This window comes from Rattus norvegicus, chromosome 2 (genome assembly GCF_021556685.1).
Source record: "Rattus norvegicus strain SHRSP/BbbUtx chromosome 2, alternate assembly SHRSP_T2T, whole genome shotgun sequence".
Classification (NCBI taxonomy): Eukaryota; Metazoa; Chordata; class Mammalia; order Rodentia; family Muridae; genus Rattus; species Rattus norvegicus.
In genome coordinates this window covers 93,027,054-93,315,411 of record NC_141535.1, presented here as the reverse complement: position 1 = coordinate 93,315,411, position 288,358 = coordinate 93,027,054, and the positions used below count along the sequence as shown (strand labels likewise).

General features: G+C 45.5%; 1 protein-coding gene, 5 long non-coding RNA genes and 1 pseudogene across 7 annotated transcripts; 4 read left to right on the top strand and 3 right to left on the bottom strand.

Annotated features, from left to right (window-relative positions):
* Positions 1-12,696: 12,696 nt before the first annotated feature.
* LOC148006673 (uncharacterized) lies at positions 12,697-13,712 on the bottom strand. Its single transcript, XR_015674327.1, has 2 exons — positions 13,448-13,712; positions 12,697-13,102 (listed from the first exon to the last, which is right to left on the bottom strand). It is a non-coding gene; the product is annotated as an uncharacterized LOC148006673 (long non-coding RNA).
* A 10,568-nt stretch (positions 13,713-24,280) lies between these two features.
* On the top strand, positions 24,281-24,917 carry LOC134485784 (stromal cell-derived factor 2-like; annotated as a pseudogene).
* Positions 24,918-34,020: 9,103 nt separating this feature from the next.
* On the top strand, positions 34,021-40,971 carry LOC147996169 (uncharacterized). The gene is made up of 3 exons (XR_015677953.1): positions 34,021-34,120; positions 38,576-38,714; positions 39,650-40,971. It is a non-coding gene; the product is annotated as an uncharacterized LOC147996169 (long non-coding RNA).
* An 11,090-nt stretch (positions 40,972-52,061) lies between these two features.
* On the top strand, positions 52,062-54,170 carry LOC134485605 (uncharacterized). Its single transcript, XR_015674326.1, has 3 exons — positions 52,062-52,164; positions 52,499-52,849; positions 53,175-54,170. It is a non-coding gene; the product is annotated as an uncharacterized LOC134485605 (long non-coding RNA).
* A 3,454-nt stretch (positions 54,171-57,624) lies between these two features.
* On the bottom strand, positions 57,625-199,429 carry Pag1 (phosphoprotein membrane anchor with glycosphingolipid microdomains 1). 2 transcript variants are annotated; one of them, NM_001439413.1, is made up of 9 exons: positions 199,019-199,429; positions 149,261-149,319; positions 116,175-116,268; positions 77,141-77,345; positions 75,842-75,893; positions 73,178-73,274; positions 70,215-70,801; positions 67,007-67,066; positions 57,625-65,063 (listed from the first exon to the last, which is right to left on the bottom strand). In NM_001439413.1, exons 4-9 carry the CDS (start codon positions 77,269-77,271, stop codon positions 64,716-64,718), a joined length of 1,275 nt encoding a protein of 424 aa, NP_001426342.1. In that variant the 5' UTR covers positions 77,272-77,345; positions 116,175-116,268; positions 149,261-149,319; positions 199,019-199,429; the 3' UTR covers positions 57,625-64,715. The 2 variants fall into 2 exon arrangements, with proteins under 2 accessions (NP_001426342.1, NP_071589.1); NM_022253.2 differs by lacking the exon at positions 116,175-116,268.
* A 26,536-nt stretch (positions 199,430-225,965) lies between these two features.
* Positions 225,966-227,923, top strand: LOC147996168 (uncharacterized). Its single transcript, XR_015671304.1, has 4 exons — positions 225,966-226,214; positions 226,549-226,599; positions 227,528-227,614; positions 227,714-227,923. It is a non-coding gene; the product is annotated as an uncharacterized LOC147996168 (long non-coding RNA).
* Positions 227,924-244,863: 16,940 nt separating this feature from the next.
* LOC147996167 (uncharacterized) lies at positions 244,864-246,846 on the bottom strand. The gene is made up of 2 exons (XR_015671300.1): positions 246,384-246,846; positions 244,864-245,744 (listed from the first exon to the last, which is right to left on the bottom strand). It is a non-coding gene; the product is annotated as an uncharacterized LOC147996167 (long non-coding RNA).
* Between the last annotated feature and the right edge of the window lie 41,512 nt (positions 246,847-288,358).

Genomic DNA, 288,358 nt, shown 5'->3' with positions numbered 1-288,358 from the left:
CATTTAACATCCAGCTTTTCTTTAATCTGTTTATCTCCTTGAACACAGGACTTGGCTTCATTCCTCTTCCTGGTCCCCCTCTTCTCCTCAAATTGTACTTTTTGTATTTTCCTTGCTCAGTTTGTTCTTTTTCATTATAGATCTGGATAAGAGTGACCACTGAAACCACGGGACAAAGTCTATTCTAGGCTGTTTTGAGATTTCTTCTTCACTTTAGCCTCAAAAAGGTTTTTTTTTTGGACAATGGCAAAAAGCAGCCTCTTTCTTCACCAAAACCCACAAAAACAGTCTCTAGGTCACATACTAAAATGCTTCTCCTTTGAGACCTCTTGAGCCAGGTCCCTAAAGTTCAAGTCACCCTCAGCACCAATGCCTTCCATGTTCCTGCCAGAACAGCCCATTAGCCCCTATTTAAAGCATCCAACTGTTTTTCTAGTCCAACATCCCATAATCCACATTTCTCCAAAAGGAGGCATGATCAGGCCTATCAGTAATACCTGAGTCCCTGGTACCAAGTTCTGTGTTAGGATTTCATTGCTGTGAAAAGACACCATGACCAAAGCAACTCTTATACAGGAAAACATTTAATTGAAGTTAACTTACAATTTTATTTAAGGGTTTAGTTCATTATCATCATGGCAGGAAGATGGCAGCATGCAGGCAGACAGCACAGCAGCACGCAGGCAGACACGATGCTGGAGAAAGAGCTAAGAGTTCTACATCTTGATTCGCAGGCAGCAGAAAGAGACTGAGACACTAGTCCTTGCTTGAGCTTCAAAGCCCACCCCTAGGGACACACTTCCTCCAACAGTGCCATGCCTATTCCAACAAGGCCACACCGCCTAATGGTGCCACGCCCTGTGGCCAAGCATTGAAACACACCAGTCTATGCGGGCCATTCCTATTCAAACCACCACATGTCCTCTCTCTTATCTTGGCCCCAAGTCTGCTTCTCCAGTGTCCTGAGCACCTGAGCCTCACCCCTGCCTGGCAATATGCAGAAACAATACCCTGCTTGGCAGAACATGCTCATGGACTTGGAAAGGATCTCTAGGGAGATCCAACACCAAGAGATGGGTTGCATCTCAGGTGTTCGAGGCAGAGCAGGGTTAACCTAAAGCCTGCACTCTGGAATTCTCTTCCTGTAACAGGCTTCTTACCATGAGTTGTGCTGGGCACTGAACTGAGTACCCAAGCTGGGAAGGGGCAGAAGGCATCTAAGCAGAGTGGCAATTCACAGTACTTGTGAATGTACCCCTTTTTCGACAAAAGTATTCTTAGGACTGGGTGGACACCGCTTACTTGCTTCTGTGTGAAAAGCACTTTGGGTCAGAGCTCCTAGGCTACTGTAAGCTCTGCTGTTTGGAAAGATCCACACCCATGGTGGCCATAAAGGATTTGGGATCTGAATTATGTGTCTATTTGTTTCCAAAGCTCTACCTGTTTTGTTTGAAGAACTTTGGCCACTTCATCAGTAAGAGCCAAAGGAACAGGGAATTTCTTGTCAAGACATGAGATCCTTAACAAATGTGAAGTCTGAAACACAGCTGTCTCAGGAAGCCTGAAATTGGCCCTCAAAAAGCTGCCTTTTAGGATGTGGCTCTTGGTCTGCTAATGCAGCCCACTGATAGAGACCACTTATGTCCCCAAGGCTTCTGGTCCCAGCATTGAGTGTGTGTGAGTGTGTGTGTGAGTGTGTGTGTGTGTGTGTGTGTGTGTGTGTTTCCTTTCCTCTCCCCTTATTTATCTATATCTCAGTTCGATCCAGATCCCCAGAACCTCGACACTCCACAATCTGATCTCCGATCTCTGAGGCTTCCCTGCTAAAGAGCAGAGGGTCCAGGCTAGGGAAGTGGGATCATGTGGGGCTTCTCACATAGTTTTAGTCTCTTGCTACCAGAGTTCTCAGGAGGTGTACACAGGGCAGCCAGACTTCCCAAATTATTTTTATTAATATATAATTGGTTTTATATGGCAGCCAATCTGGTCCTTTAAACACTTTTTATTGATTCTCTGTGAGTTTCACATTGTGCATCCCAACCCTACTTACCTCTCTGTCCTTCCCTATCTGCCCTTTGCCCTTGCAACACCCCCCCCACAAAAGCAAACAAAAAATAAAAAATAAAAACAAAAAGTCTCTCTGTTGGTTGTAATGAGCCACCATGTGGTTGCTGGGATTTGAACTCAGGACCTCTGGAAGAGCACTCAGTGCTCCTAACCGCTGAGCCATCTCTCCAGCCCCGGCGTCTGTCCTCTTGACAGAAGCAGCAGCTCTCCCTCCTTCTGTTTTGATATTTCCTGTCTCAGCACTTAAGAGGCAGAGGCAGAAAGAATTAAGAGTTTGAGGACCAATTGGACTATATGTACAGTAAGCCTGTCTCCAAGACAAGAAAATGGAAGCAGAGAGTTGGAAATTTTTTTTTTTTTTCCGGAGCTGGGGACCGAACCCAGGGCCTTGCGCTTCCTAGGCAAGCGCTCTACCACTGAGCTAAATCCCCAACCCCCGAGAGTTGGAAATTTATATACTAAAATAACAAGTTGTTTCTGAATGGCAGAACTAAACATTCTTGCTTGCTTGCTTGCTTGCTTGCTGGGAGACGGTGAAACATGCCAGCACTTGGGAGGAAGAGGCAGGTAGATCTCTATGAATTTGAGGACAGCATGTTCTACAGAGTAAGTTCCAGGACAGCCAGGGCTACACAGATAAACCCTGTCTTGAAGTCCTCCCCCTCCACCCTCTACCGGAAAAAAAAAAAAAGGCCTTAGTAGCTGTCTCCTTCTATAATAAGCATCTCTAAATAATTGTATGCATTTGAAGCTGGCCCAGCAACTCACTTATAATTCTGGCTCTCAGGAGCTGAGACATAAAGACAGTGTGCATTTGAGGCTAACCAACTACAGCATGCCTAGGGTAGGACCCTGTCTCAGGCAAAACAAAGCAGCCTGACTCCAATCCTCTGCTTCCAATGCCCCTGAGCTTGGCAACGCTTTGGAGCTCACGTCATCGCTCTTCACTTGTGCACTCCACTTAGCTCTCTGCCTTCAGGAAAGCCTTCACTGACCCTGTCTGCCACGGCTGCCCTAGTCATCGCCTGCCCTGTCTACTCTCTTCTCTCCACCCCCATAGCCCCATCACTCTCTGACTTGTCAGCACGTGGGATCCTTAAAAGCCAGGACTTCAACCTGGTCACCTCTGTATGCTCAGCTGTACGACAGTGCTCCACATACTACCTGCATTGCTTAACTATTTGATAAGTAAATGAACGTTAAAAGGTAGGGGCTGGAGACGGCCCAGCAGTTTAGAGCACTGACTGCCCTTACCGAGGACCTGGGTTAAGTTCCCAGCACATGGTGGCTCACAATCACACAACAGTTCCAGGGGATCTCATGCCAACTTCTGACCTCTGTGGGCACCGGGCACACAGGAAATACACATACATACATACATTCAGGCAAACACTCATTCACATAAAATAAATAATTTTTGCTTTTTTTCTTTTTCCTGGAGCTGAGGACCGAGCCCGGGGCCCTGAGCCCGCCGGGCGGGTGCTCCGCCGCTGAGCCAAATCCCCAACCCAAAATAAATAATTTTTAAAAATCAAAATATTTCCAGGGTTGGGGATTTGGCTCAGCGGTCGAGCACCCGCCTGGTGGGCGCAGGGTCGTGGGCTCGGTCCCCAGCTCCGAAAAAAAGAAAAAAAAATTTTCCTGGCTCTTCTAAATTACAGCATAAGTAAAAGTATCCACTTTTTTTTTTTACTTCATAATCAAATCGTGCCTGTGGGGGTTTGAATGAGAGGGATCCCCACAGGTTCATATGCTTGAACGCTTGGTCCCCCATTTAATGGAACTGTTTGGGAAGGATTAAGAAGTACAGCTTTGCTGGAGGTGTATCACTGGGTAGTGGGGTTGTAAGATTTCAAAATCCCACACTGGGTGAGTGTCTCTTTTGCTGTCTGTTGCTCCACTCAGGATGTAAAGTTCTCAGCTACTGCTCCAGTGCCAGGCCTGTCTGCTACGATGCTCATGGACTGATCCTGTAAAACTGTAATCAAGCCCCCAAATAAATACTTTATAAATGCACACCAGAATTTTGGTCCCAGGACTATGGTGTGACATTGAAACCTTACACCTGAGTCTACCATAACAGGTATTAAGGAAAGGAATTTGGTTTTGTTTTTTTTTTTTTTTTCCTTTTCTTTTTTTTCAGAGTTGGGGACCGAACCCAGGGCCTAGCAAGCGCTTTACCACTGAGCCAAATCCCCAACCCCAGGAATTTAGTTTTAAGTTAGCATTCCTACAAGACTGCTGTGAGTCTCAGGAAACAGAGCTGCTCTTTCACAAGCTTACCAGAAGCAGAGCCATCACCACATCTGGACAGGTCTCCAGTGCGCCATCCGCACCAGCATAGACTATCGTGAAGACGTATGTACCAATCCACAGCACATCCAGAACTCTGACAGGGTGGTCTGCCTCATAAAACGGAGGACATGGAATGACCTTTTTTTCCTACAATGTAGGAAGATACTGGACCACAGTTCCATTCTGCTTTCCCACGGCCAGCTGCTTTCCTTTGGGGCTCCAGCATACACACGTGACTCCCGATGAAGGAGGAAGTGTGGCGCACACTTTCACCACATCCGTAACTTGCAAGACAGAAATGCTGCCATCAGCCAGACAAACTGCTGCCATGGAAGGGACAGTGGGGTTCCACTTCATATCATTCACCATCCCGCTGGCACCGTTTGAAAGCTTGTGATAGGTAAATGGGCGTTTCAGTGGTTTAGCCTGATTTGAAAATGTGCGAACATCAAAAAAGGCTATAATGGAGCCATATTCACTGGACATCATGCACGTAGAGAGTGTAAGGTTATCACAGCTCAGTGCCAGGTGATGAACTGGGAATTTCATAGGGACATTCAAGCCTTGGATTGTGTCAACAATTTTATTGGGATCATCTCCAGGTTTGTTTTGGATAAGAAGGCTTTTAGTAGGAAAGACATTCAAGCCATTGGTGCCACCAGCAAAGAGCATGCCATACTTATTGGATACAGTGAGCACACTCGAGCGCTCCTTGGGCAACTCCTCAGGAGAGTCAAAGATTCTCACTTTCTTCAGAGCTCTAAACTGAAAGTCCTTCATCTCCCGCTCAGGGATCATGGCATCCATCTCGTCTCCCATCGGGCCGCCTTCAGGATGTCCAAGTAGCTGCTGCTGCCGCTGCCGCTAGCGTCCGCGGCCTTTCAAACACAGCCCAGGCCGCTCAGGCCTCAACTTCCTTCCTTCAGCGCCAGGGGCGCGCGAAAGATGCGCGCTTCCGGCGCGCAGTCTCTACAGTTTTGTTCAGATGACTGCAGAACCTGGAAAAGCTGTTGCTGCTGTTGATGCATAACACACTGCTATTATTGGTCTTTTTATATAAATATAAATATATATATATACAGATATATAATTTGAATTTTTTGAAACTTTACCTGTGCTGTCAACTTTCGAAAAAAGTATCCCCGTTTACTGTGTTGAGTTGGCACTGTACAGAAATTAACAGCCATATTGGTCTAGAAATGTTGAACTTAAGTTTTTTCCATTTGTACAGGGGTAACACACTGTATTAAATATGTAAGGTCTTATATACGTGGGTTTGATTACAAAAACTAATAAAGTATTCTCTAAATTAAAAAAAAAAAAGTCTGTGAAAACTGAAGTGCATCACACAGTATACGCTTTTGCCCAACAGCTTTCCTTGTAAATGTACAGCATAAGTTCATTCATAGCCATTGGGGTGCAGTCCTAACTGCAAGAGTGGCTCGCCATGGCCGAGCTGGGCACTCTGTGAGGCATGTCTGATCTCTCTCAGACCACTACTTCCACCTAATGGTTTTTTATAAAAGAATAACGGGGGAGATGTAGTGCCATATTGGATTTGGGCCTGGCCGCTTTGTAACTGCATGGCCACAGTTACAGTCATGGGATTGTTGGACAGAGGCCTCTCCCATGTATTTACTGCACAGGAAGAAAAGACCAAGTAGTAAACACCCGGTGTCTCCACTGCATGACCTCTGCTGAGCCTGGCTGATGCATGTGGAACCGACACACCTGGACCACACCTGGGTGGTGGTCAATTTACTTCTGCCTTTTGCTTCCTCAGCCTTTATCCTTGAGATTTAGGCTGGTCTTCTCAGATTTCTCCCTAATTAATTCAGGGTCTTTTGTCACCGAAGTCACGAGTCAGGTAGTCACGAGCCAGGGTTTCCCACTGTGCTTCCCAGATATTTTCTACCTGGAGACTTGGGTATATAAGTGGTGAATAAAGCTACAGGAGACTCCTCTTCCACTCTTCCACTCTTCTCTCTCTCTCTCTCTCTCTCTCTCTCTCTCTCTCTCTCTCTCTCTCTTCCTCTCTTCCTTCCTGGCTTGACACGATAACCTGTGTGTGTGTGTGTGTGTGTGTGTTTTTCTTTCATCCCGTAGGCTTTCACCTGATTCTCGGTACCGTGTCGGTGCTGGCGCAGACATAAATGTTCACTGCAGTGAGTCATTGGCCTGATTCAAGGCCCCTGGCTTCTGCTGCATCATCAATACTGGATCCTCACTGGGACTCCTATCTCTTGTTGTTGCCCTGTGTCATGGAGATCCTGCAGGTTTGGATCTGTGGGACCAGCCCCTTAACATGTATGCTCCAGCAGCTCATAGACGGGGAAGATGCTGGAGTGGGACCAACCCAAAGCCCTGGATCTGGGTCTGGGTGGTAGTTGAGGTGTTCATAACGACAGCTCTTCTGTGCCTGTACCCCCAGAGCCAGCTCCCCTGCTTTGGCCAGGAGAGGGGCTGGGCCAGCTCTCCTGCTTACAGCAGCTCCCCAAGGCATGGGGCTGGTTCTTCTGAGCTCACACCGTTGGGCCAGGCCCACACTTTTTTTTAATAGCCTCATGGGAGTCAGTCTGGGTGAGACTAAGAACAGGCAGTATTTATCTAGGAAGCAACTCGCTCATGCGTCTCTGGGTACTATGATAGGTGGTACAGAAACAAAACCAAGACCCAACATTAAGTTGGTCACAGAATTTGCAGACTCTATCTTCCACAGCATGGAAAATGCTAAGGGAAAGTTCTTGTCCTCAGTTCAACTGAGCTCATTTCATTAACCATTGTATAAGTGCCTTGCTAGTATATACAAAGGTAAATGCCTGCACTTTGCCCCCTGAGAGTTCAGAGTCCAGAAGGGGAGACATGTCAACAAATATTAACAAGACAAAAATAAGTCACCAATATGTGAAAGAGTCCCAGGCAGAAGAGAGACGCCCCGCCTCCAACACACACACACACACACACACACACACACACACACACACACACACTCACACACACACACTCTCTCTCTCTCACACACACACACACACACACACACACACACACACACACACACACACTGGGACAAAGCAATGCCAAAATTCCTTATACTGAGGTGTTGCCCATGACTATGCTAGGCTTTGGATACAAATGCATGCAATGATGAGACCAAATGGCATCTGAGGGCAATGCTGATGGGATGAGGTGTAGGTGGTGGAGGTAATAAATGGGGCAGGAGACAACGTGAGGTGGTAGAGCACTCAGGATCAGGGATGACACAGATAACAAGGAACTATAGGAGATGGCTAGGAACAGAGACCCATGGCTGAATTTTAGTTTCATGCTAGGATGCTGGCAGGAGTGGGGAAGACTGATGAAGTGGAACAGAGAGACCAGGAAGAAAGCTGTTCCAAGAATTTACACGGCACAGTGAGGGCTCCAGGCACGTCCACAGCACTGAGGATGGTGAGAGTTTTACTTGCATTGTGGTAGTCACAGGTCCCTGACAGAAGCAACTTAAAGGAGAAGAGATGAGTTAGGCTCATGGTTTCAGAGGGTTCCCTGCACGCCTGTGGGGGATGACATGACAGTGCAGGTCATAGCTGCAGAAGTACATAGCAGGGGCCTTTCTCTTCACAGCACACCAGGAATTAGAAGGCTGGCTGGAACCAGGTGCTGGGTATAACCTGGAAAGTTCTACATTGCCCCTAGTGAGACCCCACCCCCTGAAGGTCCTACAGCTCCCTAAACAGCAGCACCAGATGGAGAATATGCATCCAGAATATGAGCCGATAGGGGGCACTTCAGACTCAATCCAAAACATAGAGGAAGTCAGGTGGTTTCACAGGAAAATGTATAGGGAAGAATTTGAGGGCATTGGTGGTTGGTTGGCCATGAATTGTAAGGCACAGGAAGTCCAGAATTAGGAGCTGAATAAATGGCTACTCTGGTAACTTGGTGTCTGACCTGAATTACCCATGAACCTATGTGCCAGGCATGGCAGTATTTGGCCTGTAGTCACAATATTGGGAAGCTCAGATAGGAAACTCCCTGAAGTACACTGGCCAAGACAGTCCAGCTGAATTGGCGAGTTTCCAATTCAGTAAGAGACCTTGTCTCCAATATAAGATGGAGAAACAACTGAGGACGACACCTAACATTGACTTCTGTCCTTCATATGCACAGGGCATCTGTGTGTAAACACATGTACACACACGTGCACACATATACACACAGATGTACACACACATGCATGCATGCACACATACACAGATGCACACATGCACACATGTACACACACATACACATAGATGTACACACACAGATGCACACATGCACACACCTACACACACCCTTGAAGTGTGGAATTGATCCCAGCTTTCCTGGGGCAGAAAGTAGACGGTGAAACCATCAACTCCCAATACAGAAGGAGAAGGACAGAGGGTGTAGTGAGCCATATTGGATTTGGGCCTGGCCGCTTTGTAACTGCAAGGCCACAGTTAAGAAGTCATGGGATTGTTGGACAGAGGCCTCTCCCATGTATTTACTGCACAGGAAGAAAAGACCAAGTAGTAAACACCCAGTGTCTCCACTGCATGACCTCTGCTGAGCCCAGCTGAAGCATGTGGAACCGACACACCTGGACCACACCTGGGTGGTGGTCAATTTACTTCTGCCTTTTACTTCCTCACCCTTTATCCTGGAGATTTAGGCTGGTCTTCTCGGATTTCTCCCTAATTAATTCAGGTCTCATAGTCAGTCTTTTGTTACTTGAGCCAGGGTTTCCCACTGTGCTTCCCAGTTATTTTCTACCTGGAGACTTGGGTATATAAGTGGTGAATAAAGCTACAGGAGTCTCTCACTCTTCTTCCTCACTCTCACTCTTCCTTCCTCTCTCTCTCTCTCTCTCTCTCTCTCTCTCCCTCTCTCTCTCCCTCCCTCTCTTCCTCTCCTGGCTTGACACGATAACCTGTGTGTGTGTGTGTGTGTGTGTGTGTGTGTGTGTGTGTGTGTGTGTGTGTTTCTTTCATCCCGTAGGCTTTCGCCCGATTCTCGGTACCGTGTCGGTGCTGGCGCCGACAAGAGGGAAGACAGGGAAGCAGGCTACAGGGTCAGACAGGAAAGCTTTCAGAAGAAAGCTGGGTATGTCTTGAAAGAAGCAGAACAGGAACAAACAGGAAATCTCCTAGAATCTAGGTGTCGGAACCAAGTGAGGGGCTCAAATCACGAGAATACAGAAGCGGAGGCTCAGCACAGTCTCTCAGGTTCCTTTGGGCAGAGTGATTACTGCAAAGTCACCAGACAGTGACTTGCTCAAAACTGAGAGGAAACTTGCATGGAGAACATTGGTAAAAGGATCAGTCACTAAAAAGGTTTATGGTAGATATGTGGGAGAGCACAGCCAGAAGCAGGGACATCTGGGAGAGACCAGAGTGGTCATGACCCTGAGCCTGTGAGAAGGTGAGATGGGGCACCAGCCAGGAGGCCCAAAGAAGGAGGGGGTAACCAAAATGGCCAGATTATACAAGGAAGGCAGCTGGGAGAAGGGCAGCCTGGCCCCTGGGCTGAAGAAGTTTAGGGTAGGGGATGGTATGCCATCCATACCCTGTAACAGGTAGGGACTGAGGGATGCTGGGAGAACCTTGAGGTCAAGTCAGATTTGTTATGTGAGGTAGGCACCTTACCCTTTTGTCTTAGGGTTTGAGAAGTAACAAGGTAATGATTTAGAAATGAGGGAGTTGTTAGAAGCTTTTAGAAAGATATTATCTTCTGTACTGTTGGGACGGGAGAGGTTTCAGGGCTCAGAGTGAGGACTCACACAGGAAGATTGGTTCCATTCAGTGTCGGCGCCAGCACCGACCTGGTACCGAGAATCGGGCGAAAGCCTACGGGATGAAAGAAACACACATACACACACAGGTTATCGTGTCAAGCCAGGAGAGGAAGAGAGAGACAGACAGAGAGAGAGAGAGACAGAGAGAGAGAGAGAGACAGAGACAGAGAGACAGAGAGAGAGAGGGGAAGAGCGGAAGGAATAGTGAGAGTGAGGAAAAAGAGTGAGAGTGAGAGGAATAGTGAGAGTGAGGAAGAAGAGTGAGAGTGAGAGGAATAGTGAGAGTGAGGAAGAAGAGTGAGAGTGAGAGGAATAGTGAGAGTGAGGAAGAAGAGTGAGAGTGAGAGGAATAGTGAGAGTGAGGAAGAAGAGTGAGAGTGAGAGGAATAGTGAGAGTCTCCTGTAGCTTTATTCACCACTTATATACCCAAGTCTCCAGGTAGAAAATAACTGGGAAGCACAGTGGGAAACCCTGGCTCGTGACTACCTGGCTCGTGACTTCGGTAACAAAAGACCAACTACGAGACCTGAATTAATTAGGGAGAAATCCCAGAAGACCAGCCTAAATCTCAAGGATAAAGGCTGAGGAAGCAAAAGGCAGAAGTAAATTGACCACCACCCAGGTGTGGTCCAGGTGTGTCAGTTCCACATGCATCAGCCGGGCTCAGCAGAGGTCATGCAGTGGAGACACTGGGTGTTTACTACTTGGTCTTTTCTTCCTGTGCAGTAAATACATGGGAGAGGCCTCTGTCCAACAATCCCATGACTTTTACTCTGGCCATGCAGTTACAAAGCGGCCAGGCCCAAATCCAATATGGCACTACATCTCCCCCGTTATTCTTTTATAAAAAACCATTAGGTGGAAGTAGTGGTCTGAGAGAGATCAGACATGCCTCACAGAGTGCCCAGCTCGGCCATGGCGAGCCACTCTTGCAGTTAGGACTGCACCCCAATGGCCAGAAATGAACTTATGCTGTAACACACTGTTCTGGGCTATACGTGTGTTTATTGGGGGAGAAACTGGGCAGAGGAGCATTTGACCGGCCCGTACGTTTAAACGGGGTGTAGCCACCTCTGTCTTAGGATCGACCTCTCAAACCCCAGCCTTATCTGTCATAGGATCACCTTGTCGCCCCCAAGGTTCCTGTCTTAGATTGGTCAAGGGTCAGAGGAAGTTGCCCGTCACTGAGAATAGCTACATCAGGTCATCTTCTCATTCCTCTTACTTGAGCCCAGGGGCGAAGGAGCAGAGGCCAGATGGCATTAATTTAAGAGATTGTGGAAGTTGAGCCTCTCCCGATAAGTAGTGGGCACCTCATCTGGTTCTCCTCAGCTGCTACCACCACGGGCCGTAGTCAAGCCGCTCCTATAATGAAATTTAGAATTCCCAATTATTAGCAACTACTCCAGAAAGTTCACCCACTGTGCTTGCCTAACAATAGATTGGGGGAGGGTAACTCCAGATACTGCAGACACAATGGCTGCAGCAGTAATGGCTGCTACAATAGCAGCGAAAATGCCAAGGTCTTTCCCAGGACAGTTCAGGATAGGTCATTCTTCTCTGGAGCAACCAGCAGGCAATGGAACCATGTCTGAGATCTGCAAAACCAGGGCAGAGTTCCCCAGTCCACAGCAGCTTCCAGCAAGCAGCAGTGCAGAGGGTCAGAGCGCAGGCCACGATGGGACAGTACACAATGACTGCAGCAATGCCAGAATTTCTGTGATGACAAAAGATGAGGGGGAATCCTCCATCTTCCTCTAAGGGCACAGGAATGACTCCAGGAACCAGAACCACGAGAGGTGAATCTTCATTCTCCCAGGATCAGCATGTCTCACCAGACACTTGAAAAGCTCTCAGGGAGAACTTTCCCTCAGGATGGAGACCCTCCAACTCCAAAGACCAGACCGAGACACCACAGGATGCAATCAGCAAGAGGATTTGGTTTATTGTCGGGATACACAGGCACAGGCACCTGCGGGCGCTTCAGTCACTCGGGGGACTGGCGCGCCCCACGGAACCAAGGATGGGCTTTTATAGGATTTTGGGGAGCAGAAGCAAGCATACAGAAGCAGATGCATGGTTACAGGGATATAATTGGTGGATTCTAATATGGCAAGGGTTTAGCCCGGGGGCAAGTTTCCTAGCTACCTTCCAGAAACATAACAGCTGACTCGGCCCCCCAAGGGTTCAGCCCGGGGGCAAGTTTCTTAGCTACCTTCTTGGAACATAACGACTGACTCGGCCCCCCACCAGGGTGTGGGACCTCTCCCGGGGCTTTTTTTCATTGTCAGGTGCTCAACCGAAGTCGTCCTGTTGCCAGGCCTTCAACCAAACACATCCTGCTTGGCAGCTGCTGTGTACTCAGTGTTCTAACCTTTCCCTGAACCAGTCATCTTAAGTACAGCCTTGCAAAATGGCGTTACTGCTGCTAAGCTGGGGTCTTTCATTCCCCCATTTTTTTGCTAACTTTGAGTGAAATCTTTCACTCGACTTGGTCAAGAAATTTCTGTCTGGTGGGGGCTTATTCCCCCACTGACTCTAGGCCACAAAAGGGCTAGGAGGAGCCACGTAGGAGTTTTAACTTTAAGGGGTTTGGAGTGTGCTGAACTCTCTATGTCTGGGGTGTAGTGTTGTGATTAGTCAATTCCTCAGACCGGACTGTCTTGACGTGTGGTGTGTGGATCTAAGCCGAGACTCCGTCTACCTTTAGGGCGGTCGGGGTAGTCAGGAGGACGGTGTAGGGTCCTTTTCACCGTGGCTCGAGATTCTTGGTCTGGTGTCTGTGCACCCACACGGTGTCTCTAATCTGGAACGGGTGTGGCACCACCGGATGCTCAAGCTTGTCCTGGTAAGCAGTGGCCAAAGGTCTCCAGACGTCTCTCTGCACAATCTGTAGGGCCTGTAAATGGGCCCTCAGAGAAGGGCTGTCAGCAAAATCAGCAATGTTTGAATCAAAGAAATGGACAAATGGGGGTGGTGTTCTATATATTATTTCAAAAGGAGTTAGACCATGGGGGCCCGGGGTATTCCGGGCCCGATATAGAACTAGGGGAAGGAGGGCCACCCAATCCTTTGAGCCAGTTGCAAGCGTAAGTTTGGATAAAGTCTCCTTAATTGTTTTATTCATGTGTTCTACCTGACCTGAACTCTGGGGTCTATAGGCACAATGTAATTTCCAATCAATCCCCAGCAATTTGGCCACCAACTGACTTACTTGGGAGACGAAAGCGGGCCCGTTGTCCGACCCCAACGCTTGAGGCATGTCATACCTGGGAAAGATTTCCTCGAGGAGCTTCTTGGTGACCATTTTTGTAGTCTCGTGCTTTGTGGGGAAGGCTTCGACCCATCCTGAGAAGGTGTCTATAAACACTAGGAGATACTTGTATCCATATATACCTGGTTTAATTTCAGTAAAATCAATTTCTCAATGAATGTTGGGACGGTGTCCCCTAGGACGAACTCCTTGTCCAATCATGGTCCTTCCCAGGTTAACCTGAGCGCACGCTTTGTAACTCTCAGTCACCTTTTGTATCGCTTTGTCCCAATTAAAAAAAAACACAGATTTATCTCTTCCCAATCTAGTAAGGTTTTTATCTTCTTATGTAAAAAGGAGATCAATTCAAAAGTCCTTTGTAGACCCACTGTTTTAGTTGAGGGTGGTAGATGGCCCCCATTTTTTTAGGAGCTCTATGTCCTCATGGGCATAAACCCAACTAGTTTGTCCCACTGGTGGGGGCGTGGGTTGGTCTGGGCTATTTAAGGTCAAGATTTGTTTGTTCATGGCCGCTTCTCGCGCCGTGGCATCGGCCAGCCGGTTTCTTCGTGCCTCTGGGTTGTGCCCTTTTTGGTGTCCTGGACAATGTATAATACTCAGTCTTTTGGGCAAGAATAGGGCTTCTAAGAGGGCCAGAATTTCAGCCTTATTTTTAATATCTTTACCCTCAGATGTGAGCAGCTCCCGCCTCCGGTAGATCTCCCCGTGGATGTGTGCCGTGGCAAAGGCATAACGACTGTCTGTATATATATTTAGCCTCTTACCTTTTGTCATCTTGAGCGCCTGAGTCAAGGCGATGAGTTCAGCCCGTTGTGCGGAGGTACCAGCAGGCAGGGCTTTCGCCCAAATCACTTTGTCCTCCGTAGTGACCGCAGCTCCAGCCTTTCGCCCTCCCTCTGCCAAGAAGCTGTTGCCATCCGTGTACCATGTGTGGTCAGCATTCTGAAGAGGCTGGTCCGATAGGTCCAGCCTGGTTCCATGTACTTCTGCGAGGATTTGTAGGCAGTCATGCTGTTTTGCCTCCTCTGGTAGAGGAAGCAAGGTGGCAGGATTGAGGGCGACTACGGGCCCAAACTGAACCTGTTCTGTATCCAGTAACAAGGCTTGGTAGTGGGTCATGTGGGAATTAGAGAGCCAGCGGTCTGGGGGCTGCTTTACCAAGGCCTCCACTGTGTGGGGTGCTAGGATGGTGAGTGGCTGTCCCAAAGTCAATTTTTTAGCATCCTTGATCAGGACAGCAATAGCAGCCACCATCTTTAGGCACGGTGGCCAGCCGGAGGCCACAGGGTCCAATTTCTTAGACAGGTAGGCCACAGGGCGTTTTTAGGGTCCCAACCTTTGTGTTAGGACCCCTTTAGCATACCCCTGTTTCTCATCGATGAACAGTTACTGAGCAAATTGTAAGGGTTTGGAACAGTCGGATGAATATCTTCTATCCTCTTGTTGACCTTTCTCAAGTCTTGTATTGGCCTATAAGCTCCAGTGCCAGGTTTCTTAACAGGCAGAAGAGGCGTATTCCAAGGCGACCGGCAGGGGATTAGGATGCCTTGATCTAGAAGCCTCGTAATGTGAGGCCTTATACCTTGATAAGCTTCATGTGACAGGGGGTATTATTTTATGGAGACTGGAGTTGTAATTAAGGGGGGCTGTTGGAGTGCCAACCCCATCCCACCAGTCTCTGCCCAAGCCAGTGGAAAATTCGTGACCCAAGTGTCTATTTCTAGGGATTGTGGCTTGTCCTGTCCCAGTTCATATAGTCTATATTCATAGAACTTGAAGGGGAGTTCCGTGCGGGCCAGTTATTCGGGCCCCTCTTTCCTCAAAATGAATTTGTGCTTTTAGTTTGGTGAGCAGGTCACGGCCCAGCAGAGGGTACGGGCAGTCCGGAACATGTAAGAAGGAATGGGTCACCTTACCGGTAGCCAGCTGAACCCGGCGGTCCATAGTCCATCGGTATTGTTTCTCACCAGTAGCTCTTTGTACCCAGGCCGTCCGGTCGCTGAGTTGTCCTGAAGCTTGGGTGAGGACTGAATGCTGGGGTCCTGTGTCTACCAGGAAAGTAACCGGCTGCCCCCCAACTTTAAGCGTTACCCTGGGCTCGGGGGGGGGGGGCTCCTGGCCCTGACCTCCCTAATCTTTATCTAGAGCCAAGAGGGAGGTTCATGGTCGAGGCTTTCGGGGTCCACCAGGCTTCTTGGGGCACTCTCTGGCCCAGTGCCATTTCTCTTTGTAATAGGCACATTGATCTTTATCCAGCTTCAGCCCCTTTCGAGCTCCCCCCCTATCTCCCTTCTTTTCTTGGCCCTGAACTACGGCGGCCAAGATTTGACTCAATTTTTTGTTTCTTTTTTATCTCTCTCTTATTAAAAATCTTTTTAGCTTCTTTAAGTAAATCCTGTAATGTATAGCCCTGTAAATTTTCTAACCTCTGTAACTTAGTCCTGATATCTGGAGCAGCCTGCCAGATGAAGGACATAGAGACACTCGTCATTTGTCCTGGGTCATCTGGGTCATAGGGAGTGTACATACGGTAGGCCTCCTTAAGTCTCTCTAGAAAGGCGGAGGGAGTTTCCCCTGCTTCCTGTAATACCTGTTTTACCTGAGCCAAATTAGTAGGGCGTCATAGCCCCTCGGAGACCCGCTAGAAGCAACTGGCGATAAAGGCGTAGGTGTCCCTTACCTTCAGCTGTATTAAAATCCCAGTTTGGTCTTCAGGCAGCTGGGTGGGATGCCCATCATCTCCCAGAACATGCTTTCTAGCCTCTAGGAACACTCCTTGTTTTTTTTTTCTGAGGTTAAGAGGGCCTGTAAGAGCTGTTGGCAGTCATCCCAAGTAGGCTGGTGGGTAAGTAAAACAGATTCTATTAGGACGGTGAATGCCACCGGATCTTTGGAGAAAGAAGGGTTGTGTTGTTTCCAATTGTAAATGTCAGCTGCTGAAAACGGCCAGTATTAGGTCTGGCCACCGGTTCCCTGTCTAAGTGGGAAAGCCTGGGAGGTTGAATCTGGCATCACCTCGCGCTTATTGCGCAATCTCCCTGCGACAGGGGAGAAACCCTTATCAGACTGTGGCCCGGCAACTGATCTGGCCGGCGGCTCTGCCTCCTCCGTTTCAGCCGGGCCTGTCAGAGAGAAGATCTATGAGAAGGGAGTTTGGGTCTGCCGGGAGGACAGGTTTCTTAGAAGGCTCTGATTTCACAAAGGTAGAGAGAGGAAGACGTGGCCGGCAGACCGGGCGGGGCCGAGGGGGCAGGCTGGGGGTTGAGGGGAGGCCAATTCGGGTCCACGAAGGGTTCCGCCCGGGGGGGGGGGTTTAAGGCGAGACTCTCTCAAGTGATAATATAAGAAACCTGGTCAGGATGTCCGTGGACGGCCCGATCTTTAACCTGTAAAATAATGATCTTATTAAATGTGTCATTCACTGGCCATCCCGCTCCGAAAGTGGGCCACTCAGATGTGCAGATAGTCTGCCATTTTCCTTTTTTTTTTAACCTCGACGGACTGGTTGTGTGCCTGGTCGTGGACGTCTTTCTAATGATCAAGAGTGAGACTTAGGGGCGTTGTTAGGGACTGTCCCATGTTAGTTCTAAGGAAGATTAGAACACAGAGAAAACAAACAACACCAACAGTCAAACAAACAACAGACAGGCGTGCTGCACGGCTTTGGTACCAAACTGAAAGCAAAAAGTCAGATGGAGGTGGCAAAGGTCCGGGGCCCTCTGAAAGCCAAAAATACAGACAGAGGTGCCGTTAGTCCGGATCCTTCTCCTCTAACCAGAGTCCCAGATTGGGCCCCGAAAAGTCGGGCCCTAACACCCTTGGAACGTCTTCCAGGGCTGCGGGGCGAGAAGTCCGAGCTCGTCAGCTCCTTCTTCGTCCCGCCCAAATTCCAAACAACCTGGCTGAGCGCTCACAGAACAGACAGAATAAGGCAGAACGAGACAAAATCAGACAGACAGACAGACGCCGGCCGGCTTACCTCCCAGTGGGTGGTCGGTGGTCCCTGGGTGGAGGATCTCCTTTCCCGGCCAATGCACCAAATGAAAAGCTCTCAGGGAGAACTTTCCCTCAGGATGGAGACCCTCCAACTCCAAAGACCAGACCGAGACACCACAGGATGCAATCAGCAAGAGGATTTGGTTTATTGTCGGGATACACAGGCACAGGCACCTGCGGGCGCTTCAGTCACTCGGGGGACTGGCGCGCCCCACGGAACCAAGGATGGGCTTTTATAGGATTTTGGGGAGCAGAAGCAAGCATACAGAAGCAGATGCATGGTTACAGGGATATAATTGGTGGATTCTAATATGGCAAGGGTTTAGCCCGGGGGCAAGTTTCCTAGCTACCTTCCAGAAACATAACAGCTGACTCGGCCCCCCAAGGGTTCAGCCCGGGGGCAAGTTTCTTAGCTACCTTCTTGGAACATAACGACTGACTCGGCCCCCCACCAGGGTGTGGGACCTCTCCCGGGGCTTTTTTTCATTGTCAGGTGCTCAACCGAAGTCGTCCTGTTGCCAGGCCTTCAACCAAACACATCCTGCTTGGCAGCTGCTGTGTACTCAGTGTTCTAACCTTTCCCTGAACCAGTCATCTTAAGTACAGCCTTGCAAAATGGCGTTACTGCTGCTAAGCTGGGGTCTTTCACACTCAGGCAGCTGGCATACCCTGTAGCATCCTGTAGAAAAAACACAAAGATTCCCTCTTCCCCATAAAAATACCTGGACAGGATCATGCCAATATATGGATCTTTCTATTTCACCTAGGCAGAAGTATGCCTAGTTGTAGGGTGCCATAAACACTCAAGAGTTCCTTGGCATCCAAATTTTAAAATTGAAATAAAAAGTGTATTATTAAATAATTGTATAGCATACATAGCATACAGGGATATAACTCCCCCTTTTTATTTATTAAGATTTTGTTAAAATATTATTTATTAAGAGAAGTCCTCGAGGATTAAATTGAGGACACTGAGCACTTGTATTTATAAATTGACTTGTATACCAAATTATTGTCTCCAGCATTATTGTTTTGGATATATAAAGAATGAGATTTTTTGACTAATTGTTCTTATGTAAGGCCTATAATCTGCCTGGTATTATTGTCCTCCCTTGCTAAGGGGTCCAGGCAATCCAGTTTGAGTTCTTAAATGGCCTATAAAGGAACAGTACTTAGTGCTCTTAACCACTAAGCCATCACTCCAGCCCCTCACCAGCTTTATTTGCCTAAACCTAAGCATCCAGATTCAGTCATACTAGAAATCCCTGAGCTGGTAAGGTGAGGATGGGAGTTGAAAGTAAGCAAATGGAGCTTCCTCTTTTCGTGAGGGTGTGTTATCAACTCCATTACCATTTTCAAAGAGCTGGGTCTATGGTTTTTAACATTTAAAAACAGTGGCTACAGCACGTAATTTAATACTCTGTGTTGAAGCAGGGGAAACTCAAGAGAATAAACAAGTGATCCAATCATACATGTAGCCTTTTCATTAGATGAACCACCTATAAATACACTAAGTGCATTTTCTATGGGTTGCATGCACAAATTTACAGGAAATACAAAACCATGTAAAGAGTAAAATTATCAATTTTGCCTGAAATTTGTATATGTAATAGGCCAAATATCAGTATTTTGTAATAACCAATTAAATTGCTGTTTGGACTAAGGTATGTTTCACCAGGTTTCTTTTTAAAATACTTCCATGACTCTAGCCTACAATTCTGTATTAACACAGCTGAAGTTTTATCTCCAATCTGCATAACAAAGACCTAAGTCCTCTGGTAAGGTGAGGTACTTAGCCAATTAACATATCCTTAGAAGCTTAAAATTAGCTTCAAATATTCTTTTCTGGAGTAGTGTAACAGCTACTCCCCAAATATTAAAGCTCATTTTGAGAGCAAAGGTTTGTAGTAAAAATTCCCATATACATTGAAAGATTTAAGTTCTAACTTCTTACAATGAAGAAGCAACAAAATTACATAATACAAGGCTGTTAGCAATCCTCTAAATCTATCTTGAATGGCGGTTGAAGTAAGCAAACAGGCTATAATGCTCTCACAAGTTCTAAAACCTCATCAATCCTTCGTAAATCTTGTAACAATCTCTACCTGTTTGATTTTTTCTCAATTATAAATAAGTTTGAGTTAGTCAACGTAACACTGGCAATCCTTAATCACAATCCTTACGTTCTCCTTGTAACACCAGAGCACAGCCACAAGGTCGCCTGAGTTCTGAGTAGTGACTAGGCAGCTGTCCTTGGGGCAGTGGAATTAGCATTAAAATACAGATAACTTCAGGGCAAACCACAACTTTGGAAAGCAAAACTTAACCTCTAACAAACTAGTCTCCAAAATCCAGTCTCCAAAACACTGAGTCTATCCTTTATGCTACTAAGTTTGACTGCCAATACCTACATATGAACGCACGATGGTGCAGTCTCCAGTACCTCAACAAAGAGACATTGCCCTAAAATCTTTTAGAAGCCTGATTTCTAGGATAAGAATTCCATAAAAATATTATCTCAATTTAGACCTGTTTCCCTAGGTTGGCTCATGCCACATGTTGTCTAGAATGACTTCATCCAAATTACAGTTCTAAGCCAACTTTCTGTTACCAATATTATACTTTTTTAACCATATCCAATAACCTAAAAGCCAATAGTCCATAACCAAGGCATATAGAGCATATTTATACATTTAAAACCTCAGAAACAAAATTGAAGTGGCTACACCTATCTTTAATATTTAGACCAAGCACCATTTTTACCTTTCTAGCTATGATTTTAAGAGAAGCACCTTGTCACCTGCTAAGTCTAATAATAAGTCAGGGATTTTTCTAAGAGAAACAGCCATCCGCTCCCTTAACATAGAAGCTGAGGAGCTGCTGGCTCCTTTAAGATTGGCTAGTGTAAACATTTAGCCAGCCCCCTGGGGAGCTTGCCCAGCAGATTTAGGCTTCTAGCTACAGATGTAGGCTCCAAAAGCCAATTGAAACTTTTTATTTATTTGTACCTTTTTTGAAAGGAGTTAAAACTACATCAATGGGTGAATCAACCGGCATTTAAAATTTTAACCTTTTCTTTTAAACATGAAACACAAAACATTTAAACAACGAGAAACAAAAACCACAGACATAAACTGACAGACATGGACAGCTTGGTGCACCAAGGACAAACAATAGACATAGAGGGAAAAACTAGATGGTGTCCCACCGAAGGGACCCACATATCCTACCTATGGAACCCAGAACCAGAAATAAGCATTTCTCCAATAGGAGCCAGCAGAGAGGCAGGACGTCTCCTGCTTTCCCTCTGTTCCTAGGAGAGCTCTGAAAAGATTTTTCTCTTTCTCCAAAGCATCTGCGTAAGAGTCCGGGAGGACTTTTTCCCAAACCCGTTCTCTCTCATGTCTAGGGTGTAAACTATCTCTAGTCAGGGTCCAAAGACTAAAATATAACTCTAACAGAACACATATGCAAAAACACTTTACCGTTACCTTGTCCCTTTTTTATGACAAGTTTTACTCAGGCTAGCCCAAATCATCCAGGCCTTTCCTGACCCATCTTATGTCCAATCCGTCCCTTCTCCTCCTATGCCGGCCTGGCTCCAGGGACGTCCCGTAGGTGGTACCCCCTTTCTTCTCCGATCTCGGTGGGACCTCCAATTCAGGAGGTCAAGTCTGAAGCCATGTAGTGGGGCCTGGGGTTAGCTAGAAGCAGCCCTGGGTTCAAGAGCTGACTTGGATGTTAAGCACAGCCTGACTCAGACTGATGTGAGGTCTCTGCAGAGACAGAAGTACATGGATTCCAGTGCAGGCAGAAGGAGGAACACATCTCTGTGTCAAGCTGTGAGAGTGGCAATGGATGAAAAGGGGGATTTTGTGTGTAAAATTTAGTGACTTTAAGTCCATTGGCCTAGATAACTGAAATATGAAGGCATTTCCAGGTTGAAGAGTCAAGGAAGGAGAAAGCCAGGGGAGAGGAGCCTCTGACTCTTAAAGCTACATGGACGGTGGAACTGAACTCACAACAGGAACTAGTTAGGGGCACTGAAGTCATGTGAACAGACAGAAGCTACGGACTAGCCTTGAAACTGGTGCCGAGCGTCCAGGGAGATGGAAGATCTTTCTCTGGTTCCAGCTCCTGGGCCCAGGTCTGCTATACCTTATCCCAAATGACACCATTTCTAAAAGTCCAAAGCTTTTCCTCTGTGAACTAAGTATTCAATATTCAAGTTACATAAATCAAATGCAATGCAAGACGTGTGGAAAAACCACGTTTGTGAAGTCATGTAAGGGACAGCACACAATGGAGCTGAAGGGGCGTGGGAAGAGAGCTTGGAGTAACATCCCAGGAAGCTGCTCAAACACTGCTGCATTGGAAGGAGAACCTGCCAGGTGACCGTTGGGAGCTCAACCTGGGCGGCTTCCATTCAGTTCTAGGAAGTTTCTGTGACTTAAATGGCCTTCTAATTTTATGCCTCATTTGGGCTTTAAGGAGGAGGGCGGGGACTGAGAGAGAGATAGAGACAAACAGACAATAACAGAGACAGACAGACAGACAGACAGAGACAGCACTCTTGGGAGGCCTCATTGATCAGAGAATATTTCGCTCTTTCCTTGCTGTTTTAACCTTGTCTGTGATAAGTGCACTAGGAACCTTTATGAGTCAGTTGTTTCTGTCACCAGTGTGACAAACACTTGGCAAGAGAGACTTAAAGAAGAAGGGTTGGTTTGGGCTCCTGGTTTGAGGTGTACAGTGGGGAGAATGAGGCAAAGGAGCAAGGGGGAGGCTGGCCACACAGGAGTCCACAGCCAGGAGGAGGTGAATAGCACCACCCACTATGCTGCTGGTTTTAAACCTCGGTGTTCCCTTCAGGATCTCAGCCTGTGGGATGGTGGTGCAGAGACCCAGGGTGGATCCTTCCTGGTCTTTTAAACCTTTCACACTCTCTCAGCTAGCCTCTGGGTGTGTCTCCTAGGTAATTCCATATCCAGTGAAGTTGATGGTGGGTATTAACTGTCACACTTGGATGATAATTCATCTGGGCACTAAAGTGGAGCAAGTCACGTCTAATGTATTCACGGTGTCCAAGACTCTATCCGGGGGAAGCGGGGGGCAGTGACCCCTCCCCCACTCCCCAGCAGCCTTGCTGGTTATCTCTAGCCTGATTAAAGGGAATGATACTCATTTGTAAATGTATTTGGCAAACTTACCCTGCTATTGTTTCCATTATTTTGCAAATTACAGACATGGAGATGAAGGCTCTATAATTTCCCAGCACTGCCTTTATTCCCGCCTGGGAAACTGGTGTTGCCCTGGCTTGCTTCCACTCCGCTGTTATTTCATTTGAATGCAGCAAATTCTTTATTATGATTAACAAAGACTTCTGCTCCACTCCTCTTTGAATATCAGTCTGCTTGTGGAGATGAGTTGATTGGGAGCCTGCTGTCTACTTGAATCCCTCAAAGACTTTCAAGACAACAGACAGCCAAGGATTCCTAAATGACATGGTTTTTGCTTGTTCTCCATTTTGAATCCGGGATACATTTAGTAATTTTGCCATTGTCTGGAACTTTTTTTTCCTCTTCTTTCAACTGTCTGCTTCTAAGTGTCTCCTTCACCCTTTACTTAAATGCCTGAAAAATATGCAAATGCCTGGGTTTGGGTGATTGTTGGGGCTCAGAAAATGACAGAGCATAAGAAGGTAGGGAAGGTCTTGGCAGCAAGGGGGCCCACGGAGATTCTCCAGCCGGGTCTCTGACCACTCGGCCTTTGAGAGCCACAGAAGCAAGAAGCCCTCTCCTGCAGGGTGAAGGTAGCAACCGGAGCTCCTTTCCCTAAAACCAGACATAAAACCCCAAAACATGACCCTGCCTTTCCTTCCTTTCTGCTTAACCACTGCCCCTTACAAAATGACCTATCCTACCCTGCTAATGTTGTTCCAGAAAGGATCCTGCCCTAGGCCTGGAAGGGAGGTGAACTCCACAGCATTCTGGGAGAATCTAACAGATAGGCTCTGCTGGCTCTCACAGCTCAGGTTTATTCTCAGTCTTTTATTCAATCATACTTTTAAGTGTGGTTATGAAACTAACGCATACAATCGGAAGATTATCCTGGGTTTTCAGGTCTTCAGTCTGAAGGCTTGTGAGTCACATATACTTACGATCAATCAACTTTCTTTTTTCTTTCTTTCTTTTTTTTTTTTTTTCCAGACAGGGTTTCTCTGTGTAGCCCTGGCTGTCCCGGAATTCACTCTGTAGACCAGGCTGGCCTCACAGTCACAGAGATTCACCTGCCTCTGTCTCCTGAGTCCTGGGGAGTTAAAAGCATGAGCCACCACTGCCTGGTTCAAACAGTTTTCTTATGCTTTCCAGTTGTTAATTCCTGTTACAGGAGTGTTGTCCCTTTAAAATGAGCATGATGTTTTCTTACATGCTCTTGCAATATTAAAAGCATCCCTCCTTTAAGCTCTCTCGATTTCCTTTTCTTTATCTACATATCTATCAAGAAGCCCCCCCCCCCTCTCTTAAAATATTTTTATAAACAGCTCTGATTTCAGCCTTGTCCACTTATGGGTTGACCATATTGTTCTCCTATGAAGACAGGAAGGTGGAAAAATGTTTGAGGCTCACCTCACTGTTTGGGGTACCTCGAATACATACATGGTTTTCAGGTGATAATCACCCATTGATTACTGAACCCGCATCACCTTTGTCCAAGCCTAACTCTTTCCTTAAATTTCACTTACGTGTTTTCCTGGATTTTCACCGAGAGTCTGTCTCCTCCCAGAACCAGGCACATGTAGGCGATGCCACATTAAGAACACTCTCCTGATATGGAGGAACCACCAAGAGGAGGAGTCACCAAGAGGACATACATGGAACAGAGCAAGGCTCAGATCACAGGGAGTGGGCAACAGTCACTGACAGGTGTAAGCCCTGTGGAGAAAGGCTACGGGAAAACTGCCGCTGTGTGTGAAAGGGGAACCCCCATCAAAGGCAGGTAGCCCATCCAGCCGACACACACCAATGTGGATGGAAACCTGCACAGAACCATTTCACTACACGGCTTTCTGGAATCAGGAAGTGAGTGTCTTTGGTGAAGGAGGTGAAGATGACTCTGGACGGCTGGACAATGATGGACCTTACTGGATGAGGGACCGTGAAGTGAGCTTCAAGCATTCTTCCACTGACAGGAGAACAGTTCAGTCGACCCATAAGTGGACAAAAAGAGATAAAGTACATGCTGTGGCCCAACCAAGTCAGAAAGAGTACTGGAAGGCAGTGGAAGGCATCTTCATAAAGCCCAGGGTTTCTCTGAAGGCTGAAGTCCATCATGCAGAGCTGTCATCATCCTCTGAGCCGCTGTCACCACAGGGTGTTTGTAGACATCTGCAGCTGCTTCACCCCAGGATCCCTGCCCCAGGTCCTCTGAGCAGTGCTGCGTTTGACCCTGTAGCCTGTCACACTTGAATTGGTTCTCTCCAAGGCTAGGTCAGTTCTTAAAAGAGGACTGACTAGTCTGTAAAGGCAGTGACACCTTCATTCATTGTAGTGCCATATTGGATTTGGGCCTGGCCGCTTTGTAACTGCATGGCCAGAGTAAAAGTCATGGGATTGTTGGACAGAGGCCTCTCCCATGTATTTACGGCACAGGAAGAAAAGACCAAGTAGTAAACACCCAGTGTCTCCACTGCATGACCTCTGCTGAGCCCGGCTGATGCATGTGGAACTGACACACCTGGACCACACCTGGGTGGTGGTCAATTTACTTCTGCCTTTTACTTCCTCAGCCTTTATCCTTGAGATTTAGGCTGGTCTTCTGGGATTTCTCCCTAATTAATTCAGGTCTCGTAGTTGGTCTTTTGTTACCGAAGTCACGAGCCAGGTAGTCACGAGCCAGGGTTTCCCACTGTGCTTCCCAGTTATTTTCTACCTGGAGACTTGGGTATATAAGTGGTGAATAAAGCTACAGGAGACTCTCACTATTCCTCTCACTCTCACTCTTCTTCCTCACTCTCACTCTTCCTTCCGCTCTTCCTCTCTCTCTCTCTCTCTCTCTCTCTCTCTCTCTTCCTCTCCTGGCTTGACACGATAACCTCTGTGTGTGTGTGTGTTTCTTTCATCCCGTAGGCTTTCGCCCGATTCTCGGTACCAGGTCGGTGCTGGCGCCGACAATTCATACTGGAAAAAGGAAGTCGACGAACTTGTCTTCCTTAGCTGGGAAGCTTAACTCCATAGGAGGTCAGCATCATGGATTCTTAGCGCGTGATTTCCCCTGATTTGTCTTTCTCCGAAATGATTAAAAACAAACAAACAAAACCTCAAAAAACTCTTCTAGGTGGAATGTACTGGAATGAACACAGGGGCACGGCTAAGACTTGAGAGCCCATCTTCCAGATCTAATAACCTACACAGAATATGTTTTGAGCCCTTTCTCCTCCGTTTGCCTCCTCCCTGCTTGGTGACATTAGCGTCTTCGGTTTCTTCCTTCTGCTCCAGCTGCACACCGTATCAAGGTGAGGGCTGCTCGGACGCTTTCTCCAATGCGCTGGATGGCACTATGTAAAGGGAGGGTCATCAACAATTGTATCTCACACTTACTGAATGTAAGGCTTGAAGTGAGTCTTAACTGCCGGAAGACTCCCCGAGTGAGACACGAGAATGGAGTTCGATGCAAGCGCAAGAGGTTTATTTTTCCAGAGCGTTAGGGTCGACCCTCAATCAGCCTCTCGTGGCAAGTGACTAGAAGGCGACCCCGAATGGCTATAACAAGCAGTTTTTATACTTTTTAGGGGTTCAGGTTACACCAGCAAGGTTATGGTTTGAACTTATTGGCTACGCATATTGACCTTTGAATCTATTGGCTAGCAAGCATATGATGTGCGTTTGAACTCTATCTGGGACCAGAGGGTCAGGGGACTATCAGCCAGCACATTCTGTGTTTTTTAAGAATGCCCCTGCTCCTCCCGAGAACTGTGGGTGGAGAATGGAACTTGGCCTAGCCTTGACCCGAGGCGGGAACCTGGTACTTGGCCTAATCTTGACCTGAGGTGGTGGTTGTGTAAGGCTGGCAAAAGCCCCTAGGGTCCTTCACAGGAACCTATTTTCTACTACTTTCTACCAGGCCAAGCCTCTTTTTTTTTTTTTTTTAAGATTTATTTATTTATTGTATATAAGTACACTGTAGCCATCTTCAGACATACCAGAAGAGGGCATCGGATACCATTACAGATGGTTGTGAACCACCATGTGGTTGCTGGGATTTGAACTCAGGACCTCTGGAAGAGTAGTCAGTGCTCGTAACCGCTGAGCCATCTCTCCAGCCCAGGCCAAGTCTCTTAATAGCTTTTACACTTCAGTAGGAGCTAGGGTCCTTCACGAAAACTCCATGTGTGCTTGCATCTCCCCTGTGCGTTACTGACTCCAGCTCCCTCAGTCTCAGCCCTCTGAGGCTGTGTATTAGGCTGGGCCCTCAAGAGGAATTTATGCATATTTATTTATGGATGTTTATTAGATTGGTTCCCATGACAAGAGCTGGTTAGCCCGACAATGTCAGTCTGCAACACTGGAGAGGCTGAGAACTCAGAAGCTGCCAGTCCAGGAAGCCAGATGCCCACATCTGCCCAAATCCAGTGATGAAAGTCTAGATGTTCACTTATGTTGAATACACATGAAGGCCTAAGAACCTGGAGTCTGATATTAGTGGAAGCAGCAGCAACCTTAGATTCGCTCACTCAGCCAGAGGAAGCATAGGTGCACACCCTGCACAGCCTTTCCTAGGGCCTCTTCTATCTGTGCTGCTCACTGGGAGTAGTTATGTGGCTACCTGTTATATTTCATAACTTTTTTAAAATTTATTTTATTATATTATATAAATACACTGTAGCTATCTTCAGACACATCAGAAGAGGGCATCAGGTCTCATTACAGATGGTTGTGAGCCACCATGTGGTTGCTGGGATTTGAACTCAGGACCTCTGGAAGAGCAGTCAGTGCCCTTAACTACTGAGCCATCATCCAGCCCCCGCTATCTGTTATATTTCAAACCTGGACAAAAGACAGAGTCTCAGTGGTGGTTTGAATATGCCTGGCCCATGGGAAGTGGCATCATTAGGAAGTCTGACCTTGTAGGAACAGGTATGGCCTTGTTAGAGGAGGTATGTCACTGTCGGGTGGGCTTTGAGAGCCTCCTAGCTGCCTGTGAAAGACAGTCTCTCTTCTGTTGCCTTCTCTTCTGGTGGAACAAGGAATTCTCAGCTCCTTCTCCAGCACCAGGTCTGCTTGCATATTGCCATGCTTCCTACCATGATGATAATGGACTGAACCTCTGAAACCATAAGTCAGACCCAATTAAATGTTTGCCCTTATAAGCATTGCCTTGGTCATGGTGTCTCTTCACAGCAATAAAACCCAAACTAAGACCGTCTCCTATGGTGTATCAACCCCACGCACATTTTAAACATCTTCAACACCTTACAACACACTTCAAACTCAAGGGCAGTCCCTGTAATCGCAGCGTCTCACCGGTTTGTCTAATATGCAACCTCTTTACCCCAAAGTCCCTATGACCTTGTAGGAAATTGCCTCTCCTCCATCTCCAATTGTGTTATCTTGAAGGAGGAGTTTATCTGCCTCCAACAGGGCAAGCTACAGGGCCAGCAACCATGTGACCTTGTTTGGCCAATCAGCGCTTTCCTTTGGAGCTTTGCCTGTGAGACATGAAGGGTCTGTACCTGGCAACACTCCAGGACTGCTCAGTCTCAGCTTGCTGTGATTCTGAGGCCCTGCCCTCCCATTCCCCCCACACCGGCTCTGAGCTCTTGGGAGGATGAGCCAGTTCCCTGTGAAAGAAAACAATCATACTCACTTCCGTTGCCACTGTTACTGATTCAGACTGCGACGGACCGGATGGTGGGAAGGTGGTGAAGAGCTGCTCCTTTTCTGTCACCTGTGTCGGCTCCCTGTTAGCTAGCACACAGGTGGTTCTGCTGCCACCACCAGGAGCTACAGGTATGTGCTGTGGATAAAAAGGACCCACCCACCACTTCCAGCTCTCATTTTTTTCTTGGTGTCCCCTCTCTCATTCTTGGTGTGGGCCTCCACTCTCTCCCTCTCTGTCCCCTTTCTCTCTGCCCTCATAGCTCTGCTCCCATCTGTCTGCCTGTCTATATGTCCGTTTGCCTGCCTCTACTCATTCCCCAGGTCCTCACTCCCCTGTGCTCCCCTCCCCCAATAAACCAGGCCTGTTGCATGGAATAAGTATTCAGGGGCACCCCTTGGTGCGGGCTTGTCTGTGGGGCTCGGGCACCATAAAGCTGTGAGGAGCAGGCCTGGAGCAAGAATGGGGTCAGGATGTGTCCAAAACCCCAAAATGTCGTCCCGACCTGGGCAGGAGTAGGATCCTCCTCCTCCCCACCCACCCTCGGCCAGCATGTCCTGGTAGACCCCTGCCTCACCAGAGGAGGTCATGTAGCCCAGTAGCCAGATTAAATTCCCTTTGCCCTTACAAGGTCATGTCCAGTGGCACTAGAATTCCTCCGGATGCAAATGAGACATCCCCAGAAACCTGGCCCAGACCAGTGATGAACACTCACCCCATGCCCTTCCTCACTCCGCAAAGGTTTCAACAGCCGTTGTCGCCCCCAATTAAACCAGCTGTGCAATAAAGCCTGCCTCCCGAGACGTCTGTTTCTTCTCAGGCTTCCCTGTCAGCCTCCAGAGGTCTACGTCAGGTCCAATCACCATAGATCATTCTGTTAAGGGAAGGGAAGCAGAGTAGGACTGGCACCTAGCAAAGGCCCTCCCTCACCGCATTATATTTCATAACACCCCCTCAGCCTCAGGCTGTCTTTACTGCCCAGGTCTTGTACGCTGGTCAAAAATTTGTCCCCACCAAAGCCCAGAGACCTGGGATTATTTCTCTATAACCAATCCCACGATCCAAATAATGACATATGCAATTGCTTTCTTCAGAAGGGCAGTTGCCCCTGCAGTCCTACGGTTAGACGCCATAACTGCTCATACCTTAGAAACAGACACCTCTTAGCACTGAAAGGCTCCATCTGTGAGGCGGTTGAAAGGGTGGCTTTCTTGGCCGTGATGAGTTGAAAACCTTGTGAGCCAGGCTGCATCTCTGTCCTGCAGCTGCTGGAGGTTCTACCCAAGCAGCAGAAGGAACATCCCAAGGCAAGCTGGTGTCTTCTACCACGGCACGGTAGGTCTGGCTGTCGTCAAACTATGGAGCCCTTCGGGATTTCCATGTTTGAATCATCGAGGATGAGGGATGAAGGTGTTGTAGTGGGTTTTCCCTAGAGTGCTCGTCCTCCTACCGATGTGGGTTCTGGTCATAGCTGTGTTTTAGTAGAATATTTGAGGGTTTCCTGTGCTTGAGTTCCAAACACACATCACCAGGATCAAGAAAGCGAGCTTTGGGACAGGGAAGATGTGTGCTAGCATGGAGGAAAGCATAGAGGAGCAGAGAGGCAACTGTTTCCCATTCAGCTTTCTGGCTGTTACAGCTCACCCTGGATGCCTTCTCCCACGAGGCCGCACATGGGAAGGGCCGATCTATCTTCCTGCACGGTTCAAGAGTCGCCTGGTGTGCTTTGATATGTGGTCTAAGATACACATCTTCCTGGAGCTTCTGACTCCAGCTTGACCCAGCAACTGCAGCTTCCCGGGAGGAGCTTTTCCTCAGAACACAGTGTGGCTCCATGCTTTCTCTCTGAGCAAACAAGAGCCCCTGAGGCAGGGGGTTCACCAAGTGGGTTCATTGCTTTTCGTGTGTGTGTGTGTGTGTGTGTGTGTGTGTGTGTGTGTGTGCGTGCGTGCGCGCGCGCGCGCGCACTGTGCACTCAGATGCTGGTTTCTGCATCGGGAGAGCTGGGCGCAGTCCAGACTTTGGCGTTGTTATTACTACTAGGCATTTCCTGACTCAGCACTTTGTAGACATTGTTCTCCACCCTCTTCTGCCTGTGCCTTAAAGAGCTGAACAGCTGGGCAGGAGGAAAAGGCGGGGTTTCGGAGCCCAGAGAGAGGGAGAGGGTCCCAGGTAGGATGGGGGGAGGGGACTAGTCTTCGGACACTGAAAGAGGCCAGGGCAAGACCAAGAGGGCAGATGACAAGCGGTGTGGCTGGGAACTAGGCCAGGCCACCACTGTCAGGTTAGAATAGTTCAGTATCTGTCCATCTATAGTGCAAGATGCTTTTAATAAGTATAAAGGCTGGGACAAAGGAAAGCATTAAAAAGCCCATTCTTTAAAGTGTGTGTGTGTGTGTGTGTGTGTGTGTGTGTGTGTGTTCATGTATGTGTTTGCTAAGCAGGCTAGCTAAGCAGAGCCCCAGGAATGCTGTCCCCCCTCCCTCTCCCCCGTCTTTCTCTGGGTTCTATCAATTGAAATCTTGCCTTAATTTTTGTGAGTGATCACTTTGCCCACGGAGCAGTCTCCTCAGCCCCCGTTCCTTTGTGTCTCTGTCCCTTGCAGTGACAGGTCCACTGATACCTGTCCACAGCTCATACATACACTTATGTGTAGGGATGGCGCAGGCTGAGATCATCTCCCGAATACTAGCGGGCAGAGGCACGGGAAATGTTGGAAATCCCACTTGACTTCGACAACTGGAAAGGATTCATTTTTCTCTTTGTTGTGGAGGTGAAACCTGGATATTCCCAAAGTCGCACAGCTGGGAGCTGCAGTGCTGGGACAGGAGCCTGCGTTCATTTTGCTGGGAGCTGCAGCTGCAGAAGGATTTTCAATAGGAAGCCGGAGCACATATACCCATTTGTCTCTGCTCGTGGTTGCTCATGCTCTGGACTTGGGACAAGGGTCAGAGATACATATTTTACATATCAAAAGCAGACCTGGCAGGGTTGGGGATTTAGCTCAGCGGTAGAGCGCTTGCCTAGCAAGCACAAGGCCCTGGGTTCAGTCCCCAGCTCCGGGGGTGGGGGGGGTGGGGGTGGGGATGAGGTGGGGGTGGGGGCAGGCCTGGCCTCCCAGAATCCCTTGGTCCCTATCTGGTTTACCCCGCCCCCAGCCCTGTGTCGGCGCCAGCACCGACACGGTACCGAGAATCGGGCGAAAGCCTGTGGGATGAAAGAAGCACACACACACAGGTTATTCGTGTCAAGCCAGAAGAGGAAGAGAGCGCGCTTCTGGTTTCTTTATTGACCAAACTATATATCCAAAGAACACCACTTAGCAGGTATCTGTCAAGCACAGTGGGGAACCCTGGCTGAGACTTCGGTAACAAAGGACCGACTATGTGGCCTGAATAAATTAGGGAAATAACCAGGAAGGCCAGCCTAATTCTTCGACTCAGGTGAGAAGTACCTGGCCAGACTGCTCCCAGTTGGGGACAAAAGGCTTCCACATGCAAGGGCAGGGCTCAGCAGGGGTCAAACCTTGTTGGAGACCCAGAAGGGTCTTGTTCAGGCTGACAACATTCTGTGAATGTAAACTTCTTGTGCCACACAGTGACAAAGCAACCAGGCCCAAATCCAATACAGCTCCCACAGCCCTGAACTTTCCAGCCCAGGGGCTGGGCTGCACTTCCCACAGAGGCTCCTCCCTATATAATCCAGACATTTTGGTCTCTCCTTTTGCTTGTCTTCTCTCCCACCCCTCAATCTCTCTGTGTGTCTTTTCTCTCTTTCTTTTCCCCCTTCCTCCTTCCCATGGCAACTCCCCTGGCCTCAATCCTTGGGACCAGTGAACTTATCCAAGAGCCCCTTCTCAATAAACCTTCACTTAATATATTCTGTCTTGAATTGGTTCATTTCACGGGAAGAGAAATAACCTACCAGATAGTGCGGAACGTGAAAAGAGTTGAGTCCCCAGCCTGATGGCCCCGTCTTTCATGGCCACATGGGGACCACTTCTGTCCCTCTATTCTTCTCCGCTGTATATCATTTCTTCAACTCCGTGAATATCCATCCCCCAGCTAGCCTATGAGGGTCCAGGACCCTCCTGGCTCTCCCTGCTGAGTGGAGGCTGACTTAGCTCCACCTCAACAAAGGCCTTTGGTACAGAACTGCCTTACTTGAGGTTACTCCACCTCCGCGCCCCCCCACCCCCGCACTTGGGGAGTGCCAGTTCCGTAGTGTTGGGTTCTCTGGAGAACACTGGGAAGATGGCTGCCAGGGGAATCGAAAACAAACCTTTATTCAAATTGGTCTGAATTCCCAATATCCAGGTTTTTTGGACGCTGCTCTCATTTCTCCAATTTCCCTTCACCGCACTGAGGGCGGGGCTCCAGGTGCTGTTTGGCTCCGCCTCCGCCCCCCCCCCCCCCCAATCTCCTGTCCGTGTATACCCCGCCCCCTCCAGTAGCAGCCCCAGCAACAGTGATCGCAATGGAGCTGGTGAACCACCAGCCCGCTCACTTTGAATCACCTGCCACACCAGTGGGCAGGAGGAAATTATACACACTGGGTAAACAGTACATGACTGGTCGCATCTTGACTTTGGGATAGAAGGTCAAATTATGGCCTCACCACCATCTTGCTTAAGGGTGGCAACACGTCAGCACACGAGCAGACCAGGGAAGCATGTCTCCAAAAGATACTTTTGAATTAAGTTTTTTTTTTTTTTTTTTACAAGATTTCTGTACTGTCTTGACAGTTGTTTACAATATTGCTCTATGTTTTCACTCATTGAAAGATTGTTACTTTAGAGGGTTACGACACTAAAAAGGTTAAAGGCTACTGCCGTATAGTTTGGCCTTGCTCTTGCTAGTATTATTAAGTTTCATTTAACTCCCTGCTTCATGTTTGCTGGGTGTACAGTTTAGAGCAGATAACTAGAAGCATAGGTTAGTAGTGAAAGAATAAAAAATGCAGCTAAGAAGTCAGAAGTTTAAAAAAGCCCTAAATACCTCAAATTCCAGACCCTGCCCTCTACCTGTAAGTAAAAGGTCACATTTCTTGAGCCTGCTCTCCCAAGAACTAGATAAAAGGACTTAAGATAAGGCCTTAGAGAACAATCTTGAGAAACAGGAAGCTCCTCCTTGTGATAGTTCACTGGTATTCTCGACACTTTCCAATGACGCCATCCCTGCCCCCTTGGGTTGTGGTTTCTCCCTTTAAATACCCTTTCTCCGAACTCCACTGCCCCTGTGTGGGATATGAGTCTTGACCCCAGTGCACTGGTTCCTATCAATAAACCTCATGTTTATTACAACAAGGACAGTCTCACGTGAGTTCTTGGGGGGGTCGCATCATCCCAAGACTTGAGTGAGGGTCTCTCCACTTCGGGGGTCTTTCAGTAGGCTTTGGTCCTCAAACCTGTCAGAACTGCTCAATATGTCATTAAAACCTTAAGCTTAAGTGCTTAAACTGACAGAGACTCCCAAATCCTAGCAGTGACACTCCTAAGGTTTCCAAGAAGATACAGAGCCAACAAGAAAGGACTCCACCTGGAGTGTGATACAGTAACCATTGGCGAGACTGTCGCATTGCCTTCCCTGCTGCTGAGGCCCTGCCTGAACTGTGGACAAACAGGACACCAGACATGCCTTGACTTGCTCAAGTCAAAGCTTGTCTCCCGAGTTCCTCCTCCACAAGGAGGCCTCTCAGATTGGCCTGGAAGCCAAAGACTGATCCTGCCCTGCAATCTATGTCCCCAATGAAGCCATCAACATCACAGGGACCTAGTGAGGTGACTGGGTAATGGGTAAGTCTGTCATTTTAATCGATGCATAGGCCATTTAGATTACAATATATCCTTTGCAGGTCTCTGAGGGGTTTGAACCTAGTGATCTCCTGGGGAATAGTTAGACAGGAAAAGTTTATGTAAGGTCTGTTTAAAAAAAAAAAGTGTTTCAAGGTCTAGGAAGATGTTCTGAGGTAGGTAAATACAAGTTAGGAAGAATTTATCTTTTTGTAAACTTAAAAACATTCTTGTAAGCTTCAGGGAGTCCACTCAAATCCACCTCCCACAGTCAAATGAACTCATGGTAGGTACTGTCAATTAGCAGCCTGTTAACCTCACCACCTGCCCATTCCTGAGAGGGGGTCTATTTCCCTCCCTATTCAAGGAACCTCACCCCTCCCCCAACTACCAAAACCATGGGTTTCAAATGTACACCCAAGAAAAAGTTGTCTGCCTAAACTCTGTAACTTTATCGTCTGCCCCTAACGTCCAGTTGTTCTCTCAGAACCTGCCTTCAGGAAAGGTCCCAAACAGTTACCCATGGGTGCTCCGGTCTACCCCCACAGACACTTCTACTGGGCTTGTACTTTCCTTGCTGCAAATGGTCCCACAGATCCTGGACAGGAATGGAACAGCCTGCTCTCCCAGGGCTTGACCAGCACCCCAGTTTTCTTAGGTTCACTCCAAACAAAACTGTGCCCCAATGTCAGCAGGAAGTAGTCATGGACAATAAGGCAGCCCTATTCATCACCATCTGACAGGTTATTTCTCCACGGGTAAAACGAGCCAATTCAAGCCAGATTAGATTATGTTAAAGACAGGTTTATAAGGAAGCTGCTCTTGAATAAGTTTGCTGGCCACCCCCATGGGGGAGAGGGAGAAAGAGAGAAAGGGCACACACACGCAGAGCAAGAAGAGAAGAATGACAGGAAAGAGACCAAAATGTCTGAATTATATAGGGAGGAGCCTCTGGGGGAAGGGCAGTGTAGCCCCTGGGCTGGAAAGTTCAGGGTTGGGAGTAAGGTATGCCTGGTAGGAACTGAAGGATGCTGGGAGAACTTGGAGGCCAGGTCTGCTTTGATATGTAAAATATGCACCTCTGTCCCTTGTCCCCTAGTCTGAAGTGAAACAACTGTGATTCAGGCTTGTCTAAAAGCAGGGTACAGAAGGCAGGAGTGAGTTGTAAATGAACAGTCAATAATGGAGGTTGTAGCGGTCCCCAATATTTTGTTAGCAAAGAAAACAGGAAGGAAACTCATTTTCCCTGTGGCTTCTGTCTGAGGAGGTCCAGCGTCTGCTGACTTTTTGTCAATACTTGTATTTACTTTCCTGGTCACATGAGCAGAGAGGATGAGTCAGAGTTAACTGACTGCTAAATTAAGAAAATGTAACCAGTGTGCTTTCTTCAAAGTAGTTCCCCAAAGCCAGAACCCTTTTCCTCTGCACCACACCACACCCTCAACAGCAAAGGCATTCCTCAACCCTGCTACGCTGGCCTGGCAGCTGTGTTAGCAAGTCAAGGACTGGCCTTCTCTTGAGGATATTTATCTGTGCCTGCTAATGCTGAACTTCTCCACGGTGGATCCACTCACACCCACCTCTCCCTGTTCCCCAAACTGCCTGAAAAGGAGCACACCACATTGAGCCGTGCCATTTCTATCAAGCCACAAGGCACTCCTTGACCACTAGCAGTCTCAGAACTGTGGCCCCATCAGGAACCTATTGTACTCAGAGTGACTTTCTCATGTTATAGATAAAAGAAGAAAGGACCCAGCAAGGCTGAAGCAGGTTCACGAGCTTCCAGCCCAGATCTCTGCTAGGGAAACCTCTCTCCTAAGAACAGTGTCACACAGGGAGCCCAGGTTTCGAAGAGTGGGGTCAGTGAAAGTTAAACCAAACACTTAAACAAGTATCACCACAAAACACAGCCAGCTCTTATTCCAAAGGAAACAAGCGATGGTTTACCGTGAAGCCAGAGAGGGCTCAGTAGGTAATTGCCTTAAACATGAAGACCTCAGTTCAATTATATTAAAACCCACGTTTTAAAAAACCAACCAACCGGGGCTGGAGAGATGGCTGAGTGGTTAAGAACACCCGACTGTTCTTCCAGAGGTCGTGAGTTCAATTCCCAGCAACCACATGGTGGCTCACAACCATCTGTAAAGAGATCCGATGCCCTCTTCTGGTGTATCTGAAGACAGCTACAGTGTACTTATATATAATAAATAAAATAAATCTTAAAAAAAAAAAAAAACCAACCAGCCAGCCAGCCAGCCAGCCAGCCAGCCAACTAACCAACCAGCCAACCAACCAACCAGCCAACCAACCAACCAATCAAAAAGAGTCAGCATCCTACCTTGTACTTGTAATCCCAGCACCCGGGAGGCAGAGGCAGCAGTATCTTTGATTAAGAGGCCATCCTGGTCTACAGAGTGAGTTCCAGGACAGCCAGGGTTACACAGAAAAACCCTGCAGATGACCTGTAAGGAAATAGGCTAAGTTGCTTTCTGACTTCCACAGGTATAGGCGTACAAACAACAGAGGAGGGGACTGAGGGAGGGGGAATTAATCCGAACTAAATATAAATGACTATGGCAAAGGAGGTCAGATTCATGCTGCCCAAGATGCTGCAACCTCGAGTGGGTTACAAGAACTCTCGAAGCATGAGAGAAGGTCACAATTCAAGAGCTGTAGTAAATACATTGGTGGGCTATACAGCAAGGCCGGGGACTGTGCTGAGGATCTTTATGTCTGCTGGTGACAGTTTTAGCTTTAGGCTGGAAAAAGCTAGTGATCTGCTAAGAATAATTCAAATGTTTCCTCCATGGTCAAGAAGATATTAGGTTAGATGAAGAGGTGCTCGACAAGTGCCTGCGAATGAGGCCAAACACATAGCGAGGTAATTTTGTCTGTCTGCAGAAGCCAGGTAGTTCTAACCACCAGCCTGGGAGCAGCATCCTTCACAAGTGTGACCTTGTCAGTGTGCTTCAGTTCATTCAAGCAAACAGATCTCAGGTTCACACTTAACAGCCAGGCCACTTCCCAGGGGTAGGCCCTTGGCTGAAGAGCCAGGGCTCTCACAGAATGGGCAGTTCAACATCTCTGTGCCTCCCAATCCTCTTCCTTATCAGATTTGCTGACTTGACTTAGACTCCAATTTCTCATCTTCCCCCAACGAAGCAATGAGGTCTGACACTTGGATTTCCTCACACAGACACTAGATTGCCTACTCCTAGCTTTAGGTTTATGGAATGTCACTGTTAAGACCAATGTTGCGGTTTAAATCTTGGCCTGTGTCCAGACAGAACACAGCAAACCAACCTGGTTCCAGGTGGAAAGGTTTAATGAGAGAAGAGAAGATAGGGGGAGAAGTGAAGGAGGCCGGCCATGAGCATGTGGAGGGAAGTGGGGAGTGTTAGAAGGGACAGGGAAGAGGGGAAGAACAGGGAAGAGAAGAGAAAAAAGAGAATGAGGAGGGGGCAAGCAACCCCTTATATAGTGTCGGGCACAGCTCTCTGTTGCCAGGCAACTGTGGGGCAGAGCATACCTGGCTGGTGCCAGGTAGCTGTGGGAGTGGCGCTTAGACAGAATACCAATAGCCATGCTCTTTGGAAACCATTGGCGATGTTTTTATTCCTCCAGATGAATGACATTGTGGTTCCTTTCATCTTGAAGTTTTGGCACAGGCTAGCCCATGGGCAGGAGTAGCCTTAGTAACATGGGGCAGAAAAAGGGGAAACCCTCTCGTGCCTAGTTGCTGTTAGGGTCCGAGAATCACTGAAGGAAGACCCTGGACTCAAATAGTATGCACAGACAAAGAGCAGAAATTCTGCAGAAATTACCAGCATGCAGGGGTCAGCCATTCATCAAAATGGTGATAACCAGAAAGACTTGTAGGCCATCTTTAATGCAGTGCTAAGGGAATTTTCCTGAAGGATTAAGTAACCTCTAATATAACTGGTAGGGGCAAATCAGTGACATTAGTACAGTTTCGATTGGTTTCTAAGTTTTATCATATTTAGTGAGACCTTGTTTCAGAGAGCAGCTAAGGTCTGGCCTTGTTATCTCCAGCCAGGTGTCCCAGGAATGACTCAGCTCGGGACTTACCCTCCCTAAGTCAGGGTTGGTGCTGATAAACGGCCCATTGCCAGGGGCTTCCTCTGAGCAGACCAGTTCGCTTCCTGGGGAACTGGAAAGGTTTATTCCCAAGGCTGTTGGGTATCTGAGTCACTCCTGTCATCTTTACCCAGTTTGTGCTGAGTGTCCAGTGTCCTGTCAGAGGGCCTGTAATACAGTCACCAAACTGGCTTGTAAAAAGCTTTTAGAGAGGGTAAGGCCCGAGAGGCACAGCTAACAGAAGACAAAAGCCTGAGGCAGGCTTGTGGAAGTGACTGACTGACACCACAGTTTGCAAGGTCATCACCCACTCACCAGAACTCTGTGCCCTCTGAAGTTGACTGTTTACTCGTCTCCAAGGTCTTGGGTCTGGTGCAGATATTCCCGCTTCCTGGTTGGGGATGGATTCCTCTTTTTGTCTTTCCTTCGTACTAGAATCCCTAGGACTGTGGCAAGGATGAATCAGTCACACCACATATGAAAAGTCCCTGCAGCAGTGGTAAGTTTCCTCCCTTCTAAAGAGGTGCCTGGATTAGCCCAAAGGATCAAATGTATACTTTTTAATGGCAGTTGGAAATTTTTAAATTTGATTTGTTTGTTTAAGGCAAGATTCTTTATATCCCAGGATGGTCTTGAACTCGCAGTGTAGCCAAGAATGACCTTTCCCCCACCTTCCTCCTACCTCACAAGAACTGGGAGGGGTACTCCACGGTCTGGAGTAGACATGTGCCACCAGACCCTGGACACGACAGAGTTGAGATGCATTTTTAGCCATTTTGGAAACTAGGAATTTGCATAACTCTGGTCAGTCAGGAGAAACCCCAACAGCCCTTACTGTGGAAGTTTTAGAAAACCTACTTATCACTCAGAGCTCATCAGAGTAAAGTGGGATATTGTGGCCCATCCCTGTCAGCTCAGGTCCCTGGAGCCAGAGGCAGGAGGGCTGAGACTGAGCCACTCTGGCTACTCAAGGCCACATAGTGAGCCTATCTCACAAATTCTGTGTGTTGCCCTGGCTGACCTGGAAATATTGCTATGTAGATTAGGCTAGCCTCAAGGCCATCGTGGATTTAGGGAGATGACTCAGTGGACACGAGCTTTGCACTCCAAGCATCAGGATCTGAATTCAGATCCCAGTACCCACTTTTTCTTTAAAGCTGGTTGTCTGGTTGTGGCCATGCCCTCCCATAACCCCAGTTCTGTGTGGGGTGGAGGCAGGAGGATTACTAGCATCTTTGAGCCAGTGGCTTAGCCCTAGGCTCAGTGAGAAACCCTGTCTTGGGGTGGTGCAGATAATAATAGAAATACACCTTTTGGCCCCCACACATATATGGGCACACATCACCCCCCCCCCACACACACACACACAGGGAATTCCTGCTTCCTTGCTCTTTCTTACTGACCTGACAAGTTAACAGTGTGCTCTTTCTTCAGATCAGTTCAAGCATTTGAGCGATATTTTGCAAGAGGAAGGAGCCTGTTTGTTCTTCCCACATGGGGCTCTTGGACTTTGGTTCCCTGAACATCTTCTGAGTCTGGAAAGTTTCCAGGTGGCAGAGAACAGGCAGAGTCTCTGGAAGAAGACGGAGTCTGCTCAAGGCTTGGCGGAGCTCTTTGATCAGCGCCCTCGCCAGCTACTCCAAGTTCAAGGAACTTGACAGACAGAGGCTGTTTGTGGAAGACTTGAACCTGCTGCTTCAGCCATCTCATGCCTAGCTTTCTGTCTCATTGTGGGGAGCGGGGAAGACTGGCATCTTCTTTCTGATGAGGTTCAAAAATGGCATTTGCCCTGAACTAGAGCAGGTCTTGGGCCTTATGGTCCCCCAATCTATCAGCCTTACAGTGCCTGGAAGGATAAAAGTCTCTGTGTCTCGGTGTCTCTGTGTGTCTGTCTGTTCCCCTCTCTCTCTCTCTCTCTCTCTCTCTCTCTCTCTCTCTCTCTCTCTCTCTCTTTCTCTCTCTCTCTGTACTTTACTCAAATAGTTAAAAAAAAAAAAAGACAGCTAGACAGATTTCCGGCAAACAGACTGTGACAGTCTAGACTAGAATAGTCAATTTAATTCTTTGCCCTGTGATGATTAGTGATTTATTTTGTATTTAACTGTCTCCCAATCCAAGAGAGTAAGAAAGTGAGGGAAACTCTGTATGTGTGCTAGGCTTGGAGGATCAGCCAACTTATTATAATAGCACCAAGAAGCTTAACATTCTGCGGTTCAGAAGGATCATGATGAAAGAGATTGTGTCAACCTTGGCGGGGGGGGGGGGGGGGGGGAGCCTAACAACAGCAGCAGCAACAACAACAACAACAGCAATGAAGCAGTACATTCTGCTGTTAGGCACCAAAACATATTGGCTGAATTCGAACAGAATCCATAACTATTCTTCTGTAGATGCACGATTACACAGTTTCCTGGAGTGAAGAACAACTTTGACTTAGGCAGAAGAGATTCCAGTTATGGACCTAACTACAGTTTCAGAACACGTTAATGCTGCCTGGAATTGCGTTTCTTTCTGTATTTATATTTATAGGAGAGTAGAGGATTGTTTTAGGATTCTAGGCACAAAAATAATTGCTGATCTGGGGCCTGGTGAGATGGCTCCTTGGGTAAATTGCCTGTTGTCAAGCCCACATGAGCTCTGCCCTCGGGAACCGCATGGTGGGAGGAGAGACCCAATTCTGGCAAATTGTTCTCTCACCTCCACATATTCACACCCCACCATACAATAAATAAATATAATAAACAGTTTAAAATACTTTTTCTCAGTGAAATGTTACTTGGATGCTCAATAAAGAGCCCCCTCTCCAGAGGTGAAAAGAAACCTTCCCCCGCTTTTAAAAGTTACATTTATTTACTTATTTATTTCCTGAGGACAAGTTGCAACGGTCGATTGTCTGAATCTGCCACTGGGTCCCAAGAATTCAGCTGCACACTTTATCTTTAGCCCCCTTCCTGGCTCCTCCTCCTCCTCCTCCTCCTCCTCTTCCTCTTCCTCCTCCTCCTCTTCCTTCTCCTTTTTCACATAGAGCAGGGCAGCCTTAGGCTGGCCCAGTATATATTCTTCCCATGTGTCCCAACACAAGCATCTCTGTCCTCTTGTGAAAGCACTGTGGACCAAAGCTGCTCATTCTGTCTCAAGATGTGTTGGCTTAGTTATGCTCATTCCCTTCGTCCATAACTCCCATTTCTTTTAGCAGTCTGTGGATACTGAAAGCTAGGCTAACTGAAACTTAGGTGCAGTGCCTACCTGGCCTTGCACAAAGTAGAGAGAGCACCGTGCATGACTTCCTTACTTCAAGACAGCCGTCATCTCCCACGTTATAGGAGTGCCCTTCCTGCCTGGCCTTTTCCGGCAGTTCCCACACTGCTTTCTGGCTGTCTTGGGTCCTCCCTACCCTTTAGGTGGGTCTCTTCAGGGTTTTCTTGCTACTTCAGGACTAGGAGGAGTCACACCTACCTGCTTGTGGGTTCTTTTTCTCTCCCTTTGGCCTTGTGAGAGGGAGAAGCAAAAACATTTCTAAGCAAGAACATCTTCCTTTACTGCTCAGGACAGAGTCCTGCTGCCTTCAAAACCACAGTTGCTTTCTCTGCCTAATTTTCACCACGACCCTAATGCCTGAAACTTTAGTGCACAGCCCAAAGGCTGAGCATCAAAATCTGACTCCTTCTCCCAGGATACACTTGAGAGCCCCTCCTTCCTTTCTTCCCACTCTGTCTGTCCTCCCTCTCTTTCTTCTCCCCTCCCCTCTCTTCTTGACTTCTTCAACTGTTGACTTCACTCCAAGCCTGCCCCTCCAGTACCTGACCCTCCCCTGTCTCCCCTTAGGAGACTTCCATGTTCTGAAGCACACATGTGCTATGCCTAACAACTCAGACAGAGCTTAGTGTTTCCAGACAAGCTCACACCGGCTGACCAGGCGCCAAATGCTTCCATCACCCCCCTGGGCTCCACGCAGCGTGTCCACAGCAGGATAGTTCAGTGTCAGACACAAGCCTGAGCCAACAGTGAACATGAGAATAAAAGGGATAAAAATGCAGACTTTGGATCCTCCCAGTTCTGGACAAGTAGGTCAAACTGGCCTTGTCTCTGTTTGGTTAGACAACTTCCCCTGATCTGGAGTCTATACAAACCCTAAGAACCCCTAGACATAGCAGGGGCTGGAAAATGCACGTATTTCCAAGTTCAGAGAGGATTTGTTGCTAGAATTTAAGGCACTTCTACAATCTAAGAGCATTATCTTCAAAGCAGTACTTTTAAATTTGGTTTGTGTGGATATGTACACATATGCATGTATGTGTGCACTGTGTATGGGTATGGGCACATGAGTGTCAGTACCTATGGAGGCCACGCAACGCCGACTTTTCCCCCAGAGCAGGGTTTACAGGCAGTCGTGAGTCGCCTGATGTGGGTGCTGGAACACACACTCGGGTCTTCTGCTCCAGCAGTTCACACTATTAGCCAGTAATCTCTCCAACCTTGCCTTCCCACACGCTCTCGGGAGTCACTCTGAGGGCATCGCTGAGACCTCTTTGCTCACTCTGTCTGCTTGAGCTTCCCACTCCGGACTGTAGTCAGATTTTATGTTCACTCTGAGTGCAATCAGGGAAGACTTCCTCGTAGTGTTTCCAAACTTGTTAGACTTAAGAAATTATCCAGGTGAGAAAATGGAGTAGGTATTCTCAACAAGCCGCAACTTGGAGGAACCACCCAAATGTGGCCCTGGTGTAGCCTCACATGTCGACGGCATGAACAAAGGGAGATACTACCCTAAGCTGTTTCATTATGGAAGGTCTTGGTGTGGGGGAGGGTCATGGCAAATGGTCACACAACAGTTTAGCTGGACATACACTTATCATATAGTTATTACTGACAATGCTAGAGCTATTAAACTTAAATGTCCAAATAAGATTCAGTTGGGCTGAAATCCAAGTGTCAGCCGGGCTGAATCCCTTCCTGGAGACTCCAGGGTACACGCCATTGCCTTCCATTGTCTACAACTCTCCTCCCTACATTGTTTGGCTCTTCTGAGCCCTCTGCATAACATATTCCAATTACATGCCTTCTCCTTCCTTTTTTCTAATTTTAGCAACCTTTGTGATTAGTCTGAGGCCACCTGGATAGTCCAGGGTCGTCTTCCCATCTCAGATCAGCTGATTTGCAACCTTAAGAGGTTTTACAGTTTCTAGGGATTAGCATGTGACCATCTTCATTCAGGGACCAGCTCTTCCACCCACCACAGATGGGGAGCTACTGAGGGTGTGAGCAAAGGGATGTGGCTCTGTAGTTAAGGAAACAGTGATTATGGTTGTGGGGTAGGAAGCTGGAAGTGTCTTCTAGGAGCTTAAGCAGAAAGGCCAAGTACCTCAGTGGCAACACAGTTGGCAGCTGTCTTAGTTAGGGTTTTAATGCCATGAACAAACACCCAGGCAACTCTTATTTAACTGGGGCTGGCTTACAGGTTCAGAGAGGTTCAGGTGGGAGCATGGCAGCATCTAGGTGTGTCTCGTACAGGAGGAACTAAGAATTCTACATCTTCATATGAAGGCCACTAGGAGAAGATTGGGTTCCAGGATTAAAGCCCATGCCCACAATGACACACTTCCTCCAACAAGGCCATACCTCCTGTTATTGCCATTCCCTGGGCCAACCACATTCAAACCACCACTGTAGGTTGATATCATTATGCAGGTGAAGGTAGACAAGATAAAACGAGGCCTGTCATTGGACGAGAAGGAAGGGAGGTGGGAACAGGGGTTTTAGAAGGAGAGGGAAGAAGCAACATGGAGGCAGATGTAAATGGTCCTCACGTGCATACAATCCTCACAATGCATCTCTGTATAGATACAGGTTGTTATGAATATTTCCTAGGGAATAGATTTCTATAGGTCAATTTATCTTATTTAAGTGGGCAGTTTATATTGTTATCAATTGGTTGTAAGTTTATGGTGTAGATGTATTATGGATTGAGAAATTAACATATAAACAGATTGTTGAGTTGCAGTTCATTGAATCATGGTGTCACTGGGTAGTTGGGAGTTTATACTTTAACTACCAGGGGTCAGTTGCTGGGAGTGTGGGCAGAGTCCATGGCAGGGAGCCACGATAGGCTAGCCCATGCTGGATTTCTGGAGCCCTGATTTTACCAGGTAGCTGGAACCAGAGAGTTCGAGGCTAGTAGAGAGCCACCGGAAGAGATACTAACCAGAGATAAATTATGGTTAGTTCCATATGGTCCTCCGGTGCCGGAACTAACTCTAGGGACCAGCATGGAAGGCCCCACACTGGAATGGCTTGCAGACTGCCTGGGTCTGAGAGTACCCGGGGGCAGTGTGGAGCTGCTGAGATAAAGGTACCAATTTTTTAATATTTACTGCAACACACCACAGTAGCTTACCTTGAAGTTCATGGGAAAGTTTAATACAATTAAGCTTCAGACCTGTCTTCCAGCTCCAAGGGAAGGACAGGATTTGTCCAACCTGATTTGTTACAGATAACTTAGGGACAAAGGTCAAGTCTTCACAGAGTATATGTTTACTTTTCCCAAGAAGATGCATTTTTAGCTTCTGAAATGAGGAGGCTGCTGGACTCAGTCATCTCTGAAGTTCTATTAAGACTAATTCCCCTTACTCTACCAGAATAAGGCTGGATACTGTTTCCACCTTGCTTGGCTTGGAGGTACTTCAATACTGAATGAAAAGACCTTTGCAAATATAGCAGAGGGGTACCACAGCAACAGGCTTGCAGCTACCAATTCATAAGAGACAAGAGGGAGAAGGCAGAAATGTAAGCTATGAACAAGGGCTTGAGGGTATGGTCTAGACAAAGACTTGCTAGCAAGTCGACGAGGCAGCTGGTCACATTGTATCTGCAGTCAAGTCTGTGAGGCAGCTGGTCACATTGTATCTGCAGTCAGGGAGTAGAGAGAGGAAGACGCTGCTTCTTAGCTATCTTTCCCCTTTTAATTCCATGCAGGACCCCAGCCCATGCAGTGGTGCATTCATAGTTGGAGTGGTTCTTTCCACCTCAGTTAACCCAGTTTAGAAACTCCCTCATAGAGATTTGTCTCCCAGGTCAGTGTAGAGCTTTTCAGGTTAATAAGATCAGCCATCACACAGTCTTTAAGGTGGGAATCTGGAGGCTGGGGAAGTATTTGGGATAGCAGCTGAGGTTACAGGAAAGGCTAATTTTCTCCATCTGGTGGGGCTGGGCCATGGGAGTGGCCAACAGCTGTCTGGGAAGAGCCCTGCTCCAGCATGGAAGCCTCACTCAGGCAGGAATTGAGCAGTCTCCAGTGGCACATTGTGAGTGCCCCTTCCAGTGTCCAAAGGTCTCACTGACTCTCCCCATTGAAGGCCAGCATGAGGGTGGCTTCATGACAGACTAAACAGTGAGGCTTAGCGTGTATACGTCACTTCTATTAGCCCTTCTCACCCAGGCTTTTCATCCCCAAAGGGGACACCAAGACCAGAGAAAAGAAGAAGCCAGGTGGATGGGGAGAAGGCAAAGGGACAGCCACCTCTGTCACTCCAGACTCCGAGAGGACAGTCGTGAAGGGAGAGGCCAGGAGTGATAGGGAAGAATATTAGAGATGCATAAGTTTGATTCAGTTTGAGTCTCAGAGACAGATACCATTAGTGCTGGGATGTGGTCAGGTAAAGCATTTGTCTCCAGAATGAAAATGGCCAAGTGTGGCAGTAAGAGATGTGTCATGCCCTCCCATCACCTAAGAGACAGATCTGAGCACCTATAGGTGCCCGGTCTTTCTGAGTGTGGGCTCTGACCTCTTTTTGTCCTTGACTGGCTGAGAGGTCCTACTAATGATGCTCAGAGAGGTTCACCTCACGTGTGTCCTTCCATGCCACCTGTACCGTTCCACAGTGCACACACCAGCAGATGATGCAATTGTAGGATGCGGATGAAGAACCTCACTATTGTATGCTGTTGCTTTACTTTCCAAGTATTTCTGACTGGGTCAAGGATACAGAAGGGAGAAGCTCTCATCTCTCCAAATGCTGGCTGATAGGCTCACAAGTCTAATGAGCGCTTGCTTTCCTGTTCCTGCCCAAAGTCCCTGGGAGGATGGGTTCATTGTCTCACCTCTCTCTGTCTACATTAGAGTTAGCACTTCCTCCAGCTGAATTAGAGCCTTGAACGTCAGCCAAAACCCAGTGTGGATCAGACAACTAAAGATGTCTTTTCAAGTGAAACAAAGAAATTTAATTAGAGCCAGGCAGGGAAAGTGCTTCCATTGTGACATCTGGCTTTTACCCTTTTCCTGGCCCTGTAGGCACCACCAAGGGAGCTGGTGATATGGCGATGTGGCGGGTGATCGGTGGGAACCTACCCAAGGCTTGAAGGTGACAGAGAAGCTGCTGAGGGATCTGTGGCTGTACCCATACCAAGGAGGTCAATATAATATGTGTATTTGCATGTGCATGTGTGTGTAGTCAGCTTCAGCTGTCAATTGACATAAATCTATACATACCTGTCTTAGTTAGGGTCTTACTGATGTGAACAGACACCATGACCAACGTAAGTTTTATAAAGGACATTTAATCGGGGCTGGCTTACAGGTTCAGAGGGTCAGTCCATTATCATCAAGGCGGGAGCATGGCAGCATCACAGCATCCAGGCAGGCATGGTGCAGGAGGAGCTGAGCTCTACATCTTCACCCAAGCAAGCCAGGAACAGACGGGGCATCCTCAGGCAGCTAGGAGGAGGGTCTCCAAGCCCACTCCCACAGTGACACACTTCCTCCAACAAGGCCACACCTTCTAAGAGTGCCACTCCCTGGGCCAAGCATATGCAAACCATCACAATACTGACAAGAAGAAATCTCAACTGAGGGGTTACCTTAGAGTAGCTTTTTGCTATGTCTGTGAAGCATTTTCTTTTCTTTAAAAAATTTACTTATTTATGTTTATGAATGTTTTGCATATATATGCATATGTATGTATGTATGTATGTATGTATGTATGTATGTATGTATGTATGTATAGGCACCACGTGCCTGCCTGGTACTTGTACAGTTCAGAAGATGGTGTGAGATCACCTAGAGCTGGACTTACCAGCTATACGTAGTTGTGAGTGTTAGTGATTGAACCCATGCCCTCTGCTGAACTGCCAAGCCATCTCTCCAGCCTGTGAGGCTTTTTCTTAATGGTTAATTGATTTAAGAAGGTCCAGCCCACTGTGGGTGATGTTATTCTATCCTATGTGAGCTATGTAAGAAAGGTAGCCTAACATGAACCCAGGCAGAAAAACAGTCTGCCAAGTTCCTCCATGGTCTCTGCCTCAGCTCCTGCTCCAGGATACTGCCACAGCGAGCTGCTGGGGCTTGCCCTGGTGATGGATGCTAACCAGTAAGCCACAAATCCTTCCCCCTTCAGTCAGTTGCTTTTGGTCAGTGTTTTATTACAGCAACAGAAACAAAACTAACGATGTGTATGTGTGCCTGCTTGTGTGTGTGCGTGCAGACACACATGTGCTGGGCAGTTCACAGGCAAGAGGGAGGGAGGGCTGGACACTGAAGGAGACATGATGGTGATACTGGCATTTTCTTCCCTCCCGACGTAACAGGCAGAGTGTCTGGAGGAAAGAACAAAGAGACCTAAACATTTAGAAAAGTCAGACGCTTCTGCTTGCACGGCTTGATTTAATTCTTTGAGCTAGTATTTGCCATTTTTACAGTGGAGCCCATAGTGGACCGGAAGTCATTCTAAGAAAGGGTACATAGAGAAGAAGCTTGGGCTCTTCCGTGTCTGACACAAATGCATGGGGACATCCTGTGTCACACCCATCCTCTCCCTCCAATGGCCTCTCCTCTTTCTAGGAAGGACTTAGGGTAGTGTCCCTCTGGGGAAGGGTCACTCTACCTTTCTCTGCCTCTGAGTCCTTTGTCAAATGAGGTGAAGTCCAATCTTCTCTCTTGCTGGGACGCCCTTTCTGTGAAGCCTGACATGTGTCCTGGATCGGGGTCACTCTAGGTCTTGGTTCTTTCCTCTGGCCGTGAGAAAACACGCCGAAAGAATCGACTACGGGAAGGAAAGGTTTATTTTGGAACATTGTTCTAGGTTCAGAGCATCCTGGTGAGGAAGACACTGGGCAGCTTAAGGAAGCTTTTTCTCTGCACTCAGAGACAGAGGACAGGAACATCTGTGCTCAGCTAGTGTAGCCCTTTTTGGTGGCTGGGCTCACACTTACCTTTCTTGCAGGCCTTCCCTCTCTATTAATGCAATCCACATAATTCCTCTCAGGCACCTCTGGAAGCCAACTAACCCCGCACAGGTATTCCGGAAGCGTGTCTCCTGGGTGATTCTAGATCCTGCCAAGATGATGGACATGCTGTCGTCTTGACAGTGTCATACTCTAGGATGGACTGCTGCAGTGGGAGTCTAACCTCATTATTCAGAGCCAGATATGCCCACTGGCATTTCGGGAAGGTTGACTTGTAAGCCAAGGTCCCTGCAATCTTCAGCTGTAGGCCTCTGTTTTCAGCCCCTAGCCCATCACACACTGAAATTCTCGCTAATGGGAGGCTGGAGGCATGATCAGCTGTCGGTTGCTGTGGTGGGAATGTGAGGAAGCCCAGTGCAGAGGAGTGTAGACGGACAGCAGCCGTGGTTTGCAGTGATGCTGGAGTGCCCTAGGGAGTCTGGCTGTGCCTACTTGCAAAAGATCACTAGCTGGGCTGTTGACAACACTGACATCCCCTTACCAAGGCCTGGGGAGGGTCAGAGACCCTCACAGCCTTGAGCCACTGTGTACCACCCGTTGCGTTCAACCTTTTCCTAGTTCCATGTGGCCTCAGGAGGAAGATTGGGGAGGGGGCTCCGTCTACACAGCTGTGAGGAAACTATCTCTGTTGGGTAAAAGACTTTCATGTGGTCGGTTGCATTTTGTGTATGTAGCACCCACGCTCCTGTACGTCACCTATGCTTCGTAAGAAAGCCCTGTGAGTTAATTGGTCCCCTAGAATGAACTTTGGTGGAATCCTACCTTGGGTTGTGATTAAAGCCACAGGAGGAGGGGTGGACAAGTACCTATGAACTCATCACGCCATTCTCCCACCCACTTGCCTAGGAATGTTAGCAACTGATGCTAAAACTGATGCTAAAACCGACGCTGATTACCAGGCCCTTGTGATGAATGCTGCCTGGTTTTCATTGTAGTTGGTGTTGATGTTTTTTTTCGTTTATTTTTTTTTAATTTTTATTTTTTTTAGATTTATTTATTTATTGTATTTAAGTACACTGTAGCTGTCTTCAGATACACCAGAAGAGGGCATCAGATCTCTTTACAGATGGTTGTGAGCCACCATGTGGTTGCTGGGAATTGAACTCATGACCTCTGGAAGAGCAGTCGGGTGCTCTTAACCACTGAGCCATCTCTCCAGCCCTATTTTTGTTTTTGCAAAGACTAGTTTCTATGGGTGGTTTAAATGATTTAGTTATGAGGCTACTGTGTTGGCATATTGTGGAAGATTAGCAAAGAGAAACTTGAAAGTCACTGCTTGTTTGTCTTTGTGGACTCAAAGAGGGAACCCCAGGGCAGGCGGATGTTGTAATGGAGAACGGTGAACCATGGAGTCCCTAGCAGCCGACTAGACTGGTGAGGGTGAGGAGGGCGGTGGGAAGTGAGGGCGCCGGGGAGGTCTGCAGCTCAGCCGAAGTGCCCTGTGCTCCATTCCCGTTTCAGTGACAGTTAGAGGTCTCGGGTGAATGATTTTGAGGGTAATGTAAACGGAGGGTGTGGGGCTGGAGATGTAGCCCGAGTCTGTAGTGTGAGCGCAGGCTTGGCGCACGAAGCCCTGGGGGTGATCCCTGCATGGCGCCACACACCTCTGATTTTAGCAGTAAGGCATGTCAGGAGAGGTTGAAAGTGATCAGTGGGCTCGAGGCCCGCTTGAGACACAGGAGACCCTGTTTCAAGAGAGAAAAGAAAGGTGCTGAGGCTTCGGAACCTGACTGGGGGTTGGAAGGGAAGGAAGAACTGACATACAGAGAAGCTGGCGTCAGTGCTGTAAGCACTTCTGAAGGAGCCAAGGTCCCACCACACCACGGAGCTCAGGGAGGAGCTGGCTGGTCAGCACGAGGCGCCTGTAGGAAGCAGCCTCAGGTGCTAAACTTCCTGGGGAAGGAGGCTGAAGGTCCTGGTTTTTGTACATACTGACCAGTTGTTGTTAAACACAGAATGTGGTCAGGAGGAAGGCTTTGGCAGTCTCAAGCCTGACCTATGTATGGGGAAACGCTGTGTCAATTTCCCCTAAGTTCAGGGCCTTGTACTTGTTGGCTGCATCCATGACAACAATACACAATCACTCACAACTTCATTCCGGGTGTCTTCTGTTCCCTAGAGCCTTGGGTCTGTCTACAAGAAGCAGGAAAGCTCTAGCTGTCAAGAGAGAAAGGAGAAGTGCGGCTTAACAAGGACAGGGCCGACAGTCTCCTTGAAAGGTCCCTGGCACTTCCCAGACAACAGAGAACAACTTTGAACAATGAATACACACACTGTGCAGGGTGCTGGTTTTGCTTCCATTTCTAGTGTGTGACTTGTGCTGTGGAATGGTTCTGAGTGTGGGGTGTGACCCACTAAGGTGTGCACTCACACCAAGGTGTCGGGGGGCGGGGGCATAGCATTGACTCTATGTGGGAAAACAGAGTGTGGACCAAGCACACAGGCTCTTAGTTGAGGACTCAGTGGGAACCTGCTTCTGCCGAAGGATATGAATATCTAACATTTCCCAAGGTCTGTTCATTTTGTCCTTCTATATATGAGAAAGAGAAAGCGAGTGGAAAATACTCAGGGCAATTTGAGGTCACTGGCCTCAATTGTTTTGATAAATAGTGAAACATGAAAAACACAGGGAAGGAGGAAAAGCACACTAAACACTACTGGTCGTCAACCATTCTCAGAGCAGACTGCTTGTGTTTTTCAGAAGCTTTCCTGTGATGAGTGAAATCTTAAAATGGGAAAATGTGTCGTTACCCTCACTTCCTAAACTGCAAGTTGGGCATTACTGGACTGATCAGGATAGTTTGCTTCCAGAACATTCTGACTTCTTTGTAGCTTTTAACTAGTTCTCTGCTAATCTTCTTTAGTTAGTCTTCGTTCGCACAGCTATAGGACCCTTCATCTAGCACTGCTGTGCTCAAACTATTACGGAAGTAACCGGGGGTGGGGAGCTAAGGTGAGATTAACTGAGTTAGGCCTTTGGGGACCTCAGCTGTTAAGGCCTAGGTAAAATGTTAAGGCCTAGATGACTATTACTTGTCTAGCCTTCCATTTTGTGCTGTTACTAATGTCATAAGGAAACTTTCTCATATGCTGTTACTAGGATATTCTGTGTTTTGGTGCTCTTGGAACCAATCACAACAGAAAACCAGTTAGAACTGCTTTGTACAGTTCAGCTCCATAAAAAGCTTGGACCCAAACCAACTGCCAGGCAGTACTTCCTGTACCCGTGTACGAGCTTTAATGGTGTTTGTCTTTATCAGATTCTCTTGGGATGGGCCCTAGTATAAGAGAGACACTCAAACAACATAAGAAACTATTTGAAATAAGACTTCCATTTTGAGTAGGGGTTGAATAAAGTTTAAGTTCCCAAGAACTCCCTGGGTAACTGACATCCACTAGGCAGAAAGAGACATGTATGTGAGTGACTGACATCATGGTTGGCAAGTTAAATCATGACGAGGCAAATTCCCTGATGTAATTGAATATCCCAACCAATGGGAACAGGAGATAAAAAAAAAAAAAGACATGTTCCTATGACATCCCCACCCCTAAATCCTGATTGGTGGAATACGTTGGCATGGGCGTTTGTAGATCTCTGGTTTAGAAGTTCTACAGGATCCTGACACAAGGTGGAAGTTCAGCTCCCCAGTCTTCACTGTAGCCCCGATTGATTAGTCCTGAGGCGTATGCTAAATAATTCCTGTCTGCCTGAGGTCAGTTTCATGTGGTTTGTGAGGTGGCTCCTGGACCCCAACACCACCAGTGAGGCCACACATGGAAAGACCCCTTTGATTTGTGTCAGGTCTGGATAACCATATTCCAGCAGAAATGATAGTTTCAACTTATTTTTAGTTTGTACCTCTTCCCGAACCGCATGATAACACATGATTTCCTTCACCAGGAATTTAAAGCACTATGATTGAATAATTTTAGAATCAAAGGGAAATCCATAACTGTTCTATTATTAGCAGTGGAAACTGAAACCATCGTTACTCTTTTCCAGTCTTTTTTCCTATCAGTAGTTCATTGGTATCACCCTCTTCCCAGACACCTACCTGTCTCATCTCAGCCTTTTGCTGCCTGCCTGCCTGCCTGCCTGCCTGCCTGCCTGCCTGCCTGCCTGCCTGCCTGCCTGCCTGCCTGCCTGCCTATCTATCTATCTATCTATCTATCTATCTATCTATCTATCTATCTATCTATCTATCTATGTGAGACAAGGTTCATTCAGGCTGGCCTCAACGCTGCCTCCCGAGTGCTGGAATTATAGGCACATGTCGTCATTCTTCATGCTTGGCTCTTGATGTGGTTTTGGGAACTGAAAGCAAGGTCTTCTGCATGGAGGCACGTGCCCTATGAGCAGTAACAAACACCCACAACGGTCTTTAAGGGACGGCATAGGTAAGTACTGGGAATTGAACCTTGTGTACTGGACAAGCACTTTAATTTTCTTCATTGTAGCCTAACGGGGTGGCACACACTTTTAATCCCAGCACTCAGGAAGCAGAGGCAGGTGGATCTCTTAGTTTTAAGCCAGCCAGGTCTACAGAACAAATTCCAGGACAGACAGATCTACACAGAGAATCCTATCTAAACAAACAAACAAAACAACCCCAAAACAAGAATAAAACAAACATCTGCATTGTGTCAGGCATCAGGTCCCTCCTGTTCTAAAACCAATTTATGTCTAGAATTTGCATCGTTTTTTCCTTATTCCCACTCCCAGATCAAGCCTACTCCATCATCTTCAGTAGTTTCCATCTCCCCACATCGCCCGCCGCCACAAATGCCCGTGTCATCCACTGGCACTCAGGGCATGGCGTAGAGGGAAGCATCTGACTCAGGATCAGCACATTCCGTCAGCCTGGGAGGCCGTTAGCACATGCTCCACTGTTGTTCTGCTCACCTCTCATTTGCTGTCACCAGAGAACAAGCTCCTGCTGTGTGTGCACGACAGAGAACACAGCCGGATCCCATTGCCTTCAGAAATGTGGTGCTTCTGCACACGAACACGCTTCCTTAATACAGCTTTGTTGAGACGGGTTTGCCAGGTGGCACTGAGAGGACTACATAGGGCTGGTCCTGAACTTGCAATCCTCCAATATCAGCCCTTTAGGTGTGAGAATTACAGGTACCAGCCACAACATGTAGTATTACAGAACTTTCTTGGATCCGTCAGCCACCAAATAAAGACACAAAGACTTATTTTTATTATAGCTCAGGTCTTAGCTTAAGCTCCCTCCCAGCTAGCTCATCTAACGTATCCATGTATTCTAGTCCACATCTGCTCCTTGTTACCTCTCCCTCACTCTCCTTGTTACCTGTCTGACTCTCCCCGTGTCATGCTGTGGATCGTCCCACCAGGATTCTGCTCCTCAAGGTCCCTATACCTGCCTGGAAGTCTCGCCTTCCCTTTCCTTCCTCAGCTACTGGCTGTCAGCCAACATTAAGCCAATCACTTGGAGTGGTGTGGCTTTGACAGAGGAGGTTTGTGACTCAGGGGTTTGAGGTCAAGCCAGTTCACTTCTGCTGTCTGTGGATCAAGATGCGGACCTCTTGGCTCCTTTGCCAGCACCATGTCTACCTGCGTGGTGCCATGCTTGCTGCCATGTTGAGACTGGACTGAGCCTCTGAACTGTAAGCCAGCCACAGTGGAATGGTTTCCTTTATAAGTTGCTTTGATCATGGTGTCTTTTCACAGCAATAAAATTCAAACTAAACCAACCCACAACCAAGTATTCAGACAGAGCCTTTGGGGACCATTCTCGTTCAAAGCAGCACACTCTACTAGCCTCCATGGGTGTGTAGCCATATTATAATGTAAAATTCACTTGGTCCAACTTCAAAGGTCCGCATAGTCTTTCATAGTCTTAACATTGTTCATCTCTGGCCTCACATGTACAGTTCTGTGTACATACTTATACACGCATACACACAGAATCTCAAATGAGAGAGAGCGAGTGAGTGAGAGAAAGCGAGAGAGCGAGAGAGCGAGAGAGCGAGAGAGCGAGAGAGCGAGAGAGAGAGAGAGAGAGAGGATCCCAAAGATCAAACAAGCCAGGCATGGTGGTTCTTGTTTGTAATCTCACAGCAGGATCCACAGGCAGCAGGAAAAGTGAGAGACACTGGGCTTGACTTGACCTTTTGAAACCTCAAAGCCCACCCCTAGCAACATACATGCTCCAACCAGGCCACTCCTCCTATTCCTTCTCAAGCAGTGCCACATCCTGATGAGCAAGCCTTCAAATACATGAGCCTATAGTGGCCATTCTTGTTCAAACCACTGCAGTAGCTAAGGCATGTTAATCTCAGTTATTGTTCCACATGCATAGTCACCCCTTTTTGGAGATAAGATTTCCTGCTCACCTGGAAGTCTTCCAGGTAAGTAAGGTACACTGGGATCCTGAGAGCCTGTCTCCTCTTCATGGGTGTTGAAATGAAAGTGTGTGCTGCCTTAACTAACTTTTTCCCCCCTTCAAGAATTCTGTGTTCAGGAATCAGACTGAGGTCCTAGAGCTTGGGAGGCAAGCACTTTGCTGACTGTGTTATTTCCCCAGTCCCTGCAGTCATCTCTAAAACCTGTTTTTATTTATAGTATCAGTTGTGAATCCAATTATGTATTGTACTGTACATTGAAAGACAATCGCTGCAGACCTGATGTAAATCTTCCCACAGTACTTCTGTTTCCAGAGTTAAAAGGCGACTCCAGCCTCTACTCACCATGGCTCTGCTCCCTGCCTACCTTCTAGAATTTTCTTTTACATGCTATCATCTAGTTCATTTGAGATCCCAAACATACCAGTCTCTTCCTCCTTGATTCCTTTGTATTTCTATCTTATTTTCTTTCAGTATTTTTCTGTTTTACAGAGCTGTCTCATGTAATCTGAGGATGCCCCTCCTTAACCATCCAACAGGAAAAGCCCTGTCTTCCTGCCCCAGGAAAGCCAGCACTCTCTCCCTCATTCCGCCACTTTATGTAGCTCACTTAGGATCTGAACTTGGACAAATCATCCTTTATTTACTCACGATCATTCAATGGTATCAGTTAATTAGGAACATGGGCACCATTGAACAGAACTGTCTTCAGTTTTATAAAGATTTTATTTGCCAATGCAGAAAGGTACGTTTTTGGTATTTTTCTTTAAACCATGACTGTGGGTGGACTGTGTTCTACCACTCTTCCTTAGGTATCAGAGTCCATTCCCTTTGCTTAATGTGTGCTATATGTTGGTACAGGCAGGCCACCTCTGGTGGAACTGCAGCCTCGGTGCCTGGAACTACATCTGGAAAACAGTAGGGTCTTCACATTGACCTTATTGAGTAATCTGTCCTCTTTCTCCTGACATCAGCAGGAAGATAATTCTGGTGACACTGTGGAAGGCTGTCTGAGACACTGTAGAGACTCATAGGATGGGGCTGGACCACAGAGGGAGACATCAGAGGACCTAACAGGAAAGCCCAGCACTGACTGCTGTTGGAGTCACTGGAAGTCCTAGCTTGGAGCCCTGGCTTTGACACTGCTCCACACTTGGCTTGCTCTCTTGCTGGTTTCCCTGTGTGCTCTCACATTAGCTCTAACCTACTTGCAGAGGTCTTCTGAGACTGTTACCTACTATGGGATGAGATACTGATACCCTGGGAATTGAACCGTGCATGCCAAACACTGAAAAGCAGGCTCAAAGGCTGTGAGAACTATGAGCTCCACTGGCTCACTAGTCTTCAGTTGGCACTTGTACCACGTGGCACACAGTATAGATAAATCAGTAACATGTCTTTCCTGTGGTTTCTTTTGCCCCCCACCCCCACTTTGATATTACAAGGATTATTTCTTTCTTCCCTTTTCGACGGAGCACGGAAAAGCTATCTGTTTGGATCACTCATCGGTTCGCCTGCTCAGTCAGGTGGCGAGACTGTTTATTTCCATGTCAGCTGCTCGGCCATCCCTACTTTGCTGGCACTTTTTGGGCTGGTCTGACTTGGAGGGTATTGGTCTGCCTTGGTCCCTGCCATTTCTTCAGATTCATGGCCACCAAGCAGCCTTGGGAGGGGAACATCCCAAGTACAGAATCCTGAGGATTGACAGACAGCAGTCCAAGAGAGGCTCACTGAGCCAGAGGGACTGGAAAGTGGGAGGATGTGAGTCGGATCAACAGTTACTTAGCAGCAGCTGAGTACAGCACGCGTGCAGTTGTTATAGCGGTTACTTCAACCCAAAGTGCTTCCTGAAGGGCAAATGGGACCGCTGTGAGAGAGCATCCGTGATGCCTGGTCTACATTTGGCGCCACACAATTTGAAGTGTGGCCTCGTAGCCCTCCAGGAATCACAAAGAAGAGCGCATGCGCACTGAGGTCTGCATCCCCACACAGTATCAGAGCTGATATTAGGACATCAAAGAATGAGATTTTTTTAAAATGACAGTAGAAGTGGAATGTGTTCCACTGACTTTAATTAGGCGCCAGACATCTCTTTTCCCTTGGTAAAAGTCTACTCTGTGTGGGATTGGCAGGGGACTTCAAGTGGACGGACCTGCAGGCTGCTCTGTTCCCTAGGAGACAAGACACAGACCAAATTGCTGAGCTTTGAGACTCCAGTTCCCCGGGTGGTTAGGTGTGTTCTGCGTTAAGGATTCCAACAGTTCCATAGCTCTGAGTTTACACAGGTAGAATGACTATGGGCCTACAGAATGACCCTCACCAATTCACCTTTTGGCCCTTGGGCCAGTCTTACTCAGGAAGGGTAGTCAAGCATTCAAGGCTACACGTGGGAGTGAAGCCCTAGCCTGTGAGCCTCCCCCTCAGACAAGCTGACTTTCCTCTTGGCCTGGAGCAGGTATTTATAGGCTTGCAGGGGGAAAGGAGGGTAATGTCTGCTCAGGCTCCCAGTGAGTCTATTAGCAATCGCAAAGCACAGGTGCTATGCCCAATCACTCATTTAATCCCCAAGACAAACTTCTCAGTGGGTGGTACCCCCCAACCCCAACATCACAGACAAGTCACCTGGAGCTGGATGCTTTTCCTATGGAAATTTGGCTCTAACCTTAACCCTCTTTGGTCTGATCCTCAGGCATATTCTTGCTCTGGGGCAGATGAGGACAGACATTCTTGTGCATCCTATGTGGCAACATAGAAATTAGCCATTTCTGGCCGTTCCAAATAGCAAACAAATTTTAACACACTTTTATATAAAACTGACCTTTATTACAATTTAAAAAGAACAAAGACAAGTTAATAAGTGCCTTTAATTACAATGTACCTGCTATTTACAAGTAATTATACTTTTAATATACAGCTTGAGGAAGGTTCATTCCATGTGAACTAGAAGCCATCACAAGTTAAACTCCACCCTTTTATGACTATTCAGAGTTGACACATTAGCATCAGAGACAGAAAACAAACACCCGTGTCAGTTCCTTAAGTACCATTACCAAATGAAAAACCGTGATCTGGCCGTAGAAGAGTAGAAATATGCCCCGACTGAAACATGACAAAAAGTATTGCTATCATCTAATCCTAAATACAATGCACTGGATCATTAACAATGCAACACAATTTATATAGCACCGTTTAAGGAGATCAAAGCCTGTGTCCTTACATTATCTTACTTGTTCCCAAAACATCCCTATGAGGTAGGCAGTGGTTGGTAATCTTTATCCCCATCTTGTAATATGGAGAAACTGAGGCACAGAGAAGTTCAATCATTTGCTTGAGGTCACACAGTAAAGTTGATGGTGGAACAGGGACCATATAGCCCTGTGCTCGCCTCCAAAATGAATCATTCTCGTTAGACAAAACTGGACAATTTAATTTAACACATTAATTCACGTTTCCAAGAAAATTTAAAATGTGCTTTTCCCCCCTTCACCAGTACAAACTGTTGAAACACTGTAGGCAAGAACAGACAAGGGCAGACAGATTTATGCTTTGCTGGAAAGGTATGGGAGTCTTTTCTTTTACTCAAGGAGTTGATCTTCCTAGTGGAGACAGTTTAAAGTCCTTGGAGAAAATATCCTGAAAAGGCTCTTCTCCTGGCTTTCAGATTACAGCTTTAGTGGCCATGCTAAATTTTCCACAAACTCGGCTTATTCTTGAGTTACAAAGAAAATATCTAAATAAAAAGTTTAACCTTTGAGTTAAGAGTCCTCCTTTACACATTTACGGTTTACATGTTAAGACAGTGGTTCTCAGCCTGTGGGTCAAGACCCCTCTGGAGCTCTTCACCAGCCATCCTGCAGGTCAGACATTTACATTATGATTCATAACAGCATCAAAATTACAGTTATGAAGGAGCAACAAAACACTTAATGGTTGGGGGTCACCACAACTGTACTAAAGGGTCACAGCATTGGGAAGGTTGAGAACAACAAGCTTAGGAAGTGGGGACAGTGTATTTTGGAGAGAGAGTCAGGAGCTAATCACAACACATAGTTCAAATTTTGCTTTTTGAACTCCTTTAGAGTCAATTGTGTATTTGATACTTAAAAAAAGTACTAAAAATACATGGAACCATTGGAGTTCCAGACTCAACTCTCTAGACATCCATCCATCCATCCATCCATCCATCCTCCATCTTTCTTTAACTTTTTCTTTCTTTCTCTTTTTCATTTTTGGCATTTTTTATACAGCATCTCTACTAGACAAATACTGTGAATGCTTTCACATCCCTGGTTAGTTGGCAGGTCTCTGTGAAGTAACATGGAGGAATCAACTTCAGAGAGAGAGAGAGAGTGAGAGAGAGAGAGAGAGCAAGAGAGAAAGCGAGAGAGAAAGAGTATGAGAGAGAGTGAGAGCACCAGCCACAGTCACACATTACAGAGAGGCTGAACTTTGTGCCAGGTTCATTGACTGAGTTTACATGGAAAACACATAGAAATACGTTAGGAATGGTCAAAGTCACCAGCCTTGGCTTGGAGGTCAGTGTGCGACCTTCTCTTGGAGCCTGAGAAGCAGGGGATGGGAGATGGCCACTGCAGCTCAAAGTCAGTGGTTCCACAGGGGCTGGTGGTCGGTAGTGGAAGAGAATCAGGGCATCCTGTAGATATGGCACAGAGGTGATAGTTGGGGAGACATTCATCAGTGCGGACATGTCCGTGGCAAATGGACAAAGGAACGGTAGGCCATCTATGAGGGGAAGGAGACACTGACTTCACATCCTAGTCCTTCTGCCTCCTTAAGAGCATCAGACTCGGAAAAACTGACTTTATATCCCAGTTCTTCAGCCTCCTTAAGGGCATCAGAGTCAGGGGAAGAACCATAAAATTCTGAGGCTAGTGTGGATATTTATGAACATATAAAACAAAGGTTTAAGCATTTTCACATTTAACAAAAAGCTCCTTACTCCTTCATGAATGAGATGCTCAGACAGTTACACATATCTGCAGAGATAATTAGTAACTGCTGTGTCTTGAGTTACTTTGTACCTTACTTGAATGAGAGGATGAGAGGAGTACCTTCAAACTGGTTGGGAACCTAAGAGGCTTGTTACAGTCAACCATTCTTAGAAGGGAAGCGCTGCAATGAGAACTACACTGCACTTGTAAGTGTATTTATCTGGCTGTACTTGAAATCCCCACAAGTCACAAGGCATGCCAATGCAACAGGGTTATTGAATAGGTGGGCAACGTGACAGGATTTCCCTGTGCCAGTCTGACGAGGGACAGTCATCAACCTTTATAACACAGATACCCAGAACATTTTACTCAGAAGAGGGCCTGGCCTTGTAGCCCAGGTTGGTCTTGAATGTAAGACCTTCCTTCTTTCCTACTCTCCCTGTCACATGATAACAGGCATGGGCTGCCATGCCGAGTTCCTATATCTTAAACCAAACCAAGCCAGCCCTACAGAATAGCAATGCCAATCCAAGGGGAAAGTCTGTACTGGGATAAATGAATATTAAAGGAATGATCTTTAATACTGCCTTTTAAAGAAAATTATGCTGCCAATTTTATCTGAGAGTGAAAATCTGAATAAACATCTCTCAGTTAAGTGAAAGAACCTGAAGAACAACAAAACATAAATATTTAGAGGTAAGATGTAAAAATAATAAAAGACCCAAAAATTGAGCAAGACATAGGATTTAAAAAAACCATGCAGGGGTTGGGGATTTGGCTCAGTGGCAGAGCGCTTGCCTAGAAAGCGCAAGGCCCTGGGTTCGGTCCCCAGCTCCGGAAAAAAGAACCAAAAAAAAAAAAAAAAAAAAACATGCAGATGTCCTTTTTCTTCCAATTTTTAACATTTTATCTCCAAATTTTAGATAAAAATTCTATTTTTCTCTGCGTTCTGTACTGTAAGAGAAGCACTTGTGGCATAAGTGTGCCCACAGCAAGGAAAGATGACGCAAATGCCTCTATAAATGGATCCGCATTCCTCGCCGTGGGCACACACTCCTATTTTCACATCGGCCAGTCACTAACAGCAAACAGCACACTTTCAGTGTCCCCTTGGCACAGTGTCATACACCTCTTAGAGCTTCCAGGACATAGCTCTCCATGCAGACTGTGATTCCCACAGCCATCTCTCTCCTAAGCTGCCTGGGTACCGGAAACCAACACTGTCAGAGGAATGGCGCCCAGATCACGGGGACTCCCTTCTGTCATCACAGGGAGCACCGACCTCAATATTCCCATTTCCAAAACCCTGCTTCAGCCTGGCATCAGCCACTGCATCGGCACAGGACAGGCCTTGTAATCCTTGTTCCTTTATCACCTGCTGGGCCTGCTGGGAATGCTCGGGTTTAGCAAGGAATGGTTCTCCCATGTGGTATCTGCCCCCCCATACCTGGGAGGCCCCCTTGCCTCCCAGCCTGCCTGCCAGCCGGCTCAAGGTTTCTCTTCTGTTGCTTTAGGGCGAATCTCTTCCTTTCACACACCGAGTGAACACCTGTTTACAATCCTCTCGGCTGAATGCGCATTGAGTCACAGTGTGACAAAGCCGCCTCCAGACAGCACTGTCTTTCAATGGGAGAATTATGAACACAATTTGAAGTCTGAATGTATTCATTAGGAAAACTAAATGAAGCCAGCTCAAGAAGGCGTCTCATAATTACCAAATAAAACAACTGGAGAATGGTTCCTTTTACTTCTGCTCTTATGACACGAGTTCATCATGCTAGTAGGATAAACTTTCCAAATATGCAATAGAACACAGTCTAGTTAGTGCCAGGGCCAGCAACACTTCACACGCACATATGCACACCCATACACACATGTGCGTACACACAGCTCATCCCTGGTGAGGGCCCGGCTTGCTCTAACTCTACAGGGGAGAATCAAGGAAGAGAAGCACCAGGCGTCTGGGTGAACTGTTAGTTCTCTGTGTTGGGTGCCTACTGCTATTTTCCATTCAGTTAGAACTTACTGTGGGAGAATTCCATTCTGTTGAATTTACTGTAGGACACTTTTTGTTTTCTCACAAAGAATATCAGTATTATTTAGAAGTTTTGCAGACTTAGTGAGTGATTTAGATAAGGACAAGTCAAAAATATGCAGCCAACATAGTTATAAAAACAACTTTCTTTTAGAATTTCGGAAAGGTTCCACATAAGATAGTCTATGGTTTTTTCCTGATTTCCCTTTTGGGGAGTATGTGAAGCAGTGTAAAGTGCTTTCAAGCTTTTAGAAGTATTTAAACAAAAAGAAATAGCTACTTTTAATCTAGATAGGAAAATAATCTTATAATTTATTTCTATCTTTGTGGATAAGTTTATGTAAGCAGGATAATTGAATGCATGCTGTAGATGCAGTGGTGATGTTTGTGTGTAAGTCCAGCCTGCAGTGGACACAGTGGTGATGTTTAGGTGTAAGTCCAGCCTGCAGTGGACACAGTGGTGATGTTTAGGTGTAAGTCCACCCTGCAGTAGACACAGGGCTGATGTTTGTGTGTAAGTCCAGCCTGCAGTAGACGCAGTGGTGACGTTTAGGTGTAAGTCCAGCCTCCTTTTGATGATGATTTTTTGCACATTTAAACTCTGTAACATTTAGACTTTAAACTAAACTACAGGCTCCATCCAGCTCAGAGACAGGAACACGGAATATGGATTTCGAGCCAAGTAAAAGAATACAAGCTCACAGCAAACCAAAAGCCTGAACAATCAAGTCAAAGACGATGGCACAGCAGGAGATCCAGGGTAGCCCCGTGCTGAGGCTCAGCTGAGCAGAGCTGTGTCCCTCACATCTTCCAGTCCCAACCAGCTAGTGCTTGTCCTTTCAGAATTGGTGTTGGAGGGAGGGCCTTCTGGTTCCTTGTACAGAACACTGCCAGATGCATTTCATGACTATGTTGCATTTCATGTTTGGAAACTCTGGGGACATTCGGACAACAGGATTTCAAGACATGATTATTTATAATGAACCTATCTCTAAAGAGTTTTATACTTTAGAGATCACACCGGCTTCCCTGCAGGGACTAAAACATAACCGAGCTCCTGAGCTGTAAGGTGCCTGTAAGAATTTGCATGGTACAAGCACATGGCCCCGTGACATGGGTAGTACCACGTGATGAAGGGACCCTCGTAGCCTGAGAGATGTTTGGGCCAAACGCACTAATTCACAGCAGTGGAAATCAGTGGTTACAACAAGTCTTGCTCTTTACTGCTCCTGGGCTCCCAGGGTAGCCCCGTTAGTGCGTGACCAGCAGAGGCTAGGCCTACCCATGTGACATCTTCATGGATGACTAGGCTGATGTCAACAACATCTAAGAGAGTTTGCAGCTCCACGGGTGTGATCCACAACCAGGATGGAAACACAGGCCACAGCTGGTCACTTCACCCTCCCAGGCATGCTCCTTGTCACAGGGAGGGAAGCCAGCATGATTAATAAGTCACTAGAATAAGATGTCACACAGCAGTAGGACATGGTGTCCTCTCCCTTCATCTGTAGCCTGCACGTCAGCTAGGCTCCTTTTAAAATGAAAAGTGAACACGATTTCCAATGCCGGCCTCGGAAGATCCAGAGAGATGATTGAACTTTGTATCTGAGCTGCTTTAGCCACTGATTGTTGTGAGGCGATGAAAATCCGGGCAATTTGCATCAGCAGATACTGCACAGTGCACACCGCTGCTGGCGTGCTTAGGGTGTCGCTAGACTTCAGTGAAAGTCCGATACTTTCAGGAAGTTAGAAATTCCCAAGTCAGAGTCTGTTCTATTTTTAACACTGAGTACTTCAGCAGTGACATAGCTATTTATGTCCACCGCATTTTGCCACCAGTGCTGTCTGAGAAGCTGAGTCTTAACAAATCTTCAATGTTAAATTACTTGTTAGAGAAAAGAATAAAAACTGCTCATAATTATCTAGCTTATGTGCTTTGTGGTATCTTTTCAAAAAATGAGAGTATAAATCATTGTACATAAAATCCAAATAGTTAATATATATATATATCTTCTGGCACTTCTAGAAATTAGGCATTAAACATAAAACATCTTATAAATTTATATAATAAAATAAATGTTTACATTTTACTCAGATTACCATCAGATTACAGGAAAGTCACACGTGTGGGCAGCAAAGATCACTGGAAACACAAATTTATGTCTGCAGCCCTTTGGGGATAGACACCATGGCTGCCATCCACACATAAACATTAAGGCTCTGTTTGGAAGGGAGAGAGCGCTGGCTTTAAATAACAGCAGAAGTACCACAGTACTTACGGAAAATCCAAACACTGTTGGGGAAGGTTCTAAACATAAAACGTTAAAATGCATCTAAACTGACCTCATGTACCGTGTGAAGACTGCAGACGCAGAGTCCAAATGAGGAGCAAAGACCCCGAGACCCCAGGGACAGCCCACCCCACACCTCACAGCCTGAGCATCCAGACGCCCAGGGGCCAACAGGGCAGGTCTGGGAGGAGGGCGGGTTAGTGGGAAGCAGTTTCTCTGCAAGCTGACATTTAGCTGAAGGCCAGTGCAGGCCAGTGGGAGACCGTCCTTGGGATGAAGCACACATGGGAGGTTTCCAGTGTTTTAGCACAAGTAGCGGAGGGAAGGAGAGGAAGAAAACAGGGGTCCTCCACAGCCACAGAATTCCAGGCAGCTGGGATTTCAGCATGGGTGGGCGGGGCTCCACCTCCACCTCCTGCAGCCACAGCCAGGCTTCTTCTGTGGAGTGTGCAGGTCGGGGTACCAAGGGTTTCTTGGGAGCACGGAGGTTGCCTGCCCTGGAAGGCAGGTCCGTACCTTACTGTTTCAGAAAGCGGGAAACAGTTGTGAGCCCGCACTTGACTTCAGTTAACCAGAGTAGCATGAGAGCTGTCCATCACAGCCTCTTTCCGTTGCTAGAGCCTGGTGACATCCCTGCCTTGCTGCAAGTCCCCAATGCTCTCATAGTCATTCTCCTTGGGGACAAGGTGGCCATTGGTCCCCAGAGGGACCTTGTCGTCCTCTCTGTTTAGAGTCTGTATGGCTTCATAGTCAGGCTCTGGTTCCTCACCGGGCCTCCTTGCTGGTGGCAGCATGCTGATGCTGTTGGGAGTTTTCTCGAAGTCTTTCACAGTGGCATAGAGGTCGTTACAGGAAGATGATGACCTCTGAGGGGGACCCTGCGGGCACTGGCAGGTAGATTCCGGCCCAGGTTTGTGTGCCGATTGTCCAGGCTTATTCACTGAAGAATACATTGCTGAGATCTAGGGAACAGAGAGACATGAACAAGCCACCTGCCACTGTGACTCCCTCCTCCCCTTCTTGGTGACAAGCTATATACCCAGGGACATGCCCCACCCCCTGTAAGAGTTATATGTTACTAGAGAATAATTAAACTAGCTTCCTTTCTGTAGATGAGTCGTATTTGATTAACTCTCTAGAAACCAAGTTTTGTGGAGTTCTGGTGGGACCAGACGGAGCGCTTGTGGCTATAGAACATTGACTAGTGGGAGTTCAAGGAATCACAGAGGACTCAGTAGGAAGCAGTGTGTGAGCCAACGAGGGTGCTCCAGAGATACAAGCGAGAGCATGGAGGTTAGGAGGCCTCTGAAGAGCCTCAGCCATTGGCTATCCCTGTGAGAGTGGAGTGACAGAGGCGTCCCAGCTGACCCCCAGGTTCTGCCCTGTGTAGTTAGGGAAATGGGTAGAGGGAAGCCCTAGCCCTGGGAAAAGGAGCACCAGGGGAATGGATGCTCTGAGGAAAGTATGTCTTGAACTCCAACATCCTTCATTTTCCTGCACTGCACTCAAGAGTTCTCTGTTCAAGGCAGCATTCCTGCTTGTGTGGGGGTCTCCACAGGCACATGGGCCCACGCTGGGCCTTCCATTCCAGCTGTGTGCAACAGGCGCAGGGAAGATGTCTGGTGCTCTGTCGGAACCTAGCACGCTGTGGCTTCTACACTTAGAAGGCATCACTAAAAATCTCCTGAATTTTTACCCTGGTTCTTGGAAATTCCCCATCTGTTCTCGCTGGTTACCTCGAGTGATGTGAGTCTCAGCCGGTTCAGTTCATCTTTCCTGAGGAGACCAGCACCCAGCCTTCCTCAGGGAAACATTTCCCGTCTCCCACTCATCCTGACTTTCAGAATTTTCCAGCCTAGCGCTGATTTCCTTCTATGGCGGCTGCCCAGCTGTTGACTGAACTCTTTCTCCTTTTTCTTACCCTGTTCTTCCTCCTCTTCGTGTGGGCCAGCCCTTGCTCCAGCCTAGTGTCCTTCACTCTGCTTACCCACACGGCCTGCCATCTTTGTGTTTTACTGCCTATCATATATCTTCTCAACATGGGCAACCATCTCAACCTTGACATCTGAGCACAGGCCTGAGGGCTTGTCACATCTTTCAAACAAAGGAAACTACCACAGGACATTTATTCTTGGGGAGAAGCACTACTTTTTGTGGGGGGAGGAGTGGTGGGCAGGGTCTTGTGCATTCTGGGCTTCATTGAACTAAACATTCTCCAGCCTCCCAAGCGGGCACTGAGAATAACGGAGACTGTGTGGGCTAGATTGTTTTGTTTCAACTTGATATAAGTGGAATCATCTGACAGGAGAGAAAGAACCTCAATTGAAAAGGGGCCTTTGTACAACCAACTGTAGACAAGCCTGTAGGCCATTTTTTAAAATAAACGATTGGTGTGGGAGAGCCCAGCCCACTGTGGATGGCACCACCCCTAGGCAGGTGACAGTGGATTATATAAGAAAACAGGATTTCTTACATCAGTATTCCATGGCCTCTGACATCCCTCAGTAACAGAGTTTTAAGTCTTATGTAGCCCAGGCTAGCCTAATATAGCCAGGGCTGGCCTTGAACTCTTGATCCTCCTGCCTCTTACCTCCCATGTGACAGGACTGTACTTGTTTGCCACCAGAGGGAATTTGTGTTAACTGGGACTACAGACTTAGCTTCCTTTTATTTTTAACTTTTCTTTTGAAAGTTGCTTGTGTTTGTGAGTGCAGATGCCTGAGGATGCAGAGGCCCTGGATCCCTCTGGAGCTGGTGAGGCAGCTGCCACAGCTCAGGTAGGTTCTGGTTCTGAACTCCTGTGCAAGCGCAGCACACACCCTTAACTGCTAAACCATCTCTTCAGGTCTAGATGTCTACATTTTGTACAGATGTTATAGGTTATTTGAAAAGAATTGAAATTTACCTCCTCTTCTGTAAGAGTTGGGTCTTCTTCTCGAGACTTGTATGACAAGGAACTAAATCTCTGTCAAAAAAAAAAATATATAAACCAAAAAGTAAAGCAGTTTGAAGCCAATAGCTTAACCTAGCACACACGTGCATGTCCACACAAATGCTTTCAAGTGATTTCTACAGGATACGGGCAACTCTGTGTCTTCCGCATCAGCTGTTCCCGTGATCTTGGTGGCCCAGGGGCTTCACAGGTGTGCAGAGGTCTTCTGATGTTAGTGTTTGGTTCCTAACTGCCTCAAGGAAGGGCTGATCAGCAGTTCTACACAGAATACCAGCACTTAGATCCGACAGCCTGTGGGTATCACCAGGAAGAACCCCATGGCTCTCAGTTTCCCCTGACCTGTTTCAAGGTGAGCTTGGTTCCTGGTTCTTCCGTGATTTGCGCCCTGGTTTATTAACTATTTCTAACATATTTCTGACCTTAATTCTTGATTCCAACAAAAACATATCCATGCAAACTATCTCTCCCCCACCCTGACAGATGCTTCTCCATCTCCCAGTGTCCTTCATTGTCCCAGGCCTTAACTCCCTCTCTGTTCCTCTTTGTCCTCCGCCAGGTCAGCTTTCCTAATTCATCTCCTCTCTTTAATCCCAACCGATCTCAGTACTTGGTTGTGATGCAACTATCTGTTCCTCCTCCTCTTCATGTCCTCTTCCGCAGTCTCTCCTTCCCACGTTACCAGTGGGTGGGCCCTCAGCGAGGCTCCATGTCTCAGGCCACTTCTCTAAGGCAGACTCTACCCGAGCTTCCTCCTCGGCCCATCTACTTGGTGCTCATGGGCTGCTAGCTTCATTCTGAATTTCTCTGTACCCGTGTCCTTCGGTTCCTTCTTGGTTACCACAAACACAGTTGTTTGCTATGCACTGCACTCAGTCGTCCCTCCTACATACTGCATTCTGCCCTTCTACACTAATGTGGTGGCTTCTCCATCTCTCTTGTTCTGTCTACATCACCAGATCCCCTCCCTTGGTGGGGTCACCTCTACTTACACACAAACATGCTAGAATCAAAACAAGACAAACTCAACCGGACTTCCAGCTCTGTCTTCTTCTCACCATGGAACAACGAAGCCTCAGACTTTGCATCCATTCCAGCTGAGTTTCTACCCTCACTAGTCTGAGGAACTCTTCATTTGGTCTCACAGGATGGCCATATCAATATGATGGTGTGTCCTGTGACCTGTGGCTCCCTTTCCTGTTTTTGTCCCTGTTTTGGTCTCTCCTGCTATTCCCTCACCCTCAGAGCCCTGTTCTTGGGGCTCTTCTGGCCCTGGTTTACACTCATCAACCCTATACGTTTAAATACATTTCTGTACTGGTTCTCAACTGTACGAATCCAGCCCCAGCTTCCCTTTTAGACCAGCCATTCCCGGCTGCCCTGAGCTATGTCAATGTTGGGATCAGTCCTGCTCTCTAATGGCTACCCAGCCTTGCCCCAGCTCCTGCTTCTCTGTGATCCTCTAGCTGGGTTCCTGGTGGTTTCCTGTGCCCACCGACTATGCCAGCCTCAGTAACATTACCACCAGCCAAGCTCCTCTCACCCCGTCTCCTGCCTCTGTCCTGACCCTCCAGCTCTGGTTATTAGAGCAGGGGAGGCTTTCAGACATAGATTATACTGTATTATTCTACTTCAATCAGACTAGGAGCCCAGGCTATCTACATTTCCGCCTGTCTGCACACTGCTCTTGTCTTTGCCATTGCTCTTCCCTACCCCAGCCCTCCCTCTGTGTACCAGCCACTGATGCAACGTAGGGGCTTCCAAGTGAGCAAGCTGCACAGTGTCCCAAAGAGCACATGCGTAGCCTTCTTAGTCGCCCCTCAGCTCTGCCGAGGCTTACCCTGGCTTGCACTGAGGCAGATGCTAGCAACTCTGTCCAGGGGCCCCACCCCCACCCCTTCCCAAGCTCCCTTATTTTATTTTTTCCCTTTAAACTGTACGGTGGTTTAAAGGTGCAGTTCCACCTGACCTGGGATTTCCATTAATTTATGACTGTTCGCTGGTGTATTAATTGACACCTAGAGGGCCATATGGCACGCAGTAGATGCTTAATAAAACCTTTTGTTTCGATAAATGTTAAACATTTGAAATTCTTAATTCACACAAAATTGGAATTGTTTCCATGGGAGAGGATCACTTGCTCGTATAATGTGAAGGGATAATTTGAGCCTTAGATGTGTACTTCCAGTTTCTAATGTGAAATCTGGAGAACTGCTTACTAACAAGCGAGGCTTTTATCCTCCATGTGCTTGCCCATAAGAAGACTCAGCAGTTTAGGCAGTGGAAACTTGCATTGGCTTTGTAGTCTTTGGTTATCTGAAGGGTAGAAACTCCCACCCTTCATGGTCATGTCTACAGATACTTTTATGGGGCTTGCAACAGCTGATTATCACAGATAATGTAAAAAGTTGAAACAAACTCAGAATAGCGCACAGGATGACATCATAACGCACCCAACGCAGCCACAGGAGGGGTGGCCATCAGCGAAACGGTCGCTGCCTCTGCTGGGGCTGCAAAGGGCCGAGGGCAGCGACGGCTGGAAGATGATTTGCGGCTGTGTAGATTCTAGAAGTCTGCTATCAGCCGACTGAGGCAGAGCAGGCCTAGTTAATCTGTGAGGGCAAGCCGGCGTGCACAGTGGTTCCTCTGCAAGACACACGCGCTGAAGGTGGTGGACTACTGATGCAGCTTAGGTCTGCTGACTAAAACTTTAGAAATGACTTAAAAATATTGTTTAGGAGCTTGTGAAAACTAAGACCCGTTAGCTGGTGTACAGGAAAATATACAGAGAAGCTGATAGCGGGGACCCTGCTACTCGGACTCTCTGGAAAAGCCACTGTGCTTTGGGCTGTGTGGCTCTGAAAGGCTCAAGGTTACGATGCTGCCTGAGGACAAGAAGAGGGAGATGTCTGGTAAAGAACGTTGCCTATTTAGTTCCTAGTCTTCAAAATTTAGGCAATAATATTGGTCTAATAGAAATATAAGATCTGGAAACTGTCTAAATGAGATGCCGAGACAAGCTTTATAAACAAATATCTTTAGTCAGTTAAGGCTTAGAGAGTGAAAAAAATCCAAGCACAGCTGACTCCATACACACGCACGCACGCACGCACGCACGCACGCACGTCTCAGACAGATGACCTCATCCTGACAAAAGCCCTACCTTGCTGTGTCCACTGGGTGCTTCTGGAGCTTGCTCTTCTGCCCCGTGCTCTCCCTTCTCTGGAAGGTTGGCATTCTCATCCAGAAGTTTAACTGGGACAGGCGGTGGGGTTTCCTCATCCAGGTCACTGGACGTTCCCAGAATGCTCTCTGCATTTGTGCTGTGGCGGCACTTTTTGTTTCTGTCCACAGAGGCGTATTCAGCAAAGTCGGCCTTGCCCTCGGCGTGGGCCCCCTGAAGCTCCTTCAGGGCAGAAGTGGACTTGGACTTGCCGCCCTGGCTTTTGTCTGCCACCTCCTTGATTTCCTTCACTGTCTCATACAAGCAGTCCTCCACCATGTTCTCCTGGGAGGAACTATCCTTGAGCACCTCGTAGGGCCCCTCCACGCCGGGCCCGGAGTCCCCATCTGCAGCCCTGGCGGTGAGCATCGCGTCCACTGCGTTCTCAGGCGGGATTCTGGGCAGTTCCCGGCTCTGGTGGCACTTGGCCTTTCCCGTGCTGTCCTGGGAGTCCAGCAGATCTGAAGCTGAGGTCTGGACTTCCTCATAATGCTGCATGCAGGTCATTGTGCTGTCTTCTGAAAGAACTGAAGGGGCAGGGGTGTTAACAGCAGAGGAAGCCACCCCTAAAAACCAGTGAGTGGACCACCGCGTCATGCTTATGAACCTGGTTTTACCTGATGCTTAGCTGCAAACTCACTGGCAGTGCAGTCTTATTTCCATTACATTGAAAGGGGAGCTATTCACTGTATCCTTCCCAGTACCAGATTTAATAAATGATGTGGGTGTACTTGACTTATAGTTCATCCATTACGTATTACTCCTGCTGAAACCCATGTAGCCAGAGGGTTTGACAGGTACCAGGTGGGGCTTGGGGTGGGGCTGCTTAAAGAAGCCGAGGCAGGAAGACTGAATTCAAGACCAGGCTGGGTAAGCTAGCTCAAAATAAAAAGTGAATGGTGGGCTGAGGCCGTAACTCAGTGGTAGAGTACGTACTTCACACACAGGCCCTGGGTTTCACCCCCACTGTAGCATACAAAATTGACAAGTCCCGGGGCCAGACTCCAAGACTCTAAAAAATGGGGCACAAGAGCTGGCTTAGTGGTTAAGAGCACTGACTGCTCTTCCAGAGGTCCTGAGTTCAGTTCCCAGCAGCCACATGGTGGCTCACAACCATCTACCTGTGATGGGATCTGATGTTCTGGTTTGTCAGCGGATGGCTAGAGTGTACTCACATAAAAGTAAATATAAGAAAGAAATCTCTTAAACAGTGGGGCACGGACGTTGTCTCTTCACCTTGCTGTAATTGGTCTCTGCCTACATGAGGGGAAAAGGCTCTCTTCCCATTGCCACCCCACTTCACCAGTCTCTATCATCTGGCAGACAGAACAGAAGCTGGGACTCCATGACAGACCCTTAGGCCAGCATCAAAAGGGCCCAGAAACACTGCACCCTCTTTCCACATCGCCTCGGGCCCAAATCCTTGCCTCCTCATAGAAGAAGTTCAGATAGGACATCCTTGGATCGCCTCTAAAATAGCAACCATGACACCTGTCAATCAATCATTATCCCACGGATTTTGAGTGTTGGCTAAGTGCCACGGGCTGTTCAACCACTTGTAAGTGGGTGGAATCTGCTCCTAGGGTGCTTACATCAAACAGGTTCACATAGCTCTCACTGTGTGGAAATCAGAGGCAGCGGGCTAGCTGGGAGGGGCCCGTGAGGCCCTGCACCAAAACCACAAAACCAACCCCCCTAATACAACAACAGACCAAGAAAACCAAAACAGGAGGAGGGGACATCTGGGGAGAGGATGTGTGTGGAAGTGAGAGGTAGTGAGGGCGAGGGTAGGCAAAATACAGTATATACTTGTATGGAGGTGTAAACATCCATCCGTTAGGAAGAAGGAAAGAAAAAGAAACGCTAACTATCCTTAGACACAGGATTAGCAGCCCTAGAGTTTTTGCTTCTCCTGCAGGAGTGGCTCCTGCTGGGGCTCTGGCTCAGTTTCAGAACATAGGGCACTGGTGCCTGCAGCCTTGGGTGCCATTGCTGGCGACCCCTGAGTTCCCTTCCTTGCCTTGGGTGAATGCATGCCACACGCTGCAAAGCGGGACGTGACCACTGCAACTACACCTGTCAGTCAGTGTACACCGAGTCAGACGACATGGCTGCCCCAGATTGGACGTCTGCCCTAGAATCGGGCGCCCTGCTTCAAGTTACAGATCCTCAAACTCTGCGATAACAAATGTCAGTCAGGTTATTAGTGACTGTGTGACAAGGATTTGGTTTCCCAAAGATGTCAACATCCTAGTCTCTGGGGACGACATGCTGTATGACACGGCAGCTCTGCATGTGCACTTGCGTGTGCCCCTACGTGTAATCGGCTAACCTTGAGATGGGTAGAGAAACCCAGGTTACCCACACAAGCCTTAGAGATTACATGGACCTAAAGTGTGAAAGATTAAGGCCAGCGAGAGACCTGAAGGTCTGCGAGAAGCAAACCATGCAGGGATGCAGGCGGGTGCAGAGGCGAGGAAGTGATTCTCCATCAGTCCCCAGTAGGGCTGCAGGTACCTGTACTCTGACCCTGACATCTCTAAGTCACTCCAGCATTAGCCTGTGGTAATTTGATCCAATAGCCCTGTGCTGGAGTCCTCTCAGTTTTAAACTGGGGACTTAGTGCCACCTGTGCATGGGCACAGTGAAGGGAATGACAGAGCACTCCAAGAGGGTTCCTGGCACCGGAAGTCAGCAAACAGATTAGGTGTCATTATGCAAATGAGACCTCTGGCTGGTAGTAATAACGACGGGGATAGAGTACGCTCCCTAGTGCTCTGTCTGCATCATGTCTGGGCACGGCTTGCGTGCCTGGTGTGTGTGGAGGTGCGAAGAGGGCGTTGGGTCCCCTGCAACTGCAGTTATGGACAGTTGTGAGCTGCCTCGTCCTCTGCAGAACTTACTGTCGCCGTTGGTGAGCACCCCATTCTGTTCGCTGCTGGCCAGTGCATCTGTGGTCAGGCTGGTCGCTGAATGGCTGAACATCTCCTTGTCGGAAGGCTGAAAAATCCAAACACATCTTTTGGTAAGAATCTGCTGGGCACCAGAGGACACTATGAAAATCAAAGCAGCCAAAGAAATGCCAAAGTCCACTGCCTAAATCAGGTAAAACAAGAATGCTTTAAGCTGAACCCCTTGGATGGCTAGTCACACTCAAGTGGGGACCGTTCTCACCAATGGAGAATGGCTGTGCTTTCCTGAGGGCGGTTCTGGACTCTCAGCACTGGGAGTGTCGCAAGGCTTGGGGCAGTGCGTCTCGCCTGGTGGTTACAGGTGGGCCACAGGTCCACTGTGTTTCCCTAGCTCACGGGAAAAGCAGACCACAGATCACTGTGTGGGTCAGAACAGAGCTAGGCAGGGACCAGCCCTGAAACACAGGGGCTGCCAAGCAAACTACAAAGTATGGCTGCTGTCTCCTGATAGGAAGAGGCTTAAACCTGCTCAACACAGCACTTGATGTCGTACATTTCTGAGTCTATTTCAGAGCTCTAAAATGACCATCTACTGAGTAACTGCTTTGCAAACCTTTCCTACTCTCATTGTTTGCTCCTTCGCTGGATGGTGCGGTGGGGACTGCCTGGAACAGCATGACAGGTAGAGCTCTCACAGGGGCAGGCAGAAACTAGCTGCTTCCGGATGTATTTCCTCTAATATGTTGGACTCCATCCTTTTCACTTTCATGGCTTCTGCTGCCCAAGACACAACATGGGTTTCAGGATATCACAGGGGAACTGGTGTGACCTGTACAGAAGCCTTGGGTTGTTGGCTTCACAAACTTGCTGACTCTGATGGGGAATCAAACAATAACAGACGATGAGCAGCCCTTGATGTGCGGCGATGCCCGAGTGTTTGGGAAGGCTGCCCTTTCGGCCAACACTGCTCCCATCTGCTGATAGGAAATGGTGGCTGCTGGTTTGCCAGGACCCTGGGATACAGAGGCTAATATTGGAGAAATAGTGTCCTTAAGGGACAGAAATAGGGACCAAGGGAACGCTTCCTGTATAACAACATGTCACAGCCAAACTTCTATAATCTCTGTTTGAATGGCCATTTCTCACCTTAGCTCCTGTGAGAAACAAGTCAGCAAACTGTGGGTGATCTAGGGAACTCTGGTGCTACGTGGGCAGCTGTGTGCAGGCCTCACAGGCACTGTCAGCACACAATTCTGCCCTCGAGCAGAATAACAGGGACAGAAGGTCAAGAGCGATGGTGTTCACCCTGGCACCCATATCAGAGTGACCTGGCAAACTAGGTCCCAGCCCTGAACACTGGTTTCACACAGAACACAGGTGGAACTGCCAGGTCTGGCCATACCCAAGAACCCCTGTTGTAGGAGGAAGTGAGGCCCAAGTTCAGCCACCACTTCCTGTCCACCTGACTGGGGAAGGTGGGAGCTGAAGAAAGACAGGGCCCCATCCATCCACCTCCCCTCACATCACACCAGCAATCACGGAAGAGAATGGAGACATGGGAACAAGAAGTGGAGACAACATAAGCAGTGAAAACAGGCTGAGAATATCAGTCAGGGCAGGAGAGATGCCGAGGGCCAGGGCAGCTGTGATGGGTGATGATGGTGGTCTCTGATAAAGGAAGAGAGAGCCCTGGGGTCCAGAAGGAGCCTGGAATCCTGGTAGCTTCCTGTCTGCTTGGGCTACAGGCACATTGGAAAGTGGGGGTTCAGGCAGCCATGTGCTCTGAATATGCCTGAGGGGTGCAAATAACTCTGAGGGCCCTCAGAGTTTAATGCATACATGCTTCCTGGCTCTGAGCAGGAAGTACCTTCCCTCCTAGAACTGCCCTGGAGTTCAGAGGAGACTCAGCACAGTCCTGCAGACATAGCTACTGAGACTGCTGCCTCATACGGGGCACAACACAAGACAGAGGCTGGTCCTCACCCTGGCGATGGATCGCTCCCTGAGACTGTTGGGTCCATGATGATCCCATCAAACGTCGAGGATGGGCTAATGTACCAGGGCCAAGCTATGATGTGGGCCCCAGGCCCTGATGAAGGGCTGCAGTTCCACCCAAATGTATGTCAAAATCGCAGTCCCCGGTGCCACAGACTAACCTTATCTGGAAGCAGGGCCATTTCAGATGGCACTAGTCAAGTCACAGGGTAAATCTGCTATCTTTATGAAAGCGGGGGGCTCGGCCCTCAGGACATGCACTCAGAGGGGGACAGGTGACATGAGGGGTAGAGGAGAAGGCTGGGGGAAGGCGACAGGAAGGACTGAGTGCACTTGCGACCAATCTAACTCTGGAAGGAGCTCAGCACCGAGTGCGGGAGAAACAAGCACTCCTATTTGAGTCATCCAGTTGTTCCTGTGACTGCCCTTCCAGACCAGGCTGGAGGCCCGTAGCAATCTTTCAGGCAGTCCAGCGACTGCTTTCACTTCAGAGCTTCCCCGAACACCGACCGGTCAAGCCGGGCTCCCAGCAGTCCATACAGAAAGCCACAGCTAATCTCCATTTATGTCCACATGCCAGCTTCAGTGGCGTCGAAAGCCAGCAGCAGCGTCATGCCTGGAGAGGTGTACGTGGACAGACAGACAGACACTGCGGCTTACCACATTCATCAGGCTCTCATGGTCTCCACTATGCTGCCGTGGCTTCTTGTCTCTGAAACGGAGAAGAAAACACCATTCTGGTGTCAAATGTGCCCTTAAAGTGAAGCAGACACCATGTTCCCCTAGCCTAACGTTCCTCAGCAGAAAAAGTCCTAACCAGCAGCAAAGGCTGTGTCCCTTTCTGGCGCACAGAGGGTCAAGTTCACAGCAGGAGGACAGCAGGCTGCAAGCAGGAGCTGTCTGTGCCTAGAATGCTCGGATGACAGACAACGCCTTTTCTCATCGTCTCCCTTAGGAGTCTGTGAGTCACGTGCGTGTGGAAAGGGGTGAGAGAACATACAGGAGACACTACTTTGGCACACCAGCAAGGTGACATGTCTCAGGATGAGTCATATGTACTTCCAGTCTATGGAAACGTCTGTTGAGTAAAAATAGAAACGTCTTTTACACCGAACAGTCTAAAGAAAGCCATTGGTTGTAAAGATGACATTTCTATTTGTGTTGAGGAGAGGGTGACTCCTAGCGGGCAAATGAGTCATTACAACAGCAGAATCTTCAAGCTCCTGGAGGCTTGTCCCGTCCTCAAATGCCTGGGTCCACACTTGGCAGGGATTAGGAGAGGCTGCATAAGGCCAGAGAGTCTGGCTTTCTCTTCTTGACAGATTTTAGGGTGGGTTCCATATCAGAATTTTAAATATCATTAACTTTCTTCCCATGTTGGAGCTGGCTAAGCTGGTCCCCACTGACTCCCGGCAACACCAGAAGGCTGCACACCCTGTACCATCTCTGATTGTTCTGAGCAACCAGTCTTAGTTACAAAGAACTCTGCTTCTCCCTGAGCGAAAGGAGACAAGTGTAATGTTTAAAAAGAAAACAGGCGTCTGCACTCAGTGAGTCTCTCCTGTAGGAAAAACAAACCTGTTCCTTCATAAAGGGCAGTTCAGCACACACAGGTTAATAATACATGAGCTCTCCCAAGCCACACAACAGCGACCATCCTCAGTAACTGCCCATGGTGGCAACAGGATGTAGTACCTCACACTTAGATTTCAATATGCCCACGGCCAGAAAAGGACAGCACCCAAAGACTGCTCAAAGAGCGGCAAGAATTCATTCCAGACGTTTAAAACAGGAGGGCTCTTTGCTTTGCTCTCCAGGAAGGTCCATAAGGATTTTCAAGAACGTCCTTTGTAAGCAACCCATGAACACAGAGGGCCAGGGAGGCTTTGAACACTGAGACTCCACTGGGCACAGGAAAACAACAGGTTTAGGCTCCGGAACATGCATGTTTGTTCTAACCTGTCACAACTGGAGCACAGAAGGATGAGGAAGGTGATGAGGAAGAACATGGCCACCGCAGCCAGACTTCCCCACAGCACCATCTGCATCTGCATCTGCCCGCTGCTCAGGGCGCTTCCTGCAGGTCCCATGGTGGGAGCTGGGGTGACCAGCAGGTGGGCTCGGTTCTTCACAGGAGATCACATGGGTCTAGAGGGCTTCCCTCCTGCAGAGAGAACAACACGTTTAGGATCCCTTCCCTGGAGAGGCTGAGCCTTCTCAGTGTCAAGATCCCAAACCAGAAAGATCCCCAAGTCTGAGTTTTTTGAGTGCTGACACGATGCCACACCAGAAACTTCTATTTGCAACATCGAAATGCAGGTATGCTGAGACCGTATAAAATGACCTTCTGTTTGTGTTTGAAGAAACTACAAAATACACATGAATGGCATGGTCAGACCTGCGTCTTTTCTCCAGGATAGCTACCTCTATTTCAGAGTCTGAAAGGTCTCTAACAGCACTTCAAGTGAGAAGCGCACAGCCTCCCTGTCAGGAGAAAGGCTTCGCAGCAGTCAGGGTGATGTGGGCAGAAGGTAGGCGAGCCTGGAACCTGGCTCTCTTCAAGTCTGTGGTCTGATGTTTGATTTCCTCACGTGGGATTTAACTGGGACTGCGCCAGCGTAAAACAGAACATCTGAAGCAATGGGTAGTTTATCATCATGGGGATGGACTTATTTCAAGGGAACTTCTTCAACTCTTCAACCAAGATTTCAGGCACCCCAAAGCAAGGAAACATGCTTATTAGGATTACTATGCCTCAGGCAGGGCAGTATGAAATGTTTACTATGCATGGATATGTATGTAATAATAACCAACTTTGAATTTTTAATTAATTTTTATTTATCTGGGCGTGTGTGTGTGTATGTGTGTGTGTGTGTGTGTGTGTGTGTGTGTGTTCATACACATGTATGTGCTCCATGGGACAACTGTGGAGGTCACAAGACAGCTTACAAGAGTCGGTTCTTTCTTTTCTTTTCTTTCTTTCTTTTTTTTTTTTTTTTCGGAGCTGTGGACCGAACCCAGGGCCTTGCGCTTGCTAGGCAAGCGCTCTACCACTGAGCTAAATCCCCAACCCCGAGTCGGTTCTTTCTTCTACCCCGTGGGTCCTGGGGAAAGAACTCAGGTTGTCAGGAGTGGTGGTGAGTATCTATACATCTCAGCCACCTCACTGGTTTCCAAGACACATTTTTTTCAAGAACGCTATTTTCATCCCCCTAGCTCCTCAAGCCCGTTTTTCCTTAGAGCTCCGTCAGTGTGATTGATTAAATAGTGTCTGCCTATACACCCCAGACTGCTGTCCACTCAGGGTGTGGCTTTACTTTCAAGGAAGAGTTTTCACTGAGCTGATATTGGATACCCAGCAAATTTATTTTCAGAGGAAAGGCTTGTGCTAAGGACACTCCCTCAGCAGAAAGCAAGATCGAAATATGAAGAACCATAGAGGAGGCATAAGACCTGTACTCAGAGTTCCCAGGGATGCCGCCAGATGCTCCTGCATTTACTGCTCCACCACCCACGGGGAGCACTGTTCACCTCCACTTTAAAGATCAGGAAGTTGGAGCCAAGCTGGGAAAGAACTTGGTCCATGTTCTCACCATAGAGAAAACTCTGCTCTGCTTGAACCACCAATGCTTACCCACTACTCTGTTCCCACCATAATGCTGACCCACCACTCTGTTCCCAACATAATGCTGACCCACCACTCTGTTCCCAACATAATGCTGACCCACCACTCTGTTCCCACCATAATGCTGACCCACTACTCTGTTCCCAACATAATGCTGACCCACCACTCTGTTCCCACCATAATGCTGACCCACCACTCTGTTCCCACCATAATGCTGAACCACCACTCTGTTCCCAACATAATGCTAACCCACCACTCTGTTCCCACCATAATGCTTCTGACAGTGCCAGGCTATTGCTCATTCTTTGTTATTTTGTAATTTGTAAATATTGTTAAACATTTCAGCATTAGAGACAGGCTGAGAACAGAGGAGCACACAAGGCCAATACATAACTTCTGGGTTAGGATGATGAATCATAACTGAATTTTTCTCGCAGAAAGACACAAATTTTTACATTCTCACTTGAGTCAGTGATATTACCGTAGGAACATGTGGCCAACGAGAGGCTGCACATGCTGGCACCTCTAGGGTGTCTTAGTGACAAACCAGAGTGTAACCAAAATAGATACATCGAAGCCATTTCGACAAAGGCAGATTGTTCTAGTGTACATTTCCCTGAAAGTTCAAGGATGAAGGAGAGTACATAGCTGAGGTACAGTACAACCGAGGAAACCCTATTTCCGTGTCTGCGGATGCGCGTGAATACCCTTCTAACAGTTTATAATGCGCTGGGGTTTCTTCAGTGACATGAAACTTTTCTCTGGTCATGTATTATGTCTGCAAACAGGGCAGGATGAGGGTAACACACAGACAAACTGCTTGTGCGTGAACAAAATAACCACCACGTTCCAGGAGACAATTCACTTTAAACGGGGCCTACCAGACTGCTATGCTGAGGTGATAGATTTCTAAAATACACACAAGAGAGCATTTAAACCACAGAGACCTCTGAGGTGACTTGTATTATGTTATATTAGTGTAGCTGCAGATCATGAAATACTTTTGGAAGCAGACAGAGGGTCCATCTCTTGTACACACCACAGTTTTGTTTCTTCATTCATGTACCTGATTGATCAATGCTGTTTATAAAGAGCAAACTCCTGTATGAGAGCTGGCTGTAGGGTTGTTCAGAGGCAGAGCAAGTCCTCATTACTTCGTGGCTGAACATCTCTCATATCTCCTCTAATATAGTGAAGTACATGGGGTACCAGCCTAGTAGGACAGCTCAGGGAGGGAGGACGAAAGGGAATCATTACAAGCTACTGAATAAAAGTTGGAGCATCTGGAGCGTGTGTCAAACGTTCCGGCTTACCCCTTTCAATTATAACATCACGAAAAGTCACTGAAAGAAATGCTCGCCAGTCCTTGCCCTGTACAAAAGTCTCTCGATGACAAGAGTGATTGTCTGGGACCACTTTCTGGGGAGCCAGGGTAAAAACCTCAGTCTCAGCCACAGACAGCTTCCTCCCCAGTGGCCTCTACTGCTACTTGACTGGAGGACTGAGGCTACAGCAGGGGTCTGGCAGAGGCATGAGACAAAAGAGTAGCAGCGGTGGCCCTCTACTAGGTCCCTGGAGGAGCATGGCATCAAGGATGTGCATGGGTGTGTGTGGTGTCAGGGTACGTGGTACCATCACACCTCTGACCTCTGGAGTGTGGATTACTCCTGTTTTAGAGATCTTATACTCTTTTTCTTTCTCCATCTCTTTCTGGATCTGCCCCCCAAATTCTGCCACCAACTCCTCCCCCAGATATTGCCTTGAATTTTCCCAGGCTCCTTTACAACTGAAACGTGCTTCCTGCTGCTCCCTGAGCACATGTATAGATGCGTGGTCTCCCCTGTAGGTGGAGATGCAATGCACCCTCCCTGTGAATGCACCCCCTTCACGTGTACAGTGTGATGCAATGCACCCTCCCTGTGAGAATGAATGCACTCTCTTCATGCGTATAGTGTGACTTTTGTGCTCTGTGCCCTCTTGGCAGGGTGGGGGTGCGGTCCTTGTGGAAAGGGCATGTTATAGTTCTAGAAAAGTCTCACTGAGAATAACTGATTTTGGAGGTCAGACGTTGTAGCACATGCCTTTAATCTCAGCACTTGGGAGGCCAGCCTGGTCTACAGAGTGAGTCCCATGACAGACAGGAATATAAAGATAATCCTGTCACAAACAAACAAACAAACAAACAAACAAACAAGCAAGCAAAACAAAGAAAAAATTCTTACCAAAACCAAAGAACAGCTAACTTTGGATTGCACTCATAAGTATTTTTTAATTAAAAATTAAAACAATATTTATTCTTCTCTCCTTCATCCTGACCAGTTTCCCCTCTCTCCTCTCCTCCCAGTCCCTTCCCTCCCCACCCACTCCTCCTTTTCCCTTCAGACAAGGGCAGATTTCCCATCCGATATCAACTAAACATGCATATGAAAGTTGCAGTAATATTTTGCATAAACCCTTACATCAAGGCTGGATGAGCTGACCCAGTAGGAGGAAAAGGGTCCCAAAAGCAGGCGAAAGAGTCAGAGACAGCCCCTGCCCCTACTGTTAGGAGCCCCACAAGAAGACCAGGCTACACAACCATAACATAAGTGCAGAGGTCCGAGGTCAGACCCATGCAGGCTCCCTGATTGTCAGCTGATGCTCTGTGAGCCCCATGAGCCCAGGTTAGTTGATTCTGTGGGTTTTCTTAGGTGTCCATGACCTCTCCAGCTCCGTCCTTACCCTCTTCCGCAGGATTGCTAGGGGCCCCACAGGCTGTCTGGCTGTAGGTCTCTGCATCTGTCTCCATCTGCTGCCGCCGAAGGCTCTCTGAGGAGGACCCTAGGCTCCTGTCTATGAGCACGGAAGAATATCTTCAGGGATCACGGCACTGACTTTATTTTTTGAGAGGCTGTGATGTTTGGTTCTATCCTAAGTTTCTGGGCTATCTAGCTTCTGGTTCCTGGCCCTCTGGAAGTGTCAGGGGTGGGCTCCCACTCGTGGCATGGATCTCAAGCTGGACCAGTCACTGGTTGGCCACTCCTACAATTTCTCTTGTGTTCCCTTTACTCTAGGGACAGGGCAGATTGTAAGTCCAACGTTTTGTGGCTGGGTTGGTGTCCCAACTCCTTCACTGGAAATCTTGGGTCACAGAGATGGCTGTTTCAGGCCCATTACTAGGAGTCGGTGACTCTTGTAGGTTCCTGGGTTTCTAGCTCAGCCCTGAGATTATTTGACAGGGCAAAGGCCAAGCTGAAGTGCAGAAGGTGGCAGTGTCACACAGCTGGAGAAGAGTGAACAATTGTGCAGAGTCTTTCCGCTCTACACTGTGCTTCATTATTGGAACACTGGCTGATACCAAGTTGTAGACAGCCATGAAATAAAAATACATTGCACTCCCAAAAAAGGGCAGTAGTGTTTCCTGCATCTCTCAAGCATGCCAACTCTGATGACTGTAGGCACACACCTCCTTGACTTAAGAAAGGTGGGTACTTTTTTATGTACCACGTGATAGTTCTTGAACTGGCTAAACAGACAAGGAGGGCCTTGAACTCCTGTTTCTACCACCCCTGCTTTCAGAGTTCTGGGATTACCAAGATAGCTTATTCTGTGCTGAAAACTTCACAATCTATTATCATCCCGGCGAACACACAGATTCTATGATTTCACTGATTAGTAAAGGATTTCCAGCATTAGCAAAACCATTGGCCTTTAATCTTTAAAGCAGGTGCCATTTTGAGCCACAAGGTGGCAGCACAGTTCCAGTTTCAGCCGCAGTGAACAGGCTTGAGCCGCTTGGAGAGACCTGCATAATTGTGGTTGGTCGTGTTTGGTGTTTAATTGTTTTCATCAGCTTGGATTATCAGCCACCCTAGTCAATTCCAACAGGACAGAAAGCAAACACCAGACAAGATGGGCGAAAGGAACAGAGCTATTTCCTACTCTAGTGAACACTGGAAGCAGGTAGGGCTCAGATCACAGACAGCCTTGTAATAACACTCGGATTAGATTATCTAGGGAGGCCAACACTTGCAGCTCCTTTGAAGCAGGTTCAGGGCAGTGATGACAGTTATTACTGTTTCACAGCTGTCCTGCGGACCTGTAATTAAGGATGATAGAAGCCATCTCAGCTTATGACCCATCTCCTGGGGGCAGAGTCACCAGCCCCATGGGAATGGCTCCTGATGGCCAGTACCAGGTATACGACCGTGTGGTGGAAGGGCACATCGTGGGTTACAAATGAACCAGGCAAGTTAACAGTCAGGAGGAGACACATTCTCCGGTGAGTCCCTGCCCTGCATAAAATGATGGGTGTGTGGGCCACAGGAGGAACCTCAGGACAGAACTCTCATGTCCTCTATCCTGACTTCACTTCTGTCACTGTGGTGAGATACCATGATGATGATGATGATGACCACCAACAGCACCAGCACCAGAAGCACAGCACCAGCACCAGTACCAGTACCAGCACTACCAGCACCAGCACCGCAGTACCAGGACCAGTGCCATTACCAGCACCAGCCCCAGCACCAGCGGTTGAGAAGCGCTGGGCAGGGTTTGATTGGCAGGGGAGTGACTTCTTTAACTGCTTTTCCTCATCTTGATTTGGTGTGGATGGGGCGGGGAGGAGGACATGAGGAGGGGTGGCTGGTTATTTCCAGCAGCCTGTGTGGTGCACGCTCATCGGAGCCCTGACATTCTTCATCTGGGTCAAGGTGACATAGCCTCTGATCAGAGGGTGGCAGGGACGAGGCTCTGCTTGCCTCTGGCCATGTGGAACATCTCTGTGAGCGTGCAGTTGGACTTGGGAATCCTTTCTTTTTGCCGCTTGCTTGCGTTCCTGACCTAGATGAGACGGTCTCTGAGGGCAGAGATGAAGTCACCTCTTTCCCTCTAAAACCTTAGCATCTTCATAACCTGAGAAATTATTTTGGTCAGGAGGTTTTCCTGCTGGCTGCCTCTGTGGGAAGACTAGAATGGAGACGCTCAAAGGCAGGTGTGTCTTTCATGGCTCGGGAGAGAAGCTGAAGAGGGCTGACTCACAGCCTCAGAAGCCCGGGATGTCCCGGGGCCAGACCCTCACTCTGGAACCAGCAAAGCAGATCATTCTGGGGACGGCCACATCTCCACCACCCGAGCAGACTCTCAGAGCCAGCGATCCCCATCACCACGCTTCCTGCCTTACCGCCTTTCTATCTCCTCTCACAGGTGACCATTTCCTGGCCCCCTACTTTGAGGAGGCCGGACATTACACTTTTCAAAGGAAAAAGGGTTCTTCACATTCATTCGCAGCCTCATCTATGGTCTCTTCTGACGCTGTCCTGTCCTCCAGTGTTCAGCTTCAAGGCCAGTCTTTGGAACAGTTTTCCTCTTCTTACAGTCCTCCCTCTCTCCAATTTCGTTAAGGCCCCTGTCTTATAAGGAATTTTCCTTATAAGGAACCCCAGAAGGCCTCGGGGTTTCTGAGAAGGCCTTGAGGAAGAAGCTGCTTTCCCCTAGATGCACAGAGCACATGAACTCACAAAGGATGACCAAAATGCAAATGCTTCAATCCTTCTTTAAAAGGGGAACAAGAATACCCTTGGCAGGGAAGAGAGAGGCAAAGATTAAAACAGAGGCAGAAGGAACACCCATTCAGAGCCTGCCCCACATGTGGCCCATACATATACAGCCACCAAACTAGATAAGATGGATGAAGCAAAGAAGTGCAGGCTGACAGGAGCCGGATGTAGATCTCTCCTGAGAGACACAGCCAGAATACAGCAAATACAGAGGCGAATGCCAGCAGCAAACCACTGAACTGAGAACGGGACCCCCGTTGAAGGAATTAGAGAAAGGACTGGAAGAGCTTGAAGGGGCTTGAGACCCCATATGAACAACAATGCCAAGCAACCAGAGCTTCCAGGGACTAAGCCACTACCTAAAGACTATACATGAACTGACCCTGGACTCTGACCTCATAGGAAGCAATGAATAGCCTAGTAAGAGCACCAGTGGAAGGGGAAGCCCTGGGTCCTGCTAAGACTGAACCCCCAGTGAACATAATTGTTGGGGGGAGGGCGGTAATGGGGGGAGGATGGGGAGGGGAACACCCATAAAGATGGGGGAGAGGAAGGGTTGGGATGTTGGTCCGGAAACCAGGAAAGGGAATAACAATCAAAATGTAAATAAGAAATACCCAATTTAATAAAGATGGAAAAAAAAAAAAGAAGCTCTTTTCTCAGCTTTCAGGCTGGCTTTCTATGAGAAGCAGGAGTGATAGAGGTTTGCTTGACAGGCCACTAGGACAGAGCAAGCTGATCCTCCATGTTCTCTGAACATCAGTCCTCTTCCTTTACCCAGGCTTTGCTAGACCCGAGGAGGAAGCTGTACACCAGCTGAGACTCCAGTCTTCAAATATCAGAACCCTAGGTGAGTCTAGACTGCATATCAGCCTCTTACCCTGTGATTAAAAACGGGTTTATATGTAATAATGTGTCCATGTGTGGTTTGTGTCATGGAGGCCCAGGGTGTCAGACGTCCTAGAATGGAGTTACAGGGAGTTGTGGGACACCTGACATGGGTGCTAGGTGAAGCACTGTGCACTCTTGGCCAATGAGCCATCTTTTCAGCCCATCCATATTAGGTTTTATTTAATCCCATGGGCCTTCGTGCCAATGGCTTCGTCAGAGACGGGCTCCCTACTCCACCAGCACCCGGCTACTCTCAGAGGCTGTGTACCCCAGGGCCCTCGTACCTCCAGGCGGGATGGCAGACAGTGAGGCGAGGGAGCTACGGCCGTCATCCCCCGGAGCTTCGATTCCCCATGGCGACTCGTTTGCCCAGCACTCATTCTCATGGCTTGTTAATCACGGGCTGTCATCCGAGGGAGCCAGAGCAGTTTGCAGGTTCACGCAGCAGCCAGGCTGTGATGGATGTGGCGTTCACATGCAGACCACTTCCTGAGCCCAGTGCTGTTCCTGTCACACTCAGCTGAGCATTGCTTCACGCCCCCTTTATTTGGCTTCTGAGGCTCACTGACTCAGCCTTTGTTTTCATAGTAGTACAGGACAACAAGAAGAAACTTCCGCTTCTTTATTTTGAAAAATGAACTCTCGTACATAAACGTCTCCCAGGCAAATCCCCCTCTTAGAGCCGCACACAGTATTTAAAAGCTCAGATTTGTGGCTAAGGAGATGGCTCAGTCAGGAAAGTGCCTGCTGCAGAAGCGTGAGGACCTGGGTTTGGATCCCTGGCATCGCTGTAAAGTTCTGGCCTTGATGTCTGTAATCTCAGAGCTGGGCGGTAACTGACATGAGACTCTGTGGGGCTCAGCGGCCCGCTGGTATAGCACAAATGGTAAGCTCCAACTACAGGGAGAGATTCTGCCTCAAAAGTAGGGTGGAGTGTAAGAAAACATCGGCCATTGACCTGGGGCCTCCGGAGCTACGTGTGCACAAGCACGCACACATGCATGCACCATACATGGTCTACACATGACATACCACATACCATGCCCGCTCCCGTGCATGCTGGTACCACGCACACACGCACGCACGCACGCATGGGGACAGGGCTACTTCTGAGTGCCCTCTTTGTTGCATCCCTGATAGAACTGTACATCTAAAAATACTCAACCCTCATAACTGGAGGAGCAAAACTTAAGAACAGAGAATGACTTAAGTACAGAACAGAGACAGCAGCAGACTCTGTCCGTAATACCTTCTCAGTGGGCCACAGCAATCCATCGTTACAGTGCAGACAGAGTGGACAGTGCAGGGACAGGATGCAGGAGATGATGTCCTCAGCTGCTGTCTGAGGAAGGATGGAGCCTGGTTCATGTAGCCCAGTGTCTGAAACAATGGTCCCGCACATTACCTCCTGGGAGTGTGTGGAAAACGCACTCTTCTGGCCTGGCTCGCTTGTATAGGCCTGTAATCTTAGCTGCTCAGTGATGACCTGGAGGGTCTAGTTCAGCTGTGGTGGAGAGGCCAAAGGCTCTGCACTTCTAGGTACTAGAAATCTCAAGGGTAAACCATGACCTTCACCTCAACTCATGCCAGTCAGATACTTGAGTCTCGTCAGTAGAACCTTTGTCATCTGTAGAAGTTGGGCCCAGTTCTTCCTCCCATTCCCATGCACCCAGAAATAAGACTCATACTCAAAATATATTTACAGATACCTTGGCCATATGGCTAGAGTCTTTTCTGACTAGATATAACTTAAAATATCTCATTTATTTTAGTCTACATTCTGCCAATTGGCTGGTTACCTGCACTCAGGCACCATACAACCATCTTGTCACTTCTTTCCAGGGCAATCTCCCATGCCTGGCTCTATCCCAGAATTCTTTCTACCTCCCAGATGTCCCACCTTCTACCCTTTCCTATAGGGCACGGGTTTTTAAATTGACAGGTGCTGCTCCATACAGTACACAAGATACAGAGCTGGAAGATACGCGGCCAGTTCCCTGGTGCTGAAACCTGGCCATCACCTTCCTTGAGCATGCGACCATAAGTCTAAAAGCCTTCATTCTCACCACAGCACTTAACCACAGGCAGTTCTGTCCGTCCGTCCAACGGTTGAGAAGAGAGCGGAGTACAAACACTGTGCCGTGTGAGCCTCTACTCTATGCATCTCCACTAAGTTGCCTCGCGGCCTGAATCTGAACCTCCCAGGCCTCCCTCAGTTTCCCCCTTTGAGAAATGTGGTCATTTATAGTCCTTCCCAGCGTCTAGCTTCTACTGTTTTATGAATATGGCTGTGGTTCTCAGAGTCAGAACCAACAGTTCAGAACTGTGTACATAGGCCCTAATGCTGTGCTGCTGGTCCTTAAGGACTGTTTGAGTGTTCCAGAAAGCATGGCCTAAGATTCATGGGAAGTGTTAGTGATCCCAACCAGTTAAACAGATGCCACGAGGAACAAAGAAAGCACAGGTAGTCTTTGTAGCCAGCATGTAGAACCAGGAATCTATCCCACACTCCTTCCAGAACATCAGCCATAAGTAACCTATGGCGTACGCTGAAGCTGACTTCGAGTCCTCATTACTTCACGGGCATTATGTTTCGTGTTTCATTACAAGGCACATGCTTGTAATTCTAGTCTAGTAGGCTGAGGCAGAAAAATGGACAATTATGGTCCAGAAGGGCTATATAGTGAATGAAGATGTGTCCCTCCAGAAATCATGAAACAAAGAAACAGAAAGCAGCATGTGCTTAGCACGTGCACACATTTCTGAGATACCCACAGCCTTTAACAAAAATGCCAGAACAGGGCAAAGCCCCAGGCATTCACTGTTCCTGTACGGCTAGGGCAGAGGCTGTGGGATGGGGCTGGGGGCTCTTTAAAGGCACATGCTTGTTGCCTGGAAAACCCTACAGTTGGGAGGGATCCTCTCAGTGTGCGCTAAGCCTGCCATGTTCTGAGAGACCGGCCGCGTTGGTCAAGAAGTAGCTTCTTGGCTTGTTCCTACTGGCTTCTTGACTCATACCTCTGGACACTTCTAACTCTTTCACACTCTCATTCCCTAACTACCAACTGTAAGCAGGACACATCCAATCTTGAGATGAGAAATAGGTCAACTTTGTAAGAGGAAACTTTCTCAATCAGAGATATATTTTTGGCCACAAGAAAAAAAAAACTTAGCATTATATTTCAAGCATGCAAAATGAGAGCGAAAGGCTGTGAGGTCCTCCCCTTCACTGTGCTACATCTGAGACAGGAGCTTGGCTCTGTAGCATGGCTACAGAGGCTCCTCAGGATTCACGCAGCTGCACTGCCTTGGACTGCTGTTGTCTCAAGCTGAGAACTGTCCTCAATGTGTCGAGTGAATTCCAAAGGCAGTCTTTGCATGTTCGCAGGGTGGAAAGGCCCACCGCCCACGTGTGTGCAACCTCCCAGCAGGGTCAGCTGCCCTCTGAGGATGGGCCAGCTTCCAAGGACAGGAGGTGCCAGCACAGAAGGGAAAAAAGTGCTTGCTATATATTTAAGACCAGAGATTAAACATGCATTAATGGCTTACATGGGTGGCATGAGTTCTGGCAATCTCAGGGAAGCATATGTGACTGGTTGCCAACCATGTCACCTAGGGAAGAAAGTGGAGGGGGGAGGGTGGGAGGGCTGTCTCTAAGGCTGCAGCATGGGGACATCCTGTGATTGAGAAAGGCGAGACATTGAGAGTGGACTTGGTGGGAGAGGGGAATGTGTGTGTGTGTGTGTGTGTGTGTGTGTGTGTGTGTGTGTGTGTGTGTCTGTGTGTATTCACTGTGCAGATGCATGTGTGTAAATGCGTGGAGGTCCACTGTAGACATCAGATGTCTTGGCTGCTTTCTGCCTTATCTTTTGAAACAGTCTTGCACTGAAGCCAGAGCTAACTGACTTGGCTGGCCAGCTGAGAGCTCCAGGGAGAGCCATGGGATTGCAGACACACTCTGTCACACCTGGCTGTTTACGTGGGTGCTGGACATCTGAACTCAGCACTTCACTGAACTAGGGACTTCCCATGGCTGACCTAGAACAGTGCACATATGCACATAGCTATGTGTCTACATACTGTAGTGTTTTGATCTCTCTCTTCTTTTGCTGGCTGTGGAATACAGGCATAGAGCAAGGGTAATGGCTGTGTGGTGGACCTGACATTCAGATTTACATCCTTGTGTTAAATTGACATGACTGCTTCCATTCCATAGAGTTAGGAAGGAGGTTGTGGGGGGGAAGCACAGGGAAGCAATGTCACATACACACAGCCTCAGGTTCTGAATGGACGCCACTGGGTATTTGTTGATGTCCCCAATGGGGCCCCCAAGAGCTGGCAGTCACTCCTCAAACTTTCAGAAGTTCACAATTACTTAGCATTGTCACAGCATTAGGCAGAGAGCTCACTGTATAGCAACAGTTCTTAACCTTTAGGTCGTGACCCCTTTTGGGGTGCACAACCTTTCCCAGGGGTTGCTTAAGACTATTGGAAAACCTTCAAGAACTATATTGAATAAGTAGGGAGAGAGTGGGCAGCCTTGTCTAGTCCCGGATTTTAGTGGGATTGCTTCAAGTTTCTCTCCATTTAGTTTAATGTTAGCAACTGGTTTGCTGTATATGGCTTTTACTATGTTTAGGTATGGGCCTTGAATTCCTATTCTTTCCAGGACTTTTATCATGAAGGGGTGTTGAATTTTGTCAAATGCTTTCTCAGCATCTAATGAAATGATCATGTGGTTCTGTTCTTTCAGTTTGTTTATATAATGGATCATGTTGATGGTTTTCCGTATATTAAACCATCCCTGCATGCCTGGGATGAAGCCTACTTGATCATGGTGGATGATTGTTTTGATGTGCTCTTGAATTCGGTTTGCCAGAATTTTATTGAGTATTTTTGCGTCGATATTCATAAGGGAAATTGGTCTGAAGTTCTCTTTCTTTGTTGTGTCTTTGTGTGGTTTAGGTATAAGAGTAATTGTGGCTTCGTAGAAGGAATTCGGTAGTGCTCCATCTGTTTCAATTTTGTGGAATAGTTTGGATAATATTGGTATGAGGTCTTCTATGAAGGTTTGATAGAATTCTGCACTAAACCCGTCTGGACCTGGGCTCTTTTTGGTTGGGAGACCTTTAATGACTGCTTCTATTTCCTTAGGAGTTATGGGGTTGTTTAACTGGTTTATCTGTTCCTGATTTAACTTCGATACCTGGTATCTGTCTAGGAAATTGTCCATTTCCTGAAGATTTTCAAGTTTTGTTGAATATAGGTTTTTATAGTAAGATCTGATGATTTTTTGAATTTCCTCTGAATCTGTAGTTATGTCTCCCTTTTCATTTCTGATTTTGTTAATTTGGACGCACTCTCTGTGTCCTCTCATTAGTCTGGCTAAGGGTTTATCTATCTTGTTGATTTTCTCAAAGAACCAACTTTTGGTTCTGTTGATTCTTTCTATGGCTAAACAAAGAATTCACAGCTGAGGAATGCCGAATGGCTGAGAAACATCTAAAGAAATGTTCAACATCTTTAGTCATAAGGGAAATGCAAATCAAAACAACCCTGAGATTTCACCTCACACCAGTGAGAATGGCTAAGATCAAAAACTCAGGTGACAGCAGATGCTGGCGAGGATGTGGAGAAAGAGGAACACTCCTCCATTGTTGGTGGGATTGCAGACTGGTACAACCATTCTGGAAATCAGTCTGGAGGTTCCTCAGAAAATTGGACATTGAACTGCCTGAGGATCCAGCTATACCTCTCTTGGGCATATACCCAAAAGATTCCTCAACATACAAAAGAGACACGTGCTCCACTATGTTCATCGCAGCCTTATTTATAATAGCCAGAAACTGGAAAGAACCCAGATGCCCTTCAAAGAGGAATGGATTCAGAAAACGTGGTACATCTACACAATGGAATATTACTCAGCTATCAAAAACAACGAGTTTATGAAATTCATAGGCAAATGGTTGGAACTGGAAAATATCATCCTGAGTGAGCTAACCCAATCACAGAAAGACATACATGGTATGCACTCATTGATAAGTGGCTATTAGCCCAAATGCTTGAATTACCCTAGATCCCTAGAACAAATGAAACTCAAGACGGATGATCAAAATGTGAATGCTTCACTCCTTCTTTAAATGAGGAAAAAGAATACCCTTGGCAGGGAAGGGAGAGGCAAAGATTAAAACAGAGACTGAAGGAACACCCATTCAGAGCCTGCCCCACATATGACCCATACATATACAGCCACCCAATTAGAGAAGATGGACGAAGCAAAGAAGTGCAGGCCTACAGGAACCGGATGTAGATCGCTCCTGAGAGACACAGCCAGAATACAGCAAATACAGAGGCGAATGCCAGCAGCAAACCACTGAACTGAGAATAGGCCCCCGTTGAAGGAATCAGAGAAAGAACTGGAAGAGCTTGAAGGGGCTCGAGACCCCAAAAGTACAACAATGTCAAGCAACCAGAGCTTCCAGGGACTAAGCCACTACCTAAAGACTATACATGGACTGACCCTGGACTCTGTCCCCATAGGTAGCAATGAATATCCTAGTAAGAGCACCAGTGGAAGGGGAAGCCCTGGGTCCTGCTAAGACTGAACCCCCAGTGAACTAGACTATGGGGGGAGGGCGGCAATGGGGGGAGGGTTGGGAGGGGAACACCCATAAGGAAAGGGAGGGGGGAGGGGGATGTTTGCCCGGAAACCGGGAAAGGGAATAACACTTGAAATGTATATAAGAAATACTCAAGTTAATAAAAAAAAAATTAAAAAAAAAAGACTATTGGAAAACCGATATTTACATTAGGATTCATAACAGTAGAAAATTAGTCATGAGGTAGCAATGGAAATAATTTTATGGTTGCGAGTCACTGCAGCATGAGGCAACATAAGGAACTGTATTATAGGGTCGCAACGTTAGGAAGGTTGAGGAGCATTGCCGTCAAGGGTGAGAAGGGGTGTATGGGGCAGGGTTTCTACATGTAGTATTCTGTTCTTGGTTATCCTGAAAAAGGAAAAGTCTAACCCACTGTGTGTCCCATGGGCAGATAGCAGGAAGCTCTCTAGGGAGCCCACTGGAGAATCTGCAGGCCAACTGTGCTTCTCATAAAGCCACATAACTAATGTGATTATAATTCCTAATGGACTGAAACAAATCCAATTGTGAACATCTTCATAGCTAATGAAAACCATGTCTTTTTCCCAAGAATTTCCATTTCCTGTCAACGAAGAATAAAATGGAGGCGGTGTGTTAAGACTGTGCTTACGGAAAGTCTTAAGACTGTTACACAGACATTTTTATGGTTGGATGTCACAGTTGTTCCTAAATGCGGGATTGAGTTTGAAATGTCTGTGTCACAGTGTTAGGGCTGGTTTGCAAAGGGACTTAGAAAGGACGCACTGACCTGAATAGCTAAGGAGAGTTCTTTCCCTTCAGTGAGTTTCAAGCACTTTGAACCCATATAGTCAGTCTGGTCACTACCCACAATGCTCATGGTGGTTGGAAAGGGAAAAGCAGAAACATTCTCTAGTCCTGTACAGTGAGAGGTGATATGAAGGGCAGCCCTGACACCCCTGGTCCTCATCGCTCTTTTTCTGGCTGGGGATGTTATTGTATCCCACTGAGAAGCCGGGCGCGACAGATGGCCAAGTGGAAATCTCATCCTGGGAAAGGCATATTCTAAGATGCGCTAAGTAAGCTGAGAAGAACGGAGACGGCCACATCTTCCCACAGTGTCTACGGGAGTTCTATTAACTTCACAATAAGGTAATGGATACTGTTGGAACGTAGGCTATTATTACGACCTTTAAGTCAGAGGTAGACACGGTGGCTCGGACTGAGAGAACTTGCTGCTCTTTGCAGGTTTGGCCTCCAGCACCCACGTGTGGTGGCTCACGCCCACCTGTTACTCCAGCTCCAGGCCATCAGATACTTTTGGCTTTTGAGAGAACCCAGACTCACACCTGTGCACTCATGTGCACACGCATAATTAAACAAATGAAAGAAGAAATTAAGTCAGCTGTGGTGGTACATGCCTTTAATCCCAGCACCGAGGAAGCACAGGCTGGCAGGTCTGTGTGAGTTTGAGGCCAAGTTATTCTCCATAGCGAATTCCACAACAGTCAGAGCTACCTAGTGAGATGTTGTTTCAAAGCAACAACAACAAAATCCAAAGATCTCCCAAGTCCCTGATCCCCAAATTAAAAAACAAAGCAAAACAAACAAACAAAAAACAAAACCAACCAACAAGAGACAAACAAACAAAACCACATCAAAATTTGATGAAATTTTGCTTGCATAATTAAGATTCACCCTTTTCTACCATTGAGGCTTTGCATGGTTCTGGCTTCAAGGTAAGGGGTACACCTTCTAGAGGTAAGACACGACACTGCTTAGCCATGCTGGTGGCACTGGGAAATACAGGAGGGCTCTCACCTCTGTCTCGTGGGTCTTTTACAAGAAAACTCCCAGCCAAGTATATTTATGAAGTGGCTAAGACATGTTTTCAGGAACAAATGAAAACATACCTAGTAGCCAAGTATGGTACTCCCCAAGTGTGGTGCTCCCCAAGTGTGGTGCTCCCCAAGAGTGGTGCTCCCCAAGTGTAGTGCTCCAACCCCCTGCTCCCATGAGGCTGAGGCCTTGGGAGTAATACTTGACTCCAAGATTTGATAACCAGTTTGAACAACACAGTGAGACTCCTCTCAAAAACAAACCTTACTCCAAAAGCAAAGCTCTCACCTGTGAAAGCAAGGTATTATTGATACTTAAGTGATTCCTACTAGGAAAGGAAGTTCTTATTTATCGTTATGACCTAATGGGTTAAATAGGTTAAACCTAAGACACTGTATCCTGCTCGTTTGTAAAATATCTTTACAAAATATTTTATGATCATCATACGGCAAGCACATTATCGTAAACAAGACCGATTCAGGCTTTTCCACATTCCATTTCTGAGGCCTCGCTCCTAACTCTTTAAACTCTGCTCATTTCGCTTCCTGGTGAGTTGGCAGACTAGACTCTATCAGGAGCCAGCAGACTCCAGAGCTACTCCACAGTGCGCTCTGCTTCCTCTTGCTGAGAGAGAACGTGGGTAAAAATAATGCAAGACGTGCTATTGTTCTGAGCCTCTGATTCTGTAGCTGGGATTCATCTAGGGTGCTGAGGTATCTGCTCTCAGCATGGGTCCCAAATGATTAATACTTCCTCAAAGACGGTGAGGGGCAGGATGAATGATCAGATTCTAATACTCACCTTCTTAACAGCGCATGCCACCTGACACCCTGGTTTACCACCACTTGGGGTGGCTTTCAGAGTAGCTGAAGGACACCATCCTGCCGCTGTTCAGCAGGACGCCATCAGTCCTTCAGTACTGTGTCTAGGACACTCCTATTGTCATGAGCCAGATGCTCTATGAGGTGGCAGCCGAATCTAGGAATTTATGACATGAGTATTTCATGCCATGAAAGGTGGCTTTGTGTAGCATATTTAAAGAGGAAGCTGAGATGGTTTGTTCATCTGTACCTTTGGTAAAACTACTAATGAGTGGCACTGTGCTATTTGTCAGGTCCGGAAAGCTTTCCGGCCCGTGTAGTAAATGCTTAGTGAGCTTAGAGCTGGAAGAAGGTTTTCCAGCTCGTGAGTTGCTTGCCTCTCGTTATTAAAACTAAACACTACATATGAAACCATATTGCTTTTATTCCCTCTTTTCTTTTCCACTCACATGGCTGGCTCTAAGCTCAAAGTGTATAATTATCTTCAATTATAGCAATTATCTTAGTCTGGCTCTTTCTTCCCTCTCTTTGCAGCAACTCCAAGTACAAGTTTTTTTATTTCACACCGCTTGAAGAAACTTTTATGTGTCTTTATCATAACCTCACTTTTCTGAGTCAAATTGTAATCTCCAGGCAGTGCAAATGAAGCTCAGGCTTTTGTGTGTGGTAGCGAGGACTGAGGCTGGAGACTGCTCTGTGGTCTCGGCAAACCTTGAGCTGTGATCCTCCTGCCTCAGCCGCCCATGCAGCTAGAATCACAGTTTGATTCATCAGATTTAGTGGAAGCTTTGCAAAATACTCCCTTCTGGACTAGTATTTGAGTGCAGGGCCACAGGCACAGAGGAAGTACCCTGTCACTGAGCTGTGCCCTAGCCTTCCTTATTGCCTTTGAGACATGACCTCATTAAACTGTCATTGTGACCATTGGCTTGAACTCATTCTAGCTTTGAACTTTTGATCCTCCTGTTTGGCTTCTGAAGTAGGTGGGATTACAGGCCTGCATCACTAGGTTTGGCTATAATTAAAAAAAAATTGCAACACACACACACATACATATACCGCACACTTACACCACACACACCACACATATACATACCACACACATACACACCACACACACCACACATACACATACATACCACACATATACATGCCACACACACCACACACACACCACACACATACACACCACCACACACACACCACACACACACACCACACACACACACCACACACACACCACATACATACACACCACACACATACACACCACACACACACATACACACCATACACACCACACACACACATACACACCATACACACCACACACACACCACACACACACCCCCCCACACATACACACCACACACACACTACACACACACACACTACACACACACACCCCACACACCACACACATACACACCACACACACACATACACACCATACACAACACACACACACCACACACATACACAACACACACCACACACACATACTACACACACATATACACACCACACACATACACACCACACACACACATACACACCATACACACCACACACACACCACACACATACACAACACACACACCACACACATACACAACACACACACACCACACACATACACAACACACACCACACACACACACTACACACACACACACACTACACACACATATACACACCACACACATACACACCACACACACACATACACACCATACACACCACACACACACCACACACACACCCCCCACACATACACACCACACACACACTACACACACACTACACACACACACCCCACACACCACACACATACACACCACACACACACATACACACCATACACACCACACACACACCACACACATACACAACACACACACACCACACACATACACAACACACACCACACACACACACTACACACACACACACTACACACACATATACACACCACACACATACACACCACACACACACATACACACCATACACACCACACACACACCACACACATACACAACACACACACAACACACACATACACAACACACACACACCACACACATACACAACACACACCACACACACACACTACACACACACACACACTACACACACATATACACACCACACACATACACACCACACACACACATACACACCATACACACCACACACACACCACACACACACCCCCCACACATACACACCACACACACACTACACACACACTACACACACACACCCCACACACCACACACATACACACCACACACACACATACACACCATACACACCACACACACACCACACACATACACAACACACACACACCACACACATACACACCACACACCACACACACACACTACACACACACACACATACACACCACACACACACATACACACCATACACACCACACACACCACACACACACACACACACACACACACATACATATTTAAAGAGGAAGCTGAGATGGTTTGTTTATCTGCACTTTTGGTAAAACTATTAATGAGTGGCACTGTGCTATTTGTCAGGTCCAGAAAGCTTTCCGGCCCGTGTAGTAAATGCTTAGTGATCTTAGAGCTGGAAGAAGGTTTTCCAGCTCGTGAGTTGCTTGCTCAACACATATAGTCAAATATATGTATAACATATATTGCTTTGTATATTTAAATTTTTTCAATGTGTGGGTTAAATAAGTCTTAGCTGAGCATAGGATTTGAAAACAACAGAGAACAAAAGGAAGAGGGGGAAGGAAGGAGGAGTGGGAAAGTCCCACCACGTTAACCCTTGGGAACAGAAGCTGTGTGCTCTGGGGAAGTAACCAACTGTGCGTCTGACATGCAAGTGCTAAGGTGACTGAGAACTAACCAGTTTTAGCCGGAGTGGTGATCCCAACACTCCGGAGGCAGAGGCAGGAGAATCTCTGCAGGTTTGTATCCTGAGCTACGCAGGGAGCTTAAATGTCAGCCGTCCCCTTGAGCCAATGGGGTGTCACTCAGTAAGACCCACGAAATAGACTTGAGTAGAAAGACACCTGAGACTTCTGATCTGTCACATGCTGGTCCCTCCATATAGATGGAACACATGTTAGTTCCATCATCGAGTGTCTGACTCAATGCCTAGGTCCAATGGTGCTGCAAAGCGCTATAATCCAAATTCAGAATCTGGAACACTGATTCTGCTGAAGGCATTCAGCTTTCACAGCGCCATCACGTTGGATGGCCCTTAGTTGAGCCCACACTAAGCAGAGAATGTTCATAGGCTTAACGTCTAGTGCCAAATACTCTGTGTCAAGCCTGGCCCAGAGAGTGGTGTCCACGGTCATGGCACAAGACTTAGGATCTCAATACAGGGATTTGAGCCATTTTCCCCCACATTTATTTTAATTATGTGTATGGGTGTTTTTTGTTTGCATGCACATGTACCGTATGTGTGCCTGGTGCTGGCTGGGGCCAGAAGCGGGTGACAGACCCCTTGGAACTGGAGTTCCAGATGTGAGCCTACATGTAGGTGCTGGGAATCAAACCTGCGTCCTCTGGAAGACTATCCAGGGCTCTTAATCCTGACCCAGCTCTCCAGTCCTCTTGAGCCAAGATTTATTGCTACCATTTCTACATATTTTTTATTTCTTCTGAAATCCTAACCTCAAAGCTACTCATAATGTGCTAGATAAACTCTAAAGTATTTTGTAAGATAAACCAGAGCTCCCAGGGACTAAACCGCCATCCAAAGACTATACATGGAGGGACGCATGGCTCCAGCTGCATATGTAGCAGAGGATGGGCCTTGTTGGGCACCAATGGGAGGAAAAGTCCTTGGAACTGCCAAGGCTGGACTCCCCCAGTGCAGGGGACTGTCAGGGTAGGGAGGAGGGAAGGGGTGGGTGGATGGGTGGGGGAACACCCTCATAGAAGGGGGAGGGAGGATAGGGGATTTATGGATGGGAAGCCAGGAAAGAGGATAACATTTGAAATGTAAGTTAAAAAAATCCAATAAAATGTTAAAATTTTTTTCAGTGAGAAAATATATTAAATCTTATGGCTTTTTATGAAGCTCAATGCTGCTGTTTTTAGGCTGTATCGAAGCTGACTAAAACATTATTTATTTACTTGCCAAATGATCTAAGGTCCTTAGAGGTAAAGAGTGTGCTAGAGATCAATACATTATCTTGATAATAAATAAGTTTTCTTTATGCTTCAGGCCATCTTAGCTATTATATTGATCACCATTGCTGGACACCGCACATTGTTCAGCTCAGTGTGATAAACCCCACTGAGAACCCACAGCTGGACAGGTGGGGCTGGCCGTCTGTCCCCAGCTGGCTCTTTCTGTTTGTCCATCCATACCCTCTCCATGGACCTCTCTTTCTAGATTTTGACCATATTGGGCATGCCGTAACCTTTGGGTTTTCATACTGTTTTCTGGATTTATCACCCTTCAAGGTATTGTATAACCGGTTCCTCTTTTTTTTTTTTTTTTTTCTATCCTTCTTAAACACCTTTCTCAGAGAGGCTTTTCCTGACCAGCCTGCTGACTGTGCAATTCAGCTGTACTCACCGTTAATGTTCTGTTATCTCCATCTGAAAGCATTGTGTGTGTGTGTGTGTGTTAATTATGTGTGTGTATATATATGTGTATATATATGCCCTTGTTTACTACTGCATATGTGTTCTAGAAAATATAACCTCCTTGCTTGCCTCTGAAGCTCCAGTTCTAGCACCAGCAATGGTAAGGACTGACAGAGTGAGTGAACGCCTGCCTATCTCTGCAGCTTCACCGAGAGCAGTCCCGAATTCTTTAGCCAGAATCTACTGATGCTGATAATAAATGAGGGTGCTCAGTTGCTATTTTAACTTTACTTCTCCATGTTGGGATTTTAATTAGCTCCACTGTGCCAGATCCTTCTGCAGAGAAGCCAATTTGCATCCTATGCCCCCTGACCTCTAGCTGGCTCTAGCTTCTGCCAGGATGAGTTCTTCCATTAAGTGTAACTTGCTATCTTGGCCATTTCTTTTAATTCCCAACAGAAAGCAGAGATCAAACTGCACTTCCCACGTTCTGTTGATATTTTTCTAAGTATTTTATTAGTACAGCATGTATACTTGGCTAAGGGCCTTCAGTATGGTGTGGTAAAGTTCTCATGTGTCTTGTTCATTGCTATGCATGACTGGTTTTTGATGGGAATTTCAGGACAAAAATTACCTATTAAATGTTAGAAGACTCATTACAGCCAAGGGTTTTTTGTCTGCAATTGTACCCTCATTACCAATGTAGTACTGAGGTACCAGCTAGGGAGGCAGCTAGGGAGCCAGCCACAGAGTCAGCCACAGAGCCAGCCACAGAGCCAGCTAGAATCAGCCACAGAGCCAGCTACAGAGTCAGCCACAGAGCCAGCTACAGAGCCAGCCACAGAGCCAGCCACAGAGCCAGCCACAGAGCCAGCTACAGAGCCAGTCACAGGGCCAGTCACAGGGCCAGCCACAGGGCCAGTCACAGAGCCAGTCACAGAGCCAGTCACAGAGCCAGCCACAGAGCCAGCTACAGAGCCAGCCACAGAGTCAGCCACAGAACCAGCCACAGAGTCAGCCACAGAGCCAGCTAGAGTCAGCCACAGAGCCAGCTACAGAGCCAGCCACAGAGTCAGCCACAGAGCCAGCTACAGAGTCAGCCACAGAGCCAGCCGCAGAGCCAGCTACAGAGTCAGCCGCAGAGCCAGCCACAGAGTCAGCCACAGAGCCAGCCACAGAGTCAGCCACAGAGCCAACTACAGAGCCAGCCACAGAGCCAGCCACAGAGCCAGCCACAGAGTCAGCCACAGAGCCAGCCACAGAGTCAGCCACAGAGCCAGCTAGAGTCAGCCACAGAGCCAGCTACAGAGCCAGCCACAGAGCCAGCTACAGAGCCAGCCGCAGAGCCAGCTACAGAGTCAGCTGCAGAGCCAGCCACAGAGCCAGCCACAGAGTCAGCCACAGAGCCAGCCACAGAGTCAGCCACAGAGCCAACTACAGAGCCAGCCACAGAGTCAGCCACAGAGCCAGCCACAGAGTCAGCCACAGAGCCAACTACAGAGCCAGCCACAGAGTCAGCCACAGAGCCAGCTACAGAGTCAGCCACAGAGTCAGCCACAGAGCCAGCCGCAGAGCCAGCCACAGAGCCTGCCGCAGAGCCAGCTAGAGTCAGTTACAGAGCCAGCTAGAGTCAGTCACAGAGCCAGCTAGAGTCAGCCACAGAGCCAGCCACAGAGCCAGCCGCAAAGTCTTGAGTACAAATCTTATGACCTGGTTTAGAAAGTTGGGTGTGACCACCCTTTTGAGGAGCTTCTATCTTGTCTAGACTTGCACACTCAGGCACACTCAGGCACACGGATAACATAGCTTCTAGCTTCCCACACATGGCTGTTTGCAGGTCTCTCTAGTCCACTGGTTTCAAACTGTGGGTTGTGACCCTTTGGGCAAACCCCTGCTTCTAGATTTATAACAGTAGCAAAATCACAGCTATGAGGTAGCAATAAAACATTTATTGTTGAGGGTCACTACAGTATGAGGAACTGTATTAAAGGGTTGCCGTGTTAGGAAGGTTGAGAACTTCTGAGAGTCTAATCAGTGTTTTCCCTGTCTTTTCCATCAAGCATAGAAAAATTAATAGTATTTAACAGTATCATCAAAATCAGCCACATTTGTACCTTATGAAGCATGCATAACTCAGTTTGCCTAGAATAGACCCAATAAGTAAGCTACCTCCTGCTACTTAATACAACCTTCTTCTATTCAACACACACAGGAAGAATCTGCATGTTACTGCACTCAAAGCAGTTGATTCTGATGACAATTTACAATTTATCATTTGAAATGAACAGAGAATATGAGAAATCATCAGGTTTCTGCTCATGTAGATCATTTAAATATTCTGAATTAAAATTACCTTTATTTATCTTGTGACCTCCATGGCATGTATGTGGGTTTCAGGGGTCAAGCATAGCATCAGCCTTAACCACTGAGCAACCTTGCCAGCCTTCTACACACTGAGCTTTTGAAGGCAGGAGCTCACTCTGGACCCAGGGTGCAGTCCTGTCATGGAGAAGAGGCACTGGTAGACACTGTATTGTGTGGCATAGGGTCCTAGCTAGGCTGTGCAAGTGTAATGGAAATCTGACCTGACCCGAGCTCTAGCTCTAACTAATAGCTCTGTCCCCATTGCTCTATTACTTGCCAGCGCGCATGCTTCCACAGTTTCAGAGTGTTCTGGTGGGGAGGGCGTGGTGGCAGGGACAGGAAGCTGAGAGATCACAGTGACCTAGAAGTGTGATGAGGGTCTATTCCCCAAGCCTTCCCAAGGGACACACTTCTCCAGCAAGGTTACATTGCCCAACAGCACCAGCACCATGAGTCTGAGTGGTCGAGTGTGTGAGCCCGTGAGGGATTCAAGCCACTGGGCACGGCAGAACTTTATCTTCTTGAACTGTGAGCCCAAGTAAACTCTTCATCCCTCTAGTTACTTTTCTCGGGACACTTGATAGCAGCAACAAGAAAAGGAGCCGACACTCACAGCAGCCCCAGACTGAATGGATACCTGTGCGGTTTGAGTCCTCTCCCCAGGGTTGGGACACGGAGGCTCCTCAGGTCCAACCCAAGCTCTTTTCCCTACTCTGGTCTCTGTGTTATTTACAGCCATGGCTTCAATTCCCCTCATTTTCCCTTCATGCTGAGTATGGATACCCACCCGAGGGCTCTTTATCCAGCTTGCACATGAGCCTCTCCTGCTGTCTTCTAGGCTGGGTTCTCCACCCGCCATTAGCTAGTTAAACTAGACTGAACCCTAGGTTCCGTAGCTCTGCCTCTCTCGGCTTACCCACCTATCTAATCCATTGTCAGGCATCTCAATGTCACCATTCTGTACATTAAAGTCAGTCTCTTCAGCTTATCCTGGTTTCTGCATTCCCAGGGCTGCATTCGCTTGTTCCCCCAATCATCATCTTGGCACCGAAGGAGCCTACTGGTCCCAACATTCGTACTGCTGCTGCCCACAACCTCAGACAGACAGATATCTTTAAATGGAAAGCTTGATCACACCACAGCCTAGGGCCTTCACCTTTTTCCTACCGCTCGAGAGATATGCAAAGGAAATCATAAGCAGCCCGTTACTTCCTGACAGCCTCGCCCTTGCAAGCCTCCCTTCCATCATCCTGCTTACTCACCCCCACCACTTCCGGCATCTCTGGGACTTCTTCAGCCCACACTGGCTCTCCCCAGTTCAAGTCCACATTGCATCAGAGCAAGGGGAGGAATCTACAGTAAAGGTCACTGCCAATAGCTTCCGTGTTTCCCTCTTTTACAACACCATGTTTTCTCACGCCCACATATGTGGGACACAGACGGACTGTGTGGCACCCCTACCAGGAGATTATACCCAAGTCTGGAGCCAGGAGACCCTGGAGCTCTTCTATGGTCATGCAGCGGTCTCAGCTCCTGCATATGTGGTCAATGTTGTTGACTCTGGAGTCTCTGTTTGGGTTTAGTTTTAGTTTCTGTTTGCATAATTGCTCGGAAAGTAGGGGTTAGGATAGAGTCCATTTTCCCAAAAGATTACTGTACAAGAGACAATCATTCTCTGAACTTGAAAGTTCAACTATCATAGAACTAACAGCATACCTCAATTAACACCGCATAAGATTCCAGATCTGTAAGTGTGTGCAGTGTATGCACGTGTGTGTCTATGTGGAGCCCGGAGGATGTTGGTGGTACTGCCCCACTGCTCTCTCTGCCTTATTTCCTTAAGGCAGAGTCTGCCTTTGAACCTGGAGTAAGCAGTGCTGGGCTCATAGGTATCCATGCCCACACATGGCTTCTCTATGTGGTGCTGGGATCCGAACTCAGGTTTTCATGTTTGCACAGCAAGAGCTGTACCCACCGAGTCGTCTTTCTGCCCTGTTTCCTTTGCTTTACAGCAGATTATAAGCAGTGACAGTCACAGCATCACCATAAAGTCAATCAGTGTGTAACAGGGCTCCAGGGGACACAGATGGAAGTGAGAACTTGACCCAAGCCACGTGTCCTGAACCACCCACTCACTCACGTGTGCACTCACACATGCACTCACACCCTCACATACTCACTCAGACTCACTCATGCACTAATGCGTTCACTTGCTCACTCACTCATAGTCTCACTCGTACACTTCTTCACACACACTCGCACGCTCACACACTCACGTATTCAGTCATGCATTCACTCACTCAGTCGTGCACTCAGTCACACACTCATTCGCCCTCACTCATTTGCACACTCACACTCACACATTCACTCACATACTCTCTCACTCAGCCAACTTTGCATTCCTCACCCAACTCACATTAGTGAGATGATCTTAGCTTTGTAGACTATGTCAGAGTTATTAAACATTTTCATAGATTTTCCTTTCTTAGTAATTCAAAATTTGAAAAATTATTTTTTGTTTTAAAACTATGAGTATTTTATAAAATGGATCAATATGACAGAGAGATGAATTCTACCCAGGGGAAGTACTCTCTCTCTCTGCTTGTGATGATCTCTAAAGTCTGTTTAGATTAGAAAACATGTGATTCTACAAAGTGAAGCTCTGAGTAATAAGCCAGGGGGCCACAGATTTGACAACATAAACGCTAGTGCCCAGCAGGCAATAGCAACAATGACGTAGCCAGCGAATAGTTAGTCATGTTTCTCACTTTTGTCTGAAGACAAAACTCGGTATATATAGTATTTTTAACATTAAAAAACAAGGTGTGGAGGAGGAGCAAAAGAGAAAAGAAAAAGTAAAAGTTGGGGAGTAACAATCAGAAGGAGGAATGGAGGTAAGGTATTTCCCAACACCACCCATATGGGCGCCCACCAGATGCTAACAGGGTGTGGCGGTGCATATCTGCAACTCTAGAACAGGGGAGTCCAAATGTAGGAGGATTATGAATTCATGGTCAGCTTGACTACATAGTGTATTTGAGGCCAACCTGGACTATATGAAATCTCTTTCAAAGTGGGAGGGAGGGAGAGGAAGAAGCAGAAGAGGAGGAAGGGAGGAAGGGAGGAAGGAAGGGAGTGAACGAGAAGGAGGGAAAGGGAAGGAGAGAGATCTCCATGTGTGACAAAGCTTAATTTTCTGAAGTAGAATAGTGGCTAACCACTGGGATGTGTGAGAAAGAACCAACATTTACATCTTAGCTGTCTAAAATGTAGGGAGTCAAACACTCACTAAGCTCACGGATGCTTCATCTGTATCATTTCCAACAGCTTTCAACACGCGCACTTAGTACAAAGGGTCGACACTGAAAACCTTATGCCATTAAGGGATCTGGGAGGTCTAGTGCCAGATATCGCATAAAGAACTTACTGACAATTAGTGTGGTAACTGGAGATGTTTGCAGGGCTTACCAGGGTAAAATTCTCTTATCTTCAGCTTATCCAGCTATATGCAACTTCTAGTTTTGTAAACACATGTCAAAATATGGATTTCCCCTTACGGATATATAAATAGATTCACCAAGTTTAGAATATGAAGCCCAGATGGCCTCCCAGTCTCAACAAAGGCACTTTCCTTGCCAACATGGATTTTACGAAGCAGAGAATCAGTGTCGGGCCTGCAGAGCAGACAGAGCAGTTCTCTTAGGTGTTTCATTCCACGGTCTATAAAGCATTGTTTTAAAAATGAACACTGGATCTTCAGAACAGACAAAGCTCTCACCATGGCACGGCAGACTGACCTGCATACTTCGTGTTCCATTGAAGAGCAGCAGTAGAGGTAGATGGGACCAGATGCAGAACCCTCAGCACATCGCTGTGCCGAGTCCCTTTTCTATCTGATACCCTGAGTCTCTGGGACTCACTATGTGTGTACTTGATGACCATAACTAACCATCAAAATGATGGAATAGCTATATAAACATGGGTGCTGCAAGGCGGATGTTGCCTAAGGAGGAACTGAGCTGAGGGCTAAGGCTGCAGTCGTCCTGAGGCCTGGAGGAGTATACACTAAATTTCTTAATTACCTTGTCACAGGGACCCTTCCAATTGCCGAAGGGAACGCAGTGCTCATTCTTGATAGGGTTGCCCACAAGAGGCAGACTTGGGCTCTCTAGCCATCTTGGCACTTCGGAAAGTGGTGGCTTGGGTAAACTAGGCTGGAGTCAGCGGCAGAGATCCCACATATGACATCTGCTTTAGGGGCTTAAAACGGCCATTGTCATAAAAGGTGAATTCCTTAATGAATTACCATACTTCTACAGTGTGCATCCATGTGTGGTGTGTAGGTGTATGTGCATGTGTGTGGGAACACCTATCCCTGCAAAGGCCAGAAGATGAAGTCAGCTACTTTGGCTATGCCAGCAAACCACAGTGATGTGTCTCCAACCCCACCTCCAGCACTGTGGTCACAGGTGAACATGGAGTTACACCATGTTTATATGGTGCTGTGGAATCCAGACTCAGGTGCTTACAGCTGTACCACAAACACTCTACCCACCAAAACACACCCCTGACCCTCTGCAATGCTCCACCCACTGAGGCACACCCCTGACCCTCTGCAATGCTCCAACCACTGACACACCCCTGCCTGACCACCCCTGTCCATCTAATCATTTTTGAATAACCTTTGATGTTTTATTCATTTTGAAACAGGTATTTTTCACCCACATCACTAATTAGATATTCTAGCCGCCAGACAGATGACTGCCACTCAATACGACGCCTAGGGTTTGTGTGCACTTTATGGATCAATCTGGACTATGTGGAGCTTAAGTGGTTTGATGAAAATGCTTACACCAGTGAAATAAATCAATAAAGGTTTATTAAGAGCCCAGGTTTTGAAATGGATTCTTACCCATTATGAAAGACTATTGTTTGGGAGATGGAATGTTGTATTTTATTGTTCATGGTTCTTTCATTGTGTTGACCCTTTATGTGTGATGCACCATTGGTGCCAAGCTCTAGTAGCCCCATCAACAGACAGTCCCTGGCCCTGAGTTAGAGCTACACATGCACCCAGAGACAACCTTCCCCACAGCTGTTATCATGCTAGGCAGGAAGGCTGTGTGATGCTTAACCTCTGTGAGTCGTGTTTAATGGAGGCTCCTTTGATACTTTCAAAAGGAAGCAATATGGATTTGGATAAAGTCTTGCCTTTAATACACCGAAGAAAAGGTTAATGGTATTGAACAGGCAGCTTTTCTGGTACTTTGTGGTGTCTCACATAGAAAGATGAAACTCCATCGGACTTGTTCTTCCTAGGTTTGTGAGGTAGGTGGGCAAGATCACAGACAGTCACAAGTCTTTCCTCCGGTATCCTCCCTCACTGCATATAAAGTGACTCTACAAGCTCCTTTCAGTGAGAAACAACTGTGTCTCTACTCTTAATTCTGGGCTGGGTTTTTGATCTACTTCTACCCATGCAAAGCAGGGGGAGCAACTGTATATCCATTTTGAACCTTCTAGCATGAAGTGCGTGCATCACGGTTTATGCTTGGATCCTTGTTTTCTCTCTACAGAGCCCAGGCTGAGTGTTCGTGGACTTGGGCCCAGCTGCTCCAGTGCTTTCTCAAATCCAGTAAGCCTCTGCACACAGAAAGACGTCATTGACTGTAGGTTGATGGTGGGCTCAGAGGCCCTGGTGAGATCACTGCTGCCGAGGTAAGCCGGCAGAGACTGGAAAGACCTGGAACCACGAGCTAAGGAAGTGACTGCCTGCAAACTGTCGAGTTGTGGGTTAGCTGGTCACACAGAAAAAGCTAACAGACATGGTGTTTACATCTCTGTACTAAGCACAGGCACTGTCACTTGTCCATGCTCCACCAGCTGGGACATGAAGCTCTCTCAGGTTATCAAAACTGACATAAGGGTTCTTAGGTCACATTGCTGTCCTGACCCAGAGCACTAAGACAGAGCCCTGAGTGTCAGGTTAGAGGGGCCTTGTGGGTCATTTCTATGTCTAGTGAGACTGCTATTTGGCCGTCTCGGTCTTGCTGCTCTTAGCCCCTGAAATGAATTCTGTGTCTTTGGAATCTGCTCAAATGTAACTGCCTCTCAGGGATCTCTCATGACATTCAAAGACAGAATGACCTTTCCTGTCCTCTGGGTGATGGTAAAAGGAAGGAACACAACTGCCCACTCTTTCCTTTAATCTTGCCCTTCACATGTGACATCTCAGTACTTTTTATCAAGAGAGGAAATCTGCTTTTGCACCATCTCAATATAGATTGACTGACTGGCTGACTTGTTATGGCCAAGAAACATAGCAAAAGTGGCCAAGTCCCATCTGGGATGCCCAAGACATCTTGAATTCTCCAGGAAACCTGGTACCCTTTCCAGCATGACTACAACACCCTGGGAGGGAACCACAGAGCAGAGCTCTGTTGGCAAGTGGGTCTTAGCTGCAGCCCAGACGTGGGAGAAGGGCCCAGCTAAGACGAGCTAAGCCACACGACTTGTGTCACACAGAGGCCAGCAAACCTCCACAGGGTAAAGAGCCAGACAAATGGCTGCCTTAAGCTTGCCCTGAGGAGATAGATATGGCGTTTCTATTTTACTTCCGGTCTGAGAGATCATTTGTGGTTTTGTGGCAGTTTTAGGCCATACTTTTGATTGAGTTCTTTTATTAATAAAATGAACAAATGATGGAATGACAAAATAATCAATAAGCTATTTTTTCCCCAACAAAAGAGAACTCCAGATTTCTCCCTATAACGAGGGCTCTGGGAATTGAACCCAGGTCCTTGTGCCAGAAAAGCCAAGAACTCTGGCTTTTTTATTCATCTTTCCTGGCTTCGAATAAGATCAACCTTCATTTGCATGGGACCTGGTACTCAGCCTGTACTGTTTAACTGTCAGCTGCTATTGATTCTATGCAGGGAAGTAAGATGCCAAGCAGAAGGAGGCAAAGCCAGCATCAGCGGGGAGCCATGCATGATGTGCCTATAAGGGTTTTCACTGTCAGAACGGCAGTGCCTGTTGGAAGGAGAGGCAGGGTCAGCTTGTTTGCTCATTCTCTTTGAAGCTACGCATCTCCCCATGGCTCAAGCTACCCAGTCTCAAACAGCAATAGCATCCTGGGTTGGAGGGCTACCTTAGAGGCTTTTGACTTTCCAAGGTAGCAGTCTCAATCTCAGGTGACATTGGAAACACCTGGGAACTTTGAATAAATGCTTGTAGAGACCGGGTTAATTAGTTTTGGGTACAGCTTGCATGTGGGGATACTAAGAACCTGTGGGTGATCTTACGGAGGAGTCAAAATTGAGAACTACTCTTCAGCCTTTCCCAGACAGCTCCCCCTCCCTCACAGTCATTAACTTTCAAGGTAATTATAACAAACCCTTTTTAATGTGCTTGTAATCAAAACTCAGTGTTGATGTACTACGGCTAGGAAATAATTTCTTGTGCTAGCAATGACTGGCTCCAAAGGAAGTAAAAGTAATTACTAGATGAGGCCTGTCCCTATGATTAACTCTAAGCATAATGGGAACACTTGTCAGAACCCAAAATGTCCTAAAAGCCTCCAACATAAATGGGCATTCACCATTTTATTGGCCTAAATTAAATAACACATAACAACACTACAGACTGTATTAAATAACACGCCAAAGCTAATTATCACTTAAGTGGATAGTCTAAAGGCACATTAATCTAAACTCTTTCTCTGAAAATATATATTATTGTGTGGATAAAATCATTTTTATCACAAACTAAGCTACAATGAGTTACTTGAGTGCGGCTTTAATTTTAGTTTCAGATTCAACATGGGGCTGCCAGAGAACATGGTCTGATTTTCCTAGTGTGCAAGTGACGCTCACATGGCACTGGTGCTATTTTCAAAATTATGGTTATTTTTGGTCAAGAGTTCAAAAGTGTCAAAATTGTAAATAACCTTGCTATAGAGTATATAATATATACAAATCACTTTAATGCCAACATTTCATCCTTAGTAGATTCTGGAACTGTATTTACAAATTCACTTTTAAGGTAATATTCTAAATCATAGGTTTCCCTAAAAGAAAGACGTGGCCAACCTTTGTGCGGTTCTGTTCAGTGGAGGATTTTAGTAAGGGGAGAACGCCCACTGTCTCCAGCAGGTCTTCTTACAAATGGGCCTAGGTCAGCTGCAGTCATTTACTAGGTCCATGTAAAATGTATCTGCCCTAGTTTTTTCTAGTCCATCATTAGCATCTTATATTAGCATGCTATAATTAATAAACTAGTACTGATACACAGTTGTCATTTAATTCATATCTTCTTAGCCTTTACCTAATCAGTTTTGAAGACAAGAGTCTCATTCTGTAGCCCTGGTTGGCCTTAGACCGGAAGCCATCTTCCTGATTCCACCACACAAATGCTGGGAGGTGTGAGCCAACACCCAAGGGTCCTGATGATTGGCTTTGTGTCCCAGAATCCTGACCAGGATGGTGTGTTCCATTTAGTCGCTGCGCTCTGTTTTTCTTTCTTTGAGAGATGGGGAGGAGGGAGTAGGGCCAAGGGAGTGGGAGTCACACACACTCTTAGAGCAACAGCCACAGGGAATGGGGAGAGAGAAGTGGATGGACAACAGTGTTTTTCCTCTAGGATTCAGAGGGCAGAGTCCTACGGTTACTGCTGTCCTGTTCTCTAGCAGGAAGGAAAAGGGCACATGCTAATGAAGTAGGCTCAAGTTTCGATTATGAAAAAGACGCTGTGCACAGGAGAAAGGTTAAGTTCACAGGAATGTGACATTTGGAAGGACCTAGCATATGGTCTCTGATTTTTACCATAGATTTATTAATCCTGAAAAGCAAAGGATAGGACGGAGCATTAGAAATAACAGGCATTTCACAACCATGGGAAAAATAATTTGCCATCACTGGCTTGGGGAAAAAAATTTTTTTAAAGCCCACAGCGATTCTCTGATCATTTTCCTGCCAATGTTTATGTGAAACATTTCCCAAACAAGGCTGATTCATCTTACTCTGAAGTGAATTGTTAGATCACAACAGAGAATGTTAAAGCGTTTGTGTCCCTTACAGAGATGCCAAGCCTTTAACTCTGATCGAAGCTGCACTGTAAATGCGTTAACGCTGAAGGCTAAAAATGTCCTCCAGGTTGTCAGGCACAGAACGCTGACAGCTTTTTCTAGTACAGATGACTTGTTCTTTCAAAGTTCGAAAATAACAACTAGTTCTGATTCCAAGAGATACTGTAGTTTTCTTCAGCTAATGCAACAGAAAAGCTGCTTCTTCGAGTGGTGTGTCTGCAGCTGTCCTGTCCAAGGAATACTTCTTTAGGTATTTATTAATGCTTTGTTAAACAGGGCAGTGATGGCAGGTGGGTTTTAAAGTTAACGTTGAGAAGAGCTAACCAAAAAACTCAAAACAAAAACCAAACCGAACTGTGGATTAGAGACAACCAACCCTGGAAAACAGTGCGTCCACTCTAACTAATTCTGAACGCTGTTAGTGATGTCTGACTGTAAGGGTCGGTGTAACGGTTATCTACTATAGTGGAAGGAATGGATAAAGACAGAACTTCTAAACTGCAAGGGTGCCAAATCAGAAGATCCCAACGCCCACGGGGACGAAGGAAGAAAGTGTGGTATTTCAATAGAAAGTAGAAATTCTTGAGAGATCTCCTTTTATAAGGAAGAACAATCAATGGAACACCGGCTTCCGATGGTGGCTCGGGAACAGTGTGGCTCTCTGGCATGCAGCATGTAAAGGGAACATAAGCAGCATAGGGACTTGCAGGGACATTTAAGGACATTCATCTCAAGAGGTAATCCCCAGGGTCAGAAAGTCCAAAAGGCCTGGCTGGGTGGGGAAGTGGTGTGAGCCCTGCTTTATGACATTGTCTTCTAGTAAAAACAATCCAGTAGACTTCAGGATTCACTCTGCAATTGATCGGGCCTCATAGCCAATTGCAATGCTTACGAGGCTACCTGTCTTCAGTTGATTAATATGCATACAGTCATAAAGTAACTGTACTTATGGGTTATGGGACTGGCTAGATTGGAGCTGGACCATCACAGATCAGAGGAGGAGCATTACCTCACCTGTGTGAAACCCTGGGTTCAATTCCTGATGTTGCACAAATAGCAAACAAGCAGACCTGTGATTTGGGGCCTGGAGAGATAGTTCAGGGGTTACGAACACCCGCTGTTCTTTCAGAGGACCCAGGTTCAATCCTGGCATCTGGTTGGGGGGAAGATAACACCTGTATCTCCAGTTCTAGGGCATGTGGCACCCTCAATTTGGCCTCCCTGAGAACCAGGCACATGTTGTGCAGAATACATGCAGGCAAACCACTCATATACAGAAAATAAAAATAAATCTGAGAAAGAGAACGGAAAGATTCCAATTACAGCAAATAAAAACATTATTCCAACAGCTTCCTGAGCTCACTAAAAGTATGGTCTACTTTGACTTTCAGGGTTATAGTTTCTCACACATTATTATTTTCTTGAACATTTAGCTCATCATCTTACTTATCAAATACTATAAAAACAAAAATGAAGTTTGAACCTTTAGTACTATAAAGTGTGTACAACTCCTGGGGGATGTTGAATCCCGGTGATTTTCATGGTGCAGCTGCTAGGAAGAACTCACTGCTCTGGTCCCGGCACATTATAGGAGGTTACATAGGGTGAAGGGAAAGAAGGTGCAGGTCTTGAGGGCACGACAAAGTGGAAAGTCAGGCTAGCACGCTTTACCACTGACGGCATCTACTGGGACTGCAGCAGAGACCTGGGCCTTTCTATCACAAAGCCAGTCAGGTTCTGATTGGCCAATCAGAGCCCAGACAGGCAAGACTCAAGCATCCCACACACCAAGCAAGGCCGGCATGGTTCAGGAATGGGGACAATGTGCACGCAGCCCCCTGTGACTCACATCTACTAACACTTTTATCTTCTTGAAGCTGAACCCAAATTACCATCTAAAAGATCGTGGAAAATTCTGGTCTGGAAGCTAGGAACAGCTGTTTCTCCTGGGAATGTCTAATTGTTTGGGTTAAGAGCATCAGTAATCATAAAGTAACGAGCACAGTTCCCCTTTCAAACTGTTCATTAAAACACACGGAATAAAGTGTGCTTCGGTTCCATGCGGCACAAAGGCCTTTGTGGAATTCATCTTTACACTAACAGCTCCTCCTCTTACTTCCTGTGCCTCAGTTTACTCCTGCTCTGCTTTCCTGCCCTGTGCGGGTGGTGTGCTCCCTCTCGGACAGCACAGTCCTGAGCTCATAAAGACGCAAAGACCTTGGAGACAATCCAGTTCTATCCAGCATATTTCACAGATGAGAAACCCCAGGTCCCAGCGGCTATCATTTCAAAGTCTGGCTTGAAGGCAGGGATCCCAAAAGGAATTTATCATTTCGTTAGCATATGGTTTGTCTCTACACCATGAGAGTCTCTTTTCTCTTCTGTTCTCAAAGATGGCACCATCTAAGAGATGCTGGTAACTCTTCTCCCCACCAGAAAGAATACATGACTTAGGAAGCTCCTACAGTCTACACCTCACTTTAGAGAGTCATAGGAAAATTCTGAGAAGTCTTATAACAGGTGATCTAACTCATATTTGCAAAACATGTCTGATTATAAATTCAAAAACATTTCTCTCTTCTATTCTGGGGTTGTGGTTGGGGAACCACATCTATTAAGACTCCTTTGAACACACTGTGGGAGGGTCTGGGTTACGATGAGAGCCCAGGAATCAGGGAGGAGACAGACATGGCCACATGTTATCTGCTGACATATCAGCCTCAGCTGAGGGTACTCTTGAAGGTGGCAAGTCACGCTGTAGCAAGAAGTTCAGTCTCCTGGTGAGAGGCACTGGGCCCAGTGGGAATCCTGTCCAGGCACCTGTGGTACAATGTACCATGAGGGCCATGAAGGAAATGGCTGGAATTTTGTTTTTTAATGATCACTAACACATGCCCACTTTAGACAGAAGAAGATTATAAATTATTTTTCTACAGAGGTAAACACTAACAAAGGCAGTGTTTCCAAACATGATGATGTAATGTACTATAATGCCTCTGTGGGGGTGACTGTATGTTTATAGATCCAGCCAGCAGGCTCTGGTACAGTCCAGGGGGGCCTCCTATGATGACAGGTTACATGCACCCTAAGCCCAGATTCCACAGCTGTTGGATGCCAACGCTGACTCTGCTCTTGCCACTCAAGTCCTTACATTCTCGGAACTTGTGTTTCATCTCCAGTAAAATGGGCACCACCATGGGGTAGCTATGCAAATTGTCCCTCCCTTTCTAGGAGCCATGATGTGTCTGTTAAACAAGATCGCACCACTCTGACTTGGGGTAGCTTCCATTCACGTGCTACTTCCCAGTGGATAAGGCTGACTTATGTTCATACACAGACCTTACTCTCCCCCTTCAGGACAGCTACGGCTAACCAGTTAATAGGGTCCCTTCCAAGGATCTGGCTGCCAGTGAGCTCCTACCTCTGTCCCTTTTTGATCAGCTGTGCTCACAGGTGTGGAAAGCCAGGGCCTCTGTAGACATCCTTGTCACCCTGACACAGGCTGGAGCGGCAGATCCAGCCTCTCTCAGATGCCCTCATAGAAGGCCATATTCTATTGCATGCCCCCAGCAATCCTGTATATTTACATAAACATTTTATATTAAAAACAGACAATCTAAAATGTATCAATTGGAATAAGAAAAAGGAGGGGAAGAAGGTTGAAGAGCTTAGTTATTGGTATCTGTTATTCAATCCCAAACACTGTCATATTATTGCACTCCTCTACTCTGCCTAAGTGTACCTCCTCCTCCTTCCTCTTCCTCCTTCTTCCTCTCCTCTTCCTCCTTCTTCCTCTCTTCCTCCTTCTTCCTCTTCCTCTCCTCCTCCTCCTTCCTCCTCTTCCTCTTCCTCCTTCCTCTTCTTCCTCCTCCTCCTCCTCCATAATCACCGTGGTTTGAAGAGGTGAGGATCGAACATGGATCCTCTCGCACATGAGGCACATATGCTATCACTCTGCTGTAGCTCCTGCCCTCCTTTTACACAGTCCGGATTGCAGAGACTCTTTCTAAAGTTGTGAGCACTCTTGGCGCTCCTCGCACGGCGGGTGGCACCCTCTCTGTGTCCCCTGCCACACACTGATTACTCTCTGCACATCTCAAATATGCTGTTTCTCTAATTTGGTAGCAGATAATTGTTCCCGTGAGCTCAAAGCTAACCCGCCGGCATTGACAGGACTGCTGATGTTTGAGGAGCGACACTCGAGGCTGTCTGGAATGCGCAGGAAGCCTTTCTGAATTTCTAGGACTGAAACGCTTGATGCTGCAGCTTAGATGGGCACCCCGCTCTCATAAGGACCTTTCATGTAATACATGCATAATGCAGTGTGAAGAAAGGAACCAAGGAAAACGATTTCCCAAATTATAACTTGCATCTTGGTAATGAGAAGCTATTAAAATGTATTTTAAAAAAATCCCTAAGCTGATGTGTTTCTTAGAATTTAGCGGTTCCCACTGCTCTGCTCCCATTCTGTATGCACAGCAGAGATCCCTGCCAAGACTATTACAGTGAGCAAACAATGTCCTCTCTGTGAGAGCCGGGAATGAATAGTATCACAAAATTCTCCTCTAATGTACAGCCTACACTCCCCCAGCCCTTCCGAGAACAGCCAGGGAGGGTGAAGACAGAGGCTGGCTCTCCCTTGCCAATCTGAAACTGCTTTCCAGAAGACCAAGGGTGGGATGATGCCAGCCATATATGATCTTCTAACCAGAGAGAGTGGACAAGAAGATTTTAAATCTAGTTGTGTATTGTTTCGTCCCCGTGGATGTGAGCACACAGATAGTTTTGCAAGGAGAAAAGGAAGTGCTTTATCAGATAGATTCTCAGGGCCTAGTGAAAATAGCCCTTTGCTGCAAAGTAAGCAGCAAAAGAGGAACTTCATAGAAATGACACAGCAGTTTGTGTGAAGGTCTGTCCAGGGAGTTGAGTCGAGAGTGCTGAAGCTGAGAATGGACTCTACTGCTTATGATTTGCAAAGAGAGAGCCTAGAGCTATGCCTGTGGATATGCAAGACGAGGCTGGCCCACTCCACTCAGGTTGTAAGGTCTGCCTATGTCTCTCCCTCAGCTCCTCTTTAGAAGAGGTATTAAGGATATTATCTTCCAAAATAAGACATAAAAGTAAAGCATTTTGTATAGACCACTGAAAGGTGAACAGTGTGCATTTTCAGAAAAACAAAACAAAACAAAACAAAACAGAGATTTCTCAAATGTTTTTCTTATTTGTTAAGTCTTGGTGCAAAGCGAAATGGTCCAGGACCACCTGTATGATGTACATAGAGCAGATACTTTCTTGACCTCTAGTTAGAATCCCTCAACTAATTCATCATAAAGGAATGAATGCTATTTTCAGTCTAAACACAAGGGCTCTCTTCCCTCCCTCTTTTCCCACACGCTGGCTGACCAGTCCCATGACCTCCCAGGGTGAGATGGTGCTCTCTTGGTGATACATTTAGTGAGGCTGCAGACAGAAGCAGCAGCCTCCCTTTCTTCTCTCTCCCCCTCCCTCAGTCCTAGTCTGCACCAGACTAGACCATCAAATCTCTGTGCTGCCCCATTATTGTCTGAAATCACAAACCATGTGGTCCCTTCTTTCAATGGCAATATTTACCTTGGAGAAATGGTTGTCCCGAAAAGTATTTCTAAGTTCTGTAATGTGTTCTGTTCAAGGGTTATTATTTTGAGATTCTCTCTTCCTTCTTGGCCTGTAACCAAACAGAAAGAAAGAATGTCTGGGGGAAGGGAATGCATGTGGACAGGCTGTGAAAGACACTTGCCAGCTTACTGTAAAAAACGCTGCCTGCCCGTGGAGCAGACACTGAGCTCCACATTCCTTTTAAAAGAGGCCATGGTTTTAACTTCGAAACTGGCAAAATTGCTGATGGCACTGAAGCTTACACATCCCTTTCCTCTGAAATGACAGCCACCTTAGTACTGGGTCAAATAGAAGTCAACTCACTTGATTTCCCCAGTCTTTCTACTTTGTGAAAACTACTGGATTACAATTAAAATCAAGTAACTGTTACCTACATTTGAGATAAAAAAAAAAAACCCTCAGTATTTATATGAAAAGAACAACTCAGTATTCATATGAAAAGAACATTCCTGCTTTTGGCATGGTAGGCCGTGACTCAGTTCTGACACTTTCCCATACAAAGGAGGCTGTGGTGATGTGGTGTGGCGGTCAGGACCCAAGGGTATGTGGATATAACCAGTTCTCATTCCATCGTCACCCCACTGTGGAAATGAAGGCAACCGTGGGAAGACAACCCCCTCATCTTCCCTGACTCGCCAGCTCCCACATCCCATCACTGGTCCGGCCCTTCTCCCACCTTGTGTTCCTCTCTGCCCGAGTTCACATCCTATAACACATTTCATCTGTACTGAATACTCAGCGTACTTTAAAAGTTATTCATTTACATGTGTGTGAGCGTGTGTGTGCATGTGTGTCTGATGTCACGTGTGGGTGCCAGCTGAAGCTGGAAGAAGTCTTAGAGCCTCTGGAGCTGGAGTTACAGGAAGGTTGAGGCACCAGACAAGGTCCTCTAGAATAGAAATAAGCATCTTTATCAAGAAGATGCCTCTCTAGCCCCTGGGCACTCCTGGACACAGGACACCATGGTGGGGACAGTGATGGGGGAGAGGAACGGAGTGAACGATGAGGGATGAGTTCATTCATAGTCTAGTGAGTATAAGTAATGGGTTTATAGCTGCTGACTGAGACCAGAACTTTTCAATCATCTTAGCAGACGGAGATACGCGTTCTATTATGCTTTGTTTTTAACATTTACTTGCGGGCAGAAGGTGAGCCACCCAGATGTATATTCCGGTTGCTCTTTGGCTGTGGCCGGATTTCTGAGGGTTGCTTTCTTCTGGGGCAGACTCAGCCCGCTACACTGCATTAGGATACAACTAATCTTTCCAGGGTGTCAAGTGAGAAAGGCTGCCTTTTGTTCGCAATGAATTCAGCTACATTGTTATTTTCTTATTTTTAAAATAAACCTAAAAATATCAGAAGGAGACACACAATCATGGGTTGTCTTCCTCTAACCCAACTCCCAGTCTTTCTGTGTCAATCACACAACGTGGGAGGGCCAGGCTTCACTGGTGAAGCACTCCTGGGTAAGTGAACTCCATTGTTCTAGGGTTTCATTCCCTTTCAAGTCAGGCCTCCCCCCCCCCCCCCCCCCCAGGCTCCTGCATTCACATCTATTTAGATGTTAGTTCTAACTATAAACCTCTTGGCTTCTCTGTTAATGTGCAAGCTCAGAAAACGTTGGAATTCGTCAGAAAGATGAGCAAGATTTAATCAACCAAGGCCAGTGGCTTCAGGCTAGGTTTTCATTTTCGTTTTTTTTTTTTTTTTAATGTAAAATCCTATCAGTGCATATTATAAACAGTATTTCAGGGCTGGGGATGCAGCTTGCAGTAGAGGACTTGCACAGCATGCTCAAGGGGCTAAGGCTAGTCCTTAGGATCACATACAGTCAAATAAAACCAACATTCATTTTCTATTACTAGCTCTGAATGAAGAGCCTGACTTAAAACCCGAGCAGTCTGAAGGAGCGTGTAATTTATACTGTCAGAATAACTAGAGCAGGAGTTTACAATATTCCAGGGAAATGAGTGATTGAGACAGTGTGGTATTATTACAAAGGTAGACAGGTATACTGATTGCATTGGGCAAAATCTACCTCCCACACAAGCGAGCCATATATTTATATTCCTTTATTTACACGGTCAACTGCCTTTTAACAGAAGTGTGAATATTACTCAATGGAGAAAGAATCGTCACCTTAGGAAACAAGGCTGGACAGGTAGTAGCCAGATACAAAGAAGAGAGTGAACCCTGAGCTCACATCCTACTAAAGTTAAGTTGAAATGAAAAATATAAGAGATGAAACCACAGAAACTACTAGAAAAGAAAAAATGGGTAAATCTCCATGAGCTCAGATGTGGCCAAGGAAGCTACTGATACACAACCAAGTACACAATCAATAAAATATACAATAAAAAGATATGAGTTTTAGAAAACACTATACATATTAAAGATGCCATCCCAAAGAAGAGAAATGGGGCAAACGACCTGATAGATTGTAGCCTGGATATATAAACACCTCTTAAAACTCAGTAAGATAGCCAAACCTGAAGGAGCAAAGGCATTTCTCCAGAGGAACTTATAAATAGACAATAAGTCCACCGGTGGCCAATGTCATCATCAGAGAAACGCAAGAGTAAACCACAGTGAGATGTTGCTTCATATCCTCCAGCTAAAACAGTAATGTGTGCTGGCAGGAAGTGAACAAATCCAAACTCACAGACCCTCTGCTAAGAGTGCAAGACGACCATCTAGTCTAGAAGTTCTCAGGAAGTGCTAACCATAGAGCTACCACAGTCCTACTCCCAAATGTGCACTACGATAAGCAACCACAGAGCCTCACCAGAAGCACAGAGGTTTATAGTATCATGACTCACAATAGCCAAAACCCAGAAATAACAGGTCAACTGGTGAACGGAAACTAGAATGGTAAACACATACAGAGTACCAGTCACTTCTAGGCTGGAGCGTCATGTTGACATAGGTTCGACATGGATGTACTTTGAACATACAGTAGGGGAAAGAAGCTGGTGGTGCCATATATTATAGGATCCCATTGAGAAGAAATGTCCAAAAATGGTCAAATAAAGAAAGCTGGATACCGAAAGAGTCGCCCGCTTAGAGCTGGGGAAGTTGGGAGGTGGGGACTGTGGTGAAGGGTGATGGAATGTTCTAAGGAGCATGCGGGTCCCGCTCTACGCTAAACCCATGAACTGCATTGTTTAGGTGGATGGATTGTACGTCAAGCAAATGATAGCTCAGGAAAGCTCTTACTGAAGAAAAAAGACTATCCCCAAAGACGCAGACGTTCTACTATCCAGATCACTCTCAAAGAACTGTGTGACTCTGGCTGCATCACTAGAACGCCTAGCTTCAGGGCACGTTGTCATGATCCATATGCGCTGTCCTCAGTAGAGTCTTCATGGTCTTAGTGGTCCTTCGGGGCTCCTTTCTGTGTGTGACTGTCTGTACACGTGTACGCTGCAGACGAAGACTGAGTTAAACCAATCCAATACGTCCAACCTGATTATCTCCGTACATCTTGTGGGGCTTAGGGCTCCAGCCGCCTATTCAGCTTTCTGCTCCCCTGCATCCGCGTCTGGAGCCAGTGGAATTGGGCTCGGCATCGTGTTTTCTGCACCTGTTTTGCTGAAGGTTTCCTTATGGCTGGCCGTAGGTTCTGAACACTGATGAGTGACTCTCCAAGGACGGCCCAAACAAGGAGTTACGATAAGCTTAAAACTCACCCGAAAGCTTGCTCCGTCTAAAGCCACTCAGAGCAATGGGAATGGTTTCATTTTCGGGACCTGGTACCTGTGCTGTGAGACCTGCCTGGCTGGCCTGGAGGAAGTCATCCCAGTGGTCAGACTGAGACAGCAGCATCTCAGCATGGGAGATTACAATCAAACGAATTCCACCGGTACTGAGCAAACCTTCATTGTGGATGGAACAGGTGGGTGTTATTAGTGGGGTGCATTTAACAGCCTAAACACTTCATGCTTTAGTGACAACCAACCCAGTTTTGGCGAAGGCAAGAGGATGCGTGTGAGAAGAAGTGGTGAGGAAGGAAGACAGGAGACTTCCTGAGGCAACACTAGAGTTTTCTGTCCCCCCACCCGCTTGGGTAATTGAAAGGCAAGTCTCCGCTGGATATGGCTGGTTGAAGGTGGTGCTGACCCTGACGTGTGTTGCCTTGCATACCATTCTTTATAGAGAGAGCTAAAGGTCACAGCGCTTTTTATCAGTCACACTATCCTGCCATATTCTCGTGGCTAAAATGAAGTGTGCATTTCCTTCCAGTCTGCCATCTCTCTTATCTGAGCCATTTGCATCACAGTGCTTCCACGGTTTCTGTGACAGTTCTGCGGCTCAGCTTTGGGGTACCCAGTGAAAGGTCAGGGTGTTCCCGATCCCTGCTCTGTCTGGGATTTGTTATGCTGCCATCTTTCCTTATGGAGTTTCACCCAGATGAGGCCTAATGTTGACTAAGGATTAGGATAAAACCCCAAGGGCCTTTCTCCAGGAAGATAGCAATTTAATAATCAGCTCCCCTGGGACATGCCTACTAAGTCAGCTATTAATCCAGCTAATTATACACATCCCCCGATTTGTCAAAATGATAAATGTCAGCAATTTGATAGATTTTTGGTCAAAAAAAAGTCCATAAACTATTGTCTATTACTTCCCATCAGTTCACTGGCATTTCGTGCTGGGTTTAACAAATAAACAATAAAGCAGAGATCCCCCGCAAAGAACAGATACTTCTGTCCATTAAATCTGAACATTCAGTTCTTCCCAGCATCAGTACAGTGGCAGCTACAGACAAAGTGACAGGCTGCCAAGGGCTGCAGCCTGGAGAAACTAGTGCCCAGCTCTCCCAGGACTCTTGTTGCAGCCGGCTGCAGGGCATCTCCCTCTGTCAGCTCTTCCTGTTCTGGGTCTCACCTCTCACCAGCTCTCCCACGGTTGGTTCCCTCCCCTCCCCCAGCCCCAGCCCCCAGCCCCCAGCCCCCAGCCTGGCGTCCCTGGCAGTTACTCTCATACCATCAGCCGAGGCTCCGGTGGTGTCATTGTTCCTGCACTCGAACAGCTGAGATCCGTGATGTATGCAGAGTGGCAGGCCATTAAGAGGAGGGTTTTCTGTGTTTTACTTTCCATGTTGCAAACGAAAAAAATGAAAGAGGCAAGAAAGGAAGGCTGAAAGAGTCAGCGCTGTGGCTGCCATGACTGGGTGATGCCTTAGGAATGTCAGGCTTTTCTTTTTAGTTATCAAAGAGATTATAAAGACAACACTGGGAGAACACTTCCCTCCGGAAATCCTACTCAAGGATTTGGTTAAAAAACTAATCTCTCCAAGAACAATATGCTGTTTTGAATTTTAGGGATTGCAAGAATCCTTAAAAACATATTTTCGTACCATCTACAGTATCCAGAACCTAGGGAGGACAGGTAACAAACTAATACCAGTGCTGGTGGATTCTAGAAGCAAAGATTTTCTATTCATAAGCACTCGGCTTGCAGAGAGGCGCACAGTGACACAGTAAATACAAACCTTATCTCCCAGCCTGTATCACAAGTGTGGCTTGGGGTGAATCCCTTGCCGTTTTAATACCAGAGGAGAAGGAATGGAGTGACAGAGTGCATAACAGGAAGACAGCCGTCGTGGCTGGTAAGGACAGACTCGTCCCAATACGTAAGTCATTACGATTACACATAAATGTGAACAGTTAGGACATTCCCCAGAACACTTCTGTGGCATTTGACACCAGCGTGAAAACACAGGCTTCAGAGGTTACACACGCTGCTCCAGAGAACAGAAAATACATAAAATAGTTCATCTCATGACAAGTTTGTAAACTGGAAGCAAAAGAAATATTTAAGAACATTCTCAAGGTGAGCATGATGGTATATGCTGGCATACAGGAGGCTGAGGCAGGAGGTGAAGGTAGATAATGCATGACTTAATGTGTGCCCTAGCACACCAATAGAACCATGCAAAAAACAGAGTTCAGTACATACTGGCTGTGTCATAACATGATATGTTTAGAAGAATTGCAGAGGAAACTATACCTCTGCAGAGTGGTACATTCACATTGCCGAACTGTGTAAGCTGAGTATACACTCTTATCTGTGACCTTTCTGAGATACTAGGGGGTTGGAGTGTCTATGTAAAGTACACACACACACACACACACACACACACACACACACACACACACACATGTGCACACACATGCACCCTGGAAGAACCCAAACCAAGCATGAGGTTTTGTTTCCTTAAATGGAGGGCAAGTCCTGGCACATTTTCTCTGAGACACTGCAGCAGCATGCCTTGCTGACACCTGGATCTCAGCCCCAGCCCTGAGAGGTGACACAAGCTATGGCTGTTATTCAAGCTACACACTCTGTGCCACTTTGTTATGGCAGCCCTGGGAAACCATCAGAATCAGTGCATGGGAAAACCAGCCACATTTCCTACTACCTCAGCCTGCCTTTGAGGCAGAGAGAGGAGGGTAGGACAGGCAATGCTCAGGACATTCAGTCTCACAGCAATGGGAGAGAGCAACCTAGTCACTGCTATTTCTTAGTTATAGAAATTCAAAGGAACATAGAAGTTACAGGCGTGTTCACATCATGCATTATACCATTTCAAAGATGAAGCTTTAAAAAAGATTTATTTATTCTTATTTTATGTGCATTGGTGTTTGGCCTCCGTGTCTGTCTGTATGAGGGTGCTGGGTCCTCTGGAACAGAAGTGATAGACTTGTTAGCTGCCGTGTTGGTGCTGAGAATTGAACCTGGGTCCTCAGGAAAAGCAGCCAGTGTTCTTAACTGCTGAGCCCTCTTTCTAATCCCTGGAGCTTGCACTTTTAACCGTAACTTTCAGGAATAGCTTGCAGGACTAATTATGAAAAGAACCTTAGCAGAATGAAAGAGAAAATTCCATTATTATAACTGTGAGGTAGTTGTGATAGGCTGGCTGAAATCTTTGGGAATTGCTTTTGCTTTACTAGAACACAGGATATTAAGATGGCCATGTTGGGCCACCATTTGTGATTTCTGCTTTATTTTAGAAAAGTCCTATAGGGTTCATGCTTTAGTGGCTATCTGGATTTCTGATGTTTTCTTCAGTGTGTAATGAATGGTATTTGTGTTCTATTCTTTGAGACAGTGCCCATTTCAGAGTAAGCTTTAGATAATCTTAGAGCTAAGAGCAAACTCAGCTCAATTCTCAATGGAAACTAAGGAACAAGGATAAGGAAACTGAGGCCCAGCTAGGATCATATAACACTTTAGGATCAGAGCCAGAAGCAAAATCTCAACAACCACGTTCCATGATCTCTGGTGGTGATGAGGACTTGTTCTGTAATCAGATGAAAGCCTCACCCAAAGATTGTTATAATGTTGCCTCCAAACCAGCTGGGCCCGAATGCCCACTTAAATGGGGCGTGGCTCTGAGATGGCTTAGCTTCAGTCAGATGGCACTAATGATGCATCCCCCCCTTTAATGTACATCTAAAACATATTTCTTGTAGTATATCTGCAGGGCTAATGACAATCGCACACAAGCCTAGCTCCATGTCCTCACTGTTTTGGTGATATTGTAAACGGCAAATGAAACTGTGTTACTATATGCAGTCCTGTGCCTGGCTACTCCGTCAAAGGTGAAGTCTCCACCCACCCAACTGACCATGAAAGAGGGAAAATGAAAAGGGACAGAGAAAATAAAGAATAAAAGAGGGAAATTAAAAATAGGTTGTAGTTTGGCATAGTGGCACACACCTTTGATCCCAGCAATCAAGAGGCAGAGACAGTTGGCTCTCTGTGAGTTTGAGGGCACCTTGGTCTATTTAGTGAATTCCAGGAGTGTCAGGGCTACATAGTGAGTGAGAACTTATCTCAAAAAAACCCAAAAAACAAATATAGGACAAAAAACAAAAACAAATAAACAAACAAATAAGCAAAAGACGAAAATCAAAAATTAAAAAAATAAAAGTTCTGTAGAGAATTTGATTCAAAAAGTGATCCAAAGCCCATCGCTGCTGATGGCTGCAAGCAATATGCTCATACAGGTCATTCTGGAGGTCCAATTTGACCTCAAAGTACTCAGGAAGAGTATCAGTGCATGTCTCTGATACACATTCCCAACTTATTTGAAAGTCACATGTATTCTGGGTTCCACAAATTTGAGATATTTAAAAATCTGCATCCTCCATTCCCCGTAGACAACACCCTTAGGACAACACTCTTCAGACCTGCTCTCTTCTGCCCAGTCATGTGGGCAACCAGTCATATGTGGTAATAAAGTCAGCTTCCCACCACCTTCCTTTCCACTAACTGCTTTCCACTGTCCAGTGTTCACTCAGTGACTGTCTGATAGTCATAATAGTGTCAAAGAGATAAACAGACACTGAAATCTAGTAGATTCTATTCACCAAAAAGGAGAAGTAAACAGTATGCTTTTACCACTATAAACCTGTTAATGGTAAATACATTTGATTTCCTCTTTTTTTAAAAAAAAAGTTAGCCCAATAAATACGTGGACTAAAGAGCTGAAGAGGTCATTTACAGAAAGAAAAAAAAATCTAACAAAACTATGTTTTTAAAAAAGGCTTTGAACTTGTTTGGACTCCAGAGGATGACATCGTTGCAGCTTAGCATGTAAAATGGAAACAGTGAAGAACAGTTTCAACCACCTGCCAACCTGTATGATGGTGTCACACAGGATTAGAAAGAAATGAAAGCGTAGCTCTGGCTGAATGCTATTCAGTTTTCCTTTTGGTCTGCATCAACAGGTGTTACTATGGCAACTGTTATAGTTAAGAAGTAGCAAAGGTAAGAAAAACTATATAAAAACCACTACACAAAGGTACATTGTAACAAAATGAACCACAGACTCGGAGCACCCACTGACTGGATATGCCACTTTACCAGGCCTTTTATGTTGTTTGAAAGGGGTGCTGCAGCAGAGAGCCAACTGGCTCCGGAGCAGATTCCTTGGATGGAGCATAGTGAGGTCTAGATAGTCACAGGGGACCCTGTGTCCCTCAGTTTGTCCTAGGCACTGCTTTAGAACTCTACTCCAAATTGTGCAGTTCATCTCTATGATGACATTGGTGGGAGGAGGACGGTTACTGTGGTGTATATTACACCAAAACCTCTAGAAAATGAACAGTATTGTAGTTCTGTGTCTTGTCTGAGGTATGTTATCTAGAAGCTGGAGGTTACATGGGGAGACCTCTCCTAGAGTTAGAGGAGAAACATGGCTGTGTGGTGACTTGACGGCAGACTGTGGACTCTAGAACTGCAGGTAGGTAATAATTAGTAAAACAATGACTATTGTGTGTTTGTGTATGTGTGCATGGTATGCGGCCAAGTGAGCCTCTGTGTTCATATGTGCCATTGTGTACCCATGTGAGTGTGAGAGACAGGAAGGTGACGGGCACCGTCTTCCTCCTTATGAGCGTGAGAGGCCAGAGGGTTTTGGTAGATACCCTCTTCCTTTCCTGTGCTTCCGCCCTAATTTTTGAGACAAGTTCTCTAGATTGGCCCTGGAGCTCACAGACAGGCTAGCCTTGCTAGTCAGCAAGTTCTGGGATCTGCCTGTCTCCTCTCTGCCATCATGTCTTCAGTGCTGGGGTTATAGTGCTGCTGCCCAGGTCTTTCTGTGGGTGCTGAGGATCCAAACTCAGGCTCTCCTGTTTTGCCCAGCCATTCATCTCCCCAGCTTTCACCAACTGTTTCTTATGAAGTATGGATGGCCACACTTCTAGACAAGGTACCAACATTTCAGATTAAGCACCAGGAAATTTCTTGAAGTCTAGCTAGGAACAAAACTTTATTTTTTTTGGAACATTCTCTGTTGTTTATGATACCATCCGCCAAATTTAGCATCATGAATGAAAAAAGGATTACTATTACTGAAAATAAATACTAGTTTATAAGCTTATGCAGGTGGCCTACTCGAAGGATCATTTATCAAGTATGTTAAGCAAGTGACAGTCCTCTCCATAAATCTGTAACATATGTGAGGATACTAGCTACCTTCTGTGATTCAGAGTTAAGGCAGCTGACAGAGGATTTTGCAGGGTTAATATGACAGGTATAAACTAAGGAAAATATTTGTGTGGTAGCAGGATGTTCATCTGAGTCCACACGGGCATCAGGATGACAGTGAAAGATAGCAGCTGTGGTATTGCAAGGCTCTGGGTCCTGGGATTTGCTGTTCCTTTCCTAGAGAGATGGAGTATTACTCCTCCAATGGGTTGGTATAAAGTCCACATTGAAATAAAGTGTGCATTTGTCAGTTGTCAAGCACCCAAGAGGAATAATTCAAAGGAGAAAAAGCTTATTTTGTGTCTGGTTTCAGAAGTTCGTGGCTAGTGGGCTCCATCATTCTGGGTCTGAGGAGAGGCAGAACATCATGGCAGTGGCAGCTTATGGAAGAGGATGATGCCAGAAAGCAGAGAGCTAGTGAGGATGGGGCCAAGGACAAAGTATCTTTCTAGGGTACATTCCCCATAGCCAACTTCCTCAAGGTTAGTCCCAACTCCTGTTTCAATACCTCATAATAATGCCATTAGGTTATGAATCCATGGATAGGCTACTGATGAACCTGACAGCCTCATGATCCAATCACTTCCCAGAAGTCCCTCCTCTGAACACTGCTGTTTTGAGGATGCAGCCTTGAGCCTCCAGGGAGCAGCTCACATCATATCCAACTGTTTCCAAGCACGTGAAGTGTTCTTCCCACCAATTGTAAAGTGTGTAACAGCTTGCACTGCCAACAGAACCTGGCTCACACTTTTGATAGCTAAATAAGCAGGGTTTGAAATTTTTCACATGATAATTTTGGCAAAATGTCTCTTTCCTCCTTACTCGGAGCCATTTATCTGATCTGGATGCTCTTTATTCTGCGAGTTCCCTTTAACTTTCTATTTTCAGGCTGGGAGATTTTTATCAAGCATAGCGGGGTACGTGTATAGAAAAGGATGTGATGATGGCCAGGCGGAAGGAAAGAGGGTCAAGAGAGCAGTGTGTACAGAGGGGAGATAGTGTGAGAGATGTAGGAGAGCGTTATGTGGTGATAGAAGCAGATACAGAGTTCTGCTGCCACAAACTAAGACGTATCTGAGGCTATCAGCAGTTGCAAGGGCAAAGAAAGATTCCTCCCCTAGGTTTCAGGAGAAATGTGACTGGGTAGCACCTTGAAGGCAGACTTGTGGCCTCCAGAGCTTTGGGAAGGTAAGTATTACTCTAGACGCCAGGCTTTCCACAGTCACAAGAAAGGAGTGTGGCATATAAGGCCTGGACTCTTGTACCCCACACAGAAATTCCTAGATCCTGATTTAGCCCAGAGGATCCCCCTTGGTACCTTCCTGTCCCATCATCCCTTGGCTATGGCATCTGCTCACATCCCAGGGCCTACGGTGTGTCCTATTGTCACGTTTGAGCCCTCTGGTTCTTCTCCGCTTCTTCAAGCCTTCTAACGTTTTGCAGTCTCTAGTGCTACTCTGTGCAGGAGCTGTTTCTGCAGCACCGCCCACGGTCTCTAGGCTTAGGTTACCGTGCCTTTCTATGCTCTGTGCCATAAGAGCATTCTGACACTATTCTACGGTCAGCTTCTTCATGTGCACCTCCCTACCCTACTGTGCTGCAACCTCTCAGAAGGGTGAGTAACTCCTTCACATTTCACACACAGCAGGTCCCCAGGCGCTTGTTCTAAGTAGCATACCGGAGGCTTAAACATATAAAATCTAGAAGCCACCTATGGCAGATTTTATTCTGTTAAAAGCACTTCATGCAAAGAGGTAGTGCAAACGACTGGGGCATAGAGCTGGTGAAAAGTCCTTTCCCACATACTGAACTTGTGGTTTATTATCATTCCATGATACACGATGTTTTAATCAGCCACACAGGGAAACTTCAGACTTTACCATTAGATTCAGCAAACCTTCACAGCTTCAACTATCACAGAAGGGGCTGTCTTGCTTGTTCCATTGAGACGGAAAGTAATCAAAGGGAGCTAAGGGAAGGTGGGAGGAGGGGCACTCGCTTGTGGGTAAGGTGGAGGAGGGATACTCGCTTGTGGGTGAGGTGGAGGAGGGATACTCTTTGTGGGTGAGGTGGAGGAGGGGTACTCGCTTGTGGGTGAGGTGGAGGAGGGATACTCGCTTGTGGGTGAGGTGGAGGAGGGATACTTGTGGGTGAGGTGGAGGAGGGATACTCACTTGTGGGTGAGGTGGAGGAGGGATACTCACTTGTGGGTGAGGTGGAGGAGGGATACTCACTTGTGGGTGAGGTGGAGGAGGGATACTCACTTGTGGGTGAGGTGGAGGAGGAATACTCTTTGTGGGTGAGGTGGAGGAGGGATACTCACTTGTGGGTGAGGTGGAGGAGGGATACTCACTTGTGGGTGAGGTGGAGGAGGGATACTCACTTGTGGGTGAGGTGGGAGGAGGGATATTCACTTGTGGGTGAGGTGGAGGACAGCAGGGGAGTGAAAGCTTCTTTTCTGTTCATGAGAATGCTCTAAAACTGACTGAGATTGCGCATGACTCTGGCTACACTGACAGTCGCTGTGCTGGATAGAAATGGGTGTGCTATATGCCACGAGAATGCTCTCGCCATAACTGGCATTTTAAACAATGTTGTCTCAGAGAGGATGGAGGACACCAGGGGAACATGGCTCCCTGAACCAACTGAGCAAGGCTCATATCCGCTCGCAGAGGCTGAAGCAGCAAGCACAGGGTCTGCATGGGTCTGCCCCAGGTCCTCTGTGTGTATAGTGTAACCATTAGCTGAGCGTGTTTATGGGGCTCATAACTGAGAATGAGTGGATCTCCTGCTCTCTGGCCTGCTCTTGGGACTCTTCTTCTTCTTCTTGGGTGGGTGTTCAACTTCAGTATGAAAAATTTTGTATAATCTTATTATTTTATTTTGTTGTGTTTGGTTGTTAGCTCTTAGAAGCCTGTTCTTTTCTAATGAGAGAAAGAGAGGGAGGGGACCTGGAAGGAAGGGGAGGAACTGGGAGTAATAGAAGGAGGGAAAGTATGATCAGGATATAGTGTATGAGAAAAGAATCCATTTTCAATTAAGAAAGAAAGGTGTCTTGGTGTTTCTACTGAGGTGATGAAACCCCATGACCAAAAGCTAGTAGGGGAGGAAAGGGTTTATTTGGTTTACATTTCTGTATCACTGTTCATCATCAGAGGAAGTCAGGACAAGAACTCAAACAGGGCAAGACCTGGAGGCAGGAGCTGATGCAGAGAATTGACTTTCTCCTCATAGCTTGCTCAGCTTGCTTCCTTAGAGTATTACCAGCCCAGGGACGGCAATACCCACAGTGGGCTGGGCCCTCCCTGATCAATCACTAGTTAAGAAAATGCCATACAGGCTGCCTACAGTCTGATCTTCTGGAGGCATTTTCTTAATTGAGGTTCCCTCCTCTTAGATGACTTTAGCTTGAGTCAAGTTAATATAAAACCATCCAACACAAATGGTTTATTAAATTCTTTTCAGTTCACAAAACTGTTGTTAAAACAATGTTTTTCGTAAGCACATATGGACATGAGCAAATAAAATAGACCTCTCATAGTAGAAACCAAAATTACCACAGCCTCTAATGTTTGTAGCATCCCAAAGAAAAGCTGTCATATCAGGGCTCACTCACCCTGCCCAGGTGGAAGGAAAGTAGACAACACTTATGCCCTTGGTTTACAATATCCTTGTCCTCCCTTCTTGCTCTGTCATTGTAGAGGCCCTGGATTGTGCCAGATGAGGTCTAGTAAAGAACTAAACACCCTACTTGGTCCAAGAAAGCCAAGACCCCCCAACCTAGACAGTGGAGACCATGTCAGTTCTATAGACAGCAAGTCTAATGAACTCCGGCTAAGCCAAGATAGTCACATCTCTCAGGGTCCCATGACACAGAAGTCTGTAAGAAACTTTCTGAACAAATAAGGTAATGTAAGTCTAGAATAGACAACCTGGTCCCCATCTATTGAATGTTTTGTATTTACCACATACGGTGTAACTCCTGGTCACGTCTTCTCAGTGAGATTTTCAGGCAAGGAGCTGGCAGCTGACATACTTTGTTCACCCACAATGCTCTTATCACCCTAAGCATCACTGACAGACACAGTAGTCCATACTGAAGCACTGGGCAAAGAGTTACCTATAGCTTTATACTGGATGGACTTATCTTTTATTTTTTTGAATTTTTTTTAAATTAGATATATTTCTTTACTTATATTTCAAATATTATTCCCTTTCCCAGTTTCCTGTCCATAAGCCCCTATCTCCTCCCCTCCCCCATATGGATATTCCCCCTATTCATCCCCTTTACTGCCCCCCCCAATATTCCCCTGGACTGGGGGTCCAACCTTGGCAGGACCAAGGGCTTCCCCTTCCACTGGTGCCCCAACAAGGCTATTCTCTGCTACATATGCAGTTGGAGCCCAGGGTCAGTCCATGTATAGTCTTTCGGTAGCGGTTTAGTCCCTGGGAGCTCTGGTTGGTTGGCATTGTTGTTCTTATGGGGTTGCAAGCTCCTTCAACTCTTTTAATCCTTCCTCTAAGTCCCCCCAAGGGAATCCTATTCTCAGATCAGTGGTTTGCTGCTAGCATTGACCTCTGTATTGGACATGCTCTGGATGTGTCTCTCAGGAGAGATCTATATCTGGTCCCTTTCAGCATGCATTTTTCAGCTTCATCAATCTTATCTAGTTTTGGTGGCTGTATATATATATGGGCCACATGTGGGGCAAGCACTGAATGGCCATTCCTTGGGTCGCTGCTCTAAACTTTGCTTCCATATCCCCTCCTCTGGATACTTTTTCCCCTTTTAAGAAGGAGTGGGAGCAGATGGACTTATCTTACAGCCTTGCAGCAATGAAGACAGTCTTTGTTTTGTTCCTTTTGGTGACATCTTTTGGTATGATTCACTGGGAGGAATGACAAAATCATTGGTTATCTCATGACTCACCATGGCCTCTCTTTGAAGTTCCTTGTCAGATGACTCAATCTAGAGCAAATGCAATGCAGCCTTCACTTAAACAGAAGCAGTGCCATGACACCAGTAGGTACTTGCCTTGGGAATGTACCCACACTTTATCCTGTGCCATCACAACAAGTCACTCAGTCTGCCTGGACTGACGTATACGTACCACAAACTGCGATTCTGATGTCTATCTCATAGCTAACACTCTCTTCCCACACAGCAGCAAACATCACTTTTATCAGGGGGAAGGAAAAAATAATCTCCCCCTGCAGTGTGTCCTTATAACGATGATGCACTCCAAAAATTATGGGCCCTTTGCTATTGAAGTCTGGTGATTAGTGACCGAGTTCAATGTATAACTGGAGTGCATCTAGCTCCATGTCATCACCCAAGATAAACTGCAGAAAGAACCGTGCAAATACACGATACTGAGATCAGCGTGCCAGCATACACTAACACAACAGCAACAAAGTCGCTCTAAGAAACACTCGGTGCATTACAGCTGACGGCGCTGGGGAGCTACGCCAGCCTTGGCTTTTTCACTAACGCAAAGCCTCCACCCACCCCACCCCCGCCGTCCCCACATATCCCTGTGATATAACTTTGCCTGGAATACGTCTCTTCAAACATGCCCCGTCTTTGTTGGAAAGGTTCACTCTGTCTTCAAGCTCTACGCAGTTTCATGTGACACAAATGTCCTGTTACCTGTTCTGCAAAGGGAGTGGATTATGCCCCCCTCATTTCAAGCACATAAACCCATCTCTTCATTAGGTAAAATGCTTCCAGAAATAACCTCGGGATGGGCTTCTTTTTCTAGAGTGGGGCTACCCTCTGGGAACACATCTCTTCTATTCTCTGGGTCATAATGTGAGCTGCTCTTCTAGGGTCAGGAGAGGCCTGTGCAAGCCACTTTGGCTTGGGCTTCAAACTGGGGTTCCATATTAGAACAAATAAAACCTGGCCTCCATCCTGGCCTTGCTGATAATGGGTAATATTTGACCCTCCCCTGCCTTTATTCCATCTCTGAATGTTTCTCAGAGGGCAGGACAGAGTCCTAGGAGTGTCTTTATTATAGGTTTAACCAAGGCTCCACTATTATTTCTCTCTATATGAATGTCCATACTGACTAGACAGTTTTAAATAGTGGTGTGAGATTGTGACTTATTTTCCTGCCTGGATAATGTGTTTGCATGTATGTTGAGGTCTCTGACAATATGAAAGTAAACTCAGGTGGGTTCAATCAGTAACACACCAGCTAAGCATATATAGAAAAGACCGAGAGTAAAACAAACTAGGATTGTTAACAGCTGTGACTCTGGCTAATGGCTATGACTTTACTAGTATATCTTGTGCTACTTTCCACAGAGTGGCTAAGTATAAAATTAATACATGCCACACTGCGATCTTGGGCAGCGAAGCTAAGTGCGCAAGGAGGGAGAGAGAGAAAGATGAGGCATGCTCTGATTTTCTTCATCAAAACCTGCAAGATTTTATTTCAAGAACACACCACTATTAAAAAGACAGCTTATCTAAGAGTCAATCTTATGTGACACATGTCCTGATCTAATGTCCTGTGGAGAGCCATTAAATGCCAAGTTTTCATTTATCTATGTCTTAGTCCTTCATAACAATCTTATACTTGTTCATCTATGTATGAAAGCTTTTAACATAAAGAGAAATAGTTAAGTCATCTAAGTGTGTATAATTTTGAATAATTCCCCATGATAAAACAAAAAGGAATTATGAGTATGTTTAACTAGTGCTTGTAAGTCAGATAAACCTTGCCTCAACTGCAGTATCACAATACTAGCTCTGAAAAGTCAAGCATGCATTTGTTGAATGGCAGCTGGATGTCAGCACTAGCAGGGCACTCGCGCTCAGTGAGCACCACAGTAGCAACACTGGGGAGGGCTCCCACATCAGCACAGTCCAATGCTCGAAATGGGACAAACATTCCCCTTGGTTCTCATGCTCCGAAACCTTTAAAAAGACAAAGCAAACACTGTCACACACTTACATACAAATAGGTAAACTGAGGCCCAGGGGTTCATCAATGCTCTGCGGCCTGTCAGAGAGAGAGTGTCAGCTTTCAGCAGCTAATAATTCATCCAGAGATCAGTGTGTTGTGACCGAGCACCGACTGTGTAACAAACCCCATGGTGGAACTTGGGACACAGAAGGTCACGACTGACTGACCCTGTTTAACATGGGACCATGTCATCAACATGCACACAATAGTGTATATCCATTTTAAATTGTATTTGGGTATGAATAATAAACTGTAAATTACCACCCTCCCACCTAAGAAAAGCTGCCTTAAAGTTAAGGAGGCTTAATCTTTTACTTTAAAATTTATGCACACAGGCTCATTGTCCTTCCTCAATGCTCAAAACGGAATGATGGCGTTTCAATTAAAACTGAGATTCCAAATTAAACATGTCCTTTGGCATTTTTCAATATAGCATTTAATCTTCTAGCAAATGGATGAGAATTTAATCACAGAAATTAGTTTACTTCATGTCTCCAAACGTCATAATTTATCTGATGAAACAAACAGGTTTTAAATATCCATGGGCAGAGCTATGAAACTTGCTGGGAAGATGCCTTTATATTACATTGTAAGCTTTATGTATCTAAGATGACAAGAATCTAAGGCCCGGCACCTTGCTGCAGTTCTCATGTCAGAATTGTAATTTGAGGTCACTCTTTTACAAGTGTAGCCATTTCTAAGTGCCAAACCACAGAGTGAGAAGGTCAATGCTCAGCCACAAAACCAAAGGAAAAGGCGCCCACAGTCCAGGATGCCATCAAACTCATTATTCTTCAGCCTCAGCTTGTGAGCACTGGGGTTGCAGTGTGTATCAGTAAGATGGACTCCCACACGGCCTATTATCTGTCTTTGTTCATAGGCTATTTACCAGGGAGTAAATACATCGAATGCAAGCCAGACTTGCCTCCAGGTAGGAACCAAACAACAGGAAAGGAGGCATCGAATTGAGAAACCCATAAACCAAAGAAAAGAAAAAAAGTAGATGTCCGAGTCAGTCAGCCATGGCGGATGCCAAGATTGTATCCCTCCCACCCTGCTGACATGCTGGGGTGACCTTGTAGTTCATGTGCACAGGAGAAGTGAGCACTTACCACAGTGCAGTCTGTTAGATGCAATAGAGGAGATAGAAAAATGAGACCTCAGAGAGTCTGGTTTATATAAATCACTGCCTGGTGTCCGTTGCAAAAGCACTTAGGCTTTTAGAAGACGCAGAGCCCCAAACTGCCACATGAATTCCTACAGAGGCTGCATCGGCTGCGTTCACTGCTGCTGCTGTTGGGTTAATTAGAACTCTAAATCTTATGCTCCAGGCTCCCACTGTCATCAGCTCTTTACATATATAAGATTTTGGCAACATATGGGGAAAAAAAACTTCAAAAAAAAGTGAGAAGGGCATTAAGGGGGCATTTTCAAGTCTGCCTTGAGGAGCAGCATACAACTTCCTCATTAGAAAGATGACCAACGTGGTACACCTTGGGATAAATCCTAGCAGTCTATAAAGTTACACAGCTTTCCAGGGAACAGAGAAAGCATTGACCTTGTGTAGAAGCATCTTCCCTTCCTTCTACGCTGTCTCCTGTCATTTCAGGTACCGTGCTGTCCTCGAGTTTTCCACTGATATGACAAAACACTGTCACCGCAAGCAACATGGGGAGGAAAGCGTTCATTTGGCTTGTGCTTCCTCTGTCACAACCCATCCTTGAGGAAAATCAGGGCAGGATCTCAAAGCAGGAACCTGGAGGCAGGACTGAAGCAGAGTCTACGGCAGGCGGATTTGCTCCCCCATGGTGGGGTCAGCTGCTTTTTGATACAACCCAAAGCCACCTACCCAGGGGCAGCCCAGCCTACAGTGGGCTGGGTCCTCCAAAATCATCATCAATCAAGAAAATGTCTCCCAGACTTGACTCCAGGCCAGTCTGTTTGGATCAGTCTCCCAGATGACACTCCCTTTTCCCTGAGGACTCGAGCTTGTATCGAGTTGACAAAAGACTAACCAGGACATCTGTCAAAAAGTTCTTCACTGTGTTTCAAAATAATCCCTGCATATCACTCTAAAAATTATAAATCTTTATATCCCTAGTTACTTCTTTGCGATGAAGCAAGCAGTTCCCAATTTTTGAAATATAAATGTCTGTGAGTGATTTTCACACATTCTTCTCCATGACACCAAATCGTGATCTCATGTGTAGAACATTTAGCATCTTAGAGAAACACTATTTACCAACTGAGACTGAGATAACTCTTCTAACTGTCACTAACTGGGGCATCTATAGGCGACAGGTGTTGTATAATTAGGATAAGCCTTCAACATGAAGGCAGTGATGACATCAGAGTCACCATCAAGGCACCATTCTCAGAGCCTGCTGTGTGGCAGGCCTCTTGTAGGAATCTTCCTACACCACACCTTTTAAGAAATAAGCATTACTTCCCACTGGAAGCACAAACAACAGTTAAAGGACCACTCTAACCCCTGCTCTACCCATTGTATCATATCAAAGTGCCTACCTCTGACAAAAGATTAGTGGGCGCAGGGCCTGATGATGCCCACGTATAATCCCAACTACTCAAAGGCTGAGGCAGGAGAATTACAAGTTCGAGGTCACCTGGGATTCAGAATGAGCACAGTCCAAAAAAAAAAAAAAAGCTATTTGAAGTGGTGCACACCTTTAATCCCAGTACTGGAGAGACAGGCAGGAGGATCTCTGAGTTTGAGGCCATCCTGGTCTATTTAGGAAGTTCCAGGATAGCCAGGGCTACACAGATAGACACTATCAACAAAACAAACAACCTGCCCCAGACCCCCAAATGGCTGGCAGCTTAGATGGGAGGACCCCCATGGTCACCTGCTTATAAATACGGTGACAGCTAGCGAACACTACAGGGGCATCTGGGAAAAGGGCATTGATCCATGTATTACCTTAACACTCGCAAACGCCTGCCTTTTTTTTTTTTTTTTTTTTTAAGCATTTCAGCAATTTGGAAGTTTGATGGTGGGTGACATCTTTCTCTGCATTGGAATGTAAAATTATCCTTAATTTGACAGTAATTGAGCTATACTTTTTCTTTACATGTCTGATCAAAATATATCCTTGACAGTCTAAAGATGATTAAAACTTAGGGAAGTATTTGGGGAAGCTTATAGATGTACTATATTATCCATAAGCAAAGGAAAAATTAATCTTTACGATCATTACTGAGCACTGGAGCTGTTATTGTTGAGATTATTTTGTTACACAAAGACGAATGTCTTTGCTGGAAGAATCAGAATTAATTTATGGTCTCAGCTCTACATGTAAGTGCTGTCAACGTAGCTGCTGTTCTTGGAAAACAAAGACAACTCCTGCCTAAGAGTCAGATAGAGACCGAAATTAAGGCACTATGGAAATATTTGCTGGATGAAACGAACGCCAAGATCAAAGCTGCTAAGGCACTGAGTGGGTATTAATTACCCACTCACCCCCCGTGCTTCGGGCATATTTGTATGATATTCCTCTTGCTCTTTACCAGTTATCAGAGAATAATTTAAATTCATGAAAGAGTAAGCAGAGCTAATAACATCATGAGCTTTACAACAATATTCACATAATACTGGTGAGGATCAAAATGCATCTGACTGTGCTCTTTGGAGGAGCAAAAACATAATAATAATGTCACATTAATGTTTTAACGCCGTACCCTCAGCCAAGGAGGCCGTGCATCGAATTCTATTCCAGAACATTAAACGAGTGTTTTAAAGTGTGACCTCCAGCGGGCCGATAGCCACATTCCCCCCCCTATATGTTCAAGTAAGGGGACTGTAGACTATGGATATTCTCCCTTCCACCACTCCAAAGTCTTACTTCCAAAGCCAGATCTACAGCTCAGCAATGGACCTCTCTCTCATGGCAGAGACGAACCGATAACTACTGTCCAGTGCACCTTCTAAAGAGTAATGTCCGGGCTGTCCCTGAGCACACTGGAGTGGGGAGCACTGGCTCAAGTGTTCTGGTTCAGCCTGTTCAATGTCCTCAAGCAGATAATGACTTAGGATGATCAACAGACAGGCACCCCTAACAGATTGGTTGCAAGCTGTGAAAAGGAAGGCGGCACGCCACACATGGTAGTGAAGGCGGCACGCCACACACAGTAATGTTCTTAGCAGGGCTAGAAACACTGGAGGAGTTGATTTCCAGTGGAAAGTAGGCACAAAGCATTTTAGATGCCGATTTTAAGGAGGACATGGGTATGGAGGTAGAGGAATTTGATAGGTATCTAAAATTTAAGGATCAAGATCTCAGGGAAAAGATTAAAATAGTCAGTGAGACCAGGACATATATATTTCAGGTACTAGAATCCACTCGTTCCTTCACAACTCTAACTCGGTCACCGCAGGCCAAAGGTTGATGTGAAACACAGCCGAAGCAGGAGGATACGCTGTTCCAATAAAACTTTATTTATAGGTAAGTCCCCAAATGTATTACTGTCAACCTGGAATCGTATGACGAGTGAAAGTCTGGGATGGATAGCGTAATCTACAGAGAACATAGGCAAAACAGGGTGGTGTGCAACGAAGTCTGAGTCTGCAAGTCTGAAGTTCTATTCAGTTCAACATGGATGCGTCCTCTATGCAGGGTTTACAGCGAGACTCATGCAAAGCCCCAGGCTGTAGGTCATACTGTGTGTGTGAAATGGGGCACGTTAATTAACCTCTGAGCTCAACTGCTTCGACTTCAATGGCAGGAATGACTACTACAGCTAAGAGTGGGCCGAAGAAAATATTAAACAGCCGGTCTTGTAACTGGCGCTATTACCATCTCTTCCTTTAATGAACCAGGGGGCAGAGGCACAGAGGGTGCTAAGAAGCATGGTCAGTGACCCAGATCAACGGTGGGGAGGAAGTCTCACAGCCTGGCCGCTTGGTCCTAAATCTCTCACCAGCCACCACACTCACACCCCAAATGCCCCACAAGCGCTGGATGAGAGAAAGGAAGCTTCCGCTGCTGTGTGTAGACAGGACCTTGTGTGGCTGTCACAGCATCTGGAATAATGGGCTGGGAGGAGGACAGAGCCAAGGCTGGTCTTGTCCAAGACACTCTCCCTACCGGATTTGCAACACAGCTTTAAAAGGGCCCAGATCAACCCCGCTGGCTTCTTGTAGGCTGCCTTTCCCCCGAAGGAGTAAGAAAGGAGAAAGCAGTGCCTGTCCACTTGTCAGCCTGCTCTGTGTTCTGGTCGAGTTTGGCGACTGTGGCAAGTTATGTTTTAACAAGCATTTAGTCATGGCAGAATTCGGAAAATGAAAAGACCAGAAGAGAGGCTCTGCAAAGGTATTTTTGTTGTTATTGTTGTTAAGGGAGCACTATGTACGTATTAGATAAATGAGAATTTCCAGCTCTCCACTGATGAGCAATAATCCATTGTCTTTCATAAAGCAAAGTAGCTTGCCACCTTTCAGTAGACAAACGTTTTCTTTCCAGTATAACATTAGTTTCTCATGGGGATCACATAGAAAGAGATGACATGGCACTTCCAGAGGCCGTTGCTGCAACTCCCTGCTAATTTAATTTTCTTCCTTTTCCTTGTTAATCGGCAGGTTTGATTTGGAGTACCTATTCTATACTACTGGAAATCAGTGAACCGCTCTCCTTAATGCTTCCAGGCCACTGATGTATGGAGGGGACTACTGCAGAGGGAAAGGACAGGCAGAGACCATCTTCCGTCCTCAAACTAGGTGTCACAAAGACCACAAGATTCAAAGGCAATAAACACGGCCTCTGATAAACACAAAAGCAACATTTTCTTTTGTTAACCTTAAAAGAGCCCAGAAAATTGTATTTTACAGGCTCCCTAACAGCTTCTGTGATCCCCAAAAGAATAGCATGATTCATACACATTCCAAATTATATCTATTTTGCATAAATGAAGTAGACTTGGTAGAAAAAGTTGGATTCATTATTATGTAAAACACAGCCATTAGCAGACAATGTAGCAATTATATTCCCAGACAGAAGGAGATCGGACTCAGGCCACTGTGTTGGAGCTGGGCAGTGAGAAGAGAGGGAAGGTTCTCACAGGATACATCAATAGTACCAGGACAGGAAGCCCTCAGGCCCTCTGTCTGTCATCGAGCAGCAAGCAGCGCAGCCTCCAGCTGGCGGATAGAGCCAGCGCCACTGTAGCAATTCAAGATGGGTCTGAGGCTCTTGCCCAAAGCCTGTATCTTGGAGCTGGAAGCTTTCTGGGACTCACAGACCTCCAGGAGCTCCCACACTAACAAATCAGAAAGGAGCTACTGACCAGTAGTAGAAGGCACAGTGCCTAGAACCATGGAGTCCCAGTCAGGGAGGCCAGGGAGGCCAGGGGGGCCAGGGGAGTCAAGGGGGCCAGGGGCCATGGGGGTCAGGGGGTCAGGGTAAAGCTGGGTACTACTTTAGCTTGAGTGGACCCAGAATCAACCTCTCCTGCGGAAATGGACTCAGGGAAGGCCCAGAGGATGCAGAGAAGAGAGTGTGTGGATGGAGGGAATGTTAGGAATGCCTTCTTGCTCCAGGCACTGCTGTACAACAGGTGAGGTCCCTGCTTTCTTCCTTGTAGGTAAGATGACAAAGGACTGATTCACACCCAGTGCTCGTTAGGTGGCTAAAGACATTTAAAAAGGAGAAGAAAGCAGGGAGTGCACAGTGCTCAGTATTGCTGGGGTTCCTAAGTATGGGTTTTAGGAAATGGCAAAGAGGAGCTGTTTAGGGCTGGAGACCTGGAACCCCTCCCAAACACACACTTGAGTGTGTACACACACACACACACACATATACATATGCATACACACATACACACAAACACACAAATACATATAATTGAAAATAAAATTAAGTCTTAAAATCAAAGGTCCATCCAAGGTTCTCAACCTTATTTGATGGGAGGAAGAGTGGCAGGTGGTAAACTGGCAAGGCGTGATCTAGTCTTGCTATTCTGTTGTTCTCATCTTTTTTTGGTGTGTGTGTTTGTGGCACATTTTTCAAGTATTAAATGTATCATATCATACGAAGGGGTTCTAAAACAATAATCCAAAATGAGAAAGCAGTAACGGAAGTCCAGTCACTACCTTTACAGTAACAATGACATAGATGTTACCGAGGTGTCCACGCTCCTCCGTCACCATGGCTCAGAAACACAAAACATTTCTTGTGTTCTCGTCTTCTTGCAAAAACAGCCTGTTTGATTCAATGATTTTCTGGCAATGCCTTTACCTCCAAAACACACTTTATATTCTTCCTATTCAGCAGAGGACAAACCCACAGTGGTGATGGTGGCTTTTGGTCAGAAGCGGCAAAGGACTGAGCTAATAATGACATGCTGGACACACTTGGTCCTTATGTTTCTTGGCTGTCTCACATTTTTTTATTATTCACAGATTTTTCCCCATGGGAAATGCTGGAAGGTTTGCTTTTGTCAGTGCTGGCTGGGTTTGTTGTGGCTAAAGCCACCACTGACAGGCCTAACCTTGTCTTTATCAGGAACACATTGACATTGGTCAAGATTCTCCATGGCTGACCTCATGAGCAGTGGATATATACTTTTGATAGTATTGAAGGAGTACTAGAGCTTCAGGTTGGGCCATGTGCTATGCCAAAGAGCACTGCAGGCATTTCTTTGAAATAGAACAGGTAAAGGGAGATGGGAATGCGGTAGGAAAAAGAAAAGGATACATAAGTAGAGAAACTATCCAGAACCTTCCTGAGTATGAAGGCTAAGCTTGATGGCCAACTGGGTGGGATTTAGAGTCACTGTGAGAACAAGCCTCTGGCTCTGTGTGTATGTATACTGGTGAGAGTGTGCATGTGGGCATGAGTGTGTACACATGTGCGTGTGTTTGTGAATGTGCATGTGAGTATATGCGTTTTGTGTGTGTGCATGTGAGTATATGCGTGGGGTGTGTGTGTGTGTGTGTTTAGAGTAGGTTAATGAGGCAGGAAGATCTCCCTTAAATGTCAGTGGCACCCTTCCTTGAGTTAGGAACCTGGACTGTTTACAAAGGAGAATCCCTTTTTGCTTTCTGATGTGGATGCAGGGCACACAGCTGCCTGTGTTCAGCTGCCATGCATTCCTTCCCGACCAACTATGCCCTGAAACTGTGAGCCAGAGTAAAAGCTCCTGCTTCCTTGAGCTGCTTCTGTCACATGTCCGGTAACTGCAAGGACACAGGAAGAAGTGAAACTTTAAATCTAAAACAACATCCCAAGGGAGCCGGGTCATCTCTGCTAGCGACGCCAGGTAGAGCATGTCAGTCTGTGTGGTTCTAGTAGACTCAGGCCCGTAAGAACCTGCTGTCACCATTTTGCACACAGATAACGGTACAAAGGGATAGGGAGGCTCACAGAGAAGGTCTGTGCCGAGAGAAAAGGCGTGTGGGAAGAGGCTGAGCTGCTGCTGTAGGAGCAACTGGAGACATGCTCACCAGACAGGCCTGGTCTCTGGGCTCTGGGTTCACAGCACAAACTTCCCTGAGCACCTCAGGTGACAGCAAGACACCAAGGACTCCTTCTTCACTCGTGGGAGGCAATCTTACAATGATGTAGTGGGAATATTAGTCTGGAGAGCTGGGAGTAGGAAGAGAGGGCAAACACGGAGGGAGGGAGGGAGGCAGGGAGGGAGGGAGGCAGGGAGGCAGGGAGGGAGGCAGGGAGGGAGGGAGGCAGGGAGGCAGGGAGTGAGGGAGGCAGGGAGGGAGGGAGGGAGGGAGGCAGGGAGGCAGGGAGGCAGGGAGGGAGGGAGGCAGGGAGGCAGGGAGGGAGGGAGGCAGGGAGGCAGGGAGGCAGGGAGGCAGGGAGGCAGGGAGGCAGGGAGGCAGGGAGGCAGGGAGGCAGGGAGGGAGGGAGGCAGGGAGGCAGGGAGGCAGGGAGGGAGGGACGAAATCTTTATGACAAATTCCCAGGTCTGAGCAGGTCTTCCTTGGGCTGTCCATAGTCTGGCTCTAGCCACTGTCCAGCAAATGCCACTGTCCTGAGATCTAATTCTCATGGCTGAAGTCTTCCTCTGAGTTTAGTCAGACAGAGGTGGAGAAGGCTCAAAGGGGAGATGGTCTTACAAACACAAACCAGTATTTATGAGGTTTCCACGCACATGGAATCAGGGAGGCGCTGCTCACCCATCCCCACAATGGCCGCGGAAGACCCCTTGGGCACGAGGGGACGTCTGGATAGCCTTTTGTAGCCTGCAGCACTGACTGTGGCACACACAGAGAAGGCTCTTCTACAATTGAGTGACACACAGAAAGTACCAAAAATCACAGTCCATCCCAGCAGTACAGAGCTCAACATCGTAGAGGGTTAGAAATTCGGGTGGGATAACCACTGCGATACGACACATCTCACTCTACTGTGCCCGGGCTCATCTGTGGGGTGAAAGGGCCAGGAGCGAAGGAGCCCCTGATGGAGCCAGGCTTACTTCTGAGGAGAATGACCTCCTAGTTTATCCTTAGAGAACTTTAGAATTAATTTTTACAAGGGCAAATGACCAGATTTGAGTAATATAAAGCAGACCGTGTTGAGGGACATTACAGACTTAGCTAAAGTGGTGTAGGAAACAGCAAGTGGTCCTCAACACGATGGTGAGATTCTCAACAGCTTTTCCCTTTGTCTTTTCACAGGTCACCCCTGGTGTGTCTTCATGGGCAACTGGCCTTCCCATTAAAGTAGTCACATCCACCGCAGACCACCGAAATCAACTCTGAGACTCTTCTCTTACCCATGAAGTAAGAGGCCCATTCATACACTAGACAGCAGTGCCCTTGGGAATCAGTGGGAAGAACTCTGGAACACGTGCAATCCACACGTTGTCCAAGCCTAGAGCACAAGCTAACACGATGGGGCAGAGACTAGCTACCGTTTCAAGGGAACAGTACCTCAGACCACCCTGACCTCAGGCAAAGGGCTAGAGCCCTAGGCTCTGTCAGGACAGGATGTGAGACATACCCAGTCTCCACTCCCAGGGTATATCTTCCTGGTGCAGTTTCTAAGGGAGTTGGAGCTGCTGGCAGCTGACTTTGCAGATTATTGAAATTGGAATAAACCATATTCTTCCAGAGGGATAATTCTCATCTACCTACCCCTCCTATCTCACTCATTTCCTCTTTAAAACCGATGAGTTACTTTGAAATGCAGAGAGGAGCTAGATCCGTGGAAGACTACAGAAACCAAGATGTGAGTGCTTGCCAGCTCACAGGCAGCCACTTACTGGTTTTTAAACCAGTGACCTTAGTCCCAGAGAATCCAGGAACTTGCCTTGGGTCACCCAGGGCAAGAAGCAGATAAGGCCAGAGTCTATGTCACCCGTGTCCCTACCCAGCTCTACTGTGTGAAGGTAAGAGTTCATAGAAAACCTGCTGTCTGGAATTCTACGTCATGACACTCTACCACTAGATGAGTTTTTCAGCCAGTAGAAAACAACCAGTTTAGGACACAGGGAACATCTGACATGTAGCTTTTAAAAATAAATTCAAAAGCCAAATTTTAAATAGCAAATTTTCACTTGATAGATACTCTTATCAACAAAAGAGAAGCACTTTTAGCATTAATGTCTTAGTTACTTTTCCATATAACAAAACCCCATAACAAAGGCAGCTTTATAGAAAACAAGGTTAATTCAGAGCTTAGAGAAGGAAGGGTTCTGGAATTAGGGAGTCAGTCACCATCATGGATGGGGAAGCAGCAGCAGACTTGCTGATTGGAGCAGGGGCTGGGGGCTCACATCTCAAACCACAACCAGGGAGGCAGAGGGAGCAAACTGGAGCAAGGTCACACCTGCTAAGCTTCCCCAAACAGTGTCAGCAACTGGAGACCATATATTCAAATGCCCGAGAATACGAGGGGCATCTCATTCAAACCACCACAATTGTGTAAGATGCGTATGGTTTAGCTGCACAGAGAACCATGTACGTATTTTAACAAACAAGCAATACATAAACGTATATCATGAACACACGTGTGCTGAGCACCTCCTGTGACTTTTGGGCAAGTGAGCCGACAGACTTAGTGTCTGTCATGGCCGGTGTTGCCCCCGGCCAGCTCATGGTTCGAATCTGGCAAAGGCAGGGCTTCAGTCATATTTCAGTTATACTGCAGTCATACGCCAAGCAGCTCGGAAAAGCAGAAATAGAGTTTAACCTTGTGCTGTTCTTTCGCACGGAGGTGTAGTGGCATGCGCCTCCAGAGCCATGCCGTTCCCTCTGGCATCAATGCATTGAGTTTTCTTTTTTTTTTTTCTTTTTTTTTTTCCAGAGCTGGGGACCGAACCCAGGGCCTTGTGCTTCCTAGGCAAGTGCTCTACCACTGAGCTAAATCCCCAACCCCATTGAGTTTTCAATCTTACAAAAGCTCTCCCTGTTGAGGCTGCACCATGGACTTACACCGCTGTAACTCCTGCCTGACATCATCTCGGCTTTATGAATAAATAAATCTGTGCTCTTCGGGAAACACTGATGCGAGAGGGAAAATCAATAGGCAGCCCTGAGCTCTACGTGTATCTTCAAGTCCAACGTGCCCTATGTGTAAGACCATGGGTGCTCCCTGCCACAGGAGAGTGCATGTATCTACCTCAAGTAGAGGCTTCCAAGGGCCCTCAAGCCCTGCATTTCTTCCTTTCTTCTTAAAAGTCGTAGCTCATGTCTCTCAAAGAGGGGAAAGTTGGAAAGAGGAAAAAGTGTGGATCCAGGCAGAGTGGCGAAGCCTTGACTACTGTGACTCTGCCCTCTGAGTAAATAAGGAATTGTTGTGTAATTCTGTTTGTGAAGGTTGTTTTTTTTTGTTTTTTTGTTTTTTTTGTTTTTGTTTTTTTCACCACAGGAGTACTTAAAGTCTGTAATGGCTTATGGGAAACTGTCAGCAGACTATTAACCAACCTGGCAGTAGTGGTTACTCTCTGGGTAATGTGTGAACCAAGAAACTTAAAAAAAATTCCAAACTATCTGAAGTGAACAGACATATTTTCTTATGATTTAGAATATAACATGGGGGAGGGGAGGCAGAAATAAAAGATTAATGAGACTGACTGCAAAGTTTTCTGTGGACTGCTAGCCCAGAGATAGCTAATTTAGATTTAGATTCCTAGCCAAACCTTTGTTGCTGCTTTTGGATGCTTTTCAAGATACAGACAGGTCGCTATTAAAATGAACTGCTCTCAAAAGTAAAGCTAACAGTGTATGCTGATGTTAACCTCAAGTTTCTGAGCCAAAAGCCAAACTTCAGAGAGAAGCTGGCAAGCGCCATCATTTCCTCAGCTCTGCCATCGCCTCACAGGCAAAGCAGCGGGAGCAGTTGTTGGAAGTTCTGCTGTGCCCTGCAGTAACCTTTGACTACAAAGCTACCTCAGAGGGTCTAGGCTCTTGCCTACAATCAGGATGAATTAAAAATGAATCCCATTATCTCTCCCTTGCTCCTCAAACAAGCAGCTCATCACTATGTCAGCTGGCTTCTCACAAACGCAGTGTTGCTTTGGACGGAGAGCCCACACCTCCCTGGGAGCAATGATTCTGTCTCCCCAGAGCCAGGGAACAGGAAACACACCTGAACATGTGACGCACATTTCCAAAGCACAGCACAACGGAAGCCTGCAAATGGGTTTGGGCAATTTAAATGTTACTCCCAAACTAAGCATCACGGCATAGGCCACCATCATCCACAGCTGTGATAAAGGCAGGCTGAACCTTCTTTTCCTGTGTGAAAATGGTACTGGATTTCAAGTTTAGAAAGAATGTAGCCAGTACTTTAGCACTGATATCAACAGGAGAGTGAAGGAGACCTTGGATGGGCTTTGGTGTGATTTCCTTAAAACATAGATTTGAAAAGGAAAAGAGAAAACTAAGCTATGCTGCTGAGGAGAGAGATGCTTGTGTGAGGTCAGAGGAAAAGAACGGCCCGAGGTCAAGTTCTCTTCATGAACGTCTTTTCTTTATTAGCATTGGAGATGCTTCATCTGTGGAAACTTGACGGTACAGTCAGTACCTAGATGTACAAAGACAGGATTAGCACCCAGCCTTCCAGCTCAGCCTCCACAGGAAGGAAGCTCATAACAGCATCAGGGCGTGATGAAGACGCAGCTAATGAGCTGGATGGATCCCGTAGAACCTAGAGGGTCAAGGAGAGCTTCTCAGAGGAAACTGAGGTGGTTCTCGAAGGATGCTCCAGACTTAATGGAGAAATTAGGGGCCAGAACATTCTCAGAAGCGAGAACAGTGTCCCCTGAGTCTCGCTTGTACATGTTTGTCTTAAGAGGCATGACATTCTAGAACACTTCAAGAAATCCAGTCCTGGAACTGGGCAGTGGTGGCTAAACCCATGTATCCCAGCACCTGGAGGCAGAGGCAGGCACATCTCTGAGTTTGAGGCCAGCCTTGTCTACAGAGTGAGTTCTAGGCCAGCCAGGCATACACAGAGAAATCCTGTCTTGAAAAAAACCAAACCAAAGAAATCCAGCCCCATAGAGCAGGGTAAAACATGCTGAAGGGGTACCCAGGCCTGGGCCACAGGGCTGCACAACCAGGTGTCTGGGTCAGTTCTTCAGGGTACAAAGGCACGGAGGTCTCTGTGTGGGAATCATGAGCAGGGTCCTCAATCAGGGAGAGTTACTCTGAAAGACGCTACAGAAGTTGATTTCAGACCTGATCTGTACATACGTGTATATGTGTATATGTGTATATGTGAAGGCCAGGATCAAAGCATTGCTTTGGTGGCAGGAGAGGAAATGAAGGTCAGAAGGACACAATGAAGATGAGTGACAGCAAACATGTGACCCTCTAAGCACTAATATCCTGAGACTTTTGCATTCGACCTTAAATCCAGAATCTGGTATGGACTGAATGGGGAGGAGCCATGCCAGGGCAGAGATTGCTGGCCTGAGTACTGTGTCAACAGGGATGCCCTTAATTGGAGTATTGATTCCAGGAAAAGCAATCAGCTGCAAGCAGAAGAGGAAGCCAGGTGGGGGAGGCAGTTTCACTGTCCACCTAGTCATTTGGAGGGCACAAAAACAGGGCACAAAGGACTGGGGACAGGCATCTGATACCACAGAGAACAAACTTCAAATTCACATTAATTTAGAAAGAAAAACAAATGACAAACAGAAAAGTATCTTCGCTGAAAGGCCTAAGAGTCGGGCTATGGGCACAAAAGGAGCAGCCAGCGCTCTGCAGACACTGGGGCCTGTGGTGTCCTGGAAATGCATGTGATGCTCATTGCAAAATGCTCGGTTCCCTCTTAAAGCCTAATGATCCCATGACTGGAGACCGTGCGACACTTTAGGTCACCACGAAATGTGTAAGGCAAGTTGCTCTAGTGGAAACAGTGCTGTCGACAAAGTATTTAATCCCTGAATCAAGATTCTTGTTAGATGTTGGGAGATCAGTGGAAGGCATTTATGGAGCGCAGAAAATCAAATCTGTTAACTCACAGATCCTTTAGCCTCAGCTAGGAAAAAAGGAAAGAAAGAAAGAAAGAAAGAAAGAAAGAAAGAAAGAAAGAAAGGAAGGAAGGAAGGAAGGAAGAAAGGAGGGAGAAGAGGAGGAGGAGGAAGAGGAAGAAGAGGAAGAAGAGGAAGAAGAGGAAGAGGAGGAGGAGGAGGAGGAGGAGGAGGAGGAGGAGGAAGAAGAAGAAGAAGAAGAAGAAGAAGAAGAAGAAGAAGAAGAAGAAGAAGAAGAAGAAGAAGAAGAAGAAGAAGAAGAAGAAGAAGAAGAGGAGGAGACAACTGTTCTTTGGATCTGTACTTACACTGCAAATGATTCAGGACTCAAACAACCATGACCCAGCTCTCCTAACAGCAAAGACTTAACTCTGAATTTTCTCAACACGCATAAGAAAGATCTAATTAAAAGACAATGGTTTATTTTTACCAAGCTCATTCTCTGAGGGACTGGGAAAACCCAGACCAGATGGACCCTTTCCTCTGTGAGCAGAGAGGCACAAGATAATGGTGTGTAATGGGATCAGGTCAGGGAGGCCAGGACACTTGAGATTTCTAGATCTTTTGAATGGGGTGGAAATGACACTTCAAGGTCCGGGATTCATTTTAAAAAGTGATAATCTTGTAGTAATCCAATTGCTAAAATCGAATATAAAATGTCTCTGTGTTGACTTGTCATTTTGCTTAGCCTCAAGGATTTTACTCTGGATTTGATTCTGTTGACATGCCAGTCTAAGCCCAGATCACTCGGGGATTTCTGATGTAACTGGTATCAGTACTGATCATGATCACAGGAAACACAGCCCTGTGTCCTGAGGATGGTAGTCATGGGGAGAGCTGTGTATCCTGGTCAACCTTCACAGAGCTCAGGAGTCTGTCCGGTTAGTATCCCCATCTCAGGATGAAGAAAGAGCCTGATATGGGGTAGCATTGGCCTTCCATAGAGGTCTCGAGAAGCAGTGAGGACTGAGCCGGTGCCGATTGAAGTCCATGGCATTGGACATGTGCCTGCTGGTGTCTTGGTCTCTTGTCTTTGGATAGGAAATGTCCCGTGTGTTGGCAGGCTGGTGGACAGCTGGTGGAGTCTTTGAGAGGTGATTGACTTATTGGGGCTGACTTCCATCAATGGATTCAGCAGTGATGCATTCAGTCTGAGCAGAGGTGGGGCTCAGAGGAAGTGGGCTACTGGGGATACCTTTAAAGGCTGTAGCTAGTCCTCACACACTTCCTCCCTGGCTCTCTGCTTCCTGATCGCTGGGAGGGAGCAGCTTGGCTCACCATGCCCTTCATCTGCCTCACTGTGGACCCAAAAGTGCTGATGCTTCTGACCCAACTGCCACCCCAAACAGACCTCTTGCCGTTTCTCTTAGGTTTTTTTTTAGAGCAACATAAGACAGATGAGTTGCAGCTGCCCCTGTGGCACAGCGGTTGCGGTGTGACATCTACGGTGGAGCTAGTTCACACCTGGCTGGAGATGGGCGTCTGCACATGCAGGCCAGCTCACACCCGGCTGGAGCTGCACATGCAGGGTGACTAGATACAGAGTTACATTAGAAGCCAGCTTGAATGATCAATATTAGAGATGATGACTTAGATGAATAAATGCCCTGTACTCACCAATTCCCAGCTCTGAAGTTGTGTTCCACTGTTGAAATCAGAGAAGGATTCGGTGTGTTCTAGAAAGAAACAAGAGGAAAATATTTTTACATTTCTTATTGGACTAAAACTAAAGGATAAGAATAATAAAGTAATTACTTTCTCCTTTACTTATTAAAAATTTATACAGTAAAGGAGGGAATTGATCAGTAAACTTTAAGCTGTAGCATTTTAGTACTACATAGAAAGGAGTCGCAAAGACAAAAGTTGAAATGTGTTCTTAAAATACTCATAGTCCGGGGTCGGAGAGTCAGACTTGTGGTTATGAGCACTTGTTCTTACAGAAGACCTGAGTTCAGTTCTGAACACAGACACAGGTGCCATTGACTCACAACTGTCTTTAACTTCAGTGCCGGGCAATCAGATGCCCTCTTATGACCTTCAAGCACCAGTCCTGCATGTATATACATGCAGGCAAAACACTCATACACACTACATAAACTGATCTAAATAAACAGTCCTATATAGGCTCTCTATATTAGATAAATGTACACATGTACATCAGGTACACATTACTATCCATGTAAGCAAATAGAAATGATGCCTCAAACATGTGGTATTTAATTATGTCTCTGCCATAATTGATTTTTGCCTCCTTCCTCCTCTTCCCAACACGCAAATTCCTACAGTCAGCATGTGTTATCATATACTAATATGTATCCACAGACCTGCAAGATGGGCAGTGTACGGCGGATTTAAACCAAACAGTATATACTGAAAGAGAGGGAGAGAGAGGGAGAAGGAGAGGGAGGGAGGGAAGGAGGGAGGGAGGGAGAGATGGAGGGACAGAGACAGAGAGACAGTGAGAGAGAGGAAGAAAGAGAGGGAGAGAGAGGAAGGGAGGGAGAGGGAGGAAGGGAGGGAGAGAAAGGGAGAGATAGAGAAAGAGAGAGAGAACATGAATTGAAAGGGTGGAGAACCATGTGCTAATTGCTAGTATAGATCAAGCCATGCTAATTATTCCTTCAACTTGAAATATACTGTAATTTAACACAGTGCCTTATGCTTAACTGAGATTTTATCACTTATAGAGATCCCTTCCTGCAAGAGGTGTGACTAAAATTTGAGAAATTTAATCTCAAATCTAAAATTCTTCTTCTGTAGGATGGTTCTTAGTCAGACTTCTTCAGTCTGTGGCATGGAAGGGAGACTCTGGGAAAGCTGGGAGAAGTAAGAGCTGGTGGAGATTGCTTGGAGGATGAATCCTGAGGTAAAGCAGTGCCTCTTTTATACGTTTAATCTGTTTCTGTTTTGGTAAGTTTAAAAAGGAAAGAATTGTTCCTTAGAAAGAAATGATAAGGAAAGCAATGTTAGAGAGGGAAAAGAGCTGCCTAGGCAAGACCCTGCCCAGGTGAGACCCTGTGGGGACCAGCAAGACCAGAGCCGAGAGATGGCAAAGAGACACAGGGGTGCTCACCCGAGGGAGGTGATGGTCCTGTCATGTAATGCCCTGATGAGACTCTGGGGATTGCTAAGGTCAGAGCTTGCCACCACATCCTAGTTCCAGCCCTGGCCATGTGATCTAAGAGCCCTTGGTTGTGTATACCAAGAGAAAGGGCAGGAGAAGGTAAGGGAAAAGTTGCTCAGGGGAGAGGCAGGAGAATGTAGCGGCCATGCCTGCTGTCTCTGCTTTCAGGCTTTCAGCAATGCGAGGCCATGGGAACTCCTCTCAGCCATTTGCTGGGGAAATTCCCAACCCAGAACTATGAGGTCACACCTCAGTGACACTGTGGCTTCTGGAAGGTTTCCATACCAACCAGAAAGCCATCATTTTAAAAGGAGAGGGAATCTCAAGTTCTGAAGACAGCATCAGAAACAAGAACTTGGGAATGATGCCCGTGCAAAGTGGAGATGACCCAGGGAGCCCTGCCTGCTGACTTACCACACTGGCATGGAGCAGATCCTCCCGCCCCAGCCTGCCTCTGCCCCTCTCTGGCCTCCCTCAAGTGATCCAGTCCACTGCCCTCTCACAGATACTGAAAACACACAACAGAAGACACAACTAGTAACTTAGTTCCAGATGTCCAGGCCTCATTAGAGATCAGCAATGGACATGCACACTCAACCTTATAAAACAAACATGAGAATGTGTAGAGTCACAGATTAACCCCAATACAGTAACTGTGAGGGAGTTCAAAACTCTACTGTCAGCAATGAAGGTCATTGAGACAGACAAATAAAACAAACAAACAAACAAACAAAAAACCCAAAGCAAACAAAAGAAAACAAAACACCATTGGGGTTAAATGAAGGCCTAAGTGAAAGGCTACTAAGAAGACATGAACAAGACATTCCACTCAAACACTAAAGAGTTCAGTTTTCTCAGCAGCACATGCAACTTTCTTCCAAAGAAGCCATGTTTTAGGACACAAAGCAATTCTTAACAATTATAGGGAAATTGAAATAACATTCTGTATTGCGTCTCACCATGATGGAGTAAAGCAAGATAACCACAGTAAGAGAAACTACAGAACACACAAACTCATGGGCACCAAACAATACACAATTGGATAATGAATGGCTCACCGAAGAAGTCAAAAAGGAAATTTAAAAAAAGATCTCTAAAATATGTATGAACACCAAATCTATGAGACATAATGGAGCAGCTGTACGTTTCCAGCATTCGGTGCCTACATCAGAGGTTTTGAGAGGGCTCAAATAAACAACTAAGTGAGGCACCGTAGGGTCCTGGAAAAACAAGAATTACCCAATGCAGGAGATGGGAAGAAATAATTAAGATCAGGGTGGAAATCAATGAAATACAAGCAAACAAAAAATGTGCAGAATCAATGAGATGAAAAGTTAGTTCTTCGCACAGACAAGATTGGAAGTCCACTAAGAGAGAAGCTCCGAAGCGAGATAACTAGAAACAAAAGGGAGACAGTACTATACACAACAATGAAGTTCAGAAACCATAAGGACATACTATAAAAACCCGTGCTACGCTAAATTGGAAATTGAATTTTTAGATACATATGGTTTACCAAAATTAAAGCAAGATGAAGTAATTTAAAGAGATCTATAGCCAACAATAAGACTGAAGCAGTGCTAAGAAGATTCCTAACAAAAATAGCCCAGGACTATATGCAGTCACAGCAGAATTGTATCAAAACCTCACAGAAGAACTAACACCATTGCTATTCAAATCAAAGAGGAAATAAAAAATCTCTAATATATATATATATATATATATATATATATATATATATATATATATATATATATATATATTCTCCAGAGCATGAAAGGAAAGAATGCTTCCAAATTCTTTTTGGGAAGTCATTATTTACCTGATACTAAGACTCAGCCAACAACAACAAAAAGAAAGTTTCAGGCACATTTCCCTAATGAAAAAGAGACAAAAATTTCCAATAAAACACTGGCAAACACCAAAAAGGTCATTCATCGTGATCCAATGGGCTTCATTATAGGAAGTCAGAGATGCTCTGACATACATATATGAATAAATGTAATATATTATTTATATGGCCCCAATAGCAATCACACAATCGTTTTATCAGATGCAGAAGAGGTTTCAACAAAATCCAGTATCCCTTCCTGATAAAAGTCAGAGAGAAACTAGGAATGGAGAAAGCCTACCATAGCATTAAAAAGGCCACCTACCAGAAAACCTATGGACATCACTGGAGTGATGTTTTTATGCACGGTGGAAAGATTGCCCTTGCAGTATACAAAGGCTGATTTCTGAACCTGCAGAGACTTGATTACAGATTAGACCTTGCATGACCTGTCTCAGTGTTTTGTAAACATTCCCTCTCTCATATTCTGTTAGCCAATAGCAAAGCAGACAGGAAGTCAGGACTCTGGCAGAGATCTCACGTGGGAGATGCAGTAGAACATGAAGGGAGAAGCAGGCCAGAAAGGAAGGAGCAGTAACTAACCCGCCATGCGGCAACCCCCAGATAGGTATAAAAGGGATAACGGAGTTATAAGCCAGTTGGGAACAAGCTTAGCTTAAGGTCTACGCATTGGTAAATAAATATAAGTCTGCGTGTCATTATTTGCAAGCTGGTGCCCCAGAAAGTCCCATGATACAACACCATGGAGAGAAACCTCAACGTCACACTAAGATTAGAAGGAAGTCAAGGCTTTCCATTCTCTCCACTTCTACTCAATGGCCTTCTTGCAGTGTCCACTGCAGCAATCAGACAAGAGAAGGAAACACTGCCATGAAAATAGGAAAAGGAGTCAGTGCAGATGATAACGTATCCTTGTGTGCAGATGATAACGTATCCTTGCGTGCAGATGATAACGTATCTTTGTGTACAGATGATAATGCATCCTTGTTTGCAGATGACATGATCCTACGCATAAGAGACTTTAAGGATTCCACCAGAAAAAGTATTAAAACTGATAAATACTTCCAGAAAATGGCAGTATAAAAATAATGTAAAATAACTAGTAGCCTTTTTATATTCTAATGGCAAAAATACTGAAAAAGAAATAAAAAAAAAACTTTATTCACAATAGCTACCAAGAAAGAATAAACTTTGAAATCAACATAAGCAAAGAAAGGAAGACCTTCAGGACGAAAATGTTGACACAGAAGAAAGAAACGGAGGAAAACTCTAGAAGATGAAAAGACCTTACATACTACTGGATCAGAGGAAAACCTACTGTGCAAACAGCCCCTCTACCATTAACCTATTAATTCCAATGAAACCTCAACCAAAATGGCAGGAACGTTCTTTGCAGATATGCACAAACTTCAAATTCCTAGGAAAGCACAGAAGTGCAGTGATAGAGAAGAACAGTGCAGGAGACAGCACACTCCATTCAACTAACGCTACGGAGACACAGTAATAATGGTGGGACAGACAGTTCTGGCAGAAAGCAGACACATGGAAAAGAATAGAGGACCCACATACAAGGCCATATAACTGCAGTCACCTAGTCTTAGACAATGATGCCAGAAGTATGCATCAGAGAAAAGTTAGTGTCTTTAACAAACGGTGCTGGAAAACTTGGTCATCGACATGTAAGAAACTAGATCCCCGTGTTTTGTTTTACACAAAACTCAGTTACAAATAGATGACAGCCTCCACGTAGGACGTGATGCGTCGGAATGTGCTTCACCTCTGAGGCACAGGGGAGGGTTCCTAAACAGCGCTCTAGGAGCATAGGAGATCACACCCACTCTTGACTCTCATGAAGCTGGGACCTCCGTATAGCAAAGGAGATGAATAACTGATTGAAGAGGCACCCCACAGGGTGGGAGAGAGATGTTCCAGCTCTGTATGTGATAGAGGATTAGTATCTGGAATACATAAGGAATCAAAATAACCAAACTCCAAAATACAAATGGTTCAAATTTAAAAACAGGCTATGGGGCTAAACAGAGAGTTCTCCAAAGAAGGAATACAAACCATCGGGAAACACGTTTAAAAGGGGTGCCGTACTCAGCCATCAGGGCAATCTATTAAAAGTACTCCAAGATTTCGTGTCATCCCACCCACTCATGCCACTCCTGGGCACATCCATGGCTGCTGACGCTCTGTTCACAATAGTGAGGAAAGGGAGTCAGCCTAGATGTCCATCGATGATGAGAATGAAAATGTGGACCATCGAACAGAATCTACATCAGCTGTAAAGACTACAAAGTCATGAGGATTTCAGGCAAAACGATGAGACTGGAAAAATTACTCTAAGGGAGACAACAGAGGCCCAGAAAGCCAAACACTGCACGTTCTTTCTTACGTGTGGATTGTTCTCTTGACCTTTTAGTTCGGCGCACCTTCAGAAGCCAGGAAACCAGAAAGGGGCAGGCAGTGAGGAAAGTGTTACCTTAAGGGTAGCGCAGTGAGTTGGACGGTGGGGGTGGGGTGGGGGTGGAGGTGGGGGTTGGCATACAGCTAATTGAATACAGAGAGAGAATACTGGATGGGAAGGTTTAATCAGGTGGAGGATGGGGAAAATAAAGGGATGACAGGGTAGGGGTATGAGAAAGCCACATAAAAACCTAGTTATCTGATAAACCAAGGAAGCGCACAGTGAGAGTTTGGATTCCTTTCTGCTCAGCTGGCTGGCTAGCAGTTCCCTGGGTCAGCCTCCCTCTGCCTTCCACTCTGTGCTTACACATGTGCCTGCTGAGTGAAGCCTTTATGTGAGCCTGGACACCTGACGTCAGGGTCTCAGGCTTGCATTGCAGGTACCTTACCCACAGAGTCCTCTCCCAGCTCTCAAACTGTTCCTCAGAGAAGCTAAACAAATGACCTGGAAATGAAGACCTTATAAAACACTTGCTGTTAAGCTGGAATCTAAGTGTGTTTATAAAGGCAGGCAGTTCTTAGTAGCTAGAGGGTCTTACATCGTACTGTAAGCTCAGCCCATTTCCATCCATGGCCTGCCTCACTGTTCTCAATGCTCTCCTTGATACACACTGTTGTAAAACTTATACTCAAACAGGACTTTTCAATCTATGTCCTGCTGGCAATAATGATGGATAGGTTTTTGTTTTGAGGGGACAAGTAACTTTTACCCCAACATGTGACAATATGTGACTATCAAAAACATTTCCCAGTCTTTGAGAAGATTCCCACAGGAGACAAAGTCACCTTATGTTGAGAATTGTAAGTTCCAAATGAGTATACACATACTCACTACTTCTGTCCTACTGTCTGTCTTACACAGAGAGACTGCATGTGAGTGGGACCCTCAGAGAGGCCACAGACAGAGAGGAATGAGAGGTGAGCTGTGTGCACTGAGCTGTGAGGCCAGTGATCTTACTGCAACTTCTTACTTAGTACCTGCAACAGTCTGTGCTTCCTGCTGGAGTAAAGCCTGCTTACTACCTCGAGAGGTAAGGCATTAACACATAGTAAGGACATGCAAATGACATGGGAAGGAAATACACTAAAAGTGTATTTGGAGTACACTAAAAGTAAGCATGGCTACAACCTGTAGGAATAGCAGTCTCCTTCACCTTTAGTGATGATGCCTAGCCTTTGTCCTTAAGAGCGAGTGGCAGAATGGACTCTCAATGGAAGGTCTTGGCATTGTGTGACTTGGGACACTGTCATCTTAGAGCAATGCTCCCAAGCCCAGAGTAACGAGGTTGACACAATCCTCACTTCAGCCAGCAACCTTCCTGAGGCCCTTTACTGAGACAAGGGACAGAAAGTTTTGGTCATTATTATTATTTTTTTTTTTTGGTCCTAATCTCAACAGTTTTTAACTACACAGCAGTTTTAGATTCAGACAACGCAGGGGCATTCCTTAGCCCTGGCTATTGAAAAGGACACGAGAAGCTTTAAAATATCTGTGTTCACATATGCCTTTTCTAATTCTGTTCTACTCTAATCCCATCTCAATAACTCTTCATATATTTTAAATATCTCCATATACCTGTCACTGTGGTGCCCAGTTTGGATACTGATCAAAACAGACTAATTTTCCTGTCCTCGTGGAGTCTAGTGGTAGAGAAGCAGTCGAGCCATCCACCTGGCGGAGGGAGTAGCTGCGATTCTCACTGAAAGAATGAAAGCTTTAGGAGCACTAGGGGGTAGATAGGACAAAAGGTGTGGGAGTCGGGAAAGACTTCATTGATAGAATGCTGGCTGAGAGGCTGGGACACAATGGGGAAGTCAGAAACCAGGGTATCAGCTGATATGAGGAGGGAGGAGGAAGGATTTAAGGTCTGGAGACTGAGATATCTAGCAGAAACAACTCACTCACAGGAGGAAGCATTCCAAGGTTTCAGAGGAATTTCGGGCTACCCTGGTGGGGAAGGCAAGGTGTTGGCTTCTTGTTTTGGTAGGACAGAGGTGGAGCAGCTTCTCACACTGATGGATCAGAGGAAAGCAGAGAGCTAAACTATGGCCAGAGCCTGGCTGAAACCCTCAAGGGCCTGCCCCTAGCACTCTGTACCAGCCAGGATCCACCCCTTAAACTCCCCACAGCTTCCCAGCACAGCGAACAAGCTCTCCAGACTTGAGTCAATGGGGCCTTAATCCAACCTGTGACAACATGATGGGCTGGCAGTAACCCAGGAGAACAGAGGAGTAAACAAGCAGCACACTGGCTACTGCAGTAAACGTGAGACTTGTTAGCATGGTGAGGTAGGCTCACTCAGCCTTACCAGTAGCAGAAGCGAAGTGATGGAATCAGGAAAGGGTAGTTTTGGAGGATTGGAGCTTTACAGAGTGAAGAACCAGCAGGCATGAGCATGGTGGGAGGAAGAGGAGAGACAGTGAGGGACCAGCAGGTGTGAGTACGGTGGGAGGAAGAGGAGAGACGTCCAATCCAAGGTGATGAATCTCTCCTTGCAAAGAAACAGTAACACCTGTTGGGATGGTGTGTGAGCTGGTGGCCATCCTGAGGCCTGGCTCAGAGTTAGCCCCCGTGGTCCATTTGAGTTTTTAGAAGTCTGCCTCACACCTCGGCCTGCAGTCTTTATGCCCCTATAACCTGGGTGGTTGGCTTCGGTATCTCTCCTACCCTTGCCTTCCTCCCCGGCTGCAGCTGGAGGGCATCCTTTCCTTCCCAAGACCACAGTCCAGATCCACTCCTCCATTCTCCTTCCTATCTGTGATTACCTGGATGTGCTGCATCCTCAGTCAGGCCCGCACAGCTCTGTGTTCAGAGAGCCAGCAAGAGGCATTGGTGCATCGTAGATAGAACTGCATATATGGATTATGGATTTTTAAGATTTAGCTTTCCAATTCAATAATCATTTACGGTTTCACATCTTCCTTAATATTAGTAGGCTGTCTTCACACTTTAGTGTTAGTTTTATGTATATATATTTAAAAGGGAGACAACAGCTGCGAGTGACAATACAGAATGGAGATGCGGCTGAGCCTAATTAATGGAGGCTTTGTCTTCACAGCACTTTTATTCCTAATAAGCAGTGTGACATTTTATTAACCCAGACACAACCTCCCGCACGAAGGCCTGCATACAAAGCAATAGGAAAACACAAACGTGGAGTCTCTCCTTCTATTTTTTTCCCCTGAGGCACAATTTCAGGGTCTGTCACATAATCAGGTTTCCTGTGGTTGCTGTCTGCGATTGGGTTCTCAGACAGCATGCTACGTAACTCCACCCATCTGCACCTCAGACAGTGCACGCAAGTACTCCATGGGAGCCATGCCACCATCGCCCTGCGATAGCTGCAGTCCGGAACGGATGCAGCCTATCAATGGTAGGGCCAAGTTTCAAACCAGTGTATCAGATTTCACAGTGTCTCCTCCCACAGATGCATGTCTGTACGCCCAGGGCGTGGTATGTATTATTTTCTCTGCATGGCTGTATCCCTATGTCTGTACACATGATCATTACTGAATATCTTATGTGCTTACATGAGTTGGGGAAGGTTAAATGAAGGGTCTCTAATTTCATTAAGACCTATGATAATTCAGTTCTTGCTGAATTTGGATAAGTCAGTTTCCTGAGTCATCCTAGCATTTCTCCACTAACCAGGGATACAGTTCTAACACACTGGCCTATCACCATGTGTATTGGAGGTTGTCTCCAGCAGGTGGCCTGGATGGCCCTCAGGAGTAGATCCCGCTCCGCCTTCAGAAGTCAACACCGCCTACTGCTGATCCTTTGATCCCATCCTCCAACAAAGAGGCCAAGTCCTCAGGCGAGGTCAGCAGACATGTATGTACAGAAGAAAGAGAGCCAAGCCCAGCCTTCCTCTGACGCATGACCAAGGCTTTGGACTCGCTGGTTTCCCACTGACATTGCCCACTACCCTGTGATTCAGAGATAGCCATGTCCAGTTTTTCCCACACTGATTCACGAGGATGATGGATGGGTCAAAGCCCTGGAGAAGAAATCACTTAATGAACCTGTGAGGATACACTTGGGGTTGTGAGACCAAGTCAGGTCGAGGCACCAGCACAGTCAGCCACAAGGCTACGATTTGGGGCTGATGAAATATTTCTTTTGAAGCCAGTGAGGCCAGAATCAATCAATCTACAACAAAAGCAGCTCAGAAACTGACCTTTCCCCTCCCCGCTCTCACCAGGAAGAGAGAAACAGAAATCTTGTTTTTAATGTCAAAAGTTTCCCAGAAATTAAAAGGGGGGAAAAGATGTATGGATACAAATATTCTAAATATATGCCTGTTTTATTTTAATGCACCCAATGTCTGAATGGGCACACACCATAACTCAGTATTTATTTCTATCTTCTGTTGTCACAAGTCTGGTAAGCTGGGACCAAATCTATCAGTGCTTTCTGGTATGCATGTGAAACTGCTATGCATAATTACATATTAAGGAGTGTCTGATAGAGATAATTATGAAGAATGAGGACTGTTGAGTCCATGGGAGGCACATTTGGTAAGCCCCGTATTTCCTGAAATGTCATTGAACCAGCTAGTTAACAGACATTGTGCACAGGGATCAACAGAACTAACTCAAGGTTGAGCGATCTGTGGACCAGCAGTGTCAACATTGCTCAGGACCCCTCTACAGGAAAACAAACCACAGGGCACAGGCCACATCTACTGAGTTAGGATCTGCAATTTTTCAGGACCCCCAAGTTACTCCTCTGGTGTTAGTCTAGGAAGCATAGACTTAAGGCCTGCCCAGCCCAACTGCTTCATTTTACAAGTGAGGAGGTTTCAGGCCCAGTCAGGCTGAGGGACTGGTAACCTGTCCTTCTGTGGGACTCCAACATCTAGATCCCGGTGTTGTACAGCCTTTGGCTCACTCTGCAATGCTTTTCCTCACACAGCCCAACTATGTAATGCTGGGATTTAAATGTGAATAAGCAACTCTCTGTGCCACACAAAAAGCCGTGGCCAGACTGCTTGCGTTTGCTTGTCCTGGGGTCTGTATTATTTCTCTAAAGATTTAAGTATGTGTATATGCATCTGCATGCAGCTTTGTGTGCATGAGGGTGCTGGTGCCTATGGCACTTCCTGGAGCAGGAGTTACATGCCTGACCTGGATGTTGGGAGGCTCTCTGCGAGAACAGTACATGTTCTTAACCACGGAGCCATCTCTCTACCTGACATCTGTATCCTCCCAATGCCCTCAATACATTTCCAAGATGTCGGGGACGGAAATAGAGAAGAGCACTGGTCAGGAGTAGGTTTCTTCGCCACAATGCTGCCTGGGGGCAGTGAGCACATGGAGAACATGGGGGACTGGACACCTTGCTTTGGGGGCTGAGCTGAAATTTTCCATATTTCTGCATATCTCTGGTCCGGTGATGTGGCCCCGACCACTGTTCTTCTCTGACTTCATTCTTTACCTTATAACAAGCTTCAAAGTCACAGCGTACATGGGGCTAAGCCTTGGCATTCTAGAACCCCACCAAACTGTCAAAGCCACAAGGATGTGCACTGCAAATAAGATCGAATTGCTTACGATCCCAGAACCCTGTTCGAGTTGCCACCAATCTGTAAGTTTTCGGGGGCATCTTCTAAAGCAGCTTCTCCCATACCCTGCCAGTGCCGTTATTATATTTCCTAAAACAGACTTGGAAACATTAATGTCTAAGCAGGAGAATTCGGTGATGGTTATTTCCCCCTAGGTTTCAGCTGTGAAAGTAGCCAGAATGTAAAGAATATTCAGTAACATTCAGATTACGTCACAGTCACGCCACTAATATTTTAAGAGGCTGAGAGGGACAGGCAGGCTCTGTACTCAGTCTGTCTGGCCGACGTCTGTCTTCACTCACATGTCAATAGCACCGGCCCCTCCCATCATATGGTGCCTTTCTGGAAAAAGCCATTCATTTCTCAGGTGTGGAGAGATTGTATTTTGTCCATGCTAACATTCTGTCTGTTATTTAGGGATCAGAAGAGGACATATTGGATAAAGGGGTGCTGTGCTGAAGGAGGCAGGCCTTAAAACCACCAGAGGAGTAAATCAATAGCTCAGGATGCAGGGAGATTATTAAAAGATGGCTGAAAGTAGAACACTGACAATCACTGGAAGGGGATTGATTGATCCAGGAACTGATGATCCATGTTCTAGAGCTTTCTAAATAAACCAGGAGAGACGAAGCTGCTGCTCTCCGGAAAGGGCGGCGGGGTTCCTGGCTCACCTGACTCCCCTGCGAGTTGGGACTCTGGCGCTGGATGGTACCAACCCATCACCTCCTGGACGTGATCTCTACGATTCCGCACCTACCTAGTTCAAACCAGTCTCTCTGCTCTCTTCAGTCAGAAACGTTCTCTTCAGTCTAACGTTTTGTGTGCCCAAAGATAAACACCAGGTCTCTGGGCCACAGAGTGTTTTAGACAGACTGCGGGATCTTCTGATTGGCTCTCCATCATGTTATCCTGGCAGTCTCTCCACACCCTCTCTACAAGAGCCTAAATTGCTGTTGCTTACAGGAGCACCCAACTCCATGCACATATCCAATGTATGTCCACACAAGGCACATACATGAAACTACACACAAGTCCACGCACCTTCAGCCTGAGAGGAAGTGGGGAGGGAAAGAGCATAAAAGGGACCTGTGGCATCTCTGCACGGATTTCCTACCCTCGCCCTGTGAAGACGAAGGAGGTAATTCCACATGCTTGCAGCCCCTCTGAAATGTTCCTCCTCAGCTTCTACTCCACAGCGATGATGATTGCAATCTAAAATCCTCCCAGTGTCTTCAGACACTGGGTCCATGGATGGTACTGCTTTGAGAGGCGCGGGACCTTTTGGAGATGGGGCCTAGCTGGCAGAGAGGCTACTAAGGGCAAGCCTCTAATGGTTATACGTCCCTCTGGATCCTCCTTGCTCTCTGCTTCCTGTGTGCTGAGCTGTGAGCAGCCTCTGTATGCCCCTGCCACCATGACCCGAGCTGCTCCGCCATGATGGTCTGTAACACGCTGGCTCGGTGAGCCCAAACATATCCTTCCCCCCCTCAGGCTGTGTGTAGCTGGCATTAACCCAATACAAACATACGTGGTGCAGCAGCCACTGTGTGTCATATGGCAATTGGTAGGAGGCAGAAGAAACAACACCTCTCCATGCTGCTCAGGGCTTCAGATCTGCTCTCTACCTGGCATCAGCAGCTGCTGAGGAAGGGAGGAGAGAGGAGCTCTTCACCTCCCTGCTCTCCTCAAACCCTCATGATTCCTTCACCTCAATCCCCTGCTCTCTGCTGATTTCCACACTTCCCTCTGCCACAGGAGTCCTTCCCTCAGTGTATGTCTGGTCCTTCCTCACATCCCAAACCCACTGTGGAACTGTGGGAGAGGAGCGATAGCTCCCTCCCTAAGACAGGACCCCAGCCTCTCAGACTTGGTGATCACAACACCACTGCCCGCTGTCCCACAACCATCAAGCTCCTGTAAAAAAGGAAGTAGGTCATGGGAGACGCAGAGCATCCTTATAAGTCAAAATTGAAACATGGAAGGTTTCTGCTGGCTTATGGCCATCGAGGTTTTTTTTTTTTAATTTTTTTTATTTTTTATTTTTTATTTTTTTTGTATATATCATTTAGTTGTATCTTATTTGGGTATACATCACTTAGTCGTATGTTTTTTTTAGTATACATTATTTAGTTGTATATTCTTTGTCATGTACCTATTTAAAATAACCCCAAAACTTTAAAATCTATTAATAATGATACTTTAAAAACAAATATCTGAAAAGAATTGATGCTAAGCCAGGAGTTGTGTGTAATCCAAGCTCTGAGGAGACTGCTGGAGGCGCATGCTCGGAGACTAACTCAGCCTGGGCTACAGAGCGAGTTTAAAGCAGCCTAAGCAAGAATGTCCCAAACAACAACAATACCCAAAACAATTGTACTCTCCAAACAAAACAAACAAAAACTGAGGCCAGTCAATTAATTCCCTGTATGTGGGAGACTTTTCTTTGCTGGGCATTAGGAATGAGCAAATAAAACCTTAGGTTTCTTTCCTGGCCAAGATCTTCCCAAAGTATTCTATGCCACAAATTGGTGGGTCTTGAACACACAGAGCTATCTGGGTTTAGCACACAGGCTGAGTCAGAACAAATATCTAAAGGTAGAAATGGCTGTTTTAATGAGACATCAGGAAAAACTCATGGATGACAAGGCTAGCCCAAGCATGGCTCTGACTGTCAGCTTTACAATTCTTTCCTTCATTTAGTGCAAGTCCCTGCCATTCTTGTGTCATGTGCCTGCCTTCTACAGCAGCAAGCACTGTGGTGGACAACCACCAGGCACTATTCCAAGTCTCTGACAGCACCGGGCTCCTATGGAGACTGTGTGATTCCCACTCACAGAGGAGAAAACTGAAGAAGCACTGAGAGGTGAATTATTGGCTCACAGTCAGAGCTAGGCGTGGGGACAGTGAGGGACAGAAGACAATTCCAACAGTTCAGTTCTAGATTTCACACTCAGACCCTCATCCACTTCACACTTTCACCCACTCTTTCTCCTGTTTCTTTTTTTTTTTCCGGAGCTGGGGACCGAACCCAGGACCTTGCGCTTCCTAGGTAAGCGCTCTACCACTGAGCTAAATCCCCAGCCCCCCTTTCTCCTGTTTCTTACAGATGCTCTGCCCTGAGCAGCATAAGGCTAAGAAGGAGCTAAGTAAGGTCACTGGAACCTCTCCTTCCAACAGCAATCACAAATGAGCAGCCAGGTGGCCCGGCTTTGATCTCAAGTAGCCCTTCCGGTTCTTCTATTTCGTCCTTTCACTTACTAATTTTCTTTATGCAAATTCATTTTCTTTGTTAAATATTTCTTTTCTTAATAATAGGGGAGCAGCCCCCCACTACCATAAATTATGCAGTGGACTTTCCCACATTTGGGAAGATTGCTGAGGTCAGCATATCCAGACTTCTTGGAAAACTACTTTATAACCATGCTTTCTCTCTCTCCCTCTCCCTCCCTCCCCCACCCTTCCTTCCTTGCATCTATGTATTGAGGGTGCCCAAAGAGTCCAGAAGAGAGTCAATCCTCTGAGCTACGCTAGGTAGTTGTGAGTTGCCAGTGTGGGTGTTGGGAGCTAACCTCAGTACTTTGCAAGAGCAGCAAGCCCTCTTAACCTCTGAGCCATCTCTCTAATGGCCACCTCATCCTGGTACCTGTGATGGAGCTGGGAGTTGAACCCAAGATCTTAAGCACGTGTTAAGTGTTCTCCTACTAAACTACATCCCTAGCCCTCCATTCTTTGGATCCATGGGAATGTTGATATAAAAGCCAAATAGAACATGGAAGCCACTTCTCTAGGTAGCCTGGAAGGCTATAACAGACATGGAATCTTCGGCCATCCTTCAATCCTACACTACCTGTCCACTCTCCTGTTAGTCCCACCATATACTCCTCCACCAGACAAACAGCCCTTCTAACTGTACTGTAGTTTCCAATACTACTGTGCTTAGAAAATACCGAATTACGAGTTCAATATCAAACATGATGGCTTTACTTCTGGATGTCTACTTTGCAACAAAATGTGCTAAGTGTGTCCAAGTCTCTCAATAAGAATCATGGCCATCGTGATTCTTTCTGTAGTTCTTAACTTCCATTTCGTTTGTGTTAACCCCTTTAGACTGAGTTAATGAAACCCAGGAGAGTCTTTCCAATTTGGGTTCCCTAAGAAAAGAGAACAGCAAGAGTCAGGTGGGAGGCTCTGAGCTGTAAAACTGAAATGGCTCATTAGAAAATCACACTGAGGAAACATTTCCTCTTACACGAACCAAATCATGTAAGACATGAACTAAAATCAACCCACAAGCTTTCTGTTGAAACCCCAGGGAAACCACTAGAAAATATTTAGCAAGAAATGTTACAGTAATTGTAATAATGAAGAAGATAACTTCCCAAATGGGGAAGGAGAAAAATCTAGCTGCTGGGTCCTATTTTCTTTTAGTGAGTAACTTCAATGGACTGACTAGTGATTTCAGCCTGTCTGAGGTTATAGGGGCCTAAGTTTAACAACTGTAAATTTGCTAACAATAACCAGCAAAATCTTTAAGTAGTCTAGGACCAGAAAGATCTAAGCATATAAACTGGGAGGATAAAAATATTAGGGAGGACAGAAAAGCTACTGAAAAGAAATGTGAATCCCATGCTACAACCAAAATGAGAGCAATGGAGCTTTCACTAAAGGGATTAGATAGGTTTGAAAACCTTGAAGGAATCCTATTTAAGCAGGTAGACAGGGAAACGGAACACAGTCCTAGGTGTGACAGCTGTTGCAACCATGAATCAGATGCTGATGTGGCCAACACCTACCACTGAGGAGTAAAGCACGCTGGGGCTGTCTTCACAGCCTAGGAGTTGGTGGTGGGGTGAGTACAAACACCTTCCCTGCTATAAGAAAAGCTGTCTCATATTACCAGACACTGATGGGGACAGTACCTGCACACGGTAGAGAAGAGTGAGGAGCAGCAAGCCTTCCATGGGAGAGCAACCCCTGATGTCTTGTGGAAGAGCAGGACTGGAGAAGCATTTTGGGAGAGAATTTTCTAATTCTTCTTAAGAGAAGTTAGAAATCTGGAGTTTCTATTTCACTTTACAATGCTTAAATATATGCTACCAATATAAATAAAAAGTACTTTACTAATGTTAATTGGGTCAATCCCTTTTAATAAAATGTCTATTCCATTGTCACATTTCTTCTTTCTCATGGAGCCCTTTTGTTGTGTGGTACAAGGAATAGAACCCAGAGCTTCAAGCATTTGAGGTGAGTGCTGAGTTACACCTCCAGGCCACTTACGTCAGCATGACCTAACAGCATCATTTTCTATTGTTGCTGGTACTGAGTCTCCCGAGCCTTTTGTTTTGCAAACAGGCTTTACAATTAGTCTCTTCCACTCTGTAGCTTGCCTTGTCCAACCCCTAACAAAGTTTTCTGCAAGACAGTTTTTACAAACATCTTACTTATCAGCATTTCCTCATGTATTCCTTCCCGTAAGTGCTTTTGTGTCCGTCTAAACCTCGGTGAGTGAGTGCCTTGTATGAATCAGCTCTGCACTTTTCATCTGGTTTCTCTGATGTTCATCCTTCTTTTGGTGCCACTTGTTCTGCTCCTTCAAAACTGCAGCTATTCTAGTCCTAGTCTTACCATATAAATTTTGGGATAATTTTGCTTAGGTCTACAAAAAACTCTTGCTGAGATTTTGAGAGAAACAGTGTTAAGCCAGCACACCAGCTTTGGAAGAATCAGCATCTTCACCACATGGAGTCTTCTAACCCATCCCTTCATCAGCATCCAAAATCCTCTCACCCATGACAGCTCACAGGGACTTCCCACCATGATGGCTCCCTGCTTCATCAGCACCCAAGTTTCAATGCACAAGTTCTGAGATTACACCAAATATTCTTTTCATTTTTTTCTGTTTTAATATTCTCCACTTAAGAATTAACCTTTAAGCACAGTTGTAGGTTTGCAGCAAATTCTGCAGAACATAAAGAATTCCCTATATTCATGGCTTTCTTCCAATATATAGTCTCCATTTTATAAAAATCCTATATCACAGAATTCATTAGCACAATTAATAAATGCATGCTGATATATAATTATTGCTTCAAATCATAGCTTACATTAAGCTTCACCTTCAAAATGTTATTTTATACTTATGTATTAAGTATTAATCTTGTATTTATATATTTACTTTTTTTTTTTTTTTGAGACAGGCTTTCTCTGTGTAGCCTGGCCTGGTGCTGGAACTTGCTCTATATACCAGGCTGGCCTTGAACTTACAGAGATCCATCTGCCTCTGACTTCCATGTGCTGGGATCAGAGGCAATGTGCCACTACTGCCTGGCTCAACTATTCACTTCTAATACACAGAGAGCACTACTGATGTCTCTGTATTTGTCTTGGGTCCTATGAGCCTCTGACCTTGACCACTGATTCCAGGAGTTATTCTGCAGATTCACCATGGCTTTCTGCTGAGACCATTACCTATGAAGCAGACTGATTTTGTCTCTGTCTCTCTGTACGATATGTCTTCCCCTTGTTGTATTGCAGTTATGGCAGTGATTGCATTACACTGGGAGGAGGGAGAAGACGGTACACCCCAGTCTTCTCCCAGTCTTAGGAGGAAAGCATCCACCCTTTTCCTATTTCCGTTGGTTCTGTTTCCTAAACCTTGAGACGAGTAACTTGATTATCGTTTAGAATACCATTTTGATTTGTCTACAGTGACTTTAAGAATCCATTCTTGTATAGGTTTAGTGGGTGCTGTGTACATGCACATGTGCACATGTACAACATGCATCATGGTCCATGGCTTTCATCACTAGAATGTTGAGTGACAAGACTTTTATTCTTCTTTGTCCTGCTATCCATGTGTGTATCTCCATACACATATGTATATTTCTTCTATATATGTTTAGAACCATATCAAACAGTTATAAATTTGTGTGTGCCAATCATATAAAACTTAGAGGAGTCCTCAGGAGGCAGAGGCAGGTGAATCTCTGTGAGTTTCAGCCTGGTCTACGTGAATTGTAGGACAGCCAGGGAAACACAGGGAAACCCTGTCTCAAAAAGACAAACAGACAACAGCAACAACAAACCTTTGGAAATTCAATAGTCTTCAGCCATATTTACATTTCCTGCATTTTTAAAAATTTCTGGATCTTACAAGATTGTTATCTCTTTTCAGGGCATTTCCTTTAGTAAATTCCTTAGAGAGATCTACTGGTGGCAGATTTCTTTCACCTTTACTTCCTTTCCCTCCTAAAGAGTATTTTCACAGGAAACAGAATTCTGGGGAGACAGCTGCTACAGCACTTCAAACATCCAAGTGTCAGTTCCCTTTGGCCTACGCAGTTTCAGATGAGCAACCCACTGCCATTCAAACTGCAGCCACCCCAGTGCTTCTAATGCCAAGACTTGTCTCCTCACCATTAATGTTCACCAGCATGGTGCGTCTTGGCGTGGGTTTCTTTTGTTTGAGGTTGACGCAGTAGATTAGCTTTATACTGTAGCTGTAACAAATTTTCACAAATTTCGTATCTTAAAATGTCTTGAATTAACTGCCATTCAGATCCAGCAGTGAGAAGTTATGCACTCCTCCTGGCAGCCCAAAGGAGGACCGATCTGACTTCCCAGCTTCTAACACTCCTTGCAGATCTTGCCTGGTGAGCTCGCATCCCAGTGCCCTTTCTGTCCCTTTCTTATGAGAACTTGAGCTATTATATTGGACCCAATTAGATAAGACAAGGTATTTTCTTATCTCAAAAATCCCAGTCACCCCTGCAAAGTCCTCTTATCATATACATCAAAACATTCACAGTTTTAGGATCAAGGCATGGGCACCATTAAAATGAGAAGTATTCAGGCAACTATATGGCATTTCTTATGTCTGTAGATTTATAATTTCTGGTCAAATGGTGTAGGTTTCAGTTTCTTCCTCAGATCCATTTCGGTCCCCCGTCTTTTCCTATTCTTAGGGTGCTCCAAAGATACAAGGTGAGATTTTTGGCACACTTTTAATGTTCCTGGGGTCCTGTTATTTTATTTTTCAGTCTACTTTCTTTCCATTGTTCAGACTGAACAATTTCTATGGTCCTAACTCCTGGTTCCCTGGCTCTTTGCCGAGTCCCTCCAGCGGCTCTGCGGTGTACCTGCCGAGGTTTCCTTCTGCTTATTCTACTACTCCATTCCCTGAGGACACTACATCTTCACTGTATTTCCTACGTGTGTTAGGGCTCAGTGTTCACAGTTGTAGCTCCTGGCTCATGTTGCTCACTGAAGCTTTTCAAAGATGGCACTCTAACGTCTTCAGCTGGTAGCTCTCACATCTGTCATCTAGTGTTGGCCTTCACTGACTGACCCTTCTCCCCCACCACAGCAGTTGCTAGCTGCCTTGTTCCTGGTGTGACAGGGTTTGACTTTATTGTTTGATTTTGTTCTTTGCTTTGTTTTTCATCAAAATGTGGATGTTTTGGTAAATATGTTAGAAGTTGTTGGATCATTTGCATTTTTCTGATATCAGCTCCAGCTGGGGAAGCTGGGCGGAGTGGGAGAGGAAAGGCATCACAGGGCTCCCTAGTATAACCCACTGATGTCTGAAGGGAGGACTTCCTCTGAAGGCCTGGCAGGAGTGAGACTCTGGGTCTCTACTCGGCCTCCACTGATACTTTCCTGGCTCGAAGGAGTCACCCATTGTTTCTTGTGTCTTCTGACTCTACTCCAATGGGAGAAGAAAAAGGCCCACACTATTGGAAGTGGGCCATCCAGGCCTCTCTATGGAGCTAGGATTGCAGGTTCTTGTTAGCACCCACCTGAAAGAAATGCTTTTGTCTGTGATTCTGCCCAATGAGGAGGGCTGGTGAACTGCAGCCCAGCAGGAGTGGAAGTCTATTGCTTCCCATCAGTGAGTGCTGTCAGAAAGCAGCCATGCATTTCTCTCATGCATTTCTAGTTTATTAGAGTGCACCACTATTAAGTTTTCTTTCAAGGCCATCCCATTTCTGGTACTTTAACTACAGGAAAAAGACCTTAGTTTTTACTGGTGTTGCTGTGTGCTTGCTTGCTAATTAGTCTGTGCTGGTGTGTTCTCAACAATGTTTTCTACTCCAAATCTGGGTGGGTCTGTGAGGTAGAAGGAAACCCGGGTAATGTCTCACTGGATTGTTTGTGCAGGGTCCACAGGCAGGTTTGTCTTGATTCCCCATCATCCTTAGAATCTTAGGTTTGACTCACATTTAATACACTGAGTTTTAGTTGAAGTTAGCCGAACAGAGGGAAGTATGTCGATGCCATCTTTCTGGAGGCAGAGAAAGAACTTCCCTTTCTATTGTATTGAGGCTAAACTTAGCATTGTTATTAAGCAAGGAAATTGCATTTGCTACACTGAAAAAGTTCTATCAAGTGCAGAAGGTTACATGAAATCAATTTGGAATGGCTATCAAAGACCTGAAGGGTTTTTAAAGTAATGTGTTTTAAATATTTTTTTCAAAGAAAACACTTAGCGATGTTCACTTTTATTTAGAAAGAAGAAAGAGATCTTTTCTGTGTGGGTGATATTTCATAATTACTACCAAGAACCCATATGTTTTAGTTCTTTTCCTACCTTGGTAATTATTTGAACCCTTCTTTTCTGTTTAATAAGAAGCAGATACATAGGACTTACTTCTCATCATACTATGTGAAGGCTTCTCCCTAGTGACCTACTTGTAGGATGCATATATGAAGTGACATTACCAAAGTGCCACTAAGGTCTTAATGTGCATCCTAGTTTACATTTGTCAACTCTCCAAGTAAAATGTACAGTGTGGCAAAAGCATTAGGTAATGAATGGACGTCTCTGTAGCATACATTGATGTGAGTTCCTGCCAATTAACACAAATGGATTACTCTTAAGAAGTTAAGGCAATAGAGTCAAATAAGATCTGTAAATGGGGGTTGGGGATTTAGCTCAGTGGTAGAGCACTTGCCTAGGAAGCACAAGGCCCTGGGTTCGGTCCCCAGCTCCGAAAAAAAGAACCAAAAAGAAAAAAAAAGATCTGTAAATGGCAATGAGCATAGCTGCCATTGGAGGACACTTTAAGAGACGCTGTAAGTTCCCTGAGGTAGCTGGATGGCTATGCAGCCTTCTCTTGCAGAAGTTCTGAGGAGCTTGGGGCTTGATTTCATGCTCCACATAGCAATTAGAAGCAAATGGCCATTCCTTGGGCTAGACACTAAATTCATTACAAAATTGCTTAATGCAGCTATTTTCTTGTTGCTGGGCGAACAGAAGGAAACTGCATGGTACAGTACTCAGTGAACTAGAGGGTGTTATCAAGCCCTTCTGAGGACTTAGGAGAATTAAGCTTCCTCACCAGCTTGACTCACAGCCAATCCAAAAGTATCCAAGAAAGAGCACGTAACAGTGAGGGACAAGTACTGCAGATTAAATAGCTGACAGTCATGCCACAGTGTTGAGAATTTGCACTGTGTTCTATGAGGGACAACCATTACTACAGGAGCCCATTCTGTAGTCAGCATGGGTTCAAAACACCACACCTGCCCCAGGATACCACTCAGGGAAACACTAGCCCACTCCTGTCTGTCTCTACAGGAGCTGTCTGCCACACCGGAGAATATGTGTCCTTTTGACACATCCCGACAGAGCTGAGGTCTGCCCACAGATCCTATATCCAGCTGCCTTAGAACTAAGAGTTCTAAGTTCCAGTTGCCTTCATGATAAGTAAACTTAAGGCTTGTTTGGTCACAGCGAGTCTTTTAGATCCACTTCGAAGTCAGTATGTGAAGTTGCTGAATGCTATAGTTTACATTATAGCAGGGAGGGGGTTTGTTTGTTTGATTTTTGATGGTAAGGCCCTGTGATCTTTTTTATATACAATGCTAATTGCTTTAGCAAGCATATCATATTTTAACATGGCTAACATACAGTGACTAATAGCAGAATTTTGCTTTAATTAATAATTTAAGTGTACTCTAAATCAGAACGTAGAGATAGTAATGTAAAAGAAAAGTCACTTGCTTTGTTTTGTTGAGATAGGACGATGATAGAGTTCAGGCCCAATGCTCTCATTGTAGAAAAAGGAAAAATGTGCCCTTGTGTTTAAATGTTCATCTCAGCCACATGCTCACTTCCTGTTTAATTTCAGCTTACTCTGGAATCCATATGCACTGCCTTAAGGCTATTTCCATGTGTTCAAATCTCCTAGTCTGAGAAGAAATCAATATCTTTTACTCAGCTTGAGTGTCATTAACTGGTTAATGAAAAGTAATTTCTCAACCAGACCTCATATCAAATGCGAACAGCAGTTTAAGATGAACAACATACAGTTAAACATGAAAGACAATCCCACAAAACTTTGAATAAGCATGGTGAAAAGTCTCCTAGATGCCCAAGGTCAAGTTTACTATCTTCAGTCCTGAGTGGGAAGGACAGTCACACACTACAGCAGGTCTCAGTCCTGAGTGGAAGGACAGTCACACACCACAGCAGGGCTCAGTCCTGAGTGGAAGGACAGTCACACAATGCAAACTCTGCCCTATTGAACTAAAGCCATGATGCCTTGTGTGGTAACTTTAGAAAGCACTGGTCTATACTCTTAAAAAGCAAGGCTTCAGAATATATGCTTCGTGCCCCACAACCCAACCCTAACCCAAAAGGCCAAAGTCCAAAATGTTCCCAAATCTGGAACTTGATGAACATTAATTTGATGCTATTTTTTTTTCATTTTGAAGCATTTCAGAGTTCAGATTTTCATATTGGGAATGCTTAACTAGTACGGTCTATGTAGATATTCCAACATTGACAAAACTCTGAACTCTGAAATTATTCTAGTTCTAGGCATTCTGGATAAGGAATACTAGTGTTTTGTATGTTTGTGGGTTGGCAGGGGTCGGGGTGTATCCCTTTCCCCGATGAAGAGTTCAAAAACAGCTCATAATAGCAAGAGAAAATAATTTTGTTTTTGTTTTTAGACAAAAAAATGGATAACAATGCAAGAGTTTTCTTTACACATGCATATACACCCACGGCAAACAGAATTAGACAACTTTAATTTAAGAGGGACAAACAAGCACAGACCTCTCTACCCCACAGCTGGGGAAAGGCACCCTTAGGTGCAGGACACGGACTTCTTATGTGATACAGCAGCAGATGGAACCATGGTAATATCCAGTTGTGGTGTGGATGATGCATGATGGTCTCTCACACTGTTTGTGGGAGGGTGGATAGGAGCTTTAATCTCACGGAAAATGTTCCCATTTCACCTCGGGTTGGCTGTGTCTCTAAGTGGTGATAAACATTTCTCCTCTTAGGTGTTACCTGAGAACAGTTCCAAGAAACTATGGCCTACAAGCCAAGAGTGATTTTACAATTTACTTTTTAAAGGACACAACGCAGAGATGATGTACTCTGGGAAGCCTGTATTACGTACTAAATGTTCACTTATAGAAAAAGTTTGCTGGCCCCCATTTTAAAGAGTGTGTGTATGTACGTGTGTGTGTGTGTGTGTGTGTGTGTGTGTGTGTGTGTGTGTGTGTGTGTGCATGTGTGTATACTTAGCCCTGTATTCCCAAGCAAAGGACAAAATAAAGCCTAAGCTAACATCAGGACTGACTGGATAGATAGATGATCTGTGGAATAGTCACACGATACTAGTCTACAAAGCAACAAAAATAAACTACAGCTTGATGCAAAATACGTGAGTTAAAGAAGCAAGTCACAAGACGCACAGACCACCGCTCCACTTGCAGAAGGCCCCAGAGCCAGCCCAGAGAGCACTGGGGATATATGCATGGGCAATGAAGCCAGTTAGTGCCGCAGGGGCCAGGAACTGAGGCAGATAAGCCCTCAGCTGGAGAGTGCACCACAGTCATCCATGGCCTAGAGACTGAGTCGTGGTTATAAAGACCCAAAGTGGCTGTGAAGACCCACAGAGCATTCTATCTGCTGCTCACCATGATGTTAAGGGTTCACGGTTATAAAAACGGAACCCTTTTTTATAACCAGTTGTCACCAGTATCCTCTCAATTATGTGTACCTACATTTAAAATTAGTGGGGGGGAAAACACTGAGTCAAAGTCCAAGATCCCTGCAAATAAAGTATTACTCTTACTTTAGAAGACTGTTACATTGTGCAGCGCATCTCACTCTATCAAAAACCATTCAATATCTGTTACCCCACAGAGCTTTGGTTCTGAGCATGCTCTGTCAACTCTGTGTAATTTATACAGCAGTTCCTTCCCAAAAGGACTCAAGGCAGCCCGAGTGATTTAGAAGTTTGTGAGAAATGGAGTGCTGTGCTGTGATAACAGTTTGTTAAAATTACATCTGGACATTAATACTACTTTTATGATCTTTAATTCCCCCAAAGTCCATTACCTCCCAAACAGTAGCTCGTGGCACTAAGACAGCACTCCATAATCATTATTAATGGCCCTCTATCTTTCCCTCTAATGCATTTAACCCTACAATGTGGTTATCCTTGCAATGAGTAAACAGCAAAATGACTGTGATATATTTAGGTACAATGAGAGGGAGCAGGGTGTGGCGACACTGAAAAAAGAGCGGGGAAGGAGCTTTCTCAGGGGAAAGAGCCTGAATGAAACTGTCTTGCTTATTTCATGCAAATCTTTACACAATCACACTCTACATATAAACACTGGGGAAAAAACAGCTTAGCATGTCAATAGAAAAGCCCGGAAATGCTAAATTCTAACAAAGGAAAAGTTGCAGAAAGTGTCAGGATGAAAGACCCCAGACACATTGAAGAGGTGCATTCGTCATCTTAAAGGAGAAAGAGAAGTTGAATCAGCAAACAATTTTGTTTTTCTTGGCAGTAATAGCTGGCCTGTTTTCTCTTAGTTTTTTTAATAAGCACTGTACTGATTCTTACTGTTCACCCTTATAGTTCAGTATGTTAAATGCCTTTTACAAGTAGGGATTCCTTGGTTCTGTGAAGAACTCAGGTTTTGCCAAACTCTCAAGCTAACACACTTAATTTTTTTACTTTTTGTATGTCATGAGTGTGGGTGTTCTGCCTACATCTATGTCTGTCCATAGTATGCCTGCCTGGTGCCCTCAGAGGCTAAAGAAGGCACCGGATCCCTGGAACTGGAGTTAGATAGTTCTTAGTTGCCACCAGGGCTCTGGGAGTCAAACTGGTACTCCTGACCCCTGAGACATCTCTCCAACCCCAAGTTACCATAGTGACCTGCTCATCTTTATGGATGCTAGAGAAAGACACCGTGGGATAATCAACACAGTTTTTATGCTCAGTCTCTTCTGTTTGAGGCTCAGATTCCAGCGGTGCTGGAGAAAGGCCTGGTGGAGACCATGGTTGCTGTAGGCGTGCATCTCATCAGCAGAGTACAGGGATCTTGTGTTGTGCCTTCCTCTGCAAGGAGACAATATCCTTATCTTGTCAGGCAATAAACAGCCTACTCTTTGTCTGCAGGGAAACACTATCTCTTTCCTTCATAGATATTCATATCACAAATTTTCTTGAAAAGATAGCTCAGCACAAAAAGACTGTGAATGTCTCTGACCACATGACATATTAACTGTGAAGAAAATACGGAGAATACTCTCAACATTTTCAGCCTTTTAGAAAAACAAAGCTTTGAAGACTATTCAGTAAGGTGTGTTGTAGTTATTGATTAATTTGAACAGGGATTGCATCTCTTAATCCATGAACACCAAATATCTTTCCCCTTACCAGGCATATATCTTAATAATACTAAATTTTCTTCACAAAAAGACCTAATTTTTGTAGTTTATCTTGTTAATATAAATACCATTTTCAATGTTTAAAGGATTCCAACAGGATCTAATAATTCTCCTGGGGTGCAGAATTCCGTGACTACAATGATCACGTTTTCTAAAATCTTTCTAAACTGAGATAATTTGTCAAATACCTTGGACTATAAAACCACAAGGCATTTATGGAGCTACACTTGTGTGCTGAGCATTAAGTTGATGCTTCACCTGTTTGCTGACTATTAAATTGATGTTCTGTATGTAGTAGTTCTTTCATTTTCCAAAACTCTATGAAAAAAGGTTTTGCTATTAGGATGAAGACAATTAGACAGACAGTACACTGAATTTGCTCACGGTCACAAATACGTGGTTACTACAGAGTAGATTTAATGCTGGACAGTGGGAAGTAGACATTAAGGCAATGACATCAAGGAACTCACAGTTCAACAGAAGAAAGGCAAGGAGACATCTACAGCTCTTGAAGCTGATAGCATTATGGAATGGAGGTGGAAGGCCTTTAAGGCAGACTGTGCTGGGGGGCTTGGACAGCCAGGATCAGCTTCTCAGGGAAAAGAGGCTCTGAAGAGTAAAGCAGGAATTAGTAGCCAGACTCAGAGGTAGCTTATGCAAAGTCACAGACCACATCTGAGCACCCTGGTTGCTCAGCTAGAACCCAGGAACGTGTAGGAAGGCTGATTGACCATTAGGAGCCCCATCTCTAAAGACCCGGTATGCCATGCCAAGGAGGCAAAAGTGTCTGGAGACCATGTTCAGAAGACACAATGTAACATTTTAAAGAATGACATGAACAAATCAATATACTAGAAAAGTTTACCAGCATCAGGTAAGAACATAGTGCTGGCCAGATCTGGCAGAATGCAGACTAACTAGAGACTTCAAAAATAATATGGGACCAGTGCTTAGCAGACACAGTATAACAGACCGTAAAGGACGAAGCTATCTCAGACTGATACGCCTTATCTGTGCAGCTAGTGATGGGGGACGGTAAGACAAGACTGCAGGGAGAGAGGATGTGACAGGACACACGCGGGATAAAATGGTAGAGCTGGGTGTCTGTACACTGTAGGTGGGAAGACCATAATACAGAGATCCACTTCGTGTCAGCACCAAGGGAGAACTGACAAAGAGGCAGGGAGACCAGTTCATTTCCTCCATATAGACCTGAGAATTCATGGATGGATAACTCATGGCAGGCCTTGCTCTAGGCCGAAATCCATGAAACCTTTGCTCATCAATCAGTGGCACACCTCACACTCATATTTCTGACAGGTATATCCCAGGCTACATAATTAAAGCAAGTACCTTCACAATAGCGGTTTAGACACCTGCCTGGATTTAAATAAGAGATGTATGTATATTAAAGTGACAATATTACTTTTAATAATGGGATTTAAAAGACGTTCATTCAAAATGTGACTTCATTTTAGATATATTAAATATGACAGATCTATAGACTCTTTGGAGCTCAGAGAGAAGGTGTTCATAAACGCCCAACAACTTGCCATTAAATGATTATGTCCTTCTGTATATCTACTCTATTTTCTTTATCCAAAATTTAATCAGAGCTGATATGACAATCATAAATTGTCATAAACAATAATGTAATCTGGTGAATTAAGATTTCTCCCCTACTACATATGGAAAAAAAAAGACACTGAAAATCATCTCCTCAGTAAAGTCATTGGAATATGCCACTTTACTTGTCAGATGGCACGAGGTCTCATTAAATAACTCATTCTTTTAATCTCTTTATCTGATATAAGATCTAGCACTTATTTCTTGTACTGATGAACTTCAAGAGAAAAAAATCACAGCAAAATGCAGGGAGTGGAGGCCAGATTGTGACTTCTGCCATCTCTCTGAGGCACAACCGGAGCACTGTCAGTAGACATACTATGTATGCGTACATTTGACAGGCCACACCACACATTCATGCATTAGACAGGCCATACTATATATGCATGCGCTAGACAGGCCATACTGCACATGCATGCATTAGACAGGCCATACTGCACATGCATGCATTAGACAGGCCATACTGCACATGCATGCATTAGACAGGCCATACTGCACATGCATGCATTAGACAGGCCATACTGCACATGCATGCATTAGACAGGCCATACTGCACATGCATGCGTTAGATAGGCCATATCATCATTCTACTCACTTTGCCCACTGACACTGTGGCAAGGGCGAGGCCTTAACAGTACGCCCTAGCATGTGTAAGAGCACTTGTCTTCAGCAGGAGCAACGGTTCAGTGGTTAAGAGCAATTGCTGATCTGTGCCCTGCATCTACCCGTGGTTCAAACCATCTGTAACTCTAGGTCGAGAGTGCTGACCCCTTCTCTTGGATTTCGTGGGCACTGCTTTCACACGGCACATAGCATATATGCAGGCAAAACACCCATATACATAAAATTAAAAATATTTTTAAAAAAAGAAAAACTGAGTTTAGCAAATATTTAGGGTGCGAGGAATTAAAAATATATACTATGCCTCCCAAATCCCGGAGGGTCTCCATCTATGAATACCACCGGCCTCCTGTCAAATATATTTATGAATGAAAAAGTATCAGCTGTGAGCACACACAATCTTTTTCTTTTTGTTATCCCCTGAACAATTACAATATCTCAACTGTTTGATAGTATCTTAGTTACTTTTCTATTGCTAGGATGAGACACCATGACCGAAGCAACTTAAGAAAGAAAGGGCTTGTTTGGGGCCTACCCTCTGAGAACAGTAGAGTCCATGACCATCATGACAGGCCACAAAGGTTTTGCTATTAGGATGAAGACAATTAGACAGACAGTACACTGAATTTGCTCACGGTCACAAATACGTGGTTACTACAGAGTAGATTTAATGCTGGACAGTGGAAAGTAGACATTAAGGCAATGTCATCAAGGAACTCACAGTTCAACAGAAGAAAGGCAAGGAGACATCTACAGCTCTTGAAGCTGATAGCATTATGGAATGGAGGTGGAAGGGGCAGGCAGGCAGGCAGGCAAGGCAATGGAGCAGTAGCCAATAGCTTACATCTCAATCCACTGAGGCAGGGAGAGCTAGTACAGGAATATCATTGGCTTTTGAAACCCCCAAATGCCTGCCCCTGGTGACACACTTCCTCCAACAAGGCCTTACTTCCTAATCCTTCCCAAACAGTCCCACCAATTGGAGCCCCAGTATTTAGATATATGGGGGCCATTTCATTCAAATTACTATTACCACTACTACTACTATTACCGCCACTGCCGCCGCCGCCGCCGCCGCCACTGCTACTACCACTACTAAATGGCATTTCCATTTTTCACATTATATGTAATTTAGAGATGATTTAAAGTAAATAGAAATATATGTATAGGTTATACGCAAATACTGTGCCATTTTGTACATGGGTCTGAATAGCCTCTAATATTGACATCTGCAGAGCATCCTGAAAGACATCTCAGGGGATGACTGCTCTAAAAACAGCACACTGACTGTATAGAGCCTTCTGCAACCATCAAACTGGCTGAATAAAGGTAACTGACTGCATCTCTGACCCAAACCTACCCCAGACAAGACATCCTGTCTTTAGAGAGTAAGCCAGCCGTCATAGATGCAGATGGCCACTGAGGACGTTATCTAGCACAATTAAGTTTTTTTTTTAAATTAAAGACCTCATATTGTAACCAAGTATAGAAATAGGCGAATACTGATGATAAATGGTATGCCAGTATTACTTTATAATGCACATAGCTATCCAGAAAATGTGTCCAGACTTAATAGACAATACACACAATCAACTCGTAGAATGCTATCCCTATAATCCGAAAGCTAGTTCCCCCTGTACAAATCTACTGCTCTTCAAACTGCAATTAATTGCCTACAGTTTTTTTTCCTTTCAAGGGTGTCACTGAAATTCCTTTCCTTTGCTTACAACTGTGGGCACAGATGGGGGACCATGTTGCATCCATGTCTGATGTGCCTTGTCTTTATGCAAGTTTCCCAGACATGGCTCAGAGCCACCATGTGCAGTCTGACAGTGAGACTGATCACACACCCCAGGCAGCCCACGCCACTTTGGGAAAACCTGGACACAAGACGTCAGCCTCACAGAAGAAAATGGATTGATAGATGCTGATGGAAATAACCCCAGGGAAAAGTGCTTGCCTCAAGTTTTGAAGGAAACCCTGTCTCCATCTCCAGTGTGACAAACCTGGGGCGAATTGGGGATAAAATGGCCAGTATCTCCTCTCTATTGCTTCTGTACATCACAGATGCTGGTTTCCAGCCACAGATAGGCAGCTCCAGCCTGGAGTCCATGATGAGTCATGGCTAGTCTGTCCCTGATCACCTGCAAATGGCTTGACCAAAAGCACATAGCAGAGAGAGGCTGGCTCAGAAAACCCTTCTCTCGCCCTCTCATGTCCTTCTGTCCATGACCCCACGTCATAATGAAATGAAATCTCTCGTACAAACACGGTCAATATCCTATCTACAGAAAATGAAGGGGAAGCAGCCTCACGTATATAGATGGACGCAGACAGGTTATTTGCAGAAGCAGATGGGTTGGCAAGCGAGCTTTCAGGCATGATTGGTGATTATCAATGTGCTTTCCAGTCAGCAGCCCTCTTCCCACCCTTACATCATCTGTACAGCCCTCGGTTCAAGAGCCACTTAAGAAATAAATGATTCATGGTGGCTGGAAGCAGGATGGTTCTCTATAATGCATAACGGTTGTTCTCAAGCCCACGGTGATAAAAACTTGTTACCCCTTAGCCCTCTTCAGTCCTTCTAGGGGGCAAAGGGTAAAGATAAAGAAAGGCCATACAGATCAAACACCTCCTTTGCAATATAGGTATTTTCCAGTGGATCTACGATTCTAGCTTTGAGGAATAAAACTAAACTCTTTTTTAATATCCTTACATGTACTTTATGGAATAAAACATATACTATAGTTTATAAGCATGAGCCACAAACATAAATTTATGGTTTATCACACTTATATTTAAGTTTTTTATTTTGTTGTGTATCACAGGCTAGCCTTGAACTTGTAACCCCTTGCCTTAGCTGCCCAAGTGCTTGGATTACAGGCATGGATCATTACATAATCTATAAGCATATTTTGGGGGGCATATTTTCTTTTTCTAATTAATTATTCTTTATTTACATTTTAAATGTTGTTCCCCTTTCAGTTTTCCCCCCTCGGTGCTCACTCACCTACCCACCCACTCCCACCTCACCCTTCTAGCATCTCCCTTCTCTGAAATATCAAGCCTCCACAGGACCAAACCTATCTCCTCCCACTGAGGATAGACAAGACAGTTCTCTGCTACATATATAGTGGGAACCATGGGCTGGCCCATGTATAGACTTTGGCTGGTGGCTTAGTCTCTGGGAGCTCTGAATGGGCTGGGTAGTTAATACTGTTGTTCTTCCTATGGGGTTGCAATCCCCTTCGGCTCCTTCAGTCCTTCCCCTAATTTTTCCGCGGGGGTCCCCAAGCTCAGTCCAGTGGTTGGCTGTAAGTATCTGCATCTGTCTCAGTCAGCTGCTGCTAGAGCCTCTCAGAGGACAGCCATGCCAGTCTCTGGTCTGTAAGCACAACATGACCTCAGCCACAGTGTTGAGAAACTACAGTCATCTGCGAGATATGCTTGCCTGTGGATGTTCTGGGTTGTGTAGCTATGCTCTCCCCATTTACACAGGAGGGTCTATTTGTAAAATGGACGAAACTGCCAGACCTACCTGCCCTGCATTGGCTGCGTGACCTTGGGATAGCTGCTTAATTGTACTGAGCCTACTTCATACTCTGTAACCTCAGGAAAGCAAGCTTCTTTAGAGTCTTGTGAGAATCGAGTGAGGCAGTAAAGAAAGAGAACAGCCCTCAGATATAATTTTTTTCTTGAAGACTAGTCCATGTATCCCTGCTGAGATGAGCTACTGGAGGCTTAATGAAGTCTGGGTCACTCTGTTACTAGATAAACACCAAAGCAAAAAGCTGTTCCCTCCCTCCCTCCCTCCTTCCTTCCCTCCCTTCTTCCCTTCCTCCCCTCCCTTCTTCCCTTCCTCCCCTCCCTTCTTCCCTTCCTTCCTTCCTCCCTTCCTCCCTCCCTCCCTCATTCCCCCCTTTCCTTTTGAGATAGGCACTCAGTATCACAGACTAGCCTCAACTCATCATGTAGCAGACCTTGAAATCCTCCTCCTCCCTTGGCTTGAGAGTGCTGTGATTACAGGCATGTACCACCACACCCAGCTTACATGATGTTGGTAACTGCACACGGAGGTCACGAGTGGTATGCAAGAAAGCACTGTACCAATTGAGCCACACTCTCAGCCCCGGAAGTCATCATTTCTAACAAACATTTTAACCAGTGAATTTAGCCTGCTGCTGTCTTACCAGGTTGTACCCACAGAAGAGCAACATTTCAGCACTGGCATACAATGTTTACAACTTGGCTTGGACTCTGAGTTGCTATTTCCAGGTCTAATTCACCTTGTAGAGTAAGACGTTACCCAAAGTGATCTTCCCGAAATACAGAGCTGCTTGGGCAGGGCACAGGTATCTATCCTCAATCATCCACTCTTCTCCCTGGGTCTTCTTTGTCAGGATGTAAGTCCTTCCGGTCCTGCTTGTCTCTTATGTCAGCTTAAATGTCACACTGGAAGTCCCTCTCCCTGGCTGCCTCATCATTCTCAGTGACAGGACTACATTTTACTCTCTGACAGGGACCTAACATTTGTTGATAGTCCCTTGAAAATCAAAGTAGATAGATAGCCCCTTGCTTCTTTGTCTGCTACCTGCTATTGGGCCTGTGACTTAGTAGGCCCTGTGCAAACAGAGGCTGAGTGGAGAAGCATGCTCATCTGTTGTTGGTCTGCAACAGGGCCAGCCTGGGTAGCATTCTTATATCGTGGATTGGAGGCTGATACATAGACAAGCTGCATTTCTTACCTCACAACAGGACAACTGCCAGGCAGTTTGCTCTGTGCAGTATCTGTGCCCAGGGGGAACCAATAAATAAAGAGATCTCTGTTACTCCAGCTCCACTGAAGCAGGCTGGATTTTAGTCATTTGCCGTGAGAAGTTGTTTGCCAAGTGAAGGGTCTTTAGGACTGTCACATACTTTTCCCATCAGATCTCTTAAGACAGCTCTGTATCCTTGTTATTAGAATCAAAATCACCTCATTTATAATTCCCTGCCTATGAACAAAACTGAAACTATTGACTTTGAAACAGAATTGTGCCCTCATGATAAGGAAACGGACTCCAGAGAGTTCCACAAAGATTTGTGGTTTAAGTGATCTCGGCTCATTTGGAAACTGTGGAGTGGCTGGACACACTCAAAGGTCCTACTTTGTCCCTTCTAGAAAGCACACATTTTCTGGCCACAGAAAGTCTGGGGAGAGACTGGAGAGAGAAAAGGAAAGGGCGTGGGTCTGTGGAGACGGGAAGGATCTAGGAGGAGTTGGAGGGTATAAAATCGTAGCCAGAATATACTGTCTGGAAAATCTATTGTCTATTGTTAAGAAGAAGAAAAGAAGAAACTCATAAAGAGCTGGCAGCTTAGGTGAGCGCTCCTCTCACTTGAGGCTTAGGAAGAGCTAGCCATCCTTCTGTCTGTCCCTCATGGCTCCCAGCAGAGAGTCTGGCATCCCATTGTTCCCTGTGGTCAAGGGTGAAGAGAACTCCACCTGAGACAGGGAATGGGCCCTGTAGGGGCCATGTTGGCCTCACCAGCAGCTAACTGCAGGTGACATAGGAGGAGCCAGGGGCACATGCCTGTTACTTTGGAATGTCACATAAGGAGACATAAGGAAACGCTGGGCTGTGCGAGCAAGCCTAAGGACGTTCCTGGCCCGCTTCAGAACAGGTAAGCACAGGTCGCGCCAGCATGCTTTCTTGCTTGCTGAGGTCACACGGCTGTCTGGGAAAAATCGTACTGGCCAGGCAGCCATGGGTGCTGTTTACTGTATCCATGATCCTGAGCTGAAACTGAACGCAGGCAGAGAAATGGGGGAGGGGCAGCTTTTCATCGTCTTCCATTACCTCCCCAAAGTCCTGCTCCTTCCACAACGGCTTTTCTTTTAGAGATTTGCCTTATTTATAAGCCATGTGTCTGTGTGGGTATGTGAACGTGGGTGCTGGCGTCCGTGAAGGCCAGAAGAGAGGATGAGTAACCCCCACTCCCACCCACATGAGCTAGAGTGGCAGCCATTGTGAGCTGCCAGACTTGGGTTCTAGGAACCAAACGAGACCTCTGGGAGGGCAGCAAGTGCTCTTAACCACAGAGCTACCCCTCCAATTCTCACAATGGCTCTTGACATTGGACAACATTCAGGTATTTTAAATACTGCTACTTATTAACATCAGCTGTATCCTACAAACCCATCAAGGTAAAGGCCCCATAGCAGGACCCTTTAATTGGGATGGCTGGGTGGGGACTAGTCAGCAACCTGTAGGCCTCCCCGGGGATGCTAATGTGTAGCTAGCCTGGAAAGCTACCACAGGAAAGGCCATGGCTAACACAGACAGGGCGGGAGAGCGTGTTTAAATGAGGAGTGGATGTCTAACGAAGGAAGGTCAAGGTTCCGTGGACTGTCAGCTTTTTAACACTGGGAATGTGGGAAAGCCAGGGACTGTGTACAGATTCAGGAGTACATACAGCAAGGGGAAGCAGATGATGCCAGGGTAGGACGAGAGCAGCTCCTGGAGTTAAGAACGGGTAAATCACACCAGTGAAGGGTGATCCCTGTGGAAACCACTGGCTGACACAGGAACAGCGGGTGGAGCTGCTCAAGGGCAGGCCTGCCAACAGAAAGAGTGGGGTCCATGCTTCTACAACTACATGTGGGTATCCTCCTGTACTCTCGACTTATCTTCAGAACACTGGCAACACAGCTAAGAACGTAACGAACAGAAGCAGTAAAGAAATAAACATAGCGGAAACAGATAAGCTATTGCAATCCGGCGCCTAACACACATACCCGAAGGCTAGACAGTCACTAAGACGACCACCTCACCTTACTCTCCTCGAGACCTTCAGTCTTTTGATTCTATCCACCCCATTGCCCACCTCCTTCCCGGCCATCTTCATTTCCTTATAGCCCCAATCTCACCACTTAAAACAAAATATCCTAGGGTTCAGTTTGTGCTGTTTGCATGCGGGGTGTGGAGCTGTCCAGGGACGTGGTTGACCTGGCAGGGGTGCGCCCTTAAAGACTACTGACTTTCTCTCCTCCAGATGCTCTCCAATGTCCATGGCTCCGCAGTAGGGATGGGCCCGTAAGCCCCTTCCCTCTCCATGCTAGAATGCTGGCTGGCTTGACCTTGCACAGACAACTGCCACAGAGATGGAATTCCTGGCTAGAAGACGGTCCTAGGCAGCAGAGGCCAGCCCTCTCAGATGCTCCTGTGAATGCACATTTATTTTTTTCCTCTATCGTTGATGTGGTAATACACTCGGCTCTTTGATAAGTGGGCCCCACCGTCTCTAGTATGTTTTTATCAATGATAGTATTTACTGGGATAGAATACATATTTGCTTGTTAAAAAAAGCAAACCTGGGGCTGGGGATTTAGCTCAGTGGTAGAGCGCTTACCTAGGAAGCGCAAGGCCCTGGGTTCGGTCCCCAGCTCCGAAAAAAAAAAAAAAGAACCAAAAAAAAAAAAAAAAAGCAAACCTTACTGGGGGGGGGGGGAGGATAAGAGTTCCAAAACTAAAACAAAGCAAACAAACAAACAAACAAACAAACAAAACAAAAGAGCTCTGACTCGCAGCGGGAACACAGCGGGAAACCACTGGAATCTGGAAATGAACAGAGTAAATGACTAACCACCATCATTTGTTACCATTAGGCACTGCGTTTCACACGGCAATGGAGAAGCTGGCAACTCAGAACAGGTCTAGGTGTTTTGCCCTGAGCCAGTGCCCTGGTGAGTTGAGTGCAGTGGGGGTCCCTCACAGTCCTCACCATGTCCCCAACAAACTCGAACTCTAAGTACTTTTATCTACCTCAAGACAGCTTTTCCTAGTAGACTCTCTTCCCCAGTTTTCACGTCTTTCTGTACTGAATATTTTCTCGTCCCACAACTTTGTGACAGGTGTGAAAGTACCAAGCTACCTGGGATGACAACTGGGACTGTGGCCTACTGGCTTTCTTCATGAATTATTAAGTGGTCATTCTGTGTGTAGCGTGGGCACACTCGCATGCCCGTGTGTGGATCATTTGAGTACACGTGTGCTCCCTCTATTGCTCCCACTTTAGTTATTAAAGGACCTGGAGCTCAGCAATTTGGCTATTTTGTCTGGCAGGTAAGCCTCTACTCTGCTTTTCACATGAGCGCCTGAACTCAGACCCAGGTCCTTCTGCCTCTGCAGCAAACACAACTGAGCCCTCTTCCCACCCATATCCATGGATATCCTTATGACAACAACAACAACAACAACGTTGTCGTCGTCGTCGTCGTCGTCATCATCATCATCATCGTCGTCGTCGTCGTCGTCGTCGTCATCATCATCATCATCATCATCATCATCATCATCATCATCATCATCGTCTCAGTCTTCCTGGCCCCCAGTTCTGAAGTAGGCGAGTGTCTTAATTTGGGTTACATTGCTGTGAAGAGACACCCTGACCATGGCAACTCTTATAAAGGAAAACATTTAACTGGGGCTGGCTTACAGTTTCAAAGGCTCAGTCCATTATTATTATGGCGGGGAAGCACGGCAGTGCACAGGCAGACATGGTGCTACAGAAGGAACTGAGAGTTCTCTGTCCTGATCCTCAGGCAGCAGCAGGAGACTGGGAGCCACATTGGGTGTACCTTGAGCATGGCTGCAATCCAGGCTTATCGCAGAGTTGAAACCACAAACCGCAGCCTGGCTGACCATATTAGACCCATATTTGGCCTTCACTCACTGAGCCAAGCAGCCGACCTGGCCCTGTGTCAAGTCAGATAGAAAGCTAACGCTGTGGCTTGGTCATCTAAATTGTGAATATGGCAGAGGGGATGAGGGGAAAGGTAATATCCTGGAGTATACTCGGGTGTTCTCACAAAACTTCATAAGGCTGAAAAGCAAAATAAGGCTGAAACGTAAACATTTCTGAAAACTGGATTCCTTATTTTCTACAGCATGAATTTGCTCCGAAACCTCACTTGAACTGCTTTGGGGTTTTCCTTTGTGCAGCTAAATATAAATATTGATTCACTTTGCTACAGAAATGACTATGTTTTCTAGATGTTAGCAATATATGAACTGCATTACCTTTTTCGGGGGTGGGGAGGCATTGTATTACCTTTCTAAAAGCTTTGTTTGTCTCCCTGTGCAGCCCTGGCTGGCCTGAAACTTGCTATGTAGTCCAGGCTGGCCTCAAACTCAGAGATCTGCCTGCCTCTGCGTCCTGAGTGCTGGGATTAGAGCAAGATCCACCAAACCCAGCTTTTGTTTGTGTTTTTAAGACCAGGTCTTGCTATGGGGCTCCAACCAGCCTCAGACTCAGAGCCTTCACCCCGGGGGGGTGAGGCAAGCACTGTGGAGCCTGTGTGGAAGCTGAATCCCAAGAGACATTGGCATAGGGATAGGTGGCCTCTGCACAGTTTCCAGACAGGCAAGCTTCCCCGTGCTGACTCTTCTGCTGTTCCCCCAGATGATGTAGGCATTCGCCTGACCTCCGCTCGGTGATTTCCACACGATTTTAGTAGATAGCTTCATGGGGTGAAGAGTGCAGGAGAGGGGCTGATAACAGAGAACTCAGGAACACGGCAGAGACATGCTGCACGCAGGCACACAGTCCTCTCTAAAATACACCGAGCTCTCGGGCATGTCTCCTGGCTGAGTGTCTACACTTTAGAGAGCGTATCCAAATCTGCTCCCAGTAAGCAAACACAAGTAATGAAAAAGGAGGACTGAATTTGAAAAAAGAAAAAAGATGACAAATTACATTTTTACCTGTAAAAATTAGAATTCCAAATGAAATGTTTGCAGGTTTTATTTTACTTTATTTTATTTTTTAAGGTAAAGCCTAGAGAAAGACGCGAGATACAGAACTGGCAGGTCATGGCAGCAGGGACAGCAGAGAGACTGGAGACTCCCTGTGACAGGCACAAGGGCTCCTCTAGGAACTGAGCATTAACTGTGCCAACAGTTGCCCAGGTCTGTAAGTTCCTAAACACCAGAGCAGCGCTCGGTTATGACAGACTCTCAGGGCACACAGATTATACCTCCAACCAGATGCTAAAGACTAATAATATCTCCAGCTTATAAAGCAATAAACTTATAAAACAGTGCTGTCCTGTCAACAGCACTGTTCTTTCTTTACATTTCAGAAGAACAGCCCCGAGACAGGGAGAGAAGGCAGTAAGCGCTCCCTATTCTAGAACACTAGGGAGCATGAAGACTGCTACTTGTAAATGACAACTATCACTGTAGACAGAGAACCCAGGGAAGAGTATACCTCTCAGTGGACGCTGATTCTCTGAACGCAGGCATTGACATCTTATGTGAAGAAAAGGTGAGAAATTCCCGTTAGTCTCCATGTAACTGTGGGGATGTAAAAGGATTACTCCGGCCCAAGGCTGCTAGTTTCAGGATATGTGGAGCTTTGAAAATACATAGAAAGGGGTCTAAATGCCAAATGCCCTGTGGCTATGAACAGTCTGAAAGGAGCACGCCCACCGCCAAGCACAGGGCTGCTTATTAGGAACTGTCTGCCTCTAACTGCTGTGAAAATGCTGTTGAATATTTATTAAAAGAAAAGATCCATAATATTCAGGTTGTGACTTGCTACAATTAGCAAATAACTCATCTGACTGGCGAGGTTATGAACTGTGGAGGGAGGAGCCATTAGATTTAAGAGTGAGGGCGATACATCTCTGTTGTCTCACCAGCTGCAATGCATAACAGCTCTGCTCCTAGCATCTCAGAACACAGCCCGAATGCTGTCCAACTGTTTTAACAAGACTCTAAAAGCATTCTAGTTCCAATTTTACTTTAGAGGTACTACATTTTTACTCTCCCCCCTCCGTGTGTGTGTGTGTGTGTGTGTGTGTGTGTGTGTGTATGTGTGTGTGTGACAAGGTATCAAGGCTGTCCTGGAACTGTGTAGACCAGGCTGGGCTTTTGCATTGATTGTAGCCTCTGCCTCCAGAGCACTGGGATTGCAGGTGTGTGCCACTGAACACTATACATTGACCATTTCACAAAGCTAATATTTAGGCTCAAGATGTGCATTTTGGCCAACATGACCAATATAGTAAAGTCAAAGAAAAATAGTAGTCCTATATAAATATGCACAACTATTTATGAGAAGTCATGACATCGCTTTGCTTAAATATTTATCATTTAGCAAAACAAAGAAGTACGAGTTTTAAACTTGATGGCCAAGCTTAGTAACTACATGTGACACCAGTCTAGTTTTTAACTAATTATGCATTTCTTGTTACTTTCTTATACATAAAAATGCTATTTTAGATGGTTTATGTGTTAATTTCTAAAACTCAAATAGGCTTAAAATATTTGCATTCTGTCCCGAGAGCCCCTTCATAAGCGTATATAGACTTAGGACTCTGAGATTAGAACCACAGAATCCCTAAATCCACTAAGAGAGACCATTCACATTATGCAGAAACGCTGTACTCAAACTCAACTGTGCACATAATTATAGTATTCAAATTAGATCACCAATTTAGACATGTTTTATCACGTCGAGTATAAAGAACATAAAAATGTATGACTAAAATCCAACAGGAATGAGGAAAAAGAAGAAAATGTAGCTACTCTTTTTTTAGGAAATAAAAACTCATGGTGTATGCTGTAATATACCCATGGAATATCAGTAAGAGATCCAGCTTAAGCTTAACTGTTCATGTGTGTGCGTGAGCATAAAGCACAGTGAGTAGTGCCAAGTCACATGGACAGAAACACAACGCTATTTCCTGCTTTACAGCATTTGCATTGGGATGAAATTGGAACCCATCGGGCACAAAAAGAACAAATTAATCTTGATTTGAATTACCTAACATATAAAGTGCAATAAAATCATATCTAAAATACCGTGATACTCTATATTGCTATTTAAGTTTTCATGTGCCTATATATTGTAATTTCTCACTGCAATAGATCAAGGCTGGAACTCTACTGTGTGGAACAGTAATTACCCAGCTAAGATGACTGCCTAACATTTTTATCAACACTTCAGAATTTACTAGTGTCTCGTTATTAAAAAGTAATTGGCATCCAATGAATTTTTGTTTTAAAAAAACAACCAAAAAAAAAAAAAAAACAGAGCCATCCACTGAGGTCACAGAAATGACAGCCCCTTTAGATTTTTCTACTGAAGCTAAAATGGATGGTTGACCACACGAAGCTTGACACTGACATTGGAGGATAGCATTGGCTACTTGCTAGAATTTGCGCTCATCTGCAAATCGCCAGTTAGCAGACCCCAAGGATAAACACTCTCTCTCTCTCTCTCTCTCTCTCTCTCTCTCTCTCTCTCTCTCTCTCTCTCTCTCTGTGTGTGTGTGTGTGTAATAAAAAACACAACATTACAACCCTTTTCAATGGTTATGAGAGTATATATCCATTTCAAGACTCAAGCACTACTGTACATATGTTTCTATATATGATTTGATGAAATATTCGGGACATTTTAGACCGTTTAGGGCCAAAATACAACTTGTTATATTGCATCATCTGGTAGGGAAAAAAAACAGGGCCAGTGTAGGACTCCAGCCTCCTATGGTTAACATGATAGCTGCTTCAGCAAGCGAAATAAGTCTATCGGGTCCTGCGACCAGAGCAGCCACGGACATCACTAAGGAAACCAACACTTTAAACCTAGCTTGGCTTGGCTTTGTCTAATATACTTGTACCACAAAATGCACATACAGAATGCCTCTCGCACACAGCAGAAACCGCAATTATAAAGAAATATGTTCCCACTGCAGCACAAAGAGCATGTTTAACTACAAGAATTTCAGTTTAAAATATTAGGTCTCTATGCTTTATGGGTAGGAGCTTTTTAAAAAGTCAGCACCAGTAACAGAAAGAAAAAAAAAGCAGCTTGTTTTATAGAAGTGAACTCTATTTTTTCCCCAGTTTAATTAGATATATTTGCATAAATAACCTTTGGTCCATTAAAGAGAGGAATTTTAGTCCACAATAGTTTGTAGTGTTGATGCTTTAAGCAAATTAACTTAAAAACAGATCTTAAGCATTCCCGCCTCCTCCAGGTTTTCCTTTAGTAGCCAGTGATAAAGAAGTATCTTAGAGTCATCTGAACCTAGAATTTGAAGCCAGAACATCTCAGTTTGGGTATGACAACCTTTATCATTTAGCAGCTGGGTCTCTCCTCTGGTCTCTGTTTCACGTTGCTGATTTCCGTAACATAGTGTAACTGTTTAAATGTCAAACGCTCCTTCTATAGCACCAGCTCTCCCCCTGTGAGTCACAACTCCTTTGGGAATTCTTTCACAGGGGTCCCTAATACCATCGGAAAACATGGATATTTATATTACGATTCATAAGAGTAGCCAAATTAGTTATGAAGTGACAATGAAATAACCTTGTAGTTGGGGACAACATAACAAAAAGAACTGTATTACAGTTTCACAGGATTAGGAAGGTTGAGAACCACTGATGTATAGGCTCATACATTTGAGTCCTGGGTCCCCGGACGTTTAGAAAGTTGTACAAGCTCGCTGGAGGAAATGCGTCACTGGGAGAGGGCCTGAAGGTTTTAAAGCTCAGCTCCATTTCCTGTTCTCTTTTTGCTTCCTGACAGCAAATGCAATGTGACCAGCCACCTCCCAGCACCATGGTGTCTCTATGGTGACAGACTCCCTTACTTCATAGACTCAGACTTCCTCACTTCTTAGACTTCAAGCAGAAAAACCATCTATTTTCATGGTTAATGAATACTCCACATTGTCTACAATGTAAAACAAATGAAAACCATGAGATATTATATACAGACTGCCTCAGATGATCCAACGGACCAAACATGCTACTAAGTGCTGGTGCACAGGGGTCAACATTCTAATGACACCACGCCATATAAAATTAGTCCTTTGTGAACCTGAGATTGCGCTGGTTTTCACTTCCCACCTATGCACTCCTTCTCAGGTACAGAAGGAGACGTACTCGCATGGAGAATCAAGCACTTTAAGCATTGAGAAAGCATCGTCTCCTGTTCTTCCCACTCTGCCATGTGTCTGTGCTCCTCTGATCATGATGGGGAAATCAAGGGAAAAAACAATACACCATGACAACCGTACTCCGTTAGTAGACTGAGTTCAGGATCGTGCCTCATTCCTGACCGTCATCCCCACCTACCATGCGGAGTCTTAGTGCTGATGGAGAGGAACTGAAAGCCACCAGACAATCGCCCCATCTCTGGTGCAGACACAAGCGAAGGAAGGAAGAGAACTCTGCCCTGTGGCACCTTCCGGTTTCACTTCTGTGTCTCCAGCTCCCATTCAGCCAAGCACCTCATCCTGCTCTGCCTCCGGCTTCTGTCATCTTTTTGTGTCAAAAATTTCTCTCAGCTAAACTTTCCATCCCATCTCCTTTTTTCTTTCTGTGTGGCACCCTGGCCTCGACTTAATTTTTTTATTCCACACAGTCTCTCAGGCAGACAGCAATGTCAACATCCATCTAGAGTAGTTAGTTATCTGGGAGACAATGAGGCCCAGCAAAACAAGTGAACGCCATTATATCCAAGATGCCTTGGATAACACAATGGACTCAATACATTAATAAGCCGAAAATGGATGGTAAACCTCCATTTGCACCTCGGTGGTTGCCTCGAATTTTAAGCCCACAGTCTGCATAGCATCTCTAGGCTCTGACGTCTCTCTGGTGCCTCACACTGCATAAATCCACAGCTTGTCACCTTCCCCTGTGGAGCACTCCGCCCTCTGTGCTCACTTCTATCTCTTCAGGGATCTGAGCGAGGCCATCTGGGGAGGCTCTTCAGGGCCCTGCTTCTCTGCCCCGCCCCCAGCATCTATACCCTTACCAGTATGAATGAAGACTTTAATGGCTTCCCTTTTTTGTCTCCTAGTTCATTTGTGTCGTTGATACATTACGTTGCATGTTCTAAACCAACAGCTTAGGTCAGGCCTGGCAGGACTGGATAGTCATCCCAGCTTCTTGTGGCTGAGGCAGGGGGATTAGTTGGGCTGTATACTGAATTCAAGGCCCAGTTCAGGCAACTTACTGAGCCCTGTCTCAAAAGTGAGTGGAACAATGGGATAGAGCTCAGGGACGGGGTGCTTGCCTGGAATTTGTGAATTTGTGAGGCCTTTAATTCAACTCCAGAACTCTGAGGAGAACTCAATGTGCTCACTTTCACCTGTGGGACCAAGTCTGGCCACCATGTCACTTCACAAAGTGGCTCCAGCCTCTACTATCCAATTCCATAACCACGTCTGCCACATCAATTGTTCCTTACCACATCAACTGAGCTACTGTTATCCACTATCCTGCTTAGTGACATCATCACACCCACCTCAGTGACATCATCACACCCACTTCAGTGACATCATCACACCCACCGCAGTGACATCATCACACCCACCCCAACCACTGAAGTACGGACTCAGACCAAGTACCATTTCCTGAAGGAAAGTAACATTCTCTTTTTAAATTTTAAACTCCTATATTTTCATTTATTTTTGTTGTCTTTTCTTTGACAATTTTATGGAGCAACTTACCCCAAACACCTTATCTCCAAAAATACTTATCTGATAAATGTCCAAGTGAGTGTGACTCACTCTCGCCAAACTTGATGCAAACACAGCCAAGCTGCTGGTTAAGTATGAATTAGAGGCTCACAGCTCTTTGTATGTCACATATAAAATAATAATGCTACTCAGTATAGTTCCCAAGTGCTGAGGGCACAGGCTGTGGGGAACTGTGCACCACTGTGTTAGCAACTGGCCCTCTTTTTAACAGTCACTACGTGGTGTGGCCCTGTCACCCCTGGCTTACAGCATGTGCTGCTTCAGGACCACTGTGTTCGACACAGCTAGGGGATGGGGCAAGAGTACACATTAGGGTAAAGGGCTGGAGTGGGCGAAGCAGCCAACAATGATGGACAGTCATAAATACATGAAACCAGATGCACGAGGAGTCCTCCTCTCTCTCTTCATTCCTCAGATAACATTCAGAGAACCATCCAGTACAGCCCCGAGCCTGGCTATGAAGGAGGACAGGTGACATAGTGCTGACACACTCACACCGTAGGTCCTTTGAGGAAGACAGGTGAAGCTCGTTACTTGTAGATAAAGGGTCGATATGGTATGTTGGCTGGGCCACCTGGAGGCTTGCGGAATTGGAGCGGGTAGAATAAGGTTGCCAGCAACTTTAAAGTCCACTCCATAAAGCTCACAGGGGCTCAAAGGCTCTGTGTTTTAATAAAGCCACAGTCAGGTCACATTTCCTGTCCCCTGGCAGTCTATATTTAGAAAGGAGAAAGCAGAGTTTTAAAATAAGTTTTTAATCACTTGCTGGTTTGAAACTCATCCAGTCTTAGAGTCTAGCATAGGAAGACAGGAGCCATCCATGCTATGCTTGAATGCTATGAAGATATGACTAACTTTTAAACTTCAAGCACAATGATGCTGGTTCCAGTGTGAAACCCAGAGGGGAGTGGGGCTGAGGATATAGCTCAGGCAGGCAGAGGGCTTCCCTGGTGTGGGCTGGGGTTGAGCTCCAGGCAGTGAGCCTGTCTCTCTGTTGTCCTCCCACTCCTCCCTCTGCAGAGGCATTATCTCACAGAAGGCTTCTGAGAATCTGACAGTATGGCTGTAGTGGCTCTGCTTTCTCTCCGGACTGGAGAGGAAGGCTACACCACACACGTGGGAGCTTACATGCAATATGCTTGCTCTGGGAGGACACAGTTGATCCCTACTTGTTAGCTATGTGGGTGCATTTCCTTAAAAAACATAGTTATGTCACAAGTAACTGGTGCTGCTGTTGTAAATCTGACATTTTTAGATTTAAATAAACTTAAAAAAAAAATCACAGGCCTGACTTTCCACTTCTCCTTTGTTCGAGGACAATGATGCAAGCATCAGACCCAAGGCACAGATGAAGCAAGTTTGCCTTGCCACCCCACCGGAAGCACTCAGGCTTCTTACCTACAGATTAGCACGTGGCTTTCGCTCCTTCTTCACAGAGTGAAATGTGGTTTTTGATTTCTAACATAAATTAAGCTTAAGCTTCTACCTTGACAAAAATACAGACATGGTACTTCTTCTGTAGCCAATCCCAGCTGTGGACAGGAGAGTTTGCAAAGCCTCAGACCGTCTATCTCTACTGTAGAACTTATTACAATAGCTCAAAAACCAGAGGCAGGAGCATAAGGAAGACCAAAAATTTCTGAGTTTTACTTTTTCTTATGAAACTTATTCATGCAATCTTGGACCCATGACCTTTCTAGAACTGTTTCTACTTCTGCAGAAGCACTGCAGGACAGGATCTGCCCAGAAGGTTGGCGTCAGGGTTGAGGAAAACACACAGGAAGTGCTCCCAGCTGAATGAATATTCACTCCAGCTCTTATCAGAGAGCATGACCGGTACAGACTAGAAAAGTGATCAGATAAATCATGCTCAAGGCTGTCTTCTCTCAAATCCACCCCGTGTTCCTGAACTCTGCAAACCACCTGACCTTGAGGCTCAGATGACACAGTGCTTGTCTGTGTAACCGTAAATGTAACTTCCAAGTCGCCCCATACACTGAATGAGGGAAGATTAAAATCAAGTCCCGGTTCCTCAACTATACAGTGAAAAACCAAAGGACTAATGGGATTACCGGAGTAAATGGTCCTCACTCACTCACATCCGCATTCAAATTGATTTGCATATCATGTGCCTGAGCCTTCTCCCATCCTCTTCCTAAGCAGACCCAAGCTGCTTAGCTTCAGAAATCATATAAGATTCAGTGAATGAAAGGTGGTGTGCCGCAGTTGTGCATGGGTCTTCTGAGAGCAAAAGAAAACTGGTGTGTGTGTGTGTGTGTGTGTGTGTGTGTGTGTGTGTGTGTGTTTTAGTGGGGAAGGGATTTCTTGTAGATTTAAAAGTGACAACAGAAAACCTACTAAAACAACACAAACAGGAAATAAAACAACCATATGCAAGTCATTTTCACAGGCTTAGCTCTAGTTATAGACATGTTCCAGGGAGACATTTGATCAGAAAATTCAGAACAGGGAATAGTCGCAGAGGGTATCAGAGAGAGGACTGGGTTGGTGGCAAGAGTTCTTTTTGACACACCGAAGTTGTGTCATTATGCCTCCAGGTTCTCAGAAGCTCACTACTGGAAACTCACTGTTGAGAAGCTTTGGAGAGACAGACACCAGAGAGAGGGAGAGGGAGAGGGAGAGAGGGGGGAGGGGGAGAAGGAGGAGGAAGAAGAGGAAGAGAGGAGAAGGAGGAGGAGGAGGAGAGGAGAGGAGAAGGAGGAGGAGAGGAGAGGAGAGGAGAAGGAGGAGGAGGAAAGGAAAGGAGAAGGAGGAGGAGGAGGAAGAAGAAGAGGAGGAGGAAGAGGAGGAGGAGGAGAGGAGAGGAGAGGAGGAGAGGAGAGAGTGAGGGAGGGGCAGAGGAAGTAGAAGATGGAGGGTGGAGGGAGAGACCCAGAATATCAGTCAGGTAGCAGTGAGCATCTAGCTTAGAGCACCTTTTAATGGTAGGTATATTAGCTAGGAAGGTTTCATTAAACGTTGACTAGCCTGGGTTCGTCAACTGCCTGGGAGCTTTCTATAGCAATTAGATTTTAGTATCTAAAAGATAAAGACGGAAGGCCAGAACACGATGGCACGTAGATGAGCCTAAGAAAGCCACAAAGTACCATGGCCACTCGATCACCCTACACCCTAGAACTCAGAGCAGAAACTCAACAGTCCATGGAGATGTCAAACCAAAATGACTCATCTGGAATCTCCCCACAACTGCTTCCTATGGCTTTGAACCTAAGACTAAAGGAAGTGTGCCTATGGCTGTGATGGATACATGACTTACATTTCAGAACACTGAGTGCACAATAAGCACAATGCCCCATCTCTCTGCCTGAGTGAGGTTCTCCCTTACTGGACTGATTATTGCTGCCTTTGACCGTGAGGACCACTGACAGCAACTGCACAGGCCAGTGGGAGGCAGAATGGCGAGCATCATCTACGAATGTGAAGCATCAAGTTATACCAACTTTTCTCTTTGGTTCTATGAATATATAAACAAGGAAGAAAGAAGTAACAGAATCCAGGTTCAGCTGAAGGCAAAAACACCCTGCTATCTCTCTCACACTAGCACCAAATGGGGTTTGCAAGCGGGGTCTGGCATTCAACAACACTGAGGTGGATGATAATAGCTTCCAGTCACGAAGAACTGGGCTATGAGGGCTAGTTAGGAGTCTGCATACCTGAAACTTTAAACATAAACTTCCCGTGGAGAAAGGATAAACCACCCACATTGCTTGCAAGCTGAGGCAGCAGGGTCAAAGAACACAGATTCCAACAGGCATGTTTAAAGTGCCAGCTCTAATTTCTACCACTTGGTCTCTCTGAGCCTCAGTTTCTTCCTCTCCAACACCAAGACAAAGCCACCTCCACCAAAGCCCTCCAGGGAGGCACTGCTGGAGACAGTAAATCCAATGTTAACATGTGGCCAGTGTGTTTATACTCTCTCCTGTTACGCATGTGAACTGTTTCTATTACCTCCAGCAACAGCTGTCTAATGTCTACAGCTTAGCGCAAAACAAATTTCCTTTCACACATGAATTTTTCCCAAAGTCAGCCTACTATACTTGACACCAGCTCGATATCTTCACATTCTGGATTTCACTTAAGCCTCACACAACCCAACAAGGAAGGCACTGCAGTTACACCCACCTATTTTACAGATGGAGACACCGGGCACAGGATTTCGGTAACTTGGCCAGATTCAAAGCCAGCAATAATGCCAATTTGGTCCCTTGAAAGCCCACACTTGGACAAAATTTCTTCTAGAGGTCAGCACTCGATGTTCCTATAAACTCCAATGTGATGACCAGCTTTCAAATTTTAAAATAATACCTTTCTTTTCCCTTAGAATCCTTAAAATAGAAGCTATGTTTAACCAGGTGCCTCTAACTACTTAGCTCATCTTGTTGTGTCCACTGACACACTTTAATCCATACAGGCCTCTTTCTAAAGGTCACCTAAATAAATCTTACATTGACTCACATCCCTGAGCTTTTATTTCAAATTCAAATCCATGTATATATTTTTCTCTGGGCATATTTCTTTCCATCTATGGATGCATATGTATCACAGGGCAGCTGCAATGTGAGCTATCTGGTTAATGCAAAGCCGGCACTCTAAATATCTTCTTTATATCAGTCGCTGCCTATCAGCCACACAGCAGGGCTGTATGGTATTTCAAAGAATTCCTTTTACAAATTTAATCAACTCAAGTATTAAACATCAATGGCATGAATCCATTGCTCTGTTTAAAAGGAATCCCTAGGGGCAGCTGAGAACGAAAGGTTAAAGATCTCTACCCTTCAAAGTAGGCCACTGAAGCTACCTATAAATCATGCTCTTTGTTTATTAAGATAATTAAGCCCATCAGTGCACTTAACTTTCAGACTCAACAATTGTCTGGTATGAACAATCTCCACTTTTCCTAAAACAAAGGGGGATGTGTTCTAAAGAGGGTTCTGTGCATGCTCTCTGTACAAAGTATGGCATTTTAAAGCATGATTTATGTATCTAATTCCTTGAACTGCCCTGAAAAAATACACCAAGTTCTTCCTCCCATGCTCCCTATTAGGAGAAGACAGTCCAATTCAAAGACTGCCTGGTTTCTGACTACAAACAGCTATATCATGTCAACGTTTTTTATTAAATACAGTTCAAGCTGGTCTTGAAACAAATGGAGTGAGTGGAGGCACAGCTGCAGCCCCTACAGAGGCAGTTACCCAGCCAGGAGACTTACATAAGAGATGCAGGACAACTCAGCCATCATCCGAATCCTGTTTGAGACTTGCCCACATCCTTAAAGCATATGAATTAAAACGCACAGAGCGCTTTTCTCATTTTCTCTGCCTTGGAGCACAAAACACTCAGTTGACACATAAGTTGTTTTTCCCTAAAGGACTAGGCTCCAATTATGGGAGGATGGCAACTTCTGCCTAAGGGAAGAGTGAAGTGGGATGCGCAAGAAAGCCTGCAGGCCCGAGCAGCAGTGTCTCAGTTTCTCATCTCTGTGCCAGTCCTCTGAGAGGATGTCAGCAGAGCCTCCTAGGATGGAGGTGGCGGACGTCCCTGACCCCACGCGGTGCAGAATCAAGGAGCTCAGAATGTGCAATTAGCGGCGGGCCAAATGCCCTCGGAGCACCTGTCTCCTCCACGAGCACATTTCCAACTGGCACATTCGGGAGAGGCAGGAGCCAGCCTTGGACTCCAGCCTTGGGTCCTCGAATGCCATGCCCCCTCCTTTGCAGTTTAGTACGCCTTCCTCCAACCGTAGCCCGGTTAACAGGAGGTGCCACCTCGACCTGGCACCACAGGAATAAAACGAACCTGTCCTTCCCACGCTGTCTGAAACTTCAGAAACTACAGTCAACTTACTGGTTCGCAGGAGGCAGAGGTCTTCTGGGGCTTCAGTGCGCTAAGAAGCGCTGCAACTCCGCCACAAGCAGCCCGGATGGCCCGCGGTGACCGGTGGTAGCTGGCGCAGGACCCGCTTGGTCCTCGTCGCCTCCGCTCCGCCGTGCCGGGGGAGGTGCACTTTCCCGGGCGCACCGGGCAGCCGCAGAGACTCGGACTGCACCGGGGACCCAAGCAAACGCCTTCGTGGCCGCCAGCCCTTGAGAGCTGTGCTCGGAGCTCCCGGTGCCTGTCTCCAGCTCTGAGGGAATGCTACACCACAGAGTCCCCGCAGGAGAGGCTCCAGAGCGCTGCAGAGCTACCAGTCAGCAGCCCTGGAGGAGCAGTCACAGCACCCGCGCGCCGGGCGGGAACCGCAGTCCGCACTGGCCGCCGCGCCGCGGAGAATGACAGCGCCGAGGCGGAGCAGCGCGCGGGGTTCAGTGCGCATGTTCGCGACTGCTGCGGCACGTCACGGGGGCGGAGCCAACGGGCGGGGTTGGGCGGGGCGAGAAGGGTGGGGCGGGGTCGGGAGGTGGGGGGAGGCTGCTGCGAGGCTAATGTGGCTGCCAGCTGCAGGACAAGGAGCTGGAGCTTCGCAAAATTGGGGCCGGTGACCAAAAGCTCTGTGCCTGAGGTTGTCTCCTTAGCCCATCCATTGTTCCTTAGAATGCAGTCTATGGGGAACTGCCTTAGGGTCCCAGGACAGCGCACAAAGGTCAGGTTTAACTCAGGTGATTGCTTAACCCTCAAGGGCTGCAATTTGCGGAACACCTTCTTTCACTTTGATCCTATGTACAGTAAGACCTTTAGGAGCTTGTGGGAGCCCTTTGCCCTGGCCGGACTCCAAAATAAACACCGGAGACTCGAGAGGTGGGGCCCAGGTATGTAGGTTGTAAATAGCCTTGCCCAAAGCTCCTCAAGAGAATCTGCTGGTTGTTTGGTAATAAAACACTTGCCTATGCACACTCAGAAGGTCTGGAGGATGGGGGAATCCCTATTCCAATAGGGTTCAAAGGTATGCCAGTGGCCAGTGCTGCAAGCCTCCCATGCTCCCAATCCTTCCTTGCCACTTAGAGGGCAGAAAACCCAGAGCAGTTCCTGGTATGTGGGTCTGCCTCATAATAAGGTGGAAATGCTTTTAACATAGAACAAATTCCCAAGGCGCATCCACTGTGGTTCCGGTTCACCCACTAGGCACTAGGAGGGAGAATGTGTGTGGGAGTGGGGTAAGGTGGGGAGGGCTCGAATCTCGCCTGGAACAAGCTGCAGATAAATCTGACTTGATTTTGTTGGCCTTGAATTAGGTTATTAAACAAGCAACTCGGAATTGAGGATAGACAGTGTAGTAATAGCCAAACCAGATGTGGGACTCGGGACTTCTGAATCCAAGTCCACCAAATTCTAAACCAACCAGTTCTTTGACTAGTCCATTTTTTTTCTGCATAGTCCATTTTTTTTTCTGCGCGTGTTTCGTAAGAGTTCTCTAACAGGGAAAAAAACCTGCACCAGAGATATTAAACATATGCACAGTCATTTTATTGAATACACATGTTTCACTTTTAAAGGTAGTGAAGTTGGCTGGATAAAAACAGGCTCATTAGGAGTGAAGGGGTGGGAGTAGGAAGTTGAGTGACGAGAAAGGAATGTTAATATGTTGCCCAGGAGAATGTGTAGGAGATTTAGACTTAGCCTTCAGCTTGGAAAGGTACTTTGAGGATAAGGATGCAGGATCCAGTGTGGCTTCCCATTTCAGAGGATGGTGAGTGGTTCACTGGTTCAAGAGCTTATAAAGGTCTGAATCTCACCACCAGGCTGTATTCGCTACTTTTCTCATTGTTGTAACAAATGTTTGGCAACAGCAACAACTCAGGGAGTGAAGCCTTTGATTTGAGTCATGGTTTGAGGGTACAGTCTACCATGATGCGGAAGGCAGGAGTGTGAGGCAGCTGCTTGTCACATTGCACCGACAGTCCGGATGAATGAGGAGGTGCTTAGTCCTTTTCATTCTGACTTCCCAGTCCATGCTATGGCACTGCCCGCATTCGGCGAGCATCTTCCCCCCTCAGTTAAACCTATCTGTAAACACCTTTCCAGATACACATACAGGATCATTTCCTAAGACACTCTACATCCTGCAAAGCTGACAAGATTAACCATCGTGATTTCCTCATCGAGTCCCACAATGATCTTCTAAATTAGATACAGAAAGTTATTGTATCTATTTTATGCTCTTAAAAAATACATGCTGGAGGGCTTAGTGGCTGTAGTGCTTTGTGCACATATAAGAGGATCTGAGTTTGGATCCCTAGAACTCACAAAGCCAGATGCACAAGCAACATCTGCTATTTTGCATCTGAGGATGTGGAGATGGAGTGAACCCTGGGGCTTGGGGACCAGACAGTCTAGTCCAATCATGGACGTCCAGGTTCAGTGAAAGATCCTGACTCAAACATGAGGCAGAAAGCAATTGAGGAAGACACCCACTATCCACCTCTGGGCTCTGCATGTGTGCATGAACATGAACACATGAACATGTGTATGCGCATATGTCAAACACACATAGCTAATGAAATCAAGTCAGGGAATAAGCAACAGTAAGAAAACATGTTCCTGTTCCCGCAGAAGCATGCTTGGAATCTTATAAAGAAAATGCTCTCCACAATACTTTTCACATATTTTGAAAGACTGTGATGGTTTAATTATGCTCTGTCCAGGGAGTGACACTATCAGGAGGTGTGGCCTTGTTGGAATAGGTGTGTCACTGTGGGTGTGGGCTTTAGTACCCTCATCCTAGCTGCCTGGAAGCCAATATTCTGCTGGCAGCCTTCAGGTGAAGGTGTAGAACTCTCAGCTCCTCCTGCACCACGCCTGTCTGGACGCTGCCATGCTCCCGCCTTGATGATAATGGACTGAACCTCTGAACCTGTAGGCCAGCCCCAGTTAAATGTTGTCCTTATAAAAGTTGCCTTGGTCACAGCAATAAAATCCCAACTAAGACAAAGGCCTTGCCAACTTGTTGAGTTAGGAGGCTTTTGTTCTTCTGAGGAGGAAGTATGTGTCTCTTGTTTCCGTCCAGCTTTGCAGCTTCACGTATTGGGGCTGCATAGTGTGGTTTCCAGCGCCTCAGAGCCCTGCAGTTACCTAGCACAAGACTGCCAGGCATTAAGAAGGGCAATACTCACGCTCTAGGGACATGTAATTACCATCCTCATTTCTCTCAGGAAGAGTGAGTGAGGAGAAATCACTGATTCAGTCTCCATCTCTCTTCCCAGCTCCTTTCACCAAATGACGCACCAGAGATTCGTTCTCATTTTCAAATTGTTCATATCAGGATCTGCAATCATCCGATGAGAACTCACGTGTGTTTTGAAGATTGTTTTTACTACTTAAGGCATAGACTGCACTCCCTCTGTGTGTCGTTTTGGAAGCAAGTGTGTATTTATGTATTATTCTACAGAGGTCAGCCTCTCCCAGCAGTATCTATACTCTCTTTTGAGTATAAATTAAAAAAAAAAAAAAAAACCAGGCGAGTTCACAAAACAGAATTCATTTAAATGAGAGAACTGCTGCCTCACAGTAAATTTGGTTGTGTACTTTTTAATGATTTATGTATTTGTACTTGTTTGTATGTGGGCGTGCTGTGTGAGTGTATGTGCATCATGTGTGCACATGTAGATGCCTAAGAAGCCCAGAAGAGGGCACTAGGCCCCCTAGAACTGACATCATAGGCAGTTGTGAGTTGCTGGGTGTGGGTGCTGGGAATGGAACCTGGGTCCTTTGTAAAAGTAGTGTATACTCTCAACCATGAAGCCATCTCTGCAGACCCTTGGTCCAGTTTTTTGCTAAGAGTGTTTTAATTAAAAAGGAAGCTAGTAGAATAAATTGTGTTGGGACTTTTAAATAAAGAACTGGTATTTGTCATTTTCTTGTTCCTATAATAAAATAACAGACAAAAGGGACTTAAGGAATGAAGGATTATTTGAGGTCATTGTTTGAGGGGTACAATCCCTCATGGTGGGGGAAGGCCTAAGACAGCTGATTGTGTTGCATTAACAGACAGAACACAGGGGATATGTGCTCTGGTTTTCAGCTCCCCACCACCACCCCCACCCTCATCTCTTTTCTTCTATTTCTATTTACTCTGGGACTCTAGCCTCTAGCCTATGGCCTAGAGCCACTCACACCAGAGCAGTTCTTTTTTCCTTGGTTTAAGCTCTATAGATAACCATCATAGACCCAAATGGAGATGTTTCTTCTCTTAGGCGATTCGAAATCTTGTAAGGTGACAAAGAAGTTAGCCATCACAAACCCACGGTTATTCTAGTCTTCCAAGGCCCTAGCCACTCCATCTAAAATATTTATCTGTGTACCATTTATTGACTTCAAGCAATCTATGACTCAATTTTATAAAAAATTAATTAGTATGTCCCACTGCCGTTCTGTTTTGAGCCACTGCTATTGACGTTTAAAACATGAAACGTAATATTGTCGAAGCATTGATTAAATCTTAATATTGACTATGTCTGCATTTTGAATTTATTTCTTGTTAGGTGCTGTTGCTCTGTGGTAGAAATAGCAGATACATTCTCTCTCTCCTCTCTCTCTCTCTCTCTCTCTCTCTCTCCCCTCCCTCCCTCCCTCCCCACCCCCATTTGTATTCTGTATGGACCAGCACAGCCTGCTCTTTGAGAATTTCTTTATCCAATGACCCTCAAAGTGTCACTCATGGAATTTTCAATTACAGACACTAGCAATGGCACCGAAATCTATTCTTTCCCCTTTCAAGAAGCTCTGCCTCGAATAGATTTCCTTTCCTTTCCCCTAAATTAAACTATTTCTGCTAAGAATCACAGGATGATCACTGAGCTAAGGAATCTTGGCTGGAAAATTCTTCACCCTTATTAATTACATTTCTTGATCCTTTTCACTCAAATCAATTGTTGGATGTGAGAATCTCCAGGTCTGCTTACCACACGGAGACAACTCAGACGAGGGAACTGACTGAACTCAGGGTGACGGGCAAGGCTGGGACAGAATTGGAAGCAAAGCAATCAGACGCTGCTCGGTGGAAAGCTTGCTAGAAAACTCCACACATATTATGCTAGGCCTTTCACACAGTTGATTGTCACTTTTGCATGGTTCGATCACATAAGGTGGCAAACAGTGTCACTGGAAACCGTAGCTGAATCCCTGGCTGGGCTCAAGTGAGTAGTCTGTCTTGTTTCCCAAGAAATTTTTGTAAACTTTTGAAAAGCTCAGTGTCTTGCCATAGCATAGGAAACCTGTGAAATTCCAGCATGGCAAGTGTTCAGACCTAGAGTAGTTTACTGTGAATGTAGGCAGCTGAGAGCAGGTGAACATGGTGGAATGATGTTCAGGGGAGATGAGGAAAAAGCCTCCTGCTAAAGGAGATTAGTGGCCTAGTACTGTAGAAGAAAAGGCAGGGCAAAGGATTTGATACTTTCTATTGGGAAGAAGAAAACGTATGACAGCAAGAGACAGGTTGTACAAAGGTGAAAACAGAGTCTTTTCAGAATCGTCTTTATGTTATAGCTATTCCTGAGTTACCCTAACTCATACATTCCTCATGTTTCTCTCCTGGGGCTAAGCATTCAAGCTATTGCAAAGCTAATGTGCAGAGAAGGCCTAGATCCACACTACTCAGCAGCTATCACTTTAGTACAATATACTAAACCGAGGACCAGAAGGTAGATGTTCAGAGCAGCCTAAAACGCTCCATGTATTCAAGGGTGACCTTGAATGCTCTAGCAATCGGTCTCCATCTCCCAGGAGCTGAAACTACACGCATGTTCAGGTTCACCATGCCTGGTTTATGCAGTAAATGAGGACTCCAGTTACAAAAGAAGTACTCCCGTGGTCTCCAGCACCAAATTCTATCACCAGTTATGTAGTGGATGATTTCTGTTATTCTTACCCCATTATATATCTTCCTCAAGCTCTACCCTTTTGATCTTTTCCTGTGAATAGTGTCTTCTACCCTCAGTCCCACACCATCTCTGCAGTGCATGCTAGCTCCTGCTACATAGGACAAATGATGGGGGGTGGGGGTGGGGAGGATCAGAGGACTATGACATGTAGTGCTGGCTTAGCATGCACAAGGCCCCTTGGGTTTGAAGAAACATTGAACAATGACACAAACTACCCTGCTGTTCTGCATAGGTAACAAAGCTGGCATTGGAAGTGTTAACTTGGTAGTTGGTAGTGATCTTCAGTGGACTCTCACCCATGTCCCTCCAGGGGAAAAATAAGAGTGCAAGACCAGTCTTACAGAAGAGCGAGAGGCCTTGGAAATTTCACAGCAATTCACATAGAAAGATTCCCCAAGGGCAAAAAGCTGTAAAGTAAGCTGTCGCTCTAAAACGTCTAGTTAAAAGCAGCAGCTGCTTTTAGAAATATTTAATCCGGAATTCCACTGAAAAGCAATGGTATCTCCTGTTTCTGGAAACAGAGGGGAATGAAGCTCTGTTTACAGCAAGCAGAGCCAGATGTTGGCGTTGGCAACAGTCTGCAGAGCCCAGGACGCATGTGGTGTAGGCAGAAAGAAGCTGGCCAGCTGTCTCCAGTCCTGGGAGCCCAGTTTCTCTTGCAGAGAGAAGAAACAGCATAGGAACTGCTTTGTTTGTGCCCACAAGGAGACAGCTGAGTCTAATAGACATTGTTTTCACGTGTAGAGCCAGCGTAACATCTATGTAAAACGCTTTTCTCCCCCTTTTCTTTTTGACGCATTCCCAGTCACTTATTCAAGAAATGTTACTGAACATCCCACAAAATTCAGTAATTTAAGAGAAAAGAAAGTCCTGTACTATCCCATTTTGAAGTCAGTTTTAAACAGTGTAATAGCTTGCTTTGTCCATAGTAATAATCAGCTTTTTCCCCCTCTAAAAATGCACACTTGGCCTTCTCCATTAAAATAGCTGTTAGGCCTGTGAATGCCACAGTTTGAACATGAGATGCCCTCACAGGTGCCCGTGTTGAATACTTGGCCCCCAGCTGTGGTGCTATTTAGGGAGATATTGAAAGTTCAGGAGCCGGACTTAGAGAGTATTGGAAGGTGGGCATGGCGTATCTTTGAAGGTTACACCTGGTTTCTGGCGCCCCACCCCCACCCCCACATCCACCATAACATGACTAGTCTCTACCACGGGCTCCTACCACCATGGTGTTTTGTTTCACCCTGGGCACCAGAATTAAGGAAGCCAAGGTCCATGGACCAAAACTTCTGAAACCACAAAAAAAGAACAATTCTATCTTTCTTTTAGGCTGATCCGCCAGCTATCTTATCCCAGTGTGAAAGGGACACTGAGAGGAGGAGGGCAGCTCGCATCCTGTCCTATTCCCAAATCTTCTTTGGCTAAACTGGTTTTCTCCTCCTTGCTTCCATGTCCACTGCCCGTGCTTGCTTTGAGGTTTTACTGGCATTTTAATCCAAGCTCTCCTCTCTGATTTATGTTCTTCAAAAGCTAACCATACCCTAACGTCTAATTCATGGTTCCTCACACGTGTGAAGTCGACCTTGGTCATGTTGGCAGAGGCTCCTCTCTTCTTTATATCAGTGCCATCGACTGTCTCTCTTATCACATAGTACTTCCCTACACTGCTCTGTATCAGAAATGTGTGTGTGTGCGTGTGTGTGTGTGTGTGTGTGTGTGTGTGTCCACGTGCATGTGTGCATGCCTCAGCAGCTCAGTAACCATGACGTGTCTGTGTTATATCTCATAGTGGTAGGTGTTATACCTCACAATTCTTGGTTTCTCTACTCCTTAGCTATCTGGTCACTTCTCCCAGTATAATCTTTATGATGCTGCTGATTCTGATCATAGTTGGTGTGAATCAAAGTATAGGATTTAGGGAAGGGAAAGAGAAAGAATGCTAGAGCCAGTTCAATATCAGATCCTACTTGGTATGCAGAACTGGGCAGATCATCACGTGCTTACTGCATTTGAGTTATAGGGTAAGGCTTGGCTTCCAGAGAAAAACTTGAAATCTAATTACTAGAAGCAGGGTAGTAGGGATGGGTAGATTGACATTAAGATTTATTTTTTATTGAACTCCAAGCAAAGGGTAATCAGTATTTACTATGGAGGGACAGTGGACTAGACTGAATCCAAATCTTGGAGAAGGGCTAGGTCTCTGGAGAAAAGATGATCGATGGGAACCAAACAGACAGCTCATCAGGAAACCAAGCAGAGCCTTCATTCTTCTGCTACAGCGCCTTTCTAAGCAAGCTACCTGAGACGGACAATTGAGAACTGTGTCTGTCTTTCCCTATGCTACTGTCTTTCTGTCCTGCTTATGTCAGTTCCCTGTCAAATATGGGTCCTCGGCTATATTGTGACAGGATATGACCACTGATTGGACCAACTCTGTCACCTGATTGATGAAGCAGGAACAATTGGTTGGGCTAAAGAGACAAGCTTTCACTAATGTGCAGGCTGGAGGAAAAGGGATGGGTTGGATGGTGGATGGGGGAAATGGAACAGACAATCAGTGCCAAAGCAGAAGAGAGGTAGAGTATCTCAGCTAATGCAGTGGATCCATGCACAAAACACACACACACACACACACACACACCCCACTACTCCACACAATGTTTGTAAAAAGAGTGATTGGAAAGGAATGTTGAAAGCTATGAAGCAGTCAGAAGACAGGATTTACAGACATGCGATATAATAAAGCATATTTCTAGACTTCATCTCTGGTTTCAGGCTCTGGTTCAAAACCGTTAGGCTTCCCTGAGGGACAGGGATAGCTTGTGCTGTTCATAATTGACCCCTTGAGGGTACTAATGAGAAGAGTCATGTGACTAAAGGCCAAGACTTTACCTCACCTCCAACCTCTGGGGATGGGTGACACATAGCGACAGAACAATGGAAACCTCAGGGCACTGTCTGAGAGAAGTGTCTTGGCTTGTGAATAAACGGATGTATTCAAGAATGATGTGCTGGACTCCACAGGACTGAGGCACCTGCTTTCAGCATCTTGCTTGACCTTGTGTGCTCTGGATAGTAACATGAAGTAGGCTGTGGAAACCCCCAAAATGTAGCCAAAGTCAGACCAAAGTGCAGGTAGTTTAGGGGCCATGCTGGTAGCTGATGTCTGCTGTGAAAGCTGTCTAACTAGAGGGACCTGATACTCCCTCCAAATAACTCATGCATGCATTGAAAATGTGCATCGTCCAGTGCGAGAGAATTGGGAGCAGGACTCAGTATTGCATTCGTCGAGTAGCTGTGATATCTGTTTACAGCTCAGATTAACAGGGCATCTAAGGCACAGCTATCCGGAGATAAAGGAGGAAGCAATCGCACCAGTGGTTAGTGTCTCTAACAGACTGCATGCAGGCTGATGCTCTTGGGAGTAAGCAAAGGACTCTAATATAAGCACCCCATTTCCCCGGCAGGATTCTTAGACCCTGGGAAACAACCTTACTCATTCTACACCTGTGAACTTGAAACTATGTCTAGTGAATTGTCTTAAAAACCCTAAGCGGTAAGGCTGGCGATGACTTGGTGGTTACTTGGTGGAGTGCTTACTGCTCTTGCAGAGAACTGGGGTTAGGTTCCCAGAACCAACATAAACCTTCAAACTTCCTGTGTCTTGAGACCCAGAGGATGGGGCACCCTCTTCTGACTTTCACAGGCTCCTGAGTGTATGTGAGCTCACCCAGGCATATAAATAAATAAATGAATAAATAAATCCTTTTTAAAAATCCAAAGTACTACTAAAACACTCTACAGTTAGCATGAAGATATAAAAAATTGATTTTTGATTGGATCTCTTGCATTTCATGCTTACTAATCAGCCTTGTCAGACCGGATATCACCTCAGTACCATTTCCTTCCACTTTTTCACAAATAGGATTTTCAAAGCCATGAGGAAGGGCCTTATCTATTATCTAGGAGCAAGTCCTGACTTGGTCTACAGTAGGAAGCCAATTTCTTCTGCCTTTCCAAGCCAGTTGTTTAACTTACAAACCATCCTCCAGTATTGAGAGTTCTTGGCTGGCCGTGTTTAGTTCAACCCATGCCTGTAGATGAGGCAGTGAACAGCTGAAGTTCAGAGTCGGGTTCTATAGGTCGTAACGCAGAGCAAGGTGTTTGACGTTCAGGTCAAGATTCTGTCTGCTTCTTCTGGTCACTAACAGTGTCTTTGTCAAATTAAGTCTCAGTTATACAGTTGAGACGGTTTAGAGATGTCTGTCGATCTAGGTCACGGCAAGAGAAAGAAATAGAGTTCAAGTAGTTATTAAACTATCAGAGTATCAAGGAATTATTAAAACAACAAAAACTCTCTGGAATGTGAACATGGCTGTTCTGTTCATGTCTTCCAGTTTAAAATGGAATTAGCCTTCCTGAGTTGACTCGGGCCTCTTTCATTAAGTCTTTGTTTTAAAGACAGAGTAGAAAGCATACTTTTGAAGCTTGGAGACGTTTTCGTCATCACAGAGGAGACAGGCCAACAGATGATCTCAGTTGAGAAAGTATAAAAACCTCATTTTTATCTTACCTGATTTATCTTACTCTTCACAAGTAATTCCTTTTCTAACACAAAAAGCTTAATTTTGTGTCTAACAAAATCTGTCAAAATATAGTGAGTAGGGCAAGGTGACAGGCATTTCGGTGGTGTTCTGCTTGACAGCACGCAATCATGTCCACTTAGAGCGTTACATTCCTCTCCCACATGTGGTGGAAACTCCCAAGTTTGTTAAAGCCACTACGGGGAACATAACAATAGAAAGTGTGCGTCGACAGAGCAGTTCTCAACATATTTCCCTAGAGCTTTATCTAAAAGGGAGACACTGGCAGGGGTGATTGTTTCCTGGAGTCCTGGGGTTAGGCACAGTCTCAGACACAGCAGTTGATGGTAGGGGTCTCTCTTCCATCAGGGAAAGATTCAGGACTTTCTTCTTCTACCTGTGGATGAGGATTCATGCAGGGGACAGATGCCAGTGTGTTTGTGGCAGACAGATCTCCTACTTGTATGCCCTTGATTTAGAGACAGCTATGTGAAATGTTCCCCCTGTGTCTAATACTTGGCCCCCAGCTGTTGATGCCGTCTGGGAACACCGTTGAATCAATAAGGAGTAGGGTCTAACTGGAGAAAAGGAGTCTTGTGGTAATGGGGCTTCAGGGTGACAGCCTGGCACACATCCAGCCACAGTCTCTCTCTCATTCTGCTTCTCTGTCTTCCCAGATGCGAGGAAGGAACCTTACTTGTCTGTGGCTACAACCGAAGCTATTTCTGCTACCAAGCCTCCCCAGCCCCACAATGGACTGTGTCCTCACATTGTGAGATAAAATAAATTCTTCCGGGGTTGGGGATTTAGCTCAGTGGTAGAGCGCTTGCCTAGCAAGCGCAAGGCCCTGGGTTCAGTCCCCAGCTCCGGAAAAAAAAGAAAAGAAAAAAAAATTCTTTCTCCCTTGTACTGTTTCCCACTGGATATTTGTTAGCAGAGAAGAATAGCAGAACCACTTTGTTTTCAAGAGCAGTTCAATTTTAGGGGAGTTCATGTCAATTCTCTTTTGAAATCACTAATCAATAATCAATACCTAATTCCAGAGTAGTTAGTTAGCTAGACTGGACTCCTATGGGTCCAGGGTTATGGGATCCACTGTAGAACTGCTCTCCTGAGGCCACAGGAGAATGGAAAGAGAATTGGTCAGAGGTCTGAGTCTGTTTGATCCTAAGGCTGTATTTCTGGTTTCTAAGGAACCGGCCTGTGGTGGAACCCAGCCCCAGCCCAGAGGTGTGCAGTGCAGGCTCTGGGGAAGGCTGCTGAAGTTCGCATGCCTCTTCTGGTAGGGATTAGAATCACAGCCTTGCTCTTTCTCCTTGTTCTTCCTCGAGATTCCTTTGTAAAGCAGGACAACAGTGTATCTTGTTTAATACTTGATAAGATGCCAACACAGTATGCTAACATTAAACTCGATGACATTTAAAAGCAGCATGTTCTCCGGAGCCTTGAAGGTGATCAGATCATTGCTCCTATACAGCACTTACTACATGAGGAGCTGTAGGCAGCCGGTGTCCATACTGCACGTCACTTCCATAAAGAGTGAAATAACACACCCCTGCTTTACAGGTAAAGAAAAGGAGACACACACATGGGTTAAATAACAAGTCTGAGTCCACATTGCTAGTGTCCAACCTCTGTGTGTTTAAACTCGGGCCATATGACTGTAAGGTCTGTGCACCGAGTCACTGCTCTCCAACGCTTGTCTAATAAATCAATGTGGTATTTTATTTATCGCTGTTTTCCTTCCTGTAAATCTTCCCAGCTCTGTGACCCAGCCGTGATCCCTGCTCCTCCAGGTCTCAGGTCCCCAGAGAAGCAGCAGCTGACTCCTTCCTATGGCTGAGCCAAAGTGAGTCACACTAAGTCACTCTTTGCAGGGCTCCCCTTGAGAAGAGGGAAGGGTAGCAGGAGGGGACGAAAGTGTGTATCAGGTGCTATGTTTTTGTTTTGGATTTAGAAATGTAACTATTACACTTAAAGACCTCTGGGGCTTAGTTCCTTATATTGTGGAATGACAGGTTAGACCTGGATCGTCCTCGTGCATTCTTCACGTCTAAAGTTTCACAACAATCTATTTAATAGTTACTGAGCATCCTCTTGGCACAGAGCAGTGTGTGTGTGTGTGTGTGTGTGTGTGTGTGTGTGTGTGTGACAGAAAAAGAAAATGAACAAACAGAAACTACAGTCTCACCTACAAGGCGTGTTCATCTTAAACAACAGACAGCTGAAGTTATCATGACAGGGACATGTATGGATTGGGCAACTGGGTTCAAACACTGTTTTCCGTTTCCTACCTGAGTATTGCCTTTACAATGATCTATCTGAACTTTAATTTTTTTTCTTTTGTGAAATGGGCTTTGATGACATGTTCCTCATGGGGGCGGGATGCTATTTAAAGTACCCAGCCAATGCTTTGAGCAGATGCATCATTTTTAAGAACACGCAGAGGGATCTCAACGGGAAGATATGCATTGTGGGAACTTCAAGGACCACTTGACATCGAGGACTGCTCTGGTTTCCTAGTGCAACTTTCAACCCGCCCTAAGCAAGGTTTCTAACCAAACCAAACCTTCTGTAAATGCCGTGGATCCAAAAAGGCACCAAATGGAAGTTTTACAATCCGGAACCTGTGTGCCTTCCGCCTGTAGATATGCTTCGCTGAGTGCTTTGGTCGACATGGGTGTGCCCCTGCGAGGACTGGCTACTGTTTTTCATGGGGGTGGCCAGGGTGTGCTCAGGCTGCTTTCTGTGTCAAAACCCCTATTCCTATCAAAAGCAATGTTATGTACATACGTGAGAGAAATGGATAAAATGTTTTTTCCTAGTGAGTGAAGAGGGAGCCTCTCTTCCCCATCAGTACTGGTGTTTTCTTCCATGCATAGAGGTTCCATTTACACAAAACACGCTCAACTTGGCACTGGGGGTGGGGGAGGGGAGACTTCCTTGATTGTTGATGTTGAAAGGAGAACCAGAGCACAGGCCTTGCTCCCTCCTCGGCTCTTTTCAGATTTGATCTTTGTTTAGCAGTTACAGAGTTTAGTCTGCTCCTGGAGAGGGAGGTGTGTGCTGGCCCAGGAGGCCTGCAGTATAGACCAGGGCACATCTATGCCTTTGGAGTACCTAGGGCTTGTTATCACCTCCTCCTGTAACATCTTTGTTGGTTAACAATGTTATCTTGTTACCCCATTTACCTAACTATGTGGTAAATTTTTCTCTTGTGACTTAAGTTACTTGGAACTTAAGAATAGGAGGTATTAATTGCGAATCCCCCTTGATTTCCTGTGTCCCAGAAGATGCCTGATTCTAGCACAAAGGGCCTCTGCTTTCCTGCTCACCCGTATGTGCTCTCTCCTGGCTCTCTGATGGTGCTGTATATTTGGGGTGGGGTGTGTGTGACTGTGGACCAATAGAAGCTTTTTATACAACTTCTAAGACTGATAAACTGAGTCAATATATGGGAAGAATTTAACTCGGCCTTCTACATTGTAAATACGGTATGGAAAGATAATAATCAACATTTTCATAGTTAAAACATGATATTTTACTATATTGGGTTAATGGTAAAAGAACTTCTACTCTTATCTGATACTCAATAAGAACCAGAGGAATTTGTAAAGATGATGCACATCCGAGCAACACAAGAAGCATGTCAGTTTGCTAATACGTAATTTCAGAGATTAAAAGAAGCACGGCTGTCTACATCAAAAGCCACATTGTCCATTGCAGCCAAGCTGAGGCTGGTTGGTGGATCTGGCTGGTCCAGGTAAGTCCTGGCCCGTGTCCCCTCTAAGCAGCTTACTGCCATCGCTTACAGATCGGGCTCCTTCAAACCAGGCTCCCAGAACGATGTCTGTTTGGGTCAGTGCAGCAACCACCCATGTATTTGCCTAAATTTTCTTCAAGCCTCATTCCATGCTTTGTGCAAAAAAGTAATGAAGCGGACAAGTGCAAATCACACTCCCCTGAGGAATGTTGGGAAATAATCTAAGTGTATCTTCTTATTAAATCACAATTGGTAGAATGGAAATATTTTCTAAAAATCAGAACACCCTCGCTGAAGCACATAGCTGATTTCTATGCCTGTTCTTTGATGTATGTGCACATGCATGTGGAGGTCAGAGGTCAACTTTGCATGTCATTTCTCGGCTACCATCTACATTGTATTTTTGTATAGGATCGCTACTGGACTAGAACTCATTGATTAGGCTAGACTGACTGTCCAGTGAGCCTCAGGAATCCCCCTGCCTCTGTTTTCCCAGTACCGGGAGAACATGTACATGCCAATAGGCTAGGATTGTTCGTTTGTTTGTTTGATATATAAATGGGTTCTGAGGATTGAACATGAGTCCTCACGTTTTTACACCAAGTATTAAACTGAGTTATCCTTCTATTGACTATGCTTTTAAATATTAAAATTTGTAAGAATTTTTAATTGAAATAAAATTAGAGGGGTTGGGGATTTAGCTCAGTGGTAGAGCACTTGCCTAGCAAGTGCAAGGCCCTGGGTTCAGTCCCCAGCTCTGAAAAAAAAGAAAAAAAAATTAGAACAGCGCTTTCCCTCCACCATTTCCTCCCTCTACCTCCTCCCAGGTACCTCCTTTTAACTTTTTCCATGCCTCCCTCAAGTTGGTAGCCTTAAAAAATATTATTATTGCTACATAAACATATATGTGTATGTGCATAGGTATGCACAGATGTATAGTAAATACAACCTTTTGAGTCCACTTTTGTTGTCAGTGGACTGAAAAGCTCCCAAAACCCACTACTCCATGCTCTGATGATTTTTATAATAAGAACAAATATTAGGAGGAAACTTACACTGATTGTTCATCAACAGATGTTCTCATAAATTAATATGTGTCAGATGGAAAAAATAGACTGCATCTAAACCAAGAAAGGGACCAGGAAAAATGAGGGACGAGAAGGTAACAATGTTAAAACACTTACTTTTTGGTGGTATAGTGAGTTTTATGCATAACTATACTCCCTCAGGACACTTTTATATATTTTATGCATAACTATCCATTAATGCAGCAGGGAAAATTAAAGCTACAAGGAAGATGTTTGTACCATTTGAATGAATTGATTTATTATTTCCACTCCTACACAGGGGCAAATTCTCATTCTAAAATGCTAAGGCTAGTCTACTTATTGTCCCAGAAATCATTATCCAACAATTTTTGAATATTCTTTTGAACTCTCTTGTACACTTAGTAACACCAATGGAATATTTCCTCCTTTCTAGTTCAGCAGAAATGTGTTTTTGAGCTGATCTCTACATAACCAGGCTCCATCTGTTCTGGGTTAAATCCTGCCCCCTGAGTAATCTGCAAATTCTTTGTGTCTTTCAGAATATCTCTTCACCCTGGTTCATGGGCATTACAGTTAGGAGGGACCTGATCGCGTGTCCTCCCTGAACAGTTTGCTTAGCGCCCTCCTGTACTGTGAGAGCTAGTTTTCAAGTCAGAGGCTTGCAGGTCAGATCCAACCCAAACCCTCCCTGTCTGTGTCTGAAGTGTGTATAGTACAGATACCTTTGATTATTTGTATCATAGGTCTCTCAGATAACTTTCTAGGAGTTGCTGGATCAAAAACTATACACAGTTAGCCTTTTAATAGCCACTGTGAATGTGTCCGTTAGACTGTAACTGGCTGCAGTGTATTTCTTTCACCTATTTAAGGCTGACGAGGGGAAGGAGATTTCAACTCCACTTTGCAAGCAAAGGAAATGTCCTCAGAGGAAGGTCCAACACAGACTGAGGTGATGTCTTCAGGCAGCATGGAGAGGGAGGGAGTTCTTGAAAGGTATTGTTGGGTCCTTTCCCCGGGACTTCTTCACCCTGGCTAGTGTCAAGGAGAGGAGGAGAGCAGGAAGTCAGGTGGAACTGGTTAAGGGACGCTTCTGACATTTTTGGGGGGTGATTAGTATTGTAGTATCATGGCTTTTGTGTGGATTGTGGAATATCCATTTGTTATTTAGTTGGTGCAGTTTAAGGAACAAGATACAGGCCTGTGACATCAGTCTCCTTCAGTTAGAAATACGTCTATTTCCACATGACAGGAAGTGAATAACAGTGAATTATTAAAATTTGAGGGTTGTTTTTCCTCAAATAGGAAGTCTACCTTTTCAGGAGGCTGGCAGCTCACTTATTGGCTAGCAGGTATCAGGGCCTGTGTCCTGTCCTGGGAGCTGGCTTGTGTACTAGCTGGTGTTGGGACTCTTGTCCTTTTGTCCTCATAATTCTCTTGGTTGACCTTGCTCGTGGTGGCAACATGGTCACTTAAGTTTCTGGTTAAATCTGTGGTCAAGCCAAGAGAAAGGAAGAAGAGTAATTCTGCATCAAGAAAGCCTTCATCTTTCCGGAAGCTCTCACAGCAGACATCTGAGGAGGCCTTACGAAGTTCCACTCTGAGAGAAGCTAAAGGTATAAAGAGCGGAACAGCACAGTGGCTTATTCAATATGACCATTGCTGGTCAGTGTGCGCTGGAATTCTCAGGGCTCTTAGAAGAGGAGAGACTGATGTTAGTGTGTAAACGAAATCATCTTCTCACGGTGTGGACTTTGAAGGGCCACATACACTACACTGAGGAATGTGGATTTCCTTTGGGAAGGCCAAAAGGAGCCTCTCGATTTCCAAAATGTTTATAAATCTTGTGAGAATTGGCTGTTGTCTCCCACCCGCCTCCCAGTAACTCTAAGAATCTGGACTTCGGGGAAAATTATTTCAGAGTGACAGCTACTGATCAAATGAGCAGCTCTCCTATTTACTGCACAGTGCAGACGGACAAGACAGTCCTGTCTCCTTCATCTGCAAAGCGTTCCTCAACTTCAAAAGGCCTGTAATAAACAAACGCATTGCACAAGATGCTGAGAAAGACAGGAGATGACACCAGTTTACATGCACAGTGTAAGAGGACTCGAGGGAGGCTGACTTTTAAAAATAATTCCACAGCCACACACGCAAATACAATTGCTATCACACTGCTGTGGACCTCAGAGCATCCTCGATTTGGTGATCTAAAGAGTCAGCGTAGTCACAAGTAGTTTTTCTTAAATCTAAAAGAGTTTTCTCACTAGGTAAATTCAAAATGCATACTAAATTTATTTCATCTATAAAATGATGAAATTTTATTGATATGATGATGCATTTGACTTAGCAGAGTAAAAGGGGACAGAATATCAGAATTTTACTATTAATTACATTTAAGTTAAGAATTAAAGGGTCCCCATTTAAAAAAAAACCAGGCTATTTGGAAATTATGAACAGGCCTATGTGTCATATTTACTCTACCCTTCTTAGATATTAAAATATTTTGAGTTGAGAAAAGAACATTTTAAAAAAATAGTTACTTTGAACAAAAAATAACTACTTATTATGAAACTATGATTTCTTATGTAGAAATATTAGGAGGAAGACAAGTTTTAGTACTTGCTATATATACGCCAGGGACTAAAAACCCCAGAGAGTATGGATAAATGGTTTTATTACATATTAATTAAATTTCTATTGCAATAAGTGCTGTTTCGTGGCGTCATTTATATCAAGGGATGGGCATGAGCATTTTCAACCTTCCAGGACAGGTTTTTACCTGACGCGAGCTGTTACTAATATAAGTACACCTAGTAGGGCACACATGGAAGAAATGAAGCAGAGACTCAGTGTGGCAACAATGCTGACGTTGATTCGTAATTCCTCCCAAACACGTGTGCAAATGCACTGCTGAGATTTCAAGGTAATAAACATAACTAGTTTCACACAAGAATGCTGGAGGCTATCAAATCAAACTTTGGGGTTGTTTTGTTTTGTTTTGTTTTGTTTTGTTTTCTGAGACAGGGTTTTTCTGTGTAGTCCTGACTATCCTAAAACTCACTCTGTAGACCAGGCTGGCCTTGAACTCACAGAGATCCGCCTGCCTCTATCTCCCAGTGTTGGGATTGATTAAAGATGTATGCCATCACGTAGTGCCAGCCAATAAGACATTTTCTTTTCTAGAGAAACCATTCCTCTGCTTGTTCTTCTCCTTTCACTCTCCTGCCTTAGTGATGTGGAGCTCCTGGTTTTCGGTTGGCTACTCCCCTCCACCTACCTTGCCCCACCCCAAGAGAGGCCAGGGTTGCTCAAGCTCTGAATTCCCCAACTGTTTCTCTAGGTTCAGTGGGAAATCCAGCGAGAGGGGCATCTGCGGGCTGTTTGTAAGGAATACAAGGTGAAAGGATAGAGAGCAAGAATGAACTGGATGAACTTTCCCCTTTTGCAGACTTGTAGTGAGCGGCCAGGGTAGTGTGTGAGCCTGAGACAACCACATGGGAAGTTCCTCAGACATTGAGATATCCCACTGGAGAAGCGTCCTGTTTGGAGAGTCCCGTTGTCCTTCAAAGCCATGAGCACTGTGCTGTTAGCCTGCCTTCCCCTCTATGGGGACCTTCTTTTTTTTTTTTAATTTATTTAATACTTAATAATAATTCTTTGGTTTCCGGGCAAACATCCCCTCCCCCTTCCCCTTCCTTATGGGTGTTCCCCTCCCAACCCTCCCCCCATTGCCGCCCTTCCCCCCACAGTCTAGTTCACTGGGGGTTCAGTCTTAGCAGGACCCAGGGCTTCCCCTTCCACTGGTGCTCTTACTAGGATATTCATTGCTACCTATGAGGTCAGAGTCCAGGGTCAGTCCATGTATAGTCTTTAGGTAGTGGCTTAGTCCCTGGAAGCTCTGGTTGCTTGGCATTGTTGTACATATGGGGTCTCGAGCCCCTTCAAGCTCTTCCAGTTCTTTCTCTGGTTCCTTCAACGGGGGTCCTATTCTCAGTTCAGTGGTTTGCTGCTGGCATTCGCCTCTGTATTTGCTGTATTCTGGCTGTGTCTCTCAGGAGCGATCTACATCTGGCTCCTGTCGGTCTGCACTTCTTTGCTTCATCCATCTTGTCTAATTGGGTGGCTGTATATGTATGGGCCACATGTGGGGCAGGCTCTGAATGGGTGTTCCTTCAGTCTCTGTTTTAATCTTTGCCTCTCTCTTCCCTGCCAAGGGTATTCTTGTTCCCCTTTTAGAGAAGGAGTGAAGCATTCACATTTTGATCATCCGTCTTGAGTTTCATTTGTTCTAGGCATCTAGGGTAATTCAAGCATTTGGGCTAAAAGCCACTTATCAGTGAGTGCATACCATATATGTCTTTCTGTGATTGGGTTAGCTCACTCAGGATGATATTTTCCAGTTCCAACCATTTGCCTACGAATTTCATAAAGCCATTGTTTTTGATAGCTGAGTAATATTCCATTGTGTAGATGTACCACATTTTCTGTATCCATTCCTCTGTTGAAGGGCATCTGGGTTCTTTCCAGCTTCTGGCTATTATAAATAAGGCTGCTATGAACATAGTAGAGCACGTGTCTTTTTTATATGTTGGGGCATCTTGTGGGTATATGCCCAAGAGAGGTATAGCTGGATCCTCAGGCAGTTCAATGTAAAATTTTCTGAGGAACCTCCAGACTGATTTCCAGAATGGTTGTACCAGTCTGCAATCCCACCAACAATGGAGGAGTGTTCTTCTTTCTCCACATCCTCGCCAGCATTTGCTGTCCCCTGAGTTTTGATCTTAGCCGTTCTCACTGGTGTGAGGTGAAATCTCAGGGTTGTTTTGATTTGCATTTCCCTTATGACTAAAGATGTTGAACATTTCTTTAGGTGTTTCTCAGCCATTTGGCATTCCTCAGCTGTGAATTCTTTGTTTAGCTCTGAACCCCATTTTTAATAGGGTTATTTGTCTCCCTGCGGTCTAACTTCTTGAGTTCTTTGTATATTTTGGATATAAGGCCTCTATCTGTTGTAGGATTGGTAAAGATCTTTTCCCAATCTGTTGGTTGCCGTTTTGTCCTAACCACAGTGTCCTTTGCCTTACAGAAGCTTTGCAGTTTTATGAGATCCCATTTGTTGATTCTTGATCTTAGAGCATAAGCGATTGGTGTTTTGTTCAGGAAATTTTTTCCAGTGCCCATGTGTTCCAGATGCTTCCCTATGTTTTCTTCTATTAGTTTGAGTGTATCTGGTTTGATGTGGAGGTCCTTGATCCACTTGGACTTAAGCTTTGTACAGGGTGATAAGCATGGATCGATCTGCATTCTTCTACATGTTGACCTCCAGTTGAACCAGCACCATTTCCTGAAAATGCTATCTTTTTTCCATTGGATGGTTTTGGCTCCTTTGTCAAAAATCAAGTGCCCATAGGTGTGTGGGTTCATTTCTGGGTCTTCAATTCTGTTCCATTGGTCTATCTGTCTGTCTCTGTACCAATACCATGCAGTTTTTATCACTATTGCTCTGTAATACTGCTTGAGTTCAGGGATAGTGATTCCCCCTGAAGTCCTTTTATTGTTGAGGATAGTTTTAGCGATCCTGAGTTTTTTGTTATTCCAGATGAATTTGCAAATTGTTCTGTCTAACTCTTTGAAGAAATGGATTGGTATTTTGATGGGGATTGCATTGAATCTGTAGATCGCTTTTGGTAAAATGGCCATTTTTACTATATTAATCCTGCCAATCCATGAGCATGGGAGATCTTTCCATCTTCTGAGGTCTTCTTCAATTTCTTTCTTCAAAGTCTTGAAGTTCTTATTGTACAGATCTTTTACTTGCTTGGTTAAAGTCACACCAAGGTACTTTATATTATTTGGGTCTATTATGAAGGGTGTCGTTTCCCTAATTTCTTTCTCGGCTTGTTCCTCTTTTGTGTAGAGGAAGGCTACTGATTTATTTGAGTTAATTTTATATTCAGCCACTTTGCTGAAGTTGTTTATCAGCTTTAGTAGTTCTCTGGTGGAACTTTTGGGGCCACTTAAATAAACTATCATATCATCTGCAAATAGTGATATTTTGACCTCTTCTTTTCCGATCTGTATCCCCTTGACCTCCTTTTGTTGTCTGATTGCTCTGGCTAGAACTTCAAGAACTATATTGAATAAGTAGGGAGAGAATGGGCAGCCTTGTCTAGTCCCTGATTTTAGTGGGATTGCTTCAAGTTTCTCTCCATTTAGTTTAATGTTAGCAACTGGTTTGCTGTATATGGCTTTTACTATGTTTAGGTATGGGCCTTGAATTCCTATTCTTTCCAGGACTTTTATCATGAAGGGGTGTTGAATTTTGTCAAATGCTTTCTCAGCATCTAATGAAATGATCATGTGGTTCTGTTCTTTCAGTTTGTTTATATAATGGATCACGTTGATGGTTTTCCGTATATTAAACCATCCCTGCATGCCTGGGATGAAGCCTACTTGATCATGGTGGATGGTTGTTTTGATGTGCTCTTGGATTCGGTTTGCCAGAATTTTATTGAGTATTTTTGCATCGATATTCATAAGGGAAATTGGTCTGAAGTTCTCTTTCTTTGTTGGGTCTTTGTGTGGTTTAGGTAGAAGAGTAATTGTGGCTTCATAGAAGGAGTTCGGGAGTGATCCATCTGTTTCAATTTTGTGGAATAGTTTGGATAATATTGGTATGAGGTCTTCTATGAAGGTTTGATAGAATTCTGCACTAAACCCGTCTGGACCTGGGCTCTTTTTGGTTGGGAGACCTTTAATGACTGCTTCTATTTCCTTAGGATTTATGGGGTTGTTTAAGTGGTTTATCTGTTCCTGATTTAACTTTGGTACCTGGTATTTGTCTAGGAAATTGTCCATTTCCTGTAGATTTTCAAGTTTTGTTGAATATAGGCTTTTATAGTAAGATCTGATGATTTTTTGAATTTCCTCTGAATCTGTAGTTATGTCTCCCTTTTCATTTCTGATTTTGTTAATTTGGACACACTCTCTGGGTCCTCTCGTTAGTCTGGTTAAGGGTTTATTTATCTTGTTGATTTCCTCAAAGAACCAACTTTTGGTTCTGTTGATTCTTTCTATGGTCCCATTTGTTTCTACTTGGTTGATTTCAGTTCTCAGTTTGATTATTTCCTGACTTCTACTCCTCCTGGGTGTATTTGCTTCTTTTTGCTCTAGAGCTTTTAGGTGTGCTGTCAAGCTGCTGACATATGCTCTTTCCTGTTTCTTTCTGCAGGCACTCAGCGCTATGAGTTTTCCTCTTAGCACAGCTTTCATTGTGTCCCATAAGTTTGGGTATGTTGTACCTTCATTTTCATTAAATTCTAAAAAGTTTTTAATTTCTTTCTTTATTTCTTCCTTGACCAGGTTATCATTGAGTAGAGCATTGTTCAATTTCCACGTGTATGTGGGCATTCTTCCCTTATTGTTATTGAAGACCAGTTTTAGGCCGTGGTGGTCTGATAGCAAGCATGGGATTATTTCTATCTTTCTGTACCTGTTGAGGCCTGTTTTTTGACCAACTATATGGTCAATTTTGGAGAAAGTACCATGAGGAGCTGAGAAGAAGGTATATCCTTTTGCTTTAGGATAGAATGTTCTATAAATATCCGTTAAGTCCATTTGGCTCATGACTTCTCTTAGTCTGTCTACGTCTCTGTTTAATTTCTGTTTCCATGATCTGTCCATTGATGAGAGTGGGGTGTTGAAATCTCCCACTATTATTGTGTGAGGTGCAATGTGTGTTTTGAGCTTTAGTAAGGTTTCTTTTACATATGTAGGTGCCCTTGTATTTGGGGCATAGATATTTAGGATTGAGAGTTCATCTTGGTGGATTTTTCCTTTGATGAATATGAAGTGTCCTTCCTTATCTTTTTTGATGACTTTTAGTTGAAAATTGATTTTATTTGATATTAGAATGGCTACTCCAGCTTGCTTCTTCTGACCATTTGCTTGGAAAATTGTTTTCCAGCCTTTCACTCTGAGGTAATGTCTGTCTTTGTCTCTGAGGTGTGTTTCCTGTAGGCAGCAGAATGCAGGGTCCTCGTTGCGTATCCAGTTTGTTAATCTATGTCTTTTTATTGGGGAGTTAAGGCCATTGATGTTGAGAGATATTAAGGAATAGTGATTATTGCTTCCCGTTATATTCATATTTGGATGTGAGGTTATGTTTGTGTGCTTTCATTCTCTTTGTTTTGTTGTCAAGACGATTAGTTTCTTGCTTCTTCTAGGGTATAGCTTGCCTCCTTATGTTGGGCTTTACCCTTTATTATCCTTTGTAGTGCTGGATTTGTAGAAAGATATTGTGCAAATTTGGTTTTGTCATGGAATATCTTGGTTTCTCCATCTATGTTAATTGAGAGTTTTGCAGGATACAGTAACCTGGGCTGGCATTTGTGTTCTCTTAGGGTCTGTATGACATCTGTCCAGGATCTTCTGGCCTTCATAGTTTCTGGCGAAAAGTCTGGTGTGATTCTGATAGGTCTGCCTTTATATGTTACTTGACCTTTTTCCCTTACTGCTTTTAATATTCTTTCTTTATTTTGTGCGTTTGGTGTTTTGACTATTATGTGACGGGAGGTGTTTCTTTTCTGGTCCAATCTATTTGGAGTTCTGTGGGCTTCTTGTATGCTTATGGGTATCTCTTTTTTTAGGTTAGGGAAGTTTTCTTCTATGATTTTGTTGAAGATATTTACTGGTCCTTTGAGCTGGGAGTCTTCACTCTCTTCTATTCCTATTATCCTTAGGTTTGATCTTCTCATTGAGTCCTGGATTTCCTGTATGTTTTGGACCAGTAGCTTTTTCTGCTTTACATTATCTTTGACAGTTGAGTCAATGATTTCTATGGAATCTTCTGCTCCCGAGATTCTCTCTTCCATCTCTTGTATTCTGTTGGTGAAGCTTGTATCTACAGCTCCTTGTCTCTTCTTTTGATTTTCTATATCCAGGGTTGTTTCCATGTGTTCTTTCTTGATTGCTTCTATTTCCATTTTTAATTCCTTCAACTGTTTGATTGTGTTTTCCTGGAATTCTTTCAGGGATTTTTGTGTCTCCTCTCTATGGGTTTCTACTTGTTTATTTATGTTTTCCTGGAATTCTTTCAGGCATTTTTGTGATTCCTCTCTGTAGGCTTCTACTTGTTCTCTAAGGGAGTTCTTCACGTCTTTCTTGAAGTCCTCCAGCATCATGATCAAATGTGATTTTGAAACTAGATCTTGCTTTTCAGGTGTGTTTGGATATTCCATGTTTATTTTGGTGGGAGAATTGGGCTCCAATGATGCCATGTAGTCTTTGTTTCTGTTGCTTGGGTTCCTGCGCTTGCCTCTCGCCATCAGATTATCTCTAGTGTTACTTTGTTCTGCTATTTCTGACAGTGTCAAGACTGTCCTATAAGCCTGTGTCAGGAGTGCTGTAGACCTGTTTTCCTGTTTTCTTTCAGCCAGTTATGGGGACAGAGTGTTCTGCTGTCGGGCGTATAGTTTTTCCTCTCTACAGGTCTTCAGCTGTTCCTGTGGGCCTGTGTCTTGAGTTCACCAGGCAGGTCACCTGCAGCAGAAAAGTTGGTCCTACCTGTGGTCCCGAGGTTCAAGTTTACTCGAGGGGTGCTGCCCACGAGCTCTCTGCGGCGGCAGCAACCAGGAAGATATGCACCGCCCCTTCCGGGAGCTTCTGTGCACTAGGGTTCCAGATGGCGTTTGGTGTTTTCCTCTGGCGTCCGAGATGTGTGTGCAGAGTTCAGTCTCTTCTGACTTCCCAGGCGTGTCCGCCTCTCTGAAGGTTTAGCTCTCCCTCCCACGGGATTTGGGTGCAGAGAACTGTTTATCCGGTCTGTTTCCTTCAGGTTCCGGCGGTGTCTCAGGCAGGTGTCCTGCCGCTCCTGGGCCCTCCTCCACGGGAGCCCAGAGGCCTTATACAGTTTCCTCTTGGGCCAGGGATGTGGGCAGGGGTGGGCAGTGTTGGTGGTCTCTTCCGCTCTGTAGCCTCGGGAGTGCCCACCTGACCAGGCGTTGAGGTCTCTCTCCCACGGGGTTTGGAGCAGAGAGCTGCTTATGGGGACCTTCTAAGCAGGTTCCTGTGGCCATGCAGGAGCCCTTTCTCCCACTCTAGATACAGGGCTTACCACTCCTGTATCTGTAAGCTCCCGGGAAGCTCCAGCATATCCGGGAGGTTTCTGGAGCATGGACTCAGGATTCAACCACACCACCTACTTTGAGTGTTTCTCTCCCTGCTCAAGTTCTCTAGCCAAGAATGACTTTGCACTCAGCCCTGGAGTTCCAAATGCCACATAATGCATCCTTCAGCGAACACTCCTGCAAACTGTTCCACACCGTCACTAGGCAAGCTTCGCAGCCTATCGAAATGCTGCTTGATTTTCCACACCCAGAGAGGGAGAGTCTTCTCTCTTCTTTCTCTAGTCAGAGCACTCACCTCTCCTTTGATCTCAAGCTGCCATAGTGTACAGGTGTCATCCATCTGACGTGGTTTCGGTTTACTTTAGATATTTTCTTCAGAGATCTGGCCAGCAGGAACTGTGTCACTAAGACCAAGCCAGGCCACACATGTACTGGTGATCATCTGCTGTGTGTTTACTGAAAAGAAAATAGACTAAAGATATTTGTTTGTGAGGAGAGGGTGGGAGAGGAAGATGTAACTGTCATCTCATGGGAATCTAAGATTTCTACACAGAGAGTCAAATGATTTTGTTGCCTTTCAAGGAAACACTACAGATTCATTACCCGGAATTTGAAGCATACTGGCCATAGGCTTTGGAGTGAAAGGGCCAGGAAAGCAGGTAGATCCCCCCACCTCACCCCCATTTCAGCCTTTGGAGTTCAGCTGTAAAAGGGAGAAACCTGACTGTGTGGGTTTGGGTGTGGAGATCTTCCGACGGTGCAAGATTCTCCCACCTCGTTCTCGATCTCAGACTGAACTGCGAGGTTTCCCATGGCTGCCTGTGCTACCTTTGGGTCTCCACCCACCACAAAAGGGAGAGAGTGCGGAGCAGGAATCCTGGTGCTGTGCTATGCAGAGAGGGAGGAAGTGGGCATTCTTACCACAGAAGGCAAGGAGTCACAGGGTGATTAGGGGATGAGATACACAGTAGGCTGTAAAGGGCAGAGGTCAGGATGAAAGACCCCCTTCCAGAAAAAGGAATATACAAGCCTAGCCCTAGGCCCTCAAATAGAAATGACAGATGAATTTTAATACACAGGCCTGGAGCTAAAATAAGCCTTATGGGAAAGTTCAAGAAGTTCATATGAGTCCCAAGTCTTGTGGGACAAGCTGACCCAGCATTTAGACAAAACAGCCCCGAAAAGAAAACAAAATGCAGAAACTAGACTAAAATATGGGCATTGCTCCATGGGCCACCTGGCAGGGAAAAAGAAACAGTCCCTGACCCCCTGGGAGACCCGACCACCATGTGCTTTTTGCTAACTCATTGTTATGATTATAGCCAAAATAGGTAATGTACATGTATGTTTCATTTATTCCACCAATCACATCCCTGTAACCATGCATCTGCTTCTGTAAGCCTGCTTCTGCTCCCCAAAATACTATAAAAAGCCTACCCTGGATCTGCTAGGCGCGCCAGTCTTCCGAATTGACTGGGACGCCCACAGATACCTGTGTTTCCTGATCAATAAAATCCTCTTGCACATTGCAGCCTGTGGACTCGGACTGGTCATTGGGGCTTGAGGATCTCCCTCCTGAGGGAAGATTCTCGTTGAGAGTCTTACAAGGAGAAACAGCAGACTAGGCACTTTACACAGCGGTGACCAGCTGCGTTTGATTGAACGATTTTCGGCCTCACAGAAGAAGTAGAAATGGTGACCAGTAAGTCCCACTGTGTGCTCATTATCACACATCACACCTAAGTGTGTTGCTGTCTTCTGCTCCTAAGCAATTCTAGTGCAGCTGAAAGGACTTGGAAGCCCAACCTGTGTGCTGTAGCTTTGTTATGACACGAGAGATACTCAAGCTGAGCTTCTTTCTCTTTCTACTTAATTTACCCACAGGTCCTAGTGGGTAAACCTGTCTCCCTCTCTACCTGAACCACACAAGTTTAGAGTGGTAGTGGGTAAACCTGTCTCCACAGGTAAACCTCAATTTTAGTGAAGACGATGCTTGTATCCTTTGGCTGCATATGACTCTGTTTTCTTTCTTTCAGCTTTGAAACCGTGTCCACTCTCCAGGCCGTAGCCAAGCCAAGTTTTCAAAAGTATTAATCGCATTCATTGCTGTATTTGGATTCGGGTATCTTTCCAATCACTCCTAATTTCTGCTTGTCCTGCAAGGGTTCCAGCACATTGTAGCTTCTTTCTAGATTTTAGAAAAGAAAACATTGTCGGTCCCCCAGGGTTGCAGAGTGCACACAAGGAAAGGAAAGATCCAGGCCTCGCCTGCTTCCCGGTACCACCTGTGCCTTGCTGCTTCTGGCTGCCAGTGCCCTGGTCACTCCCAGTGCCCTGGTCACTCCCAGTGCCCTAGTCACTCCAGTGTCCTAGTCACTCCCAGTGTCCTAGTCACACAAGTTTCTTCTTCTTCCTGTTCCTGGACCCTGATGAGCTTAGGCAAACCCTTAGAGCCTAGAGCAGCTGGGCTCCGGCCTCAGACACGTAATTCCCATCTTTGCAGGGTTGCCTTTTTCCTCTGAAATATATTGTTTTTTATTTTTGATTAACACGTTGGTTGTATATATTAGTGGGTTCAGAGTCCTATTTCTGTATGTGCACAGTGCTCATGAATCAAATCCACTTAGCTGTTCCTTTGTCCTGTCCTCCCACTCCCCTTCCCAGCTTTAGTAATCACTGTTCTGCATTTACACTGGCTTTTTTTTTTTAACTTTCACATATGAGAGACAGAACACATGGTGCCTAAGCTTTCTACGTCTGTCCCTTTTCACTTAACATACAGTCCACCAGTTCTCTCCACGGCAAATGGCTTTTTCTTTTTCCTTTTCTCTTATCGGGTGAGTATCATTGAATTCCATTGGGCATGTGCACCATGCTCTGTTTTGCTTTGTTTTGTTTTGTTTTGTTTTGTTTGCTAATTGGCTCCTTATCTTAGCTATCTTGACAGGAGTTGAAATGAAAACAGGCATGAAGAGATATCGTCCTCACATGACTTTGTTTCCCTTGGATCTACAGAAAGAAGTGGGATGGCTGGAGCAACCCCGCCCTGCTCTCAGCTCTCTGAGGAAGCATCACATTGTTCTTCATAAGGAGAATGGTGATGTATGTGAACTGCCCTCTCCCCCTATCCTCCTGCCCTCAGGGAAGCCCTCCTTATATTAATACTCAGGGCACGCGTGTCTGCCTGTCACCCTGTTATAGATCTCACAGATGTGCTCAGCAACATCTGTATGTTCCACCTCTACCCACACTCCCATCTAGAGCATAAGCCCAGAGACCTGTGGAGACTCCAAGCCCCATTCGCATTGCCCAAGAAGGATGACTTGTCTGTTGCGGATTCTTATTCAGGAATCATTAAACAATTAGCGACAAAGAGAGCATTGGCATCCAGAGTACTTGTGCAGAGTTCTTGGAGGGAGAAATACAGCTTCTAATTACAAACAGTGGTGAGAACCAAACAGTACACATGCATTCATAGTGTCACAGGGGACACTGGCCTGGCTGGAGCAGGAGGCACACAGAAATAAAGGTGGTGGATGTCATGCCAGTCAGTGGGATGTGTATGAAGTTAGAGGTAAAAAGATAGTCACTGCATTATCAAGATATATATATATCTGTCTATGATTTCTATGTATACATGTATTAAATTATATGTGTATATATGTATGTATTTTATGTGTGTATATATTTATTGCCTAAAGGGATGAAGCATTGAAATTCTATGTGGTACTGGGGAGAGCTGGGATAGTTATTTATCATCTAATTTCCAACCTTGACAAAATAGAACAAATTACAATCCATGAGTCATGAACATAATGAAAAAAAGTCAGTCAGCCCCATATATTTGGTTCTCCTGCCAGTTCTGATGATTTTATTTCATTTATTCATTTTCCTTGCCTTCTTCTTCATGAACTAGTTTGCTATTTCGAGAGAGCAATCCCCTGAGTTACTCGGCCTAGGAATACTTTTCATTTATTTGACATTTTATTTTCTCTCAGGAGTGGCCCTAATAGAATATGCATTTCTTTTCCTTGAATGAGGCGATATATTTGAAAGTGTTTTGCAAAATACCGGAAGCTCCCTAAATGGAAGGTAGACTGAATACCTTTAAAGGACATATAGGGCATAAATTATGGACAGATTGTCTTAGTGACCCAGTTATCATAGAAGCTGTTTCTTTATTCCTGGGCACTGTCCCCACCACAGTCAGGAGGTAAATACGTATGTCTAGTCACCTCCATTACTAAGTCTTAGAAAATTAAAAAAAAAAAAACCACATTGTTATAAATCATGGCAGAACAATCAATCCTAGCAGAACAGATGATTTGATTCTGTTCATTTCTCACACCCTGCTGGGTGCTCCTCTGACTTCACAGAGCATCGCCAAGCAGAGTCAAGGACGGGGCAATTTCTGAGAGAACACAGCAGCAAAGGGGGTGAGGCTTAGGTTCTCTGGTTCACAGCAAACCTGAGTGATGAGTTTAAGGGAAACTTGGAATCTAGAGCTTCCTCTCTGACCTCCACAATAGCTGAGAGAGTCTCGACACTAAAGCATAGCATTTCTGTGGCCACCCTGACGCTTCCTGTATAAGCTTTTAAGGTTATACTTTTTTTCAGTTTCATAGATGCCATAGAGAAACGAGCTCCTCCAGGGATAAACACAATTAGGGATCTGTTTGGGAGGTGGAGGATAGATAACAACGGAAATAGCATTTAGCCCAGCTTTGAATTCTGACCTGCGTGGAATTTCAGGGAGACTAGCGACAGCGAGGAGGAGGCTTGAGGTGAGGAAGTGCGGGAGTGGAGGAAGGAATTCTCTAGGGAAGAGACAGAATGGAGGAAGAAGGCCTTGCCGCCTGCAGTGGATGCAAGAGCCAGTCGAACAAGTGGGTCTAAGAGCACAAAGGAGACTTGGAGTGCAATCAGGAGCTTCATGATAACACCGAAGCCCTTTCCACTGTATTGGTACAGGACACGAAGATGGAGGAAATCCAAGATGCCAAGTGCGGGACCTAGGATAAAAGTGAATCTATTAAACCCCCAATTTTACATCACGTGTGTGTGTGTGTGTGTGTGTGTGTGTGTGTGTGTGTGTGTGTTCTCTAGTCAGTGCATATATTCCTTTTTTGGGTAAATATCACATCAACACATTTTTCTCAGAAACACAATGCTGTAAAATTTCACATATATGTAATGCAAGTATAAATACATGCATATGCACAAATAAAAATTTGTCCATATTGCCAGCATGAGGTTATGTCAGTTTACACAAAGGGTGCGTAACACAAAGATTCTGCTTATGTTTTGCACAACCTAGCAATAAAGTTTTAAAATCAATGTGATTCTGAAATGGTAGCTCACTTGTTTTATGTATCTTGAATTATAATTAATGATTAACATTTTCAATTATTTACCTTCAATTCAAATGCATTTCTCAAATATGTTTGCCCTTGTAACTTGTGCACTGTCTTTGGTGTGCTATTTCTAGCTTCCATGTGTGTTTAGCCTGCCCTGTGGGGAGGAGGAGTGGAGCGCATCAGGAAGAGGAGTGAAGGGTTGGACAGGTGATTTATTTGTAAAGTGGAGACAAATTTTTCTTTTTCTTTTTTTTAAATAAAATGACTCGTTGAGTGTTAAGTAAAGTTGAAAACATCATTAGTACATAATTACTTCTACTTTTCCAGTCTATCATCTCCGACATCCTTCTAGCCTCATATAACCTATCTCAAGTTCGCCCACACACTTCACGGTTTTATAAAAACACTTCATCTTAAGAACATTGGAGATTAAAACAGAAAGAATAATGGAACTGAGTTTTGGAGCTGGCTCAGTCCATAAGTGGCACAAGCATGGAAACTGAGCTCTGTGCACAGAACCTTTGGAATGAGGCTGGGTGTGGTACTGTGGGCTTGGGGTCCAGTTCTGGGAGGCAGAAACTGACAGTCCCTCAGGGGTCAGTGGCCAGCCCTAACCAGACCAGCGAGCCCCAGGCCAGTGAGAGACCCTCTCTCTCCAAGAAGCAAGGTGGGAGGCCTGTGAGGAACCACAGCTGTGTCCGTCCCCGGCTTCCACACACATTTGCACACACAGAGCCGTGAATTAGCACATCGTCTCTGTTTCTTTCAGACTATGATAGTTTTATAAGGAAATTCAAGGAAAGCCTTGGAATTTTGCTTTCTTTTGATTCAGAAAATGCTAAATGTGTTTTCCCTCGGGGTATGGCAGAAAACTCCGGCATTAAATCAGGATTTTCTGATTTAAATGGACGTGGACTCTCAACTATTTTACCCATTTGAATTCTGATGGTCTGCTCTACGTATGCCTGCAGGGTCCTTCAGAGAGTGGGTATTATAAATCAAATAGAAACCCCACTTCTCTGTACTAGAACGATTATCCCTGATCCATTAGGCATAATCCCCCAAATCTTCATTTTAATCAGATGCAGTTTTATCACGCACTGTATGTTTTTAATAACCAGATCTCTGTTCATTTTAATTCAAGGTTGCTGGGAAGCCGCCATTCATAAGTCACTTGTTCTGTGCTCCCGATTTCTAACAACAGCCTAACCTTTTGTTATATCTCACTGTCAAACATACCAATCTGGTTTGATGGGATTTCATTCCACATGTGTGCACCCTCTGAGCCTACAGACTAGCAGAAATAATTGACTGCTTCTGATTGGCTTTCTTTTCAAACACCTGTACTCATTAACACCTCCAATACGTGGACAATTCTTGACAGTTGTGCTCCTCGTGAAGACCTTCTTTTCAGAGGCACAGCAAACAAGATGTGGTCTGTGGACAAAGGCTTCTCAAAAATGTGTGGATAATGGAAGCTTTTGTATACGGGCCAAGAATTCCAAAAATCCCATTTGGAGCCTGCTCAGACATGACACAGGCCACACAACATGGAAGCCCTCTTATTGTTCCAAACAAAAGCCATCCCATACTGCTTCCCACACAGAGGACATACTTACCTTTCGTGTTTTCTCTTTTACAAAGAGATAAACCTTTCCAGGTGACAGATCACACCTACAAATCAGCTGTCAATCAAAGGGTCCCCGGCACCTCATACCAAAAGTGTTGGAGGGAGGACACCATGACAGATCTAAAAACTCAAATCTTCACACAACAGAGGCATAATGAGCTGCACCCACTATAGTGAATGATATCATATATATATACATATATATGTGTGTGTGTGTGTGTGTGTGTGTGTGTAAAATTAGACAAAATTATATGTATATTATGTGATGTATAGTGAGGGACCAACAGATATCTCTGCTATCAGACACTTGAAACACTAATGATACATTTAGGTTGACAATTGTTTTCTTCTTTCTTCCTATTTTTATCTACGGAAAACCAGAGATGAGGAGGGGAAGACAATGGTGGCCATTTTAAGCCATTCTATAGGCAAGATTAGGAATTAACTTTGCAGCAGGGACCCGTTTCATATACAAAAACTACATCTCAGTACAAATTACATGTGGGAAGAAATCTGGGACTGGGGAGATAGCTCAGTGGGTAGACCACTTGCCAGGAAATCATGAGGACCAGAGTTAAAGCCCTGTAATCCATGTAAAAGCCAGATGGGCATGGGGGCTGCCTGCCTGTCATCCTAGGGTGGGGTACACTGGGACATGGAGTGCTGTGGAGTAAGTTGATGACCCTTACTAGCAAAAGGAGTCAGTGACCTGCTTTAGTGTGTAAAGTGGAGAAAGAGACCCGGCGTCAACCACAGCCCTCCACACACAGGAGAGCTCCTCACCCCACACCCAACACGCCATACGACACACCTGGGCAAGAAGAAGTAAACTCATAAAAATAAGCCTTGCATCTCTTGTACAATGTGTAATATTATCATCTTCTCCTCCATTCTTCGGCAATAGGCATGATAGTCAATAGTAGATCAATGCCCTTGCTTGTTCCTAAGGGCATACGAGACAGTTTTTGAAAAGAAATGGAACCCCTAGCTGCTCATGAAGTATTTACTCTCCTACAGGACTTTCCTACCATTCAAACTTTCTGAGAAAAACTTAACTTCCCTTTTAATATCTCTGATATGGGCATAGTATCAGGTTTCATTATAGTCTTTATCTGCAATTTCCCTATGAAGCGGAGAAACGGCTTAGCAACCAATTCTTTTAAAACAAAAAACGGGATGATAGCTTTTCATTGTTCGTAATGGTGCAATACATACAGGAGGGGAAAGGTGCTTGCTTTTGCCCATCTGAGAAAGACATTTGATACCTTTGAGGAAAAACCTCCAATGAAGCACGAGTTTCAGCAGGAAAATTGGATGTGGTCTCAGTGTGTAGGCAGGTGGCAAGAGCCCAGACTTATACAAAGTGACTCTATATAAAGTGACAGCTTATACAATGTGACTCTATAACAAAGGATCTGAACTCAGTGTTCAGTGGGCACCACGTGTCTTCTTTATTTATATAAACTCAAACTAAGACTTGTGGAGGGCTACTGAGCTTTGCCCCAAGTGCTGTGGTCTGAGCAAACGGAGTACCCATGCTCAGAGAATGGTGGACGGTTAGAAATGATGTAATGGGTTAGAAAAGAATGGCACATCTGAGGGCTCTTTTCTGTCCACTGATGTAGGCTCAGGGGATGGCGTGACAGGTTAGAAATGCATTTTGCTTCTGAGGGCATTCTATGAGACACCAACACAGCCTTGACTCTCCATTTGAAAGATTAAAGAAGTCGAAATTTCTCCTGAACTTTTACATAAAAGTCCCTGAATAATATAGAACTATAACAATTCCCTAGAGTGTTGGCTATGTGATTTAATTGTCTTATATTTTTGGTTGTGAGCCTAGCCTTTAACGGCTGAGCCATCTCTCCAGCCTGTGATTTAATTGTCTTAACGCATCCTCTTGCATGTTAGTTTGATTAAGTTTGACAAGACTACAGCCATTTTAGTCTTAACTCATATCTTTCCAGTGACCCAACACTCATTCCAAGTTCTGTAGGAAAAATAGTTATCTGAACATTTCATGCTGACCACTGATGCCTGGGCTGTTTCTTAACTGATGTTCGTCATCTTGTTAAATAATGTTTTAGAAAACCAAGCATATTGTAGTAGGTGACAGGTTATCTAAATCTAGGTAGGATTCTCCTGTCTCCCTGCTACTCAACACACACCTTTGTTTACTGGTTGAGTCAACCAGTAAAATCCTTCTTTTTTTTTTTTATTGGATAGTTCATGTATTTACATTTCAAATGTTATCTCCTTTCCCGTTCCCCCTCCCATTCCCTCTCCCCCTGCTTTTATGAGGATGCTACCCACCCTTCCACTCCCACCTCAACACACCGGCATTCCCTTACACTGGGGAAATGAGCCTTCACAGGAACAAGGGCTTCTCCTCCTATTGATGCCAGACAATGCCATCCTCTGCTATATATGCAGCTGGAGCCATGGGTCCCCTATGTGTACTCTTTGGTTGGTAGTTTAGTCCCTGGGAGCTCTGGGGTGTCTGGTTGGTTGATGTTATTGCTCTTCCTGTGGGGTGGCAAACCCCTTCAGCTCTTTCAGTCTCTTCTCTAACTCCTCCTTTGGGGTCCCCATGCTCAGTCTGATGGTTAGCTGCAAGCGTCTTAGTCTGTATCAATAAGGCCCTGTGAGAGCCTCTCAGGAGGCATCCATATTAGGCTCCTGTCAGCAAGCACTTCTTGGCATCAGCCATAGAGACTGGGTTTGGTGGCTGCATATGGGATAGATTTTGGCTCACAGTTTGCAAAAGTATGCAGTATGAGGTAGCTGGTCCTATTGCAATCAGTCAGGAAGCAGAGAGAGAACACATGATGTGGAGCTGGTCTATGTAACTTTAAAACCTATCCTACTTCCTCTATAAAGGCTCCACCTTCTAAAGGTTCCACAGCCTTCCATAAACATCAACAACACCCAGGACAAAGTGTTCAAACCCATGAGCTGATGGGGGACCTTTCACATTCAAGCCACAGCTGTTGCTAACAGATTGCAAGTGTGCTTTCCTAGCCCTGTGTCCTCTTCCTTTAGGCTCTTGGCACCGTCTTCTTTGGCGGGGGCTCTCAGATGCTGGTTTATCTGGTCTGTGAACACCAGGAACAAAGAATGATCCCTGTTACACCACGAGAGACTTAGCACTCAGAGCCAATTAAAATCATGTGAAGAATGTCATGTGAGCTATGGTAAACTGTTGAAAGTGGGATCAAGAAACATATCTAAAGTTCTACAGAAACAACAGCAGTTTAATCATTCTCATAGGCAACCTCTATTCCTGTTTTCTGTTTCATTTCTTAGACCATTTGTTACTCTTGACGTTGTATATAGTTACTTGTTGATTGGCAAATTCTTAAATACTGTCAACCTCCCTTCCCCAAAAATAGAAAGCAGATTAAGAACAGGAAGTCTTTGTGTCTGTTCACAGCAGGAAGCTGAGCGCTCAGGGCAGTGGGTGACAAGCAGAAGTGGATAAAACAGTGTTTGGGTAATGCATGGATGAGTGCCAGCCTTGTGTTGGAGTCTGCACTAGATGCCAGGAGGGCAATGAGGTGACTCTCTGTCTGCGGCTTACTTAGGCTCACCAGAAGGTGGACGTTCTACAGTCCACACACTAATATTTCCCTTCTCACACTCAGAGGAACTGTGGGCATAGCCACAGTAGAAATGTCACCAAGAGTGAAAACAGATGTGTTGCTCAAGGAGGGAGATGACCTTTGAAATACAATCTGGATCATGAGAAGGAAGAAGTCATGTGGGGGGGAGAGAATGCCCAACCAAGTCACCCATGTCTGCAATGTGCCCCTCAAGACAGAGATATTGAATCTAATGGTAAGTGTGACTGGGGGCTTGATGAGGGGATGACCCATAAAGGACATTCTCCTTGTAAATAGGACCACAGCCCTTTAATAGGCTCTCTTATCCTTCCACCTTTGTAAATGATGAGGGCACTCTCCTCTTCTGGAAGACACAACAACAAAGGCTCCATCTTGGAGACACAGAACAACCTTCATTAGACAAACAAATCTGGAGCCACCTCCATCTCAGACTTCCCAGACCCCGGAACCATGAAGCATAAATGTCTATTCTGGATCAATCTCCCTGTCTCAGTGAACTAAGGCTCCAGGGGAGGACGTCGCTTCTGGGTCAGAGAGGCCTATATGCCTAGAATAGCTTTACAGAGAGAGATGTCACAGATGTGGAGGTGTCCTACAATCGGGTATGGCAGGTGGAGGCAGGGGTTTAGCTTTTGCTGTGGTTGCAAGAGGAAGCCATTGCACTTTCCAAGCTTGGAAGTCTCAAGGTCTGATTCCTCTTTGAGACAGCACTTGTGCGCAGTCGCTGTCCCGCCTGCTGTTACCATGGAAAGCTGGAGTCTAAGGCAGAGGTGTGGGATGAACAAGTCTACTGCCTGGGGTGATGCTGTAGTACCAGACTGGTGGCAAGCACTTGGAATCCACATTCTTCTCAGAGGAAAAGACTTGAGGATAGAGTCTGAATGAGACTGAACAACTGAGTCAGGGAGTCAGTACAGAGTGGCACTTTTAGGTGGTGAATGAGTTCTCTGAGAACTTGAGTCAAAGAGAAAGTGAGAGGGATTGACCTGGGGGTTATGTCTTCCAGGGAACCGAAATCTCACCACTGGAGCAGAGGGTGGAAATGAAGAGGCTAGAGGTGCTATTAACCTGTGCTGGACGGCGATGAGAAAGCTCTTTGGGAAGGGTAGAGCGTCCAGGTGCGAGGGAAATTGGTAGCACAGTGTCTGTGGCAAAGCTGCCTGCTCTGCTCCCTTAAGAAGGAGAGGAAAGTCATGCAGATGTAGCCAGCAACAACAGTGCACAGGGCAATAACAGGCTCCATTCTCTGTATATTAGCTGCCTGTGTTCTTACTTATATGTGATGACCTACCAACAGGATTAGGAGTATTGGATGAAGCAGAGGGGAAAAGTAAAGAATTTGATTGAAAAATTTGATTCAAATGAACGAGAACACACCTATAAATATGACCACAAGTATCTGTGGGGGTGACATTCTTATTTGAAATGGGAAGAAAGTCCCTTCCTTAAGATAGCTGGCTGAAAGTGTGTAGGCTTTGGCTTAGAAGGTGTTTGCATGTTTGCATTTGACTCCCAGAAGGTGTGGTCTTCAGGGGGTTCATTTAAATAGAACGAATCAGCCAAGCACAGACTAGACACAGGATCTAGGAAGCTACTGCATTCATCAGAATCAAACCTGAGCTGGGACTGGATCACTGTCGGGGTGGGTCTCCTGCAAGGGTAACCTTCTTTGAAAGTGTCCTAGTGAGATTATAGGATGACTAGCACGAGAAACAAACATGGTTTGAAATGCCAGCAATGCTATAATTAAACTCATTCATGTCCCCTTTTGAGCCATTTGAACTGTAGTCAGGTCTAAAACTATCCTTTAGGTCTTAGTGCTTCCTGAGGTCAGGGACCATAGTCAATGCATCACCTGACGTATGCTTAGCTCCAGTAAGTGCTCAGAGCCCCTGTGTGAATGAAATGACTAATGCTCTGGAGGGGGAGAAAGTGACTGTGGCTGTGTATCAAGAGAACCATTTTGGGTAGGGTAGAACTTTGGTTTGTCCTTTAAGAGAGGTAGGTAGAAATCAGATGATGTGGGTGGTTTGTACCTACTAATATGTAAGATTTCCTCTGAAACCAAATGTTGGCAGGTGATTGAACGTCATTGATCGATTTGTTCATCCAGCAATGCACTTATCCTCGACTGTGTTCTAGGCATTGTGCTAAACTGGAAGCACATGTTGAGAAATAAAACTCATGAACTCTCTTCCTCTAGGAAGCTGATAATCGTGTGAGGAAGATGGAGGACAACTAAGTAGGTAAGCAAGTGGAAGAGGCAGAGGAAAGTCCACTTGCACTCGAGGAAGTGACTAATTGATGAAAGTCACTGGAGAGAACTTTCCTTAGGATGGCCGCTGAATCTGGATGAGAATCAGGGACCCCAGGCAGAGCATTTGCAAGGAGGTCACAAAAGGCTGATGTCCCAGTCAGGCAAGTGGCATGAAAAGCTATGAGACAGGAAACACACTGCTCTTTGGGGAACCGAAAGGAGCATTTGTACCCCAATTTGGAGGCTTGTCTTTGAGTAAAAATGAGACTCCCAAGTTGAAAGTGCTGATACACTGTAATCCTAGCACCAAGGAGTTCAAGGCCTGTCTGGGCTACATTCTGAGACCACCCTCAAAAACAAACAAACAAACAAACAAACAAACAAACAAACAAACAATAAAAGCAGGGCATGGGGTACATGAGTGGAAATCTCCTAGAATAAGGGGATGATTATCAACCTCAAAAGGACAAAGTGTCCCCGGTGACAGACATTTGGGGCCCAGTATGCATTTTAGAAGGAAAGAGGGAGGAAGTCAAGAGGAACTCAGTCAACAATCGAACCTTTGGTCATGACAGGCACAATGAGGAGGACACACAGGTTGTGATGACTTCAATGCGGAAGCCAGAGGAAGATTTCGAGAAGAAGCCTGCCAGGTAACATGCAACAGCTGCATGCACTTCATGCATGTGCAAAGGCCCCGAGATCGGCTTGCTTCTGTGCAGCTTTTCTCAGGTGTGAGAAGGCTCAGGCTCCTGTCACCATCCCCTATCCCATGAACACACCACACACCATCATGTCCAGAGCTATGTTCTACCCCCTCCTCAAAACACACACCTCGTCCAGGAAGCTGAGGTCATTGCTGGCAGACACTTCCCCTCCTCCCTCTCTTTTCTCTTTCCACAGTTCTTTCTGTCGCCCTGAACAAACGTTTTCTTTTTTTTTTTTCTTTTCTTTTTTTAGGAGCTGGGGACCGAACCCAGGGCCTTGCGCTTGCTAGGCAAGCACTCTACCACTGAGCTGAATCCCCAACCCCCTGAACAAACGTTTTCAATGCTGCTACGCTGCTAGTGGTGTCTCCTCCTCCTCTACCTCCCCAGGTGTGTACTGTAAAGAGCTGTTGCTAAGGAGGAAACCCAAATTGCCAAGAGCAGGAAACCTGCGTGAGCTAGGAGGTCAGATCAGGAAATGGGCGTAGCACACTTCACTGCCAAACCAAAGATACGGTTCAACAACCTGCTGCCAGTTTCCGGCTGTGGGGCCTGGTGGTCTCTGGTCAGGTACTCCCATCATCCTTAGCGTGCATATGCACTCCTGCTAAATTTGGAATCCAAGGCACGACATGCACATGAAATATAAGAGTTAAATGGAGAATTCGCTTCTCAAATCCAGCCCGGATCTTAATCACATTGTTATTAAAAATGCATAGTGCTATGAAATTGTTATTTAATGTAGAATTAGTAAAAGGTTCACATATATTTATATTATAGAAGGTGGTTGTCCATAACTGAATCAAGATGTGGATCCTTTGAGATAGGTCTTTTCAGCAAGAGGTGAGGGTACAGGTTGACACACCGGTCACTCATCAATCAGCAAGATCAAATGAAGGTGGCAGAGCAGTCTTCTGAACACATATCCTTAAGTCATCTCCTGAGGTTTCAGTTGCCTTCTCAGCACACGACAGCAGGCATGGAGATGGGCAGCCTGGTGGGTGAGCAGGAGTATGGTGGTTTGCCTTCAAGTCCCATCAGACTGGCCGCTCGCTGTGTTGTACTTCAGGGAGGCACCAGCATTAACGCATCCAGTTTGTCTCTGATGTGTTGATTTTCTGTCAGAAATAATAGCCTGACAGAATTAATAGCCATGGACCATGTTAACAAGATCTAAAGTCTAGCAGCCAATCACAGGCTATGTTAAAATGTGTGTGTGTGTGTGTGTGTGTGTGTGTGTGTGTGTGTGAGAGAGAGAGAGAGAGAGAGAGAGAGAGAGAGAGGTGGGGGGAGGGAGGCATACTGTCATCTTGTCATCTCTTGCTTGGATTCAGGGCTTTGGCAAAAATGGTCTTTCTTCCCTATTCTTTTACACAGCAGCAATTTAGGGCTAGAAATAGACAACTCAATTATGCTTCTCTCTCAATAATGACTATGGAGGATGTCCCTTTTCTGTGTGATTAGAACGGTTGGATTTACTGACATCAAGGAATTGAGGGAGAGGAGAGCACTGGAGAATCCCTTAAGGTGGCAAAGTTAATTTAAGGACACACAGTCTGTCATCTCATTGCTTCTCACATTTACAGCAAGGAAGTGGGCTTTCGTAATACAGAGCTGTGAGGCAGGTAAAACCCTCCAGAGAATGTTCGAGTCCACTCTGGTTCTAGTTCCACTTCTGGTAAATAGGGAAGTGTTTGGGGAGGAGAAAACCAAACACAGAAACAGACTATAGCGAGGACGGCTTCAGCCATAGCGTTTTCCGTCCTTTTCCTCCCTCACTTCATCCGTTACCCTTTCTGTGTCTTTACTTTTGGATGTGGATGCGGAGGAAGAGGAGGGAAGGGAATTATACAGTGTTGGGCTGCCAAGGGAAGGCCGCGGCTGGAGTAGCCATCGGTGCTGTCATTAGTTATGCAAGCTCTCAAGTTCAGCAACCACATTCTCCTCATCTAAGGTGGCCATGTCTGCCTCTGAGCCCCAATCTGGGTTTCTTCACTTGTCTCTGAGAAGATGACTGAAACTCTAGAAATCTTTTGGGGAGAAAACACTATCATTAACCATTTTGGGATCTAACCTTTAACCCCTGTTATATGAGGCTTTTGCTGTTGCTGTTCTTACTGATGTTGTGTGGCGGTGCTGGGACTAAAAGGGCTGGGCCCATGCTGGGGAGGCCCTTTCCCGTTTAGTTGCACCCCAGTCCCAGGTACCAGAACTTGGGTAGGCCACCTCTGTGTGTAGTTTCAGAACGTGGGCTATGATGTTGGCGGTGCTTTAAGAGCAGCCAGCTAGTTCTCAAAAGGGGAGTAACCTGGGGCGTGAAGAAGGTGGGAACACACATAGTTTAAGAAGGGTGACAACTTCCCTGTTTGCTTGTTTCTAAAACTTAGGCAAGTTTTAGCAATTTTGGGAGGGGACTGTTTGAAAGCTTCGGAACAAGCTGGTGCAATAAATTATGAAATTGGATGCAGCCAGAGACCTATGAAACACAGCATCCACCCCCGCAGAAAGATGGCTTCCTTTTGCCCTAGGAGATTGCTTGTGATGGAGAAGTTGTGTAAGATCTCTCTGCTTTACTGTAACCTATCACAAATACCCCATCAACCAAAGCCCATCCTTGCCGATCCCTACTTTTAGTGGCAGCATCAGTTGTATGTCGTTAAATATACACTCCACTCTTTTCTCCAATCACTTGTCTCAAAACTTCGTGTTTTTAAAGGTCGGAGATAATTAATTTTCAATGTTGTTTAATTAGAACAAAACCAAACATTCGAATATTTGAAAGAATGTATTTTATTCCTGCCATTACCAGAGTAGCACCTAAACCATGTCACTCAGCCATTACTAAACCTTAATTTAAAAGAAATATAATTCATAAAAGAGTATGACTTTTCAGAGTTAATAAACTTATCCTTTAATATAAATAATTAAATTTAATAAATAATATGGTTAAAAATCATCAATACTCTTCCATCTGATGGTTATATACAGAAAGCAAAGAGAAATGTGACCAGAAAGACACATAGAATGTGTCTAATTCTAAAAGTCATTTTAATGTAAGTTGCACTATATATATATTTTCACAGCAGGAATTCAAAGATATATTTTTGGAACACTTAACTATCTAGTTAAATCAGACACAACTGGAGGATCTCTTTCTAATTTTGTAGGCTCATTAAGATAAAATTTCATTTTAGGATCACCAATCTAGTTCTTTTCAAGGCATTGGAAAGTGTGTGTGTGTGTGTGTGTGTGTGTGTGTGTGTGTGTGTTTAGATTTAGAAATGCAACTTTTCATACTATCCTATTATAAAAACATATTGTTATTTTTCAGTCAATATTTTAAACAACAGCTCTCTAGTTTTCCTTAATGACTTTTTTGAAAGATATTTGTTTGATGCTCATACAAGCATAAAGTGTCATAAAGTATGTTTGAATCAAATCTACCCTGAGTTCCTTCTGCTCCATTTCCTTTACCACCCCGCACTTCACCACTTTTTCCTTTCAACTTCATGGTTTTTTGTTTTTTTTTTTAATACTCTCACTGAGTCAACTTAGTGCCACATATATGTGCATTGGCGTAATTCCTCTGCTGGAGCTCAGTTAGTTAGCTTCCCAGGATTTTCATGCCTAAAGAGAATCAGTTCTCCTTTTTCTAACAACCATCAATTGGCAATAACTCCCCAGATAGCACTTCAGTAGCCCTTCCCTTTACAAGCTGGGGTTTGGCATGGCTTGATCTTGTGCAGGTGTTGTGCTGGTCACCATGGCAGCCACGAGTTCATCAATGGACAGTGTTTCTCACAGCGCTCCTCCCCATCCTCACAGCACTCCACCCCATCCTCACAGAGCCCCTCCCCATCCTCACAGCACTCCACCCCATCCTCACAGTGCCCCTCCCCATCCTCACAGCACTCCACCCCACCCTCACAGAGCCCCTCCCCATCCTCACAGCGCTCCTCCCCATCCTCACAGCACTCCTCCCCATCCTCACAGCGCTCCTCCCCATCCTCACAGCACTCCTCCCCATCCTCACAGAGCCCCTCCCCATCCTCACAGCGCTCCTCCCCATCCTCACAGAGCCCCTCCCCATCCTCACAGCGCTCCTCCCCATCCTCACAGCACTCCTCCCCATCCTCACAGAGCCCCTCCCCATCCTCACAGCGCTCCTCCCCATCCTCACAGCACTCCTCCCCATCCTCACAGCACTCCACCCCATCCTCACAGCGCTCTTCCCCATCCTCACAGAGCCCCTCCCCATCTTCACAGTGTCCCTCCCCATCCTCACAGTGCCCCTCCCCATCCTCACAGAGCCCCTCCCCATCCTCACAGCACTCCACCCCATCCTCACAGCGCCCCTTCCCATCCTCACAGCACTCCATCCCACCCTCACAGCGCTCCTCCCCATCCTCACAGCACTCCACCCCATCCTCACAGCGCTCTTCCCCATCCTCACAGAGCCCCTCCCCATCCTCACAGAGCCCCTCCCCATCCTCACAGTGCCCCTCCCCATCCTCACAGAGCCCCTCCCCATCCTCACAGCACTCCACTCCATCCTCACAGCACTCCACCCCATCCTCACAGCACTCCACCCCATCCTCACAGCACTCCTCCCCATCCTCACAGCGCTCCACCCCATCCTCACAGCACTCCTCCCCATCCTCACAGCGCTCCACCCCATCCTCACAGCACTCCTCCCCACCCTCACAGAGCCCCTCCCCATCCTCACAGCGCTCCTCCCCATCCTCACAGAGCCCCTCCCCATCCTCACAGAGCCCCTCCCCATCCTCACAGCGCTCCACCCCACCCTCACAGCACTCCACCCCACCCTCACAGAGCCCCTCCCCATCCTCACAGCGCTCCTCCCCATCCTCACAGCGCTCCTCCCCATCCTCACAGAGCCCCTCCCCATCCTCACAGCGCTCCTCCCCATCCTCACAGCACTCCTCCCCATCCTCACAGCGCTCCTCCCCATCCTCACAGAGCCCCTCCCCATCCTCACAGTGCCCCTCCCCATCCTCACAGTGCCCCTCCCCATCCTCACAGTGCCCCTCCCCATCCTCACAGAGCCCCTCCCCATCCTCACAGCACTCCATCCCATCCTCACAGTGCCCCTCCCCATCCTCACAGTGCCCCTCCCCATCCTCACAGAGCCCCTCCCCATCCTCACAGAGCCCCTCCCCATCCTCACAGTGCCCCTCCCCATCCTCACAGAGCCCCTCCCCATCCTCACAGCACTCCACCCCATCCTCACAGAGCCCCTCCCCATTCTCTAGCTCTTAAGTTCTTTGAAGCCCATTGCTTTAAATTTTCTCTTCTTCAGTGACTGCTGCCTTGAGACATAAACATACACATTTAGATGTTTCATGAGATTGAAGAACTTTAATTCTCTTTAATCGACTCCCATCAGGCTATGGGTTTGCTTATTTGTTGGTTTGTTTTGAGGAAGGATGCCCCAGTATTGCCTAAAGTCTTGCCTGGTTTCGAGCACATGATTCTACTGTTTCAGCCTCCCCAGTAGTTAGGATTAACTAATGTAATGCTAGGATTAAATACATACCATCATGCCCAGCCTTTCCCATAATTTTAGGAACACATAGTGAGCATGTCACAATCAGTTCATCCTTTAATGTTTTAACCAATATATTTAGAAAAGATGCTGTAATAAACTCGTTTCATTAAGAAGGGATAATAGGCCCTGGTCTGGAACAGTTACCCTTGACGGCTGATGACTGAGCTTTCTGCAGTCGTGGCCCCACTGTTTGTGTTGATCTTCCTTCTTTGCCGTCCCCTGGGCTCTTATTATTCCTTAAATGGCTTCTAGAGGTCCGTGTGGCACTGCCATCCCGTCTGGGATGTTCTCACGCATTGAACACATTACAATGCACTTTGCAGAAAATTGACTCAGTAGACACCAGGGTTTCCAAAGGAGAGTTGGTAAAATCCAGTTCAAATGAATTTAATAAAACAATCGAAGTTCTTGACCAGTGTTTGGTAGGAATAGTTTATGAAATAAGTGTTATATGATTTTGCACATTTTGATTAATAAAATTGTCTTAATAGAACTCTGATGATGCGATCTTGGTATATCTATTTTCATTCTTACCAGTTTTTTCTGTGTTTGAGTGACTCTCATACCCACGCTTACGTGGGCAGCACAAACTGGACTTACTGAGTTATGGAAGAAAGAAAGGCAAGACAAGAAGCAGAGAATGACGGTGAGGTGTGAGGTGGTTGGAAAGGAAAACTGGGGAGTAGATGTGAACATATTTCAGTGTAGACGAGTGTGGAAGTCTCAGAGGAAAAGGAAGAGGAGAGAAGAGTGGGCGATAGCCCAGCTGGTAAAGGCGTGTCCTGTGACCTGTTTGAGCTCCTGGACTCACGTGGTGGAGGGAGCGAACCAAGGGAGTCCCAAAAGCTGTCTCTGACGTCCATATTCCTGTACATTCCATACCACACATGATAAATAATAAGATGTAGCTTTAAAATGATTCTTGAAGAATGACAAGTTTCAAGTGGAGATTGTCATTGACAGTTTGATTTGAGATGGCAATAATAGCGTCTGATGACTCGGCGTCTTTTTTATTTCCGGTGCTAGTGATGGCATCCCGAGCCTTAGGCATGCTCTCCGAACACTGTACCACTAAGCCACAAACCCAGGCCTCCGGAGCCTATTTTTGACATGCATGAGACATTTACCTATGTTGCCTAAAACTTTTTTTTTAGCTTTACCGATTGTGTTTTTTAAAATTGTTTGGTCTGGAAAAATTAAACGTGCCAAGACATAAATAAATTTATTTTCAAGTCAGTGAACTTAAAATAAGAAAGCCTTGCATTTTATACTACAAATCCGGTTCAACAACAACCAAATATCTGCAGAACCCGGGGAAGGCTGACCACCCGTGTTGAGGAGTCACAGCAATGCTGCTTTGCTCTGCTTATTTTTTTCTTCAGCTCCGTTGTTGCCATGGTAAATTCCTGTAGCACAGGTAGACAAATCCTATCTTCCTTTGCATCAGACAGTTCCGGAAGTGATGCGCCACCGTGGTTTTCATCAACGCCGGGACACAAAAATGACTGAGTTTCAAAAATCTGCCCATTAAAAAAAAAAAAAAAAAAAAAGAACAAATACGCTTGCAATAATTAAAAAGAACATTCTGGTTAAAAGACTTAATGAGTTTCAACCCTTGAGATTAGCCGCGTTGTTTTATTTAAAGAGGGGAGCAAGGCTCCGGGGAGCAGCATGGTAAGTCAGATGTCCACGGTGTTGCTGTGGTTTACAAAGCTGTCTGGCAGGCAATTTCATTTTAACTTCTGTGGTGCCGCCTTACTTTCCCGTCCAATTTGAGAACTCCGTTTAGATCCATCATCAGCTGAAGCGTGAGGGTGGCTGACGCAGGACTAGGTCGACAGCAGCTGAGTTTATCTTGGATGAAATCCCCACTTTCTAGAGGCATTCTGGGGCCAGCACCTCCGGGACAGCATTTATGGAGGAGGCTCTGAACTTAATTCATTTTTTTCTCTGTGTATTATTCAAAACTACATCCTGAGACGTAGTTATTTGAGTTCTGTTTTGAAAATCATTTTTAGCACTGTTAACTTCAAGCTTTTTCACAAGGAATTTTTATAAGAGAAAAAGTCCCCTTTGTAGTCAACAGCCTCTGAAATGGAAAGCAGCGCTTGACCAACATAGACTTAGAATACTGCAAATGCCACATTTGTTACATACCCGCACTGTGGGGTGGAAGCCACCATTTTTATTTGTAAAATTCAGTGCTTTCCGTGAACCCAGTTTTCATTCACCCCTAATGTGTCATCCAGACTTCTTGGGTTGCTTGTGACACCCTTGATCTAAATTTGAAGGTTCCTTCTCTGTCCCTGGGGTTCTTCTCTTCTAACCCCTGGAATGGTCTGCTTTAAACAATTGTATCCCAGCTATGTTTAAACAAGAATGTACAGATGGAGAACTGAGGCAAACAGGGTATTGATTCATACAGAAAGGGGAGGACAAAAAACCAAACAAAAAAACCAAGGCACTTTGCCTGCTTTATCAGGAAGTTCTTGGCAAACATCTTTGTCTGATTTGGTGATCTGGAAGATTGCCTAACTTTTTTTTTTCGTTTGGGTTTACAGCTGCTCTATGCCACATAGCTTTCTTGTCGACTCATTTCCTGTCTCCTGAGACTGTATCTATTCTAGGAAGAGTAAGATGTGTTCTCCACCTGGACCTACTTACCCTCCCCCTCTCCCTCCCCCTCCCTTCTTCTTCCCTCCCTCCCTCCATTCCATAGTCCACTCACCTAGCATTCATCTAGATGCTGCTTTATGCTAGGTCCTGGGAAAATACAGATGTCAGTGTCTTGAATTCGAAGCTGTATCTGAAGTCTGTGGGAGACAACGCAGTGCATCTGAACGATTGTGCTGTAGGTAAAGACTGTAGACAGACAGACAGCCTTGAAAAGTCAGACTTCTGGAGACAGAAGCAAGAAGAAACAGATTTCCACAGAATTACTTTCCTGCTTATCTTCTTTGATGTTTCCCCTCAAATCCCAATGTAGGATTGAGCTGCTGTCTGCTCATCCCTCAGGTCTCTGGAGTTCCAGGGCAGGCATTTTTAACAGACCAGGCTTGGCAAAGATTCACCACGTTTCTCTGCCAAGGGCTTTCTCTGGCAGACGGCAACAGCTGGTGCAATTGAGTCTAAGAAAGTACAGGAGGAGCCCTGCAGAACGTCCTTTTTATTACACTAATGGCTTCTTTCCTGAGATCGGCTTTTCATTGTATCGGCGCATAATTGTTTTTGCTAATGCATTTGCTCTGATCATACAAAAATCTAATTACTCTATGTAATGAATCATTAACAATTTCCTTAAATTCATTTCAGTGTTTGCATGTTGGTATTCAGTTTATGCTAATAAACCTAAAATATTCATGCTTTTAAGTCTAAGATTGCAGATGTTAAAATTTTGTCTTAGTAAATATATATTGCAGATCTGGATTTTGTAAAACGTGGAGGTGTAAACTCCTGAAGCTCATTCTGGAATATCGCATATTGCTTTCCCATCCACTTTTAAAGCAGAGGTCCTTCATCTCCTTCACACTCCACTTTCAGTTAACCAAACAGTTGACGTGTGGGCATCTGTAACTCGGGAGCGTTAACTGGTGCTTAGTAATGAAGGAAGATCAAAGTGGCTTGTCTTTTGGTCCTTCCCTTGTTGGTTTATCCACACTGAAACTCACCCTCTATCCAGATGATGAAATAGATATTAGAAATTGATATTGTTGATGAGCCATGATTGGCAGATACTGGGGGAGGGGGCGGTCCCACTCAGGGGAGAAGGGGAAGAGGGCATGGGGGAGAGACTCTATGAGGGGGGACTGGGAAGGGGAGCGGCAATTGGGATGTAAAATTTAGTTATTTAAAAAAGAAATGGATAAAAAACATTAAAAAAGAATGGATAAGTAAATCGTTAGCCTAAGAAGGGAAAATCAACTTTAACTTCTCCCCCATGGACGTGCAGCACACAGCTTTTGTTCAGTGTTGCCACTCTTGGGAACACTGAAGATGTTCTTGGGTATCCTGAGATGTCCACCACCTCTGCTAACTACCCCCACACCAGCTACCTCCCAAAGCATATGCGCTCAGTCTATTATTGCCCTCATTTCACAGATTAGAAATAGAATCTGAGAAGTGAAGCAACTGGGCCCAAGGTTCCAGTATTTCGCAGTGCTTCTCAACTGGGGTTAACCTTGTCTGGTTGAGGACATTTGGCAATGTCTGAAGACAGTTTTCACTGTCACAACCAAGCACAGGGCAGGGTGGGGGGAGGCACTGATACAATGAGGAAAGCCCAGGACACTGCTTAACATCCTATAAGGAGCAGAGCAAACCCCCACAAGAGAGGACGATCCTCTCCAGTGTGACCGCAGCGTTGTGGCTGAGAACTGTGGTATTGCAGCTGTGTGCCAAGCCCTGGGCACAGCTCTGTGAGCTGTTGCTTTCTAACAGCTGTGGTGGAGACCACTGTGTGACTACACGTCTCCTCGGCACCTGTGGGAGTGTGGCCTTGCTCTCCTGTTTGGGGCTTTGGAACTAAACTGTGGGAACTAAGAAAGCTTTGAGGAAATGTGGGTTGTCTGACATGGGCACACCCTGTCATGGGCTCAGAGCCACAGGAACAGCAAAGCCTTCCCATACTGGTCAGATCCAGAATTGGAAAGCCTTCCTCTGGTCTGAGTGCAAATATTGACAGTGTGTGTAAGTGAGAGTATTTGGGGACAGCTGACTGGTGTGTGCAAAACTTAGCAATTGTGACTTCTTCCTCCTAGAAACTTAGACTGCTCACCCACAAAGACTTCCAACCCATACTAGCAAACTCCTCCCCTTGTGCTGTACATAGTAGGTGCACTCTGTCATGGCAAGCACAGTCTATTTGATCCCAGCTTTTCTGTACACATCTGTGTGTCCTTTCTACAATTCCTTGGGCCCTAGAATACTTGTGGAGCCGCAGCCTGGACTATACACACACGTCTTAGCTGTGGCCTTGACTCTCAGCCACTGTTCAGACTCTGTTTTACAGCCAGTTCTGAGGGAATTGTACAGACACCCTCTGTCTCCTCAGCTGCTCTCAGCAGTCACGCTTAGCTCATCTGGGAACTCACTGCCTCCTCCTCTAGTTGGGGTAAGCTGCCAGGCTGTTGATAATTCTAACAGCAAAACCCCCGAACAGGAAAGCAAAGCCACACTCCCACAGGATGAATGTCTTCATATGTGCGTGTGTGTGCTCATGTGTGTCTGTATCAAAGGTCCTCATCATTCTCTCCTATCTTCTTCCCCGTTCCCAATACAGCTTTTCTTCCCAAGTTCCTCATACTTCTCTATTTTTTCATACACTGGCGCGTGTGCGCGTGCGCGCGCGCGCACACACACACACACACACACACGTTTTAATTAAAGTTGTCTGCATGAGCATCGGTGGGCATTGTTACTTGAGGAAGGACATTATACCAGTGGCTCCAGCACTGAGGACTGATTCTCCAATCCCAAGGAACCTGCCTTAGGCTCATCTGCAAGGAGTGAAGCATTATATGCCCCACCCTAAGCCATGATTGAATATTGACAGGCATCATCTTGTGAAGGTAGCCATTGCTGCTATGATGTCACGGCTGTGACCTGTCCAGAAGGCATCTTCTATCGCATTCTTTCCAAGTCATCTATTTCTTACAATTTTTCCATATTCCTTTTCTCCTCTATGCAGTCTGAGTATGAAGTGACTCATCTGCCCTCCCTTTCTCCTCATGTGCTCAGTGAGCTTCTGTATGCTCGAAGGATGTCATCCAGCTCTGGTTCTGGCTCTGATAGTCCATCCAGGCCCATGATGGTTTCTCTCCTCTCCTCTCCTCTCCTCTCCTCTCCTCTCCTCTCCTCTCCTCTCCTCTCCTCTCCTCTCCTCTCCTCTCCTCTCCTCTCCTCTCCTCTCCCCTCCCCTCCCCTCCCCTCCCCTCCCCTCCCCTCCCCTCCCCTCTCCTCTCCTCCCCTCCCCTCCCCTCTCCTCTCCTCTCCTCTCCTCTCCCCTCTCCTGTCCTCTCCTCTCCTGTCCTCTCCTGTCCTCTCCTCTCCTCCCCTCTTCTCTCTCTTTCTAAATAAAAACAGGATTTATTACAGTGGCTTACAGCTATGGTCTGGCTATTGCAACAATGGCTGTCTCCCGATGGAAAGTTCGTCTCAGCTGGTTTTCAGCATACGCTGGAATCCTAAGGAAGGCCTGGCCGTCCATATCTGTCAGTGAGCCTGAAGTAAGCCGGCAAGAGCAAGGCTTCCTTCCTTCTTCCCTGTCCTTTCCATATGCCTGCACCAGAGGGGGTGGCCCAGCTTTAAGGTGGGTCTTCTCAACCTGAGCAAATCCAGATTTAGGGGAGGTTCTTCTCTCTTCAAATGATTCTTTTAATCCTAGCACTCAGAGGCAGAGGCAGAAGCAGGGAGGGCTATGAGTTTGAGGTCAGCCTGGTCTACAGAATGAGTTCCAGGACAACCAGCGCTACATAAAAACCATGTGTAAAATAAGAAGAAAAGAAAAATCCCTCATAGGTGTGCCCACCATCCTGAGTTTTAGTTAATTCGGGATGTAGCCAAGCTGACAGCCAAGAATAGCATCACACCCCAACATATGCATGGGGTCTGAGAGTGACACGCCCTGTCAACACTTATAAAACAAATTCCTCCAGGGTCGAAGGAGAGTTGGCCCAGAATTGCTTAGCTAAACAATTCTAACTAGTAGATGTAAGGCTTTTGTAAAAAAGAAATTTGACACACTCAATGATCTGTACTTAAAGTTCCCTTTTTGAAAATTATTTTTAGTCAGTATATTTGATCAGGGTTTCTCTTCCCTTGTCCTCCCCAAGATCTTTTTTCCCCTCCTGCCCAACCTCATACTTTCACTTTCTCTTTCTTTCAAAATCTAATAGACTAATTAAAAAGATAATCCAAAATAAAACAAAGCAAACACAAATAGAGAAAAAAGGAAAAAAGGAAAAAAAGAAAAAAACCAACAAAAAAACCTCAAAGAAAATGTTCAGGAAATACATAGCCCCAACACACATACGTGAATACAAAGCCATAAAAACATAAAATTGGAAACCATGGTAGATGAGCAAAAGACAGACAGGGTTAAGAAAACATCAATGACTCCGTTTTGCGTTGGCCGTCTGCTGCTGCACACGGGGCTGCCCTTACGTGTGGTCTGTTGCCCAGAGAGACTACACTGTGTAAAACTAAGTTTTCCTTTGTGAGTGGCTGTCAGCGAGAGATAGCTTCTGGCTTAGGGAAGGACACTTGTCCACTTCCCTTCTTGGTGATGGGACTCCGTCTAGCACAGACCTTTGTAGCCCCTGCACGTACTGCCATGGTCCTTTGAGTACACGTGTGCAGCAGTCTGGCTTTGGTGAGGTCTTCTTGCCTCCTTTCCATGGTGAATTCTATCCCCGAGGGCAGTTAGCGTGTTTCTGCCTCTTCCACACAGACCTCTGAGCCCTGAAGAGAGACATTCTGTTTAGGACTTAGTGTTCCAGATCTCTCCCTCTCTGCACCTTGTTCTCATCTCCTACAGGAGGAAAACGCTCTTGCTGGCTGAACAAGACACTAAATCCATTCCCAGCAGGCGTGGCTTCTGGGTTCCCAGACAGAGTCCCATAACCAGTTTCTTTGCCTTCAACTTTCAGTCAGAACTCCTAAAACCTCTTCCTCCTTTCCTTCCTTCCTCCCTTCCTTCCTCCCTTCTTCCTTTCTTTCTTTCATTCCTTTCTTTTGTTCTTTCATTTCTTCTTCTTCTTCTTCTTCTTCTTCTTCTTCTTCTTCTTCTTCTTCTTCTTCTTCTTCTTCTTCTTCTTCTCCTCCTCCTCCTCCTCCTCCTCCTCCTCCCCCTCCTCCTCCTTCTTCCTATTCTCCTCCTCCTCCTCCTCCTCCTCCTCCTCCTCCCCCTCCTCCTCCTTCTTCTTCCTATTCTCCTCCTCCTCCTCCTCCTCCTCCTCCTCCTCCTCCCCCTCTTCCTCCTTCTTCTTCCTATTCTCCTCCTCCTCCTCCTCCTTCTTCTTCCTCTATTTTTTTTATTTCCATTTCAAATGTTATCCCCTTTCCCAATTTCCCCTCCAGAAACCAGCTACCTCCTCCTGCTTCTTTGAGGGTGCTCCTCCACCTCCCCACCCTGACATTCCTCTAGATTGTGGCATTGAGCCTTCACAGGACCAAGGGTCTCTCCTTCCAACAAGGTCATCCCTTGCTACATATGCTGATGGAGCTATAGGTCCATCCCTGTGTATTCTTGAGTTGGTGGTTTAGTCCCTGGGAGCTCTTGGGGGCGGGGGTCTGGTTGGTTGATATTGTTGTGGGGTTGCAAACCCCTTCAGCTCCTTCAGTCCTTCCTCTAACTCCTTCATTGGGGACCCTGTTCTGAGTTCAACGGTTGGCATCCACCTCTGTATTTGTCATGCCTCTCAGGAGACAGCTATATCAAAGGCTCTAAACTGCTTTTTCTCTATCAGACCAGCAGACAGTCTTTTTTCTCAATAACCGCCCAGCTGAGAAGCATTTTTTTCTATGGAAATTCAGAGTGTGCTTTTAGTCCTAAGTCAAATGCTACTTCCTTCTCCAACTTCTAACTGGGAGCGTTTGGGGCATTGGAGTGGGTGTGGTGTGTGACTGAGGGCAGTAGGGATGAGGGTGAGGATAGGACAAACCGGTGACTGAACTCAGAGCCTTGCACAGGCTAAGTGAGCACGGTGCTATTGAGGTATCCCTAGGTCTTTTTCCTATTTGTATCTTGATACAGGGTCTCACTAAGTTGCCTCGCTGGCATTGAGCTTGAACGTGCTATTTAAAACGCGGAATCCATAATGAGGAAAAAGCCATAGCCCCTCCTGCATCTGAAAGTAGTAAATCCAATACAGTGATTTCAAACTTCTAAGTCAAATTGCTATCTTATAGGTACCAAAATTTTATAGACAGCATCAATCTTACGTTGCAGAATTGAGCTTCTATCCTAATGGAGCCATGTCAAATGATGTAAACTTTGAAAATGTGAATGGTAGATAGATGGGCAGGCAGTTTCTACTTGCATTTTAGTTTGGTTCTGTAACGCTGGGAAAGCCAGGAAAATAACTGTTAACAGTTTAGGAACCCACTTGGCAGTCAGTAAATCCTTTTAAAACTCTATTAAACATTGCATACAATTCTTGTAGATGATATGCATCAACATGTTGTAATATTTCATACAGCAAATGTAATGTCCACGTATTTATCAAGTCATTGGTTTATTTAATATCTGGCATGGTCACACACAAGACTCTACTTTGAATCATGAATTCTCAGTGTATGGATATTATCCCAGGGGTGGTGAGGCAGAAATATTGACTACCGAAAGAAAAAAGAAGAAAAGGAAAGAGAAGGTTTGTTGGTCTTCAAATGTAACATGGACTCAGCACCCACTGAGATACCAACGTCTTTGGGCTCAGACTCATCTTGGAGAACCTGACCTAATGTTGAACTCAAATAAAACTAACAGGATGGTATCTAGCACTGGTTTCTAGGCTACCCCGCAAAACCCACATCTAGCACCAGTTTCCAGGTTATTCCCCCAACAAATCTGCACCTCCAGGTTACAAGTCCACCCCTGTCTAACAACCACCAGTCAGGAGGAAAGCAGAAGTTAAGTTTATGACATGACTCCCAGCAACAGCCAATGATGCTAAAGACCACAGTAGCTCCCCAGTTAGATGTTTGCCAGTCTAGAGACACTCACCCCTTGTTGTCATTTCCTATAAAACCTTGTCCTGATGAGTGTTTGGGGTTTCTCCAGGGAAGCTGTCCTGTGGGTCAACAGTGAGCACGCTCGAGCTTGTGAATAAAGACCCTTGTGTGATGGCATCGGGTTGACTCCTGATTGGTCTTTGGGGTTCATGAACACTTCCTGATACTACATACATGTTGTTACAATGTTATGGGGAATGAGTAGAGAAGCATGTGGAGTATTTTGGGGGGAACAATGAAGCAGTCGTGGAGAGCACAGGAAAGGAACTCTGGTCCTCATGGCACAGAAAGAACAAGATAAATAAGGAAAGTTTGTCATGTCATGCAAGTCCTTATAGATATGATCAAATTGAATTTATGGAAGTTAATTTTTAGCCTAACGAAGCTCTCTCAACTGAGGGAAAAGTTTAAGTTGAGGAGTTTTAGAGCTTAGCTTTGACCAAGGGGAAAGAAGAACAAAGGAAAGAGTCAGGAAGCAGTATGTGGGAGGCCAGGGCATAGGCTCGAGCTAGGGCCACCGTGGGGAGACCCAGGCGTCAGTGCTACTTGGGGCGCTGTGGACAACTGAGTGCAGACTGTCATGAATAAAGGGTAAGTAGGGAGGAGGATTCCAGTAATGGGGCAGAGTGTCCAAAAACCCCGAGAACAGAATAGCAACAGTGAAGTCATTGTGGTGGGAAAGAGCTATGAAAGGTGTTAAAGACGATTTCGATGTCACAAGGTCCAAGGCATATGGACCATTTAAGGTCCTTATTTTAATTCTTGGAAAAATTGAATTCTTAGGATTTTAGAGGAAGAAATGATATCATGAAATTTATACTTTTAAGCAGCATCTTTCTCACCATTATGATGAGAATGGAAAGAGCGAGGCAAAGAGGTCGGTGAGAGATGTTAGGAATGTTGGGGCTTCTGTTTCAAAATACCACAGGGTGGGTGGCTTGAACCATAGGCCTTTATTCTTCATAGTTTGGGTGCTGGAAAGTACAGACTCAAGGTACCAACTAGGTGAGTTTCATGCCCATTCTTTAGCTTATGGGCAACCACCATATCCATTTGTGCTCCTGTGGCTTCTCTGTGGTGGAAATACACAGTGGGGACAGAGAGAGGTGGGGGAATTTCCTATTTATCTTTCTGTAAGGAAAATGAAGTAGATGAATCCAAGCCTGACTCCTGTAAACCCATCTAATTCCAATCCCCTGTGGTGGCTTGGATAAGAGCACCGCCCCCTCCAGGCTAATATACTTGAGTGTTTAGTCTGTGGTTAGTTGAACTGTTTGGGACAGATAGTACGTGTGGCCTTGTTGGAGGAGATGTGTCACTGAGGGCAGGCTTTGAGGTTTCAGAGGCCCTGGTCATTCCCAGTTAGCTCTCTGTGCTAACTTATGGATCTGAATTTAATCTCTCAGCTGCTACTCCAGTGCCACGTGTACCTGCCTCACCTGCTGCCATGCTCCCTGCCGTGGGATGGTCTTGGACTCACCCTCTGAAGCTCTAAGCCCCCAGTAAATGGTGTCTTCTATAATTTGCCTTTGCCATGGTCTCTCTTCACAGCAATACAAAGTAACTTAGGCATCTCCCAAGCTTCAAATGGCATTATACTGATTCAGAATAGGAATTTGGGGTAGACACAAGTTTTCAGAGGTCACTTCAACATTTGGGGTGAGAGATGTCAGAGAATTTGGTGTGATAGAAGATACAAACTGTGGTACTGTGTAAGTATCTTTTTTTTTTTTTTTTTAAGGAGAGCAGATTAGCTCTATTGGGTAATCTGATGTCCAGAATGGGAGAAAGAAGGAATCAAAGACAGAAAAGAACACTGGATAGGTATGATTATTGTTTGTTGTTTCTGCAGTTTTCAAAATTGGTAAGTTGTGTGGAATACTTGAGAGCAGCTAAGAGACTCTGGAAGAGCGGGATCTGGAAGTTCTTCATTCAATGAGTTTCAATTTGTGAATAAATGTGAGGAGGGCCTTTCGAAACAGTGTCCTGCTTGACACTGGCTGGGGACAACTGGCTTTAAAGGACCAGGGAATTCCAATGCTCTGTCAACCAGGGCTATCCGTCACCACCGAAAAAGGGCTCTGCCACAGATCCCAGTGTGCTATTTCTCTGGGAGGCACCGGGGCGGGGAGGGGGGTATTGCTTTTCATGCATTTTCTCTTCTCAAAATCCCCCATTGCACTCTGAGGCAACAGAATGTGGACCCTTACTGTTGGATGTTTCCTCTATAACCCCCACCAGTGAAGTTATGAAGGTCTTTTGGGCGGAAGTCGTCTTAGACACTTCCTTTGTGCCACCGTCCTGAAAGTATCAGGCATCATACAGCCTTGCCCTCCTATTCTATCCATTTCCAACCTCAGCGCAATAGAGAATTCGTGGATTACCTGAGTTTAAGTATTAAGAACTTTGGAAAATTCTCTCATTTTGAAAAGGGAAGATCACAGACAAGGGCTGGTTTTTGCCTTGAAGACTCAACAGGAGATAATAACATTTTCTTAAGCATGAAAATACCAGAATGTTAGAGGATGCATTTTTAAAATTCACATTGTGTGTGTGTGTGTGTGTGTGTGTGTGATTATGTGTTGTGTGCATCTTCATGCAGGTGTGTCTGTGTAGGAGAATACCCACATGTGTGTGTGTGGAGGTTGATCATGGATGACCTCTTCAGTTGCTCTCCGAATGTTTTTCTGAGGGTCTCATACTGAAGCAGCAGCTGGTTGTTTGTCTAGGTCAGCTGTTCTCCGGGAACCTGCTGCCTTCCTTCGCCTCCCTAGCTCTGTGATTGTAGTTGTACACTCCCTCGCCCAGTAGTGTGTGTGTGTGTGTGGGGGGGGGTGAGGTGTGAGTGCTAGGGAAACGAACTCAGCTCTTCAAGCCACACTGCAAGCATTTTTCTGGCTAAGTCATCTCCCCAGCCCTTGATCGACAGATAGCATTCCTGAGGAAAGCAAGTGTTAGTCTCAGGTATAAGGCTTTGAGAAGGGCTGTCTATTGTCTTGAATGCATGTCTTCATAGTAGAATTTAATTATTTTTGTTAAACCACTGAAAATGCTATCTTCTCAATCTGATCATAATCTGAGATAATGTTTGCCTCTTCAAATTTTCTTTAAGATTTTGTCCATATGGAGTTTTCAAGACTTAAAGACTTGAAAACTATTATAGAACAGGGTAGAATGACGACCACTAGAGGCTGGGAGGGGGAGGAAGAGGGGGAGGGGGAGGAAGAGGGGGAGGGGGAGGAAGAGGGGGAGGGGGAGGAAGAGGGGGAGGGGGAAGGGGAGGGGGAGGGGAGGGGGAGGGGGAGGGGGAGAGGAGGTGAGAAATCAGGAGAGTATCAGTACTGCTGAGAGGATGGTTCAGCTGCCTCACAGCCAGCGTGGGGGAATCCACAGTTTATAAAATACTACTGGCCTTAAAAAAAGAGATAAAATAACTCGTGACAGTAGTTTCCTATATCACTGTCAGAGATGTATTTGTCAGAGAAGCTTCTCCGTGCAGCAGAGGGGACCAAATACAGAGACCCACAGCCACACATAATGCAGAAAGAGAGACCATGGAACACTCAGCCTTAAACGGGCTGTCTCCATTAAATCGCTCCCCCTCTGAGATCAGGGAACCCCACAGGAGAGGAAACAGAAATGGAGGACATTGGGAGAATTCGGCTCTCTAAACTGAGCAAAGCACATATGAGTTCACAGAGACTGAAGCAGCCAGCACAGGGCCTGCACAGGTCTGTGTCAGGTCAACCTTGTGTATATTACACCTTTCTGTTTAGTGTTTGTATGGGACTTCTGAGTGTGTGCACAAGTGTGTCTCTGTTGTTCCTTCTCTTGGGCTCTTTTCCTGATGTTGGTTGACCTTGTCCAATTTCGATGTGATGTTTAGATTTATCTTTTATTTTATGTTTTGTTATTTCTTAGAAGTCAGTATCTTCCTAATGAGAGACAAAATGGCAGTGGATCCAGAGGGAAAGGTATGTGGGAAGGAACTAGGAAGAGTAGAGGGAGGGGATACTATAATCAGGGTATATTGTATGAGAAAATATTTTCAGTAAAAGGGAGAAAACAGCCAATGGCACCAGAGTTCTCATTTTAGTAGCCGCACATATCACATTTCCTGATAGCTATTCCTTTGTGTTAGAAAATGTTTCCCAGTGATTTTTACGTTGTATATAAAATTTCTATCTAGTCTTTCACCTATTGGTCTTTCTCGTCCTGTATTAAATGTCCGTTCTTTCTGTCAGTTCTTGTCTATTTGTTTGGTTCCTTGCTATTGTGATGTATCGACTATGTGTGTGTGCTAGCATCGATTCCCTATCTGTCTTAGCTTGAGCCATGGTAGCTTGTTGGTCCTAGCCTTTCTCCAACATGAGCAGCCTGGTTCTCTAGTAGCTACTACTGATTGGATGTTATTCATGAAATGCTCATTACCACATGAAGCACAAGCTGGATGTTTCATTGCAGGAAAGAAGACATACCTCAGACTAATCTAAACCGTTTGCAGATATTCACTTTGTGGATGACTTTGTATTGCTTGATGATAAAAAGCACCACTGAATTAGTTTTTAACGTTGAGGAAAGCAAACATGATCCGTGATCACATGTTGAGGTTTGGTCTATTGCTGTGTATTGTAATGCTAAATTCTATACCTGGAGGGTCTAGGCCTACGAGCTACTTCTCAGGTTTACAGCTTTTGTTGTGCAAAGCTTGCTCCTTGGTTTATAACTAGAGGTTAAATAAAATTGACTACTGAATTAATTAGTGAAGGAATTAGATGTAGGTGGTTTAGGAGTGACCTAGTTGGAGGAAGAGAGACTGAGAGAAAAGAGGAAGAGGGAGAAGGAGAAAGAAACCACCATAATGGGAGAGAAACCAGGCCAGGAGAAACATAGAGGAGGTGGCCAGACCTGCAGTTTGAAGAGATTAGGGGTAACTCCCAATAACTGATAAAGCCAAATAAAATATAGTCTGAGCCTCATTTATTTGTGATCTAGTCAGGGATAAACTTAAAGTTTTCATACTAGAACACTGCCTCATACCTCTAAATTAAGGATAGAATACTGTTTTTTTAGAAGATGTGGTCTAGGCTCATGGTCTAGGCTCAATCAGCATCATTTATTGATGCAAAGGATCGCTACAGTTCTTGACTTCAAACACACTGTATTTACTAGAGTTTAAATTCTATATCAACATAGGTCAGGCTCAATGACAAAACTTAAAAATCAGGCAAAATGAGAGAACTGAGTGAACTTGTGGGTAAGACCCTAAAGAAGCCAGCTTGACATAGATGACGAAAGGAGGAAAGGTTCGTAATTAACAAGAAAAATGAATCCCTAATAATAAGCATGAAAATGGGTAGGGAACATTTTAAGTGCTTCTGAGAAATGCAAAAGATAGTCATATCAGTTTAGGTATGAGAAAGAAAGCATTATTAAAATGTGACTTAACAACATTTTAATTATAAACTCGTATAAGCCAATGTTAAAGTTCAGATGGAAAAAGTGAACGAACAAGAAAAGTCAAGAGAAAACTGAAATGAAGGCTCACCGGGGGTACTGTGGAGGCTGATGGGAGCACTGCGAAGGCTCGTGGGAGCACTGTGGAGGCTGATGGGAGCACTGTGGAGGCTGATGGGAGCACTGTGGAGGCTCATGGGAACACTGCGAAGGCTCATGGGAGCACTGTGGTGGCTGATGGGAGCACTGTGAAGGTTCATGGGAGCACTGTGGAGGCTGATGGGAGCACTGTGGAGGCTCGTGGGAGCACTGTGAAGGTTCATGGGAGCACTGTGGAGGCTGATGGGAGCACTGTGGAGGCTCGTGGGAGCACTGTGAAGGTTCATGGGAGCACTGTGGAGGCTGATGGGAGCATTGTGAAGGTTCATGGGAGCACTGTGGAGGCTTGTGGGAGCACTGCGAAGGCTCCTGAGAGCACTGTGGAGGCTCATGGGAACACTGCGAAGGCTGATGGGAGCACTGTGGAGGCTGATGGGAGCACTGACTTTTCTATTTCAACTTACTTGAAATTCCCAGCAACAAAAAATACATGGGAATGCTATTTGTAGAGGGATGGTTCAGTGGAATTGAGCAAAATTCCGGGAACAGGTCTACCATAAAGCAGATGACAACATGTGGGAACACTGTTGAGCTCCTCTCCTGCCAGTACCTGCGGTGAAGATGTCTCACCCATCCCCAGCATCGAGCCCCTCAACCCCAAACCCACAGGTCTTCTTTGATGGGGACATCGGCTGGGAGTGAGTTGGCAAAATTATTTTAGAATTGTTTGCAGATACTGTTCTCAAAACTGCAGAAAATTTTCATGCATTGTGTGTAAGAGGAAAGGACACTGGATGTGCAACAGAGAAACCTCTTCATTTTAAAGGATGCTCCTCCATGGAATTAAATTTATTGTTCAGGGTGGAGACTTCTCAAATCATATTGGGACAGGTGGAGAAAGTATTTTTTATTAATCATTTTATTCATTTACATTTAAAATGATATTCCTGTTCCCAGTTACTCCTCCACCAACCCCCCTATCCCATCTCTCCTCCCCCCTTCCCCTTTGCCTCTATGATGGTTCTCCTCTACCCACTCACCCACTCTTGCCTTAACCCTCTAGCATCTCCCTATGCTGGGACATCAAGCCTCCCCCCTCCCATGGATGTCAGATAAGACCATGTTCTGCTACATATGTATCTGGAGCCCTGGATCCTTCCATGTATACTCTGGGAGTTCTGGGTGGTCCAGTTAGTTGATATTGTTCTTGTGGGGTTGCAATCCCCTTCAGATCCTTCAGTCCTTCCCCTAGCTCTTCCATTGGGGTCCCCAGGCTCAGTCAGATGGTTGGCTGTTAGCATCCTCATCTGTATCAGTAAGGCTCTGCCAGAGCCTCTCGGGAGACATCCATATCAGGCTCCTATCAGCAAGTACTTCTTGGTATCAGCAATAGTGTCTGGGTTTGGTGTCTGCAGATAGTATGGATCCCTAGGTGGGGCAGTCTCTGGAGGCCTTTCCTTCAGTCCCTGTTCCAGTTTTTGTCCCTCTCTTTCCTTTGGACAGGAACATTTCTGGGTTAAAAATTTTGAGATGCGTGGGTGGCCCCATCCCTCTGTTGGGGGCCGTGCCTATCCACTGGAGGTGGTCTCTACAGGTTGTATCCTCCCTTTGCTATGAAATAGAGAAACAAACACTGCACTGTCAGCGGAAGTGACGTTTCCTCTGTACAATGTTGGGCTATTGGGGACCTGTACAATGTGTGACATGACAGTGTATCTTGGAGTTGACCCTCTTCCTGTATTATACTGTCTCCTCCCCTCCTTCATCCTCTAATCAATTTCTAACCATGTACTTGTACAAAAGCAACTATTACACATCAAATTTGGGGGACTAAATGAGAAGACATGTTAATAGGGTATAGTATTATTTTAGAATTTTCTAAACATCCTTGGGGTTGTATTTATACCTATAAGAATTTCCTTTTGTTTTTTTCTGAGGTGTTTGTGATCCAACCCATGGCCTCTTGCATGGCAACTACATTCTGAATCTATAATAATTGTTGTCTGAAAAGTGCCAAGTTAACATTAGTCTCTCATACCAGTGAGTCTATTTTAACCTGGCCTTCCTGGGTTAAGAATTTAGAGTATGTAGTTTTACGATTCTGGTCTAAGGCATCTCGTGATGCTGCAGTCTTGGCTGCAGATTGAGCCCAAGGGGACTGGCTCACATCCCCAGGAAAGTGGTGCTGGGTGTTGGTGAAAGGCCATAGATGTCTAAGTAGCCCAGCAGTGGACCAATTTCAGAGTAAGCAAGGTGCGAGGAAGCAATGCAAACACCACAGCTTTGATGACCTCACCTCCCAAGTCCCATTCTATCATGTTGGCAGCGTGTGACTGATTAGACGCATATATTTTAGGGAGCTTCTGCTGTTTTATTTATTTAATTTAGGTTTTATATAACTCTGAAGCAGGGCCCACAAAGTATGAAATCCAGGAGAGAAGGATCAGTGGACACTGTCTTGGTGGCTGGCTACCTCAACACAACTCTTACCAGAGAGGCACTTGGCAATACCCAGGCTTTCCTATAATCCGACTGGCTCTGAAGAAATCAGGCTGATGAAAATTTCATAAAGCAATGAGGACACTACATCTTTCATAATGAATTCTGTTCTTCTTTCTGTTCCATTAAGTGCCATTGTCAGTGCATGCCCTGGAACTTGGTGGGCTGCATTAAATAATTGGAGAGGCCTACAGGGTCCATAACCACATGTCAGTGCCGCCTGTCCCAGTGCTTCAGTTGCAGACAGTGATGTGCTAAGCCCTTCTTGCTGGCCCTTCTCCCCTTCTAACAGTGAGTTCATCAGCTGCTGGGAGGCTGCCGTGATTAAAATATACTTTACTGCAACTTCACGTTTATTCTTTGTTCACTTTAAAAGCCCTGACAGTACAAGGAAGCGGCAGCATCGATGAATTATGAAGCCAATATTGGTGGCCTTTTTATAATATGTAATATATATTATTAATATAATTTTAATGATGGGTCATGAATTCAATTTTTCTCATATAGAAAAATCATCTGAGAAGGGCCATTTGTGGAGTCATTTGGGAACCTAATGCAGTAGAAGTTTCCTAAAAAATATATATCTATGAAAGTGATATAAGTGGAATTATCAAGTAACAGGGAGATGGGGCCCCAACTGGACATCTCTTATCACTAAATTCTGGTAACAGGAATGGGTTACATGGACTTGAGTTGTTGGTCAAAGGGATCTCATGGGAACCCCCAAACAACTTAGGCCAGAGCCAAGGCTATATTGGTTACTTCCTATAGACTGATTATAAGGCTGTATTGTAGATGATAACACCTGTACAATTCACTGAGCATGGAGAAGTTAAAATGGTGCCTTCTTAGAGCCATGTCCCCTACTGACTGGTGCTCAGTATAATGGAAAGTTCCCGAGAAGACAGGTGAAGACCAATCCAGCTGCAAACACTTTGGTCTACAATGTCACCTGTCTACGAGCTGTGCTAGAGTCATAGTTACACAGCTTATGGGAGTGACCAACAAGTACCTTATAGGTACCCATCCTGGACATGGCGTGGGTGGCCAAGAATCTGACGCTAGATAGGTCAAAGGCAATTGACTGTTCCGCTAAAGGAAAGTAGTAATAAGTCCCAACAGCACAATACTTTCTCATAGATCATCGTACTGCTCAGCTCTCAACAGAGAAGCCCTCTCCTGTGGGAGATGAGACTAAATAGGGGCCCACAGTTGGACAGAGATGAGAGACCTTGGGACACTCAGCGCTAAATAGGATGTCTCCATCAGTTCCCTTTCTCAGGGTTCAGGGAAACCTCCAGAAGAGAAGGCAGGAAGATCTTAAGAGCCAGAGGAAATGAAGGACAGTAAGGAAACAAGGTCTTCTAGTTGGGCTAGTACACATATGAACTCCCAGAAACTGGTGGCACACAGCTCCTGCACAGGTCTGCTCCTCATGGGGTCCCAGTGCTGAAAGAGAATGTGGGCAGGAACCACCACCCCTAATCCAGAGGGCAAGTATATGTATGTCTTCATCTGCCTGTGTTTCCTTATCTTTTTCTTTGGCTCTTTTTCTTCTGTTTGTTTCTTTTGTCTCATTCTAGCTTGTTTTTATTTTATTTTATTAGTATTATTGTTTTACATGCCTGTTGGGTATCCTAACGAGGGAGAGAGGAGGGGAAGGGTTTATGTGGGTGAGGAAGAGAGGAGGATCTGTAAGAAATTAGGGGACAGAAACCAGAGTCAGAGCATATTGTACGAAATATATATTTTCAGTAAAAATATTATTTTCAGTACCAAATCACAGAAAAAAAATCATTAGGTTTGAAGTAAGGTCTTAGAACTGAAAGTCTGAATAAGCGGTGGGCATGATCCTGAAATAGTGGTCCACAGCACAATGCATGGGATACGCACAGTGTTATTACGTCAGTATCCAGCAATTTGCAGACTCAACCTGCAACTTGAAAGAGTTCTGACAAGAGGACCTTTCAAACAGTAAATCCTAAAAGGTTTTCTTAGGAAATACATAAGATTCGAACTTCCTATGGTTATTAGTAAAGCTCTGAAGATGTGTGATACAATGATTGTATGAGTTTGTGTCCTTATGTAACAGCAAAGAGTAGAAAACTTGCTATGGACAAAGAGTGCAGATTGGAATAAACAGAGAGCACAACTGTACAACGATGTTGTGGTTAGTTAGGATGCTCACTCAGACTGGACCACACACTATTTCCCTGGAAAGGCATTACCCATCAATCAGTGAGGGGGAATTAAGTATTGCTAGAAGAGTGCACTGTGTATACAGTTTTAACAGTTGCTATACAAAAATACAAAGGAAAAAATGCAAACATATCTCACTTCAGTAAAACCTAAATGTCCTCAAAGAATATCTAGCTGTTTCAAGTTTGAAAACCACAAATAAAGAAGCTGGGGAGACAGTTTGGTGGGTAAAATACTTGCACAGGAGCCCAATGACTAGAGTTTGAATCCCTAGTCCCTATGCAAGTTCTTTGTGGGCATCATAATCTAAACACTAAGGAGGCTGAGATGAGATTGCCAGAGCAAGATTCCTAGCTAGACTCACTGAATTGATGAGCTCTATGTCCAAGAGAAAGATTCTTCCTCTGTACATAAAGTGGAGAGTGATGGAGGACAGCACCTCTGGTGGTTTGTATAAACTTGGCCCAGGGAGTGGCACTATTTGGAGGTGTAGCCTTGTCCGAGGAAGACATGGGCTTTAAGATCCTTGTCCTAGCTGCGTGGAAGCAAGTATTGTCCTAGTGGCCTTCAGATGAAGATGTAGAACTCAGCTCCTCCTGCACCATGCCTGCCTGGATGCTGCCATGTTCCCACCTTGATGATAATGGACTGAACCTCTGAACCTGTAAGCCAACCCCAATTAAATGTCCTTTATAAGACTTGCCTTGGTCATAGTGTCTGTTCACAGCAATAAAACCCTAACTAAGACATATCCCACGGCAACTCCTGGCTTTTACATGTATATTTCCATGCACACACACACATACACACACATGCAGACACACACACGCAGACACACACACATGCAGACACACACATACACACATACATATGAACATCTATGTGCATATGCAGGTATCCCATATACACACACAAAATAGAAATTAAAAATACAAATAAAAAAAATCAATACACCTGCGTGTTGGTGTCCTTGAGTTGCTGGGACAAAGACTTCTCAGGTTGTGTTCTTTAAATAACAGAAGACAAAGTTTTCTCAGTTCTGCAGTCCCAAGCCTGAAATCACTGTTAGTTGTGTTGTCATTTGAAAACTTCTGTTTAACTTCTTGCCTATGAGCTGGCTGTCTTCCTGTGCATCTTCCTGTGCACCTGCATACTGACCCTTTTCTGTGCTAGCAGCATCCTAATCCTCTCCTTACATTTGAAGGCTGATTCGCCGAGGGTATACCCTGTGACCTCATTTTGATTTGATTACTTTGAAACCATCTAGCTGCAGCCTCTGAATGACCACTGAAGGTCATCTGCATCTCTGAAGGGACACATTTCAATGCATAAAATACTCTTTGAGACATCCTTGTAAATTCTTATACTTGTGTTTTGGGGTTGGAATTGAAGATGCCTAATCTCTCTCTCTCTCTCTCTCTCTCTCTCTCTCTCTCTCTCTCTCTCTCTCTCATTGTATTGTGATGAAGCTTTTTTGGTGTACACAGGGATGAGGATGGTGAAAATGACCTGGTGAGCAATGTAACAAAAGAAGACACCTGGTCCTCGAGAGTCTTAGACTCATGTTCTACACAAGAGTAGGCATATGGGGAAGATGGTCTGCCGGGTAAACCGAATTTAGCTTGGAGTGTGTTTGGGTTCTGCAGGCAAAATGCTCAAGTGAGGGTGCTGATTGTTTCATTGCTGCATGGACTAACCTGGTGTTTCTCCAGAAACACTTGGAACAAAGCAAACAGGAGACAAGTAGCCAGTGAAAGACAGGGAAGCATGTATGGATTCAGTCATTTTCTTTATAACCCTGAGTAGGAGAAACTAAGTGGTCAATCAACTTTTCACACAGCTCTCTGAGGGTTTCTTGTTGCTTTGACTCTTACTTTTTCTCTGCCAAATGCAGACATGTTCTTGTACATCATTATTTCTCTTGAATATCTGTTGGAAGCAGATGGGATGCAGATACAACGAAGTTCCCAAAGGGGTTGTCTTGCTTTCTATTGTTAGCCACAAGAAAACACTTTGGTAAATCAAGTCAGCTTTCAAACGCTTGAAATTGCAAATAAGAAATAAGAGTCAAGAATAGGTCAAATGGTGGCTGAAGAGAAATCATGTAATTTAGATCGAATGTTTTTATGAGGGCGTGGGATTGTGCCAATTTAATAGGAAGAAAAGTCGCAGATCCATAGCTGCTTCTGTTTCACGTAATAAAGTGGAGTGAATGGTCGTGATTTATGGGATTCCCTTTGATCCTGATACTTCATTACTTCATTATTTTTTAACCCAGAATGGCATTTCTGGTACAAACTTTTAACACAATGTTTCCTCCTCTCGCTCTGCAACAATATCTCCACCACCATCAGCCTCTTACAGCTCCTCTGACCGCCATCTGGAAGGTAATTGCACCGGGAACAGGACTGCTGGTCTCCCTTTGCGATTCCCTCAGTCTTTCTGAGGACATCAAAAATAATGGTGTATAAAATAGAAAAGCAGATAAAACTTTTTTTTACAAATTATGCACATGTGAACAAATGTCATGTTTTAAATCAATATGCATAGCGTAAAAATTGATGACAGAATCAAAAGCATATGACTTTAACCCTCCCTTTCAACTGAGGTTTTTGTTCGTGTGTCTTTTGTCTTTGTGTTTAATTCTATTTTTGAGACAACAGGCTATGAACTTGAGAACAGAGCCTCACTTCCTGCAGAACATTTTCTTTAACATACTTCTTTTCGTTGCTCCATCAAGTTTTTAATTAATATAGAATTTTCCCCAAAATTACATAAAACAAGGTGTTTTAAGAAAGTTGGTTTGGTATGCCTGGGGAAATCTAAGGGTTGTTTATTTGACTTCACTAAAATTTCACCATGTACTCTGACTTGAGTTTTCCCCTTTTGGGGCAGTGGCTAAGTAGCTAACGGGACCTGGCCTTAAATCACTGCTTTAATAATGAGGTTGGAGAGGTGGTTTAGCTCTCTTAGCCTGCTGGTTTTGCATCAGCTACCCTGAGAAGACACTCATTCAATAGGACTTTGTGGAGAAGAAGTGAGATGGTGCATGCGTGGTAGTTAATGGTCATGAGTTAATGGGCAACCTCACTGGGTTTGGAATTAACTCCTCCTAGAAGTTAGCGACACACTTCTGGATGTTACTGTGAGGACATTTTCGGAAAGGTTTAACAGGGGAGGGGAGACACACCCTGGAAATAGACAGCACTAGCATTGGTCTGTGCCCCATGGTCTAAGGGAGAGCAGAACACTGGCAGCCACCCATCCCCCATCTCTCCATTCTCTGCTTCATGGGCCAAAATAAACCCCTTAAAAGAAACACAATTTGATTTTGGTCAAGCACTTGGTCACAGTAATGAAAAAAGAAAAGTAGCGCCCAAGTGACAATTGTTTTATCTCTACTAACACTTGATTTGCTAAAGTATTGCAAATGTTAACTGAAATTAGAGCTGTAAGAACAGTAGGGTATTAGCCTCAGAAGAATGCAGAAATGACCTTGGCCAACTGCCCACTCCAAGCAAGCGCCCTTGACTTTGTAACCGCGGTTTGAATGCCCCCAAGAAGGGGTGCTCTCCATATGCCAGTGTTTCTGGCTGTGTGGTGAACTGTTTGAATTATGACCATATTTTCTGGGTCACTCTATGCACAAAATGTTGACACCCTGCCTCAAGATTAGCACTAGAAGACTGCAGCATACGGCTTGTGGTGCTTCCCACTCAGGAGCTCACATAGCAAGAAAAGAGCATCCCCACACTATCTAAGCGAAATATGGCACAGTTGAGAGTGTGCTCCTACAAAACAGATGGCTCTTTGTTGAGAACAAAATGATTATGATGTTTGCATGCAAGGAATCTTATACTGTTCAATAATACTAGATACAGTTATTTGGGAATGCAAACCTTCTTCAAACCGAGAGAGAAATGTCCTAGCCTTGTAATAAGACCCAAGGGAAATATATCTTCTCTGAGTATCAGCATGGTGGGCTATATCTGTGACAGCATCATGTGCAGGGCCAGACTAACCTCAGTGGATACTGTTCTGGCTTCAATGGGCAATGATGCCTCCTGCAAAAATCAGTTTATCTCATGTTGTCTTTACCTGTCTGTGTGGAGTTTACATTACGTGTGTGCTTCTTCGACGTTTATCATTGCTCTGTAACCTCAATACAACAGAGCAATATTATTATTATCATTGTCATTATTATTATTATTATTATTATTATTATTATTTTAATGTGAGGAGTTGCTATGAAATTATAAAAAATGTTGTCTATTATCCCGCACTAGATCCGGCACCTTTGGTGCCCGAAGATATCTTCATCTCAGTCAGCAAAGCATCTCACCTGCTTTGCCCCATCCCACATCACACTGCCTATGGCTTCTCTCTGAGCCTTGCAACAATCTCTCTACCCATCTAGTTCCCAAGGCAGGTTGCCACCATGCCAGACATACACATCCCAATTTTGTGGCGGGCTAGCGTGTCTAGCCACCACACACTCTCTTGAACTTAAATTACCACATAAAAGAGCACACAACACAATAACCTCCGATCCAATTGATAAAATATACTTTGCTCATCTAGACATACAAAGCCCTGTACACATCCATCCCTTAAGAATATTCATAACAACCTGTAAATGTGCAGAGAGGAATCTTAACATCAGCCTCCATGTTCTCTCCGCTGTTTCTCCCTCTCAGTTGCCTCTCCTCCTCCTCCAGTCTTCTCCCTCCTCTCTAAAACTTTTCTCCCGCCCCTCCTTCCTTCTCGTCCAATGACAGGCCTTGTTTTATCTTGTACTTGCCTTTACCTGCGTAATGGCATCATCCTACAAGAAGGCATCTGAGGAAAGTGCGACAAGACTTCAGAGAGCAAGGACACAGGGAAAACAGGCTGATTAGCAGAATGATTATCCTAATCCTAACCCTAACCCTACCCCTGAGAGTAGAAGGGAGAAGAATGGAGCTGTTGTGAAGCTAGAGGAATTCGCTGCTTAGGCTTCAACTCCGAGGCTTCAGCCCGACTAGTTCATACAAGGACATTTTTGGTTGTCTTAAATGCAATGGCCCAGGGCCCCTCAGGAGAGGGGAAGACTCTTACTCCATTTTCAATAACAGAGTCTATGAAATGAATTTAGAGTTGGTAGATTAATAAGAGAAAGAAACAGAATTTATCACCTGTGTGGGGGCATCACATGAAGAAAACAAAACTCCCCAACCCAGTGCATCCAGACATTTACTGTGATGATAGATTAATCTTCATTGTCAACTCGATTGGGAATTGCCCTGAAAATGGCCTTTTCAGTGTGTCGTGAGAGGTGTGTCTTCCAGAGGTTTAATGGAAGAGAGGTGGAGGACCCCCTGGAACGTAGGTGGCAGCTCCAGTCCAGGGACTGAGCTGAAGGGCAGGACTGACTAAAAGGAGAACTAGAGCTGAGCAATGACATTCATCTCTCTGCTTCCACTAGGGACACAATGTGACCAGCTACCTCCAGCTCCTGTGGCCATCTATCCCAACACAATGGGCTGTGCCTCCAACTGTTAGCCATTGCTTCTGTGAGGCGTTTTATCACGCCTCTCCATAGGAAGAAGGGAAAGTGAATACAAATACCCTGAGGGGGGGGGGAGAGGAGAGAGGAGAGAGGAGAGAGCAGAGAGGGGAGAGGGGAGAGGGGAAAAGGGAGAGGGGAGAGAGAGAGAGAGAGATTTCGGCTGTGGTGTTGACCTCCAGCTTCCTCTCCTTAATGTGAGTTAATTTTTCATTGGTTGATTGGGTTTGCTGGGAGAATTTGTGACCACTGAGCTCCTTCCATAGGATCAGGAACCAGATAGGAGGTGAGAAATAAACAAGTGCTGTCATGCTCCCTCCCCACTGGCCAGCACCACAGCTACCATCCCTGCCTGCCTCTGCTGCTGCCCCCTGCCCATTGCCACCCTATTTTAAAGTCCTAAGTGTCTTCATTTTGGTGGCATTTCATAACTCTGTTCCAGAAAAACAAGCTCAAAGGAAACCAATCATCTCCCTTCCCACTTTAGTCTAGACTACACTTTAGTCTAGACTATTGCTGTGATAAAACACGGACCAAAGCACTACATACTTCTCATCTATGGAGTCCTTTATTACCACGAACCATAATTCCTAGGTGCCTTTCATGGGTGGGCTGGCAGCAGGGTAGGCTGGTTACAATGAACAGCAGAGCGGCTCTGCTTTGAGCTGAAGATTTGCCATGTTACCTCTTCTGGGGCAGCCAGGTATTAAAGATTTCTTGGTCCACCTTCTGTTGTTATAGCAAAATACCCATGACTGGGTAATTAATAAAGGAAAGAAGCCAATTTGGGCTCACAATTTGGAGGGAGGAAGCTGGCAGGGGCTGTGTGCACCACACTGTGGTAGAGAGTAGAGGGACAGCTGACAAGTGAGAGCATTCCAGGTGACAAAGCACAAGGGAAACACAGTTTGTAACAGCCAGCTCTTGTATTAATCCAGCCTACCACTGGATCTAACTCACACTTTTGGAGATGACATCAATTCTGTCTGTGAGAGCTGCTGAAACACCTCTAATGTTCTTATCAAGTCTCAACACGCTGGCAGAGGGACCATACTTCACTCTGAAATTTAGAGGACACAAATGATAGTCCAGAGGCATGTATGCTTGGCTATTTTTCATGGCTACGACTGAAGCTCAAGGAGGTAACCAGGCAAGGACATCTCAAACTACGGCCAATGCCATCTCCCTAAATAGGCCATTGGTTAAAGCAAGTTTGAAGGGCAGGTCCAAAGTGACAGGCTAGCCTAGAGCTCTGCTACTGAGGAGGAGAGGTGACTGACTGTTTTTAAGCAATAATTCAACCCACCACACCAGAGCAGATACAATCAAGCCTGTATATTCTTAAAGGATGTAATTGTCTTTCACTGCAGTGCACAGGCTTTGCTTGTATAAAAGAAAGGCTGGACCTGATGTGAACTGTAGCTGGATCCCTAGGTTCTTTGGTCTGCTTGGTGTGAGAAACTGAGCAAAGCCAATTTTTCTTGAGTTTCTTCCCAGTTATTTGCTAAAGGTAAATAACATTTTTCAGATGGCCTACCATCCTCTCTTTCACACAACAAGGAAAAACTTGAATTAGCTGGGAAGTCCTCAGCAGGCAGAGGGCTCTTCGTTCTGTAACTATGCAGCCTTGATGCCTTCTCTGCAATTATTTTGCTGCTATTTACAACATTTGCAGAACCGAGGGAAAAATGTCAAATAAGCATTTGATATTTTCCCTCATCTCTCCCTCCAAGGGATATTGCTTTGTAATTTGTTTAGCGTTTTAGTAAATCCATTAACCTTTCACCCTGGACACAGAAAATGGGTTAGATGGTTTAATTCTCTCCCCCGAGGAGTCTATAACCACCTCGCAAGCTTCAGTATGTTGGACATTAATTGGGATGTATTTTCAGTCACATCCAGATTCAGAATAATGGAAGTATAGAAAATGTAAACTAGGGGAAGCCAAAGGAACTAGCCTGTCTGTGACGTGCTGATTTTGAAATCATCATATCGACTTTTGTTGATAGGAATGGTATATACCAGCACTGGGGCTCCAGCAGTAAACTACATTTTATTTTTTAGTTAAGACCTATTTTCTTTTCTTAAAATCAATTCCTAAATTACATGTATTGGTGTGTGCATGTGAAAGCAGGTGCTGTAGAGGTGTCATATATGCTGGAGTTGGTATTAAAGCCTATGTGAACTTTCCAATGTGTGTTCTGGGAATTGAACTTGGGTCCCTGCAAGTGTAGGGCATGCTCTTAACCACTGAGCCACGGAGCCAGCCTTGTCCTAATTTGCTTTCTATTGCTGTGATAAAACACAGACCAAAGCACTTCATTCTATCTCATAATCTCAGTCATAGTTGTGGAGGCAGGAACTGAAGTGAACACTGTGGAGGACTGGTTGTGCTTGTGCTCATTCAAATCTATCTATCATCCATCCATCTATCTATCTATCTATCTATCTATCTATCTATCTATCTATCTATCATCTATCTATCCATCTATCTATCTGTCTGTCTGTCTGTCTGTCTGTCTGTCTGTCTGTCTACATCCCGAATGCTGTCCCTTGGGGTCCCCCTTTACGGAGTTCATCTCACCACCCTCCCCTTCTTCTTTGGAGAGTGTGGTCCCACCCTGGGTATCCCACCACCCTGGTGGATCAAGTCTCTACCAGATTAGATATATCTTCTCCCACTGAAGCCAACAAGGCAGCCAGCCCTGTTGGGGAACAGATTCCACATTCGGGCTACAGCTTTAGGGCAAACCTCCACTCCAGTTGTTGGGGGACCCACAGGGAGACTGAGCTGCATGTCTGTTACATACGTGCCAGGGGCCTCCTTCCAGCCCTTGTTTATTCTTTGTCAGTGGCACAGTCTCTGAGAGCTCCCAAACGTCTGGATTAGTAGATTCTGTTGGTTGGTTGGGATTCCTATTCACTTCAGGGCCTTCAATCCTTCCTCCAACTCTTCCATAGGCGTCCCCGACTTTCGTACGGTGTTTGTCAGCCTGCTCTTTGATACACTCCAGAACCATCTGACCAGCAGTGGCACCACCCACAGTGGGTTGGGATCCTTCCATAAAAACCATTAGTGATTAAAGGCCTCACAGACTTGTCAGCAAGTCAAGCTAATGAAGGCATTTTAAAACAAAACAAAACAAAAAAACAAACAAAAAAACCATAAGAAAAAATCAAATCAGCACAAAATTCACTTGAAACAGCCTGCTTTTCCTGTGTATGATTGCCACTGATTTTCTGCACATATTTTCTGAAAAGTCTTTTAAGTAATCGTGGCTTCTCCAGGTGCTGTGATGTTTGGGGCCTAGCATTTAGGGGACTATTTCAAAAGTCGGGAACTAATATTCTGAAAAGAAGGGCTTGGGCAGAAAGCCCACCTCTGCTTTTCGGTTGCCCCTTGCACCTCCTGACTCAAGCCTGAAGAGCAGGAATTACTTTAGTAAGCTCATTCAGTTCAGTGAGAAGCTTAGCCCAGGAGAGCAGCTCCCTGTGCCCAACTTCTGACCGCCACCTGGGTTCAGCCCCATCTCTGCATTTGTCACCACACCTGCTGCTTAGGGACAGGGATAGTTCCACTGTGGAGCTGACTGGATCTCCCAGGCTCCTGTCGCCGTGGAGGTGACACTTGATAACCTGAGTCCCTTTGGACACTGTGCGTGCCCTTGCTTAGCTGAGCTTTACCCTGATCTTATAACCAGGACAATTTCTTTCATCTCCCTTGTATTTGATCAAAGATTTATCTTCAGGCTAACGTCCAGGGTCACTGCGATGCCTGAGTACTTCATGAGCAGGAAGTGAAGCTGAGGGGAATGTGCGTGTAAATCCTGAACATTTTCTCAGATGTTATTTTATGGAAGCAATAGTTTATTAGAAGGCATATGTCTCTGATTAAGTTGTGATTTATTCTTCTGTGAAACGAGAGTGTGTGAGGAAGGGATAGAAAATAGACTAGGTAGGTGTGGTAGTTTGAGCAAGAATAGAACAATGTACTTACCCCTGCTCTGACTTGTTGCCCCAGAGTAGAGCTTCCCCTTTTCTGAGGAGAATGGAAGAGGTAATGGGGGGAGGGGGATGTATGAGGATGAGACTCAGAGCAGAGGAAGGAGGGGGCTGCAATTGGGATGTAAAGTGAATGAATACATAAATTAATAATAATAATATAATAATAATAATAGTAGATGAGCCTCCGAAGGCTCATCTATTTGAATGCTTTGTCACTAGGGAGTGGTGCTGCTTGAGAAGGATTCAAAGATGTCCTTGTTGGAGAAGTGGGTCACTGGATACAGGCTCCAGGTTTCAATAGCCCGAACCAGGTACAGTATCGCTCCTCTGGCTGCCTATGGATCCAGATGTTGAACTCTCTATTGCTTTTCCAGCACCCTGTCTCTCCATCATGTTGATAATGGACTAAACTCATGAAACTGTAAGCAAGCCCCAATTAAATGCCTTTCTTTCTGAGAGTTGACTTGATCATGGTGTCTCTTTTCATCACTAGGATAGTGACCAAGATTCGGAGTCTCAAAGTTTGCTTCTGTATTTTTTGAAAAAAAAAAAAAGTGGAAGAAGCTCCAGGATACTCTTGGGTTCTGCCTCCCTCTCCCTCTCCCTCTCCCTCTCCCTCTCCCTCTCCCTCTCCCTCTCCCTCTCCCTCTCCCTCTCCCTCTCCCTCTCCCTCCCCTGCCCCTCTCTCTCCTCCTCCCCTTCTCTTTCCCCCTCCCTTTCTCCTTCTCCTTCTTCCTCCACTCCCCCTCCCCTTCTCTCTCTCTCTCTCTCTCTCTCTCTCTCTCTCTCTCTCTCAGATCTGGAGGTGAGTAGTGCAAATGGGAATGAAGGAAGAGAAACAATGGAAGACATTGGAGGTATTGGATATGGATGTCTTTTAAGAAAGGGCAAAACAACCATATACAGTGGTAGGCAGAACATGGCTCATGCTGACGACAGGGAGGACAGAAACGCTTTCATGAATCCATGACACCCAGTAGTTAAAACTGATAGAATATTCTTCAAGGAAAAAAAATATCTAGTTTCAAAATTGTTTTCAAACATGTTATTCATGCTAATCAGGAAAACAGAAATCTGGCCTAGGAAAGTATTTTGAAGTCGTTTAATAGACAAGCTTTAGAGACTTGGAAGCTGAAGCACAGACCAGTGACTTAAGATCTATGGTTTACTGAGCTGCTATGTGAATGAATAGCTTCTAAGTTCACACTCCGGCCTGAAACAGCCATCCCCAGCTGTCAAGCTATCTGCAGACAATCTCCCGCCCTGTGTAGACTTATGTTAAAAGGGAAAGAGACTGAAGTTCTGATAAAGTTAAAACAGGTTCTGGGCTTCCTAGCCACGTGGCCCCTGCTGGTACCTAGTTAGCACCGACTACTCTGACACTTTCCTCTGAGGGTCAGGAACATGAACCTTCCATTTTTACCCTTCACAGCACACAGGGAGCCTCTCTCAAGAACAATAGCCCAAACTTTGAATTTCTCATTTTCAAGTTCAGGTATGAAGTACTAATTTCTAAGATCTTTTCCAGGTGTGAAACTATTTCTCTTTAAAAAAATATTGTGCTACCCAGTGAACGTGATTGTTGGGGGGAGGGCGGTAGTGGGGGGAGGATGGGGAGGGGAACACCCATATAGAGGGGGAGGGGGAGGGGTTAGGGGGATGTTGGCCTGGAAACCGGGAAGGGAATAACAATAGAAATGTAAATAAGAAATACTCAAGTTAATAAAGAAAAAAATATTGTACTAATAAGAATTTTTGGAATATTTGTATATGTGCCATTTTGGTTTCTGAGTGTCAGTTTTCCAGCTTTGTCAAATCCATTGACTTCCATCAGGGGACAATTCTTATTAGGGCCAAACTGTGGGCTCAGTCACACTCTCTGACTCTTTCCTCATTAAAAAAATATTGTAAATGAGTTTCTTCAGCGGCTTGAAACCTATACTTCTGTGAACACATCACCATAGCAGAGACTGTGTGTTTTGTACAGTGAACCATGCTGAATCATGCTGTACTCAGTGTAGTAGACCAACATGGCTGCTCCCTTGCTATCTTCGTGTAGACAGAAAAACATTATTCTAATCCTCACCGTTCATGGCCCGATAACAGGAAGGCTTGAATGTAGGATACTCAGAACATACACCAAGAGGCGTGGAGGCAAAAACCCCTCACATCTGTCTGCAAATGCTATTCCTCAGAACTGTCTCTCCTAGTCCAGGCCTGCCAACAATCTGCATTTGAATCTTGTTCTAGGGGGATATTTAAAGAATTCTCTCATATGCGGAAATTGTTTCTGAAACTCGTCAAGATATGACTTCATAGTTATAGCTATAAGGCTCTTAGAAATTGTAATTTTATAGAGAAATGAGCAGAAAGTTCTCTCTGTATAAAATCCCGAAGGCCACTGCAGAAATTATTTAGCCAAATTAACTCTGAATTGTAGCTACAACCAGGTTCCAAGTTCCTTGTGTTATCTCCACTGTGTTTATGATCAATAGCTTAGCATGAGTCCCCCTTTAAAGCCATACAAATTGCCGAAGCCTTTGGAACGGGCAGAATGTCAATGCTGGCATGCTGGGTTAGTTATTCACGATAAAGGGAGGATGCCAGCCAATGAATCACCAGCAGACTTCTTGCCACACCTGGGGTTTTCTCTGTAGGGCTTCCGTCCAAGTGTTGACAAAACTCAACTTTGGATAGACTCTAAGAATTGCCGGGACCATGGCCAAAGGTGCTTTAGTGCCAGTGCGACAACCTCCGTGCCCATTAACTAAGCTCTTCTGTTCCCCAGATGGCAAAAAAGAGTACTTTGTGAGTTTCCCACATCAATGCTGATTGTGAGGGCTTCCGGACTTAAAGCTTCTAATTATGGTCATTCCTTGTAGTGCTCTGGACTCGTTTTTGTGAAAGCTTGGTTTGAAACTAAGTTGAAAGCTACTGCAATAGGTCACACAGGTGTGTTAAACACGCTGCCTATTTAAGCTAAGACTTGGGCTACAGTGACAATATCAGGCATCTTCTGAAGAGCCCTGGAAACAACTGGGGGTAATGCCCCCATTGAATGAATGGGCTGACGGAGTGCAGGAGTCCTGACTCCCGCTGGGTAACTGATTTGTCTTGGGACTGACACTTAGCAACTGTCTCCCATTTCCCTCTTGGGGAATTAACTCACTGTGGAGCTGACCTGCGAGTCTGTATAAGGAGTGATGACACTTGTAAGACGGCGCGTCTTCAGGAAGGCGGATGTTCCACAGTGGCCTCACACACCTCAGTGCTTGACAGGGGTGTAAAGACAATTAGGAAAGTGAGCTGTACGTATAAAGAGGACATTATCAGAAAAGACTACCACCGTGCAGCCTGCTAAACCTTCTTTTACTGTTATTATCTGTAACTGTCCTGGTCAATTATTCTGATGCCAGTACAGTGCCTAACTGAGTTAAGGAAAGAATCTAGGAAGATTTACATTGACATGGTGTCAGAAGAAGAATGGCCATAACCTGGAGATGCTGCATCATGCCTCTGTTTGAATACAATGACTTGACCCATGGAGGTAAAACCAGCAACTCTGGCTTCACACTTGTCTTAGTTAGGACTTCATTGCTGTGAAGAGACACCATGACCACAGCAACTCGTATAAAGGAGAACATTTCATGGAGACTGGCTTATAGTTTCAGAGTTTCAGTCCATTATCATCATGACAGAAAGCATGGTGGCGTGCAGGCAGATATGGTGCTGGAGGAGCTGAGAGTTCTACATCTTAATCTGCAGGCAACAGAAGGAGACTGTAAACCATACTGGGCATAGCTTGAGGATATAAGACCTCAAAGCCTACCCCCACAGTGATTCAGTTTCTCCAAGACCACACCTATTCCAATATGGCCACACGTCCTAATACTGCCATTCCCTATGGGCCTATGGAGGCTATTTTCTTTCAAACCACAAAATCATTAGTTCACAAAATATGAGGTTAACACCAGCTTCTTAATGATTTGTTCTTTAGAAGGAAGAGAAATCTGTGGAAGATTCTAGAAAGACAGTCACTAAGACCCTGGAGTGGGTGTTTTCTATTTGCTGAGTTGGGCTCTTTAGCCATTACCATCTGCCATTTCACGGACTGGGTTTAATATGGAAAACAGAAGCATTGTTTAGAAAGCTAAGGGTTTAGGATGTCTCTTGGTGGAAGAAAGTTGACTCAGCATGCACTAGGCTCCTGCATCAGAAAAGACGTGTTAACTTAGGATGTTGGTAGATAATACATTGTCTAGCTCCGTGTTTCTCCTAAGCAATTTCTGTTGTCTAGGGGAAAAAAATCAACTTTACTTTCAAATATTACTCCAGCACATAATGATATCTCCAAGGCCCAGGGAAGTAGGTCTCTGTCTATGGATACATTGGCAGGCATAGAAAGTCTCATCTCAGGGGTTGGGGATTTAGCTCAGTGGTAGAGCGATTGCTTAGGAAGCGCAAGGCCCTGGGTTCGGTCCCCAGCTCCGAAAAAAAGAACCAAAAAAAAAAAAAAAAGAAAGTCTCATCTCCTGGATGGACTGGACAAGGGGTATTGGGTCCTTCCTGTGAGAAGGGTCTGGTGCCGCTGGGCCCTTCTGAGTCTGCGCAGTTGCTACTGAACTTTGTCTGACCTGAAACGGAGAAAAAGAACAGCTTTCCTGGATGAGTGGGCACGGTGCCACTTCTCTTGTGAAACACAAGGAGCCAAACAGTCGTGTCCCTAGCCGGCTGTCATGTGCACACATAGTCGTGATGTCCTGAGCATGAGTAACTGCTGGTAAGGCTTTAGCGAGGACAGATGGGAAGGCTCCTTCTTGCTCATGCTTTCTCCCTCAGGGGTAAGGCCAAGTGACAGTTGCCTGCTAATCCTTGTACCTCACTGAACATAGCACTAGTATTACAGTCTCTTCTCTTCCCTTATTTCATTAAATCTGCACAAACTGGGTAGATCTTTCAGTCAAACACCGTCTGATCCCCTAAGCCCTCACAGGTGCACTCTAGTTTCTTTACTCCTGATCATCCATTTTCTTGGGAATGATTTATAATGAAATGTACTTTTTTTTTAATCATAAAAGGGGGGGATGAAGAAAAAGGTGCCTAAGTAGGAAACAACTAGCTGTGGAAGTAGAAAATGAAGAATAAAAGAAAGGGACTGGAGAGATGGCTCAGCAGTTAGAGATGGCTGGTCTTCTAGAGGACCCAGGTCCAATTCTCAGCACTCACATGGCTGCTTACAATTGTCTGGGCAAAACATCAACCGATGACCTCTCGCATGGTAAGATACTTAAACACCATGATGTGATGGAGTCAGAAGCCAGCGCCACAGTATTGAGTTTTTAGACTTTGTTCAAATGCATTTTTCTCTTTGATCGTTTTCCAGTCTCAAGTATTTGTTATAACAGAAAATAAGCTGCAACTGACGTCTCTCTGTAGTGGTAACCACATCCTGTCACGTCTAGCATGGATGTGAGCTAGAGGAAGAGAAACGTTCTCCTTGGAGATAGAAGCAGAGTTTATCTCTTTTCAGGCAGTCTGGATCAGTTGCTGTGACTTCCCATGGGAAAGTATCTTTCTTGATTCCCCTTATAGAAGAGGGCTTAGAAGCTCTTGTGTCTAGAAGTCCATCATGAAACTGCTTCTCTTGGAAGAACGCCCTACTCCCACATAACTGCAGAACGAGTTGCCTGTGCCTTGCCAATGACTGTGTAGTCTAAGCCTTCAAGCCTTGAGCGTATTGTGTATTTCTGTTTGGAGCTAATGTGATTCAATCCTGGAGACAGATACATGTTCCTAAACGAGCTGGGGCACGAGTCTCAGAGAAGGTCTGCAGACACACAGTGGTCGTTGGTCAACACATTGGTTCTGGTGTCAGATACCCATGTGTGGAGAGAAGACGTGGACTGATGGGTGCCTTTCTTTAGTCTGGACTGTAACTTCACCCACACAACCAACCAGATGGCTTAATAGATTGCTGTAGACCGTGTCTTTATAATAGTGGTGTTTCCTCTAAATTATTGCACTAAAAATTCTTTTTTTTTTTGTTCTTTTTTTCGGAGCTGGGGACCGAACCCAGGGCCTTGCGCTTCCTAGGTAAGCGCTCTACCACTGAGCTAAATCCCCAGCCCCCAAAATTTCTTAAAAGTAACAGCTCCCAAGTTTATCTTCCCGCTGGAATATACCAAATGCTCTTACATATTTTATGCCTGTGATATGCAGCCATGTCTTACAGTCAAACTTTATAGACCCTAAGCTTTATACTCTTCATAAATATTTTAATTCAAATATAGTAAATTTCAAGTGTTACATTTCCCTCCCAATGCTGAAAATATAGCCACTATTAATCACTCCTGATTTTATTAGCATGCTCTAAATATCATAAACAAATTAAGAATATAAATCTTGGTTTAGGTAATTTTTTAAAATAACTTTAGTTTTTGAGAACCCTTCAAAATTTTCAGAAAATATTTGGGAAAATTGTTCATTTTATCTGAAAATTAGTCTTTAGTTGTGTATCTATAAGTACTTTGTCTTTTTTTTTTAACCTGGTATTGTTTTCATATCTTTACTGTGTGATTAATCACCTGTGACTTCTCACAACTGATCTCAGTTGGGCACTCATATGCATGGGGTTTCTCCCACAGGTTCAGCCACCACAGGCCCAGAGTAGAGTTAGACCTCCAGTAGTATCTGCATTGAACACATATAGTCTTCAATGTTTGTACTTATTTCTCACACAATGAAGTATAGCAATGGCCTACATAGCATTTACAGTTCATTTAAAATAATCTAGGAATGATTGAAAGTATACAGGAGGGCTGGTGCAATGTGTCAGCAGTTAAATGTGCTGGCTGCCACACCTACCTGAATTTACCCCCAGGATCCGTATGGTGGAAAGAGAGAACCAGATCTTACAAGTTATCCTCTGACTTCCACATGTGTGCTGTAACATTCACACACACACACACACACACACACACACACACACACACACACACACACACACACACACACTCCAAACTTAAAATGGACATATATGAGACTGTGATCAGTCATATGCAAACATTACACTATTTTATAGAAGCCTTGCGTGCCCCAGATTTGAGTATCCATGGGGGCGGGGTTCTGGCTAACTGCTGGTAGCAAGCAACGGCTGTATTTCATGTCCCTTTTATTTTACCAGCTACAGTTGCTTGCTTGGAACGAAGCTGACTACCCCTTTAGGGAAGGAGACAATCAGGAGAATTGCACTAGGAGATGTGTATACTTAATTAGGTTCATAAGTTCTGGGGTCTCTCAGAAGGATTGAGTCTTAGTGGGGAACTTACCCACTAACAGTATAACTCAGTGTGAAGTACTCCAAAATTTGCAAGATCACCTTAAATTTATTCTCATTATCAGGAAGATGAATAATAAAACTGAGTTTTAGAAACTTTTAATTTCCCCAAGGATTGTGGGTACTTTTGCTGTTGTTTGGTTGGATCTCTTTTGTTTTTAGAATCAACCATTGGAAGACGCTTCAAACAACAGGTTCTGATGATCCGACCACCATTTTATACTTCGTGATTCTCAAGACCAAATGGCTTTTATTCTCCGTTTCACGCCTCCTACTGCCTTTCTAAAGGACCTATTTAGAGTTGATAGTTACAATTATGAATGCTGAAGCTACAGTTCTTTCTGAGCCCCAGTCTACATGTGTTTTAGCCAGGAACTATGCTGGATTATTGGAATAGTTAAGGACAATTATAATAAATGGGCCAAACCCATTGGATTCTTGGATGTTAGCTCATTGGAAGCTAAATTTACTAACCCTGCAGACAGTCACAGCGCTCTGAGCTCCGCTGAGCACTGAGCTATGAAATACTCGCTGTCCATGAGCTTTGACTGAAGGGGAGTATATTAGTTATTTATTTTCACTTGTTTTTAACACATGCTTAAGGGTGGCTTATTCTGGAAGCTTTCTTCTAGAGCACTCTTCCTGAATATTATGGCTTTTAAGCTTATTTTGTTTGAAGATGACAATAATTCCTTTTTCCATTTCTCCAACTTTCCCCCAAATGAAGTCTTAGCAAGAGATGGCAATTTGTGGTCTCGATAGACCAGTGTTCTTCCCTGAAGTCATTCGCTCTCTTTGTAAAATGAGTCTTAGGATGCTTACGTAGAGCGGACTGATCAGATGAGGAGAATGAGCATTTCCATCACCTTATCATTACTTTCTATTTGGACACTTAGCGCCCACCCAGGTATGGATAACTGTATACTACCTTCTTGTGATCTGAGCTGTACAGCACCGGGCTTATTAGTTGTATCTGAGGTAGTATTTCTACCCCTGCTCCCTTCGAGCCTTCCCATTCTAGTGATCTCTATTCATGATGAATCCCAATAGGGACAAAGAATTGCATGCATCTTATGTAAGGCCTACAACCTAGCTATTCAGAAATGTTGATGTCCCTTTGACATTAGGACATATGACGTCTTGCTGTATAACTCACTGTGTTTTGTCCCTGTTTGGGACATTCTCTCACCCCCCTCCCTTGCCACTTGAGACTTCCCATTCACCTTTTGGGCCTTAGCTCAAGCAAGAATCTTCTGTGAAATCTTTCTTGGCTGCTTTTGTCCTTCTGAAGTGACCTTATTCTTTGAATTTAGTTATGATTACAGTGCATCTCAGCATACTGTTAACTTTATAACTGCAGTTTTAATTGCATTTTCGACCGTGTCTATCTGCACATTTGTATTCTCCCTGAAGGCAGACACAGTAGCTGATTTATTTCTGAGCACTGTGGAAGAAAGCACATTAATTCACAGTGAGGGAGAAACACTGTTAACCAGGAGGATCCAGTTGCTAACAGGCAGGAAAAATCTGAAAAAAGTAAGAAAGAAAGAAAGAGAGAGAGAGAGAGAGAGAGAGAGAGAGAGAGAGAGAGAGAGCAGGGAGAGGGCCGGGAGAGGGAGGGAGGAAGGGAGAGAGAGGGAGGGAGGGAGGGAGGAAGGAAGGAAGGAAGGAAGGAAGGAAGGAAGGAAATTTAAAAGACTTTACACTCTCCAGTAACGTTCAACAGTCAGCTCATGGGAAGAGGATAAATAAGCATCTTGGGTGAAGATCTATAAAGATGGATCTGCTAGAAGGAAAATGTACAGAGAGGGTAGAGGCTTCTCAGAGAGCTTTCCAGAAGCAGCTGCCCACAGGGAAGACTCTCCCAGTGACCAATGGCCTCTGCCTGCTACATGAGTTGTGGGACACACACTCTCCTGGACCTGAGGACACAGGTGGAGCAGCAGGACGGAGACAACGGAGACTCAAGGGTGAAGCACTTTTGACTGAAGATACAGCTCAAGGCGCCATGGTACATGTAGGCAGCTTAGGCAGTGTGATGTGGTAACAATACTGAGGGCCAAGGTTGTTTGTTTCCAGTGAAATGAGAGAACATTTAAGGTCCCGGGCTAGGTACCCAGGGCTAGGTTGCCATAGCAAATTCCTCCTGGGTAGATCTGCTCCTCCATCATAATTAATTAATAGTATTCCTCTTACATTCAAAAGTCTCCTTGTTTACATAATAAATTATAGCTGATGCTTTTTAATCTCTACCACAGCATGAATGGGTTTACTGTAGGTAAACCCATTCCTAGGACTGTATTCCTAGGACTTTGGTAGAAATATCAGGTTCAAAATCAGAATCAAAACATACCCAATGATTTAAAGAGTAGATATTGTAATTTAGAGATTATAAAAATGAATGCATTTTTAATTGTAACTAGTACCACAAATAGAACATTTTAAATTTCACAAAACCTTGGGTTTTGTGTACTATGAACTCTACCTTTAATTTTGTTTAGAATAGTTTCAAACAAATGATAGCATGTACACGTGGCTAAGTGACTTATACTTCGAGGAGTTTGTCTACTTTGAGATGTTCTCAAATGTGATTGGTGCGTCGTGTACTGGAAAGAACAAAAGGTGAATGCTTAAGGACATGTCTCAGTTTCTTACCAGCTAACATGAAAATGAGTCAATTAACTATCTTAGCCCCACTTCCTCACGGTGGAAAGAGTTGCTAACATACCTCTGACTTCTCATAGCAGTTGTGGTAAGGAGCAAATGACATAATAAAAAATCCTTTTAAGAACTATACAATTTACGGGTGCTAAATGTTCTTTCTAAAAAGAACCCATGTGAAAGTACTTAACGTCATGAAATCAAATGTATGCGTATGAGTTGGGATGACTGAAAATCACTGTTGTCTTGTTAGAAACTGTCTTGTTTTACATGAAAGATTTAGTCACCAGAGAATCAAAGGCCTGAGGAGAAAATGAAGCAATTTCTGGAGATGAAGCCCTTTAGTTCATTGTTTTATGGTGTTTTATCTAATAAACCACCAACCTAGTCATCAGAAGGTCAACTGTTTTATAGATTGGCTCTCCTGGCCCATGACACAAGGCTGTCTCTTCTTAGAGGGAACAGATGTTCATCATTCGTCTTTCCACATCAAAGACCTGTGGGAACTTTTTAATAAATTAGAAATGTATTAAGGAGATTCAACTCCTTCTTAACATAAAGGAACTGTAACTCACAGCACAGCTTCTCTAAAAAGAAAGTAGGAAGTGTAAAAACTTACATCCAGTCCCCTTTCCTAGAAAATCTTTTACCATTGGTGGAGCACACAGGAACCTTTGAGGTTTGAGATTATATTCGGGACACTTAATTCTAATTTTTGGGAGGTTGTTAAAAAATATTTGGACTGCCACATACAGATTTATATTAAAATATGCCTCATTTTCTGCACAAAATAGAGATTCTTCAAAAAAAAAGTCAATTTTGCTTAAAGAATGGGGCAATTTTTAATTTTGCACGCGAATAGTAGGCTGAATATTAGTAAAACAACACAGGCTCTTGTGAAATGGATGTGCTTTTGTAAGAAAATGAATGTATTTCAATTCGTGGAGAAGTCCCCACCAGGCTCTCGGATATGTGTTGGGCATGTTACAAAGATCGTGGTAGTTGGGTATTTGTAAGGTGGTAAGGATCATTCCCGTTTCCGAGTTTTCTTACAGGAAGATCTTAACCAGCTTCTGCTGGAGGTGACGCTATGCAGTAGTCTACGGCTCCCTACCTCTCTCCCCCAAGCCAGACCCATGCTTGTTGAATCACTCATCTGGTCATGCTGTGAAGGAGTTTTGCAGCTGTAATTAAAAGTCCCAGAATGGTTGACCTTTGGACATGGCGAGTAACCAAATGGGCCAGATCTAGTCATATACAGTCCTTTAAGGTGAAATCGGAAATCAAGAGCGTTGACTTGAGAGAAGGGCAGGGCTTGTTCATACTGCTTTGAAGATGCGGGAGAGGGTGGGGGTCATGAGTGTGGAGCCTCCAGGAGCAGAGGGTGGATGTCAACTGACTGCAGCAGGAGAATGGTACCTCGGAGCCACAGCTGCAATGAATGAAACTTTGTTGTTGTTGCTCCATTTTTTTTTTCTGAGGCAGGGTCTCGCCGTGTGGCTCCGGAGAGCCTTGAACTTCCCACATGTAGTCAAGGCTGGTCTCGTATTCTCAATGGTCCTGCCTTAGCGTCTTGGTGCTGGGATTACAGGCAGCGATCACCATAACTGGTTTATGAATACTCCTCTCTAAATTCTTAATCTAAGGATTCAACTTGGCCAACACCTGAATTTTAGACTCAGGAGACCCTAAACAGAAATACAACTGAGCCTCTTCTAGACTGTGGGATAGTAAACAGATGCTCTTCCTAGGTTCTAACACGCGATTAATCTGTTTTGGAAGCAACAGCAATCTAATACAGAAGCTCACAGTCCTGAAGCAAATGAACCATAAATCTAAGATTAATCCATCCAGCAGGCTACAGAGAGGAAAACAGAGAAGCGGGACGATCAAGTGGATTGGAAGGAACCCATTTCTGAATTCGGCAGTCACCCATTCATTCACAGCACTGCTTGGCTCCCCTTCATAATCTTTTGATGACAGGCCTGTGGAGATAAATTGCCGCCCGTTTCACAATGTACCCACAAGTGAAGAGTTTGGGCAGACAACCAAAGGGACCCATGCAGGTTAATACACCTTTCAGGTACCATGAAAGATGCACTGGTGGTCAGGCGAGATCGATCATGTGCCTGCTGTGGGTGGTATAATAGTCTCCGAAGAGGGCCAAGCCTCCAGAACCCATGGCCATACTGGATTAGTGCTGAGGAGAAGGTAAGGTAGAAATAAAATAAAGCTCACCAACAAAGTGACTTTAAGATGAGATAATCCCCATCAAAATTCCAACAGAATTCTTCACAGACATGGAAAGAGCAATTCTCAATTTCCTATGGAAAAACAAAAAAACCCAGAAGAGCAAAAACAATTCTTAACAATAAAAGAACTTCTAGGGGAATCACCATTCCTGACCTCAAACGGTGCTACAGAACAATTATGATAAAAACTGGTTGGTATTGGTACAGGGGCAGACAGGTCCATTTATGGAACAGAATTGAAGACCCAGAAATAAAACCATGCACTTATGAGTACTTAATTGTCAAGTGGAAGAATGGGGTCAAAAACTCTGACCCAGACAGAATTGTTCTTGTCTAAAAGAACTGCAGGGACAAAATGGAAAAGAGACTGAGGGAAAGGAGGTCCAGTGACTGGCCGGACTTGGGATCCATCTCAAGGAGAGGCTTCAAGACTTGACACTATTGCTTTTTGGCTGCCCTCCAGGAGGCCCAAGAAGCAGCTGACTGAAACAGAGCCAGATACATATATCCCGCCAATGGACTGAAGTTAGGGACCCTGTGGTTGAATTAGGAAAAGACTGGAAGAAGCTGAGGAGGAGGGCAACCCCATAGGAAGACCAGAAGTCTCAACTTGGACTGCTGAGATCTCTCAGACACTGAGCCACCAACCAGGCAGCACACAGCAGCTGGTATGAGGCCCCAACACACATACAGCAGAGCACTGCCTGGTCTGGCCTCAGTGAGAGAAGATGCGCCTAACTCTTGAGAGACTTGAGGCCCTAGAGAGTGGGGAATCCTTGTGAGAGAGTAGGGGTGGAGTGGGGACATCCTCTTGGAGACAGCAGCGAGGAGGAATGGGATGGGGAACTGTTGAATAGCAGACCGGGAGGGGGATAAGGATTGGACTGTAAAAAATAAAAGTAACATTTTTTTTAAAAAAAAAAGAGGTAATTGTGGGCCGCCCACTGTCATCACAGGTTTCCTTTACACTGGGAGAAAGAGCACTGGTGCATCTGCTTCTCAAAGGTGGCTGTCGGAGATGGGTGGGGAGTGACTACCAAAGGACTGAGGGGTTCACTAAGTGCTAAAATATGGCATGATATTTGTGGTGGTTTCAAAACAAATCACTGAACTGTGCTCAAAAGAAAAATATAATTGTATATAAATTATAGCATAGTAGGTTTTATTTAAACTGCGCCTGGGAAGAAAAAATTGTTCACAGTTTAAGCAAAGGACTTACCAACCTCTCAAATGCATTTTCAAGAAAATGTCTTTTAAGGCTGCTTCTATAGCTCAATGATAGAATGTCTGCCTAGTATATATTGAGTACCTGGGCGCTTAATCCCTGCTCTCTCTCTCTCTCTCTCTCTCTCTCTCTCTCTCTCTCTCTCTCTCTCTCTCTCCCTGTCTTTCCCTCTCTCTCTCCCTCCCTCCCTCTTTCCTCTCTCTATCTCTTTGTGTGTTTCTCTCTCTTATACACACACACACAAACACACACACACACCACATACACAGATAGCACACACACACACTCTTTCTATCTCTCAAATATACATCTCACATTTTCTCACATACACATAGCACACACACTCACACACACACACACACATACCACATACTCATACTCTCTCACACAGCTCTCTCTCACCATAACACACTCTTTCTCTCTGTTACACCACACACTGTCTTACACACACACACACACACACACACACACACACACACACACACACACTCAATGTAAAAACACTAAAAAGAACATTTTACTTAAATCTAAGACCCAAGAGATGGATTGGAGTGGCCTGGAAGAGGAGAGGAAGATGCTTCTCCTGGTCATCATCACAAAGAAATGAACTACCATAAACAGTTTTCAGGCAGTGAATAGCTTCACCAAGGATTACACATGGGTGTGCTGAGAGAGGTGTCATTGGTCTTGCTCAAGGAGAACTTCCACAGGCATTTTTTTTCTAAAAAGAGAAACAGTTTCGTGCTTACAAAGTGCTCTCAGTTCCACAGAGAAAAATGCTAGGTACCAGAAGGGTGTTACTATCTCATGAGCTTGGGGCTTGGGCCGACAGTCATTACACTGGTTCCATTTACAACTACTGCATGTGCAAAATGTATCTTTTGTGTGTTTTTTTGTAACCCAGTAAAAGCTTGCCCTCATTTTGGGAAATGTCTCCTCAGAGACATGGATAACAAATTTATGGAAAGGTAACTGTTTTGCCCAAATTACTCAGTACCAGTCTGAGCATTGAGGGAATGAGACCATTTGTGCGTGCTTGGCACGGCACCTTCTGAGTCAAAGTGCCTCCTCAGTGAGTCTCTATAAATTATTTACTTGTTGGAAACTTTCAAGATAGTATTTTGTGGACAGCTTTTCTGCACAAAGAATTTAGCAAGAAGCGACCATTTTACCGACTATTCTGCAAAGGATTCTGGGGATTTGGCTAGGAAAATCAATAAGTTTGTTGCTTTGTTTCGTTTGCCTTTTTACTTACAAAGTTTATATCTGAGCAAAAGGACACAATCCCAGCCCAATTATTTATTAATACCCTTCAACTGCAGTATATCAGAGACACAGTCTGCTTGTCAGTGTTTTAATAAGTGTTTCTGTGTCTTCCTCTGGGGTGTGGGCTCACAGTCAGTAGCTATAAATCGCAGAGATGCGGCAGATTCCATCCTCCTCCTCCTGACGCCTGATTTGTACTCCTCAAAGGCAACCTTCCTGCCCTCCTTTGCTTTGCAAATAAATTGCATGTCCTAAGGGCACGTGATGAGGCAGGCCACATGCTTCATGTTGCATAGCGGAACTTGCCTTTTGACGTGCGCTTCCTCAGTTCTCTGTGGGAAAACCCTTTTGTTCACAAGATGTCCTTGGCACCACTCTCCAAAAACCCCACAAGCCCTTGATATACTGGGGGGTATTTGAGGTCACCTGC

Coding starts and splice junctions, on each gene's coding strand:
- Pag1 (NM_001439413.1), bottom strand. CDS start 77,271: ATGGGACCTGCAGGAAGCGCCCTGAGCAGCGGGCAGATGCAGATGCAG. Junction 75,894..77,140: donor CTGTGCTCCAGTTGTGACAG/GTTAGAACAAAC, acceptor TCTCCGTTTCAG/AGACAAGAAGCCACGGCAGC. Junction 70,802..73,177: donor GGTGCTCACCAACGGCGACA/GTAAGTTCTGCA, acceptor CTGCCCCTTCAG/TTCTTTCAGAAGACAGCACA.